This window comes from Eschrichtius robustus, chromosome X (assembly GCF_028021215.1).
Source record: "Eschrichtius robustus isolate mEscRob2 chromosome X, mEscRob2.pri, whole genome shotgun sequence".
Lineage (NCBI taxonomy): Eukaryota > Metazoa > Chordata > Mammalia > Artiodactyla > Eschrichtiidae > Eschrichtius > Eschrichtius robustus.
The window spans coordinates 19,252,193-19,540,550 of NC_090845.1; the positions used below are offsets into that span (position 1 = coordinate 19,252,193).

General features: G+C 40.8%; 2 protein-coding genes and 1 pseudogene across 2 annotated transcripts; 2 read left to right on the top strand and 1 right to left on the bottom strand.

Moving 5' to 3' along the window:
- Positions 1–25,158: 25,158 nt before the first annotated feature.
- On the top strand, positions 25,159–223,336 carry PHEX (phosphate regulating endopeptidase X-linked). The gene is made up of 22 exons (XM_068533165.1): positions 25,159–25,276; positions 30,424–30,492; positions 37,418–37,579; positions 63,067–63,153; positions 65,827–66,053; positions 73,431–73,499; positions 76,034–76,150; positions 79,328–79,411; positions 81,064–81,209; positions 88,706–88,799; positions 90,971–91,099; positions 118,036–118,137; positions 158,174–158,251; positions 167,305–167,408; positions 176,709–176,767; positions 196,908–196,962; positions 204,326–204,393; positions 206,570–206,700; positions 213,965–214,030; positions 215,063–215,167; positions 219,240–219,316; positions 222,125–223,336. Exons 1-22 carry the CDS (start codon positions 25,159–25,161, stop codon positions 222,225–222,227), a joined length of 2,250 nt encoding a protein of 749 aa, XP_068389266.1. The 3' UTR covers positions 222,228–223,336.
- Positions 169,854–170,318, bottom strand: LOC137757276 (small ribosomal subunit protein eS19 pseudogene; annotated as a pseudogene).
- A 4,825-nt stretch (positions 223,337–228,161) lies between the features above and the next one.
- On the top strand, positions 228,162–244,764 carry CBLL2 (Cbl proto-oncogene like 2). The gene is given in 5 exon segments (XM_068532583.1): positions 228,162–228,263; positions 243,364–243,442; positions 243,445–243,644; positions 243,647–244,100; positions 244,103–244,764. Coding segments are annotated over 5 exon segments (1,497 nt in total).
- Positions 244,765–288,358: the final 43,594 nt, after the last annotated feature.

Consider the following 288,358-nt stretch of genomic DNA (forward strand, 5'->3'; position numbering starts at 1 on the left):
TGTGGGTCACAATCCACATCAAAGGTGAGGTTATATTGACCTGGATTGTTGAACATCACTGGGTTATCCTGTTTGTTTTTTTTTTTTTTTTAAAGATTGATTGATTGATTGATTGCTATGTTGGGTCTTCGTTTCTGTGCTAGGGCTTTCTCTAGTTGCGGCAAGCGGGGGCCACTCTTCATCGCGGTGCGCGGGCCTCTCACTATCGTGGCCTCTCGTTGCGGAGCACAGGCTCCAGACGTGCAGGCTCAGTAGTTGTGGCTCACGGGCCCAGTTGCTCCGCGGCATGTGGGATCCTCCCAGACCAGGGCTTGAACCCGTGTCCCCTGCACTAGCAAGCAGACTCTCAACCACTGCGCCACCAGGGAAGCCCTGGGTTATCCTGTTTTGCTTTTTTTTTCAAATTTTTTAATTTAAAAATTTTTTTTATTTTTAAAATTTGTTTTTGGCTGTGTTGGCTCTCTGTTGCTGCCTGCGGGCTTTTCTCTAGTTGTGGCGAGTGGGGGCTACTCTTCGTTGCGGCACGCGGGCTTCTCATTGCAGTGGCTTCTCTTGTTGCGGAGCACAGGCTCTAGGCGTGCGGGCTTCAGTAGTTGCGGCACACGGGCTCAGTAGTTGCGGCACACGGGCTCAGTAGTTGTGGCACACGGGCCCTAGAGCGCGCGGGCTTCAGTAGTGTGGCGTGTGGGCTCAGGAGTTGTGGTGCGTGGGCTCTAGGGCACGTGGGCTTCAGTAGTTGTGGCTCGTGGGCTCTAGAGCACAGGCTCAGTAGTTATGGCGCATGGGCTTAGTTGCTCCGCGGCATGTGGGATCTTCCCGGACCAGGGATTGAACCTGTGTCCCCTGCATTGGCAGGCGGATTCTTAACCACTGCGCCACCAGGGAAGTCCCCCTGTTGTTTTTTAAAAGGTTTTATGCTTTATCAATGGAATGAGTTCATTTACGATGAATTTGTAGTAGGCAAAGCATTAAAAATGAAATATCCAGTGTCTGTTTTGAGACAGTAAGTGTCAACCGAGAACATTCCTCCTCCTGAGATAGGTTCATGGTATGAAACAGATATTCTTTAAAAATGAATATAATATGTCCATTTTTTCTTTTTTGTTGGATTGGCATGGGGGAAAAATAATAAAGGAGCTAGACTCACGGGGGAACTAGATTGGCTTTCAGCAAATATTTTTCTTGTGATAGAGGTTAAAAACAGCATTGGTAGATAGACACTAAGAATCCTACTCAACCCCCGCTCTCCGACTCTTATATAATGCTTTCAAAGTCTCTGTATACTGTGTAAGATTAAAAATGATGATACTACTACTGTTAGAACACAGTTTGGGGTAAATAGAATTAGAGGGTTTTCTTTTTTTTAATTAATTTTTGTTTATGGCTGCGTTGGGTCTTTGTTGCTGCGCACGGGCTTTCTCTAGTTGTGGCGAGCAGGGGCTACTCTTCGTTGCGGTGCGCGGGCTTCTCATTGCGGTGGCTTCTCTTGTTGTAGAGCACGGGCTCTAGGCGCCGTGGGCTTCAGTAGTTGTGGCTCACGGTCTCTAGAGCACAGGCTTAGTAGTTGTAGCACACGGGCTTAGTTGCTCCGAGGCATGTGGGATCTTCCTGGACCAGGGATCGAACCCGTGTCGCCTGCATTGCAGGCAGATTCTTTACCACTGCGCCACCAGGGAAGTCCCAGGGTTTTCTTTTTTTTTCCACTTTAGAAAAGAAAGCAAGTGTATCTGCTGTCTAGCTATGGTATTGTTAATATGTGGCATAACTTTATACTTGAAGACTAGCTTGAGGCTGAGGCTAAATCTGCTGATGAATTTCATGACACACAGGTAGGTCCTGCCAAGAGCTGAGAGTTAGGAATGAGATGGATCAGGTTGGGCCAGGCCGTGGAAGACACATTCAGGAGAGACTAGGGGATGCGGTATGGGAGGAAGAAGGGAATGGAAAGAAATTTTTTATTCTGGGTGATAGTGGTGAATTCTGAGCACAATCATTACTTTCTAGTAGAGAAAGGATGCCTGGTTTTTTTGAACATCTTTGTAACTGTTAAAAGCATGCAAACTGAACTCGATAACTAAAAACAACCTCTACTTTTGCTGCATTTTAAGGAAATGTTATAAGATCCAAGCACTGTTACGTTACTTTAATGGGTGTAGTGTTATTTACTGTTGTAGTCTCCTTTATATTCTAAAATAGAATATACTGTAATATATAGCTGCTTTTTAATTAAAGACAAGACAAATGTGGCTGTAGTTTAAATTCTAGTCAACACATCAGCAGATGTCAAGAACTCGTTTATTAAAAAAAGTAATGCTGCCCTCTCCTGAAAATGTGATTGGATATTTTAAAAATGTGATTAATGGTGATTGGTCCACCTGGGCTGGAGGAAGGCTGGGCTGACAGTGTTGCTACTAAAGCGACAGAAGACTGTGCTGCGCCTTCCTGTGCCGTTGACTAGACACCTTCTTGCTTAACTACTGCTGACATCAGAGTTTACATTTGTCTCAGTAGATTGATCAGTTTTATTCTGTTCCCATGACTTCTGGGATAGGGTGGAGGGTGAAGGGTGTGTGTGTGTGTGTGTGTGTGTTTGTGTGTGTGTGAGTGAGGGTGAGAGTGAAGGTTATGTGTGTGTGTGATGTATCGTTGGCCTGTACCCAAGACTCTAGAGCAGTATTATTCAAAGTGTGGTGCTTCAACCAGCTCTTTGTGTTCTAAGCACATTGTTTCGTTTGCTTCAGCTGAAGTGTTTTGTTCGCAGCAAGCCTTCGTCAGTGAACGAAGCATTACGTCGGTCTCCACTGCAGGGCGCGCTCCTCACCCAGTCTTGGAACAGCACCGTGAGTAGCACTGTTCTCGAGGCCAGCTTGGCAGCATTATTTGATTTGAGCTGCTACGTGGCCTTGAAATAACACTTAACCTTCTGTATCACCCTGTTGCTGAGTGTCTTTGTACCACATAATCTTTTACGGTGCTGTGCTTTGGGTTAATACACAACTTTCCTTTACATTCTCTTGCTTTTAAAATAGCTTTGTGAATTATGATTATCACTGAGTAGGCCAACAGTCAAAATTTGAAATATGCCCAAGGGTCCTGTGGCTAGTAGCAGTCTGAATTTAGGTTCCAGCCTTCTGAATTTGCTGTCGGAAAGCTCACATTAGGGGTTCTTTCTCAACCTTTTTGGCACCATGAAGTCTGGCAACCTGGTGAAACCTGTGAGCCCCTCCTCAGAAGCATGTTTTCTAATACATAAAGTAGATATGATTACAAGGAGACAGGTTACAATGTTTTTCAAAGACGTCTGATTTAATATTTGTGCTTTAATAACTTGTTACATAGCTGGATCTAGTTGTGGGTCAAATATTGTAATTTTGAAGCATAATGAGCACAAATAGAAGATCTGCAGCAACTGAAATGTGCTAAGAACGCATCTGACTTCTCTTGTTGACAAAGTCATAGGTACTGTCTGTGCTAACATGGATTGTGACCTATGCTCATGCTTAAAGGACATGCTAGATTTCAGTTAGAGGTTAGTGAAAATAAAGATAGAAAGGTTTTCCCATCCAAGTTCAGAGCCACAAAGAATTCTGTCCATAGATGCCAGGTTAAGAACCCCTGACCCACATTTTTTGCTTCCATTGTTTCATTGTATTTAGGTGGTGGGGAAGGGTAGCTGGGTCCCTTCACCCTGCTGTCACAACATCAAATCAGTACTGGCAGATCAGTTCTCCTCGGCCAGAACCATTTAAAATCTCAATTACCTAGTGCAGTTGTTCCACTGATTTCTGCTTTACTCATTATTTCAAAAATGAGAAGTAGAACACGGGAAGAAACAGCCCAGTGCTTTTGGAAGGCTATTTGAATACTCTTGGATGTGATTTCCCTGGGAAATCAGATGATAAATGTGACTGGACAGGTGTGCTTATCTCCTGTATCTAGGGGTCCCAGCCACGGTTCATTAATGCAGACCACATCCTGGGGCAATGACCAGTCACGTGGTGGTCATTTCAATGAGTGATTCCTTTCAGATGAATGGGTCCCTCTTTGGGCAACTTTGCAGGGAATGTAACAGAATAAATGAGTCAGGGGTTCTCCCGGGTAAAGTAAGCTTAACAAGCCAGATCTGTTTTGATAGCCCTCCAGTATCCAGAGAGAGGACTGGGGGGCGGGGGTTGCCCTACCCCATGGGGCCTAGAGATGAAGGCCCAAGATTGTAAAGATGGGCAAGGGGCAGTTCTCTGTAGATACGGGCTTTGACACTGGAGTTGACTTGTTAGAGATCATTCCTGGTTCTGCCTATTAGGCAATCCTTTTTTCTTGTTTTAGGGCTAAAATAGTCTTACATATCGGTTGATGATTATGTTGGTGACTTAGGTTCTCAGTAAGTGATTCTGACAGCTCTAAGTTTGTTTCAGAGAGATGGAAATGCTCCTTGGATGACATTCCGTGTCCTCTACTTTCTAGACAACTCTGCCTTTGCCTGCTTTCAGTTGTCTGAGTTAAATTTGATACATGAAATTACCCCTCTGTCCTTCCTCCCAGGGCTAAGGGGGAGCTTCTGTCAACATATCCTGTGCATTCATTGCATGGTCCCTTCACACTCAGTGATTCCGTTTTTTCTCCTCAGTCTTATTCAACAGTCGTCATCCTTTATCTATTGTCCGCATACATTTAAATGTTTAATGTCTGAAGAGACGGTGAGTCCTGGTGGAAAGAACACGCCTGAGTGTGGTTTCTGACCCTGCCAGGTAAGGGTTGGAGGCATTTAACTGAAGCATGGTGGGGGCAGTTGACAGACGGCTAGAATATAAGCTCCAAGGCCGTCACCGGGTACCTCTTGCTCAGCTTGTCTAATGTTTTGTGCATGAAGTTAAAGTGCAGAGTAAAAGGGAACTCTTAGAATTGCATTTTCCAAGTGGAACGTACAAGAAAAGGCTGGTGTGAAGAAGTTGACAGAGGGTTGGGCATGTTCAAGAAGAAAAGCAGCCCGTGATGGTAAAGGGAGAAGTCCCCCCACCTTCACGTGCTGAAGGAGGAAGAATGTCCAGCCTGCCCTAGCAGGGTGCAGTCTCAGTGCGGGTGAAAGCGCTGTGTTGGTGAAGGGTCCTTTCACCAGGGCTTGCGTCTTTTGGTTTCCTTCTTGGTGCCCCCAAAGACTGAAGAGGAGCAGAAACTCAGAAAGGTGTAGAGCAAGCACTCAGACCAGAAAACCGGAACGACGTATAGGATCTGCGGCCGTTTGGGTGTCAGCCATTGCTGTGAGTCTTCCTTTCCTGTTTGTTTGCGCTCCACCGTTTATCGCCCTTGAACGTCTCTGCCCTTGGTGACTCCCTACCCATTGGATGAAATTCTTACTCCAGGCCTCCACTTCGGTCTGGGTCAGCCTACAGGGGACTGTCGCTCGGGTTTCGGTGGAGACCAGGCAGCAAGGCCACGCACGAGACCCTGATCCTGGCCACTTGCGCTTAGTTTGAGCCTGACCCTTGGCTCCCACTGGATAAATCCAGAAGTGTTTATGTCTTAAAATAATTAAGCAGAATGATAAATTATAAACCATCAGAAAAAATTGGAAGTCATGAGGGTATATGGAAAATATACAAGTAAGTGGAGGACACAAATATAGATGAGACACTATAGAAAGCTGGGTGTCAGCTAGTTAAGGGGGAGGGAGTGCTGGAGTTGAAAACAGCATTGTGTAATCATCATAATGACTGAATTAGGCAAGAATCATCCCCTGATGTCAAATCTGTGGGAAAATTTTGACAAGGAGCATATTTATGTGGCTTTAAAGTGTCTCCCACAGATTGCTTATGAGTTGTGTATCAGTTTCCTATTACCACTTGAACAAACTACTGAGAACTTAGTTCCTTGAAATAACACAAATGTTTCAGGTCAGAAGTCTGAAATGAGTCTTACAGGGCTCGGATCTGGGCACTGGCAGGGCTGGTTCCCTCTGGAGGCTCTAGGGGAGAATCCGTTTCCTGCCTTCTCTAGTTTCTAGAGGCCACCTGCGTTCTCTGGCTTCTGGGCCCTTCAGTCTCAAAGTCAGCAGCACAGCACCTTCAAATCTCTCTGCTTCCATAGTCACATTACCTTCTCTTTCTGACTCCTGCTTCATCCCTGTCGTAAGGCCCTACTGGGATTACATTGGGCCCATCTGGATGATCCACGATACTCTTCCCCAGTTGAAGCTCAACCACAGCTGCAAAGTCCCTTTTGCGATATAAGGTAACATAAGTTTCTTGGATTAGGATGTTGACATCCATAGGGGGTGATTATTCAGCTTACCACACGTTGCTAGAGAAAATAACTTTTTAGTGGAGAAACTGAACAACACTTCGGCTGGGTGATCAAAATCAACAAGGGGCAGGTGGACAATCCTATGCTTCCAGTGTTGTGAGAAGGGTCCGTCATCACCTATGCAGCATTAGGCTAAGAATGCATTACCTGAAGCTGATCTTTTTTTTTTTTTTTTTCCAATTCACGAATCAGTTGGTTTATTGTACACAATTAGCACACAACACAGGTTAGTCAAAGTAGGGAAAAGAGGGTAACGAACCAACCCAAGGAGAGTCCACAGGAGGCTTCTCAGCGCAAGCAGTGGTCTCCGGTCTGGCAACAGGTGCCTGGATCTAACCTCTAGGAAACATTACATCCCAAATGAGAAATGTTCTATTTTCAAAAGGCCTGTATTCTTTAAAAGTATCAATGTCAAAAAAGAGAAAAGGCCGTGAAAAGCTTTCCAGATTAAAGGAGGCTAAAGAGATAAGGCAAATAAATGCGTTATTTGACCCGACACTGGATCCCGTGTTGGAGGAAAAATCCTGTAAAATTGCATCAATTGACAAATTGGTATACGAATGGTAGTTTTGATAAAGTATTGTATCTGTATTAACTTGATGAGTTCTAATTGTAACTTTCCTCTAAGTTTGAAAGTATTTCCAAGTAAAACATTAAACATTAAGAAAAAAAAAAGGAATTCTGTTGACACAGTTGGTCTCCTGTCTGCCTGAGGGATGTGACAGCAAAATTTTTGGACGCAGAATCAGAAACCTCAGAGGAACCAGGCTTAAGGGGCCTGTCTAGCACCCAAATAAGCATGTGCTGCTTTTAAGATCTAGCACAGGAGACGGTGAAATGTGATGTTCGTGAGGCAGCAGAAGTTCTAGTGGCTAAATTACGTCTTTTAGGCTTTCTGACTGCTACACAAAGAAGAAAACGTACCTGTGAGGGCTCCCTCAGGAGATCACGAAGACCGAGGGGAGCGGTTCTCTGCCCGGGATGTCTGCTGCGGTGGAGCTAAATGCAGATGCCAGCAAGACTCAGAGGAGGGCGCACCACTGGGCTCTGGGTCTGCACTCGGGTTCTTGGGGCTCCCACTGGCTTAGAGACAGAAGGCCCCCGGCAAAGATCTTGCTTCAAAGACCCCACTGTTTCTTTGCTGTTAGATGTTTCTTCCTGAGCTTCTGCTAATACACTGCAGGGCATGAGGGGTTTGATTTTTTTTTTTTTCTTTCCCCACGTACGTGGCAGAAGAGAGGAATGGAGAGCGAGAGGGGGACTGAAGTCTTCTTTTTACTTAAGGCAAAACCGGTTTTTAAAAATTTTACATTTGAAAATAGGGTCACATTAAAAAGCTATTCAGGGACTTCCCTGGTGGCCCAGTGGTTAAGAATTCGCCTGCCAACACAGGGGACACGGGTTTGAGCCCTGGTCCGGGAAGATCCCATGTGCCGTGGAGCAACTAAGCCCGTGTGCCACAACTACAGAGCCTGCGCTCTAGAGCCCGTGAGCCACAACTACTGAGCCCGTGTGCCACAACTACTGAGCTCTAGAGCCCGTGAGCCACAACTACTGAGCCCTTGTGCCACAACTACTGAGGCTGTGTGCCACAACTACTGAAGCCTGCACGCCTAGAGCCCATGCTCCACAACAAGAGAAGCCACCGTGTTGAGAAGCCCACACACTGCAGCGAAGAATGGCCCCCACTCAACGCAACTAGAGAAAGCCCGTGTGCAGCAACAAAGACCCAATGCAGCCAAAAATAAATAAATAAATACATTTATTAAAAAAAAAAAAAAAAAAAGCTATTCAGGGAAATCCCTGGAGGTCCTGTGGTTAGGACTCCGTGCTTCCATTACAGGGGGCACGGGTTTGATCCCTGGTCAGGGAACTAAGATCCCGCAAGCTGCACGGCCAAAAAAAAAAAAACAAAAAACTATTCAATTAGTTTTACGAGAAAACTGATTGAGGACTTAAAAAGGTTCAGCTGGAACTGTAGTTGCCCTGCTATTTAGAAACAGGAATAGAAAAATGAGGGCAGTACTTCACAAACTTGACTGGATGAATACCCGAGGATCTCCTTAAAACACAGTCTGGTTCTGGAGGTCTGGGCAGGGCCTGGGAGCCTGCATTTCTCACAGTCATCAGCTGATGCTGCTGGTTTGTGGACCACACTCTGAGTGGTACTGAGCTGGAGCACTGGTAAGTGGAAAATCAGGTGGGTGGCCTTGCAGGAAAACTCGCAGAAAGCTGTTGCATGAATCACTGCTGAATCAAAATATTTTAAATATCAGCATTGTTACAGGTGGCCTCCAAAGCAATAGATGATGCCACGGTAATTGCTAAAATGAGTTCCTGTTTGACTTCCAAGGGTTAGGAATGTTCTCATGGGCTGTGTTAAAAAGGCAATTGGATAAACCATTAATCTGGGGCTCAAGTTTAACCTCCCAGTACTCACCAAAGGGCATCTACACCCTCAGCATTTGAAAAATTACAAAACTGGTGGTGGATGGAGGCCAATTAGTGGAGACTTTGAAGCAGTGATCAGTGCAGATATCTTCAAGTTCTCCCTGCAGTTTGAAAGGATGTGGAGACCCTGTTAAGTGTGCAGACATTGCCCTGACAGCTAGAAGTTTCTAAACACAAGGATGAGGGATTATACTTTTTATTCAGCTAAACATGCAATTTACTGAAGCCTGGATTATGCTTTGATTTCATGGGTTTAGGTAAATTTGTTTATTTCTGTGGAGGGTAAAACCAGAACAAATTTTAATTCGTTCTTGGGTCTTTTGCAAGTTTATTCAAAATACAACGAAGAATAAGGGGAAGGATTAGAGGTTACACGATTCAGTCCTGACGTTGTACTGGAACAGCTTTCAGGAGCACTTACTGGCCACTTTTGCCGCAGCCTCCGTGGAGGGAGTCCTAGAACACAATGTTTGGGATATATTTAGGGCAATGTGTAGAGGAAAGAACATGTGGGCACCCTCTTAAGCAGCAAAGAAAAATGAGCAGAAAACAGCAGCTCAAAAGCAACAGGGCACTGTGAGGGCTGCTGGAAATAGAAGCATGAAGGAGTAAGTGTAGACTAAGGTGAAGGCTATAAGGAAAGCACACGTGTTTCAGGTAAGGGATGAGTAGGGATGGAGGTGATTTACTGCAAGTGCTTTATAAAGCACCAAACATTTACAAGAAGACAGCAAAACCTAATACAGTTGACCCTTGATAATGTGGGGGCTAGGGGCTCTGACCCCGCACACAGTTGAAAATCCAAGTATGACTTACAGTCAGCCCTCGGTATCTGCAGTTCTGCATCCTCAGATTCAACCAACTCCGGTGTAGTATTGTAGTATTTACCACTGAAAAAATCTGCATACAAGTGGGCCCGTGCAGTTGAAAGGTATTGTTCAAGGGTCAGCTGTACTATTTTTCTCTTCTACAGCTCTATAAAAAGAGAAACTCTTAGATTTTCCATTAACCAAAAGGCCATCAGGCCCCTCCAGTCTTATTTCTCCCCCACCAGAAAGTTATCTGGGATGGTGTTATGGGCTGAGTTGTCCCCCCAAAAGATGTTGAAGTCCTAACCTCCAGTACCTGTGAATGTGACCTTATTTGGAAATAGGGTCTTTGAAGATGATCGAGTTAAGATGAGGTCATTAGGGTGGGCCCTTATCCAATGACTGGTATCCTTATAAAAAGGGGAAATTTGGACCAAGAAACACGTATGATGTGAAAACACAGGCAGAATACCATTCTACAAGCCAAGGAATGCCTAAGGAGAAAAGCGTGGAACCGATTCCCCCTCACAGCCTTCAGAAGGAATCAACCCTGCCAACACCTTGATTTCTTTTCTTTCTTTTTTTTTTTATTGAACTATGGTTGCTGTACAATCTTATATGTTACAGGTGTACAATGTAGTGATTCACAATTTTTTAAAGGTTGTACTCCATTTATAGTTATTATAATATATTGGCTATATTCACCATGTTGTACAATATATCCTTATATCTTTTTTTATACCTAACAGTTTGTACCTCTTACTCCCCTCCCCCTATTTTGCCCCTCCCTCTTCTCTCTCCCCACTGGTAACCACTAGTTTGTTCTCCATATCTATGATTCAGCTTCTGTTTTTGTTATATACATTCATTTGTTGTCTGTTTCTTTTTTATTATATTCACTAGTTTGTTTAATTTTTTAGATTCCAGATATAAGTGATATCATACAGTATTTGTCTCTCTGACTTATTTCACTTAGCATAAAGCCCTCCAGGTCCATCCATGTTGCTGCAAATGGCAAAATTTCCTTCTTTCTTATGGCTCAGTAATATTCCATTGTGTATATATATATACCACATCTTCTTTTCGATTTATCTGTTGATGGACACAGGTTGCTTCCATATCTTGGCAATTATAAATAATGCTGCTATGAATATTGGGGTACATGTATCTTTTTGAATTAGTGTGTTTATCTTTTTCAGATATATACCCAGGAGTGGAATTGCTGGGTCATGTGGTAATTCTATTTTCAGTTTTTTGAGGAACCTCTATACTGTTTTCCACAGTGGCTGCACAAATTTACATTCCCACCAACACTGTACAAGGGTTCCCTTTTCTCCACATCCTCACCAACATTCGTTATTTCCGACACCTTGATTTCTTTTTTTTTAAATTTTATTGAAGTATAGTTGATTTACAATGTTGTGCTAATTTCTGCTGTACAGCAAAGTGACTCAGTTATACATAAATATGCATTCTTTTTTTAATATCCTTTCCATTATGGTTTACCATAGGGTACTAAAGATCGTCTGTGCTATATAGTAGGGCCTTGTTGTTTATCCATCCTATATATAACAGTTTGCATCTGCTAATCCAAAACTCCCATTCCTTCCCTCCCCCCTCCCCCTCCCCCTTGGCAACCACAAATCTGATTTTTATGTCTGTGAGTCTGTTTCTGTTTTGTAGATATGTTGATTTGTGTCATATTTTAGATTCCACATATAAGTGATATCATATGGTATTTTTCTTTCTGACTTACTTCACTTAGTATGATCATCTCTAGGTCCATCTATGTTGCTGCAGATGGCATTTTTTTTATGGCTGAGTAGTATTCCATTATGTATATATTCCACATCTTCTTTATCCATTCATCTGTCGATGGACATTTAGGTTGATGCCATGTCTTAGCTATTGCATATAGGGGTGCATGTATCTTTCCAAATTATAGTTTTGTCTGGGTATATGCCCAGGAGTGGGATTGCTGGATCATATGGCAACTCTATTTTTAGTTTTTTGAGGAACCTCCATACTGTTTTCCATAGTAGCTGCACCAATCCGGCACCTTGATTTCTGACTTCTGGCCTCTAGAACTGTGAGACAATACATTTCTGTTGTTTAGGTCACCCAGTTTGTGGTACTTTGTTACATTAGCCCCGGGAAAGTAATACAGATGATCTTCAAAATAGATGGCAGAAGGAGGAGTGTTTGTGTACTAGTCAGCTATTATTGCAGTAATACTGCATAACAAGCAAACTTGACATTTCAACAGCTTATAGCAGCAAGTATTGATTTCTCTCTCACCCATCTGTGGTTGGCTGGGGTTCAGCTGATCCAGGCTGGGCTCTGCTGGGCTCTGCTCTAAGCTGTTAAGTTGGGTCGAGGTCTGCTCCACATGTGTCTCCTCCTCCTTGGACCAGTGGCTACCTGAGACATGTTCTCCTGGTGAAAGATGGGGGTGCAGGAGGGCAAGCACCATGATGCAGGCATATTTTCAGCCTCTCTCTGTGCCGTGTCTGTCACTGTCCCATTGGTCAAAGCACATTGCATGGCCAAGCCCAAGGCTGAGAGGCAAGGAAGTATGCTCTGTCAACCACGAAGCCGTGGCCAGGATATGGATGACAGGAGAGTGAGGAGTTGAGAACAATAATTTAATCTACCACATTTGACTTAAGAATTTAATGTAAAACCCAAGGAGTGCTTTCTGTCTCCTGTTCAGAATTCATGGTGTTTAAGGAAAGAAGAACATGTCTTATTGAGAGATAGCACAGATTATCCACCTTGACTCTGACAAATGTGTGGAGACTGAATCTTATAGCCCTGTATGGCACTTGGAGTGAAGCAGTCAAGAGAAGACCTCCTATTATATTAGCAAAGAGATTACTAAAGCCTTTGAAGCAAATAACCAAAAGCACTAACAGGTACCTCATAAGTAAAATAATACTGTGAATTTCACAGACATCCTACACTGGTATGAGATGTCAAAGTCTGTGCCTTCCTGGAAGGAACGTTGTTCTGGAAACTTAGGAAGGGTGCCATTTGGAGAACATATTCTCCTGGTAATTGGGAAGCCTGAAACAGAAGACTGAATTGTATTTGCTCCTTGGACATGGAAGTCAAGAGTTACAAGCATTCTTCCTTCTCTCCACTCCTTGCTTTTGTAGTAGTATCAAGACTGGCTTGAGAAATCATCCTAATTTTCCAGACATAAAGTCAGTAGTGCTTCACACATACTTAGTGATGTTACAATTTAGTCATCACATTCAGGACAAGCCATGCCGACTCCTGAAAAAAACTATTTACTCATGGGATGCAGGATGTGAAAGTGGGCCCAGACCACTGGATTCATATCCTGGCTCTCCCACATCCTGGCTCTGGGGCCTTGGCCCTCTGTGCATCTGTAAAATAGGGATACTAATGGCTCCTTTGTCTTATTCCGTTTGTGCTGCTATAATAATACCATAGACTGGGTGGCTTATAAATAACAGAAATTTATTTCTCACACTTCTAGAGTGTGGGAAATCCAAGATGTTGTGCTAGCAGATTTGGCATCTGGTGAAGACCCTCTTCCTTATTGATGGCTGTCTTTGTTCTGTGCCCTCACACGGCAGATGGGTCAAGGGCGCTGTCCGGAGTCTCTTTTATAAGGGCACTAATCCTATTCATGAGGGCTTTACCCTCGTGACCTAGTCACCTCCCAAGGGCCTCGCCTCCTAATACCATCTCATTGGGGGTTAGGATTCCAGCGTATGAACTTGGGGGACACGTAAATATTCAATCTATAGCAACCTTCTTCTGGATCATTATGAGGATCAGATGAAAGAATCCATGCTTAGAGTGGTGCCTGGCACAGACTAAGTGCTCAAATGTTAGCTTTTATTATTTACCGGCAAGTATCAGCTTTCAAAAATGAAATTTTTGAAAATTTCATTTGTAAATTCAAAATCAGAAATTATACTAATGCAACCAAACTGCCTGCTATGTTAAGCTACTGCTGCTTTTAAGAGAAATCAGGTGATGGAACGTTTGCTTCTCCAGGCTTCAACTTTATTAGATGTTGCCAAATTGCTTTCCAAACTGGGGTAACAATTGACACACTTAAGATCAGGGCATGAGAATTGAAGTTGCTTTGAGATTTTGCCAGTCTGGAGGTGTGAAATGGTAACTTATTGTGGTTTAAAGTTTCATCACCTGATCTTGAATGAGGTTGGGCACATTTGTATAAGTTAATTGGCCAGCCAATATTCCTCTTTGGAAAAATGCCTGTCTTCTGCCCCTTGGCTATTGGGTTTTTACTTTCTTATTGATCTCTTGTGTTTACATCTTCAGGATGATAATCCTGTGTTGCTTATATTGTTACAAGTATCTACTCCCAATCTGCCCTTGTCAAATCTTTTTAAGATGCCCTTTGCTTTAATTACATTTTACAATCATCAGGAGACTAGCTTTGGCTATGCTTGGTCTTTTCATTTCTTAATGGTATTTTCTGATGCACGCGAGTTTTTTATTTGAGTGTAGTCAAAATTTGTCAGTCTGTTCCCTTTATGGTTTCTGTTTATTGTGTTTTTTTTAAGAAACCTTTCCCTACCTAGTCTGATTTTATCATATATATATATATTTTTTTTCTTTTTTTCTCCAGTATTTTAAACTTTTGCTTTTCATAATTAGGTCTTTCATTTAGCTGGCATTCCCCACCCCATTTTTTTGGTAGCATGTGAGGAAGGTTTTTTGTTTTCGTTTTGTGTTTTTGGTATGCTATGAATTGTAAGGGTATTTTTTTCCATTGTGATCACTACTTATCCCAATACCCTTGATTAAATTGTCCATTCATTCCCCAGTGATTTGAAATGCATTTGTTGTCCTACATTAAGTTACTCATTTATTCATGGGCCTGTTTCTGGGTCCAACACTTTTGAGAAAGTGATAGTTGGTGGGACTATGCCAGAAATGTACTTTTGAAAGATATGCAGATGGCCACAGAATGCCAATGGATTGTATTTCTTTCTAGAATATTTAAAAAAAGAAAAATATGTTGAGCACAGTCTAGATGAAATTTTTTTATCATGGCCTACTATACAATTTATTTTTAAACATTAAACATTTAAATGAACAGCTAAGTTACATGGGATCGGTTATAGGCTAAATAATTGCATTATAACAAATTACCGAAGATGCTCTGAATAAAACATTTGATCAAATGTTGTAGTTATACCTGAGATCACTAAGTTTGTGGACAGAACGCTTCAGCATATGAAATCTGCCAAAAAGAAGCTGTATCTTGGGAACAATTCAAATGCTAGTAAGTGTGTTAAGCCAGGCCCCATGCACCATCTTAAAAAAGAAACATGACTTGGTTGGTGATGATCACGAAATTGTGCTTAGCTAAGCAACAAAATCCACGTGGTTATCTGTCTTTTTTTCTTTTTTAATTTTATTTATTTATGGCTGCCTTTGGTCTTTGTTCCTGCACGCGGGCTTTCTCAAGTTGCGGCGAGCGGGGGCTACTCATCATTGCAGTGCGTGGGCTTCTCACCGCGGTGGCTTCTCTTGTTGCGGAGCACAGCCTCTAGGCGCACAGGCTTCAGTAGTTGTGGCGCGTGCACTCCGTAGTTGTGGCTCGCGGGCTCTAGAACGCAGGCTCAGTAGTTGTGGTGCACGGGCTTAGTTGCTCCGTGGCATGTGGGATCTTCCCGGACCAGGGCTCGAACCCGTGTCCCCTGCAAATGGCAGGTGGATTCTTAACCACTGCGCCACCAGGGAAGTCCTTATCTGTCTGTGTTCATACTTTATAACCCATCTATTCCCAAAAGTGATCAGAGGCCGCTCACGGTGTTGAAACGCATTTAAAAGAGGAGATGAAAGGCATCAGCTGCCATATTGTGTTGACCACTTATAGCAATGCCATTCAGAACGATTCCCTCCTAAGCATTTCCAGGATCTGATGTCTTTTCAATTTTGCCTCTGAAAAATAACCTTGGATTAAATGCAGTGTTGTACAGTTTCTCAAAGCATAGCCAAAGCTAGTCTCCTGATGATTACAAAATGTAATTAAAACAATGTGCCTCTTAAAAAAGATTTCACAGGGGCATGCCTCGTCAGTCTTGTCTTTGCCACTAAGTTCTGGGAGTTCTCTGTATGTCAGTCCCTACCTGGTGGGATTTGAATGAAATCATCCAGGATCATCTTATATCTAGACTTTCTAATTTTTAGATTCTAAACTCTATAGTGGTAATGCACTGGGTTAATTCACTTCTGTGGGGAACTGATTCTGATATTCTGTATGCCAGAATAACACTCAATACTGTGTAGTTCATGAGGGCAACAAGGTGATCATTTGTTCATTCAATAACATTATGGGTACTTCCATGGGTCAGGCCCTGGTGGGGTACCGAGCAAACCGAGATGATTGAAGGCCCTCAAAAATGTTCCCCAATCTACTTGGAGAGACTGACTCACAGACATAAAATAACGGGCTGGTGTTTCATGATCCTGCATTGTGTGCCCCGTGGACATTTGAAACAATGCAAGTAACAATCTAAAATGGCCAGAAAGGGACAGAGGAAGGAGGGAGGGAGTGTTTTTCAGCACTGGAACGGAAACTCTGATGGTTAGGTGGATGATACAGTGAAGGGATAGCTGTATATTTTCCAGGTTTCTTTTTTTTTTCTTTTTTTATTCATCATCATTTCAGATAGAAATGTTTAAGGGAAAACAGCAGGGAAGGGCTGCCAGGAACATAGCAATTTGGTTTACCGAGATCATTATATTTAGTACTTTAATGTCTAGCTTTTGAGGTGGGGGTGAGGGGTGTTGAATGTAAGAAAAAGTAAACAGTTGTTCTTAATTATACCATATACCACGGGACTTGGTGTGCTAGCTTCAAACAAAAATAATGCAGCCTTTTCACCATTACAGGAACGTCAGTGATTAAACAGAATCGATCGTCTGAGTGGTTATGACTGGGAGTTATTACAGTTAAATAATGCTAAGCCTTTGAGATGAGCAGTAAACTCCAAATGGAATTCATGGCTAATAATATCAGCGAGGCAGTCTATTGTGTAATGTCGTATTTATCACCTCCTTAGGAAGACAAATTATCTTTCCTGTTGGCATAATGTATTACATTTTTGAAATTCATATATCACCTGATGAATTTTATACAATACTGACACAATAAAATGTTCCTGGAATTCGACACGTTGAAAAACACTGTCTCCTTAAACAAATGAACTTGCATAAATTATTTAAGAATGCCTAACTGAGGTCTTTTCCTTTTGCCTTTCACTGTCAGGGCCCTCAGTTGCAGTTGGTAGTTCATCCCCAATACCTGAGGTCTATATGTCTCTTCTTTAAAAAAAATTCTTGTAGTTTAAATCTATTTGGGTAGGTTGGATGTGAAAGGGTTTAAATTGTAAGCTGTGTGATAAGGACTACAGTTTTGCCCTGAGAACTGGTCAAGAGGGGACCTGCCCTGGGTGCTGGTTTCAAGAGGGCTTCACTCTGGCTCTCCTCCAGCTGTGCCCCTCGCCACCAGGGACGGGTCCGAAGTGCCAAGGGGCTGTGCCTCTGCCCCCTTCTAGAACACAGTTTGTATCCCCGAGACATGAAATGTCCTGTCCAAACTGCTTAGTGCCCATTTCCAGGGCCCGTGGGGGCCTCCTCAGTTTATCATCCCACAGCCTGATGGATGATGGAAGGTTCTGCCCGCACTCGGGGGGCTTCTGGTGGTGGTGGGGGTGGGAGCAGAGAAAAGGGGGTGCCAATGTGTTTTTGCATGGAACTTCACAGAGTCTGTGAATTTTGAATTGGAGCGTGGCTTTCCAGGCGGGTAAGAGGTATATTTACAAGTTAGGAGGACAGAATGTACTTGATTTAACAGTTTGTAGCCTGATTTCCAGCTTTAAATGATATGTGGATGGACCTGCATTTGTACTCTTGTCTCACAATGTAGAAATGAGCTTGAGGAACTGTATTATAATTTTTAAAAAATACGGATAGTGAGTACTCATTATGTTTGGAAGAATAATGGCAAATATTATATTGTGTCAAACAAGCTCTTTTTAGAGTAAACTTTCAAATGCATTACAGAACTGAAAATAATCAGTTGAAATGTCAAAATCTTACCTTAGTTCCCTTCCTCCATTTGTAGAAGATACCCTATTTAATGTGCACCCATCTTTTTTTTTTCCTTTCCACTGAGAATTCTATTGGCAGAAAGTTCTAGAGAACAGGGATATGTCTTCATTTGATAAAAACCAGGCTTGCTGCACCCAGAGAGCACTTGACATTAAGGAATCCAACGGTGAGTTATGGCAGAGGAGATGTGAACAAGACGCATCAGCGAATATCTTGAAAGAAATGATTTCCCTCTTGTCCTTGATCATGTCTAGTAACGTCAGCGAAAGGCTCCGTTCTTTCTCCTCTCTAGTCCTTTCTCTTCATCCGGCTGCAGAATCACATTCTAAATCTCCAGCTTCTGTCATCTCATTGGGATTTCAGCTGCATTCAACCTGCAATGTTAAATGCCTTCTCCCTCCGGTCCCAGAGGTGAAAAGCTGTCCAGACCATGATCCCAGCCCTCAAGCAGCTCAGAGAAGAGAGGAAGCAGACAGGTGTATGTTCTCACCTGGCTGTTCTTAACTACCAATGGGAACACAACCAACTAGGATTGGAGAACCGCGAGGGTCTGTGGTGAAGAGAAGAGGCCAGAAAAGAGGGACCTTGTTGTGGTTTTCATTTGCATTTCCTTAGTGACTAATGAAGTTGAGCCCTTTTTCATATGTTTATTGGTCCCTTGGATAACCTCCTTTTGAAGTGTCTGTTCAAGTCTTTGGTCCACTTTTTTTCTTGGGTGATTTTTTTTTTTTTAATAAATTTATTTTATTTTTGGCTGCGTTGGGTCTTCGTTGCTGCACGCGGCTTTCTCTAGTTGCAGCGAGTGGGGGCTACTCTTCATTGCGGTGCGTGGGCTTCTCCCTGCGGTGGCTTCTCTTGTTGCAGAGCATGGGCTCTAGGCGCGTGGGCTTCAGTAGTTGTGGTGCATGGGCTCAGTAGTTGTGGCTCACGGGCTCTAGAGCGCAGGCTCAGTAGTTGTGGTGCACGGGCTTAGCTGCTCCATGGCGTGTGGGATCTTCCTGGACCAGGGCTCGAACCCGTGTCCCCTGCATTGGCAGGCAGATTCTTAACCACTGCGCCACCAGGGAAGTCCCCTGCCTTGCTTTCTGAAGCATTCACTCTTAGAGCCTAGCGGCCCGTGGGAGCCTTAAACTGATACTCGCCCCTCATACAAGTGCGTGCCCTAGATGACAGCCTGCAGAGACACAAGCAAAGGGAAGTTCCTGATATGACTTCCCCAGCAGCCTTTGTGATTAACAGTCTCCCTGCCTCCCAGGGCCGGCCCCCTTGTTGCCGCTTAGATAAGACCCCTGTGGAGCTCACCACAACCCTGCTCTTTTTGGTTTGAATTGATCAATCTGGCCTTACTCAGGAACCCCAAAGCACTCTACCCGAGGACCCTAAGAGGCACACACCCCAGTGCGGCCCCTCGAGGTGTGCTGTGTACTTCCTCTTGTGGTCTTTTGTTGAACCCTCTGGCGCGCTGTGCTCTACCTCACAATTGTTAACAGAGTCATAACAGCCTGCCACAGCAGGGGCCACTGAGACTGGCCCCAGCCCCCTGGTCAGCACCATGCCATACTGGTTGTTAAATATTTTGAATGTCATCCTTGGTTTCAATACTTAAGTTTAATGTTTAGTTTTGTTAGTTCTTGAGTTCACCTTACTATTGATACATTGTAAAGAGATTCAGTGGTTTCTCTAAGCCAGTGGTTCTCAAAATGTGGTCCTCCGACCAATGGTATTAGCATCGCCTGGGAACTCGTTAGAAATGCAGATTTCCAACCATACTAGACCTACTGGATCAGACACTCTAGGGATAGAGCCCAGCAGTCTGCATTTTAACCAGCCCTCTAGAAGATTCTGGTGCCTGACCATTCACATTTGAGAATCGCTTCTCTATATGCCTCTTGCCTTCATAAACATCTGAGTAAGCCGTCCTTGAGCAGTTGTCTGTAATTAATCAAAGACGTTCAAACTTCTATAGGTTAGTAGTCTAACTGAGGGGTCAGAGTGGGTCTGATCAATTTGAGGATGTAGTATGTAAGCACTAGTTGGATGAATAGTTACTACATTTTAATAGAAGCGTTATGCAGTAGAGTGCTTTGGAAAAAAATCTCATGGGTTTTGTAGCTGTTAATCATTTTTTTATTCTCTATATTTTATGATTTTTTGACATCTTGACTCCTTTCAGACCCAGGGAGGGACTGCCCCTCCAAGGGTTAGCTAATTCCTAAACATAGTGAATGACTTGCCTTCTACCATGCCTCTGAAATGCAAACCAACTAATCCCAAGTCCATGCCCCCACCTGCCTCCTTTTATCAGGCTTGTGCAGTATCCAGGACACTGTCCCCCTGCCCTAATTCACCCCAGGGCCGGGTACTGGGCAACTAGAGCCCACTCTTATAGACCAGAGCCTGCTGAAATTATTCCAGTTCTAAACCTGCTCAGTTGCTTACCCTGCCTCGCCCATTTCTTCCCTTGAAAACCACAATAAAGGCTTTTGCTCATACTTTCCCCTCACCCCTTCTGCCGTCTGACCAACCCTGGTGCTTCCTCTTGCAGCCCTCTGTGACGTGGCATGCCACTTCCTCTTGAAAACTGTGAGTAACACTCTTCTTTTGAAGCCTGTCTCCGTGTCCGTCATCTTATCATACGTGTTTAGAAAAAATCCCGGGTACCTCTCAAAACAGGAGCCAGATAGATTTGAGTTCCAGCTGGGCTCTGTCATTTACCCATCAGGTGACCCTGGGAATATTACTTATCTTTTGCCAGCTTCAGTGTCCTTATCTTCAAAACCTGTGAAAAGATTCCTATATCATAGAACTGCCGTAAGGACTGATGATAATATACATAAAAGGAGGGCATACTGAAGAAATAGTAGCTGTATGGTCCAGGAGGTGAGAAAATCAGGGAATAAAAGTCCCCTTTAGGCTCAGAAGTAAACAAGTACAATTCATGGATAGATACCTTTCAAATTTATATATCTTTCCTAATGTTCAGTTACTAAGCAGCAGGAAATCAGGAGATATTTTATGTATTGCTATTTTTGTTCCCCAACTCAAAAAAAAATTTTTCCCCCATATTAAGTTATGCCTGCTGTTCCTGTTAAGGAAATAAAACGCGATAATTAATCTTTTTAACAAGAGAATTAGAGGAGGCATAGTTTATCATCGCTTTTCCTCAGCTCAAGTGTCTTTTTGATATGCTATACCTACCTCTGCTAATTACCTGAGATAGATAAAGTTATCAAGAAACATGGCACAGAGAAAAGAGGTTGGAATTTGAAATCCCTCAGGCCTTAAGACAAATACCTGCTATGTGACCTTGGGCAAATCACTTAATAGCTCCAAACTTGAGTTTCCTCATCTGCAAAAGGACACAACACCTAGCTAAGAAAGATGTTTAAGGAGATCAGATATAATGTAAGTAATGAGTCCCTTTAGTGGAAGGCCTGGGACTTGAACCTTCCCTAATCTGATGGACCTGCCAACGAATAACAGAGCCCTGCCACAGCTCCCAGCTCTGAGTTTTCAGCATTTAGCTTCTCTCTCCCTCTTTTCCCTTCACTCCCTCCCTCCTCCTTCCAGGGGATGGATGAGTACATTTTTCAGGATTTGAATCATTTCCTTCCTTCTCACTGAAATTGTGGCCCACATGGGATTTTACTGCCGGAAACAGAAGACCCCAAACATCCAAGTAATGACCAGATGCACTCATGTCTAGCATAGACTCGTTTTCAGTTGTCCTCCCGGCCACTGGAGTTGGGCTGAGATTGCAGGAATCACTTATCTCTGGATAAATAATCTCACCTGTGAGTCCTGCAGGAAGAGACGTAAATGCCCAGGCAAGTCCCCTCTTGGGGTGGGGTTTGGCCTACCTGGAAGCGTTCCTTTTATTCCTCAAGCTGTCCATTCTTGTTGGTCCTCCTTCTGGAAGTCTTCCCAACAAGTCTACCACCCAGATATTTCTATTTCTTTGGACATGTACTGACCCTTAGTGTTCTGTAACTAAGTTGCCAAGGCTTTTGCATGTTTTCCTGCCCAAGCCCAGTTTCCCAGTCTGGAATCTCTGGCATGGCTTCTTCATCTTCCCTCACGGGCCTTGCACAGGACCACGTGCCTGAGAAAAGCTCGAGAAACTTCTGTTGATTCATTCATTGATTTCAGTTAAGGCTCCTGAGAGTCCTGGAGCTTCTTAATTGAAACCGTTGGGTGGGTGCAGACCAGACTATTAACAGACTTACCTGCATAGTGACTTTTCATTTAACTCATTTTTACAGCTATTGAGAAATTATAAAAGGTTTTTGACAATGCCCACCCCTTTTTATACCAGAACAATGACTTTTCACTTCAAAACACACTAAGTAATATGCTGTAGTTTCAGAAGCACAGTTTCAGGCAAAGACACGTCGACCAATTTCCTTGACGCGACAGCTTGTATTTAGAGAATATCAAATGGAACAATTTTGAGAAGCAGGTCAAGTGTGGATGACCATTTTGCTTTGTGTATGTGTGCCGTGTGGGTGGTCTGAAGAGGCAGCATCTTTTGTTGCTCCTTAGTCCAGGGATTGGTAAACTTTTCTGGAAAGGGCCAGAGAGGAAATATTCTAAGTTTCACATAATATCTGTGTCACAGACCTACTCAACTTTGACTTTGTAGCATGAAAGCAATCATAGATAGATACATTAACAAACGGGCATGACTTTGTTCCAATAAAACTTTATTTACAAAAACAGGCAGTGGGCCACGTGCCCTAGTTTGCAGATCCCTGCTTTTGTCTCTTGTGAGCACTCATTAATTCTCTGTGCTTTGAAGTTCTCTATTTTGCTCTAAAGGGTTTTTTCTGTGCCGCAACTTTATTTTTAAGTGCAGTTTGAGCGCAGAATAATCGTCGTCTCTGAAAAGGTTGAAAAATTAATGCAGAAAATGGCACAGAATGAGGAATGCACTTGATGGTGAATGATTCACCTGTACCCTTTCTTCTACCAATCCCCACCCACTCTCAAGTCCTCCTCAGTCCTTTGGTGAGTAAAACAAACCTCCATTACATTAGGTGAACATACTGTATTTATTTTTGACATTTTGAAATAGACTTATTTTCATTGTTCAATTAATACATTTTTCTGTCTGCATTTGCATATCTTCATTTGGGATGGAATGCATCCTAATTTTCCTGTTACAACTAATGGAGGTATTTTTTGGTTTAATGGCTTTTCACTTAGCAGTTGAGTGTTCAGGAATGAATTCACGAGGTTAAGTGATGAATAGTTGTGCTTCAGGGTAAGTCCCAATTGCCCTCGTCTCTGGGGAAACTGCCAGTCCAAGGTTTCCAGCCGGCAACCCACGGTCACCGCTGCATGTCAGTCTGGACCTGGAAAGGTGTGAGGAGATTTGAAGAAGGAAGGAAAGAGGGAAGAAGTGGGTCCTGGTGTCATGCTTATGTGGATGTCCTCTCCCCTGTGCACAGGGTATGGCAGCGATCCCCCTCGCTGTCTTTCCATTTCCTGCTTTTCCTGTGTCACCTGAGGCCAGTCCTTGGGCCTCAGTTTTCTTAGGGGCAAAACAGAGATAAAAATACCTTTGCTAGCAAGTATATAGGTTTAGCATGAGGTTAAAATGGGATATGAAAGTGCTATACCTGTGTGAAGTGTCATTATCATCTGAGCATTTAGAAGGAATTAGGAGGCTGAAAGACCCCCAGACACTAGCATCTGAGGTTCCTGAAGTTGCTTTTTTAAGAGTAAGTGGCTGAGGCTAACTTGTGTGATTTTCATTGCTCCTATTTCTCCCTTCACTGTTGCGGACCATGAACTGTGGCTGATGGGCTGCAGCACTGAACTTGATGGATGTGATTCCTGACCTCATGGAGCTCACAGTCTAAGAAGTAGTATGGAGTCAAGTCCAAAAACTCTTGGGAGGATCCCATCCTAGAAGCCAAAGGCCTGCTAGGATGTGTTATTGGAACAACAATAACAACGTCCACAGCTAATGAGCACATAATGTCTACAACATACCGTGATGTCATAATTTGGACAAAGGCTTATTCTTTCTGGTTTGGGGGCAACATGAAATGAGCAGAAGGTAAGGTAGGATGTGTTACAGGCTGTGAGCGTGAGCCCATGTTATACTGGACTCCTCAGTGTCTGCTGAGCCTGTCTGCTGAGCCCTGGTGTGATGCCTCCCAGGCCAAAGACAGAAGTTTTGCATGAGAGAAGTGCTCTCCTGGTTTCTCGATGTAGCTGAATTCTCCAGCTCCACTCCCACTGTCCTGTGACCTCCAGCAAAACAAAAACAGGTGGGTGGTAACTGTGCTGTGAATTAATGATATCTATATCATTGGATCATAAAATCGATATCATTTTAATAACACTGAAATATCAGTTGCCCTGCCCCGTGAAGAAAGCAGATTTTTATAATTTAAATTGTTAGTATCAATATAATCCAAGAAATCAAAGACCCAGTCATTAATCAGTCTTTCCAGTGAGACGGATCACCTCTGAATTCATCCTGGGGAATCTGCTGAGACCGGAGCTTGATGAAAACACAAAAACGTACTAACCAATGGTGGGGCTGGAGGACACAATACACGGGTGCACTTTTCATCAAAACATGCAGGGAAAAACCCTTTTGCCATATCTTTTGTGCTGGCTAATAAGCTTAATTCGAACACTTACTAGCCTTTTGTACAATTCTTAGCACCACGGGAAGGAAGTGCTTTTCCTTCTTCCTTAAAAAAAGTTCCAGTCCAAACCATCAGCCTCTGTAGGTTGTCTTAATTGCTACTTTGCACTGTGCTGGGCTATGACTCTGATTTTTGGCACATGCTGTCATACACAGACTTCCTAAAATAAAATGCTCCAGGATATCCCAGGAACTCTTAGAAGGCTTTAAAAAGGGACTCGCACACTGAAAGAATATCTTTGATGAAGACAGTTCAGGCGAGCAGAATGATTATTGCCAAAGAATTCTGTGATTCTTTGAGATCTTGAAGTGGGTCGGAAGAATCCTTGCCACCTAACTTATCATGGTTTGGGGGAGTTTGACAAGAATCCAGTTTTGATAAAGACAATCGTTTTTTCCTCCCCAAGTGACTATACATTTAAATAGCTAAAACATCTGTTCAGTAACATAGTAAAACATGTACACTCGGAACGCCTGAGAGAAGAGCCTGCCGAACAATCGGTTGAGAGGGGGAGCGCCGTGTTGCTGGGGGGAGAGCACCAAGATAAAGCAACCACTGTTTGTTTTGTCTGGTCAGGGGGAAAGCCAAGGCAACCAATATTTTTGGGTTTCTTTTATTTCATTTGTGTAGAAGTATTTGAGAAAGGGTGGCGAGAGGACATATCCTGACGGGCTTTTTTTTTAACCTGTCCATTAGTAGAAGAGCATGAGAACCTTGGATGTCAACGCCTAACAGACTCTTGAGACCAGCCACCAAACCACAAAAAGCGACTTTCTTCTTGCCTGGCCCTTACATCTCTCCCAATGGATGCAGAGACAGGGAGCAGCGTGGAGAGTGGGAAGACGGCCAACAGAGGCACTCGAATCGCCCTGGCCGTGTTCGTTGGTGGCACCCTGGTGCTGGGCACGGTCCTCTTTCTAGGTAAGTGGAACTGGGCTAGTGCAGTGGTTTCCTTGTGCTGTATTCTGGCAAACCTGGTCAGGATGCAGGTGGAGGGCTGTTTGCTTGTGTTAGCAGGTGGTGCATCCTTAGTTTCTATTAAATATGCAAATGAAAGGAAGCTTTTTCTTTAGGAGAGTAAATAAATAAAAACTCCCAAGTACCAAATGCATAGTCCAGAATGTGAAGTGGGTATAAAGTGGATTCGAGTGGCTAGAGGATTTGGTTGCATCGGGCAAACATTTTTTATGCATTACATTTAGCAAAATGAGTGTTTATGAATTCATAGTCAGATACTTTGATTTATTTTGTGAGGAAAGACTTTACACTGTGATCAAACCATGCTGGAATTTCTTTCCATTTGATTTTTGTCAGTGTTTGCCTGAATGAATCATGAAATTTAACTCACAAAATACAAATCAGTCTTTAAAAATGCACCGTTAATGATATTCTTCAATTCCTTTCTAATCCAGTGACTCTGGTGGAATACAAAATTTAACTCTGCCTTTCTCTTAGATTTAAAAACTAATATGAAGGAAAACAGAGGTTTTCCTCCTAAGATTTGAAAGGTATTGTGATTCATTGATTTTAATGACTTTTGGTGAGAATGATGTACCCAGAGAGTATATATGATGTTAAAAGCATATTCTTATGAGACAGAACGAAATAGAAAGGGGAGAGGAATGTTCTAAAATTTTAGGCATTTTGAATCTTTGACTCTTCGCCTTTGTATTTTTCTCATACGGCCCATACTGTTTCATTAGCTTGAAAGTCATGTAGGACCAAGCCCTATATTTAGGAGAGTCTAGGTGCAGTTTGAAATGTAGCAAGCCTGGGAACATACCTTGGCATAGGCAGGATGCAGGAGGCCATGTTTATCTTGGCAGGGGAAAACCAGTAATTAAACTTTAAAAGAGTTAGGGTTGTGTGGTTGAAAACTCTGCTAAAACGAGCAAACCACCTTTCCATGTTTTCTGTGGCCGAAGATTTAGGGAATTAGATGGGTTTATTGCTTTCTGGTACAGCTAAACCTCCTACTCCTGCAACTGAAATTGAGGCTCTCGAAAACTGGTGTGAGATTTCTTGGCACTTGGGGTTTAGGCAAGTGCCCTATCCTGAAATTCAAAACTGGAGGAAAAATGATATGGGCATGTCAAGGGAGTATGTACTATGTGGGAAATGACTACAAAGTTAGACTGTTTGTGTTTTGCAAACACTCCCAAACTTAAAAATCCAAATGATTATTGTTTATGTAAAAATATGTGCTCTTTTTAATGACGTTACTGCTGCTTGAAGCTTTTTTGAAATTCCTCTCTTATGATTACATTCTTAGGCTGTAGCATATTATCAGAATGTTCTTGATGGCAGCAAATCTTTTTTTTTTTTTTTTGGGCCACACTGATCTTAGTTCCCTGACCAAGGATCGAACCCAGGCCCTCTGCTGTGAAAGTGTGGAGTCCTAACCACTAGGCCACTGGGGAATTCCAAATCTTTGTTCCTTGAGAGAAGATGATTCTTTGGGATCAGCTCTGAAGTTTTTAGAGCACAGTAAAATTCATCAAGCCAGGCGATGCTATTATGGGTAAGGAGGCCTGCCTAAGATAGGAAAAATAACTTTCCAGTGTGCCCAATAACTTGACTGTCTCTCACTTAGAATCTTTAGAGAAGCTGTAATGGTGTCAGAGAATAAGGGTGTGGCCTCCCTCAGCCTTCGCTACTCAAAGTGTGGTCTGCGGACCAGCAGCCTTAGCATCACTTGGGAGCCTGAACTCCACCCCAGACCTACTGATTCAGAATCTGCATTTTCACAAGATCCCCAGGTGATTCATTTGCAAATTAAAGTTTGAGAAGTATTGCTTCAGGTGACCATGTCCTTTTGGATGAATACATTCAGAGACATTTGCTTTTAAATAAATGCACACTCTCAAATGAAAAAATAAATGATATTTTTGTCAAATGTCTCTGCACTATTTCTGACTCCCTTCCTTCCCTCCTCCCCTTTTCACTGCCTAGTTCCACAGGCTCTGCCACCCGCCTCCACCCTGCACCTAGCAAAGTCCTTGTCTCAAAATCTCCTGGGACCTGCCAGCCAGTGCTCTTTATGACAGTATTCTGGTTAAGGGCCTCTTCTCTTCAAGGCACTTCCGGGTAAACTTTGTGGTATATTTTTCTGCCTATATAAGTTCAGTCACATGTCTGCAATTTCTGGCATTCCTCCTTCTCTCTTATTTGTATTTTAGGCTCTGGGGTAATCTCTTTTTTAAAACCTTAGTCCTTATACAGTAAGAGTGATAGCCACTGGCCTTGGGGTGGTTTCAGAGAACTTAGAGCCCTAGGATTTAAGACCTTATATGCCTATACCCAGTTTATTTTATTGTATTTCATTTTTTTCTTTTAGATTTATTTTTTATTCAGGTAACATTGGTTTATAACATTATATAAATTTGATGTGTACAATACTTTCAGCTTTCTGGGCCATGCTGTCTCTGTTGTGGCTACCCGACCATGTTGTAGCACAAAAGCAACCATAAACAATATGTACACAAATGGGCATGGCTGTATTCCCGTACAACTCGATTTCTGGACATTGAAATTTAAATTTCGGATCACTTTCACATGCCATGAAATATTCTTCTTATGATTTTTTCCAACCATTAAAAAATGTAAAAAACATTCTTAGCTCACAGACCATTCAGAAAGAGGCAGTGGACTGGACTTGGCCCACAGGTCATAGTTTGCTGACCCCCACTTTATGGTCATTCTCATGCTCGTGTGGATGATGTCACTGCATTCTGAAGTCATTTCTGCTGCTTATAGACTAATCTAAAATGAGAAACCAAAGTGCTCTTTAAGTTTTTTAAAAAGCCCCTAACCAGCAAAAAGTAACATTTTCATTTTTTATAGTAGAAATATTTTTTTGTTGTCTCTGTTTTATTCACTTAAACCTTCACATTGTCTGGGCTTGTTGACCCTTCTTTATTTACAGGGTCTTAAGATAACCCCCCCATGGAAATGATGCTCTTCCTTTAGAGACTGGGTTTGTCTGCGTCCTAATTAATTTAACTTAAACTTTTCTTTTACTCATCATCAGGTAAAGATATTTGATTTTAGTTTTGCTACCTTAGAGGTTTTCGGTCAATGATTATTTTCCATGAAAGAAATAAGTCCTTAAAACTTTAAAAAATGAGATATAATTTACATATAACATTATTATATTGGTTTCAGGTGTACAACATAATGATTCAATAGTTGTATATATTGCGAAATGATCACCATGATAAGTCTAGTTAACATCTATCACCTCACAGTTACGTATTTTTTTTCTTGTGATGAGAACTTTTAAGATCTACTCTCTTATCAACTTCGAAATATACAACGGAGTATTACTAACCATAGTCACCAGGCTGTATGTTACATCCCCATGACCTATTTATTTTAGAACTGGAAGTTTGTATCTTGAAAGGAATGTCTTTAACTATTTTATTATCTTTTTTTCTAAAATAAAATAAGGCTAGTATCAAGAAGGTATTGTCCAGAATCATAAAATATTATTATTTACAATAAAGTTTGTTTTTCCACTGTAAAAAAAGACACATGCTCCTTAAAGAACATTTGGTAACCATATAGAAGTAGACTGAAGGGAAAATTTACTCCATGGTTCTACCACCAAGGCATATTGAAATATTCCATACTAATCTTTATGTTCCACATATATATTTTTACCTTTTTTTTTGCTTTCTAAAGGAATCAAAATATAACTTTACGACAAGATACTTCTTTTCTTAAAAATAGGCCTGAGATGTTTGTTCCATAGACAGTTTTCTTGAATCTCTAATGTAACACAGGTAAAAAGACTGTTTGGAGGATGAATGTGGGTTAATAAATAACTCAAGTTGCCACACTGGTAAGTGATGTACAGGTCTTCCATCTCTAGCAGAAATATAGATACCGCCATACTTTCTGATCCTGTTTCTCTATTGAGGGTGCTATGAAAGGCCTTGTCCCCCCTTTACCCGCCACCATCCATCTCCCCATGGCCACATTTCCAAATGATTCCTTATTTCTGCTCACAGAGTACAGCAATAATGAATTCTCCACAATTTCCCTGGCTACCAGAAATATTTTCGAAGTCTAAACTCACATCTGCTAATGCCCAGGTGCTACCTGAAGTTTACAAATAGGACACCCTTCTATACTTCTGCAGAAATCCATTTAGATGAAGTTACCAGCCAGATGGGGGAAATTAAGCCATTGATGAAAAGCTACTTCTGTCTTACAGGGTTTTTGTTGGGTTTTGTTTTGGTGGAAGTAGTTGGAAGCTTGGTCCACCAAGCTGCATCTGTCTGGTAGATGCATCTGTCTGGCTGGGCCTGGTGGGAGGAGGGGGTGTGGGGTACGGGGCAGGCAGATAATGACTCTCTTGATAGATGACTGAGTTATATACGATATATTTTTACTCTTCCCCCTTTTATGGGCCGTATCTGTATGGGTGGTTTAGATAAGACGCAGAACTTTAAATGCCACCTATGCTAGCTTTTTCCTTCCACTCTGGATTTGGTCCAAATGACACAGTCTATAAGTTTCAATTTTCCCATCACTAAAATGAGAATGTAGTTGTAAACAAAAAGTGAAATTATGAGACTTAAACCACAGATAATCAGAGATAGAAGAGACTTCAGAGATCATTTAACCCAGTGGTTCTCAAACTTGAGCCTGCATCAGAATCACCGGGAGGCCTTGTTAAAACGCAGATGGCTGGGCCCCGCCCACAGAGTTTCTGAGTCAGAAGGTCTGGGTGGGGCTCGGTCATTTGCATTTCTAATTAGCTCCCAGGTGATGTTGCTGTGCTGCCCCTGCCCTGGGGACCCCACTCTAAGAAGCACTGGTCTAGTTGTGTCTTATGTTCAAGAGAACCAAGTTTGAGAGCAACCAAGAGTCTCACCGAGGTTACTTAGCTAGTGACCAGAGTCTGGTTCTGTGACTCTGAACCAAGTGGATTTTTGAATTCGGTGTCAACACAGGGAAGGATGAACTGACAGCAAATGTCTCGCATATGTGCCTGACGGTGGGTTACTTGGTGGTGGTCTGCTGCAAGCCAGTCATCTCTTTATTTTGGTCTGTTTTTTCAGTGAGTCAGGGTTTCTTAAGCCTCCAAGCTAAGCCGGAGTACTGCCTGAAGCCAGAATGCATCGAAGCTGGTAAGTCAGTTTTCCATCCTGTGTCAAGTTATGATTATGGTACCTTGGTGAGTGGAAGAGAAAACAGGCGGTATTTTTAGTATTTTGTGTGCTTGAGGTTTACCAGGTATGAAATGCAATGCTGATGAAATTTTAAATTTTCTTTCAGACTTGGTGTGAAGTTGTGGAACGTAGGTTTCCTGTTTTCTTTTTCCTTGCAATGAAACAGCTGTGCGGTATTCCAAATCATTATAAGGAAATCAGGAAGGGGTGTGGAAGGCTGAATGGCCTCTCTTAAGACCTGGAGACCTTGGCCTTCGTATCTCCTTAGCTGGATATAGATTCCCATTTATCTCAGGTAGTCTTTCTGTATCTTCTGGTCAGTGGGTCTGGCCTGTCTGCGTCTAAGCAGGGACCCTCTGTAAACCGATACTTCCACTGTCACCTGGAATCTCTTTGGGTCCTTCTATTTCACGTTACAAGTCAAATTTTTCTTGAGGTGACAGGCTGTGTATCAGTGGGTACCCCAAAGTGAAGACGAGCGGTTAAAGTTGCCTCAGTTTTGCAACATCTATCAGTTTTGCCCTCCATAAACCAGTGTTAGGGCCTAGAGTTGCAGGACCTGGATCCCAGCCCCACTCCCATTTTTAAGCGGCCAGGGACACTAGTGTGTGTTTGCCAAGGGGAAAGTGATGGGATAAGTTAAGCACATGGTCCTTTCACTTTCCTCTTGGCCTTAAGAGAAGAGATTAATGAATTATTGCACCAAATATTTATTGCACTCCAGGCACTGAGTTAGGTTCTAGGCATATAGCAGTGAGGCCGAATGACCAGGTAAGGGAAGAAAGACAACAAACACCCAAGGCAATTAATGGACAAGAAAAACATCAGCTGGTGGTACATGTTATGCAGAAAATTTAAAAAAATAGAACAATGTGGTGGCAAGTGACAGGATGGCTAGATTGCAAAGTCTGAGGAAATGACATTGAAGGGGCCCTTTGAATAATGAGAAGGGAGTGCTCTGTGAAGATGGAGGAAAGGGCTTTCCAGGTGGGGGGAACAGCTGGGGCAAAGGTCCCGGTAGAGGAAAGAGCTTGGGGGACTTGAGGAATGGGAAGAGCCTCTGGGTAAGGGGCAGGATGCAGGTGATCAGGGTCAGTGGGGGAACCCAGGCGCCAGCAAGTTTGAGGTTTTCCTAAGTGTGCTCAGAAGCCTCTGGAGGGATTTAAGAGAGACACAAGATCTTATTAGCCTTCAAAAAGATCTCTCTGTGGAGAGCTCGACGCTGGGGAGTCTTTTGGGGTGGAGGAGAGACCACAGGGAGCAAGAATGGAAGAAGGTCGCTCAGGCAGGTGGTTATTTCGGCAAGACAGGTGAGAAGTGCTGTCAAGATGCTGTCTTGAATTCAAGATATGGGAAGGGAGACAAGAGGGTTTAGGAGATGGAGAGCTTGCTAAAGGATTGGATGTGGGCTGCAAGAAAATTCAGAGAATCAAAGTGGTACTTAGATTTTTGGTGGTGCTTGGGTGGTGGCATTTATTGAGATGGAAAAGACTTAGGTGAAAGGGCTTTTAAACTCTGAGGCCTTATACAAAGGTACTAGGTTAGACAGTTGTGTTATTAGAGTTCTTTTTTTAAAATTTATTTTTTTATTGAAGTATAGTTGAATTACAATGTGTTAATTACTGCTGTACAGCAAAGTGACTCAGTTATACACACACACATATATATATATATATATTCTTTTTCATAGTCTTTTCTATTATGGTTTATCACAGAATATTGAATATAGTTCCCTGTGCTGTACAGTAGGACCTCGTTGTCCATCCATTCTATACGTACCAGTTTGCATCTGCTAATCCCAAACTTGCATTCCTACCCTCTCCCACCCTCCTCCCCGTTGGCAACCACCAGTCTATTCTAATAGAGTTCTTTTTTTAAAAAATATTTATTTATTTATTTGGTTGTGCTGGGTCTTTAGTTGCAGCAGGTGGGCTCCTTAGTTGCGGCACGTGGACTCCTTAGTTGCAGCATGCATGTGGGATCTAGTTCCCTGACCAGGGATCGAACCTGGGCCCCCTGCATTGGGAGCGTGGAATCTTAACCACTGCGCCACCAGGCAAGTCCCTCGTCCCATTCTTAAGTGATCAACATATATATATATATATATTTTTTTTTTTTTAAACCGGGCAATATGTTAAGTGACTCACATGTGCCATCTCATAAAAATCTTCATAAGAACCGCATGAAGTTGGTGCTATCACCCGGCCCAATTGCACATGAGGGAATGTAGGCTTCTAGGAGCTAAATAACTTGCTCCGGGTCACACCCTGAGTTAGCAGCAGGGCTGGGCTTCAAGTTCATGTGTGGCTCCTCTCCATCTGTGCCTGTGTGCCAGAGGCCATGCCAGGAAACTCTCTTGGACCCTGGTCCTGTCTTGCTCTTTTTTCATAACATTAGACCTACTAGAGTCTAGGGACTAGACAACTGTTTCAGCTTTTTGATCTCGTCGCAGAAAGGATGAGAAAGATGTGGGAATCCCCAGGTCCTTTCCTGCTCCCAGCAGAGCAGCTGACCTAGGGATTTCTCCAGTGGAGCAAGGGGGACCTGGCGTCGGGTGGGGCACCAGGTGGGACTATCAGAGGACAGGTTTTAGACTTGACGTCGCCTTGTGCTTCGTCTGTGGAACAGTTTTTGCAGATGTGTGAAATTAAAAATTTTGAACTCAAACTCAAATTGAAACCCTAAGTCAAATTTTCGTACGGAGTGCCACTTATTTCATGAGTTTTGTCTCTTTATTACGAATCATAATACTGCAAAAGTAAAGCTTGAAGAATGACATTGATTATGTCGCCTCCTGCCAGCTAGTGTTTTCCCTTGCTGCCCTCTTTTTAGTTTTCACCTTGGCGACTGGCTTTCTAATATTGAAAAAGATACTTCTGCTCTTTCTGCCAGGGCTACAGTCCTCTTCACTGTAACGTGGGCGCCGCTGTGCGCCGCGTCGGCGCCGCGTGATTGCTGCGTGGGCGCCGCTGTGCGCCGCGTCGGCGCCGCGTGATTGCTGCGTGGGCGCCGCTGTGCGCCGCGTGCGTGTTGCGTGGGCGCCTCGTGAGTGCTGCGTGGGCGCCTCGTGAGTGCTGCGTGGGCGCCGCTGTGCGCTGCGTGCTGGCAGGATGAAGTTCGGGAGAGCGACGTTCGGGACTTTTTGCGAGCAGGTGCCAGTCTTTTCCGAGATGGCTTCTCTCCTTGACTTTCCTTTTCTCCTCTTCTCTATTTCCATCTATCCTAATCCCTCTTTCAGAATAAGGGGTGGAGGAAGAATACAAAGAAACGAGGAAACAAGGAAAGGGCGTGCTAATGATAGTGGATAAGGCCAGAGAAGTTGACGAGTGTGAGGCATGATCTATCTGGCCAAGTACAGGCCATGTGATCTGGGCTAAATACATAAACCATCCTAAGCTCAGTTTCACCATCTGTAAAATGGGAATAAGAGCTTTTATTTATCATACTGGTTGTGAGACTAGAAGAAAATAATGTTGGTGGTAGTACTAGTAATCCAGGTCCACAATGCCATATCCTTTACCCTGTACCCAGAGAGCGTTGTAATGCTCAGTTGGCAAGACTGGACCCGAGCTCAGTTTCTGTGATGGCAAAACTGGATCTTAACTCATGTGAGGCTGTTTTAGACTTTGTTCATCCCACTTAAGAGAATATGCGTTTATTCCCTATAGAATTATTAATGTGCTTGCTGCAGGAGTGCTGCTCCAGACATTGCTGGAGGTATTATATAATCTGTGGTTTAGGCGTTGCATTACTTTTCTAGAATCTATGAGCTCTGAAACATCTGGCCTCAAGAGTTCCGAGTAAGTGTTTGTGGAACTGTAATAGCAAATTTGTATGTATGGTTGCCAGATTTAGCTACATGCATTCATTCAGGATGGTCAGTTAAATTTGAATTGCAGATATACAACGACAATTTTTTTTTTTTGGTATGAGTATGTCCCGTGCAATATTTGGTAGTACTTACGCTGTAAGAGTAGTCATTTATCTGAAATGCAAATTTCACTAGGCATTGTGTATTTTGTCTGGCAGCTGTATTTATTTGGCGATGTGCCTGACACTGTTCTAAGCACTTTATACATATTTACTCATTTAGTTCTCATGAAAACCCTATGTGGTGCTATTATTATCCCATTTTACAGATGAGGAAACTAAGATACAGAGAGGCTAAGTAACCTGCCTAAGGTTACATAGTTATTGCATGGGGTTGTTGGCATTCAAAACCAGGTGGTCTGGCTCCAGAGTCTGTGATGAGGCTGTACTGCCTGAAAAGGGCTTAGCATAGTTCCTGGCACAGAAGAAACGCTCAATATTAGTGATTTTATTGTTACCCCCTCCCCCCCCAGCGCTGATTAAACTTAAAAAGTCAGGCTGGTATGAGTGGTGTCTCCACTTCTACTAGATAAACACTAGCTGGAGACTGAATAACAATTTACCTTATATGCATTGACTTGAGGGAATACATAGCTTGGCCTTTCACAGATTTCCTTCATTATCATATTTCTTTTATTAAAACAAGACTCTGTGGTTTTTCTCCATGGAGCTGAGTAGGGGGAGAGGAGTTTTGGTGTCTTGACAGCTATGGTCCCTTGCAATTTGAAGTCACAGTTCCCTTGCAGAAAGTGCAGCCCTGTGCCCAGCTGTGAGTTGTGAATGCTGAATTGAGAGGCTGAAGCTGGAGTTTTTCCACTTAGTGGGCTCAGTTCCAAATTCAGTGTGAGCAATGTATTCCCCCACTTTATACCAGGGCTGAGGTCAGAGCTGATTTTGCAGTTTAGGTACCTGCAAGAATACTGAGGAGATGGGATACATTTGAGGGTTGGGGGCAGGGGGAGGCTTGGGAAGGTGGCCAGAAAACAACGTGCTTATGTGAATAAAAATGTGTGTGAGGGTTCCTCTGTGTGACTCTAAATATTGTGTGGGACTGAAACTTGTATGATCCATGTTCCTGAGGTGTCCCATAGCAGATTCATTCTGTGGCTGCACAACCAGAATAACCACAAATATAAACTAAAGTGAAGATTTTATGTGTCCTAGCAAATTTGCATATTAAATATTAATGATAAAATAGTAGCAGTAAGTAAAATTGTAATTGGAGACAACCTAATTAATTCTGAAAGATGAAAATATTAAGTTAATTTAAAATTTATCAACCTTAGATTCTAAACCAATTTTTTTCTTTTTGGATGTGGAAGGATTGAGCATGATGGGGATTTTGAAGTTCTATAGAGATTAGGTTGTTTGTATATTATTAGCTTCATCAAAGACAAAAAGCTGTTTGAAATTTTCATAGAAAGTTTAGGCTAGAGAAATATGTAGCCTTACTTTTAAACCTGGAGGAACCACACACATAACCAAACTGTAATATGTGCATCTAAATTTATGCAGATTATATTTTTTTGGCAAGTCATTCAAGTTTAGCTGATAACTCATTGAGTTTTCATTACTTCAAACATAAATGTATTCTGGCATTAATTAATTATGAATATCACCCAGGATGTCATCTTTCCAAGGTCATTAAAATATTGGCCGCCTTTTTAAAAAAAAAATCATTTGGTGCGTTATCTTTATGCTAGAGTGGTAGCCAGCAGTTGGAAGGGAGTTGGAGTTCAATATTAGGAATTTTGGGACCTTCTCATTTTGTAATGAAAGACTTTTTTTTTTTTTTTTTTTTGAAAGACTTTTTTTAAAGCTCATGGATACATATTTAAGTATGAACAAACTTCCTACCGATTGACTATCTTCCATATATAATCGAGTGTGGCCTTAAGAAAGAGGAAAAGATGGCAGATCAGTCTATCGTGTCTTTCTGTTAACTCATACAAATACCCAGTTCTGCCCCTAGACTTGGGCAAGAGGGGCCCCTGCCCTGGGCCCCTCATTTAGAATGTTACAATTTGCTCTGGCCATGCCTCTCCCCTCCTCAACCCAGAATTCCCTGCAAGATGGCCCCAAGCCTCCTTTTAGGGCCTGTTTGGGTCTCTTCCAGGGCTTCATTCCTCTGAGAGCTGCCCTGAATGTCAAGGGGCTCAAGGATCCATACCTGGCCCTCCAGGTCTTTATAAAGGTATATTGTAAATAGATATTGTCAACATTTAGATATTACATGTGGGCTTCTGTTTCAGTTAGCCTTTGTTGTGGAACAAACCACCCCAAACCTTAAAGGCCTGAAACAAGAGTGATTTAATATTTCTTCTGATGCCTTGGGTTTGGTGGGGTTCCTCTGCTGAGACTGCCTAGGCTCATTCATACAGCTGCATTCAGTTGGAGGGTCGCCTGGCCTGGAAGGTCCATGATAGTTTCAGTCACGCGTCTGGCGGTTGGTGGTGGCTTGGTTCTTCTTCACATGGCCTTACCTCCTCCAGGAGATTCTTCAAAGGGCAGTCTCAGGGCTCCAAAGGGACTTAACGTGGAAGGTGAAAGGCCTCCTAAGGCCTAGTTTTGAAACTCATGAAAAGTTACTCTGCCACTTTCTGTTGGTCAAAGCAAGTCACAAGGCCAGCCCAGACTCATGGCAGGGGAAATAGATCCTGGTGGCAAGAGTGGGAAAGTCACCTTGCAGAAGGATGAAAGGAATGGAAGGAAATGTCACACGCGTCCTGGCAAACAATTTACCTGATACTCCATTTGTATTCCTGTTCCAGGTCCCACAGATGTTAGGGGTGCTCCTGCAAAAACCAGTAACAATAATATGACTAAACTTTTATCCACTCACTCTGAATGTAATAGTTTAATATAGTGAAGTTGATTCAGGGCGTCATTTGAGGGGAAATGTAAAAGCCAAGGCTTGGGAACTGGTTGATATGAAATCATTGTTTAATTTGGAAGAGACCAGTACACAATGTTCAGTGCTTGTCATTAATCCTATGATTTTCTTTTTAAATAGCTGCTTCCATCTTGAGTAAAGTAAATCTGTCTGTGGACCCTTGTGATAATTTCTTCCGGTTTGCTTGTGATGGCTGGATAAACAGTAATCCAATTCCTGAAGATATGCCAAGCTATGGGATTTATCCTTGGCTGAGACGTAATGTCGACCTCAAGTTGAAGGGTAAGTTTCTACTTGGGTTTGGTGATGCGCTTTACAGAGAGCAGTATTTGACAAGAAAAACATAGTTTTGGATTTGAGGCATGACTGCTCACTCTTTAACTATACTAAATTCACTTCCAAGATTTTTTAAAGTGGAAGATTGAAAGGAAAGTTGTGGAATTTTAATCTTTCAGATCTCAGTGCAAGCCTAGTGTAGCTCATTATGTTCACATTTGATAATAGTAAGTTCTGCTGCTAAAGGATAAATAGCATTTGATTGAGGTTGGGAGCAAAGGAATAGTTAATGAAAATCGCGTTATATTGGTATACTTATTCATCTGTTATGTTCAGAACAAACTTCATCACTTGCTCACTGTGTCCTGGATTTTCATGGTTTACAAAATGTACTTAACACTTCATTGTCTTTTGACATCACTTTTGAGAACTCTGGATGACCTTGTGTTTGTCATGTTGTTCCTGTTAACTTCGAAGTTGGCTCTGGGAAGACTATCCTTCCCCCATGGCCTCTCAAGCAATGACAAGCTCACACACACATACTCACATATGCGTGCATGCACACATACTCTTCAAAAGTTGGAAGTATCTTTTGCTGGGGGATCTTCTGCTCACAATTGGTCTAATTTTTATGCTGAGTTATTGGAGAAAACCACTTCAGAACGCAAGTAGGGAGATTTCAAGGCCAGGTAAGGTGAGTGTTTTGAGAAGGCAAAAATAGTATATATTTTTTTCACTTTCTTATAACTGAGCTATGCCATATAACTTGCATTCAGTAACACACCCAAAAGAATTTCTGAAAATTTTTGAGAATCATCATTTTTCTATCTTCTCCATATCCTTTTCCCCAAGATTTTAAGAATTAAGTTCATTAATTTTAATGAAAATTAAATACGTATCAACTTATATATATGTTATAACATCTGAAACCATTGGCAAAATAGATACCTATTGTCACTGTAAGGAAAAATGTGCCTAAATTTCACAACTAGGTATAAATCATATGGACTTACATTTTCTACTAGAAGGCTGAAACTTAGTCTTCATAAGTTATAAATGAGAATTTGCAAGAATGTCAGAGTTTTCCCATAACCCAACAGGTGAGATTCCTGTTCTGTGGAACTGTAAATAGGACCTTGAAGAATGAATTTACTGAGACTTATTTCCCTGTAGGATATTAACTCGTGTCGGTCCTTTACCTACCATTCTTGCCTGTTTCCTGTTTCTCTTCTCTGGCTTCTTTTCTTCCTAGACAGAGAGATGTGTGCGTGTGTGCACACGTACACACACACAATTGGAGAAATATCAATGAAGGATAAGAAAAAGTCAGTATCTCCAGATAGGTGATCCTTTTATATTAGTTATAGCCCAAAGATTTCTATCTTCAGGGCATGAAGCAGTTATAATAAGTTAAAGGATTTCTGGGAATGTCTTATTGTAAAAACTAAAATCAGTATCGATGGGCTTTGTTTGAGGAGGACATGGTATATGGGCTAAAATTCATAGAAGTAAGAGTAAATTGTTCAGAGCAGCACAAGTTTTTTTTTTTCTACTTTGAAAAATGAAAAAATTTTATTTCCAAGCTCGGTCGTGAAAGTAAAAAGGAGCAAAAATAACATGCAAAAAGTAAAAAGAAAGTCACGCATAAATCCACCCCTAGAAATAACTGCTAATAAAGCAATTGGGTATATATCTTTCCAGGTGTTTTTTTCCATGTGTGGGTACATATGCATAATCTCATATGCACAGCCATATATTTTAAAAAATAAAAAATAGCTGATATTTATGCATGCTGCTCTGTCACCTGCTGTAACACATAATGTATTCCTCATAGACACGGATTATGTCAGTAGATATCTTTCCTTATTATAAGTAACACTATAATAATACCTAAGTTTACACATCTTTATGGCCTTATCTAAATGTATCCTTAGGATAAATTCCCAGATATGAAATTGTTGTGTTGAAAGAGTATTCACCTTTCATTTTTGTTGCATATAGCAGAATCGCCCTTTAGAAAGTTATTTTTAGGTCTTCATATATTTTCCTGCTGTTTTAAATGGTTACTTTTCTCAATCACCTGTTTCTTTTTGTGATATAAAGTAGGGGTCAGCAAACTGTGGCCCGTGGGCCAAATCCAGCCCACTGCCTGTTTTTGTAAATAAAAGTTTTTTTGAAAGACAGCCACATCCATTCATTTATGCATTATCAATGGCTGCTTTTGCACCACAAAGGCAGAGTTGAGTAGTTGCATATAGAGACCATATGACCCATAAAGCCCATATAACCTGCAAAGCCTAAAATATTTACTCTCTGACCTTAATGGAAAAAGTATGCCAACTCCTGATGCCTGTTGTAAAGCTTTGATATATCTATATTGGATCTAGGTAGAACTGTTTTATTAATTGATAGCTATTTGGTGGGTTTTTGGGATTCTTTGGTAGGTAATCATAAAATTAAATAATTATAATTTTTGTCTCTCCCTTTTACTATATTGACTGGAGTCTCAGAATAATGTTGAATTATAGCAATGATAATGGGTATAATTTTCTTTTTTTTTTTTTTTTTTAGTAAATTTATTTTATTTATTTATTTTTGGCTGCATTGGGTCTTCATTGCTGTGTGCGGGCTTTCTCTGGTTGCAGTGAGCGGGGGCTACTCTTTGTTTCGGTGCGCGGGCTTCTCATTTCAGTGGCTTCTCTTGTTGCGGAGCATGGGCTCTAGGCGCGCAGGCTTCAGTAGCTGTGGCACGTGGGCTCAGTAGTTGTGGCTCGCGGATTCTAGAGCGCAGGCTCGGTAGTTGTGGCACACGGGCTTCGTTGCTCCGCAGCATGTGAGATCTTCCCGGACTGGGGCTCGAACCCATGTCCCCTGCATTGGCAGGTGGACTCTTAACCACTGTGCCACCAGGGAAGCTGGGTATAATTTTCTTATTCCTAACTTGGGTGGTAATGCCTCTAGCATTCCCCCCAATATATTTTTTCTTTGTTTCTAACATTTTTTATTGTGTTCTGTTATTCCTAGTTTGCAAAAAGGTATTGCTCAAGAAAACTCTCTTCACTGTTTATCAGGAGACTCACATGGAGTATCTCTTTTAACTTCTCTCGATTTTCTCATGCTAAATTAACCTTATAATCTTGAAATAAATCCTGCCTATGAATGGTTTATTATTTTAAGACATTGCTTAAGAATTGAATAAGCTAGTATTTTGTTATATTTGTGTCTGTATTTATGATTCATATTGGTCCATGGATTTTTGTGTGCTAGGTTTGTCAAATTCTGTTATCAAGATTGTGCTGGCCTTGTGAAACAAAATGGGAGGCTCCCCATATATTTCTATGCTCTGGGAAAGACACAGAAAAATAAATCTCAAGTTATTTTGTGACAAGCCCTGTAAAGGATGAATTAAAATATCAGTCATAGGGCTCTTGCTACAGGTGCCAAGAAGGAGAGCAAATGGTGGAGTAGGGTCTCTTTTTAAATTAGTATCATCTTGTTCCAGATGCATGTGCTTGAAATATAAAATATGTATTCTTTAAACTTTTAAAGTTTGAGGTAATTCGGACTTAAAAGTTGAAGGAATAGCACAAAGAACTCCCATATACCCTTTACCCAGATTTCCTGATTGTTACCGTTTTGCTGTACTGTATTGGCTTTATCATACTATTCTTTCATTCTCTCTATCTATAAATGTATAGATTAGAAATATGTAAATATATAGATGATACTGATACACAGATTTATAGATACATATCTTTCTGAACTCTGCAAGTATGTTGCACATAATTAGGTATTCTTAAAGTGTATAAACAGAGCTTTTCAAATATCAGAGGTGCTGACAATCTTATTTTTTAAACACTAGACATTTATTTATTCATTTAGCATGCAAGTTGTTTATTTTGGGAAGTGATCCCAGGAAATAGAGGTGAGGGACTGGGAAGAGTGAAAGATGGAAGGGAGGAAAAGTGAATCCAAGAATTAGACACTAGTCTTTAAATTCTATCTATATGTCTTTATTCGATATCTATCTATGTATCTGTGTATCTCTCAGGCTGTCTGCTTATCTATCTAACCATCCAGGTGATACAAGCTCATTGTAGGTCAGCTATAAATGACTAACGAGGAGAAACATACTTCAGATCCCAATACCTGGTGATAACTTTTTAAATGCAAATATAAATATAAAATTATATGTATATCTCAAAAGGGATCATATATTCTATTTTTATAATCTGTTATTTTTACTTGACACGTTAACATGTTTTCAGGTCAATAAAATAGATCTATACCATCATTTGCCATGACTACTTTGTATGGATATGCTACAGTTTGTTTCATCAATTCATGTGTTGCCATTTAGGTGGTTTCCAAATTTTTTCCTCATTGTAAGCCACTCAGCCTGAGTTTTGATGCCACAGAGTTGGATTTGAATCCTGGTTCCCTTTCATTTCTCCTCTGTGTCACTTTTGGTCAATTACTTAGCTTACCTAGCTCAGCTTTTTTATCTTTCAAATGGAGATAAGAATACCCATTTCATAGGATTTGTGAGGACTAAAGGACATGACCTATATAAATTACCCAGTCTAGTTCCTGGCATGTATAGCAGGCCCTCAATTAATATTTGTCCTTTGCTCCTCCATTTTGTCTCAAAGATAGTTCTAAGGCTCATGAAGTAGTGTCTGTCAGATGCCTTACATTTTATTCTGGTCTTATCCTCTGTAAATATCATGTGCTTTCAAAAGTGTTGAATACAGTCTAGATATTTTTCCTCACCCTTGATAAAAAAGAGAGAACATCCAAAAATAAAACGCAATACGACCAATCAGAAGAATACCATTTTCTTATGGCTGATAGAGAACACACAGAAACGGCTGTCCAATTTGTGAAATAAAATGGATTTGACAGACCTGGCTGATGAAAAATTGCCCTCTATTGAAGTCAGCAACCTGGCTTCATGAATTTTTTCTTTAAATGGCATATAAGACTCAGATTTCTACTTGGCAAATAAAATTATTTCTTGTTCTCTCCAAGAATTAGGATTTGTTTTTTTAAAAAAGGCTGAATGTAGTCATGTGTTTGAATGTCTTAAAATTTCCCTCCTACAAAACCTCCCAAATTTGTTTTCATGTGACCATGAAGATGACACAGCATGCACTGCTTATGAACGAACAGACGAAAATTTTGCAAATGAGCACTTATGAAACATGAGGCAATGAGTGAGATAGAACACTTGTGTCAAACAGAAGACAGATGACTCAGGGTAGGGCCAGCTCATCTCTATTATGGAATAGCGATCTTTGCCAATAGTTTATAAAGAAACGCAGTATATTATTATGTTTAAGCACAGACAGCACCAGCAGAACAGTAAGATGAAGTAGGGTCTGTGCATTAATGGGCAGAGAAAGATGATCGTGATTCATAGATTGGTTATTTATTTGTAAATACCTGCTGGCTGAGATTTAAATGATTCTCATAATTAAATAACCCCCCTATAATCTTGTTTTTCCTATTAGTGATCCTAGCTAAATCATCTTTTACAGATATTAAAAAGCTGAAAACTTCAGTTCAGCTCCTGTAAAGTCATTTGATAATTAGAAAGTTCAGATCGTTGAAGACATAGTGAATTGTGTCATTTTCCTCATACAGTGAACATGGTATAATGATGTACCAGATTGAGCCTTGACATCATTAAGCTCTTTGAAACAAATGATGTCAGACTAGAAAAAACAAAACAGGGATGTGGTGAGGAAGTGCTAAGGAGCAGCCAGCCACTGTGGTGTGCTTCTTATTCCTGGTGAAAACTCAGCCCCTGTAAGTCTCACTGAATCTGCTATATAGACTGAGTGCGCCCACTCAGAGCAGATTCCTGTTTTTCTGACCATGCTGGCTCTTTTTCACGTGGCCATACAGGACGCAACAAATTGCCAGTTTATACATACATCGTTATCGGTCCTGTGTGCATAGAGGGGTGCTGTGTAAAGATTTGGGCCTGGATCGCAGACTTTTAGAATGTGAAATGAAATGATTTTACCTGAAAAGTTTTGTTGTTGTTGTTCCCATTTTTCCTAATTGCAGTACCCCATTTGAGCATGGGTAGGATGGGAGTGTGGGTGCGTGAAATGTGAGGAAGGGGAAAGAAGTCACATTTTAAAAAGTTTAGTAATTTCCTGTTAGGAGACATTCACTTCAAATACGGAAATGGATTTCTTCCTGAAGGCTCTGTGAAAAATGTGCATTTAGCTTTAGGACAAGACCTCTTTCTAAATAGCTTAAGGAAGTAAAGAGGCCATGAGAATGGCCACCATGTGTAAAAGCTTGTGTTCTGGTAGTTCCGACAGTCAGCATTTTAGATTTTCTTCTTGTGTATCCATTTCTACCCCCAGTGCATGTCCTTGTCTTACTTTTTGACTCCTACCTGTTCCAATCTTTTTATTTTATGATCCGATCTTTTCCCCTGTGGCTTTAATGTAGCTTTTAAAACTTTTGTAGTGGTTAATACTAGACATAAGTTGGGTACACGTGATAAGAACCAGATCTTTTCATTACATTCATTCTGAGTTGTATGCTCTTTAATTTGGGGGAAATGTGCTCACTTCAAATAGATTGAAATACACAGCATTTTGATTGTATTAGTCTGTGAACACAGGACTATTTTCTGAGCTTTTACATTTTTCCTGGCACCAATTGCTTTTAGTCACAAGTAACAGAAACATCAACTCAGACTGACCCAAACAATAAAGAAGATTTGTTGGCTCGTGTAACCAAAATATCTAGTAATCATGTGGACTTCAGGTAAGGGTTGATCTAGCAGCTGAACCATCCCATTAAAGATCACATTTCTTTCTTCGTCTCTACTCTGACGTCCACTGTCTCATGCTTTCTAAGTCTGCTTGGTCATAAGATTGTTGCCAATAGCAATCAGAATTTAGACTTCCTCATTCACATCCAGCAAGAGGTATTGTGTTAGGCATAGGAGGATGCAGAAGTTAATGAGGCTCCCAAGACTACCATGTGGAAATTAAAAATCTGCACATCACAAAATATTTCAATAGGTACTGTAATCAAGACTCTAGAGGGAATTCCCTGGTGGTCCAGTGGTCAGGACTTGGCACTGGGTTCGATCCCTGGTCTGGGAACTAAGATCCCACAAGCCACGAGGTGCAGCCAAAAATAAATAAATAAAAGACTCTAGAGCTACACTGTTCAATACCGTAGCCACTAGCCACATGTGGCTTTCGAGCACTTGAAATATGGCTAGCTGGAATTGAGATGTGCTGTAAGTGTAAAATACACACCAAATTTCAGAGACTTCATTTAGAAAACGTACAATATCTCACTAATAAATTGATGATTTATTTCATCAATTACATATGGAAATGATATTTTTAAGGTACATTGGGTTAAATAAAATATATTATTAAACATAATCTCACCTGTTTTATTTTACTTATTCAAATATAGCTACAAGGAAATTAACAATTATGTATTTGGCTCAGATAATATTTCTATCAGACAATGCTGCTCTAGAGGCCTGAATAGGCCATTAGAAAGGTGAGCTATCTGTGAATAAATTCAAATTTATTTCACTGATAGAGAAGGATCAGCGAACACCTTTATTTAATAATTTAAAAAATTATTTATTTATTTTTATTTATTTATTTTTGGCTGTGTTGGGTCTTTGTTGCTGTGCGCGGGCTTTCTCTAGTTGCGGCGAGTGGGGGCTACTCTTCGTTGCAGGGCGCGGGCTTCTCATTGGGGTGGCTTCTGTTGTTGTGGAGCACAGGCTCTAGGTGCGCGGGCTTCAGTAGTTGTGGTGCGTGGGCTCTAGAGCACAGACTCAGTAGTTGTGGAGCACGGGCTCAGTTGCTCCGTGGCATGTGGAATCTTCCCGGACCAGGGCTCGAACCCGTGTCCCCTGCATTGGGAGGCGGATTATTAACTACTGCGCCACCAGGGAAGCCTGAGAACACCTTTATTAAAAATAGTTCTCTACTCCCCCCCCAAAAAAAAAAAAAAAAAATCTCTACTCCCATCTCCAGTCCCCCTCTATCCTGTTACCCTATTAGTGTCCTCTGTGGTACTTAAAACCATCTGAAATTATCTCATTTGTATACTTGCTTACTTATTTTTCTCATTATGCTTGCTCCCCTCCCTTCCCCCTCTCCCCCCGTGGTAAATTTTCTGAGAGCCAGAATCTTGTCCATTTTGGGCTTCACTGTAACCCAGCACCCAGCATAGTGCCTGGCATATAGTTGTTGCTCAGAAAATACTTACTGAAGAAAAGGATCGTGCCCTCTGTATGTGGCTGGATGCAGGGTGGGCATGGCTGGCTGGCTGGCTGGGGTGGGGTGGCTTTGTCTTCTCCTCTTTCTCCCCCCTTCTGAGCCTGGGGCCCTGCATGCTGTCCCAGAAGAGTCGTGAGTTGCAACCAGAGCTTGCCCCTGACAGGAGAGGAAGGGTATTGTCAGTTCTTCATTTGTGTTCTAGGTTTCAGGAAGGCAGGACAGGGGAGTGGACAGTGCAGCAGGCTAGAGCCCTTCTTGGGCCTCCGAGACTCCCTGGCGGTGTGATCTTGTGTAAGTTACAACGAGGAAAATAAGAACTCACAGGATGGCGGTCAAGTTTGGGCTCTGAAAAGAAACTGTGACTCTGCCATTTATTGGCTATATGACCATAGGCAAACCACTTCCTTCTGAGTCTCAGTTTCTTATCTGGCAACACTGTTGGATTAATTCAGTGAGATGCATCGAAAGTCTTCTAACAGGGTTTGATAAGTGACATCTGTTATTACTGCTAATTTCATGAGGATTAAATGAACATTTTAAAAGCACTTGGCCCATAGTAGACGCTTAAGAAATGCTAGTTTCCTAATCAAATAAAAAGTAGAACTTTAATAGATAAGAAAATTTAACAGTATTATTAAAGTAAAATATTGTGATCTCGTTTTTCCCAAAAGTCTCATCATTCCTGTAAACGAGGCAGCTGGTCCTGAAAGAAGCAAACCTAGGGGTGAAAACAATAGGTTAGGATATTTGTGTATTCCCAACTTTTATTGCCGGATATTAGTCATGACCTGAAACCCTGGAAGGTCTTGCTAATCTAACTTGTCAGACAAAACACTCATTGGTGTATGTGAGTTTTAAATCTCTCCTGTAGGGAAAGAGAGAAGAGGAAAGGGGAATTGGTGAAAATAAGAAGTGTCATCTTAGGCTGCTCTAGATCTTCTTTAGATACCACTATTTTTTGTTGTTGTTGTTCTTGTTGTTTATACCAATTTCCCGTCTCTCTTTTTTCTTTTCCTCATCCCTAGGGGATCTTTAACTTAGACCCATGTCCCCTCAAGAGAGCTGTCGATAGAATTCAGGGACTTGAATAGGAAAAAAAAAAAATGCATCTTTATTTTCACTAACCTTTGATGGAACTTTAGCATTTTCTTTAATTCTGACTGTAGGCTAGAAACTCTGGTATTATTAGCTGTGACTTTGTTACCAATGGGAATCATCATTTTTTAAAATCTTAATACAGATGTTGCAGGTATCTTGAAATATTATGTACATACATCACCACTTCAAAATCATAGTAGTGGCTAGACTCGATGCTAGATCTTATTTAATGAGTTAATGAAGTAGTGCATATATCATGATGTCAAACAGCAAAACATCTGTTTTGTTAACTGTGTTTTGAAATAACCGGTTTCCATTGTAAACCTATGTTTCTTATCTTATGTTCTTATAGATAATACTTTGAGAATAGCCCATAGGTTGAGAACAGCCCATAGATGTATGGCACAAAAAAGATTAAGAACCCCTGCCTATGTAAAGATTGCTGGGGCACGCCTCGAGAGGTATAGTTTTATTTCACTTCAGCCTTTCAATGCATCCTAATTCAGGTGTTTTGAGTGGAGACAGCTATTACATGGACCCACTGGTCCACTCATACCCAAATATTTGAACAGTCCACTGTCTAGAATCCCTGGGTAATGAGCACATTACCAACAGTTAATAGGTGTTTATAATGATATTAGATGAAACCGGAGATAGGTGTTTGGAGATTTGTGCCAGTGCCAAGCCTTGAACTGATTAAGTGCAAGCTTTATGGGATTACCTATGCCACAGAACAAATATATTTATAGATGAAATTATTATCTATTACCACATACCTATTATGAAAGCAGAGAGTTAAAGGTCAGTGCCCAACTAGAGATGATACAGCCTTTGTCATAGTGTAGTTAAAAATATTTATAAACAGTGCAAATGATGGAAAGTAGTAATATACAAAGCAGTGTCTTCATTCATAAGTACATATTATGTGGTGTATGAAGGAGCTCGCTTGTTGTCTGATCTTGAAGACAGGGACTCTTGTTTGAACTTGGAATGGCAGCGGGTGGAGGGGGGCTGTGAATCTGGAGGTGCTGGAGTGAGGTTCCAAGGAGAAGAGCGAATCAGTATAACTTGGCTCTGTTGGAAGGAAGGAATGAGCAGGGCTGTTGGTGAGAGATGACAAGAGTGAGATGGGCGGATGAAGGATGTCAGAATCCATTTGTGAGATTTTTGACTTGGGGCAAGGAAGCTGAGGTTTCTGAAAGGTGGAGCGACAGCCTGGAAATGCTATGCATGGGACTCTAGACTGAAAAAAAAAAAGAGTGGAAAAACAGATGAGGGGGCATGTTTGTAGTATAAATATTGCAATACATTATGAAAAGTTTCCTGCTAGTTAGCTTGAATGTTGTAGGAAGATAGAAACATTTTACTTTAGAAGATTGTCAACTAAATTTGGGATCTTTTGACTAAATATAAGTTTTTTGGCATGACTAATGACACAGGATATTTGCATCCTGAGAAAGACATATATATACCTACAGTGACACTTCTCAACCTGCCCACACCCAGGCCCTATTTTGCATGGTTGGTGTGTGTAATGTATTTTACTTTGTAGTTGTTCAAAAGAGTTGCATATTTTTGAAAAGCCACTTCCTGAAAGAGGATGACTGGGAAGGGAAGAAAAATCCTAGCTGGCTTTGGTGGTAACAGTTCGGAGGCGTACCCACGTGAGCTTTGTGGTAGCAATTCCTGAAGCTCCTACACGGCCCCACGTGTTCCTGCTTTTGGTTGCCAGAAGCCGGGATAGTAACGGAGCTGAGAATACGGGATTTTTGCAGGAACTTCCAAGGGTCATCCAGATTTCACAGCAGAAGCAGGTGACTCAGATTTCCTGGGCCTTGAAACCTGTGTCTTAGAGAAATGGGACAGTCGCTTACCTTTACTATACTCCTAGTTGGTCAGTGGCAAAACTCAGGCACCAGAAAAATTAAAAAGTTGGTGGCACACAAATGCATGGCCAAACGGAGTTGAAAATTTCATTCTCGCATTTCCAAACTGCCTGATGAGATGATTTCAGCTGTGCCCTCATCCTCAATTCTGAGAACTTTTCAACTGCAACTTGAAGGTGTGGATGGGTTGAGCATCTTTACAATGTGGAAAAAATCCCCATTTCTCCCCTGATTTACTAATAATGGGGGTATTTCTACTCATTACTGTGAAGTGAGCCTTTGACAGATCCCCCCCCCCCCCCCCCCGCAAAATTCGTAAGAGTACATCACACAGAGCAGGCCCTAACAGTCTAGGCACTTAATAGAGGTGACCTTATTTAATAATACCCTTGTTACCATTTGTTGAACTCTCTAAACTGAACTCCCAACAAGCCTGTAAGATGGAAGGTTTATCTACATTTTGGGAATGAGGAAATAGAAGTAGCCGAGCAATACAATCAATAACCAGCCCAAGATCACACGGCTAATAGGCGATGGAGCTAGGATTAGAATTCAGATTATTTTGACCCTTAGCACCTGGTAAAACCCCTGAAAACTAGGAAGGTGGTATTATCCCATTTTACAGTTGTGAAAATTGCAGCTTGGAGAGGTTAAGTAATTCATTCATATTCACACAGCTAGTGACCTATGAAGTCATCTTCCAGAGCAGTGATGTCCAAAAGAAATGTAATGAGTCACAAATGCAACTCACATGTAATTTTACCTTTTCTAATAACTACATTAAAGTAAAAAGGAAACAGGTGAAATTATGTATTTTATCTAACCCAGCATATCCAAAATATTGTCACTTCATGGAATCAATATAAAAAAACTTATTTGTGAGACATTTTACATTTTTTCTTGCCTACTAAGTCCTTGAAATCCAGTACGCATCTTACACTTGCAACATGTGTCCTTGTGGACCAGTCATATTTCAGGTGCTCAACAGCCCCTTGCGACTACCCGTTTCTGAATTGGACAGGGCAGTTCTAGACCAGTGCTTCTCAACCCCAGCTGCACACTGAAATCACAGGGGAGCTTGAAAGACACAGATGCCTGGGTCCCATCCTCAGAGGTTTTGGTGTAATTGGTCTGGGGTGGTACAGCCTGGCTTCCGGTTTTTTAACCACCCTTCCCCTGCAGGTGGTTCTAATGTGCGGCCAAGTTTGAGAACCTACTCAAGTGTGATGTCCAGTCTAACTAACCAAATAGAGAACTGTAGCCACTGTCTACTGGAGAAGGTTCTGTGCGTTTTCTGAAACGAGAACCATTCAAAACAACCACTCCGGCAGTATGCTTTGCTAGTGCACATTAAAGACTGTTGGGCAATGCCCTAATTTATTAACTTCTCTCAATTTACATTTCCCAACATTTTGACCAAGTCCTGGAATAATGTAAGGAAAGAGATTTCTTTTTCCCCCCCTTGACTACGCACTGCTCTGGATACACAACAGTGCGAATAAATTAAGACATAAAAATTGAGTTATTTTAATTGAGGTCAAAGGTGTTCGTGTCAGTCTGGAATCTCTGAGCTGTGGAGAAGAGGAACTTGGGGTTTGAAAGCTGCAGGTCGTTGCCAGAATGAAACATGTCTAGTGGAGACCGTGTGGGAAGTGCTGGGTGAGGAAAGGAGGCAGTTGTGGCTCCGGCTGAGGTCTGAAGGCTGCACAGCCCACGCTGTGGCAGGACGCCCACGAAGCTGCCCTTGCCAGAGGTCTCACGCCTGCCTCCCCGCTCAGCGAGACTGGTATTCTTGCCCCTGAGACCTGGATGTGAGACCCAGCATTCAGGAACTAAAATGTCTCATCTCACCGGAGGTTCAGTTGTCCTTAAAATGCTTTTGCAGTCATTTGGAATAATTTTTCTCTTGCCTTCTTTTATTTAAATTGAAACACAGCTTGAATATTCTGGACACATTTATTATTTCCCAGGAGGAAAAATACTGGGTCTTCTGTGGTGGTGATGCTATAGTGACATGCAGTTTTGTTGGCTATATTTATTTGACTTAAAATTAAGCAGGAGAACACACAAACACTGCTGTCTTTCATAACCTCAGCTAAATTAATACCATATTTCATTGAATCAAAAAGACTGTCAACTGCAAGGTGCACCACTATTTGATGTATGCTAAGTAAGACTAAGCTATTACACAGTGGTTTCTTAGCACTTGGGATTTTTATTTTATGTTCATTGAAAGTTTTTTACACTTAGACATTAATTTTTATCACATGTTAGTCTTTTGCATTAATTAAAAAGGAAAACGCAAGCGGAAGAGATGGGTTAAGGTATTCCTAAAACTTCCTCACAGTAGTTTTGATTTCAAACCATCAGTACTTTTGTCTTCTCACAAAACACTGTCCTCTTTCCATCAGTCACGGCAGTGATTCAGCATTTCTTTAAAATGTGTTCCCAGTCATCTCAGGCATTTTCCTCCAAGACTGCCTTTTTGGATATACAGTAAGTTTTAATTTCATAGCCAAACTGTAGTGAAATCTTTCTGAAGATGAGTTAAGCGATAATTTCCTAGCCAGGCAACCAACTCATTTGAAGTGCTGACAATAAGAACTGCTAGATCAAGGTCACACATGGGCAGGCAATGGCATCTACATTGTGACTGTGCCTGGCTGACAGTTTTAAGATGAATTCCAATTTCAGAGATGTTAAGATGTAAAAAAAAAAACGTGCTTCTTAGATTTCATGAAACATGGTATGTAAATTGTATTCCTAGTAATCCACATTCCCCAGCTGCTTGTCACATCCACCTTGTTTATGTACTTTTGAACAATTTCAATGAGATTTGCCTGCTGTTCCCTCCTCAGCACCCCGAGGCTTTAACGTGCAATGGTGTATAATCCGAACTCCCCCACTTCCTTCTACTCCACTTTGCAGCTGGAGTACAAAGTACAAAGCTGTACTTTGATACCATTCTTCTCAACCTTGAATGTGTACATGGATCACCTGGGAATCTTGTTAAAGTGCAGATTCTGTTTCAGTAGGTCTGAGAAGGGACATGGGAGTCTGCATTTCTGGCAAGTTCTTAGGTGAGGCCCACACTGCTGTTCCAGGGACCACATGTTGAGCAGCCAGGCTTTGCTGCATCTAAGGACATGGTGGGGCATTAAAGAAATGCAGCACCTCTCCAGGGTGCGTGGGTGGTTTGTTTTTCCTTCATTTATATTATTATTTTGTTGAAAACCTGTATAATGCAAATGTCATTGTATTGGGTAAGAACGAAGATTTCTTAGGATGAAAAGAAAACAGGAATTTTATATGTCCTCTCTTATGGTACAGGGAGAGGTATTTCTTCCCCTTAATTTGTTTTCTGAGAGATTTGTTCATTCGGTTTTCCCTTGCCTTTCTCCTCAAAAAACTTGGGCAACTTGAATTTATTAGGAAATCTGCACGTAATTGCAGATTAATAACCTACCCATTAATACCACATTAGTTCATTGTGATTAATAGCATCTGTGTGAATACTTAATGAATTAGTAATGACGGACTATTTGCTTTAAAGTGTCAAGAGAACATTCCATGTAAAAAGGCACTACCCATAACAGGAAAATTAATTATAGGCTGGTTGGATAATAACTTGTCACAAACAAGATATGTTTGTTTGGAAAGCCTTATCGGTGTTGATATTTGCACAGTGAGAGATACTTTTTAAAACATGCATGGACCTTTTAATTTATAAAATGAGAGGGGAATTTTATTTTCAACAACAGTTAAGATAGGTATGGGAGCTTATATTTATGAGAGAGAAACACACACTCACAAATATGTGCTAGTACACTCACAAGTTTGCCTGTGTCGCTAACCAGACTTCCTGTAGTGACCTTTTAGATTGAGTTCCAAATTGAACTGCTTCTCCTACCTGCTGTCTATTCTGAATTCATAAATTCACTTCCCCAAGGCCCAAGCGTTTCTTGTTACTAATTTTATTCCTTTAGCAAATCATTTGTTTTCTCTATGGTTCCTCATTCTAATTCTGTGATGTTGCCATCATTCTTTATTTCTGTCTTTGCCCTACATCTGAGGAAGCGAAGGTCAGGAAAATTATGTGAGTTGCCCAAACCAATCCAGCCATATAATTTGTCCCCCACAGATTATGGGTCTAGCATTTCAAATGTCTCCAAATTTAACCCAGGCGGAAAGAGCTGCATGAGCAGAGGCTCTGTCCAGCTGGTGCCTTTGAGGAAACCCAAGAAGCCCAGTGTGACTGGAGCTCAGAGTTGGAAGGGAATGGGGACACGAGACAAAACCGAAGAGAGAGGAGGGACCAGAGCACATAGGCCTTGTAGGCTGTTTAAAGATTTTAGCTTCTGTCCTCGGGCAGTGGGAAGCCATTTGTAAATGTCATGTCAGGGGGTGCCGATGAGCGATGCATTTTGCCAGAGCGCGCTGGCTGCATGGCTCGGAGGAGGAAGTTGATGTATGGAGATCAGTTCTGAAGGCCCCAGCATGCTGTTCTGTTTTCTAGCTTGGGATCCAGATGAAGGTAGAGTTTGTCTTCCTTGTTACAGAAAACCTCAAGCATTATTGGGTATCCTTTTCTCTCCTTTCTTCTCCTTTCAGCATGAAGGGTCATTGTGTCTTCTCTGTAGCCCCCCTTTTTTTTGAAACACTCCCAGACACCTGGAAGAATCAGCTAGGGGAGCTGCAGCCACAGCCAGTGGGTGCGGAAGTTAACTTTTGTCCCACCAGCCCTCTTGCCCTTTTGGGTCCTCTGCTTGTGCCAAGGATGCTACTGCTTCCTTTTTTTTTTTTTTGCAAGAGAGGATTCTGGACAGAGGAAGAAAAGAGAGCCCAGCTCTGAACCCCTCACTGTCAGAAACCCAGTTTTAGAGGGGCAGCTGCCCTTGACCACACACTGTGGTTTGAATAGCCAAGAATAGAACCTCTGCTGCTCTCACCTCCTCATGGAAGGTGGGAGTGAAAACAGGGGTTAGTTGGGAAGTGGCTTTTTAAACCTATGTTTACAGTGTTTTGATGCCGCTGTCATAGATGAGAGAGGAATCATGAAGTCTGGAGCTCAGATTTTTTAGGATTTCAGGGATGCAATATTTATCCCACTCTTCCTCTCCGTAGGGTGTGGTATAAGCAGGAGTTGAAAATAGCTATCCTGTGTTGTTTTTCTCATTTGGAAGTCTTTCTGGCATAGTGCTGATTGTTTTTTTCTTAAACCAGTGAATCGACTCTCACCTCAAACACATATTGCATTTCATCTTTAAGAAAGGAACTTTTCAAAGCCGGGTTTTTCAGAACTGAGGACTAAGACCTAAATGGGCCAATGCAAGGAGAGTGTTTCCAGGACAAAACAAAGTAACGTTCTCCTTGAAGAATGTTGACGTTGAATTAAAATGGAGCTACAGAGTGAGGAAACCAGCAAAGAAAGGGTAAAGCTTCTGATCTGACATTGGGTCAGGTGGGGAATGGGAGAGGAGGAAATCTGGGCTGGTGATGTCCTGGGGTCACAGGCATCAAGAAGGACTGCTGATAACTGTCAACTATACCTTAGTAAAGCTGTGGGGGAAGGAGGGCTGGTGAGTGCTGTTGGTTGAAAGTAGTGGTTCTCAAAGTACGTTTCTCCACCTGCAGTATCAGCGTTACCTGGGAATTTGTTTGAAATGCAAACTCCTGGCCCCCACCCCAGAGCTATTGAATCAGACACTCTGGCAGAAGGACCCAACACTCTGTGTTTTAACAAGCCCCTCTGACAAACCCACAGCCAACATAATACTCCATGGTGAAAAGCTGAAAGCCTTCTCGCTAAAATCTGGAACAAGACAAGAATGCCCACTCTTACCACTTCTATTCAACCGAGTATGCCCACTCTCACCACTTCTATTCAACATAGTATTGGAAGTCCTAGCCACAGCAATCATAGAAGAAAAAGGAATAAAAAGTATCCAAATTGGAAGCGAAGAGGTAAAATTGTCAACATATGCAGATGACATATTATATATAGAAAACCCTAAAGACTCCACACCAAAACTACTGGAACTGATAAATGAATTCAGCAATCTTGTAGAAGGATACAAGATTGACATTTGTTACATTTCTGTTACATTTCTTTACACTAACATTGAAATATCAGAAAGGGAAAGTTAAAAAAAAAAAATCCCTTTTAAAATCACATAAAAAAATACTTAGGAATAAACCTGACCAAGGAGGTGGAATACTTATGCTGCGGACTATAAAGCATTGATAAAGGAAATTAAAGATGATTCAAAGAAATGGAAAGCTATCCCATGCTCTTGGGTTGGAATAATTAATATTATTAAAATGGCCACACTACTCAAAGCAATCTACACACTTAATGTGATCCCTATCAAATTACCCATGACGTTTTTCACAGAACTAGAACAAATAATCCTAAAATGTATATGGAACCTTAAAAGACCCAGATTTGCCAAAGCAATCCTGAGGAAAAAGAACAAAGCTGGAGGCATAACCCTTCCGGACTTCAAACAATACTACAAAGCTATGGTAATTAAAACAGCGTGGTATTGGCACAAAAACAGACATATGGATCAATGAAACAGGATAGAGAGCCCAGAAATAAACCCACACATCTACAGTCAATCTTTGACAAAGGAGACAAGAATAAACAATGGAGAAAAGACAGTCTTTTCAGCAAGTGGTGTTGGGAAAGCTGGAAAGGTGAAGTTAGAACACCCTCTCACCATACACAAAAATAAATTCAAAATGGCTTAAAGACTTAAATATAAGACATGACACCATAGAACTTCTAGAAGAGAATATAGGCAGAACATTCTCTGACATAAACGTACCAGTGTTTCTTAGGTCAGTCTCCCAAGGCAATAGAGGTAAAAACAGGAGTAAACAAATGGGACCTAATCAAACTTATAAGCTTTTGCACAGCAAAGGAAACCAAAAACAAAAAGACAACCTGCTGGGCGAAAATATTTGCAAATGATGTGACCGACAAGGGCTTAATTTCCAAAATATACAAACAGCTCATACAACTCAATAACAAAAAAAAACCCAATCAAAAAAATGGGCAGAAGACCTAAATAGACATTTCTCCAAAGAAGACATACACATGGCCAACAGGCAGATGAAAAGATGCTCAACATCACTAATTATTAGAGAAATGCAAGTCAAAACTATAATGAGGTACCACCTCACACCAGTCAGATTAGCCATCATTGAAAAGCCTACAAATAACAAATGCTGGAGTGGGTGTGGAGGAAAGGGAACCCTCCTACACTGTTGATGGGAATGTAAATTGGTGCAGGCACTATGGAAAACGGTGTGGAGACTCCTTCAAAAACTAAAAAAGAGTTGCCATATGATCCAGCAATCCCACTCCTGGGCCTATATCTGGAGAAAACTCTAACTTGAAAAAGGTACATGCACCCAACGTTCTTAGCACTGTTTACAATAGCCAAGACATGGAAACAAATGTCCATTGACAGATGAATGAATAAAGAAGATGTGGTATATATACACAATGGAATACTACTCAGCCATAAAAAAGGATGAAATAATGCCATTTACAGCAACATGGATGGACCTAAAGGTTATACCAAGTGAAGTAAGTCAGAAAGAGAAAGAGAAATACCATATAATATCACTTACGTGTGGAATCTAAAATATGACACAAATGAACTTATTTATGAAACAGAAACAGACTCACAGACCTAGAAAACAAACTTACGGTTACCAAAGGGGAAAGGGGTGGGGGGGGGGCAGGGATAAATTAGTTTAGGATTAGCAGAAACAAACTACCATATATAAAATAGATAAACAACTAGGTCCAACTGTATAGTACAGGGAACTATATTCAATATCCTGTAATAAGCCATAATGGAAAAGAATATGAAAGAGAATATATATGTGAATAACTGAATCACTTTGCTGTACACCAGAAACTAACAGAACATTGTAAATCAACTATACCTCAATTCAAACAAAAGCGAAAACAAGCCCCTCTGATGATACTGATGCATGCTCAAGTTTGGAAACCACTGGTTTAGACTAGGACATAGTGTGAAGTCAAGCTTTAGGGACCAGCTAATTTTGTTTTGATCTAACCTCACCAGGCCTCCTACCTATGACTAGGAGCATCAGGAGTGTGCGTCACTGGTCACAAATCTGGTTACAGGGCAAAGGGGGTAGATGGCTCAGCACAGGGTCACTCCACCACTGCAAAAACCAGTCTTGATATAACCAGAGAAGGCATTTCTTCCAGTTATGATGGAGAGCTCTGTCAAGAAAGTCCATGAGGACTGCCTCTGGTTTAGCCACCTGGGGGACTTGTTCTCACATAGGAAAGTGACTTGCAGAGTTTTACTGGGTACCTGACGGTCAGATGAGCAGGAGTCAGGGACCTGGGTCCAAATCCAAGCTCTAACTTTTACCAGCTGAGTTTCCTTGGACAAGTTATGACAGTTCTTGCCTGTAGACTAGGGTTAATGATACGTGCTGCTTAGGGTTGGTGGGGGATTAATTGAGGTCATGTACAATATACCTGGCACAGAGCAGGTGCTTAATAAATGAATGCTGTCACCAGGGTCCTTGGATGTCTCAGGGCTGCTCAGGAAGGACCACTGCGGGGGGTATGTAACCATACATGGCCTTTTCTTGTAATGTTAAGATGGTAGAAATAGGCAGGAAAAATGTAATTAAGATATGTACTATAGGAAAAAAAAAACTGAAGATGAATTTTAATGACTCTAAGTTCAGCACAGACCTTACATTGAATTATCTGCTAAGATTCAAATTATCTAAATAGGAAAGCTATTTTTATGAGTTAAAATATTATATTGGCAGATTCATTGTAATGCTATGCTATCAAAGAGTGATGTTAAAATTTAAATTATTTTGAAGTGTGACCCTGGTAAGTGTAATCCTTAAAAATTCACTTATAAGTGCACATAATAAAAGAGTTAGCTTCTGTGAGACTTTTGTAGTGTCTGGCAGTTGTATAAAATTGATTTCATTATGGACAAAGAGGTCTTTTGTGTTAAAAGGGGAATATTTTTATGTTATTTGGTAACCCGTGATTTAGATTGATGAGTTAGAGGTTTTTAATGCCCCTAAAATAATCTCTGCCCCTTTTTCTTAAGCTAATGCCAACCAACAATTACCACTTACGAGATGATCATAAAAAATGAACAGAGAAAAGCATTCTGACAGCTTCTCTACCTATGTTTGGGTGGGAGTTTTCCAGAAGAATGAGAAGTATCAGCTCTTATTGTCTTTTCAGTATGTCAAACAGACTCAGTTAATCCCATGCTTGACCGGCTATGGGGCTGAGGAACTGCAAAGTCGAGTGTCACACAATTCGTGTGGAAACATGAGGGTTATGGGATCCACAGACCATGACTTCGTTAACTTGAATTTTATTTTTTAATGAGAATAACAATGAGCTTTGCAAGCTGATTTAGAGTCTCCACATCTAACTGCATTAGAACTTAATACCCATGAAGTGTGAGTTAGAAAAATGAAGTTTTTCAGTACGGTAAATAAACTGAGGAGGCTGGAAACCAGATTGACGTCTGTAGCCTGGAAAATCAACGGAGACTAAAAATAGTAAGATTAGAGGCGACATTCAACCATGGACCAGCCAAAGGTGGTTTTCGTGTACCACCAAAGGAGAAACCAGGCCATTATATGATAGGTTTAAAAAAATATGTGTCTAGAGAACATTCTGTTTCTTATGTAGGTGTGGAAGGGCACACCTTCCCTTAAAATGTAGATTTGGTTTTCCAAAGTTTTGATTTTTCATGTTTTTTCTCTCGCTAGAATTAAGAGGACACTCCCACTGATTTCTAAGGGAAATGCTGGCATAATCTACATGAAATTGAGAATTCACCTTGATGACATTTGACTGAAGGCTTTAGAATGCAGTTGCTGTTTCTAAATATTAAGCAAATCAGGCAAACAGCTCCAGCGAGCTCTTAGCAAGTAGCCAGAGGATCCCCTTTAGAATAGTCACATAAAAGGATTACAGGGTCCGGAGGAAGAACACAAAGGAGCGTGTTTTGAAATAATCCTTATGCTCTGGGAGCCATCTTGTTTAAATGGCGTCACCTTAACACCGAGGTTCTTGGTAGGTGTTTGCGCACAGGCCTAAAACTTTGTGCGTGTGGAGTTTTTGAAAACAGTATTAGTTGGGAAAGTCCTAAATATTGCAGAAACTCCAGATGACTGGCCTGAGCTGTGTGTGACTGTCGTGAGCTCTTGACTTACCAGGGGACTGCCACGTCCTTAGGAGTATCGTTTTTCTTTGTTTGGAATTCCCTCTTCTTATTCCAGAGCTCTCAGTAAAGGCCCTGTCTGAGCAGGAGAACGTGGACTGAGTGAGTAGAATTGATAGTCCTGTCTGGCTTCTGCGGTTAAAGGAGGTTGAATGCCAGTAAGTATCCCCTCCCTCCCCCCCGCCATAGAAGAGCAGGGAAGTGGAAGTGGATGGTCAACCCGAGACCACTGGTGAAACGAGACTTAGGTAGCTTAAAAACCGGTATTCACAAAAACAGATGAAATCTTGGATCTCATTGTATGATAATGCGGACTGCAATGTGAGAAAAGGAGATTATGGATGTTAGTATAATCAGGACATTGCTGATTATAAAAAGAAATAACAAAATAAGTCCAGTTTCTCACATTTCATTTGGGCGAAAAGCTCTCTCAGACTTATCCTTGACAGAAATTCAACCCGGCAAACATTGAATACCAACCATGCCAAGCGCTAAGCCCTGGGTGTTCAAAGATGGATGTGACTCAGTCCCTGACCCAGAGAGCACTTAATCTAATGGAGAATAGCCATTGTTAATGCCGATTTTATGCACTAAAAGTATTTTTTTGTGATAATATTTGAGGCCCAATGACCAAAAATACCTTCTTTATTAAAATTCTCACATGATTCGTCCCCTGTGAGGCCAAGCCTGTGTTACAAAGGCATGGGCAAAACCAATTTCTATGTGGACTGTAGATCCAAATGTGAAACAGTAAAGATTCTAGAGGAGAACATTAGACACTATCTTCATGACCTCAGGGTAGGCAAAGATTTCTTAAATAGCACACAAAATATGCTTACCAAAGATGGAAAAAGTGTCACATTAGACTACATTAAAATAATTTCAGTTCATTACGTGATACCATTAAGAAAGTGAAGTCTGGGGAATGGAAGAAGACTTTGCAATACAAATATTCAACAAATGGTTTGTGTGTAGAATATATAAAGAACTTCCATAAATTAATAAGAAAAAAGGTAGATTACCAATAGAAATGTGGGAAATAGAGTTGAGTAAGCACTTCACAAAAGCGGATGTTGGTTGTCTTGATTGGAGATAGTGACTGGAAGGGAGCACAAGGGGCTCCAGGGGTTCTGGTCATAATGTTGGTTATGTTGGTTATGTGGGTGGTTATGTGGTTTTACTCTGTGAAAATCCTTCAAATTATGATCGGTGCACTTTTCTGTAGGTATGTTATAATTTCATTGAGAAAGTGTACATAAAGAAAAGGCCTTGTGGTCTAGGATGAGGAATGTGGCAAAGTATTTTCAGACGTTATCTCTTGTTGGAGCATTGCCTCTACTATGGAAGCAGAGGAAATGTTGAGAGCATGGGCTTTTGCTTGGTTGTTAGGGCAGGTCCAGTTTGTGTAAGAGTCCTACACAAGGAGTGCCAATGTCTTGGGTTAGCAGAAGGCCTTTGGCTACCAATATCCTGAGAAGGGAGGAGGAAAAAACATTTATGGAGAAAGCACTAGAAACAAGCTTGATTACAATTTCGTGTAGAGCTAACTCAGCCTGGAAGCCTGTTTAAGCCACCATTGATTGATCACTTACCATGTATTGCGGCATTGAGATAGGGACTTTCTGTGCATTAAAATATTTGATCCTCACCACAACCCTGGAAGGTAGGTGCTATTATTTGTCCAGATTTGCAAATGAAGAAACTGGGGCTTAGGGAGAGTAAGTAACTTGCTTAAGTTCCAGCTAGAAAGTAGCAGCAAGCTGCAACTGGAACCCACATCTTTGTGATTGAAAGCTCACCCCCTTGACTCTGTGTATTATTTTGCCTTTTTGGGGGGCAAAACCAGTTTTATTTGAGCATAGTGAGAAGAAAAACCCTGGAGTTTTCCTTTTCTGTTGTAACATGGTTAGGAACACCTGGATGGGGCTGAGAGGAGACTGAGAAATCTTCCAAGAAACAATACAGATTATCATGGGAATACACTTATATGGGTGACCCATGAGCCCTTCTCAGTGCTTTAGGGACATTGTAATAACCTGAGTAATTGCCTTTGATAGGCTTTGTTTTCTGCTCATTAGTGACTCTCCAGGTTAGACTTTATACTTCTTACCACGAATTGAAATACAGAGATACATAAAATGGATGCAGCCAACTGATTGTCACAACACTGTCTGCATATCAACGTTCTCCTGCCTGCTTGGGTTTCAAGAGAAGGAGAGGAGAAGGGAAAGGGTATGATAAGGAACCTGTGTTAGCTGAATTTGTTTCAAAAGCCAAATTCTGGTACAGAAGCCAGAATTTTGACACATAAAAATTATTGATATTTGTGCACCGTTAGGGTTTGGGGATTGCCCTACTTAGCATATACATGTCCTTTTTTCCCCTTCTCGTGATACACAGAGCACCTTGGGTACACACTCAGGTACATATTTAGTATTTTGAGTTCTTTTGTTCCATGGCTTATTTTTGTTCCCCAGGATGTTCATGTTTGCAGCCTGTGGAGTGTTTATAGCATCACAATAACATTGCATCCCCAAATGAAATTTGGATTACTTACTTTCAAATGTGTCTCCCCAGCAATCCAATGACTGTGGAAGCAATATGGTGGAAAGGCACATTATCTGATTTGAATGGAAATATATGTGGGTATGATTTTAGAGATTTCTGTTTATTAAAAAAAGAAATCTTCTTTTATCCTTGGGGCTAGTTATCCCACTTTTATTGCTGTGATAATACACAAGAAAGAAACAAGTTGAACTAATTGAAAATGCCCACATCGAGCTCAACTTATTTAGTTTATCTTAGTTATATGTACTTGTTTGGTGTACAGATGCTTATAGAAAATTGGACAGAAGCTCTGGGTTCCTTTTTTTTTGAAATGTAGAACTGCTCGTTTAGAAGTAGATTCTGCTTTAGGGACTATGTAATTATTTATTAATTTGATTAGCACTGTACATTGTATCTTGAAGCTATTCAAAGTACTGTAGGAGCATCTGTTGTACCATCATTGGGAGGCTGGTAGGTTGTTTCAGAAATAAATACCAAATGCCTTGACAACTGCAGTTTGACATAGCTCGATGTAGGCAGTGCCATGGTGCTGTGTGGAAATTCTTAGTCTTGGCTTCATGTTGGTAAATTGATATTCTCAGGTACATCCAAGGTGTTATTTTGTGGGGAGGGTAGTTTTTGTTGAGTCTTGGCTTTCCTAGTTCCTTATTTAATGAAATAGTGACAGCTGTCATTTTCTACCTTCAAACAGTAGCATCAGTGATTTTATAAACAGAAAATCATTTTCCAGGTGGGCTTGTGTCCATTGCTGGCAACCATTTTATATACATGGCCTCATTTTAAATGGCTAGGACTTTGAATGTGTAAATGGGCAAGTTTTCAGGCAGTTTGGGTAGGCTTTACATTTTTGCTTCTCCATTTCCTGTCCAAACAACGTCTTCTGTGTCCACAGCATGTTTATGCAACATTGAATAAAACTTCTAATGGGAAATTTCTTACAGGTGACCTCCCTGAGAGGCTGGGCTGTGAAGAAATCTTAAGAAACCCGACCCTGATGAAATTGCCTCCGTTGAGAATATTACTCAGTGCAGAAACAAGGAATAGAATTCAGTTATTTTTGGTTCTTGAAAAAATGAATTCTGGGTTTTTTTGTGTGTAGGTGGCAGAAAACATTAACCCCGGCAGAAGGTCCAGTCTCAGTTGGAAATTGAACTTTTGGTTTCTTTGAATTAGGAGAACCTTGGAGAGGAGGATGTTAAAATATTTTTTATTTGAACCTCAAGCAACTTGGAATCGGTTCTGCTGTCTGCATATCTTTTATAGATGTATCTTTTCCAGGGTTGTCTGTCTCTACATGTAATTTTCTGGAGGCTGGGACTGATTATCAAATGACCTCCAACTCAGCATCACCTGTGGCTGGATACTAACGAATCCTTTTTTAACCTTCCTAGCACTTTTGGAGAAATCAATCAGTAGAAGGCGGGACACCGAAGCCATACAGAAAGCCAAAATCCTTTATTCATCTTGCATGAATGAGAGTGAGTAATAAAGAAAATAAATAAAATAATTTACCACCCTTATTTTTCAGAGTTCTTAAAGATATTGTTTAAGGAAAAAGAGAACTACTAAGAATTCTACTAATATTTAAAGGTGTTGCTTAAAGAAAGGAGCTATTTTCCAAGACTGGATTTTGACTACCCCTGCCTTTTTAAAAAAAATTCATTAATTAATTAAATTTTGGCTGCGTGGGTCTTCGTTGCTGCGCTGGCTTTCTCTAGTTGCGGTGAGCGGGGGCTACTCTTTGTTGCGGTGCGCGGGCTTCTCATCGCGGTGGCTTCTCTTGTTGCGGAGCACGGGCTCTAGGCACACAGGCTTCAGCAGTTGTGGCTCACGGGCTCTAGAGCACGGGCTCAGTAGTTGTGGCGCATGGGCTTAGTTGCTCTGCGGCATGTGGGGTCTTCCCGGACCAGGGCTCGAACCCGTGTCCCCTGCATTGGCAGGCGGATTCTTAACCACTGCACCACCAGGGAAGTCCCTGACTACCCCTGTCTTTTTTTTTTTGGAATTTTATTTTATTTTTAATACAGCAGGTTCTTATTAGTTATCTATTTTATACATATTAGTATAATATGGGATGGTGAGATGAATTGGGAGATTGGGATTGACATATATATGTATAAAATAGATAACTACCTCACTCTGTATGATAGTCTCTAGGGCCATCCATGTCTCTACAAATGACCCAATTTCGTTCCTTTTTATGGCTGAGTAATATTCCATTGTATATATGTACCACATCTTCTTTATCCGTTCGTCTGTCGACGGGCATTTAGGTTGCTCCCATGACCTGGCTATTGTAAATAGTGCTGCAACGAACATTGGGGTGCATGTGTCTTTTTGAATTATGCTTTTCTCTGGGTATATGCCCAGTAGTGGGATTGCTGGGTCATATGGTAATTCTGTTTTCAGTTTTTTAAGGAACCTCCATACTGTTCTCCATAGTGGCTGTATCAATTTACATTCCTACCAACAGTGCAAGAGGGTTCCCTCTTCTCCACACCCTCTCCAGCATTTGTTGTTTGTAGATTTTCTGATGATGGCTATTCTGACCAGTGTGAGGTGATACCTCATTGTAGTTTTGATTTGTATTTCTCTAATAATTAGTGATGTTGAGCAGCTTTTCGTGTGCCTCTTGGCCATCTGTATGTCTTCTTTGGAGAAATGTCTATTTAGGTCTTCTGCCCATTTTTTGATTGTGTTGTTTGTTTTTTTTTTACTATTGAGCTGCATGAGCTGTTTATATATTTTGGAGATTAACCCTTTGTCCATTGATTTGTTTGCAAATATTTTCTCCCATTCTGAGGGTTGTCTTTTTGTCTTGTTTATAGTTTCCTTTGCTGTGCAAAGGTTTTTAAGTTTCATTAGGTCCCATTTGTTTATTTTTGGTTTTATTTCCATTATTCTAGGAGGTGGGTCAAAAAAGATCTTGCTGTGATTTAGGTCAAAGAGTGTTCTTCCTATGTTTTCCTCTAAGAGTTTTATAGTGTCCGGTCTTACACTTAGGTCTTTAATCCATTTTGAGTTTAGTTTTGTGTATGGTGTTAGGGAGTGTTCTAATTTCATTCTTTTACATGTAGCTGTCCAGTTTTCCCAGCACCACTTATTGAAGAGGCTGTCTTTTCTCCATTGTATATCCTCACCTCCTTTGTCATAGATTAGTTGACCACAGGTGCGTGGGTTTATCTCTGGGCTTTCTATCCTCTTCCATTGATCTATATTTCTGTTTTTGTGCCAGTACCATATTTTCTTGATTGACTACCTCCATCTTAATGTTTTGTTGCTAGCTTGATGGAGAAACTAAGAAAATTTTATTTCAGTGGTTGGCTTGGATTCTTTAGGTATCAGTTACTCCATGGGAAACTTGGGTAGGGTCAGAAGGGCAAACCATATTGCATGTGGTACAGAAACCAGAATCTGGAGGCTAGGTCTGGTTTGAGAAGGACATAGTAACACTCCTTCTCAAACCAGACCTATGTCCTTTGGAACCTCCTGGGGCCTAGAGTAATCCAGATTCCCAGGCGGGCCAGGCTCCTTCTGCTTCTCCATCAGCCTAACAGGCATCTTTGTTGAGCACTTTAGGCCCCTCTCAGCATCTTGGGTCTGATTGGAGTTAAAAAAGATACCTGACATTTTACCTGGTACACTTTCTCAAGGCTATTGCAGGAAGAAGCCAGTGCCTCTGGGAAGTGTGTTAACTTGTTTAGGTTTTGGGGTATTATTTGGTGAGCTAGAAGAGGGCACTAAAAGATGATGAAAGAATCTGAAGCAGTAATTCATTTTTGTTGGGGAGTGATTAGTTTTATTGAGCAGTTTCCTTTAGTTAGGATTGTTCCTTAGTTTTGCAGAGTGTTCTCAGCTTAACATTGCTCATTGGCTTGGGTCAGTATAGTGAACCCATCTTTTATTGTTGGGAATATTGGGCAGGTTCCCTAGTCAGCTCTCCTGGCAAGAACATCAGGTTTAGACAGTCACACTGAAGTATGAGTCATTGGTAGTTCTGTTTCTGTGGTTATGCTCAGCCGACTGCACCTCTCCCTAAAAAGTTAGGTTGGGACCTTACTGGAATTTTCTCTTGAGAAGATACACTTGCTTTCTAGTTTGGTGATCCAGTTTGCAATTCTAACTCTCTCTTCATATTTGCTCCCTTTCAGAAGCAATCGAAAAAGCAGATGCCAAGCCATTGTTACATATCCTGCGGCACTCACCTTTCCGCTGGCCTGTGCTCGAATCTAATATCGGTCCTGAAGGGGTTTGGTCAGAGAGAAGGTTCAGCCTTCTTCAGACACTTGCGACGTTTCGTGGCCAGTACAGCAATTCTGTGTTCATTCGTTTGTATGTGTCCTCTGATGACAAGGTGTCCAACGAACACGTCTTGAAGGTATAGTGAGGACTCCTTCATCATGCTTGTTTAGTCCAAGGTTAGCCTTTTTGGGTTGCCTTCTCAAGGAAAGAGACTCATACCACCTTAGTGAAATGATAAGGTTAAAAATTCTGTTAAACGTTAGGATCTAGACTGTTCCCTGCCCACCCCCCACCTCCCCACCCCCCCAGATTTGCAGATTGTAAATCATGAACACACTGTTTTTGTCAGCCTTTCAAGAAACCGGTGAGTGAGTTTCAAGTGATCTGTGACCTGGCTCTCGAATATCTACCCTGAGCATGTGTAGGGCCCCTTAATTCTGGTGGGGAGAGATGAGCAAAGACTTTCTGAACTCTGCTCTTCCTCTCCCCCTCATTCCCCTGACCAAGGAGCGAACACGTGCTATAGTTCATTGTCTTCCTTCACTAACATCTTGTGTACATGCCTAATATTTCATTGTCAAGTTGTCTTGAATCTCTTGTCCTTCCTTTCAAAAGATAAGGCAAAACTTGTCCTAAGTGCTTGGTTGCATTTTCTGTTGGGAGAGTAAACATCTCTTCCATAAAGGAATGGGCCATGAGGACATACCCTGAGGTGGAGTATTACATTGGTAAAATCAGGAGACTGTCAGAAAACTGCCAACAGTGGAAGAAGATTCATCAGTCACAGAACTTGGCAAGAATGCAAATAGCACTTTTCAAATTGTTTTGTCTTTTGAGTCTTTTTTTTTTTTTTTTTTTTGCTTCTGTGGTTACTTTAGTAATGAAAATTTTGTTGAACCGCTGATTTTTTCCCCCAATTCTGTTCTTTGTTAAGCCAGAAAATATTAATGATATATTGATGTTTAAATCATAGAAGTTTAAAACCTTTAGAGTGTATTATCCTCTCCTGATATAAGTCAACTTTTAAAAATCTATACCCTGGAGTTTATTTTTTGATTTATACCAAGGGGCTGGCAAATTTTTTTCTGTAAAGGACCAGATAGGAAATATTTTAGGCTGTGTGGGCCATATTATCTCTGTCTCAACTACTCAACTCTGCTGTTATACCTGGTAAAGCAGCTGTAGGCAATATGTACGTAAATGGGTGTGGCTGTATGGCGGGCTGGCCTGCAGGCTGGAGTTTGTCCCTCTCTAGTTTAGGCAATGGCAGTCTCAATAAAAAAATCTTTAGTCACTGAAAGAATTCCCATCTCCTCAAGAGGAAATTCTTAGTTACAGAGACAGCTGTATTTCTGTGCTGGGTGATGGAACAACAACATGACACTGAGATGTATTCTAATGCTCTCAGGATAAGACATGCTCTTCAATGCTCTACAATCATGGTGATGGTCCAGTTGACCTCTGTCCCATGTTGATAGATTACTCGCTTAAGAAAAACAAGCAAACCAGGGTTTAAAACTCTCATTCTTAATTTCAGAACTATTATGGTATCCCTTCCAAACACTTTAAATGGTGTTTTGAAGTAAGTTGGAGACTGTCTTTCAAACTTAAGTTTATGTACTCTATTGCATGATAGATCTTGATTTCCACACAGGTTAATTAACTGCAAATGGTAACCATTTCAGTTTTCACCAATTTCTGGATCTAGTGTAAGAACTGAATTCATTTAAACATTTTATTGTGGAAAATAATACAAATAAAAGTAAAAAGAATAGTACTACAAACTCCCGTGTACTCATCAACCCACCTTCAACAGCCAGCAACTTTTGGCTGTTCTTGTTTCATCTGATATACCTCCTTTTGGAGAGGAGGCTGGAACATTGTGTAGCAAATCCAAGGTATAATATCATTGCACTGATAAATACATCAGTGTTTATCTAATGGAAAGGACTATTACAGCAACCACAAAAGTAATTGTAATTCCATAGTTAACATCTAATACCTGGCGAATTTTCAGTTTTCCTGATTGTCTCAAACATGTCCTTTAAAAAAATTAAACAGTTGGTCTTTGATTCAGGTTCCAAATAAGAATCACATGCGCATTTGGTTGACACATCTATTTTAATCTATTGCATACTAGATTTGACTGATTTCAGGGTAACCTAATAGCTAATGAGAGAAAATTCTTGTTTATAGGAGAATCACAGCTTTAAAAATGCAGGAGAAATAATAGAATTTAAAAGTTAGCATTTTTTAAAATCCCTAATGAAAAAAAGAATTAAGGCAACTATCACCAGTAGCTGCTAAAGCTATTAGATGAATGGTTGATGGAGAAATTCAGGATAGAGAGACCAGACTGACATCAAATGAACCCAGATATTAATGGTAGCATTGCTAGAAGTTGGAAAACCAGATTTTGTGTGCCTCCTGATACCATGCAGTGGGAAACATATGCTATCACCAATGATGCCAAAAGAAAAGGAAAAAAAAATGAACTTGGATCTAATCAAGCCCGTAGTTTTAACACCAGCTTACAGGAAACACGGGGAATAGAGGATCACGGCAATCAATTTTTAACAGCTTGCCTTGCACACTTAATATTCATTTAAACTGATCCTAGAAACACTGAACTATCAATAACAGAACACTTTCCAAATGTAAGGAGCCACTCATGTGCTTACTACCGGTCTCTTCTGCCAAGATGGCAGCTTCCTCCAAACTGATGTGTTTGAGCATGGCCTGGCATTTGAGTGCAGTGTGCATTTGCTTTAGTTATGTCCCTGTTTGTACCATTTTATATGAGTGGATATTCACACACCTGAATTAACAAAATAGAGCTACAGTCTTTCTAATCATGACAGAGCTGCTAGAAGTTCAAGCATGTGTCTAGATATTGGTAGGAAAAGCTTTCTTCTGAGATCTGCATAAAACCCAGTGAACCTGATAACAAAAACTAGTGTATCTGTGGCTGCCAATGTTGTAGAATTTGTGGGTGTTGCTTTTGCTAGAAATAGTTAAAACTATAAAAAATCTAACTGAATATTTGGAGCCCCTGAAGCACCTTTTAAGTGTTGTGGAACATAGTTTGAAAACCACTGCCATAGTGGAGAAAAAAGTATGCTTTGGTGTTAAAGAGATTGAGGTTTGTGGTTTGGCTTTGTGACTTACTCACTGAACGTGTGTGCAGATTGTTTCACTTCTCCCGGTTTCATTGTCCCCGTGTGGAATGAAGGGTGAATTAGAATTTACTTTTCACTGTTGCTGTGAGATTTAAATAGGATGAATTTGGTGACAATTTACAGGATAGATGCTGGTACACAGTAGCACATGACAAAAGGTACCTTTCTCTTAAAGCATGACCAGGCAACTGGTCAGAACCATTTGGGGAATGTTTCTCTTCAATTTCTGTGCCAAACATGTGTCTCAGATCTCAAGTTCAGATGTGCGAGAAATAGGCATTTTCTTTAGTCAGTCGGTCTCATCTCTGACTCTGAGCTCCCACCCCCACCTTTTAGTTGGAAACTGAACCAGTCTGGGCCCTTCCCCACTTCCCGGCTACTCCATTTCTCAGCCTTCTCCTAGGGTGTTGGGAGACCCTCTGATCATCAGTTATGTGTTTCTGAAAAGAAACCTGCCATCCCAGCCCATGTAGCCACTTCAGGTGTTCCTCTCTGCTGCCGGGGCCCTGGGCCTCCCAACTCCCTCTCAATCCTGCCATTTCTAGGGGCATTGATGGGTCCTGCTCATGAGAAACTTTGACTTCTTTGGCTGCCTAGAAGATCCTCTTTCTGCTCTGGGAGAACTCTCTCTTACCCCCAAACTCTTCTCCCTCAATGTATTTAGACTTCCTTTTCCATCACATTCTATTTTCCTCAATGTTCTTGGGTTTTCTAATCCCACAAACCCGTGGGGATAAGAAAAGGGACTCCTTTGGGAAGGCACGGCACTGTGAGCGTACTGCTGGGTGAGCAGGTGGTGCCTTTGGGTGCCTTTCCAACGGGCAGGTGGCAAGCAGGGGTTGCTCAAACCCACACAGTGGTCCTCTGTGAAGTTCCCCTGTGGCAAGATGGCACAGGATTTGCCACAGACTTAAATGGGAGAAAGGAAACAAATACAGGAAACGACAGATTAATGCCTCCGATCATATCTCACTGCATGTGTTTGGGTTTATTTTGTGTAAGGAGATATCAAGAATGAGAATTTAAAGGACAATAAAAGACTTTTGAATATACCTGGTCCTGAAAGAGTGTTCGGAAGGCCAGGGTTGTCTCAGTATGTGTTACCAGAACAGTGACCTGAAGTGATCATCACCCAGTGCCTGCATTTGTGTGACTCTTAGCAAAATCCGTAAGGATGAGAAGGAGAGACTGTCTTGGAAATGAAGTTGTTTCTAACTTTTTTGTCCTTTTCCTGCATCATACTGTGTGAGATGTTTCTTTTTGTATTACTGTTTTGTTTCCTAACCTGTGGTGTATTGCAGTCAGAGAAAAAATTCGTATTTCCTTTCAATGTATCAGAGTTCCTAAATATATATTATACTTTCTACTTGCAATATTAAGATCAGTTATAAATGCAAGGATTGAAAAACCTCAGACAACATAGTGTCCTAATATTGGCCTCTTGAGAAAGTCTTTTGCCTCAAGAGTTTATCTGGTTCTAATGAGATTTAGTTGACTGACCTTATTCAATCTGTTTGGTGTATTTAAGATGTTCCCTAGAAACTGTAGCAATCTGAAGGTTTAAAACAGGTCCGGTACCTTCACTTGAATCATCTAAACTTTTACAATAAGTGGATTTAACTTCATTTCATCAGAGGGAAGCTTTGGCTTTCTTGATATTGTCTACACAGTTTCCTTCCCTTTGAGACTGAAGCTCAAAAAATTCTCCAAGTGGTCTAAATCTAATTGAAACCCAAAGCGTCTTAATCATAATATTATGTTTCATGTTCCTGGCTTACTTAATTTTTGGAAGAAATGGTGGTATATTGGGAATTGGAATAGGATGAAGCCAGGCTGGCTTGTGATTTGGTTGTTTGGGGCCAGTTAGCGAAGAAGATTGAACACAATAATTTGAGGTTTTTAGCAATACACCCAGGCAAGATGGATGTTATGAAAACATCTTTTTCCCCCAATTTACTTAACTTTTTAAATGTGTGAATAAGATTTAAGGTAGAAAATCTGCTGTTGCGTTCAGTTTTATTCAGTCTTTGGGCAGTTGCTGATACTCAAGAAAACAGAAAGAACAACCGTAGATTTAGAGAAGGTTCTGGAACTTAAAAATTTTTTATTTAAAAATTTATATACAGTTAAATTCACTTTTTTTTAAATTCACTTTTTGTGAAGCACAAGTCTGTAAGTTTTTACAAATGCATGGAGTCATGTAATCACCACCATAAGAAAGAGAATAGTCCCATCACTCCCTCAAAATTTACCTCGTGTTGCCCCTTTGTAGTCATCCACTCTCCCCATCCCCAAACCCTGTTCTCCATCCCTACAGTTTTGCCTCTTTTGGAATGTGATTAAAATTTGCCCACGCTGTTGCATGTATCAGTAGTTCATTCCTTTTTATGAGTGAGTAGTAGTCCATTGTGTATCACAGTTTATCCATTTGCCAGTTGAAGAGCATTTGGATTGTTTCTAGTTTGGGGCAATAATGAATAAAGTTACATGCAGGTTTTTGCATGAGCATAAGTTTCATTTCTCTTGGGTAAATAGCTAGGAAGTGAGATTGCTGGGTCACATGTAGGTGTATGTTCAATTTTACAAGAAACCGTCAAACCAATTTCCAAAGTGGCTGTCATGTTGCATTCCCAACAACAGTGTGTGAATGATCTAGTTTTTCTACATCCTCACCAGCACTTGGCATTATAAGTTTTTTGTTTTTGTTTTTTTTTGCCATCCTAGTACATGTACAGTGGTGTTCCATTGTGGGTTCAGTTTACGTTTTGCTAATGACTAGTGATGTTCAGCATCTTTTCATGAATTTATTTTCCATTTGAGTATTTTTTTTGGTGAAGTGTTTGTTCACATCTTCTGTCCAGTTTTAAATTGGGTTGTTTGTTTTCTTATTGAGTTGTGAGGACTCTTTATATATGCTGGATACAAGTCCTTTGTCATATATGTGATTTTCAAATTTTTTCTTCCTGTCTGTAGCTTGTCTTTTTCATTCTCTTAACAATGTCTTTCACAGAGCAAAAATATTTAATGATGATGAACTCCAATTTATTTTTTCTTTTATGGATCTGATTTTGGTGTCTAAGAACTCTTTGTCTAACCCCAGGTCAAAGATTTTCCCCTATGTTTTCTCCTAGAAGTTTTATAGTGTTAGGTTTTACATGTAGGTCTATGATCCATTTTGAATTAATTTTTGTACAAATTGTGAGGTGTGGGTTGAGATTCATTTTTTTTTTTTTTTTGGCAGATGGATGTCTGATTGTTGTAGCTCATTTTCTGAAAAGACTATTCTTCCCTTTGATCGCCTTTAAGGTGCTGAAAGTTTTTTTTTAATTTTTAAAAATATTTATTTTCTTTAATTTTTTGGCTGCATCAGGTCTTAGTTGTGGCACGCAGGATCTTCGTTGTGGCATGCGGGACCTTTTGTTGTGGTGAGGGCTTCTCTTGTTGTGGCATGTGGGTTTTCTCTCTCTAGTTGTGGTGCTCAGGCCCCAGGGCACTTGGGCTCTGTAGTTTGCAGCACGCGGGCGCTCTCGTTGAGGCGTGCGAGCTCAGTAGTTGTGGCGCATAGGCTTAGCTGCCCCACAGCATGTGGGATCTTAGTCCCGTGACCAGGGATCGAACCCACATCCCCTGCATTGGAAGGCGAATTCTTTACCACTGGACCACCAGCAAAGTCCCACTGCTGAAAGTTTTAATTCAAGAAATTATGCTATACTTTTCTATAATAATAATTCTAGATATTTAGTTGTCTGATTATTGTTTGTATTTTCATCACCTATCTTAAACTTTCCAGAGAGGGTTCTAAAGTTTGCAAAGATTTCTCAAAACAAAATCATTATTGATTCCTTTCCAAAAAAAATGGTGCAATACAGTATTTTAGGGAGAGGGAGGTGGACAGTCTGGTTAATCAGCTTTATGTGGATCTGGTGATGGAAGACAATGATTCTCCTCTGAGCTCTGCCCAACTGTGTTACCTTGGGGAAGTCACATGACTTCTTTGGATTTCGTTTCTCCACCCACCAAATAAGGGGGAAAATAAGATAATCTCTAAGACCTATTCCAACTCAAATATTATAGCTTTGATGCTATTCAGTACTGTTAGAAACTCAAAAGGGTTAGAAACCATGAATCAGGGGAGGAGGGGCAGGTCTCTGATACTTTATAACGGTCATTGCTGAAGTGCCTACTTGCATGTAGCTCTGATTGCATTGAATTGTTTTTGTAATGGTAACACATGCTCTAAATATGGCTGGTATGCAGATCTCATGACTCTTGTTAATAACATGGTACTTAAGAATTTACAGTGCAAGCAAATGCTTTGTTTTTTGTTTCAACAGCTGGACCAAGCAGCGCTCTCCCTAGCCGTGAGGGAGGACTACCTTGATAATAGCACAGAAGCCAAGTCTGTAAGTTTTACTCATTCAACTCTGTACCTTGTCAGGCATTGTTGGGTTCATAAGTTGTTCTCAAATTCCCAACTCTTTACTAGAATTGAGCAGTGTGGGTGTTTGATGACCATATTCCCAATGTAGGAAGCAAAGGCCTTTCATTTCGGCAGATAAATGACACTCCCTGTTTTCTGGAAGTCTGAAAATGAAGGCTGTATGAGTTCCTGTGCTCAGTGCCCTCATGACCAAGCTGGGAAGACAGCACACCCAAATTGAGTAACCAAAGAATGAGCTTGCAGCCATTCCTCAGAAGTGCAGAGAGCTCACAGTATATTGCAGAAGCATGGGCATGGACACCCAGTCGACCAGTGGTTCCCAAATTGTGCTGCTTAAGAATCACCTGGGAAGCTTCTATTAAATGTGATTCTTGGGCCTCAGCAATGGAAAGTCGGATTTAGTAGACTTGAAGTGAGGCCCAGGTATCTTTTTTTAACTGGTGCCCCAGGTTAATTTAAGGTTAATGAGAACCAGATGGGATCAATCTGGTCAGACTTCTTGGGTTGGCTTGGAAACCTAGTAGTTTCCTGGAGGTTGGATTAGAGCTGGTTCATTCCTAACACTTTCAATTCATTTTGGAACCTCTGTTGAACTTCCAAAGGAGCCTCAGACCCAGGGGAACCTTGACCAGGGAGTGCTCGGGTTTCTGGCCTAGCCTGAGAATGCAGGAACTTCGACAGGGAAGTGCTGGCTCTCAGTGGAAGTCCCTGCTCCTTTGCTGATAGGAAAGCCTATATCTAGAAGGCTCTGGAGGGCAGGAAGCTAGCCAAGATCCTAGGCAACTTTCTGGCTGAGGACACTCATGGAAGAAGGTTGGCGAGTTTTCCTTCTTGAAAGTGGACAGAATGAACTTTTGCCAATCTGGGGCACCTCTGTTTCTGCTGGGGTCACCACCCTACAAGCAGCCGTGCTTGAAATCTTGTCCCTGTCCTGTAACCAATCAGTCCTGTAAACTCTGCCTTCAAAGTATCTCTTCTACCTCGTCCCTCCTTTCTGTCCTTACTGCCCTCGGGCAGATCCCTGTTACGTCTCCTTTTAGCTGTTCCCTCCCCCCCTCATTCCATTGCCTCCTTAGCACCACCTCTTGACAAGTTCTCTTGTCAAAGTACAGCTCCCAGAGTGCTTTTGCTCACAAGCTAGGCTCCAAATTCCTTAGAGGGAGGGAGTTCAAGGCCTCTTCATGACCTGGTCCCAAACCACCTTTGCTGTCTCACCTATTTTTATTCTTCCCCCAACAAAGCAGCTTGCACACCTCACAGGAGGACTCCTCACCGCTTCTGGACCAGTCTCCTTTAACTGCTATGTCCCCGGTTTCTTGAGGCTGGAATTTTCCAGTTCTTGAGTTTCTAAGCACTCAGCAGCTTTTTTAAGGACCTCCTTTTGGTCTTGCTAGTGTTACAGTTAGTAATGACGTGTTTATCTCCCTCACGGGGTCACAATGAGAACCAGACTCAAGTATTATTTAGTTTTTCGTCTGTACCTCCCATGTGCACAGAAGGCCTAGCAAGACATCGTGCATATGTATTGATTGAATAAATATTTTTGGAATTGAACTGGGAATTGCAAAACATTTCTAACTAAGACTATTTGTGAAGCTTGCTTACTGATTCAACAAATAATTATTAAGGGCCTGCTATATGCCAAGCACAATGCAGGTCTCGAGGTCATAAACATCATAAGAATAGCTATGCAAAATCAAGGTTACGTTAGGAAATCTTATTCCCATAGCATGACTATGAAACAGTTTAATACCCGGTGTATTGAGTTCTCACAAGTGTATCTGAAAGGAGAGGTGACCCCCAACAAGATTCCTCAGCTCCCACAAAGTAAGGTCCCCCTCTCCAGTAGTATGTGAATAGCCTGAAAATGGGTTTATGAACATGCAGGGAGGAAATTCTATATTTGCTAGGTTTCTCTTCATCATTCTTCTCTTCTTTCCCTTCTTTTTTCCCTGAGCTAGTGAGGAGAACTCTGTAAAAACCACACAAAACTGAAAAGACATAGGGCCTCGATCACTGGTCTTTTGTTTTTAGTGTGGAGGTGGGTAAATTGAGCTGGAAGAGAGTAAATCACAGTTCCCATTAGTCTTCATGGATCATGCCTCCTGCTTTTAGTGACAGTTCTTTCCCATTATTTTATTAAAGTGTCACTTGCCCGGAAAGAGGAGTCTGACCTTTAACTATCTATTCTGGGCTCATTTGTAGATGTTTCATGTATCCATAATATCGCTAGTTGCCAGAAAACTAATTCTCTTGATCCTTGGTGGCCAGACATTTCTGTCTCTCATGGAAACAGTACCCAAGTAGCCATCATTCTTCTTTGTCCCAAAGTGGTAGGTGGGTGGTTGGTATTGCATGATGCCTGTACCATACTTCGAGTACAGAGTGAAAATGAAGGGCATTTATTTCCACTTGCTGTTTCTGCTCTTCCGTGTCCCTGAAACATACTTCCTAATAGGCTGATGTCATGGTCACTTGCTTCTTTATCTCTTACAGTATCGGGATGCCCTTTACAAGTTCATGGTGGATACTGCCGTGCTTTTGGGAGCTAATAGCTCCCGAGCAGAGCATGACATGAAGTCGGTGCTTAGGTTGGAAGTTAAGATAGCTGAGGTAAATCTTAATCTAAAATCTGTTTTTTTTTTCTTCTCTTTATTTTAAAGGCAGTATATCTTGAATGAAAATATATATTAAAACAATCATTCTGTGGCATTGTTCTTTGGGTTCAAGGTAGAACTTACAGCATCCCCCTCTGGGAAGTAACAGGAAGAAAAACCATGACAGAAAGAAGAGCTCTTCATTCCTTCTACCTCTCTGCTTGAAGCCCATTCAGCGTCCACATGCTGCTCAGCTGTGGCCAAAGAATAGCAGCAGGGAGAGACTCTATGTTTTCCTAGAGGAACTCCTGTTTGGCCTCAACTGAAGAATATGTATTTGATAAATCGTTATTGATTTGGCTTGAGTGGAAGCTTATTTTTAGTCTAGTCTACTCTTTACACCATTCCTACTCAGAAGTCAATCTGATCTAAGATACGGGCTTTGGGAAGTCTGTCCACCCATACTGGACACATAATTTGATGTAGAAAGTGTATAGGGCAGGCTGGTAAGCATTTATTAGCTTCCTTTCTAGTGCTACTTTGTACCTATCCCTGGTTTTCATTCTTTTCTTGCCCCACTCTAATGAATGCCATTGTGTCATATGCTGTGTTCTGTGTAAGTCACCTTTTAAATTTTTTCAGGCTCATGGTGGAGGCAAAAAGATACAAGAACAAACTTGAGGGAGAATAATCAGAAATCCTAAATGGTTAGCTTTGTTCAAAGAATAACTTTTCTAGGAGAACAAAGAATAAAATCTCTATACATTCCCAGGACTGGAGGGAACAAATATGGTGAAATTTGCTTGTGGAGATACATTGTAGTGAGAAAAAGGATACTTTTGTCAAGGAGTGGTTGCATGTAGGTTGGTAGTCTTCTATAACAGAAGTTGGTAAAAATCCTGAAGTGCATGGGAGTCCAAGTGTTGCTTGGTTTTGTGTTTGGCGCAGTGCGGTGGGGTGTTGAAGTGAGGAGTAGGCTGATAGGGTCAGGAGGAATTGGCCTCTTGGCTGCCGTGGTGTACATGTGTATCTTTCTCTAGACCCCTAGTTGCAGAGCAAAAAGTTCTTCCCTGCATGTCACCTTTGAAGACTGCAGAGACTGCTGCAGATGTTCTGGAGTCAAAGACTGTGCCTCTAAACCGGTCTAGAGGCCATCTGGATTCCCTTCCCAGGCAAATAGGAGACACAGCAATCTAATTTGGACCGAAGCTCTGATACAGCGGGAAAGGCCTTGCCTTGAGCCAGGGTTCTGGACCAAAAAGGGAACTAAAAACAGCTGGGCTGAGGCAAGACTGGGAATTATCAAGAGGTTAAATGAAGTGACAAATCCATGGGGTGGGGGAGTAGCTGGCAGAGAGCTGAAGACAGCTCTGAGGTCAGAGGGCTCCAGCCTGGGCCTGCAAGGCTGAGTAGAGGGAGGAGGAGAGTGAACGTGCTCTGAGGAATGACTTATTAACAAATCGAGCCAGGAGACTGCTTGTGAGTTATAGGAAGTCTCTCCTGTGGAGGGTGAGGAGGGAGAAGCTGAGGACACTGAAGCATTTAGAAAAGAGGGGGTAGATGTCTTCCACTCAGCCTTCTGTGATTTTGTCTTGACAAATCCATGGTGTGTGGGTTTTTGGCCAGCCGGTAATGCTTATATGTGTCTCTTACATCCCAGGTCACTCGGGACCTTCAGAATTAGTGGGGCACATCATCCTAGGGAAACTTCTAAAGCTGGGGAGACAGGACAGCATAGTCAAACCCCCCCCGCAAAAGTTCTTGTAAACACAGCCATGGAAGTGTGCATTCAGCCATTCCCAGCTAGGGATGTGTGCATAAGGGGAGGTCTTGTTGATGGCGTGGCCCTTGGGATTAGAGCCAAGTGGAGTTTTTTTTGCATTTTGTTTTTTAAAAATTTATTTATTTTATTTATTTATTTTTGGCTGTGTTGGGTCTTCATTGCTGCGCGCAGGCTTTCTCTAGTTGCGGCGAGCGGGGGCTACTCTTTGTTGTGGTGCGCGAGCTTCTCATTGTGGTGGCTTCTCTTGTTGCAGAGGATGGGCTCTAGGCGTGTGGGCTTCAGTAGTTGTGGCTCGCAGGCTCAGTAGTTGTGGCTCACGGGCTCTAGAGCGCAGGCTAAGTAGTTGTGGCACACGGGCTTAGTTGCTCCGCGGCATGTGGGATCTTCCCGGACCAGGGCTCGAACCCGTGTCCCCTGAATTGGCATTCTTAACTACTGCACCACCGGGGAAGCCCCCAAGTGGAGTTTAATTGGAAAGACTTGAAAAAGAAAACGAATCATAGGCAAAGTGTTGAATCACGGTTCAAACCATGAGGGTGGTGTTGATGGGTAGGGGAGTCCTGTGTGAGTTGGAAGGTGGCAAGTTTAATGCAAGGGAGTCAGATGATGGATGGTCTTAAGGCAAAATCATGATGTGCTCAGGGGCATGGGGAGCTACTGCCTGTCCACGGAAGTGATTAAGATGGCCCTTGAGGAAGATGATTGTTGTTGCTCTTCTCAGACTAAACATGGCAGAGGCTAGAAGCTTAGATTTGGTGTTGCCAAAATGGCCAAGAGCATAAGTATTGGGAATGGAGGAGTGTGAAGAGTCAGGGCTGTAGATGCAGACTTGGCAATATGTCTGGGTGGTAACTGAACCCATACCCCTAGCACTGGGGCCAGGGGAATCTCAAGGCCAGAGAAACCAGAGGGAAGAGGGGAAGTGAGGGAATGAGCTGTTGACAGAATGGTCACAGGTGGCAGCGGTGTCCAGATAGTCTAGTGCTCTTCAGTGAGAATGTTCCCTTAGGGATGAAGGGGTGGTCTGTAGTCCATGAACTACGGAGGTCATTACCTGGACCCCACAGGTGAAGGTGGGATGTTTGTCTCAATTGCTCAACGTTAGTTTGGCTGTGAAGCCCGAGCCAGTAACAGATTTTGCCCATCCGCATTATAGGGATGGGAGGGATTCGAGTAGTTATTTTTGTACCTAGGACAATGTTTCACACTGAGCGGGACAGCAAAGTTTCTTTTTATTTTCTTAATCTTGCCTGAAGTGATAGCTTTTTTTCCTCTCTCCCAGGTTCGGCACCACACCAAAATCTTGAAAAAGTTTATGATACTATGCAGATGTTTTGGCACATGTAGAAAGTAGTCATGCAGTAAGAAATGGTTCATTTGAAAAAAATAACCAAAGTCTCTTTCCAACAGATAATGATTCCACATGAAAACCGAACCAGTGAGGCCATGTACAACAAAATGAACATTTCCCAACTGAGTGCTATGATTCCCCAGGTTGGTGAAAATGATCCAGGAAATTGTATCTTAACTGGTCATTTGACAAGCGATTCTGTTTCACCTGTGTGTAAAATTTTGGCTCGTAAAACCTACCATTGGTCTTCTTGCTCATCATCATCTTTGTCAGTCATCCCGTAAAATATCCCTTGTCTGTGCATCAGGATGCTTTCTGCTATAGGGAATAGAAAACTTTTCCAGGAGTGGCTTAAAAACTTCAAGCCCGTTTTCTAATATGACAGAAGTCTAGACATAGGTGGCTGTTGGTGTTGGTTTAGCTGTTGCACAATGTTGTCAAAGATCCAAGTTCTTTCTTTCCATTCCACTCTTCTTAGTGTGTTGGCTTTTTGACTTCACGTTTGATGACTCAAGGTTGTAAGGTGGCTGCCACAGCTGCATATGTCACATCTGCCATCAGGGCAGGAAGAAGTTGGAAGCACCAGTATGGGCCATGTCTACCTCTTCTACCAGGAAAAACCAAAGCCTTTCTAGGTGTCTTCCCTTTATTTCTTATCAAGTAGGATTGGGGCACGTGGCCATCCCTACCTACAGGCTAGGCTGGGCAAGTGAGTGACTGTTTTTCCTTTTCAGTAGTGGAGGCAGGCAAGGGAGGAAAAGAAGAGAAAAAGACTGGGGATGACCTTTGGGGTAGCCAGGTAAGAACGCCAAGATAGTGATGCTGTGAAGAGGGGAAACATGTTACTTTTTGTTGCTGCTTGTTTCCCTCTGTGTAAGAAAGGCTATGCCAGAGGGAAGAGCAGAAGTGTAATGGGGCATCTGTGTCTGTGTGGACAGGAGAGTGAATGAGTAGGGAGTAGGGGAGAGTGCAGGGAGAAGGGAGGTGAGGGCTAGCGCAGGAGGGAGGGAGCGTGCAGGGAGAAGGGAGGTGAGGGCTAGCGCAGGAGGGAGGGAGCGTGCAGGGAGAAGGGAGGTGAGGGCTAGCGCAGGAGGGAGGGAGAGTGCAGGGAGAAGGGAGGTGAGGGCTAGCGCAGGAGGGAGGGAGCGTGCAGGGAGAAGGGAGGTGAGGGCTAGCGCAGGAGGGAGGTAGAGTGCAGGGAGAAGGGAGGTGAGGGCTAGCGCAGGAGGGAGGGAGCGTGCAGGGAGAAGGGAGGTGAGGGCTAGCGCAGGAGGGAGGGAGCGTGCAGGGAGAAGGGAGGTGAGGGCTAGCGCAGGAGGGAGGGAGCGTGCAGGGAGAAGGGAGGTGAGGGCTAGCGCAGGAGGGAGGGAGCGTGCAGGGAGAAGGGAGGTGAGGGCTAGCGCAGGAGGGAGGGAGAGTGCAAGAAGGAAGGAGGGAGAGCTCAGGAGAGAAGGGAGAGGAAGGAAGAGAGGGAGGGGGAGAGTAGAGGAGGCAGGGGGAGTGCTGGAGGGGCCAGGGGAGCGAGTGTGCATGTTACCGGGGGAGTGTGTGTGCGCATGTGTGGTGCATACGCAGACGGTACAGAGCACATATTCCATTTACGATTCAGGCAGTAGGTCTGGTCTGGGTGGCAGTGATCAGGAATTTATTTTCTAGATTTGAGCAGTTGAATGTTTAATTATTTGGTCTGAAGTCACAAGCAGTGGATTACGTTCAGCTGACTCTATTTGCCTTTCTCCTTGATTGTTGCCCCCCAGAGGTTTTCTCACTATGTTTTTTTTCTCTCTCTCCTCAGTTTGACTGGCTGGACTTCATCAAGAAGGTCATCGATGTCAGACTCTACCCCGAACTGAAAGACATTGGCCCCTCAGAGAATGTGGTGGTCCGTGTCCCTCAGTACTTCAAGGATTTGTTTAGGATATTAGGCTCTGAGAGGAAGAAGTAAGAGCTTTCTTGTGCATTTTACTGTGACTTTTATTTTTCCTTTTAAATTATAAGGTCTTCCCTCTCATGTCCTTTGAAAACTGTTTTTAAAGAAAGTTACATCAAAAGAGTCTTAGGGAAAGTCGTGGTGCCCTTTGTGACAAATGGGCCGAAACCGTCATCTGGGGTAATTTATTTGCTGTGATGACAACAAATACGCAGTGTTTTTGCCCCTTATTTCTAGTCTTTCTCCATATTTTCTCTCTAAAAGCCTAAATTGTTTATTAGTTTTGGGAACTAGTCATATAATGATGTTATTTTCTGAACTTTCTATATGAACATCTTTGTTTTCCCCCAGTTCATTCTTGGTCCTTTGCTGTTTTTTTTCTGGTTTCTTTTAAGCCATTAAGTCACTTTGTGGCAATAAAGCAAAGTACCAGTGTTGAAAAGACATAAGATCACTCTGAGAACTGTAGAAAAATTGGACTGATGAAACAACTTCAGGAACTGTCAGGTTTTTCTTTCTTTCTTTCTTTCATTCATTCATTCATTCATTCATTCATTTATTTATTTATTTTTGGCTGCGTTGCGTCTTTGTTGCAGCGCGCAGGCTTCTCATTGCAGTGGTTTCTCTTGTTGCGGGGCATAGGCTTTAGGCGCGCAGGCTTCAGTAGTTGTGGCACACGGGCTTAGTTGCTCTATGGCATGTGGGAGCTTCCCAGACCAGGGCTCGAACCCGTGTCCCCTGCATTGGCAGGCGGATTCTTAACCACTGCGCCACCAGGGAAGGCCCTGTCAGGTTTTTCTTAAAGAATGTTTTAGAATTTGTTGCTTTGTTCCTTTAGCACTACAAAACAAGGAAATGCTAAAAATGTCCAAGAAAGAGAATTTTTTTTTATTGAAGTAGAGTTGATTTACAGTGTTGTGTTAATTACTCCTGTACAGCAAAGTGGTTCAGTTATACATACATATACATTCTTTTTTTTATATTCTTTCCCATTATGGTTTATCATAGGATACTGAATATAGTTCTCTGTGCTCTATGGTAAGCCCTTGTTGTTTATGCATTCCATGTATAAAAGCTCACATCTGCTCACCCCAACCCCCCACTCCAGCCCTCCCCCAACCCCCTCCCCCTTGGGCAGCCACCAGTCTGTTCTCCACGTCCGTGACTCTGTTTCATAGATGGGTTGACTTGTGTCATATTTTAGATCAGGAAAGAGAATTTTACATCCTCATGAAGCCATTCACATTTGACTACAGAAAATGAAGCACAGGAAGGTCAAATAGTTCACAAAGACAACTTAATAGGCTAATTGCCGGGCCATGATTAAAAATCATACTTTCTTATTTGGACTTAGACAAGGCTATGTTACCGGGAATTGTGTTGGAAAAAAGGCACCTGCAGAAGTCCTAGGAATAAAATTTAGCATCCATCCCCACCTATGAAAACACTTAGACACTTTTGAAGAGCTGTTCATTTTAAGATGCTATTTTCTTATGATAAAAACAATATGTGTTCATTGAAGAAGGCATACAGAAAAGTTAAACATGCAGAAAAGCGAGAGTAGAAATAATAAATTCACTTCAGATTCTTTGTGAGGTAGAGCCTTGCTATTCCAAGTGTGGTCTGTGGACCAGTAATGCCAGCAGCATCACCTTGGGCCCTTGGTAAAAATACAGATTCCAAGGGCCCTCCTCCTTAGAGGCTGATGCAGTAGATCTGGGGTGAGGCCCAGAAACCTGTATTTTAACAAGCACCCCAGGAATCTTATGATTAGTTTTTTGGGAGACTCACTGCTTTAGAAAACGTTTTCATATGTACTTCCTAGCTCTGAAATACTATAAAATATGACCCAAATGATTTTGTACTCCTATGCCATTGAGTTACTTCAGCACATTTTAAATGGTGGTGCTAATTTCTGTTGAAAGATGGAATTTGCCATGCTGTATATGCATCCTTCAGCACCTAGTGAGTTGGTTTCTTCTAGTGTCTGTGTTATCTTCAGTTGTAAATTAGTAGGTACTTTTGGAAATTGTATTAATTTTATTTCCACAAAAGCATAATTTACAATCAGGGGATAGATTGGGCCTTGGTTTACTGTATTAGATAATCTCTTTGGTGGTGATTACACTTTAGAATTGCAGGACCTGTCATGACAAAGGGACCAAGAAAGACCATGATTGGAGGAAGACTTTAATCTGGTTCTTGACAAAATGATAACTTAGACAGATGTAAACATAGTGAACTATAGTGTAAGAAAATATAGATAGAAAAATTAACTGCAGACATTATGTACATAACATAAATGGCCTGCAGATATTATGAAGCTTCAGTTTTAAATAAAGACAAAAACCAAATCTCTGTCACATAGTTGACTCTTCAGCAACCAATTCCTCAAAAACAACTTGTATTCTGTGTATGTTTATGAGATTTCAAAACACTATATGCTTCTTGAGAATTTTGATAACACTTTATTTGCATGGCACAGTACGGTTTTTAGACTGCTAATCATCTTTGATCCTCACTTGTGTTGTGGCACAAGAGTGGTCAAGGAAATGTGCCCTTGGGTTCCCTAGTTACTATATTAGTCAGGACATACCAATCACTGTAATAAGCACCTCTAAACTCTTATTGGCTTGTACAATGAAAATTGTACTCTCTGCTCCTGGAATGTCCAACATGGGTGTCCCTGTAAGGCAGCTTTCCTCCAAGTAGGGACTCGGGAACCCAGGCTCCTTCCATCTTGTGGTTCTGCCTTTCTCTGGCTTTTTGGAATCCTCTGCATTCAGCCAGTGGATGGGGAAAGAGAGAGAGTGGAGGATTGCACAGGAGGTTTTGTGGGAAGGCCTAGAAGTGGAATGTGTCACTTCAACCCATGTTCCATTGACCAGAACTCAGCCACATGACCCATTTAACTGCAAGAGAAGCTGGGCAGTATAGTCTAGCTTTGTGCCCAGGAGCAAAATATCAAAGAACTTACCTAATTTTCTGGTTTGCTCCTCTCCCTCATCTCCACGACTCAGTGAGCATCTGATGGTGGGCACTCCTGTAATTGCTTTTGTAACTTCAAGGCCTAGCATGGTACTTCTCACATAGAAGATACTTCCTAACAATTTCTAAATGTTAACCGATGGCCCAGTGCCCACTGTGCAGGAGGTGACATTGGAGCAGAACCCCAAAGGATAAGGAGGAATTTTCCAGGTAGGGGAGAGTGGAAAAGGGGGATGTTGAGCCTGTTGGGTGATGGGACTAGCATTAACTTGGATGTTGCCTTCAAGGCAACAGTTTCCGGACTTCCCTGGCGGTCCAGTGGTTAAAACTCCACACGTCCACTGCAGCGGGCATGGGTTCGATCCCTGGTTGGGGAACCAAGATCCCACATGCTGTGCAGTGCATCCAAAAAAAGACAAAAAAAAAAAGAGGCAACAGTTTCTGATTCAGTAGATCTTGGGGGAGGCCCAGGAATTTTCTAACAAGTTCTCAGGTGATGATGAAGCTGCATACCTCTGGATTTAGGAAGGTCTCTTTGGCTTTGAGAACCTTCGAGAGGTACCTGTTTGGCTTACCTCAGGTGGTTTGACTCAGAGGAGCAAATGCAAGCTGTGGAATCTGAAGACCCAAATGTTAGTCCTGGAATGGACCCATACTTGTAAGTCCTTTGACCTCTGACCTTTGTTTTATTTATCTGAAAATTGGAATAATAATAATAACCACCCCATAGCATCGTCATGAGGATCAAAAAAGGTCTTTATGATCTCTTAAATGCAATACAAATGTAAGCTGTCACTAATTGAAAACAAGGGGCAGGAAAATCTTAAAAAAAAAAGTCTTCCTAGTCAGAGGCTTTGGGAAATGATTTCATGCTGCTCTCTTAGTGGTGGATTCTCTCCTGAGATGCTTTGCTTTCCTCTACTTTATTTATTGCCATTTGGGGAAATTACCATACTGCTAAAAATGCTTTTTGAAAAAAAAGATGTGTTATTTTTCAAGGACTGTTGCCGAGTCTTATTTTTGTTTTTTGATACATCTGAGCCTTAAGTGGCAGTAATTCAGTCATTACGGTCAGATCTGTTCCTGGCGTGGTAATATTAGCACCCCCAAGCTGTGCTCCCCAGCGTTCTGTCGGTGTACTTACAGCACGCTGGGGCAGCGCATCAGTGCCGTTGCCTCACTGTGCCAGCTTCCCCGGTTCCGTCTTCCAGCTCTCAGAGGTCTTTGTGTGCTATCGTCTCGGTCATGCCTTGCTTATGAAGGCCTCACACACTGTTCTTTCTTCATACCCACAGATTTCTGTGAAGTGTGGTTGTCGGAGTGTTTTGGGGCCTCTGTGACTGGACAGGAAATCTTTGTGGAACTAGAGGTGTTAATCCCTCACTGTGTGGCATGGGGAAAAGCACAGAGGCTTTAAGAGTCAGACACACGTTGGTCTGGTCTAACCTCCACTGCTTATTACACCTGTTCTCCAACTTGGTTGCACGTTGGACTTAGCTGGGGGGGATTTAAAAACAATATTTATCGTGGGTCTCACCCTAGAGATACTGATTTAATTGGTCTGGAGTGGCCTGGGCATCTGGACTTTTAAAACTCCCCAGGTGATTCTACTAAGTTGGAGACTGACTGATTATGGGATCATGAGGCGTTACTTAATGGTTGTAGGCGTCAAGTTTCCTTTTATGTAAAATGCGTACAATAACATGTCTCCTATAGCAATGCTGTGGGAGTTATAGATCATATGGGATGCCTTAAGCGGTGTGGTTTTAAGGGAGCAGGAAACGCCGAAAAATCTAAAACCCCAACATACTTGCATCATGCTGCCTCTTTTACCGCCAGCATCAGGCCACATCCTAACAACTTCCCCAGTTGATCTGGCTCATCACAGACCCCTTGAGGGAATAGCTTTTGAATTCACGTAAGCATATCTGCTGGCCATGGACCTCCTTTGAATCTCTACTTATGGAGCCAGCACAGCTCTCACACCCCAAAAGCAGTATTTTAAGGTTGGAGAACATACAGACCTTGTGTTAGGGTTGGGCTCTGCCCCTTTAACATTCTAGATTTTGGACCCTAATTGCAGCCTGTGTGTTCCCTGCTGTAGCTGGCCTTTCTGCCTATAGCTCTGAGTGATGGCCCTGCTCAGCATCCCCTCCAACACAGAGCTATTCCTGCATTATTCAGCCTGTCCACAGTTCATGTTCCTGCTTCACACCCTGAAGCCTTCATAGCCCAAGCCCCGTCCCTCTCCCGAGGCCTACTCTCAGCCCTCAGGTTGAGGTGTGCACTCTCCCCAGCCCAGGGTCTGGCATGCACTTTTGGGTGCTGGGGTCTCCAGATCATTATTTCTGTGCTTGCCTGGTTCCCTGCTTGGCTAAAAGACCCAGGAGATCAGGGGTATAGCTTTCTCCCCTGTCCATCTCCCCGGCACCTAGAACTATTAGTACATATCGGGTGCTCAGGATGTGCTGAATGAGTGAATGAAAGAAGGGTTCCTTATGTACTTACCGTGTATCCCATTCAATTAAAAACCCCATTTTTCACGAACAAGCTGAAATCTGAAGTTCCGTGTCCCCCAGCTACACTCTAAGTTCTCTGAATGTAGGTGCTGAGTTCCTATTTCTTTACATTCCTCATGGCATCTGGGACGATACTTGGCCAACAGTAGGTGCTCAGTGAGCACTTCTTGTCTTTCTCAGGATTAGGGATGTGAACTCAAAAGGTCCAAAGGAATGACCTAAAACTACATGTTTATTATAGTGCCTCAAAAGAGCATGGACAAGGGCTAGATTTTGCTGATGAGAGTGGTGGTCTCCGAGGGGAAGTGTGCATACCTCAACAAGATCCACTGGGTCTGAGAAGAAAATTTTAGAACTTCTATATCTCTTTATTCTTTCCATTGAAAAAATAACTAGGCTATATTGAGTTTTGCTATATAGATGGCCATGGACCCTTCACTTGATCTGCATGGCACATGTGAGGCAAGACAGTGTTACCTTCACTGGTTAGTCTTTATTCCATATATTAAAAATAATCTCAAGCCATTTACATATACCTGTAGATTTATGAATTTTATTATTGGTTTAATCCTCACAAAATGGACAAGTGATTTAAAAAATTCTTGTAGAGAAACAGGAATTGAAGCTATTACTAATTGTATAAGCACAAAGTGAATGGGAAAAAAAATGGCAGAAGTGGCCCTTCGCCCACTCTAGTTACGCCATCTTGGTTGGCCAGATGACAAGGTAAAAACAATGGTGTTCCAACCAGATCTGGGAAGGATATGGTCAAAATATTTTGAAATAGTCAAGACAACCATATGAGATGTTGATTTACATTGACTGTCATTGTATTAACCTAATCCTATATGGATAATGTGTCTTGAAGAATTAACTAAAAGTGTTTGAAGGATTAACTAAGGAGTTTGGAAAATATCTTTATTTCATTTTATCTTTCAAAATGTCTATTTCTATATTTGTGAAAAACGTTCCTGATATGTTAGTCCTTTAGTATATCTCTATATAAATTAAAATGACTATACATATCTTGGGTGTATATGCTGAAATACATTGAATTGCTAAGAGTGCATATCCACTGGGTTAGGATGCCACGCAAATGAGAGTGTGGGTTGTTCTTGATGGGCCAGTTGCCATCATCATGTCACACTGCTCTCACCTGGCTGGCTGACCGAGAGCCATCTCAGGAATGTGTGGTATTAGTCACCATGGTAATGGCACAGCTGGGAGGGGATGGGTCATTAAAAATTCATCATCACTATTGAGTTAGAAATTAACTCAGATCACACATCCTTCTAAGGTCAGGGCATGTTTTGCTTATAGAAAAAAGGCAACACTTAAGAAAATGTAACGGATTTTTAAAAATATGTATTATGGACATTACATGAGCGTATGGGGTTGTTCATATATTTGGAAGTGAACAGTAATGAAAACTGGAATTTACTCTGTCAAACATTTTGTTACTTATTTTAACTTCACAATAGCCCTGTAAGGTAGGGATCATTCTCATTGTATGACAGAGATAAAATCAACGAGCTTAAGTGACTTGCCCAAACTCCCACATCTAGTAGGTTTGCAGCCAGGGTGCATATCTACATAATTGGTATTAGCCAATATATTGCATTTTGTTTCCAAAAGGTAAGAATTCATCTGCATTTTATCAAGTCACCTAATAATTGGAAGTTCTTGACAATTTCTAGACATGAAAGGCTGGGTAACAGCGGACTCCATGTCCTGAGTGGGAAAGCAAAATGTTCACGCTAAGGCCTGGGGCTGGAATTTTCATATCATCTATCTGTATTAGGTGGTGAAAAGCAAGCCAATTTTGGTTGAGCTTATTGACACTGTATCATCTTATGTCATTACTCAAGTGAAAGTTCTGCAGTTTTGTATGAGCAAGAGGTCCCTCCATGGAGCTTTGCCAACAGATTTTCCCAGGGTGCTCTGCAGAGCATCAGATATCAAATTCAACACAACAAATGTGCTTCTCTTTCTGTTAACAGGACAGTTGCCAACTATTTGGTGTGGAGGATGGTTTATTCCAGAATTCCAAACCTAAGCAGGCGCTTTCAGTATAGGTGGCTGGAATTCTCACGGGTACGTTTTAAGAAGATTGCAGTGTTACATCACTGGATAACTTCACATGCCGGAACAGTCTGTATATTAACTAATCCAATAAAAATCATCTTCAGGGATTGGATGAAACAATCCAATTGTTTAAACAGAGGGAGTTTTGCAGCTCGAACTCTATTTTTTTTTTTTTTTTTGGCTTTATTTCTTTTTATTGAGGTAAACCTTACATACAGTAAGGTACACTCAAGCTCTTCTTTGATGAGGCTATATAGAGATATTGAGGGCAATACTTGGGACCACCATGTTGTTTTCGCTCTCCCCTTCTTATCAGTTTATTCCCCTTTCCCCCAGTGTTTTTAAGTGGGTCACTGTAATTATAATTTTAATATTTCTTAGTGATATATTTGTAACTGTCTTTCATTTTCAGTATTCTGAATATTCAAAATATGCATGATATAAGTATTAGATGGTAAAGTTTCATCTTTAATTTAGGGGTAGAGTTTTGTCTTTAACTCTACCTTGATCTTCAGTCTTTTAGTTTATCCTAATTCTACTAGGCCAAAGAGGCCTAAATTTAGTCTCCTCTGAGATGTGGCTCAACTGCCTGAAACACTTTTCTTCTCCCCCTCCTCACCCAGCTCTGTGATCTTTGCTCCTCTCCCACTCTTGTTCTCCTCTTAACTTACATAGGTGTTACTCTTTGTTTCAGAGGCTTTTGTCTGAGTAATTCTCTTACTAATACAGGACTTAAGGATTTTGTGGCTTTTTTTTTACATTTAAGAATTTTGTGACTTTAAAAAATATTTTAAGTTAATTTAATCTCAATTTGGAGTTAAGTAATGGCAAATTTTGTAAGCTATAATTTCATTTAATAGACATTTTAGTCACTAGAGAAAGTGATAAGTAGAGAAGTTCTTAGTGGGTCATTACTCTTGAGTAGTAGCACAATTATTTTGGATACGTTTTGGCCCTTAAAGTCACTAGAGTATTGAGCTTTATAGAGAACATCATAAAACAACTATATATGTTGAGGTCATATCAAAGGGTTGAGCTACAAAAAAGGTAGATTATGTATATGTGTCTGTGTGTATTTTTAACTCCCATGGATCACATAAAAGATGGTACCCAGCTGCTTTCCACCCCCACTGTGAAGAGAATAGAGAGGTGTAAGAAGTAGTGTGTGAAAATTTGAGGTTAGGTATGAAGGGATGTTTCTTGAGCATAAAGTGCTAAATATAATACTGAATCGCCAAAGAAGATAGTAGGATCTCTTTCTCTATAAGTTTTAAAAATAGATTCATTCATTTCTTACCTCTGAGAATGGTTGTGTTATCAGAAAGTAGAGGAAGAATAGATGAACTTCATTGTTAATCCCATTTGCTCTGAACCAACAACCTGGGTCTAACATCGTTCAAGGGATGCCTCCAGCCACCATTCTCAGAGCCTCCCTCCCTTGCTGTCTGCCTTCACTTTGCATTTTGAGTGCTCCAAACTCCCAACCTGCAAGGGCAACTTAAACGATATTTATTTCTTTGCTTTCATCCCCCAAGAGTAAACCTTTGAGCCTTCCAAGTCCTGCTTTGGAACTTCCTTACTTGTTTGTAAGTGTTTTCTTGAAATGGTTTAATTGGGACAGATGAGAAAAACATTGACATCTATTTTTTACTTGGTCACCAGTGTGTTCTGTTATGACACAATGTAAATATGCTTCCTGGGTTGTTCATGGTGGGCATATTTTCCTGGTCTGTCTTGTGAGTGTACTTCCCAGAGCAAGGAAACCCTCACTGGGTAGGAGCTTTGATCACCTACTGATGTTAGACCTTTCTTGGTGGAACTTTAGTTCTCAGTAGATACTAACTACCATCTGGACACTTGGACAGCATCCCCTCACATCCCTGTTAACTGCAGAAAAGCTATGCTATTGTCCAAATCCTTTGTTTAATGGGGAAAATTGGAAGGAAAGGAGGAATACATTATTATCCACTCTTAAAATATTTTCACTTAGTTTTAAATATAATGGGACAAGCAGAATATTTTTCTTCGTCCGATTTTACCTTTGGTTTACTATCTGACACATGTATATGGGTTGGGGCCTGCAGTGTTTTGTAGACTGTTTCCTTCAGGTTGCTTGAACTTTTTTTCAGTCGTTGGTTTTATCCAAGTGAAGCTCAGTCTGGATCGATTATCTCCCACAGGTAATCCAGGGTACCACAACTTTGTTGCCTCAGTGGGACAAATGTGTCAACTTTATTGAAAGTACCCTCCCTTATGTTGTTGGAAAAATGTTTGTGGATGTACACTTCCAGGAAGACAAGAAGGAGGTGGTAAGTGCTGCTCCCCAGCTGATAAAAACAAGAGCAGTTAACGAGATCTGACATGGATATGGTCAGCAGGCCAACATCAGCCTTCTAACTCTTCAAGTGACGAATCTAGATCACAGTTTTGCTTCAAAGAGGAATTCCTGCAGTACCATATTAATTGAAAGCTCAAACTCAAATGTAGAATGTTATCATGAAAATTAAGAAAATTTAGAAATGAGAAAACAGCATGAAATCATGCCTTAAAGAGTCAGAATTTCTCCTGTAGAGATTAAATGTGTTAGGTCAATGCTTAGGAAAAAAGAGGACCTAAATAATTTTAGGATTGGATATTTGAACTATTGTAATTACAAAAGGTAGAGATTCTGTAGTCAGATTTCTTTGTTTTACAGATGAGGAAGCTGGAGACCCAGTGATGAAGTGATTTGTAATATATTTAACAACTTTTCTTTTTTTGCCAATTTTATTTATTTTTTGTTCTTCAAAATAAGCAACTTTTTAAAAAATTGAAGTATAGTTGATTTACAACGTTGTGTTAGTTTCTGGTGTACAGCAAAGTGATACAGTTATGTGTATAATAGTTATATATATAATATATATAGTATAATGTAATAATTAGTGATGTTGAGCATCTTTTCATATGCCTATTGGCCATCTGTGGAGAAATGTCAATTTAGGTCTTCTGCCCATTTTTTGGTTGGGTTGAAAACAAACAATTTTTTTATTGAAGTATAGTTGATTTACAGTGTATTAGTTTTGGGTATACAGCAAAGTGATTCAGTTATACATACATATATATCTATTCTTTTTCAGATTCTTTTCCATCATAGGTTATTACGAGATACTGAGTATAATTCCCTGTGCTATGCAGTAGGACCTTGTTGTTTATCTATTTTATATATATATTAGTGTGTATCTGTTAATCCCAAACTCCTAATTTATCCCTCTCCCCTTTCCCCTTTGGTAAACATAAGTTTGTTTTCTATGTCTGTGAGTCTATTTCTGTTTTGTAAATAAGTTGATTTGTATCATTTTTTTGGAGTCCACATATAAGTGATATCATATGGTATTTGTCTTTCTTCTGTCTTCACTTACTTCACTTAGTATGATAATCTCTAGGTCCATCCATGTTGCTGCAAATGGCATTATTTCATTCTTTTTTATGGCTGAGTAGTATTCCATCATGTGTATATGTGTGTGTGTGTGTGTGTGTGTGTGTGTGTGTATGTGTATGTGTGTGTATACACCACATCTTCTTTATTCATTCATCCGTCGATGGACACTAGGGTTGCTTCCATGTCTCGACTATTGTAAATAGTGCTATTATGAACATTGGGTTGCATGTATCTTTTTGAATTAGAGTTTTCTCTGGATATATGCCCAGGAGTGGGATTGCTGGATCATATGGTAGTTCTATTTTTAGTTTTTTAAGGAACCTCCATACTGTTCTCCATAGTGGCTGCACTAATTTACATTCCCACCAACAGTGTAGGAGGGTTCCCTTTTCTCCACACCCTCTCATATTTAACAACTATTAAGTAGCTTAGAAACAGAAACAAAATGCAGGGATTTTTTCCCCCCTTTCCTTATGCTGTCTTCTAAAAACTAGAGATGTGACATTTATTTCACAGAAAGCACTGTCAATTTTTTTCATAAGCTTAAAAAGAAATCCTTTTATTTTGTAAATTTCTAAACATATATGGAAAGAGCATTGTAATCAACTTCCATGTTGATTACACCCATGATCTGTGGCTATTCGTAATTGTCGTAGTGGTGTTAATGGCCCAACCAGATAAATCCACTAATAAAAGGTGAGGTTTAATTTCATTCATTTACTCAACAAATATTTGTTGAACATCTGTTATATACCAGGCACTGTTCTAGGCACTTGGGATACAGCAGAGAACAAAGATCCCTGACCTCATTGAGAAGACATTCTATTGGTGAGGGTAGACAAAAAAAATCAATACAATGCATACATTAACAAGTGTATTAGAAGATGATAAGGACTCTGGAAGAGAGAAGAATGAGATCAGGGTAAAGACAAATCGGGAGCGCTGGAAGGTATGAATATGTGGGGTGGATTGTAGGGTTAAACAGGATGATCGAGGAAAGCCTCATTGTGAAGATGACATTTGGCAAAGATTTGAAGGAGGTGAGAGAATTAGATATGGCATCTATCTGGGGGAAGAGTGTTCTAAGCAGATGGAACAGTTAGTGCAAAATCCCTGAGGCAGGGATGTGCCTGGAGAGGTCAGGGAAGAGCAGGGAGGTCCACGTGGCTGGAGCAGGGTGAATGAGGGTGAGAGAAGTAGGCACTGAGGTCAGAGCAATAGCAGGGATGGTGTGGCGTTTTATAAGACTTGTAGAACATTGTAAGAATGTTGGCTTTTACGCTGAGTGAAGTGGGGAGCTAATGCAGGCTTTTTAGCAGAGGCCTGATGTGACTTGACTTATGTTGAGAGGATCGCCCTGGCTGCTGTGTTGAGAAGAGATTGTGTCAGGTCAAGAATAGAAGCAGGGAGGCCAATTAGGAGACTATCAGAGGGACCAGGCCAGAGATGATGGTGGCTTGGACCAGATGGTAGCAGTTGGAAGTTGTGAGAAGGGGTTGTATTCTGAATACATTCTGAAGGATAGAACCGGCGCAGTTTGCTGACAGATTTGTTGAGGGATCTGAGAGTAAGAGTTCTGAGTCTGATTAAATGGCAATACGGAGGTGCTATTAACTGAGAAGAGGAATACTGTGGGGAGGATCAGGTTTGGAAGGGAAGATCAGGAGTTCCGTTTTGGCCATGTTGAATTTGAGATGTTATCAGACTTCAGGTGGAGATGTCATGGAGGCAGTAGGGTATGTGAGTCTTGAGTTTAGGACAGAGGTTGGAGTTGAAGGTTGGAGGAGAGAGGAGTAGTGAAACGGTTGTCCAGGGGAGTGGGAGACTGAGTAAACTGAGGAAATGTAGTATGGCTGCTCTAGGTGAAGTTGGAGGTCATGAATTTTAAAAAGTCTCCTCATTTTGGCTGTGTTCTTCTCCATGTGTTTCAGGTACACTGGAGGAGAGGGTCTATTTTAAAATAGAAATTTCAATTTAGCTAGGTTTTTTTTTTTTGATGTGCATTTTCTTTGTGAAGAATTATATTTTACAAATGGCATGAAGCAGAATATCTAGGTATGATTAACTAACGGAGGGGAGGAAAAATAATTTTTTCTCTACTCTTCTAGGTTCTTGTCTGAGACCGTCCTGTAATAAAAGATTAATAGGAGAAAAACAAACAAGTTTAATAACATGTGTACCTCTTCTACTCAGGAAAACTGAGTAACTCCGAGAAATGGCCCAAGCTACCACCTTAAATTCCAAGTCCAGCTAAAGACGAAATAAGACGTTGAGCACTGGGAGAAGCCAGTTATGGGCACCAGACAAAATGCAGTAAATAAGGGTATGGCTGTTGTGAAGATTTAAGTCCTTGCCTTCTCCATTGATAAGAGTTACTACAGATTTAGTCATCCTCCTCTTGGTACAGAGAGGGAGACACCCTTACAGTGGAGATTACCCTTATAAATGTTAATTTCTCTCACAAAAGGGTGATTTCTACTGTTTTCAGGACAATTCCTGTGTCTGCAGCCTCTCAAAAATAATCAGCCCCAAATAATCGATATGCCAAAGGGGCATATTTTGGGATGGTATATTTTGCTTCCCTTCACTAATAACAATCCATCGTAGTCAGTCAGATATGAATATGTAAGCACCTTGGATGCAGGTGGTCATTAAACATTGAATTTAAAGGCAAAGAAATAAAAAAGTCTGTTAAGCCATGATAATTCCACTGGTTGGTATTATGTGTTGATATGTATTACAACTATGTATTATGTGCTGAGGTTTGCTTTGGAATGCCATACATCTAAGCACATTTACTTGGATTTTTTTCTGTCTTTTGATACTTTGGAGAATTGTATGCCAAGTTCGAGACTTTATAGTTGAACCTGAAAGTACTCTTCTTGTAAATAATTCCACTGAAGAATTAATGTCTTATTTCAAAAAACTGAATATTCCCATTGTGTTTTCTTTCACTCCTTGGTCGGAGTAAATGGATTGAGAATTTATCAGATAATCACAGTGGTAACATTATAAGCCCTGGGAAGGATATAAAAACAATTAAGGGATAATGGAGGTGTTTTTATATAGCAGGATTTTTTTTTTTTGGCAGTAGAAGAATTTTAAGTAATACGAAAGGTATGTGGATTAATTTGTTTGTCTCAGTTTTGGTGTGAAAGTCCCTTTTTCATGTGTCAGGATGTGACAAGTAAAGTTGATTTTGGCACTTCCCTTATTTTGATGTACATGGGGCGTGTGAAGGTAGTGTGATAGTTACACAGATACTCATTTATTTTACATAAAATTATTTGCCTCCCTTAAGCAGAAGCTATTTGCCTCAGGGAATACTTAAGTTGGAAACTTATAAGAGTAATACCTGGCTTTTTATAGCCGTGTTACAGGGCTCTCATCCAAGAACCACCTGGAACCACTGATTTACTTGAAAAACATTCTTTATTATCAGCTACAATCCAAAGAGAAAAACAAAAATATCCCCAATGGGACAAATTCCAGAGACACTAACTCAGAGGGGTGGCTGCCATTGTTTTATTTTCAAAAACAGTTGTTAAGCAAATGAATACAGTCAGAAGGTTAAACTTCAGGTACTTCTCAAACTTTAATGTGTACAGGAATCACTGAAGGATCTGGTGGTTAAAATGCAAAATCTCATTGCCTTTTAACTGGGTCTGGGGTAGGACCCAAGAATTTGCATAACAAGCTCCCAAGCAGTGCTGACACTGCTGGTCTAGGGACCACACTTGGAGTAGCAAGGCCTTTGTACCATTCATTTGTTTGCAGTTACCACCAAAAAACAGCTCTGGCAATTCACGTGAGCAGGGCAGGCATTTGACTCAGGGCAGCAGTACATCGTTTACTAAAGCCTGTTGCATTAGTGCAAGTAATCGCTTCAATTTTCAGATCATAGAAAATTTCCCTGATTCAAATTGCTTTAAGTGGACTGTGCCAAACCCCGTGTGAGGGCCTTCAGGCTACTTTTTAGTTCTGCTTTTTTTTGTTGTTGTTTTTTTCCTCTGAGCTATTTAGTTTTCCTTTGAACACTGGTACCTGGGTTCCTCTAAGAGACTTTATGCTTCTCAGTATTTCTGTTTTTACAGCCTCTTTTTTTTTTTTTTTTTTTTTTTGCAGTTGACAAGAAAATTAGTTATTTCTGAGATATACATTTTAAAGTAATAACTAGGATTATTACTTATAACATTATACCAGAACATATAAGATTTTTAGAAATTTCATGTAATGTCTGAAACATTTATATTAACATACTTCCATACATATTTCCATACAAATACAAATATAAGATTTTTAGAAATTTCATATAATGTCTGAAACATTTATATTAACATATTTCCATACATATTTCCATACAAATAACAAATATAAGATTTTTAGAAATTTCATGTAATGTCTGAAACATTTATATTAACATATTTCCATACAAATAACCCAATGAAAGTTTAGTATTAGTTGTTTTGTTTGTTTGTTGTTTTATACTGCAGGTTCTTATTAGGCATCAATTTTATACACATCAGTGTATACATGTCAATCCCAATCGCCCAATTCAGCACACCACCATCCCCACCCCACCGCAGTTTTCCCCCCTTGGTGTCCATATGTCCATTCTCTACATCTGTGTCTCAACTTCTGCCCTGCAACCCGGCTCATCTGTACCATTTTTCTAGGTTCCACATACATGCATTAATATACGATATTTGTTTTTCTCTTTCTGACTTACTTCACTCTGTATGACAGTCTCTAGATCCATCCACTTCTCAACAAATGACTCAATTTCGTTCCTTTTTATGGCTGAGTAATATTCCATTGTATATATGTACCACGACTTCTTTATCCATTCGTCTGTTGATGGGCATTTAGGTTGCTTCCATGACCTGGCTATTGTAAATAGTGCTGCAGTGAACATTCGGGTGCATGTGTCTTTTTGAATTACGGTTTTCTCTGGGTATATGCCCAGTAGTGGGATTGCTGGGTCATATGGTAATTCTATGTTTAGTTTTCTAAGGAACCTCCATATTGTTCTCCATAGTGGCTGTATCAATTTACATTCCCACCAACAGTGCAAGAGGGTTCCCTTTTCTCCACACCCTCTCCAGCATTTGTTGTTTGTAGATTTTCTGATGATGCCCATTCTAACTGGTGTGAGGTGATACCTCATTGTAGTTTTGATTCGCATTTCTCTAATAATTAGTGATGTTGAGCATCTTTTCATGTGCTTCGTGGCCGTCTGTATGTCTTCTTTGGAGAAATGTCTATTTAGGTCTTCTGCCCATTTTTGGATTGGGCTGTTTGTTTCTTTAATATTGAGCTGCATGAGCTGTTTATATATTTTGGAGATTAACCCTTTGTCCGTTGATTCGTTTGCAAATATCTTCTCCCATTCTGAGGGTTGTCTTTTCGTCTTGTTTATGGTTTCCTTTGCTGTGCAAAAGCTTTGAAGTTTCATTAGGTCCCATTTCTTTATTTTTGTTTTCATTTCCATTACTCTAGGAGGTGGATCAAAAAAGATCTTGCTGTGATTTATGTCAAAGAGTGTTCTTCCTATGTTTTCCTCTAAGAGTTTTATAGTGTCCAGTCTTATATTTAGGTCTCTAATCCATTTTGAGTTTATTTTTGTGTATGGTGTTAGGGAGCGTTCTAATTTCATTCTTTTACATGTAGCTGTCCAGTTTTCCCAGCACCACTTATTGAAGAGACTGTCTTTTCTCCATTGTATATCTTTGCCTCCTTTCTCATAGATTAGTTGACCATAGGTGCGTGGGTTAATCTCTGGGCTTTCTATCTTGTTCCATTGATCTATGTTTCTGTTTTTGTGCCAGTACCGTATTGTCTTGATTACTGTAGCTTTGTAGTAGAGTCTGAAGTCAGGGAGTCCGATTCCTCCAGCTCCATTTTTTTCCCTCAAGACTGCTTTGGCTATTCGGGGTCTTTTGTGTCTCCATACAAATTTTAAGATGATTTGTTCTAGCTCCGTAAAAAATGCCATTGGTAATTTGATAGGGATTGCATTGAATCTGTAGATTGCTTTGGGTAGTATAGTCATTTTCACAATGTTGATTCTTCCAATCCAAGAACATGGTATATCTCTCCATCTGTTGGTATCATCTTTAATTTCTTTCATCAGTGTCTTATAGTTTTCTGCATACAGGTCTTTTGTCTCCCTAGGTAGGTTTATTCCTAGGTATTTTATTCTTTTTGTTGCAATGGTAAATGGGAGTGTTTCCATAATTTCTCTTTCAGATTTTTCATCTTTAGTGTATAGGAATGCAAGAGATTTCTGTGCATTAATTTTGTATCCTGCAACTTTACCATAGTCATTAATTAGCTCTAGCAGTTTTCTGGTGGCAGTTTTAGGATTCTCTATGTATAGTATCATGTCATCCGCAAACAGTGACAGTTTTACTTCTTCTTTTCCAATTTGTATTCCTTTTATTTCTTTTTCTTCTCTGATTGCCGTGGCTAGGACTTCCAGAACTATGTTGAATAATAGTGGTGAGAGTGGACATCCTTGTCTCGTTCCTGATCTTAGAGGAAATGCTTTCAGTTTTTCACCATTGAGAATGATGTTTGCTGTGGGTTTGTCATATATGGCCTTTATTATGTTGAGGTAGGTTCCCTCTATGCCCACTTTCTGGAGAGTTTTTATCAGAAATGGGTGTTGAATTTTGTCGAAAGCTTTTCCTGCATCTATTGAGATGATCATATGGTTTTTATTCTTCAATTTGTTAATATGGTGTATCACATTGATTGATTTGCGTATATTGAAGAATCCTTGCATCCCTGGGATAAATCCCACTTGATCGTGGTGTATGATCCTTTTAATGTGTTGTTGGATTCTGTTTGCTAGTATTTTGTTGAGGATTTTTGCATCTATATTCATCAGCGATATTGGTCTGTAATTTTCTTTCTTTGTAGTGTCTTTGTCTGGTTTTGGTATCAGGGTGATGGTGGCCTCATAGAATGAGTTTGGGAGTGTTCCTTCCTCTGCAATTTTTTGGAAGAGTTTGAGAAGGATGGGTGTTAGCTCTTCTCTAAATGTTTGATAGAATTCACCTGTGAAGCCATCTGGTCCTGGACTTTTGTTTGTTGGAAGATTTTTAATCACAGTTTCAATTTCATTACTTGTGATTGGTCTGTTCATATTTTCTGTTTCTTCCTGGTTCAGTCTTGGAAGGTTATACCTTTCTAAGAATTGGTCCATTTCTTCCAGGTTGTCCATTTTATTGGCATAAAGTTGCTTGCAGTAGTCTCTTAGGATGCTTTGTATTTCTGCGGTGTCTGTTGTAACTTCTCCTTTTTCATTTCTGATTTTATTGATTTGAGTCCTCTCCCTCTTTTTCTTGATGAGTCTGGCTAATGGCTTATCAATTTTGTTTATCTTCTCAAAGAACCAACTTTTAGTTTTATTGATCTTTGCTATTGTTTTCTTTGTTTCTATTTCATTTATTTCTGCTCTGATCTTTATGATTTCTTTCCTTCTGCTAACTTTGGGTTTTGTTTGTTCTTCTTTCTCTAGTTTCTTTAGGTGTAAGGTTAGGTTGTTTACTTGAGATTTTTCTTGTTTCTTGAGGTAGGCTTGTATAGCTATAAACTTCCCTCTTAGAACTGCTTTCGCTGCATCCCATAGGTTTTGGGTCGTCGTGTTTTCATTGTCATTTGTCTCTAGGTATTTTTTGATTTCCTCTTTGATTTGTTCAGTGATCTCTTGGTTATTTAGTAACGTATTGTTTAGCCTCCATGTGTTTGTCTTTTTTACGTTTTTTTCCCTGTAATTCATTTCTAATCTCATAGCGTTGTGGTCAGAAAAGATGCTTGATATGATTTCAATTTTCTTAAATTTACTGAGGCTTGATTTGTGACCCAAGATGTGATCTCTCCTGGAGAATGTTCCGTGCGCACTTGAGAAGAACGTGTAATCTGCTGTTTTTGGATGGAATGTCCTATATATATCAATTAAATCTCTCTGGTCTATTGTGTCATTTAAAGCTTCTGTTTCCTTATTTATTTTCATTTTGGATGATCTGTCCATTGGTGTAAGTGAGGTGTTAAAGTCCCCCACTATGATTGTGTTACTGTCGATTTCCTCTTTTATAGCTGTTAGCAGTTGCCTTATGTATTGAGGTGCTCCTATGTTGGGTGCATATATATTTATAATTGTTATATCTTCTTCTTGGATTGATCCCTGGATCATTATGTAGTGTCCTTCCTTGTCTCTTGTAACATTCTTTATTTTAAAGTCTATTTTATCTGATATGAGTATAGCTACTCCAGCTTTCTTTTGATTTCCATTTGCATGGAATATCTTTTTCCATCCCCTCACTTTCAGTCTGTATGTGTCCCTAGGTCTGAAGTGGGTCTCTTGTAGACAGCATATATATGGGTCTTGTTTTTGTATCCATTCAGCCAGTCTATGTCTTTTGGTTGGGGCATTTAATCCATTCACGTTTAAGGTAATTATCGATATGTATGTTCCTATGACCATTTTCTTAATTGTTTTGGGTTTGTTTTTGTAGGTCCTTTTCTTCTCTTGTGTTTCCCACTTAGAGAAGTTCCTTTAGCATTTGTTGTAGAGCTGGTTTGGTGGTGCTGCATTCTCTTAGCTTTTGCTTGTCTGTAAAGCTTTTGATTTCTCCATCAAATCTGAATGAGATCCTTGCCGGGTAGAGTAATCTTGGTTGTAGGTTCTTCCCTTTCATCACTTGAAGTATATCATGCCACTCCCTTCTGGCTTGCAGAGTTTCTGCTGAGAAATCAGCTGTTAACCTTATGGGAGTTCCCTTGTATGTTATTTGTCGTTTTTCCCTTGCTGCTTTCAATAATTTTTCTTTGTCTTTAATTTTTGCCACTTTGATTACTATGTGTCTCGGCGTGTTTCTCCTTGGGTTTATCCTGTATGGGACTCTCTGCGCTTCCTGGACTCGGGTGGCTATTTCCTTTCCCATGTTAGGGAAGTTTTCGACTATAATCTCTTCAAATATTTTCTCTGGTCCTTTCTCTCTCTCTTCACCTTCTGGGACCCCTATAATGCGAATGTTGTTGCGTTTAATGTTGTCCCAGAGGTCTCTTAGGCTGTCTTCATTTCTTTTCATTCTTTTTTCTTTAGTCTGTTCCGCAGCAGTGAATTCCACCATTCTGTCTTCCAGGTCAGTTATCCGTTCTTCTGCCTCAGTTATTCTGCTATTGATTCCTTCTAGTGTAGTTTTCATTTCAGTTATTGTATTGGTCATCTCTGTTTGTTTGTTCTTTAATTCTTCTAGGTCTTTGTTAACCATTTCTTGCATCTTCTCAATCTTTGCCTCCATTCTTATTCCGAGGTCCTGGATCATCTTCACTATCATTATTCTGAATTCTTTTTCTGGAAGGTTGCCTATCTCCGCTTCATTTAGTTGTTTTTCTGGGGGTTTTTCTTGTTCCTTCATCTGGTACATAGCCCTCTGCCTTTTCATCTTGTCTATCTTTCTGTAACTGTGGTTTTTGGTCCACAGGCTGCAGGATTGTAGTTTTTCTTGCTTCTGCTGTCTGCCCTGTGGTGGTTGAGGCTATCTAAGAGGCTTGATGGGAGGCTCTGGTGGTGGGTAGAGCTGACTGTTGCTGTGGCGGTCAGAGCTCAGTAAAACTTTAATCCACTTGACTGTTGCTGGGTGGGGCTGGGTTCTCTCCCTGTTGGTTGTTTTGCCTGAGGCAACCCAACACTGGAGCCTACCTGGGCTCTTTGGTGGGGTTAATGGCAGACTCTGGGAGGGCTCACGCCAAGTAGCACTTCCCAGAACCTCCGCTGCCAGAGTCCTTGTCCCCACAGTGAAACAGAGCCACCCCCCGCCTCTGCAGGAGACCCCCCAACACCAGCAGGTAGGTCTGGTTCAGTCTCCCCCAGGGTCACTGCTCCTTCCCCTGGGTCCCGATGCGCACACTACTTTGTGTGTGCCCTCCAAGAGTGGGGTCTCTGTTTCCCCCAGTCCTGTCGAAGTCCTGCAATCAATTCCCACTAGGCTTCAAAGTCTGATTCTCTAGGAATTCCTCCTCCCGTTGCCGGACCCCCAGGTTGGGAAGCCTGACGTGGGGCTCAGAACCTTCACTCCAGTGGGTGGACTTCTGTGGTATAAGTGTTCGCCAGTCTGTGAGTCACCCACCCAGCAGTTATGGGATTAGATTTTACTCTGATTGCGCCCCTCCTACCGTCTCACTGTGGCTTCTCCTCTGTCCTTGGACATGGGGTATCCTCCTTGGTGAAGTCCAGGGTCTTCCTGTCAATGGTTGTCCAGCAGCCAGTTGTGATTCTGGTGCTCTCGCAAGAGGGAGTGAGAGCACGTCCTTCTACTCCGCCATCTTGGTTAATCCCGTCCAGCCTCTTTTTTTAAAAATAAATTTATGTTTTTGGGCTGCGTCGGGTCTTCGTTGCTGTGTGCAGGCTTTCTCTAGTTGTAGCGAGCGGGCGTTACTCTTCGTTGCGGTGCACGGGCTTCTCCTTGCGGTGGCTTCTCTTGTTGCGGAGCACGGGCTCTAGGTGCGTGGGCTTCAGCAGTTGTGGCTCGTGGGCTCTAGAGCGCAGGCTCAGTAGTTGTGGCACACAGGCTTAGTTGCTCCACGGCATGTGGGATCTTCCCGGACCAGGGCTCGAACCCGTGTCCCCTGCATTGGCAGGCGGATTCTTAACCACTGCGCCACCAGGGAAGTCCCCTGGTTTTTTGTTTTTTGAGAGAAGTCAGAAATATGGACTTGTATGTGTAATATCCTACATTTTAAATCTTGGTCAATACTTTGGAGGCCAAACTGAATATGTCCTTGGAATACCATTTTGTGCCTTTTACACTAACATTTTCTCTCCAGTTTTCAGACCCAAAGTCATGACCGTGTCTGTCAGAGAACTTTTTAAGTTTTGTAATCTTATGTAGAAGATCATGCATAGTTTAAAAATACAGCATATTAGCTAAACATTTAACAAGTTGCTTTTGTGGAAAGTTAGTTATATGAAGGGTATGAAAGTAGAACTCTCTCAGAGAATCCATGGTGTATTGTCACTGTAAATAGAGATGCTGCTCTCATCCTACTGTGACAAACCCTGATCTGTAGGCTCATGACCTAAATGACAGGAGAGAGATTTAGGGGTATGTGTGTACGTGGCGAGGGATGTCTAAAGTTGTTACTTGTTTTTCTCTTCCATTTTTAAATTATTAATGATAATTTATATCTGTAACGTATGAGTAAATGCCCCAGATAGATATCAGTGTCCACGGTGGGCACATGAAGATCCCAACGATGGCTATATAATGTTTTAAAAATCTGATGATGATAATAAGGTAGCTAACTTTTACTGAGTTTTAGTTGGATGTCTGGTACGCATTCTATAAGAGCTTTCGATGCGTTAACTCATTTAGTCCTCACGGTGGCCCTGTAATTGCTATTACTGCCCTCATGTTTCCAGATGAGGACACTGAGGCTCAAAGAGTTTAAGTAAATTCCCCAAGGTCACACAGCCTGAAAATGCTTTAGGTGGGGTTCAAGTCCAGACAATCTAGCTTTAAGTCAGTGTTCTGTTCCCTTGCTTCTCTCTGAAAAACACTTGAATCTTCACCATTTTTATGACTGGCATGAGGAGACCAGTCATAATGAAGAGACTTCTTAGTGGCTTGTCCTATGACTGACTCACCCTTATCAGGAAATTACTTATTCATGTATTAAGATCTTACACAAATAAAAGGCCACATATTTCCTATTTCTTAGCATTTTAGAGGTAGGGAACAGTTGGAATAGGTTTTGCTTCCAGTAGCATTCTAATATTTTAAAGACAAATAGAGTAAAAGCTTAATCAGTTCAAGTCTAACCAGGTGACATTGCATTTTTTTGTGTTCATAGAATTTTCAGAAGAAACAGGGAAACAGTAAGAAACAAGCTGATTATCAGAGATTTCATCTAAGAGCAACATTTGAGGTTCATCTTTGGCTCAGTCCACACACTGAGCTCAATTTCCAGTATTTTCTACATATATCATTCTGAGGAGTGATCCCAGATGCTTGGAATGATGACCTAAAGCTCTGTAAGATTTCTTCACCAAAACAGTCTTTAAAATGTTTACCGTTTTTTGGGGTTACTAAGGCAGAAACGTAAACATACACGTCAAAGAACAATTTTCTATCGTGTTGATGCAAAGGAGAAAAAGATCTTTCCGTTTTATGCTTTGAATTGTAGTTTCTAGAAAATTCAAGGAAATTGGAATTCCCATTTGAACATTTTGGCTGAGCTGAGTTATTAAACCACATAATTTTATTTCATTATAGATACTCTGTCCCCAAATTACTTATCTTTATTCATATATCTCAGCTCTGCCAATAGGCATTTTATTGCTCTTCTCTCAAATTATCTGTTTTTGTTGTAGGGTGAACCCTATTAAAGAAAAAAAATATTCTGATACTTGTTAAAATGATAAGGAAGCCTTTATTCAGGACTATTGCAAAGGGTGTCAAGACTTTCAAAGTAGGAGGGAGAGATCGGGCTCAACTGTGAACATGGCAGAGACAGCTGGGGGTTGGCCAAGGAGCAGGGTGAAGGAGGCAGTGGATGGAAAATGACTTAAGAGGAAATGTTCAAAGGTCAGGGGACTTTTTCTGAAGGCAGGCCAGGGTGCACAGATATCAAGGGTGGGGGATAAGGAATCTGACAGATATGGAGGGTGCTCAGATATCAGGTGTGGAGGGGGTTCTCTCTAAACTGACTTACCGGGATTCTTGCTAAAACTGGGCTGTGCAGGCCTGGCACAGGGCTTAGAGGAACCTGACTAAAGGTTGGTCAACGAGAGAGTTTTTGTCAACACTCAAATCAAAGATAAAGTCACTGGTCTCCTATTATACATTAAAACACTCTGTATGCAGAAGGTTAATTTAGTTAAAGAGGAACAAATCTTTTATTATACTTTAGATTGAGATTTTATTAAGTGAAGAATTAAAGCTTTATTTACTGTGTAAAACAATTCACTGATTTCTCCTGTACTCTAGTAGCTGATTCCTTTTTCTCTTTATGGTAAGGACATCGTTCATGTCCCCAAGTAATGCCATGGATGACCTAGAGTATCTTCTAATTTTCTGAGTGCTCTGCATGAGCAATTCTGGTAGTAATTCCTATCCCAAGAACAGGTTTCTCCTCCCATCCCATACTGCTGCAGCTGGTGCCGAAGACTTAAGTACCCACATGGGTCCAATTGCAGTTGTGGAGTTTGAACTTGCAACCTCCATGCACTAGGAGTTCACCTCATTAGTTAGCCAAGATAATTGAATTGATGTACTGCCATTAATATTCAAGTTCTCCAATTCCCTTGCTCACCGTTTTTCTCAGTGGTTGAATAAATGAGATGTAACTCTAACGTTAGTGGCAGAAGTCACTTGAAAGTCAGTGTCATGCATCATAGCAAGGCCTTTATACCGAGGGGTTCTTGGTTCCTTACAGATGCTGTTACAAGAGTTGCTCTCAGTATAGCCATTGTACTGATAAAGATAAAGCTCCCTTCAACACAAGTCATGCAAAGTAAAGGATATTCTCTCTGGCTATCAAGTGTCCCTGTTTCCGTTTGCCTAGGCAATGGTGTCAGCTATTATATCAATCAGTTTCTCTGGGTCTTTGCAGAAGATCCGTTTGAATTAAGGCAAAACAAACTGATTTGAGTTTTAAAGGGCTTTTAAAATACAGTTATAAAATATTGACCTTATTAAGAAGTTACATCTGATTTTCTGAAAACTTGCATTAGCATCTCATAGCCCAGCTCTGTTCTTATCATCTTGGGCAAATTAACCTCTTTGTTTCTCTACCTTCCTGTTTATGAATGGTACACAAGGTTTTGCTGCTATAGTAATGCTGTGTAACACTCAGCCACAAAACGTCAGTGGCCTTCACCAATTAACAGTTAATGTTGATGCACCTGGAGTTGGTTGGTGGTTCCCCTGGGCAGCTCTGCTTATTTTGGCTTGGTTTGTCTAATGTCTGGGGGTTGGCTGGTCTAGGCTGGCTTCAGCAGAGGTGGCCAGGATGACTTGGCTCTACTCCAAGTATTTTACTTCCTTCAGCCGGCTAGCCTGGGCACGTTCTCATAGCGATGGCAGAGGTGCAAGTGAGCAGGCGGAGACACGTGAGGCTTCCTGAGGCCCAGGCTCAGGACTGGCATAGTGTCATGTCTGCATTCTGTTCACCAAAGCAAGCCCCAAGGCCAGTCCAGAATGACAGAGCGGGCAAATAGACTCTGCCTTTTTAGTGAAAGGTCCCACAGCAAAGGGCATGGATAGAGGAATGGGGGTATAGAGTTAAAAGCCATCGTTGCAGTGAATCATAGATAGGGATACAAACAGTACCTACTTCGCTGTTTTGTGATGAGGACTGAGTGAGACAATCCACGTAGAAGGCTTAGCACATGCCTGGTGCATAGTGAGTGCCCAGTGAACGTCAGCTACTGTTATTACTGTGTGCCATGCCTAAGATTAATCATGAAGAGAGAATGCATACTATCAAAGAACTGTGGCAACTCTCCTGCATTGAGATCTCTTCTTTCTGATTTTTCTTCAAAAGAGTGAGCGTGAGGGAGGTACCTGGGTGTTTTGCTGTTCCTAGTCCTGCATATATGCCCAGTGTAGTAGCTTTCAGTTGGGATAAAGATCCTTTTACGGCTAGTGCCCTAGCCACATTCCAGAACCTGCCCTATCATTTAATGCTAAATCTGGCTCATAAGAGAGTCTCATGCAACTATTCAAGGAGCCAAATATAATTTCTATAACAGATCCAGGTTTCACAACTCTCTACGGGCTAAATCTTATTACAGCAGATGTCATAAGACCCCAATCCTGACAGCTCTTTTTAAGCAACCTTTGGTAAAATGACATCCAGCAAAACAAGTAATTCAGAAAGGTCATTGGGAATTCTTTTGAAGTAAGTGTGGACACTACTCTTGCCCTTGCCCTTGAGTGTGCTGCCACGATGATGACACATTTGGCCCGTCTTTCTTGTTTGTTGTCTCTATCTCTGGATAACATTGGACACTGTTGCCTTTGCCACTTATTATCGGCCACAGTCTTGTCAAGTAGATCTGATCAGGCCTGTGGGCTGCGGGCACCCTGTCCTGGAAATTCATTGGCTGAAAGAAAGCACTTAGGCCCTCCAACAGAGCAGAGTTTTGGATGTGACCAGGGAGAATTCCTTGCTGGAGGGAGTTTACCCACAGCCAAAAGCTAGACCATTATGAGACTGGTTAACTTCTAAATATTATTCTGGTTTCTGATCCGTTCCCTCGAAGAGTAGGAAAGTGGGAAACAGAAAAAGATGAGTTAGAAAATCAGAGCACAGTCTCTCTGTTCATATCCAGTAAATAGGATTTTACTCTTATTGCCTCCCCCCCAGCCTTATGCTTTTTGATAAGAGGACATGCTAAACTCCTGCCCCACCAGACTAACATGCTTTATAGCATGTCTGGGGCCCAAATAACTTGACATTTTTTTCTTTCGCCAACATTTTAAATAGCTATGCAAGTTTGTTAATCCTGACAAACTGGTATGATTTGTTTTATCATAGCAGCTTGCTTGGCTGCCAGAAACTGAGGGTTTTCTAACTATCCTTAGTTTTTCTGGCTTTACCACCTCTCCCACTTTAACATGGGTCTCTTCTTTACTTCTTATTTCAATGCCATTATTATATTTTTATCAGGAGCCCATTCAAAGTTGTTTTCATAAATACAGTATAAATAATAATGAGTCAGTGGATAGTTAACATTTATTAGTGCATTGATTTATTTAATGTCTGTGTTTCTAGTGAAGTGACAGTTGCCAGAAAGAAAAGTTTTAGGAACTTCCCTTAGATTTCAGCCTATTTCTTCCAGGTTAACCACATGAATTATTGATAATAATTTTTGTTTTTCACATTCACTCGTCAAGTGGTTATAATTTAAGGAACCACGTCTTGCTCTAGACCAATGAGGAGACTGGAGGCTTTTTAATCTTATGTTTTATTAAGATATTACTTATAATTTCTGAATATATTAAAGAGGAAAATCTCTTCAACATTATGCTTTTATTTAAGAATTTCATTAAAATTACTTTAAGATTAATGCATATAATAACCTTGAAGATTGTTTTTCTTCTTTAAGAACTCTATCAGCCTATAGCTATTTCTATCAGATATATAATATATATGTATATACATACATATATATATTTTTAAACCATTCTTAGCCATCTGTTCTGTACCACGTTGGCATCATCAACCTCAGAATGGACTGGGCTAACTTACTGAGTCATTTGAGTTCCACTGAAGTTTATATTTGGAATAACTGCTGGAATAACTGTTATACATTAGCATGTGTAAAAGATATTTGATTAAATTTCATTTCTTTGCTAGATACCCACTGGAGGTTTTGAAAACATAAATCAACTTCTATTTATTGAACATCTGCTACATGTATCGTATGAGATATGAAATCATACCATGTGAAAAATCATATCATGTAAGATGTGGAATCATAAAACTAACAGTGGTGAGATATGAAATCATAAAACTAACAACTTTAAATTTGCAGAACACCGTAGGGGAAGAAAAATTATTTTTCCCTTTAACCTCCTAGGTTCTTGGCTAAGATCCCTCTGTAATAAAAAGACAGATTAACAGGAGAAAGAGAGAAGTTTAATAACATGTATACCTCCTGTATACATGAGAGAGACCCAGGAAAACTGAGTAACTCTCCAAAATGGCCCAAGTCATCACCTTAAATACCATCTCCAGCTAAAGTCAAAAGATGTTGTTGTCGGGGGAGGGAAGCCAGTTATGGGAGGTTACCAAAGCACGGTAAACAAGGGTAAGGTTGTTATACAGATTTAAGTTTTGACTTCTCCACTGGTAAGAGTTTCTAGAGATTTAGTCATGACATCTTCCTGGTACAGAGAGGGAGACACCCTTTCAAATGGAGGTTTCCCTTGTAAATGTAAATGTCTCTTACAAAAGGGTAACTTCTCTGTTTTCTGAGCTTTTTCTAATCTGCTGTTCCTTAAAAATAATCAGCCTAAAATATAAAATAATCCTCATGCCAAAGAGGTATGTTTTGGGGTGGCAAATTCTGCTCCCCTTCAACACTTTTTAGTTGCCTTACATATCCATGATCTCATTCGATCTAAATCATGATTCCTGTCTTCGAAGCTTATGGATTTCTTGGGGAGATCAAATAAATATAAATGGCAATTAAACACACACCTATATTGTTCTGAATATAAGCCTAATAGGAACTCAGAGAAGGGACTGAAAGTGTGGGTTTAAGTGTTTTGGATTCATTGGTATGAGGTAGGATCTGAGTTGGCCCTGTAGGATTTCTTTGTCACCAGAGACAAAGCTTTGAAGGAAACTACAACTGACAGTGGGGTGAACTGACCCCTTTTGTTAGCAAGCCGAACTCGATGTGCAGTAAAGTCAGTCTACAGACACTGGGTTGTGGTGAAGGGAAGTGCAGCATTTATTTGCAGGGAGAATGGGCAGCTCATGCTCAAAAGACCTGTACTCCTTGATGGCTTTTGGGCAAGGGTTTTTATTTTACTAATTTATTTATTTATTTATTTACATTTATTGTGCACTTTATTTCTGTTATTATTACATTGTAATATATAATGAAATAATTTTACAACTCACCATAATGCAGAATTGGTGGGAGCCCTGAGCTTGTTCTCCTGCAACTAGATGGTCCCATCTGGGAGTGATGGGAGACAGTGACACCCAAAGTGTGTTGCTTCTGTCCAGTCTACTCCGTAAGATGCAGCTTAACCGTCACTTGCCACTCACTGATAGGGTTTTGATACGAGTCTGCAAGCAGTTGATTTATTATGGTCTCTGTGCAGTCACACCTCTCTGCTACTGATCATCTGTATTTGCAGCCACTCCCCAGCACTAGCATCACACTGCCTCAGCCCCACTTCAGATCATCAGGCATTAGATTCTCACAAGGAGCGCACAACCTAGATCCCTCGCGTACGCAGTTCACAGTAGGGTTGGGCAAGGGTTTTTAAATGCAACATTAGGGGTGAGGGCGCTGTGGACATTCTTCTGATTGGTTGTTGGTGAGGTAACAGGGTGATGTTTTGAGAATCTTAAGCATCAGTCTTCTGGTTCCATCCAATCTGAGGTCTGCATGCTTGTGGTCAGCAGTTTCCATCTGGTGGGGTTCTGGTTTCTGTAAACCAACTCAAAGATATGTGTCAGATTGTTATCTGTATCCCTTGAGGAGGAACTAGGAGTCCTTTGACTCTGTTTTATGGCTGAAATATTGTGTAAGCTATCGTAACTTTTTGCTTGATTGCTTTGACTTTGTTTCTGCATTCCCTCACTTTTCTAATTATTAACTGCTTAAATTTGCTCTTTGGAACTCAGGGGAAGGCCAGCAAGACTAAAGCTTTTTTTCCAAACAAGAAGTGGGGGACACGGAGGGGGGTCTGTCACCAGGAAGGCCATGCAGGGTCCTGCTTGGTTTCACGTCTTCTCAAAGCAGTATTAGCATATGTCCCTTTAAATGCATTAATAGGACCATCTTGACCCAGATATATAGAACACAAAGTTCCTATGTCCGTGTGAGGGGAGGGAGGATAAGGAGAGGTCAAAAGAAGAGCAGGTGAGGTAATTTTAATGCACTAAGATAGGAGAATCTCATTTAAAAAAACCTTTCCTGGAAGGGGCCCAGGTGTATGCATATGTGTATGTGACTCACCAGTGTCTGATGTCTGATGTAGAATGCTGTGGGCAAAATCCTGGAGTGCAAAGAATGAAAAGGGGAGCCCACTTTTAAATAGCATTGGTTGAGGGAAAGAACTAAAAACTGCCCATATACTGACCAAATAAACTGTATTTTCTCAGTGTGGGTCCATAAAATCTGAGATAAGTAGATGCTTAACAAAATGCTGCTTTACTTGGAGGGCTCTTATTCTGAATGTGGCAGATTTTACCATAATAACATTTGAGTTAATTTTTATATGTCATATTTTGATTTTTAACTCTAAATAAATATTTTCTATGGATAACTTCACCTTATGACTTCAACTTTAAGTGATTTCTATTAATGTTATATGCTGGCTGGTTGGGGCATTAGGTCAAGGTTTGGTGAAGAAATAATATTTCTGTCTTCTTATTTAAAAATCACATCAGGCTTTTGCTGCCTCAGGGAGCATGACTTGACTGAAGGCATTGTTATTATGTGATGCTGTAGAGTAGTCTAAAGATAAAAATCAGAAGTGTTCAGTGATTTATCTTCCTAGTTCCAGCATACTAAAATCATTGTTTCTCTTATTTGCATTGACATGCCAACCAATGACATTAATCACCTTCAAAGATTTCCCTTGTTCTTAAAGTCTGCTGGGGTAGTTCAGCATCATTTCACAAAAACTGTTATATATTAAATTTGTAGAGTGGTCAAAAAGAAAGAATTGAGAACCTGTGATGAGGCCTGGGAGGGGAATGGTGGTCTCAGAGGACTAGGGCAGAGACCAGCTGAGGCTCACAGGGAAAGAAAAGAGGAAAATGATTACAGTCATCTCTCGGTATCTGCGGGCGATTGGTTCCAGGACTCCCTGCAGATAACCAAAATCCGCGGATGCTCGATTGCCTTATATAAAATGGTGTAGTATTTGCATATAACCTACACACATTAAGTCCTTTAAAATGGACTTAATTTTTCTTTTTACAGCAGTTTTAAGTTTATAACATGGGGAGGAAAAAAAATCTTTCCTCTGTCCTTCTAGGTTCTTGGCTGAGCCCTCCCTATCATAAAAGGACAGAGTAACAGGAGAAAAACAGAAGTTTAATAACATGTATACCTCCTGCATACATGAGAGCAAGCCAGGGAAACTGAGTAACTTTCCAAAATGGCCCAAACCATTGCCTTAAATACCATCTCCAGCTGAAGACAAAAGAAGATGTTGGGGAGTGGGGTGGGGGCTGGGGGGACAGTTGAGGGAGGTTATTGGGAAAAGCACAGTAAACAAAGGTCTGGCTGTTATGCAGACTTAAGTTCATGCCTTCTCCATCAGTAAGAGTTTCTAGAGATTTAGTCAACTTGCTCTTCCTGATACAGAAAGGGAGATGCGGAGGTTTCCCTTATAAATGCAAATGTTTCTTCCAAGAGGGTAACCTCTTGGTTTTTAGCGCTTATTTTGTGTGCTGTTTCTTAAAAATAGTCAGTTCGAGATAATCCTTAAGCCAAAGAGACATGTTTTGGGATGGCATATTCTCTCCTTCAACAACAAAATTGAGAGGAAGGTATAGAGATTTCGTGGAATGGCGATTTCCTCGGTTCTTGCCCTTCTCAAGGGAAAGAATTCAGTCAGGAGGCATAGAGCAGTTTTAAGTAGCAAGAGTTTTATTAAGCAGAGCGAAAGTACACTCCCGAGAAAGCAGGAGAGCGGGCTGTCTGGAAACCAGAAGCAGCCCCGCAATGGGGTAGGGCCGTGTTTTGTAGAGTGGTGGTCCCTCCCTGTGTCCTGTGTTATTTGACTGACAAATCGATTGACAGCTTTAGGTTATATAACTTTCCTGCTAGTATGCAGGCACTTACCCATAAGCACCCAAGCAGAACCCATGGGGTGGGGCGGGGAAGCAAAAGCCGCAATGCTAAGTTATTACAAATGAGGCATAATGAACCCTGGGTTACCGTGAGTCACCTTTTAGGTCTTGGTGCGCCTGCGTCAACCTGTGCTGGCGGTTTTGTCTTGCTTGGTCCTGGTATGGCTGGAAACCTAGCAGTGGTCCTTGACCACGAGAGGGAGGATCTCTGGGCATGCTCCAACCACCAGTGTCCAGGTAGGGGAGGGAAAGACGAACCGTCCAGGATGGGGCAGGACCCTCTCATGTCTGACTAGCTACCTAACACTCCTGCCCCTGACACATGCATAGTTTCTCTCATTAACATCACTCACTTTTTTTTTTTTTAAACTGAAGGTGAACCTACACTGACACATCATTATCACCCAAAGTATATAGTTTACCTTAGAGTTCACTCTTGTACATTCTGTGGGTTTGAACAAATGTATGATGACATGAATCTATCATTATAATATCATACAGAGTATTTTCACTGCCCTGAAAATTCTCTGTGCTCTGCCTGCTTCTCTCTCCCCACCCCCACCCCACAACCACTGATCTTTTTATTGCCTCCATAGTTTTGCCTTTTCTGGATGTGGTATCATTGGAATCATACAGCATGTAGCCTTTTCAGATTGGTTTCTTTCAGTTAGTAATATGCACTTCAGGTTTCTCCATGTCTTCTCATGGCTTGATAGCTCATTTCTTTTTAGCACTGAGTAATATTCCATTGTCTGGATGTACCACAGCTTGTTTAGCCGGTCACCTACTGAAGGACACCATCGTTGCTTCCAAGATTTGGCAAGTATCAATAAAGTCGCTGTAAACATCTGGGTGCAGGCTTTTGGGTGGACATAAGTTTCCATCTCCTTTGGGTAAATACCAGGGAATATGATTGCCGGATTGTATGGTGAAAGTATGTTTAGTTTTGTAAAAAAGCTACCAAACTGTCTTCCACAATGGCTCTCCTATTTTTCCTTCCCACCAGCAATGAGTGAGAGCCCCTGTTGCTCCACATCCTCTCCAGCACTTGGTATTGTCAGTGTTGTGGATTTGGGCAATTCTAATAGGTGTGTAGTGCTATCTCATTGTTTTAGTTTGCATTTCCCTCATGACATGTGACGTGAAACATCTTTTCTTATGTTTGTTTGCCATCTGTATGTCTTCTTTAGTGAGATGTCTGTTAAGGTCTTTGGCTCATTTTTTAATCAGGTTTTTTGTTTTCTTCTTGTTGAATGTCCGTCAGTACATAAACACAGGTAAATCTCTCACATGGGCAACTACCACAACAGCAGCAGCAACAAACAAATGCACACAACCCAAACTCAGAACCCTCAGAACCCTCTCTTAACCCTGTATCCACTTGTACCCTGTCTTTGCTTTCTCTCTTTCATAGACAGACTCCTCGACTGGGTTGTGCAGACTTGATGTGTCCACTTCCCAGTGAGGTCTGGCCTTTGTCTTCACCTGTCTTCCTCTTCCAACATTCTAAGTCTTAGAAAATGGTGACTACAGTTTGTAATACTCTATTGTATATTTGAAAGTTGCTAAGAGAGTAGATCTTAAAAGTTCTCATCTCAAGGGGAAAAAAATACTCTATGTTTGGTTGAAACGCAGCAAGACTCTGCGGGGCCCTCCCCGGTACAAATCTTTTCCGTGTCCCGCGTTTCTTATTCGCAGGAAAAAGGCTTCAGCCTCCTTGACCTTCCCTGAGTTCCCAAGGGCAGCTTCAAACAGTTGCTAAGCAGGGAAGGGAGGGAATGCAGAAACAAAGGAGGAGCAATAAGGAGACAACAGTGCAGCAGGGTCCTGGTTCCTCCTCAGGGAATATACATAACAATACATCTTTGAGTTCTTCTGCAGGAACTAAGGCCCCCACCCAGGTGGAGGATGGTAACTCCAGGCTGAGCACAGGATTCCTGGAGCACCGCCCTGTTACCTCACCACCAACCAATCAGAAGAAAGCCATACACCCTGGAGCCCTCACCCCAAATTTTGCCTATAAATACTTCTCCCTGAAAACTGTTGGGGAGTTCGGGGTTTTTTGAGCATGAGCCACTGGTTCTCCTTGCTCGGCCCTGCAGTAAACCTTTCTCTGCTCTAGACTCCAATGTTTCAGATTGTTTGGCCTCACTGTGTGTTGGGCACATGAACTTCTGTTTGGTAACATGGTGATGGGTATTAACTAGACTTATTATGGTGATCATTTCATAATATATACAAATATCAAATCATTATGTTGTATACCTGAAACTAATATATGTCAATTATAACTCAATTTTTAAAAATGCAAAAAAAAAAAAAGAAAAGAAAAGAAAATGGTGGCAGTATCCATCTGGTTGCCTGTGCCTGAAGCCTGGGAATTAATCCGACTGTTCCCACCCTTTCCTCACCTCCCCACATAAAATTAATCACCTGGTTCCATTGATTCAGTCACTGAATCTCTCGCAAATTAATGCACCCATTTCTTTCCATCCCTATTGCCCCTCCCTAGTTTGGGAAGATACTGTTTCTCTTTTTATGTGAAGGTGACAGGCTGGCTGATGTGTGTTGCTGCATGATGATGTTGGGGAGGAAGAAATATTCCGCTCCCCTTCTAAATTCTTCTGGCTGATCTAAGAATTTAATTGATGTGATAGAGGGTGACAGCAGAAAATCAAACAAAGTTAAGTAACATATATACATGGGAGAGACCGGGGAAAACTAAGCAACTTGCCAAAATGGCCAAAGCCCTCACCTTATATACCATCTTCAGCTAAAGACAAAAGAAGATGTTGGGGGTGAAGAGAGTCAGTTATGGGGCAATACTAGGAAAAGTGCAGTAAAGGACGGTGATTGTGATGAAGATTTAAGTCGATGACTTCTCCATTGATAGGAGTTTCTGGAGATTTAGTCATCCTCCTCTTCCAGGTACAGAGAGGGAGACACCCTTCAAATGGAGATTTACCTTACAAATGGAGATATTTCTTACAAAAGGGCAACTGCTATTTGCTTTTCAGATCCCTTCCTATGTCTGCTGTTCTCTGAAGATAACCAGCTTAAAACAATTGATATGCCAAAGAGACATATTTTAGGGTGGCAAATTTTGCTCCCCTACAGTGATGTCATAAAGACTTAGGGGTGCTGGTGACTGCAGAGGCAAAAGATCTAGGCCCTGAAGATCTCCTTGTTGTTTTAGCACCCTCCTTCTGTGGGTTTTCTGTTTGAAATGGTCACTGCTGCATCTCTCTCTGTTTTCTTCTACTTTCCTGGCATTTTCCTCTGATTTCTGAGGGACACCTCTGTTGCTCCTGGAAGTTCTGACCTCACAACTGTCATTTACCTCTGAGGTCAGGTCCTGGCTCTGACCCTTCCCAGCTGAAAGAGCTGGAAGAGATCATGGACTCTCTCTTTCTCTCTCTCTCTTTTCAAAAATATTTATTTATTTATTTGGCTGCGCCAGGTCTTAGTTGTGGCACTTGGGATCTTTGTTGCGGCGTGTGGGATCTTCGTTGCGGTATGCAGGATCTTTAGTTGTGGCATTTGGGATCTTTTAGTTGCAGCATGAGGAATCTTTAGTTGCGGCATGCAAACTCTGAGTTGCGGCATGCGAACTCTTAGTTGCGGCATGTGGGATCTAGTTCCCTGACCAGGGATCGAACCCAGGCCCCCTGCATTGGGAGTGCAGAGTCTTAGCCCCTGGATCGCCAGGAAAGTCCTGATCATGGACTCTCTTGACTCCTAATTTCCTTATGTGTAAAATAAGTGGCTTCCCTACACCAGTGAGTCTTCATCCTGGCTGCACATTAGAATCACCTGGAGGGGCTTTGAAACCTCCCAGTGCTCAGGCCTCACTCTGCCACAATGACATCAGCATTGTTTAAAGCTCCTCCCGCCACCCCCCAACCAGAGACCCCAGCGTACAGACAAGGTTGAGAACCAGTGACTTAATGATTTTAAAGGACCTTTGCTCTTCTGTCATTTCATGCCTTTATCATGCCCCAATCTCAAGTTGAGATTTCTTTTCTCTTAATGTTTTTACTAAGTTAGGAAGAAATAGCTGTGAAGTACCCCGGCCTCCATCTGCTGTTTGTTCTTATTTACATACAATGGAACCCAGCCCACTGATTTCCAGCTCTTATTCCCTTACAACTGTTATTGAACTGAAAACATAGCTGAAAACTTATTAAACAGGAAAAAATCTATTTTGAGCTTTGTGCTGACAATTCATTATAGAACCAAGGAAACATCTAAATTTCTTTCCTTCTAGAATTAATGCTAAAAATGGATTTACAAGTCCATAATTTCAAATGAAAATTTTCATTCTGGTGCCAAGCCTAGTATTATATTCTTTCTTGAGTGTCCTATTAGGAAAAATGAAGCATCTGTGTAGGAGAATGGAATTTCGATTGGTTTGCACCCATAGACAAGCAGGGCCTCCCCAGACTGCTCCACGTGGGCTGCTGAAGTTAAGTGTTAGCATCTCTCTGCCCCAGTCCTCTCTGCTGACCCACAGATGCTGGAAGAAAAGCCAGGGCAAACACATCATCACTGTAGGTGTGGTCTTACTCTTGGAACACTTTGAAACAGGGCTTTCAGAAGACAGTGTTTCTGTAGCAGTCCCCTTGAGACCTAACCATTTTAGACTCGAAATAGCATAAGACTTTTCTGAGCTGTCAGAGGGGAGAGAGGGGAGTAGGAAGATGACAGAGAACAGCCACGCATTTGGTTTAACCACTGGCGCTAATTTGGAGACAACTGGGGTCTTGACATAAGTGATTCATATTGAGAAGTGTCTAGGGTGCTGGCTCTCCCTGCCTGTTTCTCTGTTAACAGTATCTTTTTCAACCGTTCACTCACTTTCTTCTGCAATACCTGTCTGAAGTACACAGCCCATGCCTTTGCTTTTTTCTCTCAAGCCCTTATTAACCTATTGAAATTAGTTGCTGCAACCCTGATATGGGTGCACTAATTCAGTAGCTACGGGTAAGTTATTAGTCATAGCCTATGGCGAATTCCTTTCCTCCTGTAATCCTTTTACAACTGGGCCATCACATTGTTCTCAAGGAAAGAAATGGTTAGTTTTCTTCTAGCAATGGGGGGAAAAGGCATTTTCCTGGGAAAAGAAATGCTGCCAGAGCATGGAGTCAAGCTTAAAGGAGCCTCTTCCCCACTGTGTTTAGCATTGGACTGTTTATCGTGGCCCAGAAAAGCTTGTCTGAAGCTTCTTGGTTTTGACCTGCTTCTTTGGGTATTTCCTTATAGATGGAGGAATTGATTGAGGGTGTTCGATGGGCCTTTATTGACATGCTGGAGAAAGAAAATGAGTGGATGGATGCAGGGACAAAAAGGAAAGCCAAAGAAAAGGTAAGGATTCCTTTGGATGAAAAAAAATGACTTCTGGTTTAATGGATTTTCATGCTCCCCATTGACTGTGTAGTGGATTTTTATATTGACTGAGCTGTTGACTTCAAATGACCCCAGAGTTAGGTGTCTGTTTTGGGATGAATACAGAGATCTTATTACCAGGAGGTAAGAGAAAATAAGATCTGACTTTTTCAAACTGCGTTTTCAAACACCTTGTAATTCAGCCTTTCCTTCTCTCCTAATTGCCGTCTGTAAGAGCCACATGGCTTGCTGCCCAGCGAATTTTGCCATTAAACCATCATTGGCTATGGCAGAATGCAGAGCAGTGGGGAGCCAGGGGGAGCAGCTGGCAGAAGAGCCCTCAAGGCACAAAGAAGAAAAACCCATATTAGCTGTGTGTCCTGCTCCGTGCACGATGTGTGCTAATGTCCTCAGGCAAATCCTCTACTGTAACCAAGCAGATCTACTTCCTAACCCATCATTTTGTACAAATGATCCAAATAGCATGCTTATAAACTGTAGACCAATAGTAGACCATTGCGTAGGAATACAAAAACATTTCCTAATAGAAGCGGACACTTGCTAGGCCTTGTAAAACTTTCTGGCAACAAGATAAGGGGATAAGTGAGAAAAGTATTAGCAGCCTTGCTGTTTAGAAATAAAGAATGGGACCCATCTTGAATTCTAGGTATTCTGATGGAGCTGGAGCTTGCATGGGTGGGAAACGCCTGCTACATTCTTTTTTTTTTTTTTAAACATCTCTATTGGAGTATAATTGCTTTACAATGGTGTGTTAGTTTCGGCTGTATAACGAAGTGAATCAGCTATACATAAACATATATCCCCATATCTCCTCTCTCTTGCATCTCTCTCCCACCCTCCCTATCCCACCCCTCTAGGTGGTCACAAAGCACTGAGCTGATCTCCCTGTGCTATGCGGCTGCTTCCCACTAGCTATCTATTTTACATTTGGTAGTGTATATATGTCCATGCCACTCTCTCACTTCCTCCCGGCTCACCCTTCCCCCTCCCCGTGTCCTCAAATCCATTTTCTACGTCTGCGTCTTTATTCCTGTCCTGCCCCTAGGTTCTTCAGAACCTTTTTTTTTTTTTTTTTTTTTTAGATTCTATATATATGTGTTAGTATACGGTATTTGTTTTTCTCTTTCTGACTTACTTCACTCTGTATGACGGACTCTAGGTCCATCCACCTCACTACAAATAACTCAGTTTCGTTTCTTTTTATGGCTGAGTGATATTCCATTGTATATATGTGCCACATCTTCTTTATCCATTCGTCTGTCAGTGGACACTTAGGTTGCTTCCATGTCCTGGCTATTGTAAATAGAGCTGCAATGAACATTTTGGTACGTGACTCTTTCTGAATTATGGTGTTCTCAGGGTATATGCCCAGTAGTGGGATTGCTGGGTCGTATGGTAGTTCTATTTTTAGTTTTTTAAGGAACCTCCATACTGTTCTCCATAGTGGCTGTATCAATTTATATTCCCACCAACAGTGCAAGAGAGGGTTCCCTTTTCTCCACACCCTCTCCACCATTTATTTGTAGATTTTTTGATGATGGCCATTCTGACTGGTGTGAGGTGATACCTCATTGTAGTTTTGATTGGCATTTCTCTAACGATTAGTGATGTTGAGCATCCTTTCATGTGTTTGTTGGCAATCTGTATATCTTCTTGGAGAAATGTCTGTTTAGGTCTTCTGCCCATTTTTGGACTGGGTTCTTTGTTTTTTTGATATTGAGCTGCATGAGCTGCCTGTATATTTTGGAGATTAATCCTTTGTCAGTTGCTTTGTTTGCAAATATTTTCTCCCATTCTGAGGGTTGTCTTTTGGTCTTGTTTATGTTTTCCTTTGCTGTGCAAAAGCTTTTAAGTTTCATTCAGTCCATTTGTTTTTTTTTGTTTTTATTTCCATTTCTCTAGGAGGTGGGTCAAAAAGGATCTTCCTGTGATGAATGTCGTAGAGTGTTCTGCCTATGTTTTCCTCTAAGAGTTTGATAGTGTCTGGCCTTACATTTAGGTCTTTAATCCATTTTGAGTTTATTTTTGTGTATGGAGTCAGGGAGTGTTCTAATTTCATTCTTTTACATGTAGCTGTCTGGTTTTCCCAGCACCACTTATTGAAGAGGCTGTCTTTTCTCCATTGTATATTCTTGCCTCCTTTTTCAAAGATAAGGCGACCATATGTGTGTGGCTTTATTTCTGGGCTTTCTATCCTGTTCCATTGATCAATATTTCTGTTATTGTGCCAGTACCATACTGTCTTGATTACTGTAGCTTTGTAGTATAGTCTGAAGTCAGGGAGCCTGATTCCTCCAGCTCCCTTTTTCTTTCTCAAGATTGCTTTGGCTATTCAGGGTCTTTTGTGTTTCAATACAAATTGTGAAGTTTTTTGTTCTTGTTCTGTGAAAAATGCCATTGGTAGTTTGATAGGGATTGCATTGAATCTGTAGATTGCTTTCGGTAGTATAGTCATTTTCACAGTGTTGATTCTTCCAATCCAAGAACATGGTATATCTCTCCATCTGTTTGTATCCTCTTTAATTTCTTTCATCAGTGTCTTATAGTTTTCTGCATACAGGTCTTTTGTCTCCCTAGGTAGGTTTATTCCTAGGTATTTTATTCTTTTTGTTGCAGTGGTAAATGGGAGTGTTTCCTTAATTTCTCTTCCAGATTTTCATCATTAGTGTATAGGAATACAAGAGATTTATGTGCCTTAATTTTATATCCTGCTACTTTACCAAATTCCTTGATTAGCTCTAGTAGTTTTAAGGTAGCATCTTTAGGATTCTCTATGTATAGTATCATATCATCTGCAAACAGTGACAGTTTTACTTCTTCTTTTCCGATTTGGATTTCTTTTATTTCTTTTTCTTCTCTGATTGCTGTGGCCTGCTACATTCTTAATGGATGCTGCTCTTCAGCTGGGAGACTGAACTTAGGAGCATTTCTTCTTTAGAGAGGCATTTTTGAAACTTACTGATGATAGCAATCACCTGGGGTGCCTGGACTGTGTCTAGCTTTCTGGGCTCCTCCCTAGCAAGGTCTGATTTAGTGGATTGAGGGTGCAGTCTGAACATCTGTGATTTTAACCGGTCTCCTTGGTGATTCTTATCCTTAGGCAGGCTTCGGGACCTCTGCTTAGAGTCATACTGAGTCATGCTGAGCACAAAATTTTTTGCATTATGGTCAAGGAACAAAGAGGGAGAGGGTTTTCAGAGCAGGGAAACTACTCTGTATGATACCATAATGGTGGATACATATCATTATACATTTGTCCAAACCTATAGAACGTGCAGCACTGAGAGTGAACCATAATGTAAACTATGGACTCTGGGTGATAATGATGTGTCAATGCAGGTTCATCGATTGTAACAAATGTCCCACTCTGGTGGGGGATGTTGATAATGGGGGAGGTTGTGTATGAGTGGGGGCCGGGATTATATAGGAACTCTGTACTTTCTGCTCAGTTTTGCTGTGACCCTAAAACTGCTCTAAAAAAGTCTATTAAAGAAGAAAAGAGGTCAACATTCTGGAATGCTTAGCCTTGTTTAATGGAGAATGTGCAGAGGTTTAGCACAGATATTTTCTAGAGCTTTAATACTCCCGAGGTGGATAAGCATTGCCCTCGATATTTTTGTCAGTAGACACGAAAAGACTGTTCAGTGTTTCATAGTGAGGAAAGAACTTGGGTGGCAGTGGCGGGGGTGAGGGGGTGGTGTTGGAGGAAGACAGAGGGTAAGTTTGATTTTTTCCCCCTTTGAGAACCTGTCAGAGCTGTCTTAAGTCATGTAAGGCACAAGCTGTTGAAGGCAGGAGCATGCGGGCTGTGATGAGAAGCTCTCCAGATGGTAGGTGAAACTTTGTGCATCAACATACTGTTGTTGTTGTTTGAATGCTTCATTTATTTGCTGGGCTAGCTTATGATATCCGGAACAGAGCATGTCTTGCACTGGGCAGTTGAGAGCCCAGCACACTGGGGGCTCTTGATCCTAGCCTGACCCCTTGTGGACTGAGGGCCACTGGTGTGGAGGGTGGGGTGGAGTGGTGAGTGGTGTGTGCGTGTTATGAATGGATGGATACCAGGGGAATGCTCTGGGGACCCTAGTCATTTTTTTAAAAATTATGGCTGGTGATTGCCTTAGGGGGATCTTCTGGGTTGCATAAGGGAGTGGGTGCTTTTCAGTTGGGCCTTCTAGGCAAGTAGCCATGGGTCCTTCCTGAAGGAGGATTATTCCCAGTCCTTCTAATATTAGACACATTCTTGTTTGCCCCGAGTTGCTCTCCAGTCTTACAATTTTTTTCAAGGAGAGCCCTCACTTTTTCTTCTAAAAGTACTCTTTGAACGCTCCACTGTCTTTGAGCTGAGTTCAACCTGCCAGGAACTCAAACTAGTTCCTCGACAGGTGCAAATATCAAAGGTAGTTGTCCTGCTGGATGTCACCAGGTTCCCTGAGTATATCTTGAATTTCAGACTTCAGAGCAGTTCCTTTTTTTTTTTTTTTTAATTCAATTTTTTTTAACATCTTTATTGGAGTATAATTGCTTTACAATGTTGTGTTAGTTTCTGCTGTATAACAAAGTGAATCAGCTATACGTATACATATATCTCCATATCCCCTCCCTCTTGCGTCTCTCTCCCACCCTCCCTATCCCACCCCTCTAGGTGGTCACAAAGCACCGAGCTGATCTCCCTGTGCTATGTGGCTGCTTCCCACTAGCTAGCTGTTTTACATTTGGTCGTGTATATATGTCCATGCCACTACTCTCTCACTTCGTCCCAGCTTACCCTTCCCCCTCCCCGTGTCCTCAAGTCCATTCTCTATGTCTGCATCTTTATTCCTGTCCTGCCCCTAGGTTCTTCAGAGCCATTTTTTTTTTTTAAGATTCCATATATATGTGTTAGCATATGGTATTTGATTTTCTCTTTCTGACTTACTTCACTCTGTATGACAGGCTCTAGGTCCATCCATCTCACTACAAATAACTCAATTTCGTTTCTTTTTATGGCTGAGTAATGTTCCATTGTATATATGTGCCACATCTTCTTTATCCATTCATCTGTCGATGGATACCTAGGTTGCTTCCACGTCCTGGCTATTGTAAATAGAGCTGCCATGAACACTGTGGTACATGACTCTTTTTGAATTATGGTTTTCTCAGGGTATATGCCCAGTAGTGGGATTGCTGGGTCATATGGTAGTTCTATTTTTAGTTTTCTAAGGAACCTCCATACTGTTCTCCATAGTGGCTGTATCAACTTACATTCCCACCAACAGTGTTGGAGAGTTCCCTTTTCTCCACACCATCTCCAGCATTTGTCGTTTGTAGATTTTTTGGTGATGGCCATTCTGACTGGTGTGAGGTGATACCTCATTGTAGCTTTTTTTTTCTTTTTTAAAATTAATTAATTTATTTTTGGCTGTGTTGGGTCTTCGTTGCTGTGCGTGGGTTTTCTCTGGTTGCGACGAGCAGGGGCTACTCTTTGTTGCAGTGCGCGGGCTTCTCATTGCGGTGGCTTCTCTCGTTCCAGAGCATGGGCTCTAGGCACGCGGGCTTCAGTAGTTGTGGCACGCAGGCTCTAGGTCTCAGGCTCAGTAGTTGTGGCACACGTGCTTAGTTGTTCCGCGGCATGTGGGATCTTCCTGCACCAGGGCTCGAACCCGTGTCCCCTGCATTGGGAGGCGGATTCTTAACCACTGCGCCACCAGGGAAGTCCCCCATTGTAGTTTTGATTTGCATTTCTCTAATGATTAGTGATGTTGAGCATCCTTTCATGTGTTTGTTGGCAATCTGTATATCTTCTTTGGAGAAATGTCTGTTAAGGTCTTCTGCCCAGTTTTGGATTGGGTTGTTTGTTTTTCTGATATTGAGCTGCATGAGCAACTTGTATATTTTGGAGATTAATCCTTTGTCAGTGGCTTCGTTTAGAGCAGTTCCTTTAATGAGAGGTGAGAAAGAGGGAGTGTTGTCTAAGAATTTCCGGCAGTTCTCCAAGGCAAGTCGGGCTCTGGACCCCAGAAGATGTGGGTTTTCTTTTTCCAAATTAAATGAACATGGAGATCTGGAAATGACCTCCGGGTGGAGCTCATAGCACTCACAAAGACATTTAGAGAGCTGGAGGCTCTTATGCAGCTTTCTGCTATGGGACTGTTTTTGAAAAATTATTTTTTTTCTTGCCCTTTTTCTAGGCTGTCCTTGATTTGATTGCCTTTTAATAGTCAACAAGAAAGGAGAGGCTCTGCCTAATAATTTCTTGAATCTTAGATGGAAATCTCTGACTATCTTAGGGCTTTGTCTTTCTCATACTGAGTAGCCCCTGCGTTAAGACAGGATTTGCCTGCATTTGCAGTGGAGGTGAATAATTTGCCTGCTCTTCTGGTGTGACTTGGCGCTGTTCTTAGGCCATGTGTTGTATGCAGTATATCACCCAGGCGGAAGATTTCTCATCAGTACTAGTGCCCACACCGGGCCAGCGCTGAGTCACTTGGCAACCCATTGGGAAAGCTGGAAAAATGTTGCAATTTGTGAGGGGGAGAAGCTTTCCTTTCTCTCACAGTCAGGCTCTGGTCTGCAGCTAATTACAGTGCCTCCTAAGGGGTATTGACCTCAGCATTCCCTAGTGACCTGCCTCCTGAACAGGGAGGGTCCAGATGCCTGCAGTGGGCTGAGGCCTAACACCCTAGCTTTTGTGGTGGTTACTCCAGTCTCAGAATGGAAGCGTGGGGATGTGGCCTTGTCATGCTCTTTGCTAAGGGTGATTACTGTAAAAGATAAACAAGGATGCCTCTGCTTCCGTGAATGAAGGGTAGATTTGTTATCTCTATCTCCCTGCCTTTCCCCTCTCATTTCTTAGGAGGTCATGAGTAGTTTTGTGTTGTGAAACCAACAGTGTAGGTTTCGAACTGGAAATTTAGTATGGTCAAATAAGCACCAATTTTTGTTTAGGATTCTATGTTCCCTGCAAGCATATGATCTTATTATAAACAAGCAGCAAAGGACAGGAGGCCTGTTAATTTTTTGTGGCTATCGTAGCTGTTGAATGAGTGTAAGGTGATACAAACTATTTTGGGGGGTATCTTCTAGAAGATTTGCCTTTTCCAGAACAGGGTAGAAGGGTCTCAAGGTCACTACACTACGTAATGATTGTGAGTCCTGGCAGGAAGGGATGCAGCACTGCCTTTGGCTGCCCTGGTGGTGGGAACCAGGCTTATGCTGGTGAGCTCTGTGTCAGATCAGGAGGAACTTGGCTGGTGCCCAGCTGGATTCGATTCTGTAGCCAAAAGCTGGATTCTTTCTAAAATATTTGTTTGTGCTCTTTGCCCCGTGACCTTTGTTTGCCAGGCCACCCCTAGAGAAAAAGACCCTGATGGAACGAACTCCTAGGAAGGCAGTGTCCTCAGGATGCTGTGAGTGCCTTAACCTTAGCCATAGCAGGTACAGAGGGTTCCCAAGAAGTCTGTCTCATGGTCCCATCAACATGAGCATGTGACTCCCAGGCACATGCTTTGGGCGAGGTGGGAAGAGTTTTCCTACAGAGGGCCAAACAGAAATTTAGCTCACCTCTTTGGCTTTGTCTCTGTTGGGCAGGGAAAATAACCTTTCCTTCCATCCTTCTAAGTTCTTAACTTGGGTCCATGTAAAAAAAGATAGATTAACAAGAGAAAAGCAAACAAGTTCATTAACATGTATATCTCACACACATGTGAGAGAAACTCAGAGAAATGAGTAACTCAGAGAAGTGGCTTAGAACTCCGGCTTATATGTCATCTAAACCAAAGGACAATAAATTTGTAGAGAAAGAAGAAGAAAAAGGGAAAGTAGTTTTAGACTTCCAAAAGTGGCAGATGGTGGGAATGTAAATATATGGGAAACTAGTGGTAGATACAGGCTAGTTAGTTGTTATGTAGATTCCTCTGCTGCTGTCTCCAGGCCTATAAGGTCTAAAGTTGTCTCAGTGATTCACTTTTGTCCTCCCTCACAGAGAGGGGAGGAGGGACAACTTTGAAAATGTATGTCCTTTTAGGCAAACTGGGGGAGAGCAGGAGCTTTTCTTGTATCCACTGCTTCTCAATTGCCTTCAGCTCAAAATAATTTTTATGTCAGAGAGGCATATTTTGGGGTGTAATTCTGGTTTCCTTTATCTTTGAGCTCTGCCCAGCCCTAGGTGTTGGCTTTGCCCCAGGTATCCAGCATGGACCAACCATGTTGGTGTCCTGCCCACGTCTGAGCCCAGTGGTTCTCGGGGTGTGCTTCTAGACCGGCAGCAGCAGCCTCCCTGGGGACTCATTAGAGATGCAGATTTTCAGGACCACCCCGACCCGGTGAGCGGAGTGGGGGGGCACTAACTGCCCTTGCCATCACCATTTCACTGCACACCTGTCTGACTTCAGCTGCCAGCACCCGCATTTTCCCCAACAGCTTTCTGTTCCCACTGGCGCGTGCTAGGCCACTCACACAGAGGGCCCAAAGGTCCGGGAAGTGAGCACAACCCAGTGATTGATGGGAGTTGCCCCAGCCACCTCCTCCCTCGAGTGTGTTCTGCCCAGGCTCCTGGAGTTTCCCCAGTGGGGTAAGCTCTAGTCGCTCACACTGACAGCTGGCTCCATAAGATACCCTTTGCTGACTGCCTGTCTTTCTCTGCTCACCTCCCCAGCCCCCTCCCAGTGTTTGGTGTCTCGTTCATGTCCGAGATGAACTGCTTGCACTCCAGTCCTTGTCTCGGATCTGTACCTGGGGGCTCCCCAACTAGGACACAGCCTCTGGGGTGTGACTTTTCCCGTCCTTCCTCTCCTTAAGGTGACAACGCATTTCACTGCATCTGGATGCTAGCACCGCTTCAGCAAATTCAATTCCACAGACTTTTCCAGAACCAACAGCGTGCCAGGTACTGGGCTAGGAGCTGCATGTTCAGAGATGATCAGTTGCAGTACCTTTTCTACAGGGGTTTTCACACTGCTAGGAGAGCACAGCGGTGATACGGATTCTGAGAAGATGAGGGGAAGTCTTAATGTGATGGAGACACAGACTGGTCCTGGGGTTCTAGAGGAGGAAGCCTGTAAGGAGCCCAGACACCCTGTGTGAGGGCACCCGACTTGGGGTGCCCACTCTGCCACCTCTCTCTTCCTTGTCACAGCCCTTGTCCCTGCAGCCTGTGAGCACGGCTTCTTGCTCTTCCTTACTTATTAATCCCAACAACTTTGCATCCAGCTGTCACTTTCCCTTGGTACCTTCACTTCTGCTTCATCTCACGTATTGCTTTTAAATTGCTTTGTAGAAGAAAAGAAAGGGAAGGGCTTGTGTCAAACTGTGTCCTGCCCTTGCCTGTGACAGATTCAAGCCTGTTTGTGTAGGTGCTTAAGAATGCAGTCACCCCAGTTCCTGCATCCACTCCAGCGCTCACCTAGGAACACACAGGGACTGACAAAATAGCATGTGAACCATCTTTCAGGCTCCCCGCCACTCCCTCTGGATCTCTGGCTCACACTTGCCGCCATCTTGAGCTTGCTGGCACTCTCTGGCTCTGTGTCTCTCCGTCTCTCTCACATGCACAGACAGGCCAAGGTAGTGGCCTTCACACTTGTATCTCCTCTCCCTCACTGACCCCAACAGGAAGTACAGTACAGAAGCTTACAGACTCTGGAGAAAGACTGCCTAGGCTCAGAGCCAGTGTCTACCACTTATTAGCTGTATGACCCTTTGGAAATTACTTCACCTTTCTGACCCTCAGTTTTCACATCTGTAAAATGGTGAGATTAGTATGTACGTCAGAGATTTTTTATGAGGAGTTATATACTTCAGGTATTTAGAAGAGCGCCTGGAGCGTGAGAAAGCCTCTCCAAGTGTGTTCAGCTGTTTCTTCCAAACTGTTGTCCTGTGCAGGAGGGGAGACTTTGGCCGCACTGACTGGTGAGAGATGCTAAGTGAGGTTCTGTGTGTCTGGGTCATTGTGTTTTCCTCTGGGCTAGGAAGGTAGATGACTTAAGACCACAGTCTCTGAGGTCCCTCTTAGCCTTTAGGTGCTTTGATGCTTTTTGTCAGAACACTGTCCTTCTCCTTGTATATCACCCCCGCCCCACCCCCTGCAGGGCAGCCCCTCCTGAGAGGGTGATGGGAGGGGGGGTACCTTGCTTTTCTCTGTGGAGTTTGGATTTTCTTGTTTTAAGCAAATTCAGTGTTATCTTTGTGATATACCTTTTAAATACAAAAGCAAATATTTGGTGTAAGTAGCAGTTTGCTGCACATAGTTATCAGAGGCATATTATACCTGATACCTTGTTGGAGTGAGGTTACTTTAATCAAGTTTCGGTGTTCTACATAGAGCCTCAAGGAAATGTTGTTTTGGGCAGTGTTATAGGTCATTGGTTCTCATACTCGAGGTGCATTGGCACCATCTGGAGGGCTTGTTAAAACATAGATTGCCAGGCCTCACCCCCCAGAGCTTCTGAGTCAGTAGCTCTGAGGTTGGGGCCTGGGAATTTACATATCTGACAAGTTCTTGGCGATGCTGTTGGTCTGAGGCCAGCACTTTGAGAGCTCCGGGTTATTAGCGGTGAAAGCTCCCTTACACCAAGGTTGTATTGCTTGAACTAGCTGATGTTTATTAAGTGACTACTTCCCTTACCCCTTACAGGAATTCCTTACAGGAACCCCTGTTCACCATCTCTCACGGGGGAGTGCCCTGAGTGAGTGCTGGGACGCCCACAACCCAACCAGGCCACCCACCATTGTTGCTCCAGCTGCTAAAAAGCCCTTCTTGTTACAGATCCAAAGGCTCCTTCTTGGTCACTTCCACCCCTTGACTCCATGTCTGTCCCCAGGAACTATGCAGAATATATCTTCCACATAAAAGTCCTTCCAGTATTTGAAGATGTTTAAGTGTTTTTCTATTTCAGACAAAACATCTCTAATGTTCCTCATTAAATTAACAAGCATTATATGCCAGGCTAGATGTTCTACATGCTTTACAAATATTAACTACATCAATGCCATGATATCTGTATGAGGTTGGTCAAATCGTTTCATTTTACAGATGAGAAAACTGTAGCACAGAGAGGGCAAGCAGGCTTGCTCAAGGTCACACAGTCAGTAGGCGGAAGAGCTGGGACTTAATCCCTGGCAGTCTGGTTTCAGAGTCTGTGCTTTCATCCGCAGTGCCAGTGGGTCTCTAAGTGTGGCCCTCAGACCAGCAGCATCGGCATCACCTAGGAACTAGCTACAAGTGCAGTTTCTTGGCCCCATCCCAGATCTATAGAATTAGAAACTCTGGGAGGAGACCCAAGAATCTGCATTTTAATAAGCCCTCTGGGTGATTCTGATGCCGCCAAAGTGTGGGAATCACTGCTTTCCTGCTGTGGTTCTGTTGCCTCATCCTGCTGGCTGCTCTCCAGGTTTTCAACATCTTTTTTTAAAGCTCAAGTTCAAAGCTGAACGCAGTATTCTAGACATAGTCCAACTCACACAGCACAATGGGAATATTATTACTGCCTTTGTTTTGCATACAGATTATTTTAGAAATCCGAAGTTTATATTATGGCTATCTTTTCTCCTCAGCCATGTCACTGTTGGCTCATAACGAATTTACAGTCAGTTAAATTTCTAGGTCTTTTTTTTTGATCCCACAGGAACTGTCAGTAAGCCCTGTTGCTCCAGTCGTAAACTTGGCATTTCGTTTAAACCCCCATCCCAGAACTTCACATTAATTCTTAATAAAAATCCATTTAGCTTTGGTCATGGCTCTGATTTTAAAAAAGTATATGTTTCTGGATCTCCTGTGTGTTTATTAGTTTTGCTACAAAAATCTATGCTCATTAAAGAAAATCTCCAAGGCAGAGTATAAAAGTAGAAAGAAAAAAAATCATTACTAGTCCCATCACCCAAACATAACCACTGCTAACATTTCGATGTATTACTTTGTTTTTTCCCCTATACGTAGGCTTGAATAATCCCGTATATATAAACTTGATTCCTTCTTTTTTCTCTTTTATATTTTAAACATTTCTCCTCTTACTACATAATCTTTTTTTTTTTTAATAAATTTATTTATTTTTTTACTTTTGGCTGCATTAGGTCTTCGTTGCTGCGTGCAGGCTTTCTCTAGTTGCGGCGAGCGGGGGCTACTCTTCGTTGCGGTGCGCAGGCTTCTCATTGCGGTGGCTTCTCTTGTTGTGGAGCACCAGCTCTAGGCATGTGGGCTCAGTAATTGTGGCACTCAGGCTCAGTAGTTGTGGCTTGCGGGCTCTAGAGCGCAGGCTCAGTAGTTGTGGCGCACGGGCTTAGTTGCACCGCGGCATTTGGGATCTTCCCGGACCAGGGCTCGAACCCGTGTCCCCTGCATTGGCAGGCGGATTATTAACCACTGCACCACCAGGGAAGTCCCTACTACATAGTCTTTATAAAAGAATTTTCACTGTTATTGCGTAGTCTTCCCGTGATTATACAGGAGATTACTTAATCATTTCTCCATAGTTGGGTATTTAGGTTGTGCTGTTATTGATATTACTATGATAAACATCTTGTGCATACTGCTTCCCCCCCAAATTTAGGACTAATTCCATAGAATGGCATCTCAAAAGACCTTTAAAAATCTCAAGTCTGTCATTCAGTGTCTCCACCTTTATATCATTCATAATTTGATGAGTCCACTTTTTTTTTTTTTTTGTCCATGCCGCACAGCTTGCAGGATCTTAGTTCCCCAACCAGGGATTGAACCTGGGGCCATGGCAGTGAAAGCACTGAGTCCTAACCACTGGACTTCCAGGGAAGTCCCAGATAAATCCACTGTTTGGTTTGATTGTTTTTCTGGGTTATTAACGAGCATGCTCACACAGTAGAACTGGAATCTCCCTATTGGCTCATCCTTTGGAGATTCCTTCCAGATTTATCTATTGAGCAGATTTATGGAGAACCTGCCCTGTGACAGGTCTTTTGTTAGATGCCTGGCAACTCACTAACCAGTGGATTTTTAGTCCAGTTATTCTACTTTGAACAACTTCATGGAACTGTCATCCGATTTATCCATTTTGCCTGCAAGGAGATCATGAGACATTTAGCAGTGCCTTGATATGATCCAGTTACACTGTATTTAGGGTGTTCCTTGATTTTCTAATTTATTGTTCTATTTAAAAAGTGGGAACTTGAGGGAATTGAACATTCCTTGGGTTCCCATTCTTTCTAAGGTCCTGTGTTATCCTCACTGGAGATTACATTATAGCCAGCTATTCAGACTCCCAAACCAGACATCTCAATTTCACTTCCCAGCCAACTGGAAGCACTCGAATCCTGTTGAGTCTTTCTTCCAAAAAGCTTTCAAATCTTTACCATTTCTGTTTCATAGTTCTTTCCTCCCCTAGCTTCTCCTCCTTTTTTCCTTTTTTTATTGAGGTAGAATTCGCATAACATAAAATGTACAGTTCAGCGGCGCTGCCTACTTCTACAGTGTTGTGCAGCCGCCACCTTTGTCCAGTCCCAGAGCACTGTCATCGTCCTAAAGGAAGCTTCGTACCATTAAGCATCACTCCTCATTCCTTCCTTCCTTCCCCCAGCTTCAGGCAACCGCCAACCTGCCTTCTGTCTGTGAATTCACCTATTCTGGCCATTTCATATAAATGCAATCATAGACAGTGTGACCTTTTGTGTCTGGCTTCTTTCACTTGGCATGATGTCTTCTAGATTCATCCATGTTGTAACGTACATCCTCTCATTCTTTTTAGTCCATTTCCCCACTTATAGTCTTGGAAAGAGAAAAACAAACCATTTTAGAATTTCTGATAGTGAGGTCTTTCCTGTCTTCTCTGAACTTTTGAAATAGCATCATAGTGTTTATTTATAACTAAAAAACTGTACCCCCAAAATACAGATTACTGCATTGAACTGACCCCTGTAAGGGAAGAACTGGGGTCGCTGGTTCACTCTTGTGTGCTCAGAATCCGACATGGCTTCCCTTCTTTGGCCACTGGGCAGACCTTAGTAAGAATCACGGCTCCACCAAGCACATAGGCAAGATGCACATTTTGGGGGTCCTCAGTTTCCTTACCCATGAAATGAGAACAAATATACTACTGTTTTCACAGAGTGTTTGGGAGGATTTAAACATGTAATGTATGTCCAGTGACTAGCAAAGAGCAAATGCTCAGTATTAGTAAGATGACATGTTCATTTTCCCCAAGTTTCCTCTTATTTCTCCTCACCAAATGACGTAATGCTTCATGAAAGTCTCCTAAAATTGGGAGAGAAAAGCTGATGCCAATTACATTAGTTTCTTTGGGGTGGAGGTACAAAATGGACTTTTGGTAACGTTCACTTTGTTCAATTTTTTTTTTTAACATCTTTATTGGAGTATAATTGCTTTACAATGGTGTGTTAGTTTCTGCTGTATAACAAAGTGAATCAGCTATACATATACATATATCCCCATATCTCTTCCCTCTTGCATCTCCCTCCCTCCCACACTCCCTATCCCACCCCTCTAGGTGGTCACAAAGCACCCAGCTGATCTCCCTGTGCTATGCGGCTGCTTCCCACTAGCTATCTATTTTACATTTGGTAGTGTATATATGTGCATACCACTCTCTCACTTCCTCCCAGCTTACCCTTCCCCCTCCCCGTGTCCTCAGGTCCATTCTCTAGTAGGTCTGCGTCTTTATTCCCGTCCTGTCCCTAGGTTCTTCGTGACCATTTTTTTTTTTTTTTTGGATTCCATATATATGTGTTAGCGTATGGTATTTGTTTTCCTCTTTCTGACTTAATTCACTCTGTATGACGGACTCTACGTCCATCCACCTCACTACAAATAACTCAGTTTCGTTTCTTTTTATGGCTGAGTGATATTCCATTGTATATATGTGCCACATCTTCTTTATCCATTCATCTGTTGATGGACACTTAGGTTGCTTCCATGTCCTGGCTATTGTAAATAGAGCTGCCATGAACATTGTGGTGCATGACTCTTTTTGAATTATGGTTTTCTCAGGGTATATGCCCAGTAGTGGGATTGCTGGGTCGTATGGTAGTTCTATTTTTAGTTTTTTAAGGAACCTCCATATTGTTCTCCATAGCGGCTGTATCAATTTACATTCCCACCAACAGTGCAAGAGGGTTCCCTTTTCTCCACACCCTCTCCAGCATTTATTGTTCGTAGATTTTTTGATGATGGCCATTCTGTTCAATATTTTAAAACATGTTGTTATGGAAATTTTTAAATGTACACGAAAGTGTACGTAACAAACCCACAAGTTCTTATTACCCAGCCTCACCAGTGAGCAATCTTTGCTGTTTTGATTTCATCTTTTCCCCACCCCACCTGCTTTTATGCTGGAGAATTCTCAAGCTCATGTCAGATATCATTTTTTTTAATAAATTTATTTTATTTTGTTTATTTTTGGCTGCATTGGGTCTTCGTTGCTGCATGTGGGCTTTCTCTAGTTGCAGCGAGCGGGGGCTACTGTTCGTTGCGGTGCGCAGGCTTCTTCTTGCGGTGGCTTCTCTTTTCGTGGAGCATGGGCTCTAGGTGCGCGGGCTTCAGTAGTTGTGGCACGCGGGCTCAGTAGTTGTGGCTCGCGGGCTCTAGGGCGCAGGCTCAGTAGTTGTGGCGCACGGGCTTCATTGCTCCGCGGCATGTGGGATCTTCCCGGACCAGGGCTCTAACCCGTGTCCCCTGCATTGGCAGGTGGATTCTTAACCACTGCGCCACCAGGGAAGTCCCGTCAGATATCATTTTACTATAAACATTTCATTATGTATCTTCAACAGTTAAGGAGTAAAAAAAAAAAAAAAAAACCAACTAACCACAGTACCCTTAACATACCCATCAATATTAACAGCAATACCTGTATTCTGTCTGCTTTCTGTAATTATCTGAAAAACGTTTATTTTTTTTAGACAGTTGGTTCAAATTGGTATCCAAACAAGGTGTACATATTGCAGTTAATAGGTCTGTCTTTTAAGGCTTTAAAAGTTTTAAGAGCACCCCTCCCCTTTTATCCATGAAATTTATTTGTTCAAGAAATTGTGCCATTTGTCTGGTAGAATTTTCAGCACTGCTGATTTGGCTGATGATATACTATTGTTGTCTTTTAACATGTTCTTCTGTCCCTCACATTTTCCGTATATTGGTAGTTCAGCCTAGAGGTTTGATTAGATTCAGGTTCAATTTTCTTTTGGCATAAAGATGTCATGGGCAGTGCTGTGTGCTTCCTGTGCAGCCCTCCAAGAGGCACATGGTGCTGTGTTGTCCCACTTCCACTGAAAATGTTGATTAGTGGGTTCAGGTGTTCTCAGACTGATCCTTCCCTCTTAACTTACCCATCAACCTTTCACCATAGGCCGTGGTCCTCTTTCTTGACTGTGCCTTCATATCACCCCCAGGGAGCTTAAAACATCCAAATGCTCCGGCCACACCCCAGACCAATGACATCAGACTTTCTGGGGGTGAGACCCAGGCATCAGTATTTAAAGTTCCCCAGGAGATAGAAATATGCAGCCAGGGTTGAAAACTACTCTTTTAATCGTTTAAGCAGTCATTGATAATATATTGCATAGATACATGAGTTCATTAGGGATTGCAACGGGTGATTTTCTAGTTCTATCATTCTTTCTGCGTATATTAGCTGGAATATTTCTATAAAAAAGTATCTTCTCTCATAAACCACTTGATTACGCTGACATACAGCTTATACTGATATAAACTGCTGAAAGGCAGCATAAATGTCTTTTTATTTATTGATTTTCACAATGAGTTGGTGCCCTAGTACTTCCAAAGGTACCAAAGCAGTTTGGTTTTTAAATATCATGATAAACTCAGGGAATTTTATGTATTTGATTTGTTTAGATTCATTACAATCATCATTATTTTTTAGCTCAAATTGTCCCATATTGGCCAACCTGAGGCTCTTCCGTTAGGGAATTTTGACATGACTCTAGTTGTCTCTGACAGCATCTTTGCTCCCTGACACAACAAGATATCCTCTTTAATGTTTGACTTCGATTTAATCACAGACTGTTTTGAAGAGTTTATAAATCATTGCCTTAATTAGTTCTTCTACCAATGAGCAATATATTGATTTTTGTTGTTGTTGTTGTGGGAGGGGGAGAGGAGAGAGACTCATTACCAACTTGAGATACAGAGTTTTAGTAAGAAGCAAATTTGCAGAAGTTTGAGTGAGAGGTTTATGTGAATTATCATTTGTAAGGGGCACTAGCTCATGTCAGTGGACATACATGTAATATATTCTGTGGTTTTTGAAAATTTTTGCAGTGTTGTATTCTCATCAAGAATATAAAGAAGTATATAACCAGTGTATGACCATGCCATACATTAAAAAAATTAATGCTAGTATCAAGAGGTAGAACTAATTTGAACAATGTGGAACAATGGAACTATGTTAACAGATGAAACTTGCAATAGTAAATATTCAAAAAATTTAACAACATCAACAAGCAGTCATAGTTTAAACATGGTACTGTGAAAGTGTTTAATGTTTAAGTGCTTATTAAGGATTATTTTGGCTTGTGGGATTTGTTGGTTGTAGGACTTTGAAAGAAATTGGGAAATGCTATGATAGCCTCAGAGTGAAATTCCAGAGGCCCAGGGGAGAGAGCTGCTTTTTAAACATTATGGAGACTATTTATTACTTTTATTCATGGGATTGGGGGGAGAGGTTTAATGCCTGTCTTTATTCTTTTTTGGTCCAAATCCAAATTGAGTATGTTAGGAATTCACTTACAAATACATGTTTAGTTTGGTTTGATAAGAAGAATCAGCTTTGATATGTTGATTTTTAATTTCATGGGAAAAGAGTCCATTAGGGATGTTTGAGTTCTCTGTGTATATTTTGTGATGCTTCTTCTCTTTGGCCCAAGATGAAACTAATAGCCACGACGTGTCTGCTTATCTGCTCTCTCTGGGGTTGTGTCTGCTGCTGTCAGCGGCTCCCTTCTTATCTGGCTGCTGGGCCTGCTCAGTCAGTTGTATGGGAATGTCAGTTCCATTAATAACCCAAGGGCCGGACAGGCAGATAGTGGAAAATGGGTGAAGAGAGAGAAATTGTATTTAACCTGGTGTTCTGAGTTGTCATTTTCTAGACCCTAGCATAGCTGGGTAAAGGCAGGCTTGAGGGCGTGATAGCAAATCCACTTCTGACAGAATCTCACTTATGAGCTGGAGAAACAACCTGATAACCTAGAGAAGAAAGAGTGAAAGAAACTGGGAAAAAGGTAAAGGTAATTGGAAAAGTTGGAGGAAGCAGTGCTAGGAAGAAATGGCACGACCAAAGTATTCTGATAGAGGTGCTGACAGCTTTGCAAAATACATTTCATTTTGATTTTTTAAAACATTTTAATTTACTAATTTATTATTTAAAAAATTTTTTTTTTTTTGGCTGTGCCACACAGTTTGCAGGATCTTAGTTTCCTGACCACGGATTGAACCTCGGCCCTCCGCAGTGAAAGCCCGGAGTCCTAACCACTGGACCGCCAGGGAATTCCCTCATTTTGATTTTAAATAGTATCATTCTTGGCATTTCAAATGAACAAAATTCCTTAAAAAAAAAAACAAAACGGATTTTATGGAAGGATTGATTCCTTATAGAGAATTTTGGGGTTTTGTGTTGTTTTGGTTCTGGATCTGTCAATTGCCAGAAGGAAGAGAGCAGGTTTTAATTTTCTTCGTGCAGGGAGAATTGACTCACCTACTGCAGTGGTCTGTATTTGGGTTATCTATTGCTGTGTAACAAACCACCCCAAAACCTGCTGCCTTAAGGCAGCAAGTATTTTATTATTTCTCATGATTTCTCTGGGTTGGTTGGGGCTCAGATGGGTGACTCTTCTGCTGGTCTCGTCTGGAGTGTCTCAGGCATTTGCAGTCAGATGGCAGCTATGGCTGAACACCTGAGGTGGCCTCTTTACTTGTGTCTGACACCTCAGTGTTCCTTATGTGGCTTCTTTCTCCAGAAGGGTAACGTGGTACTCTTACAGGGGAGCTAAGGGCTCCAAGAGGGAGGAAGCAGAAGCTGCCAGCCTTCTTAAGGTCTGGGCTTAGAAGCCCCAGAATGTTTCGTGTGTTACATTCTTTTGGTCAAAGCCAGGGACAAGGCCAGTCCATATTTGAGGGCAGGAGAAAGACTCCATCTCTTGATGTGAAGAAGAGTGTGAGCGCACAGGGAGGGAAGGCATTGTTGGCAGCCATCTTTGGAAACTACCTACCTACAGTCTGTATCCTTTGCCTCTCTCACCTGTGTTCAGTTTTTCATTATTTACAATTGAGAATTTTGAACTATTTTTACCCCCTCTTTAACACCTGACCACCGAGTATCATTAAATTTTCCCCATTTTCCCGTTAGATTGGTTAAGTTGTTTTATATTATTGACTTATTTTTTTTTCTTAGCTCAAAACCAGTATATACATCGACTTAGAGAACTATTTGAGTAAACCTAATTATTGTTGAACTGTGATGGGGAAAGGACTCAGCCTCAGTCTGTGAGACCTTCCTGCATAGGTATAAGAAATACCTACTGTGTGTTAGGGCCCAGAACTGGACTAAGTCAAAAGGGGCCCAACCCCATCCTAGTAGGCAAATCATTTTTTTGCAGTTTTACATACATTTGAGTTCCTTAGTAAATAAACTTAATTTTCAGTATAGACACCCCTGACACTGACTTCCTGTACTTTTTTTAAAAATTGAAGTGTACTCGATTTACAATATTGTGTTAGTTTCAGGTGTACAGCAAAGTGATTGTTATACATATTTTTTTTCTTTCCAGATTCTTTTCCATTATAGGTTATTATAAGATACTGATTATCATTCCCTGTGCTATGCAGTAAATCCTTGTTATCTATTTTATATATAGTAGTGTGTATCTGTTAATCTCATACTCCTAATTTATCCTTTCCCCTTCCCCTTTCCCTTTTGGTAACCATAAGTTTGTTTTCTATGGCTGTGAGTCTATTTCTGTTTTGTAAATAAATTCATTTGTATTAATTTTTAGATTCCACATGTAAGTGATATATTTGTCTTTCTCTGTCTTACTTCACTTAGTATGATATTCTCTAGGTCCATCTATATTGCTGCAAATGGCAATATTTCATTCTTTTTCTTATGGCTGAGTAATGTTCCATTGTATATGTATGCCACATCTTTTTTTATCTGAATTTTTTATTGAGATAATTTTAGATTCACAAGCAGTTGTAAGAAATAACACAGATCCCATGTACATTTTACCCAGTTTCCTCCAATGGTAACATTTTGAAAAACTACCATGTAAGTCATAACTGGGAAATTGACATTAATATAATCCACAGATCTTCACATTTCCCCAGTTTTACTCTGTGTACATTTTACAGTTTTATCACGTGTAGGTTTATGTACCCACCACCATAGTCAAGACACTAAACAGTTCCGGCACCTTATGCTACCCTTTTATACCCACCTCCCATCCCCACCCCTGAATCACTAAGCTGTTCTCCATTTCTAAAGTTTATTATTTCAAAATATTACATAAAGGAATCACACTGTCTTTATCCTTTTGGGATTAGCTTTTTTTTCTCGGTAGAGTTTTCAGGAGATGCATCCCCAGGTTGTGGCGTGTATTAGTAATTTGTTCCTTTTTATTGTTGAGTGGTATCCCATGAAATGGATGCATGCCAGTTTGTTTAAACCATTCAGCTGTTGAAGGACATCTGAGCAGTTTCCAGTTTGGGACTGTTACAGTAAAGCTGTTAGAACATTCATGTAGGTAGAGAGGTTTTTGTATGAATATAAATTTTCATTTCTTTAGAGTAAATGCCCAAGAGTGTAATGGCTGGGTCGGATGGTACTTGCATGTTTTGTTTTATAAAAAAACTACCAAACTGCTTACCAGGGTGGCTGTACCATTTTACATTCCCACCAGCAATGTCTGATGAAGCACTTTTTCTGCATCCTCACCAGTATTTGGTATTATCACTGTTTTTTATTTCAGCCATTCTGATAGGTGTGTAGTAATATCTCATTTTTTTAATTATGTAAGTAAATTTATTTTGTTTTTTAAATTTATTTATTTTAATTTTTATTAGAGTATAGTTGCTTTACAACGTTGTGTTACTTTCTACTGTACAGCAAAATGTATCAGCTATACATATACGTATATCATTGTGGGTTTTTTTAATTGAAGTGTAGTTGATTTACAGTGTTATGTTTCTGATATACAGCAAAGTGATTCAGATATATATATATAGTATACAGTATATATATATACACATATATATATATTCCTTTTCAGATTCTTTTCCATTATAGGTTATTACAAGGTATTGAATATAGTTCCCTGTGCTATACAGTAGATCCTTGTTGTTTATCTATTTTATATATAATAGTGTGTATCTGTTAACCCCAAACTCCTAATTTATCCCCCTTCCCTTTCCCCCTTTATAATCATAAGTTTTTCTGCTATGTCTATGAGTTTATTTCTGTTTTGTAAGTAAGTTCATTTGTATCATTTTTTTAGATTCCACATATAAGTGATATCATATGGTATTTGTCTTTCTCTGACTTACTTCACTTAGTATGATAATCTCTAAGTTTATCCATGTTGCTGCAGATGGCATTATTTCATTCTTTTTTTATGGCTGAGTAATATTCCATTGTATATATAGACCACATCTTCTTTATCCATTCATCTGTCGATGGACATTTAGGTTGCTTCCATGACCTGGCTATTGTAAATAGTGCTGCTATGAACATTAGGGTGCATGTATCTTTTTGAATTATAGTTTTCTTTGGATATATGCCCAGGAGTGGGATTGCTGGATCATATGGTAGTTCTATTTTTTAGTTTTTGAAGGAACCACCACACTGTTCTCCATAGTGGCTGTACCAGTTTACATTCCCAACAGTGTAGGAGGGTTCCCTTTTCTCCACACCCTCTCCAGGATTTATCATTTGTAGACTTTTTGATGATAGCCATTTTGACTCGTGATAGGTGATACCTCATTGTAGTTTCGATTTGCATTTCTCTAATAATTAGCGATGTTGAGCATCTTTTCATGTGCCTGTTGGCCATCTTTATGTCTTCTTGGGAGAAATGTCTATTTAGGTCTTCTGCCCATTTTTTGATTCGGTTGCTTGTTTTTTTTGATATTGAGTTGTATGAATTGTTTGTATATTTTGGATATTAGCCCCTTGTCAGTTGCATTGTTTGCAGATATTTTCCCCCATTCGTAGATTGTCTTTTTGTTTTGTCGATAGTTTCCTGTGCAAAAGCTTTTAAGTTTGATTAGGTACCAATTGTGTATTTTTGCTTTTATTTCTTTTGCCTTGGGAGACTGACCTAGGAAAACACTTCCGTGATTTATATTAGAGAATGTTTTGCCTATGTTCTCTTCTACGAGTTTTATGGTGTCATGTCATGTATTTAGGTCTTTAAACCATTTTGAGTTTATTTTTATATAAGGTGTGAGGGAGTGTTTTAACTTCATTGATGTACATGAGGTTCTGATTTCCTGTACTTTATAGCCAAAGACTCTTGGCATTGGAAAGGGCCATGCTTGCTGACCTAAGGTAAAGGGGACAAATCTGCTGCCTTTGGTATATTCTGGTGTCGCCAGTGCTGAAGTCACTGTGCAGGCTAACAAGAGCCTCCTTGCAGGGGTTTGTAAGCATTAAACTAATGAGCTGAATGGACCTGTCCCAAAGCGGAGCAGAGTCAAGGACAGCACTGAGGTTGTGTCCTTTAGGGCTGCAGAAGAGAGCCTTTGTTTAATTCTCATATTAAGTTATAAAATGAATTTACAGGTATATGGAATAATTCGGCTTGTTCTTCCAGGCTTTTGAAAATGAAAGTTAAGGTTTGGCAAAGTGATTTGTATGGATCTGTGTAAGGTCGTGTTCTAAAGAGGCCCTATGAATTGTCCTAAGTAATTTCTGATTTCCATTAACAATTATTCACAAAAAAGGAGCTTGTTGGAGAGAGCAATTTTTTTTTTTTAAAGTTAATCCCCATGACTCATTATTTTAAAGATGGCGGTACCCCTTTTTTTTTTTTTTTAAAGATTGATTGATTGATTGACTGATTGCTATGTTGGGCCTTCGTTTCTGTGCTAGGGCCTTCTCTAGTTGCAGCAAGCGGGGGCCACTCTTCACCGCGGTGCGCGGGCCTCTCACTATCACGGCCTCTCTTGTTGCGGAGCACAGGCTCCAGACACGCAGGCTCAGTAGTTGTGGCTCACGGGCCTAGTTGCTCCGCGGCATGTGGGATCTTCCCAGACCAGGGCTCGAACCCGTGTCCCCTGCATTAGGCAGATTCTCAACCACTGCGCCACCAGGGAAGCCCGAGAGCAATTTTAAAATGAGAAAACTTGACAGAGTAGAAGAGGAGCAAATCCTTTCCTTCTGCTCTGCTCTTCCCACTTCCCAAACCCTCCCTAATTGTTGGATGCTTGTTTGAGTGTCCTCTGTCAACATCTAATGAGAATGAGAGCTATGTGAGGAGGAGCTGGAAGCTCTTGCAAACTTTTCAGACTGGAGTTACCTCAGACCCAGGCTGTCAGTATTCAAAACGAAATAAAACTCCTCTGGCAATTCCAGTAAGCAGCCAAGTTTGAGAAGCAGAGCCCTATTAGAGCACGGCTGCTCAGACTTGAATGTGCACACCACTCTCCCAGGGACCTTGTTAAAATGCAGATTCTTACTAAGTTTGAAGTAGAGCCTGAGATTCTGCATTTCTAGCAAGCCCCCAGGTGAGATGGATGCACCTGGACCATGGACCACACATTGAGTGGTGAGAGTGTAGAGCAGGAGTTGGCACATTTCTCACTCAGAGGACAAGATAGTAAGTATTTTGCGCTTTGCAGGCCATGTGGTCTCTGCCGCAGCTATTCGGACCTACTGTTGTCCCATGAATGCAGCCATAGACATTATGTGAACAGATGTGCATGACTGTGTGTCAGTAAAACTTTATTTACAAAATCAGGCAGCAGCTGGAATTTGGCTTGCAGGCCATGGCTTGCCAACATGGTATAGCACTTTCCTAGTCTCAAGTTTTTGACCAACACCTTGCTGCTTTTCTCTCTTGTTGGGCTAAAGTTTGAGTAAGAATTAAGTGGTTTTATATAGAGGTTACTCATTGGCTTTGTTGAATGATGACTAATTGATGATGACATTTAGGCTGCTGTTTACCAACAGCGCACGTTGTCCCTTGGCTGTGGCTCATTGCTTTGTCTTGAGTATAGGTGGCCTTTCTGATTTCCTTCCCTAGATTGCCTTTTCAGAAGTACAGCAAAAAAAAAAAAGCCAAGATTTGTTCCAAAATGTAGCCCATGGGCATCCCAGAATAAATAACCAGGTCTGAACTGTGAGGGCAGAAGGTGGCTTTGGGTTGCATTTCCTTTATCTGTCTCTCACCACTCACCCTCTGGAGTTTAGTCTGAACGGGTGGAGGCTGGTACTCTGGCGGAGAGGTAGAGAGCAGCAAGGTACCTGGACCCATGAACGTTGACATATGCCATACCATATGTATGGCTGTTATGGTAGCAGAAAGTTACATGTTACTGATGATATATTCTTACAAGCAGATAATGCACGACCAAGTTGCCAGAGTTTTGGGGAACCCAAAGTTGGAACCAAAAACTCATCGTTCATAAGGCCCATATTCCATCTCATGGGCTTCTGGGGTAAGGTACAAGGTTCCCGGTCTGCTGCTTTTGCTATGTTCCTGCGTTTCCAACCTCAAAACCAGTCAGATTAAGCTTAATTGATTCAAACTGGCTCTCATTTGTCTTTATGACTGTGCTAAGATCCCTGAGGGAGAGACCTTATTCCTCTTTCAAAGTGGGCGGGTGAGGGCCAGAAATCCTTGGACCAGGGATGCTCAGGCTAGACACATTTCTCAGGATAGTTGCCAGTGGATCTTCTCCATGAGGTTGATAACCTTCTCTTCATGGAGCCCCATTCCCTGGAACTTTCCTCCTATTGGTGAAGTCTCATTTACTTCATTACCTTGACTGGTCTGAAAAATAGATGTTCTGATATTTCCAGAATAGAAATACTTTCTTGTCTCTCCTTTTCCATTTTGATCTCCTCTCTTGGCTAAGCCTTGGTCTGCTATGGGCTCTCAAAGTTTAGTCCCACTGGTGTCCAGAACTAAAAGCTCGATGGTATGATTTTTAGGGAAGGATGGAGAACTTCTTAAAAGTGTTCTTACAGCTAAAAATATTATTATTTTTAGCATGTTGAATATGGTTACTGATGCAGAGGTGGTCTTTACACATTAATCGGTTCATTTGGATTTATAATTTATATAATAGGATATTACTTTTCATCTCTCAAAAGATGGTGTATGTTGGAAAAACATGGGCATTTTGAAGTCAGATTAGGGCTAAATTAATCTGGGTTAAAAAGCTGGTTTTGGCCCTTATTGCCTGTAGGACTTGGGGAGAGTTATTTCCCCTTTCTGAGGCTCAGATCCATCAGCTGTGAAATGGGGATAATCTGTACTCACCTGATAGCGTTGAGGTAAAATAAATTTGGATCTGATGAGGAAGTGAAGCACTTAGCCCAGTACCTGATCCATAGTTAAAGTTCAACAAAGAACATTACATTTGTTATTATTAAAAATGTTATTTCTATTGTTGCTGATGATTGTGTTTAGCACTGAGATCTCCTCTTTGAAGATGACCTTTTCACAGGGTCCTTCCCTTTTTTTCCATCCCATCTGAAGCCATCCCATCCCATCCCAACCTATCCTCTACATTCTTCTGGGTTTTTTTGTTTGTTTTGTTTTGTTTTTTAAAATTTTATTTTACTTATTTATTTTTTGTACAGCAGGTTGTTATTAGTTATCTATTTTATACATATTAGCGTATATATGTCAATCCCAATCTCCTAGTTCATCCCCCCCCCGCCCCCCCCGCTTTCCCCCTTGGTGTCCACACGTTTGTTCTCTACGTCTTGTGTTTGCCTCCCATTCTCCACGTGTCTGACTGTGAACTCCTTGAGGACAGGAGTGCAGTGTATTAAACTATGTATCTCAACTCTTGCTACACACAAAACACAGATGAATTTCTCAGATGTAATGTTGAGATGAAAGAAGCCAGGCACAAAAGAGTACACACTTTTTTTTGAAGTTCAAGAGCAGGCAAAACTAAGCTATGGAGATAGAGGTCAGAATAGCGGTTATCTTGAGGGTGGACGGCTTATTAACTGGAAAGGCACCCAAGGGAGCCTTCTGTGTACTAGAAATATTTTAAATCTTGTCTCAGAGTTGCTAGCACAGGTTTGTGTGTATGTGTGTGTGTGTGTTTAAAAACAAATCTTTGATTTGTACACTTATTATTTGTGTACTTTGTGTATGTTACAACTCAAAGAAATTTAAGAAGATATTTTCAAGTCTGTGGTGCTTGTTTGGCAGTTAGTAATCATTCAGTAAAAGATTGAATATTGAACAGATATTGTGATGAAGAAAGTGGTCAACTTAATCACCACGTGACTAAAGCCACATTTTTAAGGAAGATGTAAGATACATTTGAAAAACATGGTGGACATAGTTCATAATCAGAGTTTACACTATTACACACAACACTGCTTAAATCTTCACCTGGCTGTTTCAGAAAATACTGTAAATGGGGATGACAGGACTTGTTATTTAGGACTGTTTGTGCAGGTGGCATGGTAGGGAACGACGTAGAGAGAGGGATACAGTTCCATCAGATTGGTGGAAAACCTCATTTTTGTTTTATTTTTTTTAAGTCTTTATTGGAGTGTAATTGCTTTACAATGGTGTGTTAGTTTCTGCTGTATAACAAAGTGAATCAGCTATACATAAACATATATCCCCATATCTCCTCCCTCTTGCGTCTCCCTCCCACCCTCCTTATCCCACCCCTCTAGGTGGTCACGAAGCACCGAGCTGATCTCCCTGTGCTATGCGGCTGCTTCCCACTAGCTATCTATTTTACATTTGGTAGTGTATATATGTCCATGACACTCTCTCACCCTGTCACATCTCCCCCCTCCCCCTCCCCATATCCTCAAGTCCATTCTCTAGTAGGTCTGTGTCTTTATTCCCGTCTTGCCACTAGGTTCTTCATGACCTTTTTTTATTTTTTATTTTTTCCTTAGATTCCATATATATGTGTTAGCATACTGTATTTGTTTTTCTCTTTCTGACTTACTTCACTCTGTATGACAGTCTCTAGGTCCATCCACCTCACTACAGATGACTCAATTTCGTTCCTTTTTATGGCTGAGTAATATTCCATTGTATAAATGTGCCACATCTTCTTTATCCACTCATCTGTCGATGGGCATTTAGGTTGCTTCCATGACCTGGCTATTGTAAATAGTGCTGCAATGAACACTGGGGTGCATGTGTCTTTTGGAATTATGGTTTTCTCTGGGTATATGCCCCACAGTGGGATTGCTGGATCATATGGTAAATCTATATTTAGTTTTTTAAGGAACCTCCATACTGTTCTCCATAGTGGCTGTATCAATTTACATTCCCACCAACAGTGCAAGAGGGTTCCCTTTTCTCCACACCCTCTCCAGCATTTGTTGTTTGTAGATGTTCTGATGATGCCCATTCTAACTGGTGTGAGGTGATACCTCATTGTAGATTGATTTGCATTTCTCTAATGATTAGTGATGTTGAGCATCCTTTCATGTGTTTGTTGGCAATCTGTATATCTTCTTTGGAGAAATGTCTATTTAGGTCTTCTGCCCATTTTTGGATTGGGTTTGTTTTTTTGATATTGAGCTGCATGAGCTGCCTGTATATTTTGGAGATTAAATTGAGTCTCTACTGCTTCTACCTCCGTTTTTCCCCCTCTCCCCTTATACTTTTATCAATTCCACTTTGAAATGAAATCTGCAACTCTAATAGATGCTACTGAAACTTGTTTGGCAATTCTACCAGATGGTATTTGAATCTCGGGTGTTGTGTGAAAAATGAAAAGACCAAACACATGCACAAATAAATGAAGGTTGAATTAATCTTTATAATTAAATAGAATATTACCCTGCTATGACTGATTTTCGCTTTCAAAGTGGATTGCACTTTGAAATTGCTAATTTTTCAGTGAACTGTAATTGTATTAACGTGGCTTTTTAGATGCCTCAAAGTACTTAAAAATAGATTTTACCAAGCTACTCAGAGAAAAGTTATTAGAACTTTTAATGTAAATATCTCTGAGATCTTGGGGTATATTTCTATCGTGACTTATAGTTGCAGAGCACTTTCCAGTTGTTAATTCTTTGCCTCTATCATCCTGGGCTTTAGGTGGCATTGACCAGAAATTAAATTGAACTGCAATTGCCTGAGGCACATTAAAAAATTGATGGGAGAGAAGATCATGGTGTTTTCTCCATAAAATACTGCTAATGGCATAATAGTGGTGACCATTAATGAAATGCCTAAGGAATATTGAAGGACTGGACGAGCCCCCTTCTTAGGAATGGGTAATATTGATACAACGTCAGGGGTTCTCCCAAGTGGGTCCAGATGCCTTGACAAGTACCACAGTCTAGGTCAGATTGTGTCTCACACCTGAGCATGCATGAGAATCCCCTACAGCAGTGGTTCTTAACCCAGGGCGATATTGTACCCCCAGGGGACATTTGGCAAGGTCTGGAGACATTTTTGGTCACAACTGGGAACGGGGGGAGAGTTGACTGGCATCTAGTGGGTAGAGGTCAAGGATGCTGCTAAACATCCCACAGTGCACAGGACAGACCCCCACAAATGAGAATAATTTGGCCTAAATGTCAGTAGTACCAAGGTTGAGAAACTCTGCCTTAAGGTAAGGTTTGTTACAATGCAGATTCCTAGGTTGCAACCCGGAGACATTTGACTTAGTAGGTCCAAGATGGATCCACAAATTTGCATTTTAACGAGCTCCCAAGTGACGCTGATGGCTGTTGGTTCAAGGATAGAGGTTTGAGAAGCCCTGAACTAGAAGAGTCCAGTGTCAAAGGAACAAGCATTATATATGGGCATTGGCCCCGTGGCATCCTTCTTTTAGGAAAACCGTGTGACAGTTTACATTTACCTAATTTAATAATTCAGCAGCTATCTTATTTGATCTCTCCCCTGTGTTATGAGGGAGGTAGTTTGAAGTTTTTTCAGGCTGGTAAAGAATCGTTCACGTCAGAGGTAAACCTCAGTGGAATAAATGAGGACAATTCCGGTTCAGGTGGACTGTTGATGAGAGAACAGGATATGTTATTGAAGTTAATCTCCAGCTTGCCTCCTGTTTAAGTAAGTAATTTAACAACTGGGAGGAGGATTAAGTGGCTGATAAAATTTATCTGAGAAAATGTTAGGTGTTAAGGACTAGGTGTTCAATGTGCATTTCTAAGCCATTTGAATCTTGACATTTGAAAATGGTTTTTAGTAATTTGTATACATTTTTTTCTTTTCCTCAAAAAGTGCATTGATTTTTCCATGGTATTCCCATTTCTGGTTAATATTTGTATGCTGGCTCTGTTTTAAAATTCAGGTATTTACCTCAACAAAACATGAAGCATTATTATAAGTTTAATCACATGTTTATATCTGATGAACCTGTCCAAAAAGATTAACCTTTGTCCCTATTTTTCCCTTGCTATCTTTACTATTAGTTTTGAAAAATTTGGGACCTTCTTATGTAGAAGAGGTGTTGGCATAATTTTTATGCAAAGAGCCAGATAGTAAACAGATCGTAAATATTTTAGGCTTTGGGGGCCCTATGGTCTCTCTTGCAACTACTCAACTCTGCAGCTGTAGTGTGAAAGTGGCCATAGACAATCCATAAACCAATGAACATGGCTATTGTTGGAGAGGAAAAACTTCTACTACCCTTTGAGGTTCAGTGTTTGGGGGTCTGCAAATTAAACTGACAGAAGGTGGATTAGCAGGAGAAAAGACAAAGTTTATTCCCTTAGGTAGGTGGGAGCCCACAGAAAATGTAGCTCAAAGAAGCAGTGAGAATTTGGGCCTCATATGCCATCTTTTTTTAAAAAAACACTTTATTATTTTTTTATTGAGGTACAGTTGATTCACAGTATTATATAAGTTTCAGGTGTACAACATAGTGGTTCACAAATTTTAAAGAGTATACTCCATTTATAGTTATTATAAAATATTAGCTATATTCCTTGTGCTGTGCAGTATATCCTTGTAGGTTATTTATTTTATACACAGATTTCAAGGAACAATAAATGGTGGGATATGACTGAGAAATACGTGGGGGAAACTAATGGAAGGTACGGTTTGATTTAGTAAGGTCTGTGTATGCAATTTCTCATCCTGGCGCTGACTCCTCATTTCTGGTGGTAGGAGTCACTCTTTCCCCCTGGTATGAGAAACCTCCCTTAACAGGGATTTATGACAGTAGAATTCTTTTGGGAGGCCTGCTTTTAGGCAGATAAGGGGAGTGCAGAGAAGGCCTCTTCCTGTATCTGTTGATTCTCAAATGCCTTCAGCTCAAAATAATTCTTATGCTGCAGTGACATATTTTGGACCCCTTCACCATGTTCCAAAACACAGTGTTTTTTACAAAAATAGGTGGTAGGCTTGTTTTGGCCTGTTGGCTTTTGTTTGCTGACCCGTGACGTAGAGCCCTGCGTGTGGGGCAGAGAAAAATCCCACTTACTTTGGCTCATCTAAAAGCCTGACTATAATATAGGATTGTTCTGGCTCTCGGGCTTTTATCATCTTGGCTATGTCTGGACAAATGGATTTGGTTAATTGAAGCTTAGGATATTCATTTAATCAGGCCTAGCAGCTGTTCTATTTGAGAAAACTTTGTGAGCAGTTTACCACATGTAATTGAAGGTAATAAAAAGACGTTGACACTCTCCTATTCGGCTTCAAAGGGGATATGTGAGAGTTGCCACTGTTTTTAAGGTAAAGTTGCCCCTACCATCAGGGAGATGTGTTGTTTTATGGATTAATCATAGGATGGTTTTGGGTTCTTAACTCTGTTGTTACTCCCTGCTCCATCTATGTTCAAAGAAAACCCAAATGTTCTTTTTTTAAAAACTCTGTTGGGTGCAGGGCTCACCCAAGTGAGAGGACTATCACAATGATACCAGGAAACTGTTTAGTGCCGGTGTGGCCAAATTATGATTTACCTGTACCAGAGTACTTTCCTTTTTTGGACTGGAAAAACTGCCCACCTTCAAGATACATGGAGTAGGTATTTTCTTTTTTTAAAAAAAATTAATTAATTAATTAATTTTTGGACTGCATTGGGTCTTCGTTGCTGTGTGCGGGCTTTCTCTAGTTGTGGCGAGCAGGGGCTACTCTTCATTGCGGTGCGCGGGCTTCTCATTGTGGTGGCTTCTCTTGTTGCAGAGCACGGGCTCTAGGCACGCGGGCTTCAGTAGTTGTGGCTCATGGGCTCTAGGGCGCAGGCTCAGTAGTTGTGGCGCACAGGCTTAGTTGCTCCACAGCATGTGGGATCCTCCCGGACCAGGGCTCGAACCCGTGTCCCCTGCATTGGCAGGCGGATTCCCAACCACTGCGCCACCGGGGAAGTCCTGGCGTAGGTACTTTCAAGGGAGGCGATGGATGGATGGAGCTGCTTTATAATTTGGAACATACCTTCTTAGAATGTTGTCCATATCGGAGAGAAATGGGGATTGTCTGCTACACTGGGACATTATTCAGGCAGGGTTAAGGGTGGAAGACCTGAAATCTGAGCATTCCTGTCTTCCAGCTTTCGCAAAATCAGAACTATGACTTGCACTTAAAAAGCCCTGTGATTCATGGGGGGCGCTTATCTATTCTCCCCCCAGCATGATGCATGAGCCTGTGAACCACACCCGAAAGCAATTTGCAGAATTAAAGTTTTTTGAAGACTCATGATAAATCATTGCCATTCTTATCAAGAAGGTGAAATTTGATTTGTCAGATGACTGCATTGTTATTATTTGTGGAATTCAGAAAGCCCCAAAGGATATTAAAGCCTGTTCTCCAGCCTAATTTTCATTAATACCATTAGCTCTGCTTAGGAGAATATCTTCAGCCAGGACGTCTACACTAGTCAATCATTTGTTTGGCATTATGGAAATTGCTACTGTTTTGAAGGATAGTGTAATTCATGTACAGTCTCCTGAACTTCCAATGCTTAAAGCTCAGAATTTTGATTGATGTTTAATAGTTATTGTAGAACTCATGAGAGAAAACGAGACCTTGGCGTGGTTAAGCCTGACTGACGCTTTCACAGCTGTTGCAAGCGTTAAGAAAGTTGTGCTATAAATTGTTTGTAAAAGGGCAGTTGATCATCAATTGTTCCATTTTTTTCTTAAGTTAGTTAAATTAATAAAAGAGAAAAAAATATGCTAAGTGACTTAACTATGTAGAGGAAACACAAAGCTGTTTAATGAAGTGTTTAAAGTGATGCCTTTGATGTAGTACATGTAAGACATCTGAGAATTTTCCTGACTCTCCTAAATAGCCAGGTCAGTGGGGATTAAAACAAATGAGCTTTCTGTCTTGATTTCTGCCGATCAGCTTAATATTAAGTGGCTTTGAAAATTTAGGATAAAGCAGTCAAGCTAACCAATCTTTAAATCAGTTTGGTCATCTGTGTAAAAATTACATGTTGTTTCAGCGCTCACAGCCAAGTAAAGCAGAATTATGTTCGGTTCTGTTCTTCCCACCAGCACTATCAAGTTGTAGTGTACCTTGTGGAAAATTCTGGGAAGGAGGGGTGACTTGAGAGTTTAAATCATGTTGTGTTTTAAGTTTTCAGTGTTCCTTGCTTTTCTAGTTCATTTGTGATAGTTTTTCTCTCTCTCTCAAAGTAATAATCTTTACTTCATGAACTGTCTGTTGTCTCCACGGAAATTGTGATTTGTAAAGTTCTAGCCCTAAGACTTTAGGGCAAGGAATACACCCCCAAGTGACTAAGATTTGTTGCATGTACATGTTAGTAATAGCAAAGAGCAAAATAAAAACAAATATAAAACTTAATAGCTAAGCCATGCACACACACGCACACACCCCAGCCTGTTCAGCATGGATCACTTTAGCAAGCGCTGTTGAGCACTTACTGTGTACTAGACCCTGTGCCATTAATTGAGGCAACTCCATGAACAACCTACCCTCAGTGAATTATGTGTCAGCCCAGGAAACTGTGGCTCTTGAGCCATATTTAGCATGCTGCCTGTTTTTGTATGGCCTCCAAGCTAAGCAAGGATTTTACATCTTAAAATTGTTTTAAAGAGTCAAAAGAAGAGGAATATATCATGTTACATAAAAGTGATATGAGATTCAAATCTCAGTAGTGTCTGTAAATAAAGTTTTATTGGCATACAGCCACAGCCATTCATTTACGTGGTGTCCACGGCTGCTCTCCCAGGTACAATGCAGAGTTGAATAGTTGTGACAGAGACCATATGGCCTGCAGAGCTGAAAATATTTACCATCTGGCCCTTTACAGAAAAAGGTTATTAACCCCTGATCTAGGTAATCCAAGTTATCCTTTCCCAATTCCTTTGTTATCCAAATACTTCTTTCAGCTCTCTATTTCACTGCATTGGTATTAGAAGTAATTTTATCCACATTTTACAGATGAGGAAACTGAGGAACAGAGAGGTTCAGATAATTAGGATACTGCTCATACTTTGTAGTAGCGATTATGGCAAGTTGTCCTAGAATGTTTTTCTTCAGTCTTTTAATATAAATACAGTGAGGCCATGGATCGTCTTATATATTTTTATATTTCTTTAGCACTGAGGAGAGTCCTGAGCCTCAAGGTCATTCTCAATAAGTATTTGTTGTTTGATTGAAATAGCTTATATTAAAAAATACAGTTTTGGTTGCTGTCAAGAGTCAGTCCCGGGACTTCCCTGGCGGTGCAGTGGTTAAGAATCTGCCTGCCAATGCAGGGGACATGGGTTTGCTACCTGGTCTGGGAAGATCCCACATGCTGTGGAGCAATGAAGCCTGTGTGTCACAACTACTGAGCCTGCACTCTAGAGCCCGCGAGCCACGACTACTGAGCCTGCGCGCCACAACTGCTGAAACCCATGTGCTCTAGGGCCCATGTGCCACAACTACTGAGCCCACGTGCTGCAACTACTGAAGCCCGGGCGCCTAGGGCCTGTGCTCTACAGCAAGAGAAGCCACCGCAATGAGAAGCCTGCGCACCGCAACGAAGAGTAGCCCCCGCTCGCAGCAACTAGAGGAAGCCCGTGCGCAGCAATGAAGACTCAACACAACAAAGAAAAAAAAAAGTCAGTCCCAATGGATTTTTTTAAACAGATTTTATTTATTTATTTATTTATTTATTATTTTTGGCTGTGTCGAATCTTAGTTGTGGCCTGTGGGATCTTTTTGTTGTGGTGCGTGGGCTTCTCTCTGGTTGTGGCCTGCGGGCTCCAGAGTGCTTTGCCTCTGTAGTTGAGGCCCGTGGGCTCTCTAGTTGCTCTCTAGTGTGCGGGCTCGGTAGTTGTGGCTGTCAGGCTTAGTTGCCTCGTAGCATGTGGGATCTTAGTTCCCTGACCAGGGATCCAACCTGTGTCCCCTGCATTGGAACGTGGATTCTTAACCACTGGACCACCAGGGAAGTCCCAGTCCCACTGGATTTTAAACATTGCTCCATTCTCCAGAAAGTTCCCTAGGTTCTCAGAAAGTCTCTCTCTTTTTTCCCTCATGTTATCTCTTTTGGTAAGATCAGTTTATATGGAAATGTGCCTTGACGGGAGCAGCATTGAATGATGTTCTTGGTCATGTGTTAGACTATAACCTTTTATATTTTCTGATACTATTCTTGACATTGATCAGAATGGGTCTATCAACTAAATTACTCATTACATGAATCAGTATTTATTGAGCATTGATCACTTGCTATGTGCCCGGCACTGTATTCCATGTGGGGAACACAATGGGGATTAAGTGGAATAGGCCATTAGCTTGATTTGAGTAGTATCAGAAAGAAGGTTCTGACAGCTACAGAAACCTCCCTTATAATTTGATTTATCCCTTTGGTTAATGAACTACTCTTTTAAATACAGATATTTCTCCAGAGTTAATACATTAGATTGCTATTAGTCACTCACATCTTATAAATTAGTTTGAGGCCCCAATGACAGCTAATAGGTTAGCTGCCGTGAGGGGATAGCAGTTTTGATGGATGAGGAGGGAAGGGGGAGATGACTTTGGGGCACAGTGTATTGCCAAGGAAAGGCCAATTTTGGGTATGATCAGAGAGCAAGTGGTATGAACACACAGGGCCTGCTAGGTACTGGGAGGAACGGATACAGGCAAGAGAAAGGAAGGGAAAGCAGAAACCAAGATGGTGAATGCTAAAGGCAACCTTTTCTTTGATCTTTGCTAAGATCAGCTTTCATAGTGTTTCTTGTGTCCATTTTCTGAGGTGTGCAAATAGCGGCCCTCAGAAGAGTCCTCAGACTTCTGGGGGGATATGAATAGCCTGGGTTCTCCTGGCTCATGCTTAGAGCCTGGCTTTGCTCAGGAAATCTTCCACCGTGCTCCAAGCATCTCATGGGCACATCTGTCTCCCCATTGATCACAGGGTTGCTTCAACAGCCTTCCTCTCTCACTACGTTGTGTGGCCCCCTGAAACTTGACCTGTGACTAAAAAGAGTGACATTATCCCCCAGGGGAGTTCAGGTATTTGGTTAAGGATGTAATCTGGCCTGGGTTCCCCTAAGAGACCCTCCAAATAGGTACAGAACAGTGTTACTCCAGATCCTTGGAAGAAGTCATGTTTCTACTTTCTCTGTATAATCTACAGCCAACATTTATTCATCATGTACTCTGGACCAAGGCATAAAAAAGTGCTTTGTGTGCAATGTCATTGTGAATCCTTGCAGACAACCCAGTGAAGTATAGGTACTATTTTTTTTTCCCTCAGGCTATATCTGATGAAAAGGAGATCATGTTAGGATTACATTCAGCTACAGCTAGTAGAAAACATTATATATAATGCCTCAGACAAATAGGGATTTATTTTCCTCATGTCATAGAGGGGGAAGGGAGGCAGTTCATGCCTGATATGGTGGGCTCCAGATGGCACCAACTCTTCATTCCACCCTCTTTAGCATGTCGATTTCTTCCTCTTGTTTGTTACCCTGTGATTACAAGATGGCTGCCCTATCTCTGCCATTGCATCAGCATTGCAGGAAGGAGGAAGAGGAAAGACTAAAGTAGTGGTTCTTACCCAGCAGGCAGTTTTGCCCCTAGGGGACATTTGGCAATGTCTGAAGACATTTTTGGTTGTCACAAGTTGTGAGGTGGTGTTGCTAGTGGCATCTAGTATGTAGAAACCAAAGATGCTTCTAAACATCCTACAGGCTACAGGACAGCTCCCGCAGTAGGAATTACCTGGCCCCAAATGTCAATATTGCTAAGGTTGAGAAACCGTGGACTGCAGGCAGAGGGCACATGCCAGCGGAGTCTTCGTCTTTTAAAACAGATTCCTGGGAGTGCAACAAGGACTTTTGGTTATATGTCATTGGCCAAAATCTCATCCCGTAGCCAACTGTAACTGCAAACGAAGTTGGGTGATGCAGCTATTTTTTGTTGGGTCCAGTGTCATCCTGAGAAGAACTGGGGTCTGATAGTAAGGAAGGGAAAGGAATGTGGATATTGGATATATAATAGGCAGTATTTGCTTCAGAAAAGTTAAGTACTTTGCTCAGGGTCACACAGGTAGTGAAGATCATTTGAGCCTCCTTTATTGAGGAAGAAGGTCCAGTTGTCATGTGCAGCCCTTTCTGGAGGTCTTTGTGAATAAGGGAAAGAAATGCATGTACTGGTTATGGAAAGCTCTGGAGTTTTTGATCAGCCATAAGCAGACTGGGAAATATTTCTTGCAGGATATAGCATGCAGTCTGTTTTTTATTTATCCCACTGTTCTCTCAGTGTTTGCAGTGGAACTTGCCTTTCCTTCTTGTCCTTATAACCCATGGAGTAATTGATTTCAGGCCTGCTTCACTAATGCTTTTCCCTTCACAAGCCATCAAGCTATTGGTGCTTCATTTCTTCCATTCTGAAAAAATTAAAAAGTGATGTGATCATTATTTGCTTTAAAGGGTATATCAGAGTTTATTCAGGAAAATGGGTGCCCTTCTAAGCGTGTCAAGCGGAAAGATGTTTAATATGGGGATTTGGAGGCTTATGCAATCATCAGGAGGGCTGGGGAGTGAAGGGCAGAGCCTGCCAATGGTCTCTGCTGCCCGCACACGAAAGGGCTCTTCTCAGGAGAATGCTTGGAAGCTGCTGGCAAAGCGCTTTATCTGCTGTCTGCAGATGCCCGTGTGCCTGCCCATAGCTACCGGCAGCGAGTGAATAAATAGTGTCTCCTCCTCTACTTTTCCAGTCTCCTATGAGTGCTTCTCATTCACAGAGTCTAACCTGCAGTCATGTCCCATGGGGTTTTGGGAGATGTAGTTCTGAGGCTTCTCAGGGAAGAATGTAGAACGGGGTTGGGTGGGATGATGTGGAAGTGACAACAGACTGTCTGGCAGAAGGAGCATTTGGGTTTGAATAGAGGCATAACAACACAGCACATTTTTGGGGAAGAAGGGTATTCTTTCCAGATGTTGGCAGTGTTGCTACTAGTATTATTTATCTTTGTGTTCTTAGATGAATAGAGATTCTTTGTATCACCATTCTGGCTCTCTTCAAGTCATGGTGTTGCTAAATAAATAATAAAGGATTCAGTGACCTGCATATACAGTGCAGAAGGTAATATACTCTGTGCAGCTCTATAGTGCAGTGGGGGGGTCCCAGAGTGTGAGGTTTGAAAAACAATCCATAATTCACCAGCATGCTCTGGAAAGACCAGTGTTCAGAAAACAATTGTGGATGACTCAGCTTGTATACTTCTTTATTTTTTTTGAGACTATCTGGAGCTCTTTATTTGTTATAGTTATGTATATGACTTGTGGTGAGCTGATAAAGTATAGTGAGGAATTAAATACGAGGGAAGTACCAGAACAATCTCGGAACAAGGTAACCTGTAGACATATGATGTATTGTTTGATGTTGGGGGCGAGTTGTAACCTCTGGTTATCTGCTCTCTGGGTCATATCAGGCTTTCAGTGTAACTCACAGGGTTTTGAAGGCAAAATTTGATCTGTGCTATATTTGAGTCTCTGGAACAGCAAAACCCATTATGACTGTGTCCTGCGGCACTTGTAAAATCCTCTCTGAGTCTTGAGTTTCAAGTTTCTGCTGATATTTAATATTTGAATTATCTCAAGGCAGATAAGGAAAACATACTATCTTATTCTATTTATTTCTTGAGTGAAGAAAATTGAAAGGGACTGAAGGAAAAAACTCATTACTAAGAGCAGTGTGCAAAGGTCACTGGTTTTTGCTTTGCTGGAATAAAACCGATGTGTTGGGGGTTGCCTGGTGTCTTATGTTGGGTCTTCTTGAGGCAGAGCTGGAGATGAGGATGCGTGTGCAAGTGATTTATGATTTATTCAGCAAGTGCTCCCAGGAGAAACCAGCAAGGGAATGAGGGAAGCCAGACTGGGAAGGGTGAGAGATGGACCAGGGTGCCGTTTCAGGGGAAGTCTCAGATAGCCTGATCCTGTGGGGAACTCCAGAGGGCAAATTATACCTCACCCTGTGTCCTGAATTGAAGCAAAGGAGCTGGACTTTCATATTCCTGCTACAGGCTGTCATTGGCTAAGGGCTGCTGGGATGGCAGTGGAGATGGGGGCCCAAGGTAGATAAACTCCCAGGAGGAAACTGTTTTGAGTGCAGGCAAGGTGTCCTAGTAGCCCTAGGGCAGGCCTTCAGTCTCACGTGCTGGCCATTAGAAAGGAAAAAGAACATAGAAGCTGGGGAGGGATATGCTGAGGTGATAAAAGGGATCCCAGGGGATCTGGGCAGAGGCCTGACAGGGTACTTACTCTTTGAGTAAGCTGTTCTTTTGTTTTTGTGAAACCCTGAATCTGGGGAGAGGAGAGAGACAAAATTTCTTGAGAGCAAGGGTTGGCAAACCTTTTCTTTAAAATGCTAGAGAGTAAATATTTGAGGTTTTGTGAGCCAAAGGGTTTCTGTCCCAACTATTTAACTCTGCCGTTGTAGTGCAAAAGCAGCCATAGATTACATGTAAATGAGTGGGCGTGGCTGTGTTCCAATGAAACTTTATTTATAGAAACAGATTTGGGGTGGGGAGCCGGGGCAGAGAGTAGCTTTGGCCCATAGGCCATAGTTTGCCAGTCACTGCTGTGGAGGCTCCTTGTATGTGCCTATGTTTCCTTTATCCATTCCCTATAAACTGTAAAACAGGGAATAAGTAGTATGTCTATCAAAAGGATGGTTGTGATGCATCTTAAATTAGTCTGGACTCTCTACCTCCAATTTTTCTGGCATCCTGGCCATCATTCACGGAGTTGCACAGATAATTTCGCTGGAGGGTGACTCATCTCATTTTATTCCTGCTAAAAATATTTAGTTCTCTCTTGTCTGTAAAACAAAATATAGACTCTTAGCATGGCATTCAGGAATCCCTGTGATCTGGCCAAAGCTGGCTTTCTTGCATGGTTTTCTGTGTCCACCCCTCGTGCTTTCTTCTCCAGCTACAGGAAACTACTCACCATCTCTCTGACGTGCTCTTTGTTTTTCGCCTCCCTGACTTTGCCCCTGCTGTTTGCTCTCCTGGAATGTCCTTCCTCTCAGCTCTGCATTTTGAAATCCCATCCATTCTCTAAGACTCAGTTTGGTCACCTTCTCCATTAAGCATTTTCCCCATGAGGAAATAATCTCTGCTATGGACTTTGATAACAATATTGTCTATAAATAAAATTATTTATAGACAATATTGTCTATATCTAAACCTTTATTTATCTTGTATTATATAGTTATTTGCTACATTCACTATGCTTTTAGTATGCTGAGGGCAGGGACTAACTTAGATTTTTTTTTTTTTCTTTTTTGCCCTTCACAGTCAGTTACATATAGTAGATATTCAGTAAACAGAGTTTTCAGATGAAGGCTGCATTCCTGTGTCCTTTGATTATTAATGACTTAAGTGCTGAAACTCTGACATCATTTTTCTTTTTCTTTTTTATAGGCAAGAGCTGTTTTGGCAAAAGTTGGCTATCCTGAATTTATAATGAATGATACTCATGTTAATGAAGACCTCAAGGCAGTAAGTGCTAAATTTACTGTATTTTTTTTCGGGCAAGTTTTACTGGCCTCGGCCTTTCAGCTAACCCAAGTCCAGGCAGTTAAATCTGGTGGTGCCAAAAAGCACCAACTTTTGATTCATTCCTTGGCTAGATATCAGCCTCATTATGCCAGGCATATCACAAGATTTAGAGCAGATTCAAAATAAAGGAAGTGTCAGAAAGAATGTGTAGCTGAGTGGGTACCATAAAGCAAATGGACTTGGATTTGGTCTACTTTGATCATAAAGGAAAGAATTAAGCAAATTGAGTATTTTACAATTAGTGAGCATGTTCTAACGGTGAATGTATGATGTTTGTTGTTAAACAGTCTTTATGTGCTTCATTCATATTAAATGACTAGTAATAAATCTTGCCTGTTGGAAGTTAACTTCATTAAACTTTATGAGTGTTTTGGCAAACTAAGTGCATATACATATGACTCTATAATTTATTGTGAGTTGGATTGTATATTTGCAGTAAGTTACTGATGGAGGAATAGTAATTCTTTTTTATTCCAGTATTTTGGGACATATATTTTCCAGTAGATACATTCATTCCAGGCCTTTCTAATCATAACCACTGTTATTTTCCTTCCTACAGATAGTTCTGGTAAAGAACTTTTCTTCCTCACAAAAACCCCTGTTTTTATCATTCACTAGATTTTCTTGAAAAAGTAGTTTTTTGGAATTCATTAAATAACAGTGGTTCTGAGGTATAGCTCTTTCCTGAAACTGTGATTTAATAAGTTGCATATCTGTAAGCAATCCTAGCTTTATAGATGAACACTGGAATTTTATAAGATTATTCAAAAGTGAGTGAAAGCATTAATTAGAAAGTTTCTCAGTTGGGCTCCAAGATATAGCCTTCCAAAGTATTGATCCAGTTGCTGTGGAGGAAAATAATTGTGCTTCACAGTATCCCAAAGCTCAGACAGCCCATCTTATTATACATTGTTTTGATCCTGAAAAATCTCACTATTAGCATGATAATTAAAGATACTGACACATTTGCCACGTTCACGTAACATTATCTTTTAAGCCCCACACTGATCCTGTGAAATAGATGGTGTTTATCCCCATCTCGCAGAAAAGGACATAGAGACTCAAAGAAGTTAGGTGATTTCCTCAGTGCCATGCCAAGTGTCAGAGCCAGGACTGAAATCTGGGCCCAGGAAGCTCTACTTGTAATCAGAGAAGGGGTTTTGCAGGGTTCTTGTCAGGCAGCTCTGCTGGAGGAACAGAGGAGGAGTGAGTCGAAGAGTGGGTGGGAACTGCTTTCCCAGAGCTGGTTGGGATGGGATGAGTGAAGAGAAGGGAGGTCATACTGTTAAGTGACGAAGAAGTGATTCTTCCTCTTCCACTTGCTAGTTGTTTGATCTTGTGCAGGTTATTTTACTTCAGTTAGCATGCCTTTGATTATCTGGATACTGGAGATAATAATAACCAAGTCTTAGTATTTTTGAGAAGATTAAATGAGATTATGTAAATGTAAAAGCACCTAGCATAATGTGTGGCACATAAGTCGTCTCCCCATAAATGATAGCTATAACTTTGTTTATCAGTATGAGAACTATTGCTGCTAAGAAGGGCATCACCAGGGCACAAAGTACCTCAGCAGTAGAACCTGGATAATTACATGTGATTGGCAGATACTTGAAGAATGCAGGCGAGAATTTGAGAGGCAGTTTGGTGTAGTGGTTATGAACATGGACCCTGGAATCAAAGTGTCTGGAATTAAATCCCCATTCTGCCATTTCCTAGCTGTGCAACCTAGGGTAGGTTATGCCACCTCTCTGTGCCTCAGTTTCTTCATATCAAAATGGAGATAGTAATAATCCCTCCCTTATAGGGCTGCTATGAGGATCAGATAAGTTAACATATTTAAAGTATGTAGAATTGACCCTGGCACAGAGTAAGCACACTGTTAAGTGTTAGTTATGGCTTCTTCAGTTTTTCACTTATGATAGTAAATTATTTTGGTTTGGAAAGGTCATTACGAATTAACACATGCAGTATCCATGTGCCTGAAATTGATTTAAGAGGCTCTACAGATGGAACAGTCTCAGGCCTTAATCAAATAAGATAGCATTCAGGGCTCACTCACGGTGTTTAGTGGATCAGGTTTTTTTGGCAGTCTGCTGCTGTTTAAAGTGAATGCCCCAAGTTTAAGGATTCAATAAATGTAGTATCTTTTGTGAAAAGAAACCAGACGCCAAACAGGATGCAGTGTTAGGTGTATTTCCTCATGTCTCCAGGGCCTGAACTGAAGCCATTATATACCAAAATTTTTAAGTACTTTTGTGAAGAAATGGCTTTCACCCAACTCATTGCCGAAGCAGACACAATTACACCCAAGAGTTTCTAACAGTTTAAAAAAGACGGTGAAAAAATCCAAATACATGAAGTAAAAATACATTCATGATCAGAAACTGATAGAGGAAACGAATAAAACCCAACTGGAAGATAGGTAAAGGATGCTTGATGTGATAGTAATAGTGTCACCGAGGTTAATAGCAAAAGGACTAAAGTATTGCTGATACACAGTGGGACTGTGTTTTCAGTTTTGAGGAATATGTAGATAAGGACTACTGTTGGGCTTATGAGAAATTTCTGGTAATACAAGCTCTGAACATGACAGGCTGTTGCAAATGAAAAACAGCTTACTTTATCTGATGCAAGTGAAGGTGATTCATCAGGTACAAACACAAAAGGAAAGAGGATAGAGATTGGGGAATGGATTAGATGAAGGTCAAGGGAAAGGCTGAAAACTCAAGTTGGGCTCATATGGAGATAAGAGCAAATGGAAAAGAACTTAGAGGCAGATATAAAGAATTAGAAAAAAAAAATTTTTTTTTCTCTTCTGAGGATGACAGGGTAAACTGAGATACCCAGCAAAATACTGCTGAACAACAGTCTTTCTGTAGTCTTTGAAAAGAACAAGAAAAAGGATGTGCCCTTTATGTGAGCCCCCAGTAGCATGCAGGAAAGCCTACTAGTTAGCCTAAAAAGATGGGCATCAGTCCACGTTCAGATAAACCTTATAAGGTGTACCTGTACTGCTCTTTGATGGAGACAGATGCAAGAGTGAGTTGATACCAATTTTGGGAAGATTTCTGTATCAGCCAGGAAAGCCAAACCACATCAGGTATTTCAAAGAGAGGAGATATAATACAGGAAATAGGTTGGAATGCAAAAATCAGGAAGGCGAGGTAAACCAGAGATTAATAACTTTTTTAGGAAGCAGTTACCACCCCTGTGTCTAGGGACACAAAAGGGAGGAGGTGGTGGTACCATTGCTTTCGAGAGCAGATGAGGAACTGCCACTCCAGAGCAGAGCTGGGGCTGTGGAAGAGGGACTGAAGATTCTTCCAGAGTCATTGTCGGAAGAAGAAAGAGGAGAGAGAGGGAATGAAAGAGAAAAAACACAGCATCCTTTCCCCTCCTGCCACCTGCTGATTTCCACCAGTGCCTCCTATTGGCAGGAAGCCGACTGCAGTGGAGCCTGGGAAACGTGGTTTTCAGATTCACAGCCTAGCATTATATTATAGAACGGAGTAAAAGGGTGGGCACGTATCTGAGAGACAGTAGGTAAATACTTGACCCCATTCAGCACGTCACTCATTGTGAAAACCAATGGAAAATTGCAGTAGGAGCTAAAGTCAGAATCACAGCTGGCCTCCATTTACTTAGGAGAACTGGATGTGGGTAATTTTTCAGAGAAGATCAGTGTTTCTGGTGAGTGATGCATACATCAACATAAATATGCACGTGGAGATACGTAGATAATATGTGAACCCACATAATATTCTTTGGGGTGGGTCTTGGTCTGCTCTTGCTAGTGGAACACTTGTGTGTTTATGTGCGTATATGATTTTTGTGTGCATAATGACAGAGAGTGCTGCTGCCACTATGCAAGAGTGAGGTGATATTTAGGTGGAATGCTCCAGAAAAACAGGTTGTTAAAATATTGAAATAATTCTGTACTACTTGGTAAAAAAAACAAAATGAAACAATGCCGCCAGCTCTCTTAAGTGATCTCTGACCCCCCCATGACCATGGAGAGGCAAGAGTGGGCACTGGAGCGAGGTGCACTGATGCCCACCGGCCTTCTAGCCGGTCCTCCGTAACTCCTGCACACGGGGAGTCCCATCTTCGTGTTCCCCTGGCCGCAGCAGACCAAGACCTCCCCTTACCCCCGGTGGTGGCAGCGGGGCATCTGGTTCCTGGTTGGTGTGCTAGTTGGTGCTCCCTCAGAGTCACCCTTATGTGAATGCCTGTGGGAACTGTATCTTCCACAGTGTTCTGTATACTTAGGTTGTTAAACATTTTGAACACCACCCCGTATGTAGGTGTGTATATATGTATACATACATACTACTTACAGCGAAGCCATCTAAACACAGCAATCTTGCGTATTACTTTGCTATTTATATATTTATTTTATTTAAATACTTTTTTTTTTTTTTTAATTTTTGGCTGCGTTGGGTCTTCGCCGCTGCGCACGGGCCCCCTCCAGTTGCAGCCAGCACTGTTCGTTGAGGTGCGCGGGCCTCTCGCCGTGGCAGCGTCACTTGTTGTAGAGCACGAGCTCCAGGCGAGCGGCCCTCAGTAGCTGTGGCTCATGGGCACTAGAGCGCAGGCTCAGTAGTTGTGGCGCACGGGCTCAGCCCCTCCGTGGCACGTGAGATCCTCCTGGACCAGGCCCTAACCCCCCTCCCCACCCCGCGCCCCCCCCCCCCCCCCCCACCACCACACTGGCAGGCAGACTCCCAGCCACTGCGCCACCAGGGAAGTCCGACTTTGCTATTTAAATAAGGGAAAACATAATTCTAAAATCTGGATTACATTAAGTATTCAGAGTTCTTTGGGTGCCTAAAAGAAAATCTTTCTTAGAGGTATTTGGATATATTGCTGAGTATGTTTAAATGGATTTAACTTGAAAAGTGTTCTAGAATCTGTACTTCCTATTGGCTTATGTAGTATCTTATCAGCTTGTATTTACTGGTCCTACAGAGAAGCTGAACACATTTCCTTGTTCTGCCCTTATTATGTGTTCCTCACCTTTGGGGAGGGTAATAGCTTTATTCTTCCATTTAGTCTGTTGCATTTGTGCTAGGCATCTAGGATAGGATTTCCACAAAGAGAAAGTCAGATTCCCCTAAATTTTATGATCTGGACAGCTATTCTTAGGAAATGACACGGGAGCCCCAATTAATTCCCCAAAGGTCACTCAATTGAAAAGTCAGGAGGTGGAATTGATTGAAAGTCATTATCAACTTGACCTAGATTTTCACCAGTAACTGAAAGGACAAGAGACTTTTGAGCCAATTATTGTCGCTTTCAGAGTTTAAACATTTTTTTTTTGAAGATTACAAGTGGTTCTAAAATATTCATGCACATTCATTCTTGTTGCTATCTCTACAACAAGCAGAACTTTCCCAGTGGTTGCTAGGTTTCATAGTTTTTTCTCACTCAAGGCCCTATTGAAATATTTGAAATTATCTAAGTATTATCACATGGTGGAAAATTTGAAAAATAGAGAAAAGGAATGAAAAAGTCCCTGAATATTGGTACTTGAACATAATAGTATGTACTTTTGTTTTAGTGTATTATTTTATCTTTCTATTTTTGTATAGCTGTAATTGATGCTTATATATAATTTTGTATACTGACCTTTACAGTTAACATATTGTTTTGTCCTTGTCTTCCATAGCCTTCATTACCGTTATTTTAACAGCTGTCTGATATTAAGTAAACTGTGCCCTGATTTATTTAATCACTGCTTCTCCTCCCACTCGTAATTCTTACCTTCTCCTCCTCCTTCCCTGTACTCTCTCTGTTGAATCACCAGTTTTCTTATTAGGACCAATGAAAATAACACTGAAGTAGGAGCCTAATGATTTGGACTGTGTGACTTGGCCAGGTTCCGTAATCTCTCCATCGTTGTTTCCCATCTGTCATATGGGGGTAACAGCGGCTGGCCGTTCCTTACTCCCAAACACTTAACCCGTCTTACAGGAAAAAGTAAAAATTGTCCCCTATTACCTGTGATGTCCATTAAATAAATGGAATAGATTAACTGAACCAGGCTAAGGAATAGAAAATATGCTCAGTTTAATAATTAAAACAATTTAAAATTTATCCTTCTAAACATAGGTAAGATGTTGGCAAATTTGTAATCACTTGCCTCTGAGTTTTGCTGCCCACGATCATTTTCATGGCTATGGTAGGACCATATTTATGTAAAGTATTTTTAGACTTGGAACTCTTCTTCTTTAGGAAATTTTTGGGTAGTTTTCCATTTAATGTCTGTAGAACAACCTGAATGTCAAGTTTTTGTTTTCGAATGGAACAGGAAAGTAACACGATTAGCAGACTCTTCTAAAAGTAACAACTGACCCCATTGATAGTACAAAAAAAGTTAATATTTTTTTTAACATCTTTATTGGAGTATAATTGCTTTACAATGGTGTGTTAGTTTCTGCTGTATAACAAAGCGAATCAGCTATACATATACATATATCCCCATATCCCCTCCCTCTTGCATCTCCCTCCCACCCTCCCCATCCCACCCCTCTAGGTGGTCACAAAGCACCGAGCTGATCTCCCTGTGCTATGCGGCTGCTTCCCACTAGCTATCTATTTTACATTTGGTAGTGTATATATGTCCATGCCACTCTCTCATTTCGTCCCAGCTTACCCTTCCCCCTCCCCGTGTCAAGTCCATTCTCTACGTCTGCGTCTAAAAAAAGTTAATATTTTTGAAGGAAATTCCTTTGGGAGAATTTTCCGGAGCACGCTCTGAACCCAAGAATGTATCTGAATTTTCTGTCAGTTACAATCATATTCTGAAAGTTCTGGCAGAGCTGTCTTCGGAACAAAAGCTGAAAAAAGGTTGAACACTGGACACATCTTTAAACTGTGTGATCCGGGAACGCATTAGAATTGCTAGTTAGGGTTGCTTCTTAAAACAAGGAGCTTACTCTGTTTCTTCTGAGGCTGAGTATATACATCTATCTAAAATACAATCGATTGTAAGATTTCTTTTCATTATGAAGCATCTCAGACATCGGAAAAGTATGTAAAATCGTATTTTGAACACCTCTAGCTTTAACAAATATTAAACATATTGCCATATTAGCTGTATACATGTACACACACATTTTAAATGAATAAAGCAGATACATTGGAAATTCTTTGTGTAGTCCTCCTTGACCTAATGTCCTTCTTCCCTGCCTATCTCCTTCCCTAGATACGCTCTCTTGAATTCAGTGTTTCTCATTCCCATGCATTTCTTTATGCTTCTGCTACATAGGTATGTGCCCATAAACAGCATGTAGTATTGTTTTATAAGTTTTAAAATTTTAAATTCTCTAATACATACAACTTGTCTTATTTACTCAGCATTGCTTTTGAGATTATTTCATGTTCACACATACAGACCATTTGTTTAGACTTCTGTGTGGTTTTCCATTATGTGATTATACCACGATTTATTCATCAGCCACCTCCCCTAAGAGGATTGAGGGAGGGACAGTTTGAAGTCTTATCTCTGTAACTTGTTGGCCAAGTAGAACGCCAAACATGCCAGGAATTGATACTTTCATTCCTGCCTTTCTCTCTGTGCCATTAATTATTTTATTCTTTTCTTTATATTTTGGCCTGGTCCCCTGGAAAGATTGCTAAGATGAGTCATTAACAGAAGTTACTCTGCAGACAAAATGAGTACCCATGATATGTTAGGGAAGAGATAAACCTGAGCCAGACACTGGCCAGCAAATAGGCTGCTGTCAAGTCTGTAACTGTCAAGTTGTGTATATTCATTCATATCTGTAATGTGATGCCTGTGGGTCTCATAAACCTTCATTTGCCATATTTTAATTTTTGCTTTTAAAAGAGTGTCATGGCTTAAATTTACAAAAATATTACAGCTAATAAGAATATGATTACTCTTGGTTACTTGCTTATTCAAATGTGTATTTTTCTTATTTTATTTGCCACAGTAATATATTTTAAAACCAAAGCATTAGGGATCACTACAAACCACTGCTTTTACTGTTACATGGATATTATTTACAATATTTAGGTTAAGTACTGCTACTTTTGTAGATAGAGTGCCTGTAGAATTAAAACTGTCTGCCTTTCTCCTTCCAAAAAAAAGAAAAGGAACTCAAGAATCAATTATGTCTTTCTCCCTATTTTAATAGACAACATTGTTGTGAGCCATCAACTTCCTTTTTTTCCATGCGAGCTATAATCTATGATTTGCCTCTGTAATTTCATGAATCTTTAGTGACCAGAGCATTTTTTGAGCGTTGATAGATAATTTCAATTAATAATCAAACTATCCTAGTGACTCCATTGTGCTTAGGGTAGAAAATAAGTCTGAATCACTTTCATTTTTTTTCCCTTCATGAACAAATACTGATTACAGTAAATTAGATTTTAACATTTGACTAAATCATCATCTGTGAACTAAACGAGGTTTCAGCTGAATAAACTGAAAGTTTATATTCTGAACTTTCTGAACTATTAGAACTATTAGAAGAACTATTCTGAATAGAACTAGTTCTGTTCAGTTCTAGAAAGAACTAGTTCTTTCTATTCTGAAAGAACTATTCTGAACTATTAGAAGAACCTATGTGACAAATAAATAAAGTACACATTTTTAGAAAAGATCAAGGACTCATGTGGGCGAAGAAATTTCAAACCTAAGATAATATGTTCTGTAAAGGCTAAAGTAGATTTTTCAGTTATAAAGCAAATGAAATGCATTGTAAATTACTGCAGCTTCTCGTTTTTTACTGTCATCCAGAAATGACCATATTGATTTTTGAGCTTTTTATTTTACAAGAAAATCACTGAGATTAAATTTCATGGCTTTGTGAAGACTGGGTTAACCGGTGATGGCTGAGAGATGATGTGAGGAGTGCAGCGTCTCTGCTGCTCGCTCATTTGTGCGCTGAAGTCTTTTTTTTCAGAGCCATCTTTTATCTGCACGTAGAACAGTGATGGTTGTGGTTTGTTTTATTTAGATCAAGTTTTCAGAATCTGACTACTTCGGCAACGTCCTGCAAACCCGCAAGTATTTAGCACAGACTGATTTCTTCTGGCTGAGAAAAGCTGTTCCAAAAACAGAGTGAGTAAGAAAAATAAAAAAAAGAAAGAAAGAAAGAAAAAAAAAGTGAAATAGATAAATATGTTGGTGGGAAGTGGAGTTTCTTTAGAGCAAACTTTGTAATTCCCCTCAAGTCAGAGTAGCTGGCTCGCCAGTTATTTTTGTTTGGCAAAGTTTGTGTTATGTTTTGGCAACTCTTATTTCTGATATTATATGAATCAGTTGTTCAATCTAATTATGACTACCCTACTCCTAGCATCAACACATATAAGAAGAAGGCTTATTAAGATGCAAATGTTCAAATCATTTCTAGATCTTGTTATGAATATATATATAAGCAAATTTCTCTAGAATTTCACACTCAGGCAGAAACTTTTGAATATCTTAAAAACCAAATATTTAAAAAGTAAAGTATGATTACAAATGTAGAAGTAATTGTATACAGGCATACCTCATTTTATTGCACTTGGCTGTATTGAACTTTGCAGGCAGTGCGTTTTTTACAAATTGAAGGTTTGTGGCAACACTGTGTTGTCAGATGATGGTTAGCATTTTTTAGAGATAAAGTATTTTAAAATTAAGGTATATACATTTTTTTAGCTATAATGCCATTGCACACTTAGCAGACTACCATATAGTATAAACATAACTTTTATATGCCTGGGAAACCAAAAAATTTGTGATATTTGCTTTATTATGGTGGTCTGGAACTGAACCTACAATCTCCGGGGTATGCCTGTGATTATGAAGTAACTATAGGATCTTTGTTGAGGTAATGCGTGTCAAAGAACTGATAGCTCTATTATTTTCCTTCGGTAGCAGTTATGATTTATATCCCTCTTCTCAGCAAGCGGTAAGAACTTTTCCTACAGGTAGGGAAGTTTCACTAGGAACTACTGGGGTCAGGGCCACTCATGATTTTCTTCCCTAGCAAAGTGTGAATGATGATGGTGATAGCAACTAAAAATTATTATGTGTTTATAATGTTCCAGGAAGTGACTTACATATTTTAATTCATTTTATCCTCTAGTCAGTTCTGTGAGGTATAGGTACTATTTATTATCCCCATTTTACAAAATGAACAGGAGGCTTACAACTGAGAAATTCTTCAGCTCAGGTTTAGATTACTTTGTGTTCTGCCTGCTGGTATTACTCTGTTCTGCTATGACCCAATTCTCCAGGGTTGTTTTCTCTCTCTTCTCTGGATTGGGTTATTTCTACTGATCCATCTTCAAATTCACCAGTTCTTTCTTCTGTATTCTCAGACTTGCTGGTGACTCATCAATACAATTTTCATTTTGATGATTGCCCTTTTCAACTCCTGAAGTTCCATTTGTTTTTTTGTAATAGTTTCTATTTCTTTGTTGTCATTGTCATCATATTCTCCATTAATTGTTTGAATACAGTTTATTTTAATTCTTTGAACTAATTTACAGTTGCTGCTTTCAAGTCTTTGTCTGTTAAATCCAACATATGGGCTCACTCAGAGTCAGTTTTTATTGATTGCTTTTCTTTACACTTTTTCTTCCAGCATCATTTTTTGTCGTTGTTGAAAATGACATTTAGGATAACGTATTGTAGCAACTGTGGATTCTGGTTTATTTTTCTGAGGCTTTTTTAAAAGTAACTTTCCTGGACTAACACTGTAGAATCTGTCTCTGCTACGGTATGTGGCCATGGATGTCTCTACTCATTTTTTAAATTCTCATTTTTATTTTTTAGCCTCACTGCATGGAGGTTGTCCCTGAGTCTGCATAGCTTAGTCGTCAGCCAGGGATCAGGGCAGAGCTTGTGCTCAGACACTTTGAACCTGTAGGGCTTCTGCCCTCTGCCAGTTGATCTGCGTGGGGCTTGGGTGTGCATTCAAAGTCACCAGCCCTTCCCAGTCACCCTTGGAGTTTACTTTCTACTGGGCTCTCTTGGGTCTCCCCTGTACACATGCCTGGTTTCCCAGTCAGCCAGGGATGTGTGGAGAGCTGATCTCACCCTTCTGTGACTCTTTCAGTTCCACTGTCTCCCTTTTAAATTTCTGGCTGATCTGTCACTTTCCCCAATGGGAACTGTAACTTCAGGCTCACAAAGCTGTGGGTTTTCCTCGTTTGTTTTCTACCAGGTTTATCACTTTCAGCTGGCATAGTTGCAGGTTTTTACCCCCACCCCAAGTGAGTTCACCCCCTGTGGCAGCAAAGCTGCTGGTTTTCCAGCCAGCCCTATCCTAATAAAATAAGTTCTTGCTGACTGAGCTGGGAGGGATGCTGGTAGTCCCAGGCAAGAAGGCCACAGACTCCTGTTCTACTTCCTCTTAAGTTGTAGCAGTTTTTCAAAATTAAACATTTTTCAATGTGTTGTTTGCCTTTGATCAATTCCCAGGGCCCTAAAATGGTTGTTTGTTGACAGTTTTGTCCATTTTTATACTTTTTTTTTTTTAAACGAATGAGGCAGTTTATTAACCCAGCATCTTTTGTTCTAATGCTTCTTGTTGGCAGCTGCCACCTGTCCAGCGATTCTGTCCACATCTCTCTGTCCCTGAGGTGTTAGTTTGTGGCCCCCATCTTGGTCCTTTTCCACCATTTTCAGCCCCTCCAGGGCTTGGAGGACCCGACGGGCCATGCTCTTGGAGCCTCTGCTGAAGTGGCTGGGCGTGACACCATATCTCTGACGCCCGCCATAGATCTTGGTCATGGAACCAACCCCAGCGCCGCCCCGGAGGTACAGGTGCCGTGCTGGGCAGGCAGCTCGTGTGTAGAAACAGTTCTCATCGTAGGGAGCGAGCTCTTTGTGCTTGGCCGGCTTGACAGTGTCCACCCATGCAGGGACTTGCAGCTTCCCGGACTTTTTGAGGAAGGCTGCCAGAGCTCTGACGAACTCCCGCTGGTTCACGTCTTTTACTGTAACTCCAGGCATCGTGCGGCCTCCAAGCTGCCAGCCAGGGGAAAGGTATACTTGGCTTTTGTGGAAAGGATTTGTTGACCTTTTCATAGTGTCGTAGCTGGAAGCCTGACTTCCATGGCCCATTTTTTTTTTTTTTTTCACGGCCCACGTTTTAACCTTGGCTGATATTCTGGTCTCCAGATCTTTGGCTGGCTCTTTTTATGCTCTATGGGTCTCTCGTTACTCCCTCTTCCAACTCCCTCCTCTGTTCTGGCCTCTAGAAAAACTCTAGGCCCTTTACCCTCCCTTGGCTTAAGGTGTGATTACCTCCTCTCCCTCTTAGCCATGGGTCCCATCTAGCCATCCTGCCCTCTGCCCTTCAAATCTTCTTACAATATGCACCTACAGAGTAAGTTAAAAGTGTTTGACTTTAAGGAGTAGGCCTAAAGCTGAACCATTCCCCTTACCTATCCGTGACTCCCCTCAAAAGCACAAAGGAAGAAAGCAGAAGGCTTTAGAACTTCTTTGGAAATGACAGAGAGCTGATGTGAAGTCATCTGCTCCATTGTCCTTGATTTTCTCCTCTCGTCACAGTATCTCTCAGTCCATCTCGCCTGTTTCATTCCCAGCCTAAATTACTCAATAGAAATTTTAGATTTAGGGTTCTAAAACTAGCTTCTCAAATCTCACGACTTCAAATAGTTTCCAGTATCTCAGTGAGCATCTACATGTAATATGTAAATCATCCTACCCTTTCAGGTCTACTTCAGGTAAGTTCAAACTCTTGTCTTTGCAACTTGTGAAAAATTCAAACTTCGCACCAGTATTTTTGTGAACTTTCAGGGTGCTCTCAGGGATTCTTCTATATTGGAGACGCTGCCAAGTTAATTCTTTAATTTCAGAATGTCATTATTCATTTGGGTATATAGCAAGGCCTGGGTTGCTAATTGAAAAACTCCTAAATGTGTCATTTTAAACATTGTCCTAAAATACTGATGGGCTGTAAGATTCTAATGGCCTTGACTACTTCTAATATTTATGCCTTGGAAAAGTGCTGGCCGACTGTGGGCTTAAGCAAACTGTGTGACTTGTGTCTTTTTCTTCTCTGTCAATGAAAACAAATACCTCTTTCACAAGGACATTAAATTGGTTAATATTTCTGGAAAAGTTCTTCTGGAATGAGAATCAGTGCAGGGCTAGTAATTCCTCAGACCATATGTCTATATCAGGGAAAGCAATGTTAGGAAATTTAAGATTCTCTTTGCATGGTAAAGTGATGTGATAAGTCATTTTTTTAGAAGAAATTTCAGGTGGGTCCTTTTTCAGGCACTGTGGGGAATTTTAGCTTTATGATACCCATCGACTTTAACTGACATCTTTTAGGTCTGAAAATTAGTTAATGTCATGAGTTAATCGAATGAGGATGATTCTGGAGTAGCTCCACTACACTAGTTCACTTTGAACAGCACATCCTGGTTATATTTCCATAAAGCCCTGAAATAACATTTTGCTTCTTTGTGGGTATAGGAGATAAACACCCTTTATGTTTCATTCTCATGGAATCTATTTTAGCTGCACAAATGTGCATTAAGAAGTTTCTAACACGATGGGAAATGTCAGCAAGAATGAAATTAATTGGGTGGTCATCCCTGAAGGTACATATTTAGGGGTTGGTTCTCAGAATTGTCACTTCATCAGCTTGCTTAAAAGTAGAGGATTTACTTCACTGCTCAGCTTGAGGCAAAAGTAATTTCTTTCCCTCAGGATCCTCTTTCTTTGACAGAAATGATTTTAAGCCAGCCTCCCTACTAGCTCACTCTCATTCTACTGTGACCAAACATGTCTGGATTTTTTTCTCTATCTTCTGAAAAATATGTAAAAATACATCAAATGTCTATACAAATTATGGTCCTGCCCAGAATTATCTACAGCATGGAATGGGATGGATACAATCTACAGGATATGTGAAATAAAGCAATAAATACTCTATGGTTTTTCCATTCCATATTCCCTAGACTATCTTTAAGAGTTAATAGGTAAAATGTAAAACTTTAGCCTGATGTATATCTATTTTATATGGTCCAAAGAAATCAGGGTATCAGTGTGTTTTGCTTTAGATTATTGCATTTCATCATCACACTCTTTTTATGTATCCATTGTCCAGTATAATTTCATCTCCATATATTTTTGAAATTTATACGAGACCTCTTCCTACCTTATCTACTAAATCCTTCCCGAAACACAGACTGCAGGAACACCCTAAAGACATAATAAAAAGAATTTAAAGCACTTGAATGACACTCTTTGTTTATCTAAGTAGATGTATACATAGCAATACATTCATTTAAATAGATTTAATGAAGTTTTGCTCAGCATATAGCACTTGGGCAATAGTCTTAGCCCATAAGGAACTTAAAATCTTGTTGGGAGGTAAGTTGTGCAAACTCATGCCTTCACGGCCCAATCAGGTAACAGATGTTGACCTAGACAAGTGTAAATGATAGGGAGTGGTGGAGACCGTGGAGAACTAGTGATTGCACGCCTCATTTAAAGGAATTCCAATTCGGTGCTTTTAAAAGCCATTGTGTTGGGCAAATAAAACATTTTTCTGGGAAAATTCAACCCATTGGGTAGGACTTAATCTGTGGACAGCCAGCTTTTCAGTGTTTCAGTTATCTCTTTTTGTAAAATGAACCACCCCCAAAGTTAGAGGATTAAAGCAACAATAATTATTCATTTTTCTCTCGTGGTTCTGGTGGTCACTAGGCCCAGCTGGGTGGTTCTTGCTCATGGTGTTGCATGTGGTTGCAGTCAGGTAGTGGCTGGGACTGGAGTCAAACGGGAGGCCTCCTCGCCTAGTCTAGTGGTTGGTGTTGGCTGCCGCCTGGAAGGCCTGCTATGGCCTCTCCATGTGTACTGTGCTTCTTTGTGGCGTGCTGGTTGAGCCAGAAACTTTGAAGAGCAAGTTTCCTGAAAAAGAAGCAGGGAGGGTGTACATGTGTTTACCAGGGGGAGCTTGTATTGCCTTTAATTGCCTAGCATTGGAAGTCATGTGGTGTCATTTCCACTGCATTTTATGCTTTAGAAGTGAGTCACCAAGACTAGCCCATAATCAAGGGGAGAGGAATTTAGAGTCCACTTCTTAACGGGAGGAGTGTAAAAAAAATTACAAGCACGTATTAAAACCAGCACAGGTGGGCTTACGTTAGAGAATAGTAAAACTAAATATATAATAAACTCAGATATAATCAGGGAGATGTACAAAATATTTAAGGGCTGGCTTGGTGTGGGAACTGTCCAATCAGAAGAAATAATAGCATCCACAACTGGTAGGCTCTGTTAGTGCAGCTACTTAGTATCAGCTCTGGGTATAATCAGGGCTCCAAACATGTCCTAGAGCCAGCAGGAGCTCTGGGAAGTCAGGAAAGGTGAGATCATGCATCTTGTATTAAGATGTTTTAGGAATTCTTGCTGAAGCTGCAGAGGCCCCATCAGGCTCCATCTGGTTGTTTGATTTCTTTGTTTTGTCTGCCTTTGTCCATCAGAAGTTAGAAACATTGTTCCTACATGGCTCTTACCTAATGTTTTGAAAGTTTATTCTTTGCTAAAGGGAGGGGAGTTGGGAGGGATGGGAAGAGAAGAGATGAGCTCTAGGAATACACATCATCCTTGGTACATATTGTGGTTCAGTCCAATGTCATTTAGAAGCCATGTTGAGAGGCACCTGGATTCTCCCCTCTTGACCCAGAGAGCAGACATAACAAATGCTGGGTTCTTTGTGTGTTAGTTTTCTGTTACTGCTGTAATGAATCACCACAGCCTTATCGGCAGCTCAGAGCAGCACGAATGTATTCCCTCACGGTTCTGTAGGTCAGAAATGTGGGATGGCTTGGCTGGGCTCTTAGCAGGAGCCTCTGGGAAGAATCCTCTTCGATTCTCATTGTAGAACTGAGGTTCCTACTTCTCTGCTGGCTGTGTCAGCTGGGAGCCACTCTTAGCTCCTAGAGGACTCTCTCCCCACTCCTTGCACGTGGCTGCTGCATGCCACAGCCAGCCACAGCGTGTCAAATCCTTCTCACCCTTGGAATCTCTCTGACTTCCCGTTCTGCAGCATCTCTTCTGACTTTCTCCCCTGTTGCATCCCTAGGATTCCAGCCAGAGAAGGATCCCCACTTTTAAGGACTCATGTGATTAGATTGGGCCAACCTGGGATAATCTAGGATAATCGCTCTATTTTAAGCTCCTTGACCTTAATTACATCTGCAAAGTCCTTTTTGCCATGTAATGTAACATATTCACAGGATCCAGGGATTAGGTCATGGACATTTTTGGGGGGGGGGGCATAATATTACCTACTACACGTAGTGACATTAGGGCAAAAAAAGTGCTTTCCCTGTACTTTTCTCCTCAGAAAAGTAAGCCAGCCAGTAAATGTGTGTCAAACATTAGGGTTTATTGAAATACTCATCCTAAATTTGAAGGAAAAGAATATACATTTTATGGAAGTGAGTACAGGTTTCAGCTTTGACAAGAGGAGGCACTCTTTTTTGATTTCCAGTGATGTCTCTAGTATAATATAATGCTTAAGAGAACTGGTTTGAAGTCAGACAGACTAGACCTTGTGTGAGTATATAATGCTTGTAAGTCTCATTGTCCTTTCCTGTGAGATAGGCTAATAATTCCTGTACTTTCTATGAGGAAAACCTATGACTAGAAAGTGCGTAGGACGTGGTAAGTGCTCCGTGAATGTTAGCTGCTGCTGCTACTACTGCTAGTGATAATAATAGGGTGACAGTCATGGACTTCTTTATAAGGGGAGAAGGTATGGGTGGACCAACTAGAATCCACACTTGGATTTCCTACCAGTTTCATGTTAGTCTGACATAAATTATTAGTCTGACATAATTATTCTATTAGACATAAATTGGTAAAATGATTGTTCTGAAAAGGGATTTATAGAAGTTTATTTTGAGCAGTTTAGCTTAAGACAAATGTTTGGTTTTAATCATAAAGGGCAGTGCCTGAAACTCAACAGGCATCTCAGTCAGGGGTCAGCAAACTATGGCTTGAGGGCTAAATCTTGCCTGCTGCCTGGTTTTGTACAGCCCATGAGCTAAGAGTGATCTTTAGAGATAAATGTCTGTGGTTGATTTGGTGGTAGGAAGCACTAACTTTGAACCTCAAAGCATAATGTTCTCCTGCCCCTAAGGAATTTCATTCTTCTCATTAATAGGCCTGTATTACCAAAAATTGTACTCGATTATTTTTTTTTTAAAGGGAACTTTATTTTTATTTATTTATTTATTTTTGGCTGCGTTGGGTCTTTGTTGCTGCGCACGGGCTTTCTCTAGTTGCGGCGAGCGGGGGCTACTCTTCGTTGTGGTGTGCGGGCTTCTCATTGCGGTGGCTTCTCTTGTTGCGGAGCACGGGCTCTAGGCACGCGGGCTCAGTAGTTGTGGTTCGCAGGCTCTAGAGCACAGGCTCAGTAGTTGTGGCACATGGGTTTAGTTGCTCCGCGGCATGTGGGATCTTCCCGGACCAGGGCTCGAACCCGTGTCCCCTGCATTGTCAGGCGGATTCTGAACCACTGCGCCACCAGGGAAGCCCTGTACTGGATTATTATATTTTGACTTTCATCAATAAAATTTTATAGAAAAGCTTCTCTCACTATAGAAGTACCTATATAATGTCCTTGATTTTTCCTCTTGGCCCATGAAATGACTAAATGTTTACCATCTGTTTACAGAAGAAATTTGCCGAGTCTGATCTGAGTAACTTCCTGTGCATTTAAAATGCAGTGTAGACTCTTCGTAGCTGGAAGGTACTCCCAAGATATCTTAATGCAATACCTTAGTTTTATAGCTGAAACTGAAGATAGGCCACTTTCCCACCACAACCCGGCTAGTTAGTGACAGAGGCAGGATGAGCCATTAGATCTTTTGGTGCTTAAATCAGTAAACTTTCTACTGGAGCAGGCAGACCCTCTAGGTACCGTGGTTGTGCTTTATTATCTCTCTTTACATGGACTTCTATGTTGCCACCAATCTCAAACCTTTAATGGACAGGTCAGAGGTTATGCAGCATAGAAAACTCAGCTGTCCCATGGACCCATTGAACAGGGCCTGGCAAACATCAGCTTGTTGCTGTGTTTCCATCTGTGGGGAGATCCCTTTAGATTCTAGAATTTTTCCTTAAAGCTGTTTCAGAAGCCCTGGTGCTTTTTTACATTACGTTAGTAACAGTGAATAACCAGGCATGTTCAGTTTAGGATGAGATTGTTCATTGAGCAGAGCAATAACCCTAAACTGAGGTGATAATTTCCCTGCGTGTGGCGCTTCCCCATTGTTCCCTGGTTATTTGCTAATAAATCCCGCCACATTGTATGTGTTTCACTGCCCTCCTGCCTGGATAATGATGATCACTTGGTGGTGGTTGTTTCTCTTTCTACAGGTGGTTTACGAATCCAACGACTGTCAATGCCTTCTACAGTGCATCCACCAACCAGATCCGTGAGTACCAGCTCCTTGTCTCCTTGTTAATGTGCTACAAAATGGACGGAACTTTTCCATGACTGTGACTTAAGAGTAGGGCATTCTTTATTTCCTCCCAGAAGTGACCAGGTATGTTGGTGAAGGAAGTTTGTTTCCCTACCCATATGTCCAATTTTCCTCATTCTCTTTACCTTATAGGTTTTTTAAAAAAAGCTTCATATAACCATTAAGTTAAAAAAAAAAAGCAACTACAGTAAATAAAACTGCAGTGATGTTGGCCATGAAAAGGAACAAGCTTCCACTTTTCTTTCATAATGGTCTTACTGATTTTTGTTTTATTTATTACTAGGATTGATGGGAAAAACGAGCAGGTAGCTGGGGAGAATTTAGAAGCTGTTAGAAAAGCTTTGAAATGCTCTAATTAATCCTGGGATGTAAAGTCTTGAGTTTCTTTTATTTACATGTATTAGGTACATAATTATAACTACCATGATAAGTTAAAAAATTATTAAAGGTCAGATTGGCACAAATTAAAAAGCTAACAGCACCAGATGTTGGCGACAGGGACACATACTGCTGGTGGAAATGTACATCGGTTCACCCACTTTGCTGCACAATTGGGCAACACCTAGAAAAGCCAAAGATGGGCATGCGTGTCTGTGAATGTCACTTGAGCTCTTGACATGTGCGCTAGTGCTGTTACTCAATGTGTGGTCCCGTGATTATTAGCAACAGAGTCCCAGGGGAACTTGTTAGAAATGCAAAATCTTGGGCCTCACCTTAGACCTGTTGTTCACAAACCCTGGACTTGGGGCTCAGAAATCTGTTTTATTAAGCCCTCCAGGTGAGTCTAACACAGTTGGGGAAGCAGTGCCCTAGAGAAGTCGCACATGAGGAGGCCCGCGTGAGAATGCTTATGTGGCAGTGTTGTTTATAATAGCAGCAAAAGGGGAATAACCTACGTGGCCCTCCAAAGGAGAATGAATCAAACTGTGTCATGTTCACACAAGGGCATGCCAGACAGTGGCAAACAATGAGTGACCAGAGTGACATGTATTAACGTGGATGAAGTTCACAAATAATAGGTTGTGTGTGTGAAAAAAAACAACTTGGAAAAAAATGTGGAGTATGATATCATATAAATAGAGTTCAAAAGCATGCAGAACAGTTCTATATATTGTCTAGAGGTACATCCATATGTAGTAAAAGCCTGAAGACGTTGACGAGAATGACAGACCCCGAGTGCAGGCTGGCAGTGACCTGTTGTGGGAGGGCGGGCTGCTCCTGCACGTCTTCTGGTCCCCACCTTCACTCCCCCGCATGGTGAGCACCTCTAATCTCATGGTTTTAAGCATGTCTCTAAGCTGTTTGTTGAGCATGGGAGATGGAATTTATAAGGAGTTGCTACCCTTGATTGTGCCCTCACCATCTCCCCCCGAATCCCTGTAATAGCCTCCTCACTTGCCTCCCTGCTTCTGAACTTATCCCCCTTTGGTCTATTCTAAATATAATATTGCAGCCATTTTAAGATGTCTTACAGTCATCTCATGTCCCTCCTTTGCTCAGAACCCGTTATCAGCGTCCCATCTCACACAGAATAAAAGCCAAATTACTTGAAATGGCCCCGAGGCCTCTTATGATGCTGCCTTTATCTCCCCTCTGTTCCAGCCATGCTCGCCTCCTTCCTGTTCCTAGAGCACGAGACACTCTTCCTTCCAGGCGTTTGTACTCAGGGTTCTCTCTGCCTTGGAAAACTTCTCCAAGTGATCTGCGTGGTTCGCGCTCCCACTTCCTTCAAATCTTTGCCTGAATGCCACCTTCTCAGTGAGGCTTCCTGTCTACCCACTTGTGGTAGGTCCTCTGTGCTGGCCCTCGTCCTGACAGGACTCCCTGGCCAGAGGGGACAGCCCACTCCCAGCAGGCACACCTTCTTAGAGTCGCCCTCGTGTGGCCACCTTGGAGAATGGCAGTCTCTGCCGGACTGGTCTGGGAGAGTAGTGAACAGGAAAACAGTTAGCTGGCAGTGCATTATTATCATAAAAATACCATTGCTGTCTCCACCCACCCCCAGCTTTACTGAGGTATAATTGACAAATAAAAATTTTATATATTTAAAATATACAACATGATGCTTTGCTATAGCTCTGAGTTGAGAAGTAAGCTGCATGTGTTACATGGGAAATTATGATATTTTAGATATTACTTATAAATACTATTTATAATAATATAGGTTATATTTATATAACACGAATTATACCGATATCAATTGCAATAACTTGCTGGGTGATAGAAAATTCTTTAAATTATCTATTTTAAAAGAAAATGGTTTACTTTGTACATGCAAAAGATTATATATAACATGCTAGAACACATAAAGTTACAAAGTATATAAGAAAACATGATAAAATAAATATACGTTCATGAACCCACCACCCATCCAAGAACTGGAACATTCCTGATGTCATTGCATCTGTCTGTGCTCCTCCTCATCCTTTTCCTCTTCCTCACCATTGAGGTAACCACTATTCTGATTTTTTTTTTTTAACTTTGGGTTTGTTTGTTTGTTTGTTTATTTTTTATTTATTTATTTATTTATTTATTTATTGCTGTGTTGGGTCTTAGTTCCTGTGCGAGGGCTTTCTCCAGTTGCGGCAAGCGGGGGCCACTCTTCATCGCGGTGCGCGGGCCTCTCACCGTCGCGGCCTCTCTTGTTGCGGAGCACAGGCTCCAGACGCGCAGGCTCAGTAGTTGTGGCTCACGGGCCCAGTCGCTCCGTGGCATGTGGGATCCTCCCAGACCAGGGCTCAAACCCGTGTCCCCTGCATTGGCAGGCGGACTCTCAACCACTGCGCCACCAGGGAAGCCCAACTATTCTGATTTTTGTGTTTATTATTTTCTTGTTTTTTTTAAAAATAAATTTTAAACCATATGTATCCCTAAGCAATATGTTGTTTATTTTTACTTATTTTTAGCATAATAAAAATGGTATTATATTGCATGCAGTCTTAAGCAATTGTGCTTTCATTCAACGTGTTTTTAAGATTCATCCAGGTAGCATGTTGCAGTAGGTTTTTCATTTTCACTGCTGTGTAACGTTCCATGTGTGACTGTACCCCAGATTACTTATCTGTTCTACAGACCTAAGTGTTCCCCTTTCCCCCGGTTTTTGCTATTATGAACTATGTTGCTCTGAATATTCTCATACATGTCCCCTGAAACAAGTGTTTGGGGTATATACTAGGCGTGGAATTACTGGCTTGTAGAGTATGCAAATATTCAACTTTCAGATGACACCAAATGTTTGCCAGAGTGAGTGTTCCGAAGTACAGAAGTGTTTTCACCAGCTCTCATTTTCATCACTTCTTGGCATTGGTAGACAAAATTTTCACCCATCTGGTGAATGTAATAGATCAGTTCTTATGTACACTCTTCAGCAGTGCTTCCACACTGGCTTTCCAATGTCAGTGAATACTCACTGCTCTTGGGGGGTTTAAATCCTGCCTCCAGGATTCACCCCTGCTCAGCCTGTTTCTTTCTGGGAAGAGGTGATCTTATCAGAGGTTTACTGAGGAAGCAACCATTTCAGGGTAACCCAGTGGTTTCTCGAAAGCTCATGAGCAGAGGGGGTTTGGAATGAACAATTTGAAGCAGTATTTTAATTAAGAGATTCAAGCTGTTTCTGTTTTCCTAATGACCAGTGCTTGCTCTCATTGTAAATTACATTCCCAGGCAAGATGACAAGGAATCCTGTGGGTGACTTTTTTTTCTCCCTCCTTTCTGATTTTCCGGACTATAAATTAAGACAGGTGGAGTTCCTTATACATTTCCCCACTGGGTTTCCTGGGACTCCCCCCAGCCCCCAAGTACCACCTTTTTGCTTCACTGAAGAAGTGAAAAATGGAGGTGATTTTCTAAAATGAACATCTTTATTGATTAGGGGCTGATTCTGACAGCATGTGGCCATCTGTTTAGTTGGGTTTCACATCTAAGATGTAACTATACTTAGTAACGTGATTTATGAGCATTTCATTCAGTTCGCATTATCATTTTCTGATTTATGCCATTTAAGTCAGCTTCAGCATGCAGTAGAGACTTGAGTAGAAAATAGAAAAACCTGTAGGGTTTTTGTTTGTTTATTTGTTTGTTTGTTTGTTTTTGCAAATCCATGCCTATATGTGAAACCCTATGATTTGTGGTGGTCTTTCAATGTTAGATTTTTGCAGGGTGGTTATAGCTTCTTATTTTTCTACCCTTGTCAAGCTGGATAGCAACGTCTTAAGGCACAGAGTGTAGTGTGAAATAATGATGATTTAAGTCTGCTGTACGGGGAGTTATACTCAGGAGCTGTTGCAGAATTTAATTATATTTGAGCTGATAAGGTAGTTAAACGGGAAAACAAGGAGCTGAGGTTATTGGTGCCTAAGCTTGTGCTTCCCTAACTCTGTGATAAATGCAAAGCTGGTCCTCCTGCTTTTATTTTATTTTATTTTATTTTATTTTATTTTTTTTGGCCATGCTGCGTGGCATGCAGGATCTTAGTTCCCCGACCAGGGATCGAGCCCGTGCCCCTTGCAGTGGAAGCGCGGAGTCGTAACTGCTGGACCTCCAGGGAAGTCCCAGGTCTTCCTGCTTTTAGTAGGAAGACAGAAGCTCGATGGGAGACCTTGAGTGCCACTGATTTAGTTGCATGACCTTGGTCAAGGTGTTTCTCCTTCCTGACCCCTCTTGTCCTCATCTGTCACATGTTGAGGTTACCTAGTCCACAGAGTTTTTGGTAGGGTTTAACAAGATCAATTTGAAAAGTGCCAGCATATTGTCAAGGTCAGGGTTTTGTGTATCAGAAACTGGCAGTCCCGCCACTAATGCCTGGGATAGCCAGTCTGTCACAGGATACACAGCGTAATATGAAGATTGTGGGAGGGGCGTATTTTGAACTCTTGTTCTCAGAAGGCTTTATACATTAAAACAATATTTTTGTACATTAAACAATTGCAACTCATTTGGAAAAGTATTTGTTGATGTCTCCTATCACCCAGAAATTCCACTCTTGATAAGATGAATGGATCCTGATGCCCACCGAGAGCCATGTACACAAATGTTCATAGCAGCTTTATTCATAATAGCAAAAATCTGGAAAGAACCTAATTTCCATCAGCAGAAGAGTAGGTAAATAAAATTGTGCTGTATTCATACCATTGAATATTGCACAGCACGGGAAAAGAACAAAGTGCTCCATGCTGCAGTGTGTAAGAAGGCCGCTGACTTAATGGTGAGTGAGACACTGCACGGTCCTGTTCGTATGAAGCTCAGGAACAGGCAAACAAATCTGTGGTCTCAGTGATAAAAGTTAAACTAATGGCTACCTTTGTTTCGGGGGGTATTGACTGAGAGGGGGCATAGGAGACATTACCTTGATCTGGGAGGTGGTTGCACAGGCGATACTTGTGTAAAAAACTCACTGTGTCCTACCATGAAAATTTCTTCCTCTACTGTGTGTATGTAACACCTCAACGTAAACAGTAATACCCCCATTCTCCCTTAAAAATTTTTAGAATAGCGTGTAGCATGCATAGACATTTGGGCTTATGACAGTTCACCTCAGGCCAAGCTGCCAGAGGTGTAGACGAGGGATCGGCAAATGTTTTCTATAAAAGGCCAGATAGTAAATATTTTTGGCTTTGCAAGCCATATGGTCTCTGTTGCAGATTCTCACCTTTGCCACTGCAGCCATAGATAATTCATAAACAAATGAGCGCGGCTGTGCTCCAGTGAAACTGTTTACGTGGCTGTAGTTTGCCAATCCGTGGTGTAGAGCACTGTGAGAGGATGGGATCTAGGGAGCCTCGTGGCGTGTTTCTGACCCAGCTTCCAAAGTACTTTGGATCTAATCAGGTGGTCGTACGGGAGGCGGGAGGGTGAGCCTGAGGGGGCAGCCGCTTACATTTGGTTCTCATTTCCGCTAATATAGACTGGTCTTTAGAATAAAATTCATTTCACGTATTCAGTATCAATGTGTATCTGCATAGTGCCTTATTTCAATATTAGTTTTTTATCTTCGTAGGTCTCAAATCATATTAAGGAATTATTTTAAGCAAACAAAACCTTGGCTTGAAAACAAGCAAGGCCTAAGGGCTAAAACCAATGATTTTTTATTATCTTTGCTCTTATACACAAGGGATTTAGTTGCCTCAGTTTAATCACAGATACTCTGCGAAAGAAGATAAGCCTTTGTGCAGAGGCTGGGCTAACGCTGGCATCAAACTATAGAATTAATCCTGAAATCAAACATAGATTTGTTTTGCTGTTAAGGAAGTAACTGTGTTTCAGACTGGTAGAATTTCTCATACTTTGCTGACTCTGCCTAAAACCATAAAGTAGAAGCCAAGTTAGCAAATACTCACCTGTGGCCTCTACTGGACTTTAATGAAATTAAATCCCTGAATCCACTTGACAATCTATTTGGGGAGAATTGGAAAATAATCTCCCGTAGTTTTGGAGCTACAAGGAAGGAAAGTTAAGTGGCCACCTAATCCAGACTTCTCATTATCTAGAAGAGGTCCTGACAGAGCAATTCTTAGTAATTTTTTCGCCTTATTCACTTAATATTTATAGAGCCCCCAGTGATTCTCACTTCCTGTGTATTCACACCCCTGTGTAGTCTCTCCAACACTGAATAAGGCTGACGTCTGTAACTAATAGGATACTGTGGAAATGACAGGGTGTGACTTCTGAGGCTAGGTCATAAAAGACATCTGGCTTCTGCCTTGCTCTCTTGGATTGATCGCTCTGGGGGAAGCCAGCAACCATGTCATGAGGGCCCTCAGGAAGCTGGTGGAGAGGGCCACGTGTGAAGGACCCGAGGCCTCCTGCCCATGCCCAGCACCGTGTGCGCATGCCATCTTGGAAGCGTATCCTCCAGTCCGGCCAAGCCTTCAGATGATTGCAGCCCACGCTGACATCTTGACAGCAACCGCTTGAGAGACCCTGAGACAGACCACACAAATAAGCTGTTTCCGAATTCTTGACCCGGAGAAACTGTGAGATAGTAAATGTTTATTGTTTTGAGCCACTATGTTTTGGGATACTTTGTTATATAGCAAGAAATAAGTAATACAGACATTACAACTTCCCAGGTACTGAGTTCAGTGCTAGGTTTTTAATATGGTATGGTGTCGTGGTTAAGAGTGTGGGCTTTGATTTTGAATCCTGGCTTGGCCACTGATAACTTGCAACCTTGGGCACGTTAGTTAACTTCTTTAAGCCTCAGTTTAATTATCTATAAAATGGAGATAATAGTAGTGACTATCCTATAGGGTTGTCGTGAAGATTAAAGGTGATGATATATACAAAATGCTTGGAAGAGAAACTGGTTTATAGTAGGTAGTCAATAAATCTTAGCTGTTAGGATTCCTTGCTTTTGAGAAGTGGGGAGAGACAGACTTGTTACCAGTCATTTATAAGACATCATGGTGAGTGTGCAACAGAAGGCTGTGCAGTGCACCCTGGGAGCCACAGAGCAGTGTTAATTATCTAGGGGAGTGAAGGTTGGCTTCACAGTGAAAATGGCATTTGAGTGCGCTTTGAAAGGAGGAAAATTCTGTAGGCAAAGTAGGTAGGTTGGGACATGCAGAAGTACTGGCTGGTGCAAAGGCAACACACGCGGAGCGTGGAGCAGGAACAGGCGGTGAGATGGTCACAATTGCTGGGGCACAGACTGCATGTGGTAGACGGGGGATGGGGCGAGAAGGCATGATGGGAGATGAAATGTAGAAGAAGTAGACGAGGACCTTGTAAGCCATATTGAGGAACAGGCCATAGGGAACTGGTATAGTTTTCTTTGAGAGGCAAGAAACTTCATTTTTGGTTCCTTGGTCTTAGTCTTACAGATCATGGCTTGGAGAGGGGAAAGATTGAGGCCCCCTACGCCAGCTAGGAGTTTGGCAGGTGGTTCAAGAGAAGGATGGGGAGGGTCTAAACCTAGGCAATGGCAGTGGTGAGGGGAAATAGGGAGTGGGTGAGTTAAATCCCAAAAGATTGTTCTCAAATAATTGTGTAGTGACGATACAGGTAGTTTCCCAACTTTTCCGCTGATGCTTTGAAGGACTCCCATAAAATGGAGAGTATAATTGTTCTGTGCAGCTCTTCTTCACTGAGAACCATTAATGTGCCAAGCATTGTGCTGGATACTTTAACATATATCATCTCTAATCTTCACAGTAGGTCTCTAAGCTTGGTATTGTGGGCCATTTTACAGAAGAGGAAACTGAAGCTCAGGGAGGCCAAGTAACGTGCGAAAGAGCACACAAGTAGTAAGTTGCGGAGATGGGAGTGTAACCCAGCTTCTCTGATTACGTGCTCTTAGTCTTCAGCCTACACTGTTCAATGCCAGATAAGAAATGCGAGAATTACATGAAATGACACATGTGAACACACTGTGAAAAAGTTGAAAGCATGGTATAATTGTATGTTAGAGTAATCATTATATGCTGCCCTCACCCGTGTGGTGGGGGATTGTTTGTTTGGTGTGGAAACAAGGTATTATAGGATGTGGGGACAGCCGGGGATGAGGATCAGAAGGTCAGGTGGTCTCCAGGTCGTGCTGATTTCACGTCTTAGAGGGCTGTCGCATCAAGCAGCAGTTGATTATTGCCGTCTCTAAGAGTGCTGTTCTCTGCAAGCCCTTTGGCTATGCCCATGATCTTCTTCCATCCTTGGATTCCGATGGGGTGGGGATGTTATTTGAGAGATTTCATAAGCTACCTTAACAAGAATATTTTGAGCTACTCTCCCAAAACGTTTTCCTTCACAAAGTTTACTCTGAAATTTAAAAAAATTTTGTTAAGTGAGTTGAAGTTAAGTCATGAGCAAAGTTCACGTAGTTTGCAGAATTGCCACATGATGCACTTAGCAAGGTTGTGGGACACCTGCTACAACTATTTTCAGATGTTCTTGTCCTGGTCTAGTCAAGGACTCTGGACGTCCTAATACAGCCCCATGTCTCTGAGGCCTGAGCAAGGAGGCGGCTGAGAATGACATTCTGGGTAGTGCCACCGAGAGACAAGCTGCCTTTAAGTGGGAAGCCCTGCAATCTCATGGCATTCCTGTAACTGGTGAGTCCCAGGACTGATGCCTGGAGGGACGCATTTACCACCTGCTGTGCACTTGTGAAAACACTCTCGTGGGGCCAGGACGCATGCTGTTTCCAGACAGAGGACTGGGCAGGTTCGCTGCAGGGCTGGTAGCAGAAAGCACAGAATGGTTTTCAGGGTCAGTTTGATTCAAGAGGTGGGGTGTGAGTGGGACACACACTGGGAGCGACCTGGATGTGAGCCCGAGTGAGGAGAGCATCAGGAAGCTGGAAAAGAGCCGCGGTCAGGGAGTCAGGGAACAATCTCACTGATTTGTCTTGAAGGTCACAGTCTCACTTGTCCTCCCTTGAAAAAAATCAATTGTCTTTGACCCTTATTACAAAAGTAGTTCATATTTATTGTGGAAAATCCAGAAAATTTTAGATAAGCTAAAAATATTTTTAAAGTTAATCATAATTTAAAAATAGCTACACTTAATAATTTTGTTGAATCTCTCTGAAACTTATGTTTATCTACATACTTAAAAATTGAAATTAACTATGGACTCGTCCAGTTAAACTGTTTTTTCCCACTGAAAGTTGTAACAAGTATTTTTTTCATTTGTTACATATTCTTCTAAGTTACCATGCAGAGTATTCCACCAAATAAAAGCACCTTAATTTCTTTAATTTCCTACCGAAAGACATTAAGGCTGTTCCACCATTGTTAAAAAACCCCCAAAACTCTGTGATGAGTTTTGCGGCTAAGTCTTTGTGCAAATCTGAGACTATCCTTTAGGGTAGATTCCTAGATGTGGAGGGAATTGCTGAGTCAAATGGTATGCTCAATTTAAGAGATTTAAAAATACGTATTATGCCACTTCTCTTGAGAAAAGTGGTACCAATTTATATTTTCACTGACAACAGATGAGATGGTTTTCTTTTACCATCGTAAAAGATACTGTTGGGCATCGTAAAGATACTGTTGGAGGAGATGAATAAAGAGACTCAGTTTTTTTCTTTTTGTTTTTTTGGTCTAATTGATAAGGGGAAAATGTTAGTCACATTTTCATTCTTGAGACCATTATCTCACCCCAGATATGGCTCAGTGACCCCACACAGGCATTTGTTGAGCATCTGCTGTTTTCCCAGGCCTGGACTGAACATCACTTCCTCTAGTGTCAGTTTTGAACACCTAGGACAGCAGTTGTGTGCGTGAAAGGACTTGCTGGTACGTGAGTAGAATATGAGGTACTGAGCTGCATAGTGGTTCTCAAAGTGTGGTCCCCGGATCAGCAGCATCCCCTGTGATAAATGGGCTTTACCTGGTCCCATCCCTGGCCTACCAAATCAGAAGCTCCGGGGGTGCGCCCAGCAATTTATGTTTTAAGAAGATTTTAACCATCAAACCTCCACTAGATGCTGAAATTCGAGAACTGCTGAGCTATAAAATTGCAGTTCAAATGCAAAAGAGGTCAAACTTGGTTGGGTAAAGGTAAGGAGGCTAACTTGTCCTGGTTTGCCTGGGACTGTCCCAATTTTAGCACTGAAAGCTCCACATCCCAGGAGCCCTTCAGGCCTGGGCAGACAGGGATGGTTGGTTACGCTGGTAAAGAAGAAGAGGTTCTCTTTGTTGCAGCCTGGAGGTGATTCTGGCAGGAAAAGAATAGAAGAGCCAGAAGAGAAGATTTCAAGATGGAGGGCAGATTTTAGAAGCTGCTTTCAGCTTGTCAGTTCTAGGCTGATAGATATGGTGGCAGGAGGTTACCTGCAGGAAGCCGGCAGATGGCTAGGGCATCTTGCTGGATCCCTTGACATGAGTCACAGCTGTTAGAACTTGATATTTTCTGGAAAGGGGAGGGTTGGCATTCACCAAATTACTGCAAGATGCCAAATTGAAAAGAAAAGCCACTATTAATCTTAGCAGTGAGATGACAATGAAATCCCTTTACAGCAAAAAACATAACCAAAAGTGCTTTGTAATTGCAGCAATTTCCATGTCCCTACTGATGGCCCCCTAGATTCTAGAAGAATGGTATCCGGCTTATCTGATTATAAGAACTAATCCTGAATAAGATGTAACACTCGTTCTCTCTTAGAGTGAGGATTCATCCTGGATTTTCCAAAGCAGTTGCAATTAAAACTATTTTTGTCCTTTTGTACAATCATAATTTATAAGCCGTGTAAAATTTCAGTTTTGAAAGAATAGTCTGCAAAATTATAATAAAAATATCATACGTTACAAGCACAGTGTTGAGGAGCAGTGAAGAGAGGAGAATGAGACAGGAGGGCTGATGTATATACATCAGTTATTTTTCCTAAACCAAGATTTCTGAACTGGTTTGCATATTAGAATCATCTGGGGAACTTTTAAAACATACTGCTGCTCAGGGCTCCATCCCAGACATTGTGACTTGATAGGTCTGGGACAGGGGCTTGGACATGGGTATATTTTTAAAAACCTCCCCAAGGGATTCTAATGTACAGTTGGGGTTGAGAATCCTTATTCTGATCTAAGCCAGTGGGTCTCAAGTAGGATGCACCAAAGTAACTGGGGGCCTGTTGAAAACTCTGGACCCTACTGATCTTACGAATTTTTTACCCATTAGCGTACACATGTGTACAGATAACCCCTTTCCCAAAACACGCCTATGCATCTACTCCCATGTATCCAGTCTTTCTTTACTGACTTTAAAAGACATTTCAATTAAAAATACACTTTCAGAGAGCTTTGGTATCAGTTCACCTTCCTGTTTAGATTTTGCAAAATGAAATTTTTTTCTAGTTACGTCCTTTCCCCCTCACTGGATTGTAGGTTCTTTGAGGACATTTGTATGTTCAAAACTTACCTGTGTGGCTTGGAACATCATAGGTGCTCAGTAAATGTTAGTGGCCACTGGTTATTTATGGAAGTTGCATCATCATAACCAAACCAAACTTCTCCCAGTAGTTTTTATGATGGTATTTAAATATATTAACATCTCCAAAATTAGGGTCATAAACTATATTCACGTAGTGAACTATAGAACTTGGAGCTATTAGGCAGGATAAGTAAAATAAACAAGTCAGCAGAATTAACTACAAGTGAATCTCACCAAGAAGTATAATAATGTTGCTAAGATGGTACATCAGCAGTAAGCCTTGGAATGTAGATTGATACATGGATTAGTTCAGTAATATAAGCATATACTTAAGGCTTTTGAAAATAACTGTCATGACATGTACTAGAATAAAGTCACATTAATACACCAATAAATCCATGCAAAAGACCAAGCATTCTGTTATTTGACAAGACTAATAATATAATACAATGTATTGATACAGTCAGCCCCTCAATAAAAGTATCACAAACACCCATAGTGATACACACTCAATGGAAAACCCAAGTACCTCTCTGGGGAAAGCACCTACAGCAAATATGGAAACAGATTTAATTAAACAGTTGAGTGTGCACATTGGCCTACACATTCTCAAGCCCATTGGATTCTCCTTTAGAACCTCCCCCCTGTCAACTTCTTTTGGACTGAACTTACTTTGTCATTGGCCCCTGGCTGTGCCAATTCTGCCCCCAAGGCCGCTGGAGAGATCCTAACTGAACAAATTCAAATAATGCCACTTCCTTCAAAGGAGTCAAAAGAAAGACTGAATTTAAGAGTGAACTGCTCCCAAATTTAGATGGAGTTCGAGTTGCCTTGCACCATACAGTTGGCCCTCCATATCTACAGGTTTCATCCGAAGGTTCAACCAACCGAGGATTGAATTCCACCCTTGGATATGGAGGGTATTAGTAAATTTTCAAAAGTTTGATGGAGAGAAAGGGAAGAAGCAGGTGCTTCTGGGTTTTGAAGACTGGTATTGAAAGTTGGAGGCCTCCCATCTTGTTAAGTCTGACCAAACACGGAAACAACATGTTTCCAGTCTGACTACAGTTGTCTTAAGATAATCACCATTTGTAAGTGTCAATATATAAAAAACAAAACCCAAAACTTACAAATGACAAAACGTTGGAAGAAAATGCTTTCAAAATACTTGCCACATGATAACTTTCTTGAACCATACACTTATGGGTATGGAACTTAAAATTAACGTGGCAGGGCTTCCCTGGTGGCGCAGTGGTTGAGAATCTGCCTGCTAATGCAGGGGATACGGCTTCGAGCCCTGGTCTGGGAAGATCCCACGTGCCGCGGAGCAACTAGGCCCGTGCTCCACAATTACTGAGCCTGCGCGTCTGGAGCCTGTGCTCCGCAACGAGAGAGGCCGCGATAGTGAGAGGCCCGCGCACCGCGATGAAGAGTGGCCCCCGCTTGCCGCAACTGGAGAAAGCCCTCGCACAGAAACGAAGACCCAACACAGCCATAAATAAATAAATGAAAAATTAAAAAAAAATTAATGTGGCAATTATGTGAAAGCATACAAAGAATGTAGGGAAAAGAGATTATCTGCATTCAGTATTGTTAGGACCAAAGGACTCTGATCTAAATCAGTATTTTGTGTGATTTTCTCTTTGTAGCATATGCCATAAAACCATAAAAGGGAAAATATCCTACTTTTATTCCTTGGTGGTACGGAGGGCTAAGAGGACATAGGGTGATGGAATTTGCATGGAGCTGGGCAGAGCTTTTCATCTTGTTAATATTTGCATTCTGATTAAGAGTTTATTGAAAAAAATGTGCAAACTTCAAAACCGCACTAGCTCGGCCATGATTGTAAGGGAATGGAACCAACAGAGTACCTAATCTAGAAGGTAAAGGAAAACCGGAACTTGAATAATGGAACATAGCCCTATTCTGGTATTGAATATGGAAACTTCAAGAAGTAGCGCATTGGTAGTACTAATAGTGTCGTGTAATGTTTTAGACTCTGGCCAACACGCACTCATAGTTATAGGTAATGTTTAACCCCAGTCACCGTTTAGAGTTTCACAAAGTGCAGATTCCATTCACTCAACAAATATTTATTGAGTGCTTACCACGTGCCAGGCATTGTTCTGGAGATATTGCAGTGAGAGAACGGTAAAAATAAAAGTCCTTTTGTTATGGAGCTTGCATTCCAGTTGGGGAAAGACAGACAATACTTTATAAAGGATAAGTAAAATTTAGAGTATCATAGATGGTGGTATTATGATGAGATATAAAGCAAGAAAGGGGGGTAGAATAATACTTTCCTCCTTTAAAAAGCACTAGGGAAGGCCTTAATGAGAAGGAGGTGACATTTGAGTAAATATCTGAAGCTAGTTTTGTACATAGTAGTGGGAAGTTCTGGGCTGGTGGGAGAGGGGTGGGAAAAAAGGGAAATTATTAATTTTTTTCCCATCTCTCCATACAGTTTGAACTCTATCCCTGAGGATATATGTTTGTTTTCTTAGGTCTGAGCTGTGGGACAATGGGCTAATTTTGTTTTTTTTTTCCTCTATATTTGCCTTTACTAAAAACCCTAATTAATGTGATTTTACACTAGTAAAATGGACGCTGAAACCCAGACACACTGAAGCATTTAACTTTTCCTGGAAAGATACACCTACAGTTAGGATATAACTTTATGACTTTAAAGACCAACTAGTTGAACCCGGCCCACTGAATGTGATCAGTTGTTTCGTAGTTGTGTCCTAAACAAAAGCACTCTATGGTCACCATTTTGCTAAGATTCCAACTAGGTTAGTCAATATTCATTGATAGAGTTATGAGAAACGCCAGTAAAAACAAAAGGCTGACCCAAGTAGAAAGCCTAAAGCAGGCCTTGTGATTTTCCTACATGCAGATTTGAGAAAGAGAATTTTTTGCTACCAAATAGTGAGGTTGTTACAACATATAGATACCAATATTTTCTTTTGTCAGAATTTTAGTGTTTGGAATTATTTAACCACAGTCTGTATTTTTGCTTGAAATAGGAATTTGCTTGTGTTGACAAATGTATGAGCAAAAAACTACTATGTAAGCTTCGTTAACTATAAACTGTTTTGGGATAACCTTTAGGAGAAATTTCTGTAATACACACACCTGTTTATCTCTAAAAGAGTTCATTTTATTTTTAAAAATATTTATTTATTTATTTATTTATTTTTGGCTGTGTTGGGGTCTTAGTTGCGGCATGTGGGATCTTTCTTTGTTGCGGTGCACGGGCTTCTCTCTACTTGTGGTGCACAGCCTCCAGAGCGCACAGGCTCAGTAGTTGCGGCGCGCGGGCTTAGTTGCCCCGCGGCATGTGGGATCTTAGTTTCCCGACCAGGGATCAGACCCGCGTCCCCTGCATTGGAAGGTGGATTCTTAACCACTGGACCACCAGGGAAGTCCCTAAAAGAGTTCATTTTAATTATACAAGTTGATTACCTTTGATTAATTAATATTTAAAACATTACATTTATGTCCAAAGCCCCTTTAACCACCCACCACCCCAAATCCCATTTATCTCCAAGAGGTAAATAACCACTATGACCACTTTGATGTGTATTTTACAGACCTTTTCTGTGAATTTTCATACATATACTCAAACTGATAGGATAGTTATTTTAAATATATAAATGGCATTTATATATCTATATCTATGCCTTGCTTTATTCCAACAGCATTTCTTAGAGAGTTTCCCATGCTAGAATATGGAGACCTGCCTCTTTCTTTTCATTTGCTGCACAGCAGTCCATAATATGGTTATACCATCATTAACTCATCCCCCTCCTGTCGAACATCTAGGTTGTTGCACACTTTTCTCAGTTACAGCAATGCAGCAATAAAGATATTTAGCCATGACACCACAGTGCATGCGAGCCAGTGATTGGGCAGTGGTTCTTGAAGTGTGGTTCCCAAACCATCAGCATCACATCACAGGGCAACTTGTTAGTGATGCAAATTCCTAGCCACCTCTCTGGACCTACTGACTCAGAAACTCTGAGGGTGAGGCCCAGCAATCTGTATTTCAGTAAGTCCTCCAGGTGATTCTGATGCATGACAAAATTTGAGAACCGCTGGTGGGAATATATATGTGTACATATACACATAGATGTGTACATACGTAGTCAGTTCTGCTATAATGCGACATGTGGTCCTAAATATCACTGCACTATGCAAAACTGTGCAATAAAAGCCACGAGGCTTATGGGACAAATGGCGTTGGGGCACAACAATCAAAAACTATCAGTGACATGTGAAAACAAAAGCTAGGAGCCTAATAAAAATGACAGCACAGTTTTACACATGTTAAATGGGTAAATACATAAATGCTACAGTAAATATGGTGCTTTCCCTTAAAAAAAAGACCTGAAGTTTGCTTGGGGAAGTTGGCATTGGAGGGCTTACAGCTTGTGAGTTACTGTGTAGTGGTGGAAGGAGGTTTATCTGAAAAGTTTTAACACCAGATGTGGATGGGTAGGGCTTCTAACACATGGGGGACAGAGGTAGCTGGTCCATGTTGGGATGTGTGCATTTTGTGTACTCTTAAGCAGCTCAGTTCATTTGGGTGCAATTTTCTGCTTTCATCTAGCATTTCTCATGGACAAAGTTGCGCATAAGAAAATGTGAAATTGGAGTTATGTTCCAGTCTTTTCCCTGATATTTCAATCATGTTGGAACAAATTTACCTTTTCAATACAAGCGTTATAGCAGACCTGACTCTATATACCTATGCATACGTTTACACGTGTAGTACACATAAAAGGACTCATACATGACAGAATGCTGTATTTACACTTAATTTTTTTTTGCTTAATAACATCTCTTAGAGCCTTTTCCTTATCAGCATGCAGTTACTCGTTTTTTAAAATGGCATTTAAAGCATTAAGAGATGACTAAATTGCTTTCCAAAATGCTTGCAAGAATTTATATTCCCACCAACATGCTTCCTACACCCTGGCCAGTATGACGTATTATTAAATTTATGAATTTTTGCCAGTCCGATAGTTAAATTTCTCTTTCCTCCCTCTCCTTCCCTCTCTCCTATCTCTCATGTTCATATGTATGCGTACATATATACACACACACACTTACATTGTGAGGAATGTCTCCCATAATATACTGATAGAAAAAGGAGCTTGAAAAGTGTGAAATAGGTGGTGAGGCAGTGCTGAAACGGGAAGAAGAGGAGATAAAATGGATATGCAAGAAAAGATAAGAAAAGCCTATTAAAAAGGGAGAGGAAAAGAAAGAGAATTCAGTTTCCATTTATTTAATTATTTTTCGCTTCTACTTTTGCTTAAATAGAACTCATTCGCTTTATGAGATAAGATATTGAGTTGGCCCTGTTGGGATTTGATCTATCACTCTCGCCAGTTGACATCTCCAAAAATGCAGCTTAAACAGTTAATCCATTCACTTCAGCAAAATGGTCCTAAGGGCATCAGATTCTTCTGTTGATCAGTGTTGGGTTCCATGGCCCTGACAAGCTGCGAAGATACAGCTGATCAGGGGAGTGTGATGGCTGCGGTCTGCGAGTCTGGGGCCTCTAACAGCAACAGCGGCAGAAAGGAGGCTCGTGCAGGTGTCAGATGTTTTCCTGTAAAGGGGTTGGCAATGGGCATAAATGCTTCCAGCTGGGCACATTACCAAGCAGGAAAGCCATAATGATTTAATAATTAAGTCACATTGGTCTATGATCATTGTTCTTATTAGGAAATATCATTGCTTTTTGATGATATAATATGTGAGACAGAATTTTCATATAAACACTGTGATTTGCATATATATGTAATATATATTTGCATATATATATTCAAGTCAGAATGACTTACTGAAAGTAATCACCAAAAAGATGATGGAATATTGATGTAAAGATGCCAAAGATATTTAAGAAAATGTGGAAATTATGAAGATTAATATGACATTGCTCCTCCAGAGTCAGATGCATTTTCCTTTATGTGAAAGCAGCAGGAAGAGAGAGGACTACTAGCTGGATCCAGCTCTGTTTTACAATTAGGTTTTTGCACCCTGAAATCTCAAACTATGATATTATTTAAAAAATATAAATAATATATGTATATGAATTACATAGAATTAATATTTCACTTCTAAATTAAGAATGTGCTTTCCTACCGTCACTTCTCGTAGTGTCCTGTCTTGGAGGAGAGGTAGACAGATTGTTGAGAGGGAGAGAGGGAAGAGAAAACATTTGAACTCATAAAAGAGCTTTTAGTCTCCAGGGGCTTTGAGCAGTGGCTCTGGAGCAGGCAAGGATGTTGCAGAAGGTATCTCTCTCTCTCTCTCATTTTTTTTGTTACTATTCTTTGCATTCCCAGTTGTGATGGCTTGTAAGTGCAGCTCCTAGGATCAACCTCAGGGTACAAAATTTAGTGGCGAGTTGGAAAGGCAAAGCAAAGCAAGGCATTTCTCCCACTCATCTGCACCCAGGGCCAGCTACATAGTTTGTGGGGCTTAGTACAAAATGAAAATATGGGGACCTCTTTTTCAGAAAGCAGGAAAAAGTGCTGTAAAGGGGCTAAAATATATAGCCTTGTCCTGTCTTCTACAGCCTCTCTTTCTCTAGACTTGTCACAGTAGTTTTTATTTGCTATTTAATACCATTGTAAGTTGTAAGAAAAATTAAAAATTTAAAGCATCAGCGTAATTTTACCATTCATCTTTATATTGTGCAATGCCAAAACAAATACAGATATAAGAACTTTTTTTAAAACAATATTTATTTATTTATTTATTTGGTTGCTCTGGGTCTTAGTTGCGTCAGGTGGGCTCCTTAGTTGTGGCTCGAGGGCTCCTTAGTTGTGGCTCGCCAGCTCCTTAGTTGCAGCACGTGGGTGCCTTAGTTGTGGCAGGCGGGCTCCTTAGTTGCGGCTCGCAGGCTTCTTAGTTGCAGCTCGAGGGCTCCTTAATTGTGGCTCGCCAGCTCGTTAGTTGCAGCCTGTGGGCTCCTTAGTTGTGGCACGCAGCCTCCTTAGTTGAGGCATGTGAACTCTTAGTTGCAGCATGCATGTGGGATCTAGTTCCCTGACCAGGGATCGAACCCAGGCCCCCTGCATTGGGAGCATGGAGTCTTATCCACTGTGCCACTAGGGGAGTCCCCAGATATAAGAACTTTTAACTGAGATGTGGAATTGACGAAATTGTAGTTTGTATTTTCTAGCTTGTACATGGGTATGTATTTTCTTCTTGCCAGAACAGTGGAAACACTGCATAAAACTAACTCAGTTGGTTTTACTTCATTTCTTATATACATGTACATTCTACCAACACTCTCTACCTTTGGCTTACTGATGAGTAAGAAAGGACTGAAAGGAAAAGAAACTATGGGTCGTCCTGTCTTTCCCTTTCCTTCTACGTCATCATTTCGGTATATGTGGTTGACCGATACAGGAGTAAGAAAGAGTATGACAGAGTTCCTTGGCCATTCATGTTTCTTAGAATGCCACTGCTGCCCTTTGGTGATCAAAGCAAATTCTGCTTCCAACAGAAAGAGCCCCAAGAGGGCTGTCAGAGCTCCCACATACTCAGCCCTAGATGTAACATGCTTACCTTGTACTCGTTTTGAGTCTTGCTGAATTCGCACATACTGTGGGTCTGCTGGAGTTCTGCGCTCCCAGGGAGCATCTTGGATGCTGCGTGCAAATGGAGCATAAAAGGAACCGTGGACAGGAATATTTTGCATGGCTGCTTTGCTCACACGCATGCTTTCTTGTCCCCTTGGTCTCCACTTCCAAAATCACATTCAAACATAAATTTATTAAGCATTTCATACAGTGACAGCAGAGCATTAATTCCATTGCAGGGTCCTTCTGCACGGGGGCCCTGTGTGACTGCAGTGGTTGTGTGCCCGTGAAGCTGGCCCTTTCTGTATCAGGGGAAGCCACAAGAAAGCTGGAAGCCTCTTGCATGTGCTGTTTATGAAGGAACCCAGTTCACAGCAGCTTGGACACTGCCAATAGTGTATCCATGCAAAATAGTTTCCTTGAAACTGATGGAATGCACTGATTGCAAACTCAGTTGAATTAATATCATCTTAGAGATAGTTGGATCTCTTAGAGGGGTCCCAGCTCCATGAGGAGTACCTTTAAGATGGGCCTTTGGAACTTCAGTGCCAAAGCTAGAACCAGATACTCATCATTAAATCAATCCCTACATCCCTTACAATTTTGTTTGTTTGTCTTTCTCCCAGGATTTCCAGCAGGAGAGCTCCAGAAGCCTTTCTTTTGGGGAACAGAATATCCTCGGTAAGTAAACTAATAAAGAAACCAGTTACTGACAAGTAACGAAGAACGTGATGTTTTGGCAGAGCATAGAATATAAAGTCAAAGAAACAAAGCCAGTGGTTGTTCAGCAAAAAGAAGGCATGGAACCTGGCATGGGTCGGCCCTACTCTCGCCATGTTAGGTATTTGTTTACTGATTCTTGTTTCCAGAGTGTATGACTGGGTAGGAAAGCCAACCTATACACAGGTAGCTTTCATTTTTTATGCATTTGTTCACTTATGCATTGACTCATACTAGAAAAATGGTGGGCCAGGAAGGATTGTTAGGATTCGAATTGATGGTGATGGGTCCAATACAATTCCAGATGGAAGAAACAATGTGAGAAAAGGAAAGAAAATTGCTTTTCAAATAGCAAAGAGTCTGGTTTGGCTGGTCCAAGTGTGATTCCTCCATCTTCCAAACGAGCAAAGTCGCATTTCTTTGACCATTCATCCATAGTCACATCTCCTCCTTTTTTTTTTTTTTTTTTTTTGAATTTTATTTATTTTTTTATACAGCAGGTTCTTATTAGTTATCCATTTTATGCATGTTAGTGTATATATGTCAATCCCAATCTCCCAGTTCATCACACCACCACCAGCCCCTGGCCACTTTCCCCCCTTGGTGTCCATACGTTTGTTCTCTACATCTGTGTCTCTATTGCTGCCCTGCAAACCGGTTCATCTGTACCATTTTTCTAGGTTCCACATATATGCGTTAATATACGATATTTGTTTTTCTCTTTCTGACTTCACTCTGTATAACAGTCTCTAGATCCATCCATGTCTCTACAAATGACCCAGTTTCGTTCCTTTTTATGGCTGAGTAATAGTCCATCGTATATATGTACCACAACTTCTTTATCCATTCGTCTGTCGATGGGCATTTAGGTTGCTTCCATGACCTGGCTATTGTAAATAGTGCTGCAATGAACATTGGGGTGCACGTGTCTTTTTGAATTATGGTTTTCTCTGGGTATATGCCCAGTAGGGGGATTGCTGGGTCATATGGTAATTCTATTTTTAGTTTTTTAAGGAACCTCCATACTGTTCTCCATAGTGGCTGTATCAATTTACATTCCCACCAGCAGTGCAAGAGGGTTCCCTTTTCTCCGCACCCTCTCCAGCATTTGTTGTTTGTAGATTTTCTGATGCTGCCCATTCTAACTGGTGTGAGGTGATACCTCATTGTAGTTTTGATTTGCATTTCTCTAATAATTAGTGATGTTGAGCAGCTTTTCATGTGCTTCTTGGCCATCTGTATGTCTTCTTTGGAGAAATGTCTATTTAGGTCTTCTGCCCATTTTTGGATTGGGGTGTTTGTTTTTTTAATATTGAGCTGCATGAGCTGTTTATATATTTTGGAGATTAATCCTTTGTCCGTTGATTCATTTACAAATATTTTCTCCCATTCTGAGGGTTGTCTTTTCGTCTTGTTTATGGTTTCCTTGGCTGTGCAGAAACTTTTAAGTTTCATTAGGTCCCATTTGTTTATTTTTGTTTTTATTTCCATTACTCTAGGAGGTGGATCAAAAAAGATTTTGCTGTGATTTATGTCAAAGAGTGTTCTTCCTATGTTTTCCTCTAAGAGTTTTATAGTGTGCAGTCTTACATTTAGGTCTTTAACCCATTTTGAGGTTTTTTTTGTGTATGGTGTTAGGGAGTGTTCTAATTTCATTCTTTTACATGTAGCTGTCCAGTTTTCCCAGCACCACTTATTGAAGAGACTGTCTTTTCTCCATTGTATATCCTTGCCTCCTTTGTCATAGATTAGTTGACCATAGGTGCGTGGGTTTATCTCTGGGCTTTCTATCCTGTTGCATTGATCTATATTTCTGTTTTTGTGCCAGTCCCATCCTGTCTTGATTACTGTAGCTTTGTAGTACAGTCTGAAGTCGGGCCGTCTGGTTCCTCCAGCTCTGTTTTTTTCCCTCAAACTGCTTCGGCTCTTCCGGGTTTTTTGTGTCTCCGTACAAATTTTAAGGTTTTTTTGTTCTAGTTCTGGAAAAAATGCCATTGGTAATTTGAGAGGGATTGCATTGAATGTGTAGATTGCTTTGGGTAGTATAGTCATTTTCACAACATTGATTCTTCCAATCCAAGAACATGGTGTTTCTCTACATCTGTTTGTATCATCTTCAATTTCGTTCTTCAGTGTCATAGTTTTCAGCATACAGATCTTTTGTCTCCCTAGGTAGGTTTATTCCTAGGTATTTTATTCTTTTTGTTGCAGTGGTAAATGGGAGTGTTTCCTTAATTTCTCTTTCAGGTTTTTCATCATTAGTGTATAGGAATGCAAGAGATTTCTGTGCATTAATTTTGTATCCTGCAGCTTTACCAAATTCATTGATTAGCTCTAGTAGTTTTCTGGTGGCATCTTTAGGATTCTCTATGTATAGTATCATGTCATCTGCAAACAGTGACAGTTTTACTTCTTCTTTTCCAATTTGTATTCCTTTTATTTCTTTTTCTTCTCTGACTGCTGTGGCTAAAACTTCCAACACTATGTTGAATAATAGTGGCGAGAGTGGACATCCTTGTCTTGTTCCTGATCTTAGAGGAAATGCTTTCAGTTTTTCACCATTGAGAATGATGTTTGCTGTGGGTTTGTCATATATGGCCTTTATTATGTTGAGGTGGGTTCCCTCTATGCCCACTTTCTGGAGAGTTTTTATCATAAATGGGTGTTGAATTTTGTCAAAAGCTTTTTCTGCATCTATTGAGATGATCACGTGGTTTTTATTCTTCAATTTGTTAATATGGTGTATCACATTGATTTGCGTATATTGAAGAATCCTTGCATCCCTGGGATAAATCCCACTTGATCATGGTGTATGATCCTTTTAATGTGTTGTTGGATTCTGTTTGCTAGTAGTTTGTTGAGGATTTTTGCATCTATATTCATCAGTGATATTGGTCTGTAATTTTCTTTTTTTGTAGTATCTTTGTCTGGTTTTGGTATCAGGGTGATGGTGGCCTCATAGAATGAGTTTGGGAGTGTTCCTCCCTCTGCTATATTTTGGAGGAGTTTGAGAAGGATGGGTGTTAGCTCTTCTCTAAATGTTTGATAGAGTTCACCTGTGAAGCCATCTGGTCCTGGACTTTTGTTTGTTGGAAGATTTTTAATCACAGTTGCAATTTCATTACTTGAGTCACATCTCCTTCTGACCCTCCTCTTCTGCCTTCTCTGCCACTTTTTTTTTTTTTTTTTTTACAGCCAGTTATTACTGTGGGCAACGGGGGCTCGTTTTGCTGGGGAACTGTAGAATATGCTTCAGCATGATTCCATCTCAGGAGCAAAAGAGCTGGGGTATTTGTCATCCAACTCACTTTCCATCGTTGATTGAGGACTGCCACCAGGTGTACTAACTCCCCGGCGTTGCCCAGCATAGGCCTAGAGGGCTCTGGTGGCCAGAGAAAGCCCTGGGGCGACTAGTTTCAGGTGCTGGCAGTTGGAAGCTGTCAGATTGGTGTGCTTGAAAATGGTGAGTGCCCAGGGACAGCAGCAGGCATCGATAAAGCCTGCTACAGGGAAGCACTATCATTAGCATAAATGAAAATTATCCGTGTGTATTGACCAAATCCATTAATATCATCCCAGGTCTCAGCTGCATAGTTTCATCAGTGTTCAGGTATTTGGAATCATTTTTCTCTATTGTTAAGTTTAGAAATTTATATATATTTCCATAAAATTAAAGGTTTAGGCTAAATATTTGCTAAGCTTGCTTCCAACTAAAAAAGTCCTAGAAGTCTTTGATCCTGCTTATCATCAGTGATTTAGCTGATCTTCTGTGGTTATATACCTGGACGCTTGGACATAGTCTGGTTGGGTTTTGAACTTATTGATCAATGTATTTGTTTATTGGGTCCACGAGATGATTTTCTGATATAGAAGTCAAAATCATAGAAACTTAGGAAATGTTAGTGTTCAACCTTATGCTGAGTGGGAGAGAGATTTTTATTTTTTTCCTAAGTGGTCTATGTTTGCATTGAAGCCATTCATCCTCTATTAACATACCCATTCAATGAATAATTAGTAAGCATCGTTTGGGCACTCAACATTGGAAATGTGGAGATGCTGGAGAGATGGAAATCACAGTCTGGTGAGATGGGTTCCCGTACATCCATCTGTTCTAGATGGATTTCCTCCAGAACCAACGAGTGGGTATTCTTTCTGCTCACACTGGTCACCTTAGCCCTCCCATGAGTGTTGGGTCTAATTGTGGCGACATCAACAAGCTGAATTATTTCCAGAGGAAAGAATCAGGATTTAAATGGCCTAAGACAAAATATCCCAAAGTGTGTGTTCCGTGAAGTAGTAATAGAGGTGAGTTGTCCTCCCCTCCCCTTTGTTTTGGAGACTCACAGTACTTAGCAGCATAAAAATTCCCAAGAAGTCCTGCCAGAAGTCCCTAAACTCCCCTTCTTCCTGTGTTTTGGGAACTGCTGGTCTAGAATTTATGACTGAAGAGAAAAGAGTTGAAAGAACTTGAGAAGAGAACACTTGAGGGATAAACTCGTAACTGTTTTCACATTTTTGAAGGAAAGTTAAGGTAGCAGAATCATTTACTAAATTTGGGGAGGTCAGAGGGGTGTTTAGAATACCTTAGACCACTACACTAGACCAATAGATACAAGAGAGATTCCAGATCAACATTAGGAGCACCGTTTTGTTTAGAACTACTCGAAGAGGGAATGGGCCGCCTCAGAAGGGGATGAGCTCCTGGTTATTGAACATGCCTAAGGGGAGAAGTCTTAGGACCATTTGAATGGGTTTTTGTAGACCTCTGCTAAGGAATTGAACTAAGTGACCTTAAAGCTGCCTGTAACTCTGAGATTTTTATGCATTTCCACTTCAGGCATAGAATAGCCTCTACCTGATGACAGCATGGGCTCATGGTTGCTCCAGACAGCAGTATGGTGGTTTTGTTGTTGACAGCAAATCCTGTGCTTATGTTAAACCCCTCGGGTAGAAAGAACAAAAGAGAAACTGAGTAGGTGGAAAAATTGTCATCTTCCCCATTTTATTTTTGGAAGGCTAGATTTTCTCTGCAGGAGTCTTCTTGTTTCTGGCCAGCAAGTCACATTTTAAAAGGCATACAAGTTTATTTATTTATTTTTATGACATGCTAATTTAAATAACGTCCATTGATAAAACGAAGATGTGAATTTAGTATTAAGAAACGTTATCATTGTCAGGCTTAGTCATTTAAAATTACTTTTTCTTTGGCTCTTGTCCAAAAGATTGTGATTATGTAACTGAGAATTGGAACTTGCAATGATTCAATCATTTTCTGAATTCTCTATTACCCTTTGCAAATAGGAAGCTCGTTGGAGCAGTCCCTCTTAAGGGACATTTATTGCAGAGCAGTTGCTATAAGCTTCCATTGTTCATCCCTTAAATTCATCCAGTCAACAGCATTGACCGAGGCTTGTAGAGGACCGAGTATTATTCTCAGCTGAGAGTCCTGGAAAAAATGAAATGTTACAGGCTGCATAGTGATAGCTACTGCTGCAAAAATTAGCACTATGTAAAATTACAAGTTTGTCCCACACTGCTCTGATAGGTCTATGATTGAAATGCATAATTTTACTCTTACTTCTTTAATGAAGGTTTGCAATGATGGAAAAACAGTAGGAAAGCATTTTTTCAAATGCAAATTACCTTGCTGGAAAGAAATAACAAAGGAAGGAACTGCCACCAAAGGGAAAAATTAAATCTTACAGCACTTCCTTGGGTATAGTTGAGACAAACAATTAACATGTTAAGGATCATTATGTCCTGTAATAACATGTTGCTTCAAAAATTTTTGTTCCTTCCACTTATAGGTCCTATCTATTTGCTGGGTGACTTTGATGTTGCATCAGGAACCAACTGTGAAATATTTTTAGTATAATTACAAATCTTAGGAAGAATCCTTATAACAAGGATTTTAAGTTGTCTGTAATCCTCATGCACATGTTAAATGACTAAAATAAGTTACATATTGATCTGTCACTTGCAAGAAATGGTAAAGTTAATTAATCAATTAGTTAAATCATTATTACTTTCTTACTGTGTACTAGGTACGGAGAATTTAGCAGCAATCAAGTAGATAAGGGTTTGGCCTTCAGGGAACTTTTAGTTGAGAGAGAAGATCCCAGACACACATATAGGGAAGCCCCCCTATTGATTTCCTGATGTATGATTTATATGTTCTCTTTCAGTTACCTATTGCTCCGTAACAAAGCGCCACCACTGTTGGCTCATGATTCTGCAATTTGGGCGGGACTCAGCCGAGACAGCTTGTTTCTGCTCTGTGTAATATTGGCTGGGACAGCTCGACGGGGGCCATAGGATCTAAGATGATTTTGCTCACATGTCTGGTGCCTCAGTTGGGCTGGCTCTAATGGCTGGGGCCTGGCTGGGCCTCTCTCTTTCTTTAGAGGTCTCTCGACGTTTGGCATCTCTCACTTGCTTCACTTGGCTTCTCTTTCTCCAGCTCATTACCCCAACTTCTTTACACTGCAGCTGACTCCCAAGGGGGCACAAAAATGGAAGTTATAAGGCCTCAGCCCAGAAGTCACACCCGGCCCCTTCCACTGCATTCTGTTGGCCACAACAAGTCCCAAGGCTCATCCAGATTCAAGGGGGGAGGAAATAGCTTTCCTCTTGGTGGGAGGAGGAGCACATGCATTCAGGGTGGGTGGCATTGTCGGTGGTCACCTTTGTAGGTGATCTACCACATGGTTCTTTAGAGGTGAAGAGAAATAATATAACGCCTTTTCCAGATCTGGTTCAGGCTTCACAATCTTTGCTGTTCAGTTGTGAATTTGTCTGTCACAGAAGCAGAGGAACGTGACTACCTTTGAAAGCAGAGTGATCCCTTTTAATCTCTGCTCTATTCCTGTTTCATGACTCCGTTTGGAAAACAATTTAACTTCTAAGTCTATAGTGATTTTTCAACAGGTTCTCAGATAAAAAATAAACCGTATGTTTACTGACAGGATCTTTACAAACCCTGCTGCTGCTTTGGGTGTTTATAAATATAAACTACAGCTAGAGTGGATATAGAACCATAGAAGCCTTAGGGCTGGAAGGGACTTCAAAAACCATCTCTGTCACATCCCTAATTTCACAGGGTAGGAACTGAGGCCCATAAATGCTCATAATGACAATGTTAGAAATTATATTTTCTTCGTCTATTTCAATGAGAAGGATGTGTTTACTTTTTTTTTTTTTTTAACAATTTTGTGAGTGTGGTTAGTAAACAGATTATCTTGGCTTTTTGTTGAGAAAATATTGAAGGATTATGCTCTGACGTTCATGCTTATAATTTTCTCCCAATTATACATTTATGCTGTAGATCTCTGAGTTATGGCGCTATAGGAGTAATTGTTGGACATGAATTTACACATGGATTTGATAATAATGGTAAGTACTGGTTCAGTGTATAAGCTGATGCTTTTATGGTCATGTTGACCATATGGATGTTAATTGTTGCTATTATCTTTGCATAGTGGTATCATCATAGATTGAAGATTATCCAAAGCAGTATGATTGCTGATTGAAAACTTTCCCCCGTGTCTTGCTGTGATAGCTTGCAATAAATAAATAATTGTTCCCATTGGAGATGGGGTAGAATGAAAAAAAAAAAAGACCTTGTAATTTCAGGGAAATCAGCTTTGCATTTACATCTGGATTGCTGTAGCTGCCGCAGTAGTTACAGGAATTACGTTATAGCTTCTCTTCCTTTCATTTCTTTATTCACCGTTTTGAGATGCTCTCCCTGGAGGTGTGAGCTCTGCTCTGAAGATGATTATACATGCTGCCAAGTTAGGGCTCAGCGAGTTAGGACTCTGAAGCTTGGCTGACTAGTTCCTTTATACTATTTCAAGGATTATGCAATGCTTAATGTCTGTTTTTCTCTATGCTGTCATATATTCAGAATTTTTTTAGAAAGGCTATGCTTTCCTAATAATGAATAATATAGAGTATGCTATGTATCCTGATGACATTTAAGCAAAAGGAAAGAGCAGAATATGGCATAAACTAAAGAAATGATTGCCTTTTGAGAGTCATCATTTTTAATGAGAACTCCTTTCTCCTTTAACTTTGGAGTTTTATTGGAAAGACACATGAAATCTCCGAAACCTAGGAATTAGCAGCAAATCGCGATCACATCCACATCCACACAGTGATTTACAGGGCAGACTCAAGAACTGCCGGGCCCAAGGCCACACTGTATAGAGGGACCTCTTTCTTCCATGTCTGTGATGTCTCCAACATCCTTTCCTGGATGCCTACCCCAGGGCCAGAGACCCTTTTGGTTCCTCTCCTTCTGGATAATTCTTCTTGTACTCCCACCAGCCTTTCCTTAATCACCTAAGTTTTTTGCCCCCCCTGGCCTCCCCTCCCTGTTCAAATGTAGCTGCCTTGTAGTCATCTGAATCCCCAGAGCTACACTTTCTGAATTGCATGTTTGGGTTATCTGAGAGGAGAGTCTTAGCCAAGAAACAAAAGCCAGTAGTGGTCTCTTGGTTCTGGGCCTTTCTTCATGGGAAACTTACGTGTAGTTCTCCCTCAGAATCTTCTGGAAGCTTTTTGGATTCTCTCTCAAAGGACAGAATCTAAAGATGGCATTTCACTCTGTAACCAATACTTAGAACAGTGCATTGCACAGTAACTATTTCATGATCGCTTGGTTCGTGGGTAGGGGACAGTGCCTCTCTGCTCTACCAGGGGTTGGTGGTAGTGGCATCCAGCCTTGCTGAAGAGCTTTGGATTGTTTCAGTTAACAACTTTGCTTAGGGGACTTTCTTGTAAGCCCAGTGAAGAGTTCTCTGCATAATTAAATTTAAACCAATAGTAACCTTGAGTGTAAAAGATAGTCCAGATACGCCCAGACTTTTTTTTGAGGGATGTAGAGAAAATGAAGAGTGAGCCTGTAGCAAAAAAGCATGTATAACTAATCTTTTTTTCTGTTATGTTTTGGAGATTTCCATTCTTGTTCCAAGTTCTCTTTTTAGAGCAACCTTCCCTGTCAAAGCAGGACAGATGGGCCTTCCATCTACACTGATGGCTGTGGAATGATTCATAACAGAGGTTTTATGTGTCTCTTGGCTCCTGGCAACTTGGAAGAAACACGATCCTTTAGAGCTGAGTCAGGGGCTGTGGTCGCAGGGTGTGAGTGACTCACCGAGGCTGTTCCTATGGATTGTTTGGAATTTCACTGGTAGTGGCGCTTTGACTCCTTCCATGGGCTTTCTGAAAGCCATTTCATTTCAAAATTTAGAGAATATTTTGGGTCAGAGCAGGTGAAAACAAAGAATCTAAGATTGGTCAAGAACGGTACATGCCATAAGCTGATAAATCTTAAAGTATTCTTTGTTGCTTAGAAGGAAAGAACTTCCTCAGACCTCTTTCTCCTTTCCTTGCTTTTTACAATTAACCTGTGACACTGGAGAGAAGGCAGGAACTGCTTCCAGGAGTGGTCCCTGCTGCTGGAACTGTCTTTTCAAGGCTTGTTGAAGTGAGGGAAAGGGAAGATGAAGAAATGAATTTGTTTCCATAAATAATACGAGTATCTTTTAACTTTCCTTTTTGCCAGGTAGAAAATATGATAAAAATGGAAACCTGGATCCTTGGTGGTCTGTTGACTCAGAAGAAAAGTTTAAGGAAAAAACAAAGTGCATGATTAGCCAGTATAGCAACTATTATTGGAAGAAAGCTGGCTTAAATGTGAGTACAGCTGCGGCGAAGGGGGCATCTCGTGAGTCCTTCTTCCTCACGTAGACACTAGCTTGCTTTAGACCATCGGTTCTCAAAGTGCGGTTCCCAGGCCAACAGCATCAGCCTCCCTGGGGAACTTGTCAGGGATGTAAATTCTTTAGTCTTAATCCAGACCTACTGACTGAGAATCTCGGGGGTGGGGAGTGGGGAGCGGCGGTGGGTGGGAGCGTGGGGTCTGGCAGTCTGGCAGTCTGTCTTTTCATCAGCCCTCAGGTGATTCTGATATAAGCTAAAGTTTGAAAATCACAGGCCTAAACATTAGTCTGTTCTCCTAGATTCAGATTAGTACAGAAAACTCTGTAGCAAAGATAAACAATAAAATTCTCACAAATCTACGCTCTATGTCATTAAAAAGATTTCCTTCCAAACTACTGGTTAGGTTTAATTCATTGAAATAAAACGTCACTCATTTGAATTAATGACTCTGAATTGGTTAAGAGTTCTTAGATAAAGAATTTTGAACAAAAGAAATGACTTTTAAAATGCTGATTTTCTATTATATATACATATATACATTCCTATAAAGGCACGAATGTAATTTTAGTAGTTTTTGTTTGTTTGTTTTTTGTTTTTTAATTTTTATTTATTTATTTATTTATTTATTTATTTATGGCTGTGTTGGGTCTTCGTTTCTGTGCGAGGGCTTTCTCTAGCTGTGGCAAGCGGGGGCCACTCTTCATCACGGTGCGCAGGCCTCTCACTATCGCGGCCTCTCTTGTTGCGGAGCACAGGCTCTAGAGCGCAGGCTCAGTAGTTGTGGCTCACGGGCCCAGCTGCTCTGCGGCATATGGGATCTTCCCAGACCAGGGCTCGAACCCGCGTCCTCTGCGTTGGCAGGCAGACTCTCAACCACTGTGCCACCAGGGAAGCCCCACGAATGTAATTTTATACATGCTTTTTCTGTGTGGAATGTTGTTCCTTTCCTTTTTTGTCTTCACCTCTACCTCCTTCCCCTTTCCCTCTCATCACTTTTATCTTCTCCACCTGTAATCCATCTCAATAACCCTGATATACTTTTTCCCATGCTCACGTAGAGTTACACACATACATACACACGCACGTGTGTATGCACGCACGTGCTTTTACTTCACTGTTTTCAGTGGCTGCCTGGAAGTCCACGGTGTGAATGTACTCTAACACAGCTGACTAATGTCTTGTTGAGGGTTACACTGTGTCTCCAATTATTTCTCCACAGTAAATGCTGCTGCACTAAATACTCTTATTAGGTATATATTCTTTTTTTCCGTAGAGGATAGATTCCTACTGTTACTAAGAAGTTATAATATTTCATATTCCCACCAGTGATGGATGGAGGAGCATTTATGTATTGAGTTATTTACTTGTCAATTTATGAGACCTTAAAAAATATTATAGATGTTAAAAATTTTATTTGTCATTCATATTATACTACTTTCTCCTCAATATATTTCTCATCCATTGTACTTTGTATATGATATCTTTTGACAAACAAAATTTAAATATTTCCATATAGTCAAAGATACCTATCTCTCTTAAAAAATTGTTTCTGCATTTCCATTCTATATCATATGTGTAGTCTCCTAGCTTTTCTGGGAAGGTTTTTATTGTTTTGTTATTTTACATTTAAATATTGAAGCGTGTGAAACTTATTTTGCTGTGGAGTTTAATACGAGAGTTCACTTTTATCTTCTTCCAAGAGGATAGTCAATTGATCCAGCATCAGTGACTAAAAGACATTTTTTTCGTACTTAATTGAATGTTTGTCAAATATTAGAATCTCATATATACTGAGATAAATTTCTGGATTATATATTCTATTCCACTGACCTATTTGTTGATTTCTATACCAATGCGTTATTACTATGGCTATGTGGATTTTTCTGGTATCTGCCAATACAAGCTCTCCCTCACTGTTCTTCTTTTATATACTTGGCCATTCTCAGGCAAATATACTTCTGTATACACTCCAAGATCATTTTACCCATTCTCCACCCACTCCCCAAGAGAATCCCATTGAGATTCTAAGTTAAAGCACATTAAATGTATGGAATTGACATTTTTGTCATAGTCTTCTTGTTCAAGAACGCGGTATGCCTTCCCATCTGTTTGGTATTTGTTTTAGGTTTTCAAATACGACTTTATAGTTTTCTCTATATAGTTTATCTCCTGTACATTGTTTTTACTTCTTTTTTCTTTTCTTATTTTGCTGGTTTGATCAGGTTAGCTTTCATTCCCTTCCCCCACTGTTAGTTTTTTCTTGTAGTTTTCCATTGTATTTTCTGTCCCTGCTTTCATAGTTACAAGACACAGATTTCTCTCACTGTATTTGACAACGAGACCAATAATGAAGAATTGTTGGTAGGTATGGATCTGCATGAAGATCTTCCTCTAAAACACACATGCAAACTGTGTCCTCCTAATTCATCTAGTCAAGGGCACAACACCTAAGAGAAGCAGGGGACCACACAGAACTGGGGTAGGTCAGTGTATTTACACGTAGTTTCCCCAGAGTCTCTTGGTCTGTTAGTCAGGCATGTGCTCCATCCTGACAACTTGGGCTGGAAAAGCACCTGAAACCTCACTATGCCTCAAGTCTGTTATACTGGGGTTTATTTCACCATTCCAGAAGAATTTAGGTAAAAGTCTGTGCACTTTTAAAGGGAACATTTATGAACACTGAGTTGGTTCTCCTGGTTCTTAAAGCGTATGCAGCACAGGGAGACCATCCCTTACCCAGGAGGAGAAACCAGACTCTGTATCCTTGAATAGTATCTCTAGCTCCTTGGTCAGTGTCCTGGAAAGCCATTTCTCTGCCCATATATTTTTAAAATATCTACAACTGTGTCATGGGAAGACCTAAAAAGGGCACTTCTGTGTATCTGTTTTCAATTCAGGGGTTATCACATTGTGAAAATCCATCTAGAATATATGTTGCTTCAAGGAAAGCATAGGGTTCTTCCCAGATGATGATTGAGAAGCTAATAAAAAAAATGGTGCCAGGTACCACAACAGTAACAGAACATTGCTGTTTTCTGGGGTTTTGTTTTTTACCTTTTTTTTTTTTTTTAATAGCATGTGCTAGATGTCTCTATAATTTTGTTCAGATGACTGCAGAACCTGGATAAGCTGTTGCTGCTACTGATGCATAACATACTACTATTGGTCTTTTCTATAAATCTATCTATCTGTCTGTATACCTCTCTCTATATATACACACACATATATAATTTGAATATTTGGAAACTTTAGCTGTGCTGTCAACTTTGGAGAAAGTATCCCAGTTGTACCGTGTTGGGTTGGCATTGTATAGAAATTAACAGCCATATTGGTCTAGAAGCATTAAACATAATTTTTCCATTTGGACAGGGGTAGCACACTGTATTAAGTTTGTAAGGTCTTATCTGCATGGGTTTGATTACAGAAACTAGCAAAGTATCTCTAAATAAAAAAAAAAAAAAAACATAGGGGAGGGATTCTAGAGTCAGACACAGCTCCAAATTTTGGTTCAACCAGTTGCAGGTTGTAAGTTTTTTTTGAACTTGGGCGAGTTATTTAACATTCCTGTGTCTCAGAGTCTTCATCTGTGAAATGGGCAGCTATTTTTGAACTCGTTAGTTTGTCTTAAGAATTAAATGACTGAGATAATGTAAAGCACCGGCATGATGCCTGCTATGCAATAAGTGCTCAATAAATTGTAGTTAATATTCCTAATACTTTGTGACATACTCATAAGTATGCCATCCCAGGAGAGAACAATACAATAGGGGCTAAAAAACCAAAAAACAATAGGAGAGCAGTTTTCTTGGAGGAAGGGGAATGCATATTTCCTGGTGATTATTATATGCAGGCATGGGAGTTAGACTTTACACTTAATTGAAACATATTTAATCCTCATACTGGTTCTGAGAGGTGTGCATATTACTAGCCTGTTTTACATATGAGGAAGCTGAGGCTCAGAGAGATTAAAACCCATGGTAGAATCTACATTCTATGACTCCAACATCACTACTCTTCCCCCCATATCATGCTCGTGTTCTCTTATTTTAAGTTCATTTTAAACCTGGGTGATGTATTGGGTGGAGACTATTCTACAACATCCATTTTGGCCAAAGTGTCAGATACTGAAACTGAATTCTGACAAATGTGTACCTTTGCAACAAGGACGATAGAAAGGGCATGCCTGTCTCAGCATAAATCCATTCAACCATCAGAAAACAGCTTCAGTCTTATTCCCCAAGGAGAAGGGGTGGCTTCCTTTGTGGATATAAAAGGCCATGCTTTATTTTTCTGGCTCCATTTGTGGAGGCCAGTCCTCTGTACCTGAATCATTCTTTGCGTTGGACTGGGGGGAGCTCCAATGGAACATCAGAGAAACGGGCTGTTAGCAGCTGTTGAGTCCTGAGAGGCAAACCTAGGGCCATGGGGCTTCCCTGGTGGCACAGTGGTTAAGAATCTGCCTGCCAATGCAGGGTACACGGGTTCCAGCCCTGGTCCGGGAAGATCCCACATGCCGCAGAGCAACTAAGCCCGTGCGCCACAACTACTGAGCCTGTGCTCTAGAGCCCGCGAGCCACAACTACTGAGCCAGTGTGCCACAACTACTGAAGCCCGCGCGCCTAGAGCCCGTGCTCCGCAACAAGAGAAGCCACTGCAATAAGAAGCCCGCGCACCGCAACGAAGAGTAGCCCCCGCTCGCTGCAACCAGAGAAAAAGCCTGCGCACAGCAATGAAGACCCAACGCAGCCAAAAATAAAATAAATTAAATGAATAAATTAAAAAAAACAGAAACATAATTCTCAACTTTAAAAAAAAATACTGATGATAAAGGAAAAATACTGAAATAAAAAGATCTAGGGCCATATGGTCTACTGAGGTGGTCCAGAGTGGGAGGGGCCTGAGGGGTGAAGCTAGTCCTCAAACCTCTAAAAGAAAAGCTTAGGGGAACAAGGAAGGAGATTAAATTTGAGCATGAGTGGTTATAAATGGAAGCACTAGAGTCAAGAGGAGTTAAGACTTGAGAAGGTAACATATTATGGAGCAAAGGCTCTGGACAGAGACTGCTTGGGTTCGAATCCTTGTGAAATATGGGCAGTTCAGTTAATCACTCTTAGGTCGGGTCCATTAGAAGCAGAGCCCAAGATAGGGGTTTCTTAGATAAAAAGGTTCATTGCAGAAGTAGTTTCAGGAGAAACCTGTAAGGTGGCGAGGAAGACCTGTTGGTTTCAGAAGTTTAGCCTCAGTCTGATCCCATAGAGGATTCTGGAGCATGAATTGCATCACAGAAATTGTTCAGCCTGGGATAGGGGGCTGGGCTATTCTAACTGCACATCAGTCAGTTACTGAGAGGTGGGGGTATCACCTCCCAGCAAGCTCCAGGTGAGGGGATTCCCCTAAGCTAAGCTTAATCTTCCTGAGCCACTAGCAGTTGCAGGACTGGGTTCACAGTCCCGGTAGAAAAGGGGATCTGGTGCAGCACCAATGACATCTGCGACACACTCTCAGCTTTAGGTTCCTCATTTGTTAAGCAAGGATGGTGATAATAGCACTTACCTCGTAGGACTGTAATAAAAGAAAGAAGGTATGTAAAGCAGGAGTGGTAACTTTTGGAGACTGAAGCTAGGAGGATCCTGGGTGATTACAGAGATTAATATTTTCTGAAGATTTGTTTTTATTCATTGGTATTGCTTGATACCTGGGGGATTGGGCTAGCTTAAAAATAAAGAGTTGGTAGCATCGGTGGCTTGAAAGTTTAGAACAATGTGTATTAGTTTCCTGTTGCTGCTATAACAAATCACCACAAACTTAGTGACTTGAAACAACACAGATTTATTATTTTACAGTTCTGTATTTCTGACTCAGGTCTCAGTGAGCTAGAGTCAAGGTGTCACCAGGGCCGCTTTCCTTTCTAGCTGCTGTAGGAGAGAATCTCTTTCCTTGCCTTTTCTAGCTTTTAGAGGCTGCCCACATTCCTTGACTCCTGGCCCCTTTCTTTTTCAAAGCCAGCAATGATTGGTCAAGTCTCCTCACGTTGCATCACTCTGACACACTCACTCTCCTAACTTCCTTTTCCTCTATTTGTACAGACCCTTGTAATTACATTGAACTCACCTGGATAATGTAGGCTAATGTCTCCAGCTCAGGATCCTTAATTTAATCATATTTTAAATGTCCCTTTTGCCACATAAAGTAATATTTTCACAGTAATTTTTTTTTTATGACATAGACATCTTTATTATTATAGGGCATTATTTTGTCTCTGATGCAGGGATTGGCAAACTTTTTCTGTAAAGGGCCAGGTAGTAAATAATTTAGGCTTTGTGAGTTGTAAGGTCTCTGTTGCAACTACTCAACTCTGCCACTGTGGGAAGGAAACAGCCACAGACAATACATACTTGAATGAATGTGCCTGTGTTCCAATAAAACTTGAATTATGGACACTGAAATTTGAACTTTGTATAATTTTCACATGCCACAAGATATTATCCTTCTTTCTATTTTCTCCCCAATTGTTGAAAAATGTTAAATCCAGGCTTACCTTGCAGCCTGTAGAAAAACAAGCAGGAGGTTGGAATTTGGCTTGTGGGCCATCTTGGTTTAGAATATTTTTTTGTCCTAGCCTATTTAAGGGTTTTAGAAACAATCTTCAAATGTTTGGAAGAATTTCTTTGCTGTGCTTGGCTGGTTGTCATACATATTGCAAGCCTTGACCTTGTGGTCTGCACTACTTCTGTTGGATTTTTGTTCCCCATGAGAACTATCCTCTTTTTAATTTTTCATGGAATTTGCTGAAGGTAAAATGGTAATGGTTGGTCTTAAAACCTTGCTCCCGTGTGGATGGTAGATTTTTGGAAACATAAAGCCCACTGAAAAGAATACTCAAATTAGGTGAGTTAATCAGAGAAAGTAATCTGTATGTTGATATTTCTATTTTTTCCCCATTTAACCAGAGTCACTCAGAACATGTTAACATTTTATTAGAGCTGGCTAGATTGGTGAGAATAGAGAGGTGGGTGAGAAAGAAATGTGTAGCATAATAAAACAGAAATTATGTTCAGGAGCACCTTGCTGGGGTTAGTTTGCCATCTCACAATATGTTATGACTACCTCTGATTTATTGAATGCAAGTTTCTCTTTAAAATATGGCACTTTCTCTTGCTATCATATTTATGCCTCTTGCTGAATGACAGTTGGCTGTCAAACACTCTTTTTTTCCTTTTCTTTTTCTTTTTGTTAGGTGAAGGGGAAGAGGACCCTGGGAGAAAATATTGCCGATAATGGAGGTCTGCGACAAGCTTTTAGGGTACGCACTGCAACATTTGCTGTGATTTTAAAAATTAAACTATAAAATACCATACGGGTGCACCTCAATTCACACCACAGACATTTTCTTGAGGAGTTAGAGTTCTGTAAATTCTGTGAATTTCTGTAAATTGAATTATATTTCCCCATTGACTCTATGATATTCTATTATATGAATAGAGCTGCATTTCTTTCTTTTTCCTTTTTGGGGAGTAAAGTCACCCTAAAAGTAATATTTGTTATTAGGAATCATGTATTTAAAGGATAGTTTTCAGAAGGTACATTCAGTGTAATATTAAAACATGCTACAGAAATCTCAGGGCTAGGTTCGTAGGTGTTTTCTTGAGTGCAGTCTCTGTAGCCCTCCTTATAATTTTCTCTTAAAGTACCAAACTTCTAAATTACGGTCAGAGGCTAGGGGTTCTCATATAGTGGGCCAGGTAAGAGTCCATAATAATGTTTTTATCATCCACTGGTCCATGGTTAAACAAGACACATGAGGATGATGTAGAAAGACATTCATAAAGCTAAATGCATTCAGTGTAAAGACCAAACTGTTATTTTGAGGTTATATCTTTCCTCTATTCTAGTGAAAATATACTTTATTTTATAAAATGATGATGATTGAAGATTATAGTTTTCCCTCTTACCTGGCAAAATTAAAAAAAGATTGCCCATAGATTGGCCCCAAAATTTATTTCCATACGGCTTGCCATTGTGTTAGATTTGTTTGTTCCCTGGTAGGAATAGAAAGAAAAGCTTTTTGGGGGAAGGGGGGCGTTATTTAACATGTGCCCACTTTGGCCCAGCTGCTTTGGTATCTATTGAGTGAAAGATCTTTTTGCAGGTGAACCTGCTTCACTGTTAAGCAATACAACGTTGACTTGCATTTCCAGGTGTTTGTTTTCTTAAAGGAAAACTTGATAGGATACATTTTGCACATGGTGGAGGATATATTTAATATCTCTGCACTGGCTGAGAAAAGAGAAAAGCCATTATTGCAGCAGATCATCTCTTCTACTTCTCTCCCCAGGCTTACAGGAAATGGATAAATGACCAGAGGCAGGGGGTTGAGGAGCCTCTCCTACCTGGCATTGAATTCACGAACAACCAGCTTTTCTTCCTGAGTTATGCTCAAGTGAGTAAGACCAAGGAAGGGGCATCAAAGATGAAATGTGGGACTTTGGCTTGCTCCCTAGATCAAAGGTTTGGAACAAAAGTTTAACGGCATAACTTTGATTTCAGCTGAAATCTTATCTTGCTGCTTATTTTCTGGACAAATTTCACCTTCATGTTCTGTGAGACATAATTAATTAACTGATTGAATCAAGATTTATTGGTATTTTTTATCAAGTGGGTTACCAGCCTTGTGGTAACTCACTTGATTTTTAGTATACCCTGACTTCTTAATGTATTTGATACTATTTGTAACCATTTCTAGTGACTCATTCTTTGGCTTTCTTGGCCCTGTGGTTTCCTGCATTTCTCCTCCTTTACCTCATTTGCTGACTTTACCCCACCACTCTCAACCTGTGGGGGACCCTCAAGGCTATGTTCCCAACTGCCAAATGAACATGTGAAGACTACTAGAGCTGAAAACAACAACAACAAAGGCAAGGAGAGTCATGTCACCCTTTTGTGAGTTTAATGGGCTCTCTGAGCAGAAATTGAAAGATGTGCCCTAAATAAGGCACAATTCTGAGTTTGAGTATCTGGCCAATGAGGCAAGTGCCAGTTGTTCTTTGTTATTCGGTTATTGCACTGGTTTATGTCACAATATGTAGGCCTCATTTTCAAACAAGTCTGGGATGGGTTGATGACGGTTCTGATGCATGGCCTCACAGTGGGCAAATCTGTATCTGTATGCTCAAAACTAGGCAAGAGTTTTCATCAGTACAACTTCCTGTTCCTCTTTTCGTTCACGCCTCAGTAAGCTCATTCATTTCCATGTCTTCTTCGGTTGACTCTGGCTAAAGAATTCTCATCTGTCTGGGGTCTTTATTTCTTAAAGCTGACATGACAACACTAAATAAATGATCATTTATCAACCTGACGTCAGCAAAAGTGGAGTCAACAACAAAGTGACTTTCCTTTTTAGTTTTCTCACTTCTATCAGCACACCCTCACCCTCAGTCTTTGGGTCTTCCTGGTTAGGAAACCTGGATTCTTAGGTCTTATTTGATTTACCTATCCTCATTTTTGTGACATGTGTCCCAAAAGCTGATGTTTCATCCTTTTAACTGCTCTTCAGATTCAGCCTCCCTTTCTCCCCATTACCCTATTTCGTCATCTATAGACTGTCGGCCTCGATCTCGTCTACTCTGGATTATCCCAACAGCCTTATGGCATGTTTTCCTGACTTTGGCATCTTTCTACCACTGTCTGTCTTACATGCCACTGAAATAGCATTTTTATTTCATTACTGACCTGCCGAAGGAACTGCAGTGGCTCCCAAGTGCCCACCACATTGAGACCGAACACCTTTCAAAGTTCTCCTCGGTCTTATCCAACTCTACCCAACCAGCTCTAAATTCCCATAGCTCCACCAGACTCACACTTAGCCGGCAGGTGTCCTCATTTCCACCGCACAATGTCATGCTCATTATTGTCCCTGTGGTTTTGCTTTTGATTTTCCTTCTACAGAGTGACGACCCCCTTCGTACTCCTCCCTCTCAGATTATTCAATTCCATCTTTACCTTTCAGGATCCATGTCAAGTTCCACCTCCTCCACATCTTCCACAAACTTCCCCAAGGACTCCAGTTCTCGTTAAAAAGAAATCTCCAACTCCTTTGCACTTATTTTCATTACCATGCAGTTGAATACTTAATTGTTATCAAAATGTAAAAGACTTTTACTTTTATCTTCATAGCTAGTGTATCTTCATACACTTCTTACTTATCTCCGTAGCATCCAGCAAAGAGGCTGGGTATATTGAAGACACTTGACATTTTTAGACAAATTGCTTGAAAAGGCTGAGATTAACACAGTTCAATTAAGGAGACTTTCTTTCGGGTCAGTACTGGGTCAGATATCTAAAATAAGCACACAGATATAGTTAGAACTTTCTAGAGCAGGGATTCGCAAACTAGAACCCGTGAGCCATATGTTGCCTGCTGTCTATTTTTGTAAATAATGTTTTATTGGAAAACAGCCATGCTCTATACTTTACACATTGTCTGTGGCTGTTTTTGTGCTACAGTGGCAGAGTTGAGTAGTTAAAACAGAGACTTATGATCTGCAAAGCCTAAAATATTTATTATCTGTCCCTTACAGAAAATGTTTGCTGTCCTCTACTCTAGAGGACAAAGTACAAGGTCTGTCAGTTCTTATTTAGGTTCTTACTTACTAACTTAAGGTCCATCTTAGTAGATGAAGTAAATTAACTGATATCAACGTTACAGTCATAGTTTTGAAATATCTCCAAATAAAATTTCAAACTATATATGACTTACTTTAAAGAGATTAAGAAAAAAATGACAAGATATTTTATATTACTAATGAGAAACTTATCTTGGAGCTTTTCCTACTGGCGGATTGAGGAGATTTTCAACCTTTTGTACATTGAAACAAGTCTGCTTATAAGGAGTAAAATTATTTTCTCTCCTGAGAAGATACTAGGAAAACAGTAAGAACAAAAATGCGTTTTTAGAAATCTCATAAATGATATATGAAGCAAAGACAATACTATATAATAATGTAAGAATGTAAGAGGAAATAACATACGAAAAAGTGAGGTAAAATTGTGAGAAACAACTTCACCTTAGCTAGCTTCTGAGGAAGTTAAGTGCTCCCATTATAAAAACATCTTCAAAGTCAAATTCAGAACCACAGTGACGGATGGTTTATCTTCATCAAAAGCAATAAAGCAATAGCATTGTATCACCTTTGCTGCTTCCTGTATCCCTGTAGTTTCTGTGACCTGTCAGTTTTTCCTCCGATATTCTTCTTATCCTTCTTCTCTCTCTTCTCATTGCGACTTATTTAGTAGACATTCATGGGGAACCTTCCTGGGGCCCATAAATAATCTTCAAACTACTCTCTCATTTCCTCCTACTACTATACCCCTGCCAGATAAATCTTTTAAAAATATATTTTTTTATCACCTTTGTGCTCAAAACCAATGTTTAAATATAGTCTAAACACTGTAGCCTCTTGCTCAGGACTTCGGATATCTGGCCCTATCCTCACCCTCCCCTGGTCTCCCCTTGCTGCCCACAGGCACCACACGGTCCAGCCAAGCTGACTGTCTTGCTTTTTCTTCTCTCAGATATGTCTTTGTTTCCATTTTCTCCTCCACTTGGAATTCCCCCCATCATATTCATGTTTCCTAATTCTATTCATACTTCAAGCTATATCATATTTCAAGACAGTTCAAATCAGGACTAAGTAGGTTAGGGTACACGAACAGACAGTGCAAGGAAAAGTTTTTTTTCTTGTTCATGCTCCATGTCCAACATGGGTCAGCAGTGGGGCTCTGCTCATAGTTACTACTCAAGGACCTGGGTTTGGGGGTCTTTATCTCCACATGTGCTTCCGTGGTCACAACAGGAATAGGGAAGAAATATGAGGAAATGTGCACTGGCCCTTAATTGTAGCATCTTAAATTATTCTTAATACTCTTAAAACTTCTGCCAGATTTTTAAAGCTTCTGCCAGGAAGTGACATATATCACTTCTGCTCACGTTTCATTGGTCAGAGCAAGTCATATAGCATAGCCATGCCTAACTTCAAAGGAGATGCAGCAGTGTCCTCCTATCCGAGGCCTGAACCAGGATGAAACAGACAAAGCACCCAGGGTGCAAAATACTTCCTTCTCATGACCATATTCAGTAATGGATGATTGATTCATTTTATTGATTCAAACGAATGTGGTTAAATTTGATAAGGGCTATTCCAAGCATTATGTTAACTGAATGAACACATTGGTTGATTCCTGGACACATATGCTATTCTCTTGATTTAAAGCATTTGTTTGGAAACCTCTCTTAATTTACTCAAATTCTGCAAGTATTCACAGTGATAAAACTTTCTACTCTGGGGATTGGAATAATAGATGTTACTACTGATGAAGGTTTTATCTGATCTACTAAAACTGCTCGTCATCCGTTGAGTCTAAAATTACTCTTCAGTATACTTTGGAGCAGTTAAGGCAGTAGAAAATGTGTAATTGAAATGGAAACATAATTATCGGGATGTTTTCTCTTCTAGGTGAGGTGCAATTCCTACAGACCAGAAGCTGCCCGAGAACAAATCCAAGTTGGTGCTCACAGCCCCCCTCAGTTTAGGTAAACAGGCACATGGGTGACACTAGTTTTTAACTGTGCATCTCCATCTCCTCCCCTACCCAGCCATCCCAGGGCTCTAAAATAGGTGATCTGACCAAAGCCTGCATTGTGAACAGTGATAGCTCCATTTCACAGACCAAAACAAAAATCTGGCCAAACAGAAACTAAGCATCTTTTCTTTAATTAGTAGGAAGCTGGTTTAGTCAGCATTCTCTCACCTAAATTTCTGTAGTAGGCTTTTGTACACACCTCTAGTATCAAGAGATCTATGAGATTGTACAAGACTCCAAAGGTAATTTAGAATCCAAGTCATAGCTTTAGTATTAATTCCCATTTATTATCTTCCAATTTTTGAAAGGCAGCAATCCATGGGTGCCATGAGCACACCACAGGTGCTCAGTAAACTGGCATGTTTGATTTATCCAACTGCCTACTTTTTAGAAACATGAGCCAAAAAAGTCTCTTTTCTTAGATAAGGATGAGATCTTATGCACTGTGGCTTAAAACACCTAGAGCTCTGGTTTAATCTGTGTTGTAGAATATCCTATTTAATGCCTCTCGTTCTTTCATGCAGCCAACCAACAGACATGAATGAGTGCCCACTTTCTGAATAGCTCTGAACACAAAGGAGGATATATGGTGATATTTAGCTATTGTAATTCATATCTAGAGGCAAAAGCTCTACATTTTGGCTTTTAGTTTGAGTCATATTTTGAAACAATTGCTTATATATGAAGGGAAAAGAATTATGAATTACAATCTTATTTAATTGTCAGAATGTATAAAATATTAAGTAAAAATAAAATTAAGGTTAATATTACTTAACCCATGCTAGGTTTCTAGCATAGTTTGAGGGAAATTTTCTATAGTAGGGGACAGAGTTATAATAGTAAATGCAAGAAACTGTAATAATTTGTATTTATTTGTTCTTTGCTTAGAAAATATTACATCTGGATATCTTTATATTTAATGTTTAAATGAATCCATTAGCATATTGCAGGAAAGTCTTCTAAAATTTCTCCTATGTTTTAAAGTCTTATTCCCAAAGCCTTGCCTTAGAAATGCTTCAGAAATTGACTATAAATTACCCAGTAGCATAAAAATCTAATCATTGTGTTAGAAATTCTCCCCCACTGGGCTAAACTGTCAAGAATGCTGACAGTCTCTAATGGACTAAAATTTGATTCCACTGACAAATGGTGCAGATGAAACCACACAGTGGATTAATTACTCAACAGATAAGTTTTTAAAAACTAATTTCCTTTTACTAACTAGTTGCCTGTAATGTTGGATTTTAGCTGATAATTTGCAGGGTATACTTACTGATTGTCAGCTAAATTCTATCCTTAACACTTGCCCAGGGTGAATCATACTATGAAACCTGCATCCCTCCCCCATACATCCCAGCTAAAACACAAGAGGTTATGGGAATTTGGGGATACAGGCCATTATATTCATTCAAATGCCCATAGGGAACAAAGTCATTAGGGAAGAAACAGTCAGTGGCCGAGAATGCTGTCTCTTAGTCAGCCTTTTGAACATGCAGTCGGGTAAGAAATAGATGAGGGGGGAGGTTTTTTCCTGGCTTGTTAGTGATCTCTGCGGTAACTGTAGATTTTGAGTGCAGCAGAAATCACACAATGGAAATACCACTTCCAAAAGGCAGTTAGAATCAAAGTGCTGAGTAGGAATCCGCAGTCTTTACTGCAGTCAGGGAACTTGCAAGAACACCAGATTTTGGAGCTAACTCCAGTAAAGCATTACTCATCAATAACAGCTAGACACCATTCATTAGTTTACGGTTGCATAAACCAAATTCTAGGTAAATATGAGCCTTCAAACATAATAGGAGTTTATAGAAAGTGTTTTTGTAGATTGAAAGAGTTCTTTAAAGATAATTTAGGGACTTCCCTGGTGGTCCAGTGGCTAAGACTCCGTGCTCCCAATGCAGGGGGCCCGGGTTTGATCCCTGGTCAGGGAACTAGCTCCCACATGCCGCAGCTAAGAGTTCGCATGCGACAACTAAAGATCCCGCATGCCGCAACTGAAGATCCTGCACGCGGCAGTGAAGATCCCGTGTGCTGTAACTAAGACCCTGAGCAGCCAAATAAATAAATAAATAAAATGTTTTTTTTTAAAAAAAGGTAATTTAAAGATAGCAACAACATGGATGAATCTTAGCAGACATAATACTGAATGAAAGAAGTCAGAGGCAAAAGAGTGCATACTATGTGATCCACTCATGTGAAGTTAAAAAACAGGCAGAACTAATCTGTGGTCAGACTAGTAGTTATGCTTGGAGGTGCTACTGTTAGGGCACACAAGGGAGCCTTCTAGGTGCTGGAAATATCCCATGTCTTGATCTGGGTGGTAGTAACATGGGTGTATACATGTGAACTCAATGAGCTTTACATTTTAAATGCGTATACTCTCTATCAGTTATATCTTCCTTAAAAAGTTAAATTAAAAAATAGTTTGAAAAGCTAAGTATTGGTAAATCTTATAGTTTGTAGGAACTTGTAAATTTATAGGAATATATGACCCTATATACAATTTATAGGAATTGTAGATCCTACAGTTTATAGAAATTTGAAGATATTTTGAAGATTAATAGCATTTGTCTGGTTCTAGTCTCGGCTCTGTTAATTTCTTTGGAAATTTACTTAACCGTTTTGGGCTTCAGTTATCTCCCTGTAAACAGATTAAATGAATGCAACATCATATCAAGCAATATATTGATACAGTTTTATCCAGAACCTGTTGATTTGTAAGAATTAAATGACATGGACTTTGACATATCTTTTTCAGGGTCAATGGTGCAGTTAGCAACTTTGAAGAATTCCAGAAGGCTTTTAACTGTCCATCCAATTCCACGATGAACAGAGGCACGGACTCCTGCCGACTCTGGTAGCTGGACTGTTGGTTTATGCCATCCTGAGAGAGTTGTGCCGTGCTCATCACCTACTGCTTTAGGCCTGTGTTCCCCTGAGGATGTTTACTTTTGACGCATCTTCATTACTTGGGTATTGCTTAGATCTAAACAGTATCTATTCAGAGTTGTAAGGCTTAAAAAAATGGAATATAAAAAATCGAATCAAGTATGTTTCTTTAGAAAACCAAACCAACAAAAATAAGTCCCTAGGCTGCTTTTGTTAAAATGCTGTCTGCTGAATTGTTGCTGTTGTCCATTTTAGTGTGTAAGCCACAGCTAAGTGGTACGTATCATTTTAATCTACAGCTTTGCAGGGGCCCTAAGTAGAACGTATCCAGAAGAAAATTCAGCCTATTAACACTTGCAGCCCTCAGTGATGTGGACATGTGCGAGGATACCCGGGAGGTCTTTCTGCACTGTGGAGCGCACTGTGAGATTTCACACATCGTCATTACGTAGCATTGATTAACTCTAAGGTAGTTAGATTAGAAATATGTTGAATCCTCATTTTACAATATTTGATGAAGTTCTTGCCTTCAGCTTTGGAGTCTCTTGGCATGGAAACATGCCTCACGGCTTGTATCTGGTGTAGCTTATTGCCCTGTTCAAGTCAGCATGAGCAAAGCTGGCAGAAGGGCTGCTTGGTAAAGGTTTGAGTTCATCAAATAGAAAGACAAGGTTGTATCTGTAAGTCCCAGAAGAAGCCAAAACGCCTAGTCACGCAACAGCGGGGACACTAAGAAATGACATCTCCAAAATTTGATCTAGTCTGCCCACACCTTGGCGATTATGTCGTCTGCTGGATACTTCTCTTCAGTCCAATTCCTGGTGGTCTTGTTATCCTCATATATGTGCATTCTCCTGTTTCTGAAATGAGTAGGCATCGAGAAAATGATTTTCTAATTCCCCATTGGGAATGTATGGCTTTCCTTCCCCTTTAGTGCAAAAGGACAAACCCCACATTGAGGAGGGCGCGAAGTGGCTCAGTTCAAGTTACCTCTCTTTTAAAAAACCTTTTTGAAAAATTTCTTGATTAAAGACATTTTAGAATCTGTTGATTGAATTGAAAACTCCCTTCATAGTCCAAAGAAACATAATTTTTACTCTTCAAGTCTTCTTCTGAAGAGTCTGTAAGAAAGAGCAGCGTTACGTTTGTGATCGTCAGAGCTCTGTCCTTTCGAGTGAACTGCTCCGTCTCTCATTAGAGAGCGTGTGTGGAGGATAAAATTGTAACGGCCTTCAAGTGGTTACCTGGCATTTTCGGTTTCTTAAAATAGCCATCCCCCCTTCACATTATTCCTTGTACCTGTGGTTCTAGGTTAAGTAGGCCGATAGGAAAATCTCGGAAGCAAAATGACAAAATCAGGCTAACCACAGGAAGCCATTTTACATCCCTGGGATTTGTCATTTAAAATATATATATATATATATATATATATATATATATATATATATAAAAGTGTGTGCCATGTCCTTTTGTAACCATGGGAACTTAAGAAGGGAGAAAACTGCAGGGGCACCGTCATGAGGAAAACAATTACACTGCGTCAGTCAGAGGAGAGTGATTTTCCCCTTGACTTCCTCCTCTCTGAATAGATAGACTCCTGAAGAGCAGCTACCTTTTCCTCCTTAACCATGGCTTAATGTGACCTTAGTTTGTATTTTGAAAACAAGCAGTTACTGTGTCTTTTCTCCAGAGGAATCATTCTGATTTGGTTTAGACTTAGAAGATTCTCCTTGTTTTTTTTTCCTGTATCTGGACATTTAAAATCAGCTGAGATTTTTAAGGCCTATATGAATAGCATTTTCCTTCTAGATTTCTCTTTTTAAATTCCCAATAAACACATTCCTGCAGGTCAGAGAAAGTGTTTGATAAAAGCATAGAATTATGAGTTTGGAAATGGGACTCGTTCAGTCACTTAATGGTTTAGGAAAACTGGTTGGGGAACAGTTGGGGCCCTCACAGTTTCTGAATGATGTGGCTACTTTGTCCTGACTAACTTTACCTGATGTAACTCATCTACACTGAAAGCTGTAGATAGGATGGCTGTTATTAAAACAAACTCAGAGCAGCCCAAATCATCACTACTAGCTGGAACAATATTCTAGTAGATTGAATTTCCAAATACATGCTCATATTTAAATTTTCAGAGTACATTCTTATTGTCCCTTCTCTTCAATACAGATTAGTATAAAAGAATCAGACACTGATTAAGTGGTAGAGGGAGGAAGGTAAAATGCAACTGGAAGGGAGGGAGAAAAAGTAGGGAGAAGCTGGCCTAAGAATGTGACTCTGAAGAGAGCACAGGCTTTTGGCAGTCCTTGCCAAGCACATCCACTGGAGTAGAGCCATAAAGTTTTACAAAAATAATTATGCTAAATTAAAAGGAAATTAGATATTGGATCTCAGACTAGGACTGCCAGAACAAACTTCTCTGATTCATATACCAGATGTTCTGCCAGTGAACTATTGTCTGGGCAATGGAAGGAATTAGGTTTTTTTGGGAGATTCTCCTGGATTAGTCAAGGGTCTTATGTATATAAAATGATCTTGTTTGGGCTTATCATCGTTGCCCGAAGTTTCCTGAGTTTTTTAACCAACCACACAGCATTGGCCTCCTATTTCCATTTTTTTTTCCGTTTATGAGATGGACTTGGAAGTGACTACTGCAAGCTCAGGATTCATAAATTATCCTTGAGTTTACTCAGTGCCTTTCCTCAATGGAGCTGCAAGCACAGCACATAAATTTTATCTCATTTAGCCTTGGAGCATCACTAAGAAGCAACTAGGAACTATGGCTTGCCGCACAGGTTATGCTTGTGCCAGAGCAGTGGAGAGGTTTGAAATTGCTTCTCAAGTATCCCAGAGTCAGGAAAGGCAGGGCCTTTGTTCTTTGGGCTGCTGACCTTTGCATTAATCTTCATCCCGTAGATTACCCTATTTCTGAATACATTTATTCCATCAGTATTTCTGTAATCACTTAGCATTTGATAGGCTTCTTCCTTGATATTTTTAACATAATGTCTCAGTTGCATGTTAAATTATGGAAGAATATATGATTATTTCAAGCAACAACATTCTCATTGCCAGTGGCAGTGCCCCACTGGTTTGAAGAAAGGTGTTCTTGGATTATGCATTTCTTATCTAAATGGTCATTGTATTTTCTTCCCCTACTTGTGAAACAACGTGAGCAATCATTTTAAGGACAATAAAAAGTTGAAGATATTGTTTCCTCTCTTTTTAAAAATAATATTAAAATCTGTTACATTGATTAACATATTCAGTTCTGTTTTAGACCATATTTGCCTAAAAAGTACACAAAGCACTGTAGAGGACTAGGTTTCTTGGTTTAGGAAAGTGGGATTTGAATGCAGTAACTTTCTCTGTAGACAATGAGAGATTTGCGAGGTGGTCATTGTATTTTCTTCCAGAATATAAGCAGATGTGGTTTATTGCTTATGTAATAATATTCCTATTGAGGAAAAGAGAGGTTTCTGAGGAAATTATCAACCACAGTACGGCTGGTCTTGCAAAAGTGACAATGAACATTACAGTTACTGTCGAACCAAAGAATCTCTATGTGCTATCCCCTTTCTTTAACAATCGAGTCGATTTATGGTCACTTATTCAGTACATAGTAACTGACCACCATTATATTTAAATCACTGAACTAGCTGTATTTAGGCAGACCATATGCAGTCTCAGGGCCTCAGTGAACAGTCTGGTCTAACATGGGAAGCAGATATGTAAACTGCTACAGTCACCCTATTTCATGACAAGCGTGATGAAATGCAAGGACATCAGGTTGTGGTTTGGTGCACAGAGAAGGAATTATTCAATTCTCCTCCGGTGGATGCTGTCGGAGTTCTCTCTGCCGAGATCCCAGTCCTTTTACCAGGCCCCTAACCTCACCTTCTGTGTGCTTTGCTTCCTCATTGGCTGTAGATCTCTAGGATGGCTGCCCTCATACTACTGGAGCCTCTGTGCCCCATGTACTTCCAGAGAACTGGACGTGCCTGGAGTTTACATTTCCTGGCGACCTTCGGACAACGAGTGAGTGGTGCAGGACAATGAAAGCCTGACTGCTTTGCCTGGGTCTAGACAAATCCAGAGGCATATCATAGAATTCATACTAAGTTCTCTGGGGGGCATTTTGGGATTAGTTTGGCAGCGCAAGTAGAGTCCCCTGTTGATTATTTTAAACATCTTTCTGACACTGATATGTTCTGAGATTTGGAAAAGTACTCGTTTGTAGTAGGTGTGCCATAGTGTCCATGTACAGGTGATAGACATCAGACAGACTGTGGAGCTGGTAGGTAGTAAGTGTCTGAGTATGGCCTGTTAGTGCCCCTCTTAGAGAGGCTACTCTAGTTTCTGAGCTGATCCTTGAAATAAGAAGCTGGTGGAGGGGAAGAGGCTATGGAAGGTATTGAGTGGAAGGTTTGGTCTAGTCCAAGGAGTTATCTACGTCACTTTTGCTCATATTCCATTGGCTAGAGCTCAGTCATACGGCCAAACCTAACTGCAGGGGAGGCTGCGACATATAGTCTAGCTGTGTGCCCAGAAAGAAGAGGAAATGGGTTTGGCTATTACCTAGCGATACCAGCCACACCTTCTAAAGTAAAATACCGGCCAGTATCTTGGAGCTCTTCTGAATTTAGGAAATTGTTTTTGAGCACAGCACAATGAAAATTTTAAATGCCACTGGTAGCCTGGAGTTTATTCTGTAGGAGTCTTTTTAATTAACAGTTTAATTGGATAATTTAATCCCCTTTAGAATTGGAAATATGAAAATGAAAATGAGATAGTCCCTGTGATCTGACAATACTGTGCTTTAATAAACACACCAAAGTGAGCCCGGAAATGAGCACCACAAAAGCATTACCGTAATTTGTGATCAGTGATAGAAAACCTGATCTATAATTTTAATTATTTATAAATGGTTTAGCTACATGTTTCATTTGAATGTATATTTTGTTTTGTTACTTGTCTCAATTAGGAAGGTAACTGAATATAAGATTATGTGGCTATGCCATGGATTTACAATATGATCTAAGCTTTTAAAATATATCCCACTGAGAGGGGAAATAAAATATTTTTTATGAAATGACATGTGCTATGTCTTCTAGGATTTTTAGAGGATTTATATGAAAATTATGGGAATTCCCTGGCAGTCCAGTGGTTAGGACTCTGCACTCTCACTGCTGAGGGCCTGGGTTCAATCCCTGGTCGGGGAACTAAGATCCCACAAGCCATGCGGGGCAGCCAAAAAAAAAAAAAAAAAAAAAGACCTTTAAAAAAGAAGAAAATTATTTTTACTTCTCCATTGATTAGAGCTGAGAAATGCTATTCTTTATATTCACGTTTTTTTTTAATTTATTTATTTTAGGCTGCGTTGGGTCTTTGTTGCTGTGTGCGGGCTTTCTCTAGTTGTGGTGAGTGGGGGCTACTCTTCGTTGCGGTGCGCGGGCTTCTTATTGCGGTGGCTTCTCTTGTTGTGGAGCACGGGCTCTAGGCGCACAGGCTTCAGTAGTTGTGGCACGTGGGCTCTAGAGCACAGGCTCAGTAGTTGTGGCGCACGGGCTTAGTTGCTCCGCGGCATGTGGGATCTTCCCGGACCAGGGCTTGAACCCGTGTCCCCTGCCTTGGCAGGCGGATTCTTGACCACTGCGCCACCAGGGAAGCCCTATATTCATGTTTTATGCTTTCTCCACTTAAAAGAAAAATCGAGGCTCAGAGTCCAAGAAACAAAGATGAGTGTCCATGTGCAAGCCACAAAAGTACTGTTCGAATTAATTCTGGCTTGAGATGCCACTTTACAGAGGAAGAAGCACTAAGTGATTAAGTTAAAATCCCCAATGTAAAAGCTACCTAAAATATTAGGTATCACTTATGCTGCCAGTTAGGCTGAAATGTCTGCATATGTCCTGAGCAAAAAGAGCAGTATCGTTTACCATTTAGAACTGAACTCCATCAATTTCCAAACTGATTTAGAAGAGAAGTCAGTGGAATCTGTACGCTGGTAACGGTCACGTGACTCTCCAACCCCAGTGACATTTGACGAATGAAGAAAATAACCCAGAGAAAATTTATTCCAAGATTGTTCGGGCATTTATAAATGATTGTTTTTTTGCCTAAAAAAATGATCATGATGAAAACAGCGAACATTTCTTGACACCTACCGTGTCGTAGGCACTCAACTAGGGTCTTGCATGCCTTATAGCCAGTCCTCACAATAACCTTGCAGATACTTGTTACTGTTTCCACTTCACAGCTGTGCAATACTTGTGTGACTTGCCAAGACCACATTAGTAATTGGAGGAGCCAGGAATAAAGTCATTTTTGTCTGATTTCAAAGCCCATTCTCTAATGCTCTACTGGGCAATTGGAACAACGTTCCAAACCTGCTTTTGACCTGTGAGTTACTGAAGATTTCAGGCTGTGTTCTGTAGTCATCTGTTAGAAAAATGTGAAGGAGTCAGTTTACAGGTGTTTGTACCTGATGATAGTTCCGTCTTGAGTCCTTCAGAAAGCTCTCCAGAAGCTGCTCTTCACTGATAATGCTAGCTACCATTTAGTGAGCATGGACCATCTGCCCGACATCCACTAGATGTTTTATGTATATTATCTAATTTAATCATTAGGATAACTCAGACACCTATTGTTATCCCCACTTATAGGTAACGGAACAAAGGCTTGGAGAGATGAATAACTTGCCCATGATTATTTAGCTAGCAAGCAACAGGGCCAGATTTGAATCCATTTTTATCCATGTGGTCCCTTAGGCAAACATATAGCTGTGGGGACCCCAAGTCCTAGATTTCTGGGCTGGGATGTCCCAGTTTAGTTGGTAGACTCCCCCTCAGTTTACCTGTGTTCAGCCCTGTGATTGCCTGTGCCCTCTGTGTTCGGTCTTCTGAAACCAGATTGTCTCCAGGTCACTTTCTCCAGAGAAAACCTTTGTGACTCTGCCTGTGGGTAGCTGAGAGCCTGTGAAAGTTAAAGACTTCCAAGCAATCACCTTGTTCATAACCCCATCATGCATACTGACATTCACTGTTACCTACAGCTTCCAAGGCCTGAGGCCTTCTGGTAGTCTGCAGGGCACTTCAGCTTGCTTCTAATAGAGGGTCTATTATTTTTGCCCATGTGGCCTTTTTTATATTTTTAGTATCCTTTTTGTGAGAGGGAAAGTAGATCCATATCTGAGTAACTGGAAGTCTATGTTTTGTTTTCTAAAGGGAAAATGCACCAAAAATTTATTTTGAAAGAAATGCTGCTATAGATACAGTTCTACTGAATTATTGCCTTCACCCAGCAATATCTGTAACTAAAGAGTCTAAAGCTTCCCTTAAACTGCTGAATATTTGGAGGTTTCATTTTACGCAGAAGCCAATCCTATTTTTTCTTAGTTATTTTAATAAAACAAGCATGCATGAGCATTTGGTATTTTCCATTTCTCCTAAAGCCATATAACTCAGTCTTTGGAGACTTCGTTTGAGGTGAAAGGAATGTATCTCTGTCCACCTTCCAGAGTTGCCTGGGAATGTGTCTAGGAGAATGCTAGGGTGGATTTGTTACGAAAGCTCCAGAGGAGATTTTTACTTATCAACAAGGGCCAAGCACAGTCCTTGGAGATTCACATTTCAACTCTCATTTGCACACACACAGCAGGCTCCGGCGCAGATTGAGTTTGAGTTAGTGCACATAGCTTGTTGGGAGGAAATCAATCAAAAGCCTTTTTAAGCATAAATGGTTCTTTAGGAACTGAAAGCTGAGTGCCTCAATTTTATTGTAAGCATTGAATAAAAACCATCTTAAAGCATTCAGCATGTTAAAACTACAAACACGAGTAATAATGAAGGTACTCCCTCACCTAGGTATGTTGGTGATATGTACGAAGTAATATTTGTTATAGAATAAGAAGAAAATTCGACTGTCATTTAAGATCTGCCTACAATACATGAGGCAGAGTGCTAGCTGTCATACTGGATTTTGATTAATCCAGGACTTTGGTGACTTTAACCCCAGAGTTCACAAGCAATATTATAATAACAGAATTGTCATTCCAGTGTTTTAAAACCCTTCAGTGATCTTTCCATTGCAGTTACAATAAATCCCAACAACTTACCCTGACCTAAAGGCCCTGCATAACCTGGCTCTCCACTTTTCCATTGCCATGTCTCCATTGCATTTTTTCCTAGTTACACTGGTCTTCTTTTTGTTTCTCCAATTTACTAAGCTTTGTCCTCTCTTCTTAGTCTCAGAGACTTTACAGCTTTGCCTGAAATAGTTTTGCGCGTCTTTCATATAAGCCTGTTGAAGTTAGGGCCCTTTACTTTAGAGTCCGTCCGCTCACCTAGCTTACACCTCCCTAGATCTAACCACAGTTACCAGTGTTCTTTTCCCTCCCCTCCTCATCTTTTTTGGCCCCTGTTGATAAGTAAAAATTTCTTCCGGAGCATTCATGACAAATCCACCCTAGCATTCTCCTAGACGCATTCACAGGCAGCTCTGGAAGGGACACAGAGATACATTCCTTTCAACTGAATTGTCCAAGACTAAGTTATATGGCTTTAGGAGAAATGGAAAATACCAAATGCTCATGCATGCTTGTTTTATTAAGATAACGAAAAAAAAACTAGGATTGGCTTCTGCATAAAATAAAACTTTCCAGTATTCAGGTAGGAGTGTCCCTAGGATGTTGAGGAAGAGCAAGGAGGCTAGTGAGGCAAGGAAGAGTGCGGGACAAGGTCATGTCAGAATGCAAAGTGGCATTCCGATAGTTGATGGTCATGTAGACCATTGTAAGGATTCTTGTTTTCACTCTGTGTGAGATGGGAAGCCGTTGGAGACTTTTGAGCGGGAAAGTGACAAGATCTGCCTGCTGATTTCCAGGATGGTTCTGGCTGTGTTGAGACTAGACTGGGGGTGAACAAGGGAAGAGGTAGGAAGACCAGTTAGAGGCTGTGGCACTCATCCGGGTGAGAGATCATAGTGGCTGTGTCTAGGAGAGTAGCTGGGGAGGTAATGAACGAATGCACAGTAACAACATTTAAAAAAGAAACTCTTCTATAGTCCGGAACCTTAAACTTTCCAAGTATTTCTTTTTCATTTGTCATTTTCCATGTTGCTCCCTGGATCCATGCACGATTATATGGTATAATCTTAGAGCATTATATGATTTTGCATGATTTTTTTTCATTTAATAGTATTGGCATGCATCCATGGTATTTAATAATCTTCCATTTTAATGGCAGCATAATAATATTCTTTAGAGTTTCAGTGACATTTTATTCAACCATTTCTTTACTGTTAGAAGTTTATTATTGATTTCATTTGTAACTATTGTAAATAATACAGAGATAAATATCTTTTGTTTGTTTGTTTGTTTGTTTTATTTATGGCTGCGTTGGGTCTTCGTTTCTGTGCGAGGGCTTTCTCTAGTTGTGGCAAGCGGGGGCCACTCTTCATCGCGGTGCGCGGGCCTCTCACTATCACGGCCTCTCTTGTTGCGGAGCACAGGCTCCAGACGCGCAGGCTCAGTAGTCGTGGCTCACGGGCCCAGTTGCTCCGCGGCATGTGGGATCCTCCCAGACCAGGTCTCGAACCCGAGTCCCCTGCATTGGCAGGCAGATTCTCAACCACTGCGCCACCAGGGAAGCCCCAGAGATAAATATCTTAATGTGTAGAGTTTTTTCCTTTCCTCTTGATTGTTTCCTTTAGAATAAATACTTGAGAGTGAATTTACTTGACCAAAGGGAGCACGTTTAAGCTTTTGAAATATAGTGACAAATTGCTTTTTAGCACGGTTGTATATATGAGGGTACATACTTCATTTTACAACAGAACTGGAGCAGGAAAGGGTCCTATCCATAAGAAAGTTATGGTATACTGGAGGAAGTAGATGTGTAAGCCAAAAACTGTAATAACAAGCATAATGAAGAACAGTATAAGAAGGTGCCACATTTAGTAAAACCTGGTAAGTTCTAGGTGTTATTAATTTCAACTTTACTAATACTTTGCATCTATTAAATATATAAAAGTGTGACTGGTTGTTTAATTTTAGTAATTAGCTTTTTGGTTTTTACTTCTCTTGATGTAAATTACCTGCACATCAATGCCTTTTGCCCTTTAAGCTATTAAGATCTTGTTTTTTTCTTTTCAATTATATGAGATTTTTATTGCTTATTATTTTTAGTCATTAATTGAAACAGAAAAGTTCTATTGCTATGCTCTGATCATTGTTTTGTACTTTTGCAACTAGTATTCTTTTCTTCAGTGCTAGAAACTTTTTAAAAATTTTATTAAAAAAAATTTTTATTGGAGTATAGTTGATTTACAGTGTTGTGTTTCAGGCATACAGCAGTAGTGTTCTTTTGTCAAGTAGTGGAGAAAGGGCAGAGTGCTCTGCTTCACACGGTTTGCCTTGTTGGAATAAGCTTTAGACAAAGGAGTATAAAGATACTTAATACAAATTTAGGAAGAATACTATGTTAAATGCATATCAGTTAACTGAACAAATATTTATTGAACCACTTGCTAGATATTATTCTAGGGCTGGGAATACAATGATGAATAAGAGCTCTAACTCCTAATTATTTAGTGATTTAAAAATTACTTAACAATTCATAAGGAAAAGTAGATATGTAAATAACAATTTCAGCAGTGTAGTATATCATAGAACAGAGTTGAACGCAGGGTTCTTTGGGCATAGGACTGGATAAAAACATTTCTAGAGCTAAGCAATGAAAGAATTACAATGTCCTCAGCTGTGAAATCTAAATAATAATAAATTAATAAGGCAGACAACTCAATAGGAAATTGGGCATATGACTTGAACTTGTACACAAAAGAGGATATCTGAATTGCCAACAAATATATGAAAAAGTGCTTAAACTTCACTAATCATTGAAACCATAATGTGACTCATTTGTATACCCCTCCCTGCAGAATGGCTAAAATAAAAATGGATTTAGACAAACAGAACTCTCATATAATACTGATGAGATTATAAATTGGTATGGCCACTGTAGAAAACTATTAGGCCAGTGTTTTCTAAATGTAAATATGCGTGTAACCGATGACCCAGCAATTCCACTTCTAGGTAGTAATAAGTTGCCATCTTAGTAGGTCGAAAATGGTTGAATATTGGCAATTTCATATTGTTCAACCTAATGTTTACCCAACAGAAGTGCACGTATATGTTAACCAGAAGACATTGTAGAAGATGTTCACAGAAGCACTAATATTTGTAATAGTTCAAAACTGGAAACTACCCAGATGCCCATCAACAGTAGAGTAAGTAAATACTTGAATATTAGTCTACAATAACAATGAAGAAACTACAGCTACATACATATGTTTATCACAAGCATGATATTGAATGAAAGAAGCTGAATTTTATGATTCTGTTTATATGAAACAAAAGTATGCAAAACTAATCTATGCTATTAGAAGTCAGGGGGAATGGTTGCCCTTTGAGTGTTAGTGACTGGAAGGTCCCACAAGGGGGCTTTTGAGCTACTGGTAATATTAGGTTTCTTGATCTGGAAGCTATTTACATTAACAATTTGTACACTTTTATATATGTATATTTCACTATAAAGTTTTTAAAATAACAGTAAAATAAATACAAGGAAGTCCATGTAAGTTCTGATTTTTTTCCCCATGATAACTACTTTGATGCTTTTTGAGGGAAATAATGAATATCAGATGTTTTCAAAAATCTTTTCTCTGCTTGTTTTTTGAACTCTTGCTTTGCTGGCACTCTTGGGCAATCCTGCAGTTGTCATAGGAATGTACGTAAGAGACGAGACTGGGTGTGGGGTCTCTTGGAAGAGATGAAGCTGGACCCGAGTTTTGTAGCATCCATTGGAGACAGCCAGGGGAGCAAGCAGAGAGCAGAGAGTTCCAGGCAGAAAGGCCAGGCTGCTGGAAAACAAGATGAGGGAGAAAAAACCTGTTGGGAGGGACTGGAAATGGCTTATCAGAGCTGGAGCTTGAAGAGTGGCTGAGGAGGGGTTAGCGTTAGGCAAGATAGTTTGGCAGAGGCCAGATGGAGAAAGGCCTTGAAGGACTAGGCTGCTGAGTCTGGACTTGATCCTGTAGGCATCTGGGAGCCACTGAACAATTTAAATCAAATCATTGGCACAAATAGATTTCTGAGTAATGAAGAGTAAGCTGGTGATGGTGTGGAGAACACTCGGAGAGGGGTAAGACTGAAGCCTGGGGGACCAGTTAAGAGGCCACTGCAGTAATCGAAGGGAGATATGACATGCTGGTGGCATGGGATGGAGACGTAGGGATAGATATGAGAGCTCTTGAGGAGACAGAATTGTTCTGACGGGACTTGGTAAATTGATGGGTTTGGAGTTGATATGTAGGCATGGTGCTACGTACATAAAAAGGTAAAACCTTTCATTCAATAAATGGTGAAACACATACAGCCTTCTTCCTGTCTTTTTTTCCCCCTTTAACACCTTCCTACAGTTACATAGGTCAAAGGATGTTGCCGTGACAAGGAATAGAAAGCTTACCAGCTACTTACCATTGCTTCTTAGAATGAAGACTCAATGAAACATTTCATATTTTTTCAGTGGAGAATCAGGTAGGTCATCTTGTGCACTAGCACACAAACTTCTTGATTTTGCCAAATAAGCCAGTCAAGAGGGAAATGGTAATTTATCTGAGAAGCCCTGTGTTAATGCCCTTCTGGAAATAGAAAAAAAGTGGTACCTATATACATTGTCATATACTATTGTAAACAAAAAACAATTTGTGCATGTATTTATATGATTATATAGGTACAAAAATATGTATACACATATGAATAAACATACCCATATGTATATATACACACAAACATATGCACACTAGGAATTTATACAACTATGTAATACCCTTGAGATATCAGATACAGAGATTATCGAGGTATATAAAGAATAACAAAGTTTTATTTAATTTTCTGTCTTTTTAAATTTTTTAAATTTTTTTATTTATTATTTATTTATTATTTTTATTTTTGGCTGTGTTGGGTCTTCGTTTCTGTGAGGGCTTTCTCCAGTTGCGGCGAGTGGGGGCCACTCTTCGTCGCGGTGCGCGGGCCTCTCACTATCGCAGCCTCTCTTGTTGCGGAGCAGAGGCTCCAGACGCTCAGGCTCAGTTGTTGTGGCTCACGGGCCCAGCTGCTCCACGGCATGTGGGATCTTCCCAGACCAGGGCTCGAACCCGTGTCCCCTGCATTGGCAGGCAGATTCTCAACCACTGCGCCACCAGGGAAGCCCTCTGTCTTTTTAAGCATAATATTTGGGTGGGAGAGGATCTGGAGGATATTTTCCTTACTTTAATTACCTCATTGCATTTCCTTCCTTTCAATTTTGGTTTTTATAAATGGGAACACTATATTAATCCATTCTAATTAAAAGCCAGTCATGCAACCCTTCAGTTAAAGAAACAATTTTTAGTCTGCCTTTGATATCATTTAGTCAGAAATTGCCTGTATGGCTTTTGGAATTATCACCACTACAGTGCTCTGGTGACCACTGGGGCAACAGCTTTACTTGCTGATTTTATTCTAAAAATATCAGGCATTGGCCAAGTGCTTTTGCTCTGGAGAAGGGTTCAGAGCTCTTCCAAGGGTGCCTGACAGAGTGCAGAAATTTCTATTCCTGCAGTAAAAGAAGAGGGAGAGTTATGCGGCAAGAAAAGCCCCAAGTTCACCTTCTGCTTGGCCACATAACACCTCTTCACCTTCCGGCTGCCAGAGGAGCTATGCTATTCTTAGCCATCTCCTGCGAAGGTAATTACACAAAACCCCTCTGAAACCCATTTCCGTATTTGTCCAAGAAATGTTTGTATCTTCTGTAAATCCCCGGTGCTGTAACTAAGCCCTTGGTCTGCCCTTGGCTGGATGGGAGGGCAGCCAGGCTTCCTTTCTCCAACAGAGCCCTTTCTGTACCCGAAGACAATTAGCTCATCATCAGGCCACCCTCCTTCCCCTTCTCCAGACTGAAAGTGTTCATCTTTAGCTTTTTCTTGTCTTTCTCCTTCTTGGTATTTCTACGATCCCTTTCCTTTTCACTATTGCCAAGCACTTTTCAGAACTGGACCTCCTGCTGTGCAAAAAGCCCAGTTGACCTTGCTCTCCAATCGGTGGGGAAAAGATAGAGTTAAACAGGGTCTGGGGGAGCAACAGAGAAAGTCAAGGCAGGTGCCTCTTGCCCGCAGCTGTGGAGTACAGTTGAGTCATGGATCAGAAAGCCCAGATGTCAGTACAAAATCAAGGCCCCCAATCCGAGGTAGCATCCTCAAAAAACAAAGCCAAGTCCAAAGGTATTGCTGATCCAAAAACCCAGGGAAAATCCAGCAGAATTGCTCAGTGAGGGGAGCAGCCTGGACGTGGGCTGGGGTAGTGAGTGGGTAGCGGCAGCCTTAAAATTCAAGTCTTAACTGTCATGGGGTGGGGAGGGGCGGGTATCTCCCAAACGGTTGAAGAATTGATCAGTAGTGAGGTCAGGATACTGTTCTGATTACCTTTTCAGACCAAGACAGAATTCCTCCACGTCACTAAACATAGGCCTCAGACCCTCTGGTGGACCAGGGCCAAACTTATGAGGATGTTGACGAAGCAGATGTGGTCCATGCCAAATGGTTCCTTCCTAATTGGATCATGTGATAGTCTTTTGGGCTTGAAAAGTTGGAGTCATTTCCCTCTCCCTCCTCTCCATTGCCAGTTAGTCCCATTAAGTTAGTCGCCAAACTCTGGCCTTTCGGCGTCTCCCACATGCTCGTTTCCTTTGGTCTCTATTTCCCACTCAGACCTGAACAACCTCAGTCCTGAACTGTGAATTGCTTCCTCATAGGACTGTCTGATTCCTGTCCCAGTTTGCCAATCTACACTATGCTCTGTTCCCTTTCTTTTATATCTTTATTTGATGATTTTGAATTGCCTAGAGGGATAAGTTTATACTCCTCATTATTCCATCCAGACCCTTCAACATTTAGTCCTAAACTCCCTTTCCCAACTGTATCTCCCATCTCTTCCGTATGTGAGCCCTCGATTGAGTCAAGCATATTGCCCTTGAACAATCTGCTTTCCGCATCTGTCTTTGTCCATGTGGTTCCCTAGTCCCTGTCTTCTATGCCCATTTAAATTCTATCTTTAAGGATGCAGATCTAGTCTTAGTTCATCCAAGAGCATCTTGGCCAGAAGTTCTCTACGTCCCCAGAATTCGTATAGCACTTCATGTCCGTTTCCCTCATCCAACCCTGTACGGTACCAGGCTGTTAGCTGGCCTTTCACATGTGTGTATTGACTTCCCTGTCTAGAGTTTTAAATACTTTGATGGCAAAAGTGGGCTTTTGGTGGTAAGGATATCACTCTAAACAGCTTAGCGTTGTCCTGAAGGTTGTGCTTTTGCTGTGGATTCAGTGTAGTTAACAGTGCTACAATGCAGTGATTCTCAATATTTTTCAAAGGCGAGGGTCACTTTGTTCCCTTCTCATTGTCAAAAAAATTTTTATCTCCCACATTTACGTCCTGATTCATTGACTGAAATTTTTTAAAAAACAATGATCAAAGCTTTTGTGCGTTTGATGATGCTTTACAATGGAATTTTGGGTATAGCAACACCCACGTGTATTTGAAAATAAGTAGTGTGGTATTTGTAAGATGTTTTTATTTATTTGGTCTATAGATAATTCTTAGTGAGCACGTGGTTTTGCTGACCCTAGCAATAAGAGCGGCTCCCCTTGTGTCCTGCTGCCCCGTTATTTGGTCACGTCATCACTATCATTATCTCGCAGGGCTGCTGTGAGGATTAGACGAGATACAGTGTATTAGGTGCATGGCACGATGCTTGGTGTTTAAGTGATCCCGACCTTTCTTTCCCTTCTCCTTGTCACCATCAGCTAATTTTGAAGGTGAGGAAGTTCTGGGACCTTCTGGGCAATTTGATTTGGATGGGACTGAGTTTGGGGGAGTGAATGTGGGGAAGGCAGTGTCTCTCAGAGGAAAGGTGAAAGAGCATTAAAGATCACCTAGAGGAGCAGTTCTTAAACATTTTACTCTCAGGACTCCCTTCCCCTCTTAAATATTATTGAGGACCTCAAAGAGCCTTTGTTTATGTGGAATATCGAGAAACTTAAAATATTTATTATTTCATTTAAAAATAATAAGCCATTACACACTAATATAAATTACACATTCTTATGAAAAATATATTTTCCAAAAGAAAAAAAAGTCAGTGAGAAGAGTGGCATTGTTTTAAATTTTTACAAATCTCTTTAAGATCTAGGTTAATAGAAGGCAGCTGTATTCTTACACCTGCTTCTGAGTTCAATTTGTGTGATTTTGGTTCTGGTGAAATTAAGGAAGAAAATCTAGGTTCATACAGATGTATTGTTGGAAAAGGGAGGGGTATTAGAATAGCCTTTCAGATAATTGTGAATATTCTTTGAAATGAAGCCAAACTCAACAAATGGTAGTTTCTTTTTTTTTTTTTTTTTTTTAATAAATTTATTCGCGGGCTTCTCATTGCAGTGGCTTCTCTCGTTGCGGAGCACGGGCTCTAGGTGTGCGGGCTTCAGTAGTTGTGGTTCGCGGGCTCTAGAGCGCAGGCTCAGTAGTTGTGGCGCACGGGCTTAGTTGCTCCACAGCATGTGGGATCTTCCCGGACCAGGGCTCGAACCCGTGTCCCCTGCATTGGCAGGCAGATTCTTAACTACTGTGCCACCAGGGAAGTCCCTACAAATGGTAGTTTCTTAAAGGTTAGTTGCAATATGGAATCTGAAACAGCAATGAAGTTTTCATACACTGTTAACACTAGCATCTACTTCTGTCTTGATTTTAAATGGGTCTTTTAATCATGTATGATTTTGTAACATCAACCATTGGTCATTTGGAAAATATTGGTTCACTGAGTTATGCAGAACTCCCAAGTGTTGACACATTTCATTATACAGTTTCAAAAAATTACATTCATTATTAATTACCACTGATCTCATCAGATAAGTCTTTAGTACTGGGAAGCTGCCAGGATCGTGGCAGATACAAGATTTTCAAAATTTTAATTTTCATTCAAAAGCTTGAATTTTATAATTGGCAACAAATACTGTCAGTTGTTTTTCTTGAAGTGACAGGCTAACTCTGTTCAGTTTTGAGAAAATGTCTGCCACATACCCAAGTTTGAATAGTCATGGTTTGTCAGTTGTTCTTTCAAATGAAAATAATGTTCCACACAAAAAAGCAGATAGTTTACCTTCCAAGTCAGATGATGGCATAAATGCTTTTCCTTGAGATAGCCACTGTACTTTGGTATGCCCCCAAAGTACTTCGGTGTACTTTCTTTCCGTTTTGTCACACAAAATATGAAAAAGATGTGTACTCAAGGGTTGAGATTTAATAAAATTAATATTTTTTAGAGCTTCATCACGTACATTCTTAAATGAAACTAGCATTTTCTCTTTACTGTGTGGCAGTAAAAAATACAGTGACTACTAGGATCGTTTGATACCACTGCCTTGCTTCGTGCTAAGAAGCCAGCAGTTTTATCCCCCATTGCTTTTCATGACAAATGTCAAATGGTGGAAAAGCAAATAACATCTTAGTATTATTATGGAAATAGTTTTGACCTCCAGGACCCTCAGAAAGGGCCTTGGGAATCCCTAGGGGTCTGTGGACCACATTTTGAGAAACACTGCTCTAAACTTTTGCAAATGGCTGGCCCTCCCAGGATGTAAAATATAGCTACCGGCACACGTGGGAGGAGAGCTGAAGTCTTTTTCACACAGGGCAGTTTGCCTTACTTTTTGGAACCTGAGATGGACTTTTTATTTGTTTGCAGAACTGAAGGCATCTGGCTTGGGAACATGATTATTCTCCACTCACCTTTAAACTGCCTCAGCTCTTACTAAGTCTCTGGCAGTGATATGTTGATTATGTGAATTTAAAGCCCGCAGGAGCCAGGGGAATGACAGATCAGATTCCCTTAAGTGAGAAATAAAATCCAGGAGCCTGGCAGCGGGACTTAAGGCTCCTGCTCCTGCCGACCTTTGGTGTCATTCTGGTAGAATGACTGCTTCTGGGCCAGATGGCATGTGGCTTAAGCGGAGATGTCTCAACCTGTTTACTAGCATTAATTGTGCACGTTGATACTTCTTCATTGTGCAGTCCATAATTCTTCATCGTCACCCTCACTTAGATTTTTTTTTGAGGCAGCCGAATTCTAACAGGCCTCCATGAATCCAAGCAATTTCAACAGGTCCAATTTCTCTTAAATCTCCAAACTCAAACCTTTTTATATCCAATCATTGTTACAGGCAGACAGACACCGAATCTCTCTTTTGTCAATCGAATTTAAGTCTAGCAACTTTTAAGAGCAGTGAGATTGAAGGACAGAGTCTCTGTGCCCTGAAGGAGGTGGCTGAATGGAAGCCCATTTAACTTTTTGTTTAAAGGCACTAAACTAAGGATCAGTTTGTAAAGGCAGCTTTTCTAGTGTGGCAAAGTTAGCTTCTCAAATCTGATGTGGATAAATGGAGGGTCAATACCCTTTATCTTATCAACAATTTCACCAAAAAATATTTATTAAGGGCTTTCAGGTCAGGCTTCTCAGCTATAAACAAGCAAATACTCCTAGCAGAGCTGTCGGAACGCACTTCTGAGGGTTGTTGCTCATGAGGTCAACTTCAAATTATTTTAGAGATAAATTCTGAGCTGCGCTTTTGAGTCCTGTTAACTTCTAGACAGCCTGCACCCAGGAGCTGCTTTGGTTCACCACTTTGAAGTTGACCTAATGAGCAACAAAAGTAAACTTAGCCAACTAGGAAAGAGAGCTGGCTTTTTTTCACCCGGGGTTATGTGTAAGGACAGCATTCTGTCATATGAGAATGTCACAGTTCAGACAGAAGAACACTAGTTCCAGGGAAGAAGAGAAAATAAGTTTGGGATATTTTATTTGACAGGCTTTTTCCCCTTTATATTCATTGTTTTTGAATTATATGCATACCACTAACCCACACCTCGCCATACAACCTTCTTAAAGAGCCTGCAAACAAGTCATTGTAATTGTAAAACAGGAACATTTGCATATGCCTTCATGCTCTAAATTTTAGGTTTTACTTAGAATTTTGGTTTATTGCTTACAATAGGGGCAGAACATCCATGGCTTAGTAAATAAGAACCACTTTGACTTATTAAAATGTACTGCTTTTTTAAAAAGCCAACAAAATTTCAAATTACCTAAAATTTAAATCAACATGTAATAGGAGGCTTGGTTTGAGAGAATAAAGCGTGTTGTCTTTAGAGTTTAGGCAGGTTAGGAGACTCCAGGAGATGGGCCCATAAGAAATTTATTTGCATGAGGAATGAAGTTGCCTCCTGGGAGTGAATGAATCCTAAGAGAAGATAGCATTGCTGGAATACTGAAACGTTTCCAGAACTAGGGGAGAGTGTCAGAGGTGAGTGGCATTGTATATTCAAATTTAAACCAGCTACCATGAGCTAGCACTGCCTCAGTCCTTACTAGGGGAGTAATCATTAAGAGCAAGTAAAAACTAACAGAGCAATTTCAGGAAAATCTCTTTAACACATTGGCAAGTGTTAATCTGAAGTGCTTTGTAGCCCATGTAATAGAGTGAAAGAAAGGAGGGCAAGGAAGTCCATTTATCTTCTTAGACTACACAGCACCTTCAATGTTTCCTTGTTCCCTTGCTGGCGCAGCAGTGACTTTGGGCATTAGTGAGCACTGGTACCTTTGGTGGGTATCTGGGCATTGTTGTGTTTTCACCATTGGTGTAGCCAAGAAGCAACACCCCAACAAGCCAGGGAAAAGGAAGCCAACCTAATTCCCTGTCACCATGTAAAATGATAATTGGACTGGGGATAGTTTTCTGTTATGTTAAGAACTTCTGGGAATAAGCAAACTTACCTACTTGTTCCAGGAAGTACTTTTTCCTGAAAGATAAAATTGTGAGCCAGCCAAAAGAGTTTACTTAACAAGAATAACATATTGCCCATTAATACTCATGTCAATATTCTCAATTCCCTGTGCCTGCCAATCTTTAGGTGTCATGTTATAAAATCTGCGCAATTCTCTTTGCAAGACCTGCCCTAAAATCACCCAGCCCAGCCCCTAATATCCTATCCTGCCATCCCTCTTCTGAGACACCATTTAGACTCTGTTAAGGTAATATTCTCCTATGTTGCACTAAGTCTAAAAAACTTCGATTGATCAATGTTTTTTGTTTAGTGTTTTTTGGGGAGACTTGACAGTCAACATAGCCAAAAGGGTGAAGGTCTACACATTCAGGAGAGACCCCCCCCCCCTCACCTAAGGTGCAGAGGAGCCACAATTATGGGTGGGGTGGAGCCAAGTAAATACCGTTTGTTGCTATTTTTGTGGTCCAGTTTCTACTTGCGGGAAGGTGAGACCTGGGGAAATTTGGCTTAAATACCCATAATCATTCTTTAAGCATGAACAGCAAATGTCTAGCACTGTCAAATTACCATGTTCACTACTTTTTACATGATTTTTCCTTGATAAGATACATACAGTGCTCCCTTCCTCCAAAGGTGATTTTAGAGGTGTGTGTATGCCTGACTACATACATATATGTACACACACACACACCATGAGCAATTTAAGGCAGGTTACAAAAATGCAGTGGGATAAAAATAAAGCTGCCCCAGAAGGCAGCGCTCTAATAAGCTGGGAACGTATTCTTTTGGCTGCTGCTTCCCCATTCCCCTTTCCCCATTCCCATCAGTCTCTTTTTCCACAGTTAAAGGCCACTTTCATGGCACATGAAGAGCAGCCTTAGCAACCTCAACAGTGAAGCTCTTTCCCCCTTGTCCAAACTATATCTGACTCCCTCACCCAAGTAGTGAGATCGGGTAGGGAAAAGGAGAAGAAACCCCTCGGAAGTCAAAGCTACAGAGAGGGGGTTGGGATCTGATCTAATCTGATCTAACTCTCGCCTCCTGGGCTCGGCGAAGCTCGGGGAAGCTCGTGCCGCGCATGCGGACTCTGATTTCCGCGCCCAGGTGCCTTCCTAGCTGAATAGCCGAACACGAATCCCGCTGACGCTGACTGTGGGCCACCACGCGCTCAGAGTTCTGGATTGTCCGGTGGCCTTGAGGGTCGAAGACGAATTCCTTTAAAGCTCATTTCTAAGCAGGTGAATAAAAGCAGTCTGTGTCTCATATTCCTAGGACTATGAGTGGGTCGCCTGCTGGTGAGAAAGAATTTGAACGTAATGGAGGAGGGTGGTATGATTGTAAAGGGGGTGAGCTATTGGGAAGAAAGAAAACATTTCCTGAATGCATTTGGGAGGACTTTAAGATAAACATCATAGGTGAAAAGTTTGATTTACCAGTTCATTTCTGTGACAAATGTGTGATTTGCCTATTAAAATCTATGGGCGTATAATTCTGTTCAAGTATGCTTTTTGCTATGACTGTGCTAATTTATATGAAAGAAAAGGAGATAAGATATGACCAGGCTGTAGTATTCCTGTGCTGCGAATTGAGGAGCATACACGAGGTTCTGTCTTCATGTGTAGCGCTGGCCAAGAGTGCAGGAAAACTTATTTGTCTCAGAGAGAGTTAGAAGCTCATATCAGCTACCGCCATAAGACAGCTAAAAAACTTAAGTGTGCTCCGCTTAAAAAAGTTCACCCTCGTATTGCTTCACCAACAACTGAAATCCCTGAAATGCTGCTAGACCAGGACCATATGAGCCATATTCCCCCAGAGTTGCCCAGTATTTTGTCCCCATCTCCTGTGCAGCGTGTATCACACAAGCGCAGTATCCAGCCACGCGAGGATCTTTATGCTCCTCCAGCAGAATTATTGCCACCCCACCTCCTTTGCTCCATCAGGAAATCGTTAGTATTTCAACAAGAGAATACAGCAATTTAATAATCACCCCTATTCAGGCTGACTCAACTTCTGATGCCAAAGAACTATCACCTCCTGCCCCAGCACCGGCTCACCATCATCCTGAATATCAAAGTCAACCAGTGGTATTGCCCCCTTATATTATGCCTCCAGAGGAACATGCACTACCCCCATCTACTCCACCACCAGTAAGCCATCCAGTGTCATATTCTCTCCCGGATTCAGGTGCTCCTCAGCTGGTCTGTAGTCAAGTGCCACCTCCACTCATGACTTCTGGTCCATCACCAGTAACTTCTTCCCCTGGATGTATTATTGCCCTGGTGCCACCTTATATGAATCCTTCTCCGCCAGGATTTCCTGTATCTCATAATGGTGGTCCACCTGTAAGTGAATTCCCTTCTGACCATCAGAATCCTAACTCTCTACCCCAGTTCACTGAAGAACAAGAAACTCTGAGCCCTCCGTTTATACAACGGTATGGAACAAATCCTGGTATGTGACCTCTGTCGAAAGGACTTTCACCTCTTTCACCAGCGCAAGGTCCACCTTCCCCAACCCCACTTTCTGGATCTCATTGCTCAGATCAGACAAGATATAGACCATATTCACATTGACAGTAGTGTTTTGAACTGAAGAGCTGATGAGGAAAAAAACCTTAAATGTAGCCAACTTTTCAATTAAACTGTGTTTTGGGAAGGAAAAGCACCTCTTACAGAGATAGTAAAACACTTAGGATCTTGACTCTTAAAATGATTTTAAACCTTGGCTTTAGGATTTATTTCAAGTTTTATACTACAGAGTGGATAAATGGCTCAGTGGAGCATATCTGTATTTTAGCAACTTTGTTCCTTTAGTGTGGTAAATTGACTCAGAGTTGACCTTTTATAATTTGAGTTCCTGAAATAAATTTGCATTGTTCCCCTTGCAAAAGTTTTGTTTTTGTTTAGGTTTTTTCTGTGACATATTTCTTTAACCTGTGTAAAAGGATTAAATTTCAGTATGGTTGTAAAAATACTATTTTTATTTGAATTTAAGCACAGTCACACAGTTTTTTTCCTTCCAGTTTTATTGAGATATAATTGACATATAGCACTGTATAAATTTAAGGTGTACAGTGTAATGATTTGACATACTGTTTTTTTTTTTAACATCTTTATTGGAGTATAATTGCTTTACAATGGTGTGTTAGTTTCTGCTTTATAACAAAGTGAATCAGTTATACATATACATATGTCCCCATATCTCTTCCGTCTTACGTCTCCCTCCCTCCCACCCTCCCTATCCCACCCCTCTAGGTGGTCACAAAGCACCGAGCTGATCTCCCTGTGCTATGCGGCTGCTTCCCACTAGCTATCTGTTTTACAGTTCGTAGTGTATATATGTCCATGTCACTCTCTCACCCTGTCACATCTTACCCCTCCCCCTCCCCATGTCCTCAAGTCGATTCTCTAGCAGGTCTGTGTCTATATTCCCATCTTGCCACTAGGTTCTTCATGACCTTTTTTTTTTCCCTTAGATTCCATATATATGTGTTAGCATACTGTGTTTGTTTTCCTCTTTCTGACTTACTTCACTCTGTATGACAGACTCTAACTCCATCCACCTCACTGCAGATAACTCCATTTTGTTTCTTTTTATGGCTGAGTAATATTCCATTGTATATATGTGCCACATCTTCTTTATCCATTCATCCGATGATGGACACTTAGCTTGCTTCCATGTCCTGGCTATTGTAAATAGAGCTGCAATGAACATTTTGGTACATGACTCTTTTTGAATTACAGTTTTCTCAGGGTATATGCCCAGTAGTGGGATTGCTGGGTCGTATGGTAGTTCTATTTTTAGTTTTTTTTTGGTTGTTATTTATTTATTTATTTATTTATTTATCTATTTTTATCAGTCATCAATTTTATACACATCACTTTATACATGTCAATCCCAGTCGCCCAATTCAGCACACCACCATCCCCGCCCCACCGCAGTTTTCCCCCCTTGGTGTCCATAGGTTTGTTCTCTACATCTGTGTCTCAAATTCTGCCCTGCAACCCGGTTCATCTGTACCATTTTTCTAGGTTCCACATACATGCCTTAATATATGATATTTGTTTTTCCCTTTCTGACTTACTTCACTCTGTATGACAGTCTCTAGATCCATCCACGTCTCAACAAATGACTCAATTTCGTTCCTTTTTATGGCTGAGTAATATTCCATTGTATATATGTACCACAACTTCTTTATCCATTCGTCTGTTGATGGGCATTTAGGTTGCTTCCATGACCTGGCTATTGTAAATAGTACTGCAGTGAACATTCCGGTGCATGTGTCTTTTTGAATTACGGTTTTCTCTGGATATATGCCCAGTAGTGGGATTGCTGGGTCATATGGTAGTTCTATTTGTAGTTTTTTAAGGAACCTCCATACTGTTCTCCATAGTGGCTGTATCAATTTACATTCCCACCAACAGTGCAAAAGGGTTCCCTTTTCTCCACACCCTCTCCAGCATTTATTGTTTCTAGATTTTTTGATGATGGCCATTCTGACCGGTGTGAGATGATATCTCATTGTAGTTTTGATTTGCATTTCTCCAATGATTAGTGATGCTGAGCATCTTTTCATGTGCTTCTCGGCCATCTGTATGTCTTCTTTGGAGAAATGTCTATTTAGGTCTTCTGCCCATTTTTGGATTGGGTTGTTTGTTTTTTTGTTATTGAGCTGCATGAGCTGCTTGTAAATCTTGGAGATTAATCCTTTGTCAGTTGCTTCATTTACAAATATTTTCTCCCATTCTGAGGGTTGTCTTTTGGTCTTGTTTATGGTTTCCTTTGCTGTGCAAAAGCTTTGAAGTTTCATTAGGTCCCATTTGTTTATTTGTGTTTTTATTTCCATTTCTCTAGGAGTTGGGTCAAAAAGGATCTTGCTGTGATTTATGTCATAGAGTGTTCTGCCTATGTTTTCCTCTAAGAGTTTGATAGTGTCTGGCCTTACATTTAGGTCTTTAATCCATTTTGAGTTTATTTTTGTGTATGGTGTTAGGGAGTGTTCTAACTTCATACTTTTACATGTACCTGTCCAGTTTTCCCAGCACCACTTATTGAAGAGGCCGTCTTTTCTCCACTGTATATGCTTGCCTCCTTTATCAAAGATAAGGTGACCATATGTGCGTGGGTTTATCTCTGGGCTTTCTATCCTGTTCCATTGATCTATATTTCTGTTTTTGTGCCAGTACCAAACTGTTTTGATTACTGTAGCTTTGTAATGTAGTCTGAAGTCAGGGAGCCTGATTCCTCCAGCTCCATTTTTCGTTCTCAAGGTTGCTTTGGCTATTCGGGGTCTTTTGTGTTTCCATACAAATTGTGAAATTTTTTGTTGTAGTTCTGTGAAAAATGCTATTGGTAGTTTGATAGGGATTGCATTGAATCTGTAGATTGCTTTGGGTAGTAGAGTCATTTTCACAATGTTGATCCTTCCAATCCAAGAACATGGTATATCTCTCCATCTATTTGTATCATCTTTAATTTCTTTCATCAGTGTCTTATAATTTTCTGCATACAGGTCTTTTGTCTCCTTAGGTAGGTTTATTCCTAGATATTTTATTCTTTTTGTTGCAATGGTAAACGGGAGTGTTTTCTTAATTTCACTTTCAGATTTTTCATCACTAGTGTATAGGAATGCAAGAGATTTCTGTGCATTAATTTTGTATCCTGCTACTTTACCAAATTCATTGATTAGTTCTAGTAGTTTTCTGGTAGCATCTTTAGGATTCTCTATGTATAGTATCCTGTCATCTGCAAACAGTGACAGCTTTACTTCTTCTTTTCCGATTTGGATTCCTTTTATTTCTTTTTCTTCTCTGATTGCTATGGCTAACACTTCCAAAACTATGTTGAATAATAGTGGTGAGAGTGGGCAACCTTGTCTTGTTCCTGATCTTAGTGGAAATGCTTTCAGTTTTTCACCATTGAGGACAATGTTGGCTGTGGGTTTGTCATATATGGCCTTTATTATGTTGAGGAAAGTTCCCTCTATGCCTACTTTCTGCAGGGCTTTTATCATAAATGGGTGTTGAATTTTGTCGAAAGCTTCCTCTGCATCTATTGAGATGATCATATGGTTTTTCTCCTTCAATTTGTTAATATGCTGTATCACGTTGATTGATTTGCGTATGTTGAAGAATCCTTGCATTCCTGGGATGAACCCCACTTGATCATGGTGTATGATCCTTTTAATGGGCTGTTGGATTCTGTTTGCTAGTATTTTGTTGAGGATTTTTGCATCTATGTTCATCAGTGATATTGGCCTGTAGTTTTCTTTCTTTGTGACATCTTTGTCTGGTTTTGGTATCAGGGTGATGGTGGCCTCGTAGAATGAGTTGGGGAGTGTTCCTCCCTCTGCAATATTTTGGAAGAGTTTGAGAAGGATAGGTGTTAGCTCTTCTCTAAATGTTTGATAGAATTCGCCTGTGAAGCCATCTGGTCCTGGGCTTTTGTTTGTTGGAAGATTTTTAATCACAGTTTCAATTTCAGTGATTGTGATTGGTCTGTTCATATTTTCTATTTCTTCCTGGTTCAGTCTCGGCAGGTTGTGCATTTCTAAGAATCTGTCCATTTCTTCCAGGCTGTCCATTTTATTGGCATAGAGTTGCTTGTAGTAATCTCTCATGATCCTTTGTATTTCTGCAGTGTCAGTGGTTACTTCTCCTTTTTCATTTCTAATTCTATTGATTTGAGTCTTCTCCCTTTTTCTCTTGATGAGTCTGGCTAATGGTTTATCAATTTTGTTTATCTTCTCAAAGAACCAGCTTTTAGTTTTATTGATCTTTGCTATTGTCTCCTTCATTTCTTTTTCATTTATTTCTGATCTGATCTTTATGATTTCTTTCCTTCTGCTAGCTTTGGGGTTTTTTTGTTCTTCTTTCTCTAATTTCTTTAGGTGCAAGGTTAGGTTGTTTATTCGAGATGTTTCCTGTTTCTTGATGTAGGCTTGTATTGCTATAAACTTCCCTCTTAGAGCTGCTTTTGCTGCATCCCATAGGTTTTGGGTCGTCGTGTCTCCATTGTCATTTGTTTCTAGGTATTTTTTGATTTCCCCTTTGATTTCTTCAGTGATCGCTTCGTTATTAAGTAGTGTATTGTGTAGCCTCCATGTGTTTGTATTTTTTACAGATCTTTTCCTGTAATTGATATCTAGTCTCATAGCGTTGTGGTCGGAAAAGATACTTGATACGATTTCAATTTTCTTAAATTTACCAGGGCTTGATTTGTGACCCAAGATATGATCTATCCTGGAGAATGTTCCATGAGCACTTGAGAAAAATGTGTATTCTGTTGTTTTTGGGTGGAATGTCCTATAAATATCAATTAAGTCCGTCTTGTTTAATGTATCATTTAAAGCTTGTGTTTCCTTATTTATTTTCATTTTGGATGATCTGTCCATTGGTGAAAGTGGGGTGTTAAAGTCCCCTACTATGATTGTGTTACTGTCGCTTTCCCCTTTTATGGCTGTTAGTATTTGCCTTATGTATTGAGGTGCTCCTATGTTGGGTGCATAAATATTTACAATTGTTATACCTTCCTCCTGGATCGATCCCTTGATTATTATGTAGTGTCCTTCTTTGTCTCTTGTAATAGTCTTTATTTTAAAGTCTATTTTGTCTGATACGAGAATTGCTACTCCAGCTTTCTTTTGATTTCCATTTGCATGGAATATCTTTTTCCATCCCCTCACTTTCAGTCTGTATGTGTCTCTAGGTCTGAAGTGGTTCTCTTGTAGACAGCATATATATGGGTCTTGTTTTTGTATCCGTTCAGCCAGTCTGTGTCTTTTCGTGGGAGCATTTAATCCATTTACATTTAAGGTAATTATCGATACGTATGTTCCTATTCCCATTTGCTTAAATGTTTTGGGTTTGTTATTGCAGGTGTTTTCCTTCTCTTGTGTTTCTTGTCTAGAGAAGTTCCTTTAGCATTTGCTGTAAAGCTGGTTTGGTGGTACTGAACTCTCTCAGCTTTTGCTTGTCTGTAAAGGTTTTAGTTCCTCCATCGAATCTGAATGAGATCCTTGCTGGGTATAGTAATCTTGGTTGTAGGTTTTTCTCCTTCATCACTTTAAGTATATCCTGCCACTCCCTTCTGGCTTGCAGAGTTTCTGCTGAAAGATCAGCTGTTAACCTTATGGGGATTCCCTTGTGTGTTATTTGTTGTTTTTCCCTTGCTGCTTTTAATATGTTTTCTTTATATTTAATTTTTGACAGTTTGATTAATATGTGTCTTGGCGTGTTTCTCCTTGGATTTATCCTGTATGGGACTCTCTATGCTTCCAGGACTTGATTAACTATTTCCTTTCCCATATTAGGGAAGTTTTCAACTGTAATCTCTGAAAATATTTTCTCAGTCCCTTTCTTTTTCTCTTCTTCTTCTGGGACCCTTATAATTTGAATGTTGGTGCATTTAATGTTGTCCCAGAAGTCTCTGAGACTGTCCTCGGTTCTTTTCATTCTTTTTTCTTTATTCTGCTCTGCAGTAGTTATTTCCACTATTTTATCTTCCAGGTCACTTACCCGTTCTTCTGCCTCAGTTATTCTGCTATTGATCCCTTTTAGAGTATTTTTAATTTCATTTATTGTGTTTTTCATCATTGCTTGGGTCCTCTTTAGTTCTTCTACGTCCTTGTTAAATGTTTCTTGCATTTTTTCTATTCTATTTCCAAGATTTTGGATCATCTTTACTATCATTATTCTGAATTCTTTTTCAGGTAGACTGCCTATTTCCTCTTCATTTGTTAGGTCCGGTGTGTTTTGACCCTGCTCCTTCATCTGCTGTGTGTTTTTCTGTCTTCTCATTTTGCTTATCTTACTGTGTTTGGGGTGTCCTTTTCACAGGCTGCAGGTTCGTAGTTCCCGTTGTTTTTGGTATCTGTCCCCAGTGGCTAAGGTTGGTTCAGTGGGTTGTGTAGGCTTCCTGGTGGAGGGGGCTAGTGCCTGTGTTCTGGTGGATGAGGCTGGATCTTGTCTTTCTGGTGGGCACATCCACGTCTGGTGGTGTGTTTTGGGGTGTCTGTGGCCTTATTATGATTTTAGGCAGCCTCTCTGCTAATGGATTGGGCTGTGTTCCTGTCTTGCTAGTTGTTTGGCATAGGGTGTCCAGCACTGTAGCTTGCTGGTCATTGAGTGAAGCTGGGCCTTGATGTTGAGATGGACATCTCTGAGAGATTTTCGCCATTTGGTATTACGTGGAGCTGGGAGGTCTCTTGTGGACCAGTGTCCTGAAGTTGGCTCTCCCACCTCAGAGGCACAGCCCCGATGCCTGGCTGGAGCACCAAGAGCCTTTCATCCACACAGCTCAGAATAAAAGGGAGAAAAAATAGAAAGAGAGAAAGAAAGAGGATAAAATAAAATAAAATAAAATAAAATAAAGCTATTATAATAAAAAATAAGAAAAAAATTATTAAGAAAAAATTTATTAAGAAAATTTTTTTTTGTTTTTTAAAAATAAATTTATTAATTTTTTATAATAAAAAATAAGAAAAAAATTATTAAGAAAAAAAATTTTTTAAGTAAAAAAAACCCAGAAAACAAACAAAACAAACAAACAAACAAAAAAAACAGACGGACCGAACCCTAGGACAAATGGTGAAAGCAAAGCTATACAGACAAAATGTCACCCAAAAGCATACAAATATACACTCACAAAAAAAGGAAAAGGGGAAAAATTAATATATCCTGCTCCCAAAGTCCACCTCCTGAATTTGGGATGATTTGTTGTCTATTCAGGTATTCAACAGATGCAGGTACATCAAGTTGTTTGTCGAGCTTTAATCCGCTGCTTCTGAGGCTGCTGGGAGAGATTTCCCTTTCTCTTCTTTGTTCGTACAGCTCCCGGGGTTCAGCTTTGGATTTGGACCCGCCTCTGCGTGTAGGTCACCTGAGGGCGTCTGTTCTTCGCTCACACTGGGCGGGGTTAAAGGAGCAGCTGCTTTGGGGGCTCTGGCTCACTCAGGCTGGGGGGAGGGAGGGGTACGGATGCGGGGCGAGCCTGCGGCGGCAGAGGCCGGCATGACGTTGCAACCGCCTGAGGCGCGCCGTGCGTTCTCCCGGGGAAGTTGTCCCTGGATCACGGGAGCCTGGCAGTGGAGGGCTGCACAGGCTCCCGGGAGGGGCAGTGTGGATAGTGACCTGTGCTCGCACACAGGCTTCTTGGTGGTGGCAGCAGCAGCCTTAGCGTCTCATGCCTGTCTCAGGGGTCCGCACTGATAGCCGCGGCTCGTGCCCGTCTCTGGAGCTCATTTAGGCGGCGCTCTGAATCCCCTCTCCTTTTGGGAGGTCTGACGTCTTCTGCCAGCGTTCAGTGGGTGTTCTGTAGGAGCAGTTCCACGTGTAGATGTATTTCTAATGTATCTGTGGGAAGGAAGGTGATCTCCACGTCTTACTCTTCCGCCATCTTGCCTAGAAAAAACGACATACTGTTTTTTTAAAACCATGTTTTACCTCTGATTTCCCAAAGTGCAATAAAAATCCTGGAAGTAAAAATCTAGAATATAGTGTAAGGCAGACAGCTAAATGGTAGAGAATTATTTCACATTTTTAGGCACTGAGATTTTGTGGTATTGTATAATAACTGTATAATGAATTTCGCTTGGATACCTTCTCGTTTTTAGGCAGCCCTAGAAGCACCAAAATACATCAGAATTCCAGTACTGTGATAGATTTTTGTTTGTAATGTTAAAAGGCATTACTAAATCATTTGGAAAGATATGGCCAAAGTAATTGATTCTGTAGGCTCCAAGCTGGTGGGGATGCTGTTACTTGTTACTACGTTTTTTTCAGAATGCTTGGAATCACATAATGCACCACACTGGTTAGTCTTAAGTGACATTATATTATAGCACTGTTTAAATCGTGTCATTTAGATGAAGTGTGTGCTACTCTGTTCATTGTCTTAAAGTCTATTCAGCCCTAAATATTTAGTTTATTATAATTCCTCATTTCATAGTAGAGTTTGGTCCTATTCTTATGGTTTCTTGTTTATTGGGTTTTAAACTACAGTTTAAGTGCCATGGAGGAATTTGAATAATATCCTAATGATAGGCATTCGTATAGTCACCAGCTCGCCATTTGTTTGGGTTTTATTATTGTGTGATAAGTGTTTTCCCTCTAACCTGAAATTTAAAAAAAACTATTATTTCTTGCCTGTTTATTTTATTGGTAAAGGTTCTAAACTTGGAACGTTTTAGCATGAAGTTAAATGAAGACTACCAGATGACTTTGTATTAGAGAAGAGAAAAGTAAATTATATGAATGAATATGACTAAGTTTTATGAATTTCATCACTTTATAAAGTGTGTTTAGAATTAATTTTTGCATTATAGGGACTTGTTATGTTTCTGCTATGGTGGTAACCACTTACACTTTATACAGAATTCATACATATAAATTGACATTCTTGGTGTATTATAATATGTCATTTGAATAAACCCTCATGAAGTTTTTCTTCCAGTAAATGGTGCATAATGTAAATATGAAATGTGTATTATGTGGATATGATTTATTATATAGTTTATAATATATAAATTTAGAACATATTTCTTTTTGGTAAAGGACAAACTTATTGCTAATTTATCACTTTATTCTGTTGGATACAAGGAGAACAAATTCTTTTTGGCTGATCAGCTGCAAACACATCTCTGAGCTTAGAGCTGAAATTAGAAATAATATAAGAGGCCATTTTAACCTTGACTAGCCTAAAATAATTAGCACTTAAAAAAAAACAGAAGTAAGTGATTTTCACACCTGGCAATTTGAGAGTCCAGTGCTAATACTTCTAGTGAGAAAGCTTTGCCATTAGAAGTACAGACTGAGATAGTGTGAGATGGTGGTGGTGAATGCTTCTATCGTATTATTGTAGGTACTTGGACTGGTCCAAACTTGATTCCCTTTTTTGCCCGACTTTAGGAGCTGTTAAAATATTTCTCTTAAGATACAATACCATTCTTTGTTTCCTGTAATAAGAAAATAGTCAAATTCACTAAAGTCTTCTCAACTATCTGTGATGAGCTCTCCTGCTTTTATTGAAATTCACTATGGTTGAATGTAGTATGAAACCACTTGAATAATATATTGGACAAAAAAAAAAGAGTATCATGATAAAATGCCCGCATGTTAAAAGAGATAGACTTAAAAATGATTTATTTTTAGTTAGGTTTAGGAAATATATGTTATGCAGCAAAGCAGATCAGATGAATGTGTTGTAGCAGACAAAAATTTTAAATGGCATCAGGTGTGAACTCATCCAGTTATTGTTTGAGTGACTGTGGTGGGTAGAAAGATAACAAAATTAATGTTTCCTTCTCTAAGGAAAAAAATGATGTGAATTGCACTTTGTATCAGAGAAGGCTTTGAGGCTGGAATAGGCACAAGTCTAAATTACCTGTATGCACAATTCATTATAGTACTCTGAAGATTGCTGAAATGGCAGTTTAATTCTTAAAAACAATAAAATGGATACATAAATACTAAAAATCAGTGTTTATAAAAAATAAAAATAAGTATCAGGGAAAGGGGAAATGAAGGTAGAATAAATAGTAAAATCAAGCCCAAGTTAAAGTTGGAACCAAAAAAAACTGAACCAGAAAATGCTGCACAGTTGTTAATGATGGATGAAATGTGTTTAAAGCAAAGAGGCAAGATCAAAACATGTACATTTCAGAGAGCCTAAGCCAGACACCGAGCAAAAGTTCTTTTGTGGGTTTTCATAAAATGGCCACTGCATAATGTAGGGTAGTGATTCCTGATTCTGACAGCAGGAGAGAATCTCTTGGAGGATCCACTAAAAATAGCAGCCTTTACCTTATTCCCACAAGATTCCGGTTCAGTATGTTCGGGGAATGGATGGGGCTTAGTAATATGTCCTTTCAGTAAATAACGCTAGATGATTTGGAAGTTGCTGCGTGACAAATTTAGTCACTGGTCACTAGTCTCCATTCTCTCAACTAGTCTCCATTCTCTCGGCATCCTACCATCCTTTCTGCACACAGCAACAAGGGTAACCATTGGAGGACGGAACTCGGCCCTCAGATGGTTTCGCATTGCACTTCAGGGCCAATTCCTTCTTCATGACAGCATACAATTAGACTGCTGGTGGATTTCCCAAACTCATGACCTACCATTCTTGCCTCATTCCCTCTATTCTAGCCACACAGGCTTTTCTTTGATCCTCAGACCACCAAGCTCATTCCTGCTTCCGCAGTTTGCACTTACTGTTTTTTCTGCCAGGGCCATCTTCCCACAGATCTTCATATGGCTGGCTTTCTCACTCATGTTCTGTTCAGATGCCTTCCTTGCTACTCTGTGGAAAACAGCACCCCGCCTCCCAAATATCTCTTCATATCTCCTCACCCTGCTCTATTTTTCTTCATGGCACTGTCACTAATAATTATTTAACTAACTGCTTTCTTATTTTTGTTCCCTCCATGAGGATGTCACTTAAGAGTGGTGGCTCTTCAGAAGGGAGTGGCATGATATACTTAAAGTGAAGAAAGGGAAGAACCTACAACCAAGATTACTCTACCCGGCAAGGATGTCATTCAGATTCGATGGAGAAATCAGAAGCTTTACAGACAAGCAAAAGCTAAGAGAATTCAGCACCACCAAACCAGCTCTACAACAAATGCTAAAGGAACTTCTCTAAGTGGGAAACACAAGAGGAGAAAAGGACCTACAAAAACAAACCCAAAACAATTAAGAAAAGGGGCCCAGGAACATACATATCGATCATTACCTTAAACATGAATGGATTAAATGCTCCAGCCACAAGGCACAGGCTTGCTGAATGGATACAAAAACAAGACCCATATATATGCTGTCTACAAGAGACCCACTGCAGACCTAGGGACACATACAGGATGAAAGTGAGGGGATGGAAAAAGATATTCCATGCAAATGGAAATCAAAAGAAAGCTGGAGTAGCAATACTCATATCAGATAAAATAGACTTTAAAATAAAGAATGTTACAAGAGACAAGGAAGTACACTACATAATGATCCAGGGATCAATGCAAGAAGAAGATATACCAATTATAAATATATATGCACCCAACATAGGAGCACCTCAATACATAAGGCAACTGCTAACAGCTATAAAAGAGGAAATCGACAGTAACACAATAATGGTGGGGGACATTAACATGTCACTTACACCAATGGACAGATCATCCAAAATGAAAATAGATAAGGAAACAGAAGCTTTAAATGACACAATAGACCAGATAGATTTAATTGATATTTATAGGACATTCCATCCAAAAACAGCAGATTACACGTTCTTCTCAAGTGCGCACGGAACATTCTCCAGGATAGATCACACCTTGGGTCACAAATCAAACCTCAGTAAATTTAAGAAAATTGAAATCATATCAAGCATCTTTTCTGACCACAACGTTATGAGATTAGAAATGAATTACAGGGAAAAAAAACCGTAAAAAACACAAACACATGGAGGCTAAACAATACGTTACTAAATAACCAAGAGATCACTGAAGAAATCAGAGGAAATCAAAAAATACCTAGAGACAAATGGCAATGAAAACACGATGATCCAAAACCTATGGGATGCAGCAAAAGCAGTTCTAAGACGGAAGTTTATAGCAACACAATCCTACCTCAAGAAACAACAAACATCTCAAATAAACAACCTAACCTTACACCTAAAGGAACTAGAGAAAGAAGAACAAACAAAACCCAAAGTTAACAGAAGGAAAGAAATCATAAAGATCAGAGCGGAAATAAATAAAATAGAAACAAAGAAAACAATAGCAAAGATCAATAAAACTGAAAGCTGGTGCTTTGAGAAGATAAAATTGATAAGCCATTAGCCAGACTCATCAAGAAAAAGAGGGAGAGGACTCAAATCAATAAAATTAGAAACGAAAAAGGAGAAGTTACAACAGACACCGCAGAAATACAAAGCATCCTAAGAGACTACTACAAGCAACTCTATGCCAATAAAGTGGACAACCTGGAAGAAATGGACAAATTCTTAGAAAGGTATAACCTTCCAAGACTGAACCAGGAAGAAACAGAAAATATGAACAGACCAATCACAAGCACTGAAATTGAAACTGTGATTAAAAATCTTCCAACAAACAAAAGTCCAGGACCAGATGGCTTCACAGGTGAAGTCTATCAAACATTTAGAGAAGAGCTAACACCCATCTTTCTGAAACTCTTCCAAAAAATTGCAGAGGAAGGAACACTCCCAAACTCATTCTATGAGGCCACCATCACCCTGATACCAAAGCCAGACAAAGATACTCCAAAAAAAGAAAATTACAGACCAATATCACTGATGAATATAGATGCAAAAATCCTCAACAAAATACTAGCAAACAGAATCCAACAACACATTAAAAGGATCATACACCACGATCAAGTGGGATTTATCCCAGGGATGCAAGGATTCTTCAGTATACGCAAATCAATCAATATGATACACCATATTAACAAACTGAAGAATAAAAACCATATGATCATCTCAATAGACGCAGAAAAAGCTTTTGACAAAATTCAACACCCATTTCTGATAAAAACTCTCCAGAAAGTGGGCATAGAGGGAACCTACCTCAACATAATAAAGGCCATATACGACAAACCCACAGCAAACATCATTCTCAATGGTGAAAAACTGAAAGCATTTCCTCTAAGATCAGGAACGAGACAAGGATGTCCACTCTCATCACTATTATTCAATATAGTTTTGGAAGTCCTAGCCACGGCAATCAGGGAAGAAAAAGAAATAAAAGGAATACAAATTGGAAAAGAAGAAGTAAAACTGTCACTGTTTGCAGATGACATGATACTATACATAGAGAATCCTAAAAATCCCACCAGAAAACTACTAGAGCTAATCAATGCATTTGGTAAAGTTGCAGGATACAAAATTAATGCACAGAAATCTCTTGCATTCCTATACACTAATGATGAAAAATCTGAAAGAGAATTTAAGGGAACACTCCCATTTACCACTGCAACAAAAAGAATAAAATACCTAGGAATAAACCTACCTAGGGAGACAAAAGACCTGTATACAGAAAACTATAAGACACTGATGAAAGAAATTGAAGGTGATACCAGCAGATGGAGAGATATACCATGTTCTTGGATTGGAAGAATCAATATTGTGAAAATGACTATACTACCCAAAGCAATCTACAGATTCAATGCAATCCCTGTCAAATTACCAATGGCATTTTTTACGGAACTAGAACAAATCATCTCAAAATTTGTATGGAGACACAAAAGACCCCGAATAGCCAAAGCAGTCTTGAGGGAAAAAAACGGAGCTGGAGGAACCAGACTCCCTGACTTCAGACTATACTACAAAGCTACAGTAATCAAGACAATATGGTACTGGCACAAAAACAGAAACATAGATCAATGGAACAAGATAGAAAGCCCAGAGATAAACCCACGCACCTATGGTCAACTAATCTATGACAAAGGAGGCAAAGATATACAGTGGAGAAAAGACAGCCTCTTCAATAAGTGGTGCTGGGAAAACTGGACAGCTACATGTAAAAGAATGAAATTAGAATACTCCCTAACACCATACACAAAAATAAACTCAAAATGGATCGAGACCTAAATGTAAGACTGGACACTATCAAACTCTTAGAGGAAAACACAGGAAGAACACTCTTTGACATAAATCACAGCAAGATCTTTTTTGATCCACCTCCTAGAGTAATGGAGATAAAAACAAAAATAAACAAATGGGACCTAATGAAACTTGACAGCTTTTGCACAGCAAAGGAAACCATAAACAAGACGAAAAGACAACCCTCAGAATGGGAGAAAATATTTGCAAACGAATCAACGGACAAAGGATTAGTCTCCAAAATATATAAACAGCTCATTCAGCTCCATATTAAAGAAACAACCCAATCCAAAAATGGGCAGAAGACCTAAATAGACATTTCTCCAAAGAAGACATACAGATGGCCAAGAAGCACATGAAAAGATGCTCAACATCACTAATTATTGGAGAAATGCAAATCAAAGCTACAATGAGATATCATCTCACACCAGTCAGAATGGCCATCATCAAAAAATCTAGAAACAATAAATGCTGGGGAGGGTGTGGAGAAAAGGGAACCCTCTTGCACTGTTGGTGGGAATGTAAATTGATACAGTCACTATGGAGAACAATATGGAGGTTCCTTAAAAAGCTAAAAATAGAATTACCATATGACCCAGCGATCCCACTACTGGGCATATACCCTGAGAAAACCGTAATTCAAAAAGAGACATGCACCCGAATGTTCACTGCAGCACTATTTACAATAGCCAGGTCATGGAAGCAACCTAAATGCCCATCAACAGACGAATGGATAAAGAAGTCATGGTACATATATACAATGGAATATTACTCAGCCATAAAAAGGAACGAAATTGAGTCATTTGTTGAGACGTGGATGGATCTAGAGACTGTCATACAGAGTGAAGTAAGTCAGAAAGAGAAAAACAAATATCGTATATTAAGGCATGTATGTGGAACCTAGAAAAATGGTACAGATGAACCAGTTTGCAGGGCAGAAGTTGAGACACAGATGAAGAGAACAAACGTATGGACACCAAGGGGGGAAAACTGCGGTGGGGCGGGGATGGTGGTGTGCTGAATTGGGCGATTGGGATTGACATGTATACACTGACGTGTATAAAACTGATGACTGATTAATAATAATAAAAAAAAAAAAGAGGTAGCTCTTTGTACTGGTCCATCAGAGAAAGACAAAGAGTGATGCATAATTATAAAACAATTTAATTTTTGTTTCCTGCTTATTTTTTCATTTTAATTTTTAATTTTCTTATTTTTTGGCCGCACAGCATGGCTCATGGGATCTTAGTTCCCCCACTAGGGATCGAACCCATGCCCTTGGCAATGAAAGCGTGGAGTCTTCACTACTGGACCACCAGGGAATTCCCTCCTGCTTTTTGCATTTTATTTTGTCCCAGGTGAAAATTGGGGCCCTCTCATGACTTTTGTCTATACTCCTAAATGGTAGAAAGCTCTGTGGTCAGTAATTAAAATGTCCAGTCCAATGTGATGGTCAAACTTTGGAACTGACTTATGAACGAGGCGTTTCCCCACTTCCCCAGCTGTGGCTGGTGGGAAACTAGCAGTTGGGGGAGAACGTTGTGGTCAACTTTTTACTGACATTTGCTTTTACTTCTTTTCCCCTAGTTCACTAAGTAGAGGTCTTGGTCCTCCAGAGTTGGAGTGCAAGGGATTGGGGGAGGGGAGGTGAGGGAAGTAGGAAGGGTCTTACTTGATTGGTGCTATATGAAACTGGGTTAGTGCTTTCTGGGCCTGACTACAGGTTTTAAGAATTGATTCTTTCTTTCACAGGCACTTTTGTAGTTGATAAGAATTGCTCTCATTGCTCTGGATCTCTCCCTGTAGTTCCTTTGATGAAGATGAATGCATCTCTTTTCCAGTTAGTTTCTTATTTCTTCTTCAGCCCCTGAGAATCTGGCAGTTCCTACAGCTTCCCTCCACTGAGTTGTATTCATCCCTCCAGGTGCTCCTCTGGAACAGGACATAAGAGGACCTCCGCAGTAGCTCCCTCTAGCGAGGGGCAGTGTCTGGCCCATGAGAAGTACATTCTTTTCCCTAATAAACTCTGGCAGTGCTGGCCAGTCCCAAACTTGTCAGCTCCCTCTTCCTCAGCTGTCAGAGAAGTTAGTCAGCTTGTCTCCTGCAACTTAGATTTCCCAGACAACAGTCTAGAGTGTCCCTAATGCTCCAGAGAACACATATGTCGCCATTGCAAGGGTCTCATTAAAGTGTCTCTCTCCTGGGAGGTGAAGTAGGAGGCATCTTTCATCCCTTCTTGCAAGCAGAGAGGAAGGGGTGGGACTCACAGCAGAGCAAAAGCCTGTGCCAGCCTATGTTCTGATTGGTCAGTGCCCAGGCTATACTGTTTGTTAAATTTTTTTTTTTTTAATTATTACTCTGGATCCAGCTATTCTTGATTTTCAAATGGCTCAGGAACCACAGATGGGAAAATGCAGCCTGCTTGGATTGTGTCTCTAAAACTAAGGAAGGGGAAGAAGTAGGTAATTAATTGGATAATTTAGGGAAAAATGCCTCAGGTATTGGAATTTTCCTGGCAAAGTTTTATCTGAGTCATTCTGCAAAGTGTCAGTATTTGGCGCATCTCATGTTCCAACGTTATGTTGAATAAAATAATACATTTTTTTTCTTTAAAAAAATAGTCAATAGATATATTTCATTTCCAATAGGAAGAACTCAATTATATTTTAAGCATCTTTCAAGGTCAGACCTAGTAAAAATGTGATATAAATGGAGTTCCTATTTGGCTGGGATAAAGTGGAGATACAGAACCCTTTTTCCTCTGATGAATGAAACTGGTGGTGTTTTTTTTTTTTTCATCAGGTCATCATGCATTAGGAAAGAGATGGATTGCTTACTTCATTGACCATCACTTGCTGTGTTTTAACTTTTTCCCTAATATTTGACTTGGATTTTCTTTTTGGTTTATGCGTGTCATAGACTGATTGCAAAATTGGCATCAATTCTTCACCCCTTCCTGTAGTCTTCACAGTTCTTCTTACCAAGGGATGGAGTCTATTTTCTCACCCCCTTGAATATGGGCTGGGCTTGTTTTTACTTTGGCCAATAGAATATGGTAGAAGTGTCGATGTGCCAGTTCTGAGCCTAGAGACCTTATGTCCTTTCTATTCTCTCTCAGAGCTCTGTCACCATGAGAACAAACTTGGCCAACCTTGCTAGAAGATGAGAGAACACACTGAGGAGAGCTCATTTTTCCCATTCAAAGCCATACTAGACCAGCCTAAAGTCAGCCAACCTCAAAACATGTGGGAGTGTGTAGCCAAAACCAGCAGAGCTACCACCCCAACCCACACTTGACTGCAGAACCACGCAGGAGCTCATCTGAGGCCAGAGGAACCACCCAGATTACCTGTAGTTTTGTGAGCGATAATAGAAATGCTTATTGTTTTAAGTCACTGAGTTTTGGGATGCTTTGTTGCACGGTGATCGCTAACTCACACTGGCCATTTTTGCCCTCACTTTCCCTCTGTGGTCAGAGAATTCCACACTGTCCAGTTTTACAAGTAAAATTTGCTCTAATGTAAGGTATTTTTAAAAACATGAATTACAAATATCTGATGTTAAGACATGGGGAGAGTTCACCTTTGAAAGGGTTTAATATACTAAATATTTCAGGTTTTATCATCTTCACATATTCATTTCTAGTTTTCTCATTAATATCCAAGTTATAAGGATGATTCGCCTTCAATAAACTGTGTAGTAACATTGGACACATTGTGGAGGATTTAGCTTAAGCAGATATTACATATGCAGCTGGTGTTTCCTAGAGTCTTGGTGATCAAATTACTGAGGACTATATGTGAAGTCTTGTGCTTATTGGCATAAATCCTTATTCCAGATATTCTCTTCTGAATTGGTATCTTGGGCTCTCCTAAGTCGTGGGAGCTATTTGTGCAATAGCTGAGCTATGGTGGCCTGCTCTTATCTTGATGATTTCTCTCTGCTCTATGGCCGACAGATCTGTATTCAGGGAGTATATAGAGCCATAGTCACCCTGGTGCATATTCTTTATCTTTGCATCTCAGGAGGCTCAAGTTAGCATGGGCTACCTTGGAGAAAACTCCTCCTTTTAACCCCATCCTTTCATGGTTCCCAACAATCTGAAATGGCTTTTTAAAATTGATGTCCTAAAACTTTCTTCTCCCTGTTTAGGCCAGATTTCCCATCTCTCTCTGTTATATTGCAGTCACATATGAGCAAGCTGTTAGCCCCCCAGCTCTGCATAAGTCCAATGTTTGTCACCAAGACCGACATCACTTTGGATGCCACTTGGCTGCATTTTAGACAGCGAGGAGGCAGTTGGGCAAACATCTGTTTTGGGGACAGATGTCTGCACAATCTTAGGTTTTCAGTTCAGAATATACTTAAAAATGTATTTTAAAATGCTTTTATTTTTTATTCGGGAAAGTAGCCTTAACATTTTTAACGCTTTAGTTTAAAAAAGCAATACATGCTCATTATTTAATAGTTATACAATATAGGAAAGGATAAATAAAAGTAAAAATCTGTAATTCTGTAGCTGATTTTTTGGGTATATTTCATGTGCATTTATATGGTACTCTGTAAAAAAATAGTTTTCAAGTTTCTACCTTTTCTATAATCTCTCTCTTTTATTACTTAATCATTTAAATTAAATTTGCTAGAGTCAACTTTGTTTTTATCTTTTAAAACCCACATGACTTATTTGCACTTTAACATATAATAGCATTTGATATGTTTTAGTTAGTGCTCAATATAGATAAATTACTTAGGTTCTTAATGTAATATACCTGTGTGGTTGCTTAAAATTGAAAACATTAACTCTGGTTTACTCCACACTTTGCCTATGTTTCACTGCAGTCACAAACCTGGTTCTCTCTTGAGGGTAAAGATAGAACATATCCACAAGTCCATGTATATTTGTAGAGGAGAAGGAGCAAAGTAGTAGCCAACTCTAAAACAGGTGCTTTGAGAAAGAGCACCTACCTCAGTCAGTATAATTATCATTAGGTGTATTTTATCACAAATAATTTCATTTATTTATTTATTTGTTTGTTTGTTTGTTTGTTTGGCTGCATTGGGTCTTAGTTGGGGTGCGCGGGCTTCTCTCTAGCTGTGGCACACGGGCTCAGTAGTTGCAGCCTGCGGGCTCTCTAATTGTGGCGAGCGGGCTCTGTAGCCCGTGGCACGTGGGATCTTAGGTCCCCCACCAGGGATCGAACCTGCGTCCCCTGCATTGGAAGGTGGATTCTTAACTACTGGACCTCCAGGGAAGTCCCTATCACAAATAATGTTAACTTAGTGTCCCTTCCTATTCTCCTTTTTCTTTTCCGTTGCTGTTGACTCTGAAAGGGGCTGGCCACACATCATTAGGCCAGGGAGGAGTGGGAGGATGCCATGCACTGTTCTACGAAAAGTAGCTGATGAAACTAAAACTACTTTTGTTATTTTTAAAAAGTCTAAAAGTAAACAGCTTTATTTAATTTGAACATTGTTTCATTTTGTGCTTTGATATACTAGCAACTCATAGCTGTTCACAACTATTATCTGGCCAACTTCCCTTGGATATAATCCAGGCACCTCAATCCCCACGAATACATCATCACCTCCGGCCAGCAGACTCCTCGTGGAGTGTTTCCTCTCTGGATGAATGGTTCCCTTAGCCAACGAAACGTACAGTCCAGAATGCTAGTGCTCATCCTTTAGTCCTCCACACTCCTCCCTCACTTCCTCATATTTCATTGGTAACCAAGGTCTGTAGATTCTACTTTTGTGCTTCTCTCACAGCTATGCCGTCAGAGCCATCGCCTTTACCGTAGCGCACGCATGTGTCGCTTCTCTGGGAACTGCTGGAAGTGCCTTCTTATCGCTTCTCCTCCTTCTGGTCTCACCATCAGCCTCACTCACCCAACAGCTGCTAAGGAAGACCTCTAACATGTAAGTCTGTTTATGGACACTAACTTACAGCTCTAGAATTTGGGATAAAGTCAGATTCCTTTGCTTAGCACAGAAAGGCCTTCATATCTGGCCTGTCTCCCTCTCTGGCCTTATTTCCCACCACTTGCCTGTGGACATCCTTTTGTCCAGTTGAATATTTTCAGTGTCTTCCTAAAAAAAAAGTAGTTTCCCCCCATGTCTTCCCATATACATTTCCCTCTGCCAGATATTTCATTCCTTGTTTTTCCCCCATCCACTTGTCCTTGTCTTTTCTGTTTTTTTTAAATTACATTCTTCAAGCCTCAGCAAAACTATCACTTCTTTCTAAAACCTTTCTCCAACCAAGTCCATGATTTTGATGCTTCTGCACTGTGATTACTGTACCATTTGTATGATTACATCATGTCAGTTAGCACACTGTATTTTAATTGTTTGTTTACATGCCTTTCTATTCCACTAGACTAGTGGGTCTCAAAGTGTGGTCCCCTGACCAACAGCATCAGCTTTGCCTGGGAGTTTGTTAGAAATGCAAATTTTCAGGCCTCACTCCAGATCAGAAACTCTGGGGGTGGAGCCCAGCAACTTGTGTTGGGGGCAAATCATTTACTGTCTTATGATAGGGGAAGACTGGCTGGCCATAGCAGCATGCTAAGAAACATGGCAATTATTGACAAGATGCATGAATACTGACAAATACTGTCCTCCATGCCAGCTTTTCTTAAAAGTGGCAACATCAAGGAAGTCCAGCATGCCCCAAAGCATCTCAACACTTATATTAATTTGCTGCTGTAACAGATTACCACAAATTTAGCAGCTTAAAACAACAAAGGCTGGGCTTTCCTGGTGATGCAGTGGTTAAGAATCCGCCTGCCAATGCAGGGGACACAGGTTTGAGTCCTGGTCCGGGAAGATCCCACATGCCGCAGAGCAACTAAGCCTGTGCGCCACAACTACTGAGCCTGCGCTCTAGAGCCCGGGAGCCACAACTGCTGAGCCTGTGTGCTACAACTACTGAAGCCCACGCGACTAGAGCCTGTGCTCTGCAACAAGAGAAGCCACCGCAATGAGAAGCCCGCGCACCGCAATGAAGAGTAGCCCCCCCTCGCTGCAACTAGAGAAAGCCCATGCAGCAACGAAGACCCAACGCAGCCAAAAATAAATAAATAAAATAAATTAATTAAACAACAACAACAAAGACTTATTATCTTACAGTTTGGAAGGCCAGAAGTCTGAAATGGGTCTCACTTGGCTAAAATCAGGGTACTGGCAGGGCTGAGTTCCTTCTGGAGGCTCTAGGGGAGAATCCATTTCCTCATATTTTCTAGATTTCGAAGCTACCTGCATTCCTTGGCTTGCGACCTCTTCCTCCATCTTCAAAGCTAGCAATGGCTGATTGAATCTTTCTCATGATGCCATCTCTCTGCTTCTGATCTTCTGCCTTCCTCTTTCCCACTTAAGGACCTGTGTGATTATATTGGGTTCACCTGGATAATCCAAGTTGATCTTATTTTAAGGTCAGCTGATTAGCCACCTTAATTCCATCTTGCTAAGTAACATAACATATTCAGAGATTCTAGGGATTAGGACCTGGACACTTTGGGGGTGGAGGCGTTATTCTGCCTACCATGACATTTGTTCTTGGCTTCTGGAGATTTAAATAAGATTAATATTGCCTTTTACCTTAATGCACGGGCTCTTTGGAGAAATCTAGGATTTCCTTTTTTCATTGTCATTTCTTGTGAAGAAAGTGGTTTGAACATTCTTTGATGATTTAGAACATTTTATTGAAAAGAGACCCCTCTCCCCATGATTTATAGTTGTAAACGTAAACTATGAACTTAACTCAAGGTTAACCAGGAAAACATGTCCCAGGTGGCAATTAGAGACTGTGAGATCTATGAAAATAAGTGTGTCAATATGTTAAAAATAAATCAGATTCAAATATTTTAAAAAGAGGAATAATGTGTTACAAAATAATATATCTTTGGAGAAGGGGCAGGCAAATGATTTTTTTTTTTAAGTACATCTTTATTGGAGTATAATTGCTTCATAATATGATGTTAGTTTCTGTTGCACAACAAAGCAAATCAGCCATAGGCATACACGTGTCCCCATATCCCCTCCCTCTTGAGCCTCCCTCCCACGCTCCCTATCCCACCCCTCTAGGTCATCGCAAAGCACCGAGCTGATCTCCCTGTGCTATGCTGCTGCTTCCCACTAGCTAACTATTTTACATTCGGTAGTGTATATACGTCGATGCTACTCTCACTTCACCCCAGCTTTGCCCTCCCACCCCATGTCATCAAGTCCATTCTCTATGTCTCCCTCTTTATTCCTGCCCTGCAACTAGGTTCATCAGTACCATTTTTTTTCTTTATTAGATTCCATATATATGTGTTAGCATACTGTATTTGTTTTTCTCTTTCTGACTTCACTCTGTATGACAGACTCTAGGTCCATCCACTTCACTACAAATAACTCAATTTCGTTTCTTTTTATGGCTGAGTAATATTCCATTGTGTATATGTGCCACATCTTCTTTATCCATTCATCTTTTTTTTTTCCATATTTTTTTTTAAACATCTTTATTGAAGTATAATTGCCTTACAATGGTGTGTTCGCTTCTGCTTTATAACAAAGTGAATCAGCTATACATATACAATATGTTCCCATATCTCTTCCCTCTTGCATCTCCCTCCCTCCCACCCTCCCCATCCCACCCCTCTAGGTGGTCACAAAGCACCGAGCTGATCTCCCTGTGCTATGCGGCTGCTTCCCACTAGCTATCTATTTTACATTTGGTAGTGTATATATGTCCATGACACTCTCTTACCCTGTCACATCTCACCCCACCCCCTCCCCATATCCTCAAGTCCATTCTCTAGTAGGTCTGTGTCTTTATTCCCGTCTTGCCACTAGGTTCTTCATGGCCTTTTTTTTTTTTTTCCTTAGATTCCGTATATATGTGTTAGCATACTGTATTTGTTTTTCTCTTTCTGACTTACTTCACTCTGTATGACAGACTCTAACTCCATCCACCTCATTACAAATGCCTCCATTTCATTTCTTTTTATGGCTGAGTAATATTCCATTGTATATATGTGCCACATCTTCTTTATCCATTCATCTTTTGATGGACACTAGGTTGCTTCCATGTCCTGGCTACTGTAAATAGTGCTGCATTGAACATTGTGGTGCATGTCTCTTTTTGAATTATGGTTTTCTCAGGGTATATGCCCAGTAGTGGGATTGCTGGGTCGTATGGTAGTTCTATTTTTAGTTTTTTAAGGAACCTCCATACTGTTCTCCATAGCGGCTGTATCAATTTACATTCCCACCAACAGTGCAAGAGGGCCCTTTTCTCCACACCCTCTCTAGCATTTATTGTTTGTAGATTTTTTGATGATGGCCATTCTGACTGGTGTGAGGTGATATCTCCTTGTAGTTTTGATTTGCATTTCTCTAATGACTAGTGATGTTGAGCATCCTTTCATGTGTCTGTTGGCCATCTGTATATCTTCTTTGGAGAAATGTCTATTTCGGTCTTCTGCCCATTTTTGGATTGGGTTGTTTGTTTTCTTGATATTGAGCTGCATGAGCTGTTTGTATATGTTGGAGATTAATCCTTTGCCTGTTGTTTCATTTGCAAATATTTTCTCCCATTCTGAGTGTTGTCTTTTGTCTTGTCTATAGTTTCCTTTGCTGTGCAAAAGCTTTTAAGTTTAATTAAGTCCCATTTGTTTATTTTTGTTTTTATTTCCGTTACTCTAGGAGTTGGGTCAAAAAAGATCTTGCTGTGGTTTATCTCAAAGAGTGTTTTTCTTATGTTTTCCTCTAAAAGTTTTATAGTGTCTGGTCTTACATTTAGGTCTCTAAGCCATTTGGAGTTTATTTTTGTGTATGGTGTTAGGGAGTGTTCTAATTTCATTCTTTTACATGTAGCTGTCCAGTTTTCCCAGCACCACTTATTTAGGAGGCTGTCTTTTCTCCATTGCATGTTCTTGCCTCCTTTGTCGTAAATTAGGTGCCCATATGTGTGTGGGTTTATCTCTAGGCATTCTGTCCTGTACCATTGATCTATATTTCTGTTTTTGTGCCAGTACCATACTGTCTTGATTACTGTTAGCTTTGTGGTATAGTTTGAAGTTGGGGAGCCTGATTCCTCCAGCTCCGTTTTTCTTTCTCAGGATTGCTTTGGCTGTTCAGGGTCTTTTGTGTTTCCATACAAATTTTAAGATTTTTTTGTTCTAGTTCTGTGAAAAATGCCATTGGTAGTTTGATAGGGATTGCATTGAATCTGTAGATTGCTTTAGGCAGTATAGTCATTTTCACAATATTGATTCTTCCTATCTAAGAACATGGTATATTTCTCCATCTGTTTATGTCATCTTTGATTTCCTTCATCAGTGTTTTATAGTTTTCTGAGTACAAGTCTTTTGCCTCCTTAGGCAGGTTTATTCCTAGGTATTTTATTCTTTTTGTTGCAGTGGTAAATGGGAGTGTTTCCTTAATTTCTCCTTCTGATTTTTCATTGTTGGTGTATAGGAATGCCAGAGATTTCTGTGCATTAATTTTGTATCCTGCAACCTTACCAAGTTCATTGATTAGTTCTAGTAGTTTTCTGGTGGCATCTTTAGGATTTTCTCTGTATAGTATCATGTCATCGGCAAATAATGACAGTTTTACTTCTTCTTCTCTGCTTTGGATTCCTTTTATTTCTTTTTCTTCTCTGATTGCCATGGCTAGGACTTCCAAAGCTATGTTGAATAAGAGTGGCGAGAGTGGACATCCTTGTCTTGTTCCTGATCCTAGTGGAAATGGTTTCAGTTTTTCACCATTGAGTGTGATGCTTGCTGTGGGTTTGTCATATATGGCCTTTATTATGTTGAGGTAGGTTCCATCTGTGCCCATTTTCTGGAGAGTTTTTGTCATAAATGGGTGTTGAGTTTTGTCAGTAGCTTTTTCTGCATCTATTGAGATGGTCATATGGTTCTTATTCCTTAGTTTGTTAATGTGGTGTATCACATTGATTGATTTGCGTATATTGAAGAATCATTGCATCCCTGGGATAAATCCCACTTGATCATGGTGTTTGATCCTTTTAATGTGCTGTTGGATTCTGTTTGCTAGTATCTTATTCAGGATTTTTGCATCTATGTTCATCAGTGATATTGGTTTATAATTTCCTTTTTCTGTGATATCTTTTTCTGGTTTTGGTGTCAGGGTGATGATGGCTTCGTACAATGAATTTGGGAGTGTTTCTCCCTCTGCAATTTTTTGGAAGAGTTTGAGAAGGATTGGTGTTTGCTCTTCTCTAAGTGTTTGATAGAGTTCGCTTGTGAAGCCATCTGGTCCTGGAGTTTTCTTTGTTGGAAGATTTTAAATTATGGTTTCAATTTTATTACTTATGATATGTCTGTTTATATTTTCTAATTCTTCCTGGTTCAGTCTTGGAAAATTGTACCTTTCCAAGAATTTGTCCATTTTTTCGGGGTTGTCCATTTTAGTGGCATATAGTTGTTTGTAGTAGTCTCTTATAATCCTTTGTATTTCTGCAGTGTCAGTTGTGATTTCTCCTTTCTAATTTTATTGATTTGCATCCTCTCCCGTTTTTCTTGATGAGTCTAGCTAAGGGTTTGTCAATTTTGTTTATCTTCTCAAAGAACCAGCTTTTAGTTTCATTGATCTTTGCTATTGTTTTCTTTGTTTTCTTTCATTTAATTCTGCTCTGATCTTTATGATTTCTTTCCTTCTACTGACTTTGGGTTTTCTTTGTTCTTCTTTCTCTAGTTTTTTTAAGTGTAGGGTTAGATTGTTTATTTGAGATTTTTCTTGTTTCTTGAGGTGAGATTGAATTGCTATAAACTTCCCTCTTAGAACTGCTTTTGCTGCATCCCATAGGTTTTGGCTCGTCGTGTTTTCGTTGTCATTTGTTTCCATGTATTTTTTAATTTCTTCTTTGATTTCTTCAGTGGTCTCTTGGTTATTTAGCAGCACACTATTTAGCCTCCATGTATTTGTGTTTTTTACAGTTTTTTTCCTATAATTGATTTCCAGTCTCATAGCGTTGTGGTCAGAAAAGATGCTTGATATGATTTTAATTTTCTTAAATTTTCTCAGGCTTGATTTGTGAACCAAGATGTGATCTATCCTGGAGAATGTTCCATGTGCACTTGAGAAGAAAGTGTATTCTGCCACTTTTGGGTGGAATGTTCTATAAATATCAAGTAGATCTATCTGGTCTATTGTGTCATTTAATGCTTGTGTTTCCTTATTTATTTTCTGTTCGGATGATCTGTCCATTGTTGTAAGTGGGGTGTAAAAGTCCCCTATTATTATCGTGTTACTGTCGATTTCTCTTTTCATGGTTGTTAGCATTTGCCTTATGTATTGAGGTGCTCCTATGTTGGGTGCATAAATATTTATAATTGTTATATCTTCTTCTTGGGTTGATCCCTTGTTCATTATGTAGTGTCCCTCCTTATCTCTTATAAAAGGCTTTATTTTAAAGTCTATTTTATCTGATATGAGTATTGCTACTCCAGCTTTCTTTTGATTTCCATATGCATGGAATATCTTTTTCTATCCCGTCACTTTCAGTCTGTATGTGTCGCTAGGTCTGAAGTGGGTTTCTTGTAGACAGCATATACATGAGTCTTGTTTTTGTGTCCATTCAGCCAGTCTGGGTCTTTTGGTTGGGGCATTTAATCCATTTACATTCAAGGTTATTATCGAAATGCATGTTCCTCTTACCATTTTCTTAATTGTTTTGGGTTTGTTTTTGTAGTTCTTTTCCTTCTCTTGTGTTTCCTGCCTAGAGAAGCTCCTTTAGCATTTGTTGTAAAGCTGGTTCGGTGGTGCTGAATTCTCTTAACTTTTGCTTGTCTGTAAAGATTTTAATTTATCCGTTGAATCTGAATGAGATCCTTGCTGGGTAGAGTAATCTTGGTTGTAGGTTTTTCTCTTTTATCATTTTAAGTATATGCTGCCACTCCTTTCTGGCCTGCAGAGTTTACACTCAAAAATCAGCTGATAACCTTATGGGGATTCCTTTGTATGTTATTTGTTGTTTTTCCCTTGCTGCTTTTAATATTTTTCTTTGAATTTAATTTTTGTTAGTTTGATTAATATGTGTCTTGGTGTGTTTTTCCTACGGTTTATCCTGTATGGGACTCTCTGTGCTTCCTGGACTTGGGTGACTATTTCCTTTCCCATGTTAGGGAAGTTTTCCACTATAATCTTTTCAAATATTTTCTCAGACCCTTTCTTTTTCTCTTCTTCTTCTGGGACCCCTATAATTCGAATGTTGGTGCGTTTAGTGTTGTCCCAGAGGTCTCTGAGATTGTCTTCAATTCTTTTCATTCTTTTTTCTTTATTCTGCTCTTTGGCAGTTATTTCCACCATTTTGTCTTCCAGCTCACTTATTCGTTCTTCTGCCTCCGTTATTCTGTTATTGATTCGTTCTAGTGTATTTTTCTTTTCAGTTATTGTGTTGTTCATCTCTGTTTGTTTGTTCTTTAGTTCTTCTAGATGTTTGTTAAACATTCCTGGTATTTTCTCAATCCGTGGTTCCATTCTGAGAGTCTGGATCATGTTTACTATCATTACTCTGAATTCATTTTCAGGTAGATTGCCTATTTCCTCTTCATTTATTTGGTCTTGTAGGTCTTTACCTTGCTCCTTCATCTGTGACATAATTCTTTTATGTCTCATTTTTTTTTTTTTTTTAGTGGCATTGTGTTCCTGTTTTACTGGTTGTGTGGCCTGAGGATTCCAACACTGGAGTTTGTTGTAGGCTCTTGGGTAAAGCTGGGTCTTGGTGCTGAGATGAGGAACTCTGTGAGACTTCACTCTGATGAACATTCCCTGGGGTCTGAGGTTCTCTGTTAGTCCAGTGGTTCGGACTCGGAGCTCCCACCACAGGAGCTTCTGCCCGACCCCGGGCTCACCAATCAAGATCCCGCAAACTGCGTGGGGCAGCAAAAAAAAAAGGACAATAACAAAGTAAAAAATAAAATTAGACTAGGAAACTGACAGATTTGTTAGAAAGAATGTAAAAATAAAAATATAGATGAATCAACAACCGGAAGGTACATCAGTACCACAATAGTAAAAAAGAGGAGGGAAAAGAAAAAAAAAAAGGCGGTGGGGGAGGGGAGGCCTTGGCTGTGGAGAGCGGGGGGCTAAGCAAGGGCGAGGTTTGGGTGGTGGGCGGGGCCAGTGCTCAGGACCCACAGGGCTGGAAAAGGCCCTGGGGCTTTGGGTGGGTGGGGCTTAGGCTCAAGGAACAGAAGGGGCCCAGGTGTGCCCCCCACCCCTGGTCTCAGGGGCAGGGGACCTCACCTGGGAGCCCAGCAGGCTTCCTGGGCTTGAATGGGTGGGGCAAATGCCCTCCTGTCCTCTCCTGCTCCTCGGTCTGGGGTCTGGGAGAGCCGCTCCCGCCTGCCTCTCCTGATCTGGGCCTCCAGCCTATGCCGCCAGGACCAGTGCGGGTGGTGGCGGGGGGGGAAGGGGGGCCTTGGAGGGCAGGGGACCAGCCTGGGAGCTCAGCAGGCTCCCGGTCCCTGAGTGGATGGGGCAGTCACCCTCTGCTCCTCTACTGCTCCTCCTGCAGGGCCCCTCCCACCTGCCACTCCTGATCTCCCCGGCCTCCCTCCTATACCCCCAGGACTCATGCGGCCTGGGGCTTTGGAGGTCGGGGAACCGGCTTGGGAGCTCAGTGAGCTCCCCAGCCCGAGTGGGCCAGGTGATAGCCCTCCGCTCCTCTCCCGCTCTTCCTGGAGCGTCCCTCCCACCTGCCTCTCCTGATCTCCCCGGCCTCAGGGGCCCCGATCTTGTCTGGCCTCCACTTCTCCTCCCCACTCGGTCCCCCTACGTCCTACTGGTTCACTCTGGGGTTCCTCCCTTCTCCTTGGGGGTCACAGTTCCCCACCAGCGGCCAGCAGGCGCCCTAGTTTGGCAAATGCTTTTTAAGATTTTTCTCAAGACCTGGTTTTAGATCAAACTTTCAAGTCTTTTTCTTTTCCTGCCTGAAGATAGGTCTACAGAACCCCTGCAGACACAATTGTAGGATGCTTTGTCTTGCAGGCACTTGGCAGAGGGTATTATAGAACTCATTTATACTGCAGAATAGTTATAACCTTCATGTCTTTCACTTGGACAGATCTGTGCACTAGCAAATAACGATGGAAACGGAGCAGTAGAAATGTATTTGATGAAGGCTGTGAATTTTAAATATTGAACTTTGATAAGTTACTATTTGGAAAGTGAGAATACTATTCAAATGCAATATGTATCACCTCTGACATAAGGGCGGGACCAGTCTGACATGGACCAGTTTGGACCAGCATTGGGCAGTACAGAAATGTATTTGTGGACAATGCACCAGTAACATGGTGATAGAGGAAGTGAATTGCAGAAGCAGATGGGAAGTGTTTTCATCCATTTCCTTGTGAGAAAGGATTGGTAGTTAAACCAGAATCCCTCTGAACCTCTCTGTGACTATTCACACCCAATAGCTGTAGTTGCTTGTTTATAGGATACGATTAACTGTTAACCAAGCTGAGTTTATCCTGTATTGTGAATTCAGTACTTAATTTTTAAAATCTTTACAAATCCTGAATTGAAAGCCACCCCCCCCCCCCAATATTGTTATGAGAACAATGTGTACTAGGTAGGACCCACCTGACATTTCTAGTCACCGCCTTACATGAAAATGGAAAGACCTGGGAAACAGCACCTTGAGCCATTGAAATCGTCCAGAACAAAATTTCCCTCAGTTTAAGTATGGTGGCGGTAGCAAGGATTGTGATTCTTTAGCCAATGAAAGAGAAGTTGTGAGAAATTACCTGGGCAATCTAAGTATAAAACCACCAAATTTTTGCTCATGTGTGTTTTATTTTAGGACAATATGTTGTTTTGTTATGATCTTGGATAACCTTTTGGCTTGGCTTCGCATGTATCTTTAGAACCACACACAATCACCCAGACCATTATAATTGCAGACATTTAGGAGCCATGGTTATGGATTCACTCTGGAAGTGGAATGCGTCTGTAGTAACGCACCCAACAACTACCTGGCCACCTAAGAGGTGTTACCTTGAATTATACCCTTGGGACGCCCGGTTATTCAGGAACATAGATCAGGAGAGCAGTATAGGAGGACACTGATAGTCAACATTCCTTAGTCCTTTAATAAAGGGAATTTGTAGGATGTGTTGTCTTTTTAGAGACCAGCTTTCATCCCCTTTGTTCATGACTGGGCCTTAGAGAAGTTCACACTTTTAAGAAATGACGTTGTTCCCTCCCAGGCTCCAAATGGAAACTTTTCAAGGCCATATTTGCTATGAGGGATATTTATCATGGAAGTTAAGTAACTTACACTTTAATTCAAGTGTCCTCTGGGCATTGAGAATAGGTTTTTTCTCCAGGAGGCCCGGGCAGGTTCCTGTTTTAAAGAAATTGAAAATAAATATATTGCTTTCAGCAGCCCCAAAATCAATACAGTTTCAAATATAGATGGGACCAAGTTTCTTGTGCTTCTTATATGGGCTGAAGGATGGTGCTGACATGAAGTCCTTTGTGATCATAATACATAGACGGAAGCCATTGTGCTGTGGGGAATGAATGATTGTGGCACATCTCTCGCCATTCCAGATTCAGGTGATCAGCCCTCGTACACACCACGGTAATGATGGCCTCCCATCCATCCATCTTTAGAAACTTCCCCACAGAATATATTTAGGACCAGACCATTTAAACATCAAAACGTATTCCTTTCGCTTTACCTTTAGAAAAACAAAATAGAGCCTCACGGCATTGCCAGTCAGTGCTATTTTGAATAGAATAACATGTATGATAAATAAATCCAGCCATAAGCTATAAAGTCGTTTGATAGCAGGGTACCAGTGTTTTATTTATCTTCCTATCTCCCTCAGCATCTAACGGTGGCTTATACAGAAAACTAGCTCAATATATGCCTGTTAAATAAGTGAATCAAAAATTTTATATACCAATGCTACAAAGAACGTCCACTTGTTTTTGGATTTAACATGTAGATTTTTCATGCTGGGAGAAGGACCTTGATTCTTTCGTATAGTTTCTATTTCTCTGCTGCAGTTGCTTTTTATCTCTTTGAATTTGGTGAGCATGTTTATTTAAAGTGCTTGTCTGGTAACTCTAACATCCTCCCTTGTTATTCTATTTTTATTTATTTTTTCCTGCTGCTCTTAATTCACATTGTCTTGTCTCCAGCCTGTCTGCTTTTGTTTGCATTTTAGACATTGTATTTGAAAAATTGTTTGTAGAAATAGTTTGAGGCCCAAGATGATGCTATTTTCCTCCAGAGAGGATTCCCATTTGTTTCTGCCAGATACCCAGAGGCACTAGCAGTTTTGATCACCTCTGTCCAATTTCAGGGATTGCAGGGATTAGAAGATGACCTGCAGTTCCCGCTGCAGTCCATGTACTTTCTGGTCACACTGATTTTAGGGTACAGACCTTTGGAGATCCAACCCAAAGTAAGGAAGAATGACCAATGCCTCCCCCTGCCCCAGACTTTTTTGGTGGCTCCCAGACACCAGTGTCTGTTCCTTTAGCTCCACCAGGTTGACTGAATTATTGCTTAACCTCTCAGCCCCTCACTTGTCCCTCCAGGACCATCAAACATTCCCAGGAGTAGAGACTCTACACACAGGGTTCATTTCTCCGGGCATCCATTCTCCCCTGCATCCTGTCCAGGTAATACTTCTCTACCTTGTTAACATTGTGAGGCCTTTGGGCAGATTAAAAAAATATTTTGTTATAATTTTCTAGTGGTTCTTAGTGGGAGAGTGTGTCCAGAAATTACCTAATCTGTTATTAGCAGAAGCAGAAGTCCATCCATCTTATTTTTGGTCATAGTTGCTTGTCTTTATATCTTTAAAATATCCTTTATTGTTTGGTCAGTTTTATTTCTTGTTTTTTTCGTGTGAGTCTATTCTGATAATTGGAAATGAAATGTTCATATATTTGTTTTGGTGGCTAGCTTTATAATTATAACTTCACATAATGCTTTTAAGCCTCCCTTTTTTCAGAAAATATCTATTAATCTTTTATTTTGAGAATTGATAAAATTAGAACACTTCCTTCTCACCCCATTCTACCACTTGATTTGAGTTGACTGCATCATACTTCTTAGTGTTTATCATGACACTTAAATGTATTTCTGTTATTTAATTTTTCAGTTTAAAGCAGTAGTATTTGGCATACAGCTATTAAAAAGGGTAGAATATAAGTAATACATATATAGAGTCAAAGAAAAAGAACAGACTGGGAAAATGTTTTAAGTAAAATATTACTTTTGAAGGTCTCATTTTTATACTGCATAAATGGCCAATTAAATTTAATTCTCTTAATATGATTATGGATCTATCTACTTCTGCTTTTAGTTCTGTCAATTTTTAGTTTCCATATTTTGAAGCTATGTTATTGGGTTCATATGGCTATAGACTTTTGATATCTTCCTGGTCATTAAACCCTTTATTGTTAGAAAATATCTTTCTTAATCTCAAATATTGCTTTTTGCCTTAAAATCTATTTTTCTGATATTAGTATAGCAATACTGACTTTCTTTTGGTTATTGGTTGCATGGTATATCTTTTTAAAGTAATTTTAATTTTAAACTTTATGTGTCCTTATATTCAAGATGTTTCTCTTATAGGCATCATATACTTGGCATTTGAGTTTTTAATCCACTAAGACCAATTACATTTAATGCAATTACTGATATATTTGAGTTTATATTCTCCCATATTACTATATGTTTTCTAATTGATCTACCTGTTCTTGTGATCCTTTTTCTCTCCTTTCTTACCTTCCTTTGGGTAATCAATATTTTTTTATTACTCAATTTCCCCCCCTTGATTGTCTTGTTAGTTACATATCTTTTGGCTATTCATTTAATGGTTTCTGTAGAGACTGTGGCATGCTTTGATTTATTAGTTTAATGTACCTTTTTACTTTTTCCACTTCCCTGACAGTGCTAGATCTTAGATGAGTTGAACTTTATTTCTTCCCTTTCTGCCTTTTGTGATATTATTGTCATGCAACATAATTATACATATATTTTAAACTCCACAAGAAAATCTTTTGATTATTTTACGTATTTAGTACTCATTTATTTACCTTCATGTTTACCTTGTTTTTGTTCTTCACTCCTTTCTGTATTTCCATGTTTCTCTCTGAGATGATTTTCTTCCTTCCAGAAAAACTGGTTTTAGTATTTCTTGTACTGCAGGCCTGCTGGTGATGAATTCTCTCAGTGTTTGCTGTAAGAACATCTTTATTTCACTTACATTTTTTGAGGAATATTTTACTGCATATAGAATTCTAGGTTGGCAGTTATTTTCTTTCAGTACTTTAAAAGTGTCACTTCCATTGCCTTCTGGGTTCCATCACTTCTTTAGAGAAGCCAGCTATAGATCTTAATGTTTTACCTTAACCTCTGATTTTAAAGTTTTGTCTTTATCTTTGATTTTTACAAGTTTTACTATTATGTGCCTAGCTTTGGTTTTCTTTGTGTTTATCTTGTCTAGGGTGTACGAAGCTTCTTGAATCTGTGGGTTGGTGCTTTTCATCAATTGGGAAGAGTCTCAGACATTACCTTTTCAAATATTGTTTCTGCCCCATTCTGTCTTTCCTTTTTTTTTTTTTTTTAAATTTTATTTATTTATTTATTTTTATATTTTTGGCTGTGTTGGGTCTTCGTTTCTGTGCGAGGGCCTTCTCCAGCCGCGGCAAGCGGGGGCCACTCTTCATCGCGGTGTGCGGGACTCTCACCATCGCGGCCTCTCTTGTTGCGGAGCACAGGCTCCAGACGCGCAGGCTCAGTAATTGTGGCTCACGGGCCCAGTTGCCCCGCAGCATGCGGGATCCTCCCGGACCAGGGCTCGAACCCGTGTCCCCTGCATTGTCAGGCAGACTCTCAACCACTGCACCACCAGGGAAGCCCTGTCTTTCCTTTTCTCTGCAACTGTGTGTTAGGTATTTTACTTTTCCCATATGTGTCTTATATTCCTTTTAGTATTTTCCATTCTTTTCTTCTCTCTGTGCTTCGGTCTGTATATTTTCTATTGACCTGTCCTCTGATCTATGAATCCTCTTTTTTGCTATGTCTCTTCTCTTGCTAAATGTAATTGTTTAGTTCTTAGTTTCAAATACTGTATTTTTAAGTTTTAGGATTTTCATTTGATTCCTTTTTATAGATGCCATTTCTCTGATGATATTTTCCATCTTTTCATCCATTCTCTCTCTTTTCTGCTATTTTTCTAGAAGTTATTAATCTTAGGTATTTTAAAGTTCTTGCTTGATAATTCTTAAATCTGGATAATCTGTGGGTGTCAATGAATATTATCCATTTTCCTCTTGATTTTGGGCCTCTTCTGATAGTATTTGATTAAATGTCAGATACTGTATGAAAAGTTTTAGAGGGGCTGGATGTTGTCATTTTTCCCCAGAGAGGTTTTATCTTTTTCTCTTCAATGCAGATGGGGGTGGGGGCGGCGACTGATTATCCTAATTTAATCAGAGAAGAGGCTTCAAGATTGTGTTGCTTTTTCTCAAGTGTCTACCAGGTGTTTCCTTCATGCTCCTCAGGTATAGCCCCCAAGGGTTCTCACTGAGAACCTGAGGTATTCTGTGAGGTGCCTCTACTGTTGTTGATCCCAAGCTCTTAGTCTCCTCCACATAGAAAAACTGTTAAGTACAAGCCTTGGCTTTTTAGAGGCTTTCTGCTTAGCTTCTTGCCTCCTGTCTTCTGCAGCTTCAGAATTCAGCAGATATTTTGAGGGGAAAATTGGTCAAGTGTACAACTCAGATCTCTGTTCCTTCCTTCTCACTGGGATCCTAGACCATCAAAACTCTGATTGTTTCTCTGCCTTTTAGTAGAAGTCGTTTCTCTGGGAAGAGCCTGTATTCTCAGCCTATTGTCCTATGGCTAGAATTGCCAATTGCCCTCAGGAAAAAGCAGCTCAGTTTTCTGCAGCTTTCCCTTTTTTAGAGTTTTGCTTGCCTTAGCATCTCTGATGCTTTCAAACAGACCTTCCTTCCTTCCTCCCTCCATTCCTCTTTCCTTCCTTTCATTTCTTCCTCTTTCAAATAAACTTATTTATTTATTGATTATTCAACAAATATTTGATAAGACACTAGTATAATACACAACAGATAAAAAGATGAAAAAGATAAAATCTCTGCTCTTAGTAGCTCATCTGTGATTATAATTATTGAAATATGAATATCTTGTACTTTATGCCCTGCATTATTTTTTATTTTGTTTTATCTTTAAGAAATAGATTTGCTAATGTTCCAAAGACTGAGTCTTTTTCTTCCAGCTTTGAGATATAATTGACATATAACACTGTGTAAGTTTAAGGTGTACAACTGTGATGATTTGATACATGTATATATTATGAAATGATTACCACAAAAAGGTTAGTTAACACTTCCATCACCTTACATAATTAACTTTTTTTGTACTGAGAACATTTAAGATCTATTCTCAGCAACTTTCAAGTATATAATACACTGTTTTTTTTTAAACACCCTTCCTTTATTTATTTATTTTGTAATTTATTTATTTTTGGCTGTGCTGGGTCTTCGTTGCTGAGCACGGGCTTTCTCTAGTTGCAGCGAGCGGGGGCTACTCTTCGTTGTGGTGCGTGGACTTCTCATTGTGGTGGCTTCTCTTGTTGTGGAGCACAGGCTCTAGGCACATGGGCTTCAGTAGTTGTGGCACGCTGGCTCAGTAGTTGTGGCTTGTGGGCTCTAGAGCGCAGGCTCGGTAGTTGTGGTGCACAGGCTTAGTTGCTCCGCGGCATGTGGGATCTTCCCGGATGAGGGCTCGAACCTGTGTCCCCTGCATTGGCAGGCAGATTCTTAACCACTGTGCCACCAGGGAAGTCCTATAATACAGTATTGTTAACGATAATCACCTTGCTGTACATTAGATCCCTATTCATCTTATAACTGAAAGTTTGTATTGTTTGACCAATATCTCCCCATTTTCCCCAACCCCCCAACTCCTGGAAAACCACTATTCTACTCTCTGTTTCTATAAATTTGGTTTTTTTAAGGTTCCACATATATGTAAGATCATGCAGTATTTGTCTTTCTCTGTCTGACTTATTTCACTTAGCGTAATGCCCTCAGAGTTCATACTCGTTGTCACAAAAGGCTGATTTTCTTCTTTGGATTTGTATATATACACCACATTTTTTTTTTTATCCATTCTTCTTTTGATGGACACTTAGCTTGTTTCCATATCTTGGCTATTTATTGTGAATAATGCTGTGATGAACATGGGGTGCAGATACCTCTTTGAGACAGTGATTCCATTTCCTTCATATATGTACCCCAGAAGTGAGATTGCTAGATCATATGTTAGTTATATTTTTAATTTTTTGAGGAACCTTCATACTGTTTTCCATAGTGCCTGTACCAATTTACATTCCCACCAGCAGAGCACAAGGGTTCCCTTTTGTCCACATCCTCACCAACACTTGTTATCCAAGAACTAAGTCTTGAATGGATCAGTTCTGATAATGACATTTTCAAGTTTGTTTTCTATATATCTCCTTTATTTCAACTTTTTTCTTTCCTTTAGTTTTTCATGGAGTTATTTTTGCCTTTTTCTTAAGATGGAACTGATGTGACACATTTGATTTATTTATCTCATTGTGAACTTCCTGTATTATAATCACTTTCATTCCTACTAAATGGTAACAACCTACACCCATAGTTATAATAGCTAACACAAACTACCTGCCATTAATTATTCTAAGTACTTCACATACATTAACTCAGTTAATCACCACAACATAATTTATGAGGTAAGTACGATTATTATCCCTATTTTATAGCTGAGGGAACTTGGGCACAGAAGTATTACACAAATTGTCCAAAGTTACATAGCTAATAAGTGGCAGGGTTGGGATTCAGACTTCAACAGTCTAGCTTCAGAGGCCGAGCAGTTAATCTTGCTGATACCACTTTACCTCTTCCAATGATTCCTACTATCAAATTCTTCTGTCTGACTGCAGTATCCTAACTTTACACCCCAAGCACCAAGATTTTGTTTTCAGCCCCTTCATCTGGTATAAGTCTAGTTACTTTCCCCAAGGTCCTCTCACCTCCTAACCCAGCCTGAATCTTAGGTTATCTTATGTTATGAATCAGTTTTCTGGGTTCCTTGATCATCAGCCCTCTCAAAGCCCAACCCTTTGCCCAAACTGCTTTATGTGTATTTTTTCGTAATCCTGGGCCTCTGGGCCCCTGGGCCCCATTGGAGGTAATTGCGAGTGTACCTAGGTGAGCCTCATTGCAAATGATGCTTGTCAACCCCAGGTAGGTCCTTCTTACTCTAACCATTCTTTATGTTTTCCTCTGTGTACTCACTTTCCCATTTCCCCACTGTGACTTTCTAAACATTTGTTCCTCTCATTGAATTTTCGGCCCAACTCTGCCACCTACCATTTTAGCAGATAACCTGAGCATCTATGCCCTGAAGGGAAAAAGTCAGAACTGAACTTTCTAAACTCCTTTTCCTCCTCCAGAAAACTTATCTGTAGTGTCATCCATTTCTTCTTCTTCTTCTCTCCTGTATTTATTCATTTTCTTCCTCCCTTCCTTTTTTTAAAAAAAATTATTTATTTATTTATTTTGGCTGCGTTGGGTCTTCGTTGCTGTGTGCGGGCTTTCTCTAGTTGTGACGAGCGGGGGCCACTCTTCGTTGAGGTGCACGGGCTTGTCATTGCGGTGGCTTCTCTTGTTGCGGAGCATGGGCTCTAGGCGTGCGGGCTTCGGTAGTTGTGACATGTGGGCTCAGTAGTTGTGGCTCGCAGGCTCTAGAGCGGAGGCTGAGTAGTTGTGGCACACGGGCTTAGTGGCTTCGTGACACGTGGGATCTTCCCGGACTAGGGCTGGAACCCATGTCCCCTGAATTGGCAGGCGGATTCTTAACCACTGCGCCACCAGGGAAGTCCTCCTTTCTTTCCTCCCTTCCACGAATATCTGTTAAATATCTACTATATGCCAGGCACTGTGTTCTAGTTTCTGTGGATGCCACAGAGAATATGACAGAATTCCTGCTCTCTTGTAGCCCACATTCTAGTGGGGGAGACAAGTGAGAAACAAGTCAATGTATATCATGTCAGATAATGATCAACACTTTGAAAATAAATGAAATGGAGTAAAGGAGCTAGAGAATTGTGGAGGGAGGGTGCTTCATTTTTATATTTGATAATCAGGGAGAGCCTTCTCTGAGTAAGTCCTAAAGGTAGGGTTGCCAGATTTAACAAATACAATTACAGGGTGTCCAGTTAAATTCGAATATCAGATAAACAATAATTTTTTAGTATGAGTATGTCTCATGCAGTACTGCAACTTATTGTTTATCCATAATTAAAGTGTAACTGGACGTCCTGAATTTTATCTGGCAACCCTATGAAGGAACTATGGTGATAAACCATGTACGTATCTGGAGGAAGAGGTTTCAGGCAGAGGGAATGTCTTCGGGATATTAATTTTATGTCCGTAATGTCTCAGGCACTGGGGATACAAAAAAATCATTAAGTCAGTGTTTTGCCTCCTAACTGGTCTAGCTGTGTCATTCACCTCTCTCCTCTAGTCTACCCTACGTAAGGCAGCCAGAGTGAGCCTTTTAAAATATAAATCATGTCCTTTCTCTGCTCAAAACCCTCCAATGGCTTTCCTTCTCAGAGTAAAAGCCAGAGTTTGTAAAATGACCTTCAAAGACCTAGGTCAGTGGTTCTCATATTTTGCCACACATCAGTTACCTGGGGATCTGATGCCTGGGTTCCACCCCCAGATTTGGATTAAACTTGTTTGTGATGCAGGCTGGCATTCAGGATTTTTCAAAGCATCCCATGCGATTGTACTGTGCATTGGACTTTGAGATCCCCTCCCACCCCACTCCGCCACGCCCTCCACCCCTGCGTTACATGACCTCACCATCCTGCTACCTGTCGGACCTTAGCTCAGACAGCTCCCCACTTGCTCTTTCCAGTCCAGCCCCACTGGCCACCCCACTGGCCTCCACTCTCTTCCTCACACTCTTCAGTGATGCTCCTACTGCCTCAAGGCTTTTATTTTCACTATCTCCTCTGTCTGGAGTGCTCCTTCCAGGATATCCATATGACCCCTTCCTCCACTTTCATCAGGTCTCTCCTCAAGTGTCAGATTATCAGCAAAGCCTTCCCCGATCATCATCATCCTCCACTCTGGTGCCCTCATCCTCTTGTTTCCTGCTCTCATGGCTGCCTTTCCTCTTATGTATGTCTTTATTTATGCCTGTCTCCCCCCAACTCCGCCATAAGCTCTGTGAGGGCACTTGGTTCACGACTTTAGTGCCTAGAGCAGTGTCTGACATGTAGGTTGAACTCAACAAGTATAGGTTCATGGAGGAGTTGAGTCTCATGGGGAAATTTAGACCCATAAACAACTGGGGTTTTTTTGGGTTTTTTTGCCGCACCACGTGGCGTGCGGGATCTTAGTTCCCTGGCCAGGGATGGAACCCGCGCCCCCTGAGGTGGAAGCGGAGTCCCAACCACTGGACCACCAGGGAAGTCCTATAAACAACTAATTATAATACAATAGGATAAATTATTACTAGTTTTAAACAGAATTCCCTAGTGAATATAATGCTATTGATTCCTGATTCCATCCCCTTTCTCTCCCTTGAGGATGTCATTTTCCAAGTTTATCATTAAGCATCTCACTTTCCACAGTCTCCATACCCTTAGTCTACAAACCCACTCAAGCCCTCCTCTTCCTCCAACTCCCCATTTAGTGACTGCTTAGGGTGCGCTAGGCATTATATTAAGCACATTATAAAGATCATCTCATTTAACTCTCACAACAATCCCAGTGTAGGAATTAGTATTAACCATATTTTACAGATGAGGAGACTGAAGCACAGAGAAGTTAGGAAAATTCCTGAAAATGCCTGGGAGTTCGTGCATGGGAGCGACCCTCAACTAAGACGGCAAGGGGTGGGGGGATAAATACCTCAGCTTCCTTGCCGTCATTCAGACGATTCTGAATTGTGTTCCATACTCTTTCTAGAGGGTTTCCAGTGGGATTGTGCCCCAGTTTCCCATAGCAATAACTGGTTCATTAATCTATTGTTGGCTCCTTTCCCTTTTCTGCTTACCTGGAATCCTCTCCCAAAAAATCTACTCATACCCAAATCCTTGACTCAGGATCTGCTTCTGGGAGATCCCAAATGGATAGAACATCATGCATTTTCCTCTAAGGAACAGAACAAAGTCCCCAGACAACCTCCAGCACCTTCTCAGTTGCTACTTGAATTGGGGAGACTAAGCTGACCTGTAGAGACCTTCTCCTTATGCCTTGCAACTGCCTAAACACTGCCCCACGCACATCAACCTTGCTTTTGACCACTGAGATTCTAGCTGTTTTTACAAACTTCCTTTTATAACTGTTTGAAAACCACTTTCGGTATATTTGATCATATTAAGCACCCGTTTGATTCACAGAGATGGATGGAAATTTTGGCTTGACCGATCTGTGATCCAGGAATATTGTTGCCTAGGTAACAACCCATGTGGGTGTGGAATTAAGGATAATAAGGCCTAATGCTACATATGAAAATAGAACAAATTGCCTGGTAGAAGGAGGTGCATTAGATTTCTCAAGCAACTTGAGATGCCATTTTGTTCACTGGAAGAGGCCATTTTCTAGGCAGTTAGAGGAGTAAATGACTCAGTAAGAGATGCTGTTGACAGTAGGAATTTCTGTAAGGGGATCTTCCATCACCTCATTCCAACTTCTTTCAGTTCAATGTAGTCATGAGGGAAGCTATGATATATATATACACATATATAGGATATGCGTTTAGGGAACACATATGTGTATAGGGAAAATACAAATATCTGAGACGGAAAGATAAACACAACCAGGCCCTGCTTGTGTAGGTCATTCCTTCATGCCCCATTGCATGGAAAGGATTTCTGTACAAAGGCAAATAGATGAAATCTTAATTCTGTCTCTCTGCCCAGGGATAGCAGTCGAATCAATATTCTGCGCCTCTAGGAGGAAATAAAGAGCGTTTACACTGTGGACTCAGCTAAATGTGTATACATATTAGAATTTGTTGAGTTTCCTGGCCCTGGTGGCACAAAACAAGCACCATATTGCTTCCTGCTTCTCAGCCAGCTTGAAGTGTGAAGTAAGAAGATTCGTTCAGCCAAGTCCGCACCCCAGAACTCTTCTGGCTGTATCATTTGCTCACCTACCTTTAAAGGTGCTGGTATAACAGCAAGCACCCCACGTGGGATTCCTTCACACTGAAACAGTATGGAACTGGATTTTGTGGAAGATTGCTGTCTTCCAGAGACTTTCAAGCATCCCTTGAGAACCTAGGTGTTGGTTCTGCAATCTCAAGAAATCATAAGCAAACAGGTCCAGGGATTTAAGTTTTAGAGATAGCATCTCTTTATATATAATAAGGATTTTGATTATGACTTCAGAGCTTTGATAATGTTCTCATCACTTCAGGGCTTTTGTATCTAAAGTCATCGTTTATGACCTTCTTAATCACATTCAGCCTCTCCATTAACCTTGCCTAGAGAGAAAACTGTAAAACCTATCTCTGTATCTTTTCTGACTGTCTTAATTTTCATGCTGTTGCCTTACATGCAAGTTCTTACTGTGGTGCATTTCAAAGATTCTTCAGGATAATCACCAATAAATGTGCTGACATTATAAGGAAATGATATGGTCCAGTTAAAGAAACTTTCCATTTAGAGGAAAATTGTATGCATGTCAGCATTTTATTTGTGTTAATTGTTTGATGGAAATTTTTAATAAAGTATTTCTCTCCTTTTTGATTCCTTCACTTGAGAATTCTGAACATGGTCCAAATGTTTTGGATGAGTTAGGGTCACCATGACTAGCCGTGGTGGTGCTGAGTCTTCAGGCCCTACTAATGTCATTAAGGGTCTTTGATCCCTTAAATGGCCTGCCATTACTGTATCTTTTGAATACTACCTTGGGTTTCCCTTTTTAAGTTATTGTGTCTTTTCTCTCCCAGTCAGTGTGTCTCTTTCTACCAGTCTCCCCTTCAAACTTGCAGCCATTCTTCTTCTTCTTCTTCGTCTTCTTCGTCTTCTTCGTCTTCTTCGTCGTCTCCTTCGTCTCCTCCTCCTCCTCCTCCTCCTCCCCCTCCCCCTCCCCCTCCCCTCCCCTCCCCCTCCTCCTCCCCCTCCTCCCCCCTCCCCCTCCTCCCCCTCCTCCTCCTTTTTTTTTTTTAATATGGCACCCAGATAACTAAGTTTGTGGGAACAGCAATGTCAAGTTAGAATACACAAATTCTGAATGAGGACCTGAATGAGGCTCTTTTCTATGAGTAAAGTGTATGAGCTTTACGCATGAACTTGACACCATCTATTTTGATTGCTCAGGGTTTTTCTTTCCTTGTAATTTCCTATTTCTGTGTAGTTGAATTAGCTAGATAGGTAATTAAAAGAGATAAGAGAATATTCTTTGTGTGTGTGTGTTTGTACCTCCCTCATACATTATTTACTTTGAATTTAGCGACTGCAGCAGCATTTCTTTCTGGTGCTCCAGTTGTTGGCTCTCGATTACATTTCCCTCTCTCTCAAGCATTAATGCTCACTAAGCCCTCCATGTCTAGCTCACTAAGTGGGTAGCTTCTATGCTTCTGACTGGAATGTTAGAGAGTGTAGCTGACAGGGTATTGTATAGTAGGGTAGGCTAACATTTTTTAAAAATTGAAGTATAGTTGATTTACAATGTTGTGTTAGTTTCTGGTGTACAGCACAGTGATTCAATTATATATATATATATATATATATATATATATATATATATATATATATATATACACACACACACATATTCTTTTCCATTATGGTTTATTACAGGATATTGAATATAGTTCCCTGTGCTATACAATAGGACCTAGTTGTTTATCTATTTTTTATATGGTAGTTTGTAGCTAGTTATCCCAAACTCCTAATTTATCCCTCCCCCCTTTCTCTTTTGGTAACCATAAGTTTGTTTTCTATGTCTGTGAATCTGTTTCTGTTTCTGTTTTGTAAATAAGTTCATTTGTGTCATATTTTAGATTCCACATATAAGTGATACCATATGATGTTTGTCTTTCTCTTTCTGACTTATTTCACTGAGTGTGATCATCTCTAGGTCCATCCATGTTGCTGCAAATGGCATTATTTCATTCTTTTTTATGGCTGAGTAGTATTCCATTGTGTATATATACCACATCTTCTTTATTCATTCATCTGTTGATGGACATTCAGGTTGCTTCCATGTCTTGCCTATTGTAAATAGTTAGGCTAACATTTTGCAGATGTTCGTTGTCTTACTGGCAGACTCACCTGAGAGTAGGAGATGAATGTAATGGACTTTCTGGTTGAGTTTTCAGGCCCTGTTTGTCTTCAGGGTCCAAGCAATTTTGGGGGTTTCTCTTGGGCAAGGAACCCCCCCCCAAAAAGGTTGAGGCCTGGAGGCAAACATGGCCCTAAAACCCAACTGGAGAGTCCGTACTTGCTCTTATGTGTACATTTCTACTTTTCAGTTTCTTTGTTT

Coding starts and splice junctions, on each gene's coding strand:
- PHEX (XM_068533165.1), top strand. CDS start 25,159: ATGGATGCAGAGACAGGGAGCAGCGTGGAGAGTGGGAAGACGGCCAAC. Junction 158,252..167,304: donor TTAATGAAGACCTCAAGGCA/GTAAGTGCTAAA, acceptor TGTTTTATTTAG/ATCAAGTTTTCAGAATCTGA. Junction 215,168..219,239: donor TCTTCCTGAGTTATGCTCAA/GTGAGTAAGACC, acceptor TTTCTCTTCTAG/GTGAGGTGCAATTCCTACAG.